The sequence below is a fragment of the Eubalaena glacialis genome, chromosome 4, assembly GCF_028564815.1.
Source record: "Eubalaena glacialis isolate mEubGla1 chromosome 4, mEubGla1.1.hap2.+ XY, whole genome shotgun sequence".
Lineage (NCBI taxonomy): Eukaryota > Metazoa > Chordata > Mammalia > Artiodactyla > Balaenidae > Eubalaena > Eubalaena glacialis.
Genome location: NC_083719.1, coordinates 78,364,561 through 78,652,918, shown reverse-complemented (window position 1 = coordinate 78,652,918; position 288,358 = coordinate 78,364,561). Strand labels below are relative to the sequence as shown.

Here is a 288,358-nt window from a genome sequence, read left to right as displayed (position 1 = left end):
TTTCTCACACCTCCTTTGCTATGAAATGATTGGATGCAGTATTTGTGGTGTTAAAAGATAAACTGAGCCATATTAAAAACTGTAAGAGTTTACTTGCACAAACTAGATTCCAGTGGACCAGTGCCAAAGCAGAAGTGGTTAGGAGCCCTCCACTGACAGGCTCTGGGGTGGGGACAGGTTGGGAGGGGGTACTTTTATAGGGAAGAGGTAGAAGCAAAGTGAGGAAGTTATTTGACTGGTTATAGTTTTAGCCATTGCATTATTTGGGCCAGACTTGTTGGCTGTTTGTGATTGGTTGTCCTTAGGTTTCCATTTCTTAACCTTGAGGCATTTATAGGCTTAAGCTTTGGTTTGCTTATGTAGGCTGATAAGATAATAGAACTGCCTCAGACTAATGGCCTCCTTGTTTAACTCATTTGACAGTGGGAATTTATTAAAGGATTTTTGGCAGTTCAAAGAATTGTTACAAGGGCTGTAGAAATAAATAGACTTGTAAACTTCTCAGAAGACAACACCCACAATTTAGTCACAGAATCATGTCAGAATTGTGACCTTATAATAATTGCTCTCAGTAACTAGCTAGATGCCTCTGCCTACACTATTTTTTTTGGGAAAAAAAAAAAAAAGCCACAACTACCTGAAGGCTGGTTACCATGGAGTGCTGCTCTGAATCAAAGGCGTACATTAGCGCATAAGATTAGCAGAGCAGCTTAGCTGTAAGGGAGGCTGAGTATTTGAGTGTACGTTCTTTGGGGCAGTGGGACTGCAAACATGAGACACCTCACTACAAATAACTCAATTTCGTTTCTTTTTACAGCTGAGTAATATTCCATTGTATATATATATGCCACATCTTCTTTATCCATTCATCTATCGATGGACACTTAGGTTGCTTCCATGTCCTGGCTATTGTAAATAGAGCTGCAATGACATTGTGGTACATGACTCTTTCTGAATTATGGTTTTCTCAGGGTATATAACCAGTAGTGGAATTGCTGGGTCATAGGGAAGTTCTATTTTTAGTTTTTTAAGGAACCTCCATACTGTTTCCATAGTGGCTGTATCAATAACATTCCCACCAACAGTGCAAGAGGGTTCCCTTTTCTCCACACCCTCTCCAGCATTTATTGTTTCTAGATTTTTGGATGATGGCCATTCTGAATGGTGTGAGGTGATACCTCATTGTAGTTTTGATTTGCATTTCTCTAATGATTAGTGAGGTTGAGCGTTCTTTCATATGTTTGTTGGCAATCTGTATATCTTCTTTGGAGAGATGTCTATTTAGGCCTTCTGCCCATTTTTGGATTGGGTTGTTTGTTTTTTTGATATTGAGCTGCATGAGCTGCTTGTAAATTTTGGAGATTAATCCTTTGTCAGTTGTTTCATTTGCAAATATTTTCTCCCATTCTGAGGGTTGTCTTTTCATCTTGTTTATGGTTTCCTTTGCTTTGCAAAAGCTTTTAAGTTGCATTAGGTCCCATTTGTATATTTGTGTTTTTATTTCCATTTCTCTAGGGGCTGGGTCAAAAAGGATCTTGCTGTGATTTATGTCATAGAGTATTCTGCCTATGTTTTCCTCTAAGAGTTTTATAGTGTCTGACCTTGCATTTAGGTCTTTAATCCATTTTGAGTTTATTTTTGTGTATGGTGTTAGGGAGTGTTCTAATTTCATTCTTTTACATGTAGCTGTCCAGTTTATCCAGCACCACTTATTGAAGAGACTTTTTTCTCCATTGTATATTCTTGCCTCCTTTAACAAAATAAGGAGACCATACGTACGTGGGTTTATCTCTGGGTTTTCTATCCTGTTCCATTGATCTATATTTCTCTTTTTGTTCCAGTACCATACTGTTTTGATGACTGTAGCTTTGTAGTATAGTCTGAAGTCAGGGAGCCTGATTCCTCCAGCTCCGTTTTTCTTTCTCAAGATTGCTTTGGCTATTCGGGGTCTTTTGGGTTTCCATACAAATTGTGAAACTTTTTGTTCTAGTTCTGTGACAAATGCCAGTGGTAGTTTGATAGGGATTGCATTGAATCTGTAGATTGCTTTGGGTAGTATAGTCATTTTCACAATGTTGATTCTTCCAATCCAGGAACATGGTATATCTCTCCATCTGTTGGTATCATCTTTAATTTCGTTCATCAGTGTCTTATAGTTTTCTACATACAGGTTTGCTCTCTCCTTAGGTAGGTTTATGTCTAGGTATTTTATTCTATATGTTGCAATGGTAAATGGAAGTGTTTCCTTAATTTCTCTTTCAGATTTTTCATCATTAATGTATAGGAATGCAAGAGATTTCTTTGCATTAATTTTTTTTTTTTCCTAATATTTTTTTTTTAAACATCTTTATTGAAGTATAATTGCTTTACAATGGTGTGCTAGCTTCTGCTTTACAACAAAGTGAATCAGTTACACATATACATATGTTGCCATATCTCTTCCCTCTTGCATCTCCCTCCCTCCCACCCTCCCTATCCCACCCCTCTAGGTGGTCACAAAGCACCGAGCTGATCTCCCTGTGCTATGCGGCTGCTTCCCACTAGTTATCTATTTTACATTTGGTAGTGTACACATGTCCATGACACTCTCTCACCCTGTCACATCTCACCCCTCCCCCTCCCCATATCCTCAAGTCCATTCTCTAGTAGGTCTGTGTCTTTATTCCCATCTTGCCACTAGGTTCTTCATGACCTCTTTTTTTTTTTTTTTTCCCTTAGATTCCATATATATGTGTTAGCATACTGTATTTGTTTTTCTCTTTCTGACTTACTTCACTCTGTATGACAGACTCTAACTCCATCCACCTCATTACAAACACCTCCATTTCATTTCTTTTTATGGCTGAGTAATATTCCATTGTATATATGTGCCACATCTTCTTTATCCATTCATCCGATGATGGACACCTAGGTTGCTTCCATGTCCTGGCTATTGTAAACAGAGCTGCAATGAATATTTTGGTACATGACTCTTTCTGAATTATGGTTTTCTCAGGGTATATGCCCAGTAGTGGGATTGCTGGGTCATATGGTAGTTCTAGTTTTAGTTTTTTAAGGAACCTCCATACTGTTCTCCATAGTGGCTGTATCAATTTACATTCCCACCAACAGTGCAAGAGGGTTCCCTTTTCTCCACACCCTCTCCAGCATTTATTGTTTCTAGATTTTTTGATGATGGCCATTCTGACCGGTGTGAGATGATACCTCATTGTAGTTTTGATTTGCATTTCTCTAATGATTAATGATGTTGAGCATTCTTTCATGTGTCTGTTGGCAATCTGTATCTCTTCTTTGGAGAAATGTCTATTTAGGTCTTCTGCCCATTTTTGGATTGGGTTGTTTGTTTTTTTGTTATTGAGCTGCATGAGCTGCTTGTAAATCTTGGAGATTAATCCTTTGTCCGTTGCTTCATTTGCAAATATTTTCTCCCATTCTGAGGGTTGTCTTTTGGTCTTGTTTATGGTTTCCTTTGCTGTGCAAAAGCTTTTAAGTTTCATTAGGTCCCATTTGTTTATTTGTGTTTTTATTTCCATTTCTCTAGGACCTGGGTCAAAAAGGATCTTGCTGTGACTTATGTCATACAGTGTTCTGCCTATGTTTTCCTCTAAGAGTTTGATAGTGTCTGGCCTTACACTTAGGTCTTTAATCCATTTTGAGTTTATCTTTGTGTATGGTGTTAGGGAGTGTTCTAATTTCATACTTTTACATGTACCTGTCCAATTTTCCCAGCACCACTTATTGAAGAGGCTGTCTTTTCTCCACTGTATATGCTTGCCTCCTTTATCAAAGATAAGGTGACCATATGTGCGTGGGCTTATCTCTGGGCTTTCTATCCTGTTCCATTGATCTATATTTCTGTTTTTGTGCCAGTACCAAACTGTCTTGATTACTGTAGCTTTGTAATATAGTCTGAAGTCAGGGAGCCTGATTCCTCCAGCTCCATTTTTCGTTCTCAAGATTGCTTTGGCTATTCGGGGTCTTTTGTGTTTCCATACAAATTGTGAAATTTTTTGTTCTAGTTCTGTGAAAAATGCCAGTGGTAGTTTGATAGGGATTGCATTGAATCTGTAGATTGCTTTGGGTAGCAGAGTCATTTTCACAATGTTGATTCTTCCAATCCAAGAACATGGTATATCTCTCCATCTATTTGTATCATCTTTAATTTCTTTCATCAGTGTCCTATAATTTTCTGCATACAGGTCTTTTGTCTCCTTAGGTAGGTTTATTCCTAGGTATTTTATTCTTTTTGTTGCAATGGTAAACGGGAGTGTTTTCTTAATTTCACTTTCAGATTTTTCATCATTAGTATACAGGAATGCAAGAGATTTCTGTGCATTAATTTTGTATCCTGCTACTTTACCAAATTCATTGATTAGCTCTAGTAGTTTTCTGGTAGCATCTTTTGGATTCTCTATGTATAGTATCATGTCATCTGCAAACAGTGACAGCTTTACTTCTTCTTTTCCGATTTGGATTCCTTTTATTTCTTTTTCGTCTCTGATTGCTGTGGCTAACACTTCCAAAACTATGTTGAATAATAGTGGTGAGAGTGGGCAACCTTGTCTTGTTCCTGATCTTAGTGGAAATGGTTTCAGTTTTTCACCATTGAGGACAATGTTGGCTGTGGGTTTGTCATATACGGCCTTTATTATGTTGAGGAAAGTTCCCTCTATGCCTACTTTCTGCAGGACTTTTATCATAAATGGGTGTTGAATTTTGTCAAAAGCTTTCTCTGCATCTATTGAGATGATCATATGGTTTTTCTCCTTCAATTTGTTAATATGATGTATCACGTTGATTGATTTGCGTATATTGAAGAATCCTTGCATTCCTGGAATAAACCCCACTTGATCATGGTGTATGATCCTTTTAATGTGCTGTTGGATTCTGTTTGCTAGTATTTTGTTGAGGATTTTTGCATCTATGTTCATCAGTGATATTGGCCTGTAGTTTTCTTTCTTTGTGACATCTTTGCCTGGTTTTGGTATCAGGGTGATGGTGGCCTCGTAGAATGAGTTGGGGAGTGTTCCTCCCTCTGCAATATTTTGGAAGAGTTTGAGAAGGATAGGTGTTAGCTCTTCTCTAAATGTTTGATAGAATTCGCCTGTGAAGCCATCTGGTCCTGGGCTTTTGTGTGTTGGAAGATTTTTAATCACAGTTTCAATTTCAGTGCTTGTGATTGGTCTGTTCATATTTTCTATTTCTTCCTGGTTCAGTCTCGGCAGGTTGTGCATTTCTAAGAATCTGTCCATTTCTTCCAGGTTGTCCATTTTATTAGCATAGAGTTGCTTGTAGTAATCTCTTATGATCGTTTGTATTTCTGCAGTGTCAGTGGTTACTTCTCCTTTTTCATTTCTAATTCTATTAATTTGAGTCTTCTCCTTTTTTCTCTTGATGAGTCTGGCTAATGGTTTATCAATTTTGTTTATCTTCTCAAAGAACCAGCTTTTAGTTTCATTGATTTTTGCTATTGTTTCCTTCATTTCTTTTTCATTTATTTCTGATCTGATCTTTATGATTTCTTTCCTTCTGCTAGCTTTGGGGTTTTTTTGTTCTTCTTTCTCTAATTGCTTTAGGTGCAAGGTTAGGTTGTTTATTCGAGATGTTTCCTGTTTCTTGATGTAGGCTTGTATTGCTATAAACTTCCCTCTTAGAACTGCTTTTGCTGCATCCCATAGGTTTTGGATCGTCGTGTCTCCATTGTCATTTGTTTCTAGGTATTTTTTGATTTCCCCTTTGATTTCTTCAGTGATCACTTCGTTATTAAGTAGTGTATTGTGTAGCCTCCATGTGTTTGTATTTTTTACAGATCTTTTCCTGTAATTGATATCTAGTCTCATAGCGTTGTGGTCGGAAAAGATACTTGATACGATTTCAATTTTTTAAAATTTACCAAGGCTTTATTTGTGACCCAAGATATGATCTATCCTGGAGAATGTTCCATGAGCACTTGAGAAAAATGTGTATTCTGTTGTTTTTGGGTGGAATGTCCTATAAATATCAATTAAGTCCATCTTGTTTAATGTATCATTTAAAGCTTGTGTTTCCTTATTTATTTTCATTTTGGATGATCTGTCCATTGGTGAAAGTGGGGTGTTAAAGTCCCCTACTATGATTGTGTTACTGTCGATTTCCCCTTTTATGGCTGTTAGTATTTGCCTTATGTATTGAGGTGCTCCTATGTTGGGTGCATAAATATTTACAATTGTTATACCTTCCTCTTGGATCGATCCCTTGATCATTATATAGTGTCCTTCTTTGTCTCTTGTAATTGTCTTTATTTTAAAGTCTATTTTGTCTGATATGAGAATTGCTACTCCAGCTTTCTTTTGATTTCCATTTGCATGGAATATCTTTTTCCATCCCCTCACTTTCAGTCTGTATGTGTCTCTAGGTCTGAAGTGGGTCTCTTGTAGACAGCATATATATGGGTCTTGTTTTTGTATCCATTCAGCCAGTCTGTGTCTTTTGGTGGGAGCATTTAATCCATTTACATTTAAGGTAATTATCGATATGTGTGTTCCTATTCCCATTTTCTTAAATGTTTTGGGTTTGTTATTGTAGGTGTTTTCCTTCTCTTGTGTTTCCTGCCTAGAGAAGTTCCTTTAGCATTTGTTGTAAAGCTGGTTTGGTGGTGCTGAACTCTCTCAGCTTTTGCTTGTCTGTAAAGGTTTTAATTTCTCCATCAAATCTGAATGAGATCCTTGCTGGGTAGAGTAATCTTGGTTGTAGGTTTTTCTCCTTCATCACTTTAAGTATATCCTGCCACTCCCTTCTGGCTTGCAGCGTTTCTGCTGAAAGATCAGCTGTTAACCTTATGGGGATGCCCTTGTGTGTTATGTGTTGTTTTTCCCTTGCTGCTTTTAATATGTTTTCTTTATATTTAATTTTTGATAGTTTGATTAATATGTGTCTTGGTGTGTTTCTCCTTGGATTTATCCTGTATGGGACTCTCTGTGCTTCCAGGACTTGATTAACTATTTCCTTTCCCATATTAGGGAAGTTTTCAACTATAATCTCTTCAAATATTTTCTCAGTCCCTTTCTTTTTCTCTTCTTCTTCTGGGACCCCTATAATTCGAATGTTGGTGCGTTTAATGTTGTCCCAGAGGTCTCTGAGACTGTCCTCAGTTCTTTTCATTCTTTTTTCTTTATTCTGGTCTGCAGTAGTTATTTCCACCATTTTATCTTCCAGGTCACTTATCCGTTCTTCTGCCTCAGTTATTCTGCTATTGATCCCATCTAGAGTATTTTTAATTTCATTTATTGTGCTTGTCATCGTTTCTTGGTTCCTCTTTAGTTCTTCTACGTCCTTGTTAAATGTTTCTTGCATTTTGTCTATTCTATTTCCAAGACTTTGGATCATCCTTACTATCATTATTCTGAATTCTTTTTCAGGTAGACTACCTATTTCCTCTTCATTTGTTAGGTCTGGTGTGTTTTGACCCTGCTCCTTCATCTGCTGTGTGTTTTTCTGTCTTCTCATTTTGCTTATCTTACTGTGTTTGGGGTCTCCTTTTCACCGGCTGCAGGTTCGTAGTTCCCGTTGTTTTTGGTATCTGTCCCCAGTGGCTAAGGTTGGTTCAGTGGGTTGTGTAGGTTTCCTGGTGGAGGGAACTAGTGCCTGTGTTCTGGTGGATGAGGCTGGATGTTGTCTTTCTGGTGGGTTCGTCCACGTCTGGTGGTGTGTTTTGGGGTGTCTGTGGCCTTATTATGATTTTAGGCAGCCTCTCTGTTAATGGATGGGGCTGTGTTCCTGTCTTGCTAGTTGTTTGGCATAGGGTGTCCAGCACTGTAGCTTGCTGGTCGTTGAGTGAAGCTGGGTCTTGATGTTGAGATGGAGATCTGTGAGAGATTTTCGCTGTTTGGTATTACGTGGAGCTGGGAGGTCTCTTGTGGACCAGTGTCCTGAAGTTGGCTCTCCCACCTCAGAGGCACAGCCCTGATGCCTGGCTGGAGCACCAAGAGCCTTTCATCCACACGGCTCAGAATAAAAGGGAGAAAAAATGGAAAGAAAGAAAAAAAGAGGATAAAATAAAATAAAATAAAGCAATTATAATAAAAAATAAGAAAAAAAATTATTAAGAGTAAATTTGTTAAGAAAAAAATTTTTTTTTAATTTTTAAAAATAGATTTATTAATTTTTTATACTAAAAATAAGAAAAAAATTATTTAGAAAAAATTTACTAAGAAAAAAAATTTTTTAATTTTTTAAAATAAAAAATATGAAAAAACTTATTAAAAATTTTTTTAAAAATAGAAAATAAGGAAAAAATTATTAAGAAAACATTTATTAGGGAAAAGAAAATTTTTTAAGCCAAAAAAAAAAAAAAAAAAAAAAAAGGACGGACCTAACCCTAGGACTAACGGTGAGAGCAAAGCTATACAGACAAAATCTCACCCAGAAGCATACACATCTACACTCACAAAAAAAAGGAAAAGGGGAAAAGTTAATATATCCTGCTCCCAAAGTCCATCTCCTAAATTTGGGATGATTCGTTGTCTATTCAGGTATTCAACAGATGCAGGCACATCAAGTTGTTTGTGGAGCTTTAATCCGCTGCTTCTGAGGCTGCTGGGAGAGATTTCCCTTTCTCTTCTTTGTTCGTACAGCTCCCGGGGTTCAGCTTTGGATTTGGACCCGCCTCTGCATGTAGGTCCCCTGAGGGCGTCTGTTCCCCGCCCAGACAGAACGGGGTTAAAGGAGCAGCTGATTCGGGGGCTCTGGCTCAGTCAGGCCGGGGGGGGGGGGGGAGCGGTACGGAGGAGGCGGGGCGAGCCTGCGGCGGCAGAAGCCGGCGTGACGTTGCAGCAGCCTGAGGCGCGCCGTGCGCTCTCCCGGGGAAGTTGTCCCCGGATTACGGGAGCCTGGCCGTGGCGGGCTGCACAGGCTCCCGGGAGGGGCGGTGTGGAGAATGACCTGTGCTTGCCCACAGGCTGTTTGGTGGCGGCAGCAGCAGCCTTAGCGTCTCATGCCCGTCTCTGGGGTCCGCGCTGATAGCCACGGCTCGCGCCCGTCTCTGGAGTTCGTTTAAGTGGCGCTCTGAATCCCCTCTCCTTGCACGCCGCGAAACAAAGAGGCAAGAAAAAGTCTCCCGCCTCTTCGGCAGCTGCAGACTTCCTCTCGCGCACCCTCCCGGCTAGTTGTGGTGCGCTAGACCCTTCAGGCTGTGTTCACGCAGCCAACCCCAGTCCTCTCCCTGGGATCCGACCGAAGCCCGCGCCTCAGCTCCCAGCCCCCGCCCGCCCCGGCGGGTGAGCAGACAAGCCTCTCGGGCTGGTGAGTGCTGCTCGGCGCCGAGCCTCTGTGCGGGAATCTCTCCGTTTTTCCCTCCGCGTCCCTGTTGCTGTGGGATCCGCGCTGATAGCCGCGGCTCGCGCCCGTCTCTGGAGCTCGTTTAGGCGGCGCTCTGGATCCCCTCTCCTTGCGCGCCGCGAAACAAAGAGGCAAGAAAAATTCTCTTGCCTCTTTGGCAGCTGCAGTCTTTTTCCTGGACTCCCTCCCGGCTAGCACCGAAGCCCGAGCCTCAGCTCCCAGCCCCCGCCCGCCCCGGCGGCTGAGCAGACAAGCCTCTCGGGCTGGTGAGTGCTGGTCGGCACCGCTCCTCTGTGCGGGAATCTCCGCTTTGCCCTCCGCACCACTGTGGCTGCGCTCTCCTCCGTGGCTCCGAAGCTTCCCCCCTCTGCTACCCGCAGTCTCTGCCCACGAAGGGGCTTCCTAGTGTGTGGAAACCTTTCCTCCTTCACAGCTCCCTCCCACTGGTGCAGGTCCCGTCCCTATTCTTTTGTCTCTGTTATTTCTTTTTTCTTTTGCCCTACCCAAGTACGTGGGGATTTTCTTGCCTTTTGGGAGGTCTGACGTCTTCTGTCAGCGTTCAGTGGGTGTTCCGTAGGAGCAGTTCCACGTGTAGATGTATTTCTCATGTATCTGTGGGGAGGAAGGTGATCTCCGCGTCTTACTCTTCCGCCATCTTGCCCCTCCCTCTCCGCATTAATTTTGTATTGTGCTACTTTACTAAAATTCATTGATTAGCTCTAGTAGTTTTCTGGTAGCATCTTTAGGATTCTCTATGTATAGTATCATGTCATCTGGAAACAGTGACAGCTTTACTTCTTCTTTCCGGATTTGGATTCCTTTTATTTCTTTTTCGTCTCTGATTGCTGTGGCTAAAACTTCCAAAACTATGTTGAATAATAATGGTGAGAGTGGGCAACCTTGTCTTGTTCCTGATCCTAGTGGAAATGGTTTCAGTTTTTCACCATTGAGGACGATGTTGGCTGTGTGTTTGTCATATATGGCCTTTATTATGTTGAGGTAAGTTCCCTCTATGCCTACTTTCTGGAGGGCTTTTATCATAAATGGGTGTTGAATTATGTCAAAAGCTTTTTCTGCATCTATTGAGATGATCATATGGTTTTTATTCTTCAATTTGTTAATATGATGTATCACATTGATTGATTTGCGTATATTGAGGAATCCTTGCATTCCTGGAATAAACCCCTCTTGATTACAGTTTATGATCCTTTTAATGTGCTGTTGGATTCTGTTTGCTAGTATTTTGTTGAGGATTTTTGCATCTATGTTCATCAGTGATATTGGCCAGTAGTTTTCTTTCTTTGTGACATCTTTTTCTGGTTTTGGTATCAGGGTGATGGTGGCCTCATAGAATGAGTTTGGGAGTGTTCCTCCCTCTGCTATATTTTGGAAGAGTTTGAGAAGGATAGGTGTTAGCTCTTCTCTAAATGTTTGATAGAAGTCGCCTGTGAAGCCATCTGGTCCTGGGCTTTTGTTTGTTGGAAAATTTTTAATCACAGTTTCAATGTCAGTGCTTGTGATTGGTCCGTTTATATTTTCTATTTCTTCCTGGTTCAGTCTCGGAAGGCTGTGCTTTTCTAAGAATTTGTCCATTTCTTCCAAGTTATCCATTTTATTGGCATATTGTTGCTTGTAGTAATCTTTCATGTTCCTTTGTATTTCTGCAGTGTCACTTGTTAGTTCTCCTTTTTTATTTCTAATTCTATTGATTTGAGTCTTCTCCCTTTTTTTCTTGATGAGTCTGGCTAATAATTATCAATTTTGTTTATTTTCTCAGAAAACCAGCTTTTAGTTTTATTGATCTTTGCTATTGTTTCCTTCATTTCTTTTTCATTTATTTCTGATTGGATCTTTATGATTTCTTTCCTTCTGCTAACTTTGGGGTTTTTTTGTTCTTCTTTCTCTAACTGCTTTAGGTGTAAGGTTAGGTTGTTTATTTGAGATGTTTGTTGTTTCTTGAGGTAGGATTGTATTGCTATAAACTTCCCTCTTAGAACTGCTTTGGCTGCATCCCATAGGTTTTGGGTCGTCGTGTTTTCATTGTCCTTTGTTTCTAGGTATTTTTTGATTTGCTCTTTGATTTCTTCAGTGATCTCTTGATTATTAAGTAGCATATTGTTTAGCCTCCATGTGTTTGTATTTTTTACAGATTTTTTTCCTGCAATTGATATCTAGTCTCACAGCGTTGTGGTCAGAAAAGATACTTGATATGGTTTCAGTTTTCTTAAATTTACCAAGGCTTGTTTTTTGACCCAAGATAGGACCTATCCTGGAGAATGTTCCATGAGCACTTGAGAAGAAAGTGTATTCTGTTGATTTTGGATGGAATGTCCTATAAATATCAATTAAGTCCATCTTGTTTTTTTTTTTTTTTTAAATTAGGTAGAAATGTATTGAGTGAAAAATAGAAAATCTTTTACATCCCACCATCAATCCTCCTCCCCTTCCCAGAGGTAACCAGAGCTAGCAGTCCTTTGTCTATATATTTAAGTTATACTAAGTATTAACAGTACTTAACACTTTATAATACTAATATGTATTAGGTACGGCTCTAAGTTCTTTGCAAGTGTACTTTTATGTAATCCTCCCAACAACCCTACATTGTTGGTTTTATTGTTATTCTTCCTTAATAGATGAAGAAATTGAGTCACTGACATTTATACAAAGACTAAGGACAAAGAGATAGGAGAAGCGTAAGAACATTTCCAGCGGTAAGTAGAGCAGGTTAAAAGGCCATGAGAAGATGGCAATTGAGCAAAGACTTGAAGAGGTGATGGATTTAGCCGGGTGGGTAATTAGGAAAAAGGGCTCCAACGGAGGGAATAGCCAGAGCTCAGGCCCCGAGCACTCAGGTGATGTCTGGGAACGTCAAGGAGAGCAGAGTGGCTGGAGCTGAGAGGGAAGAGCAGTCCTTTGGCAGGTGCCAGTCCGTGAACTGGTCTGCAAAAACCTTAGTGCAGACATTGGGGGGAAGTATTTAGAAACTTTTGTAGCAGTTTGACAGAGGAATTTTAGGTCTACTGAGTCAAATAATGCAAAATTAGGGTTTACGTTTTTATATCTATTTTTCATGTTTTTAAATTTTACTTTTTGGTAATTTTTTTCCCACATTTTACAAAAGTTTTGGTCCATGATGGATACAAAGATTTTTTTGTTTTGTTTTTGTTGGTTGGTTGCTTGCTTTTTAAAATCATCTTCCACCACAGACAGTCTTGTGATACCCGAGCATTCTGTTAAGATGCAAATTCTTATTCAGAAGGTCCAGAGCAGGGTCTGAAATTCTGTATTCCTAATAAGCTCTCAGGTTCCGCTGATGCGTCTAGTCCAAGGAGTAGGAGATTTAAGGGTCACTCTAGGGCTGGACTGAGAATAGGCAGTAGGAGAGTTAAGGGAGAAGCAGGGAAACTAGTTAGAAACTCAGGCAAAAGATGATGGAGCTTCTGATTAGAGTGGCAACCATGGTGGCGGTAAGAAGTGGTCAAACTGTAGGTTTACATCTGAAAAGTAGAGACAAAAGGATTTCCAGATGTATAGGGTGTGGAGTGTGAGAAGAAGAGAGAAGACAGGGATGACTGTAAGGTTTGCGGCATAAACAAAGGAAGGAATTGGGTCATGAAGCTGGAGAGTGGATGGGCTGACAACAGAGCCTGAGCTGGTAACTTTCATCACAGCCACTTTCTAGAAATGGTCCACACTGGTGGAAAATACCCAGAAGACAGATTTACCTTTTGGATCCTTCTCTCTACAAAAACAAACACAATAAGCCATGATATGTACAACTACATTTTCAATTCCCCCGATCAACAACGGCAGCAGCAACAAGGGGCTTGAAAATCGCTAAAACCAAAAATGTAGGGACAGAACAAATGCCGCAACTGAATAAGATACAGTGACCTGTTAACGCATCTGATGAATCAGAAAGGCAAGTGGACCAAATAATCCTGGCCTGAATTATCTGAGTCTCTCAGGAGTCTTTATCATCAAGACTCACCAGTGTTCTCTGCGAGGGAGATGGTTAATTAGATTTTACAGTAAAAGATATGAATGAATCAACACTGTGTTGATGCCTTGTTAATGAATAATGAGGTCTGACTGAATGACATATATTGTGCCAGGTGTGTGTGTGTTGGGGGGGTGTTGTTTGTGAGTTGCTAGGAAAAACGGTGCCTGGAATGTCATGCACTGTTAACAAAGGTGACCTCTGGAGAAGGGAGTGAGGCTGACAGAAGAGGAAGGGATAGGAAGGTGGGGTGACATCCTCTTCGTGAGATATACCTTTGATTTATTTGAATTATTTTATAACATATTACTTCTATAAGTTTCTGGACAAGATAAAGAAAGGAAAAATACTTGTTGGTCTCTCTACCTTCCTAACTCAACTTAAGAAAAATATAACATGGCCTCCTCAGTAAATCTAACATTTTCCTAAAACATTTTGCTTACAGGTATCGCGACAGGAATTTCCTTGAGTGATACACTACTATACAGATTAAATCACTAAAACCCTTGCAAATATATACAACATTTCCCTCTTCTCTTTATCTTCTCTTTATCTCTATCAAACATCAACTCCCAAAACAATGAATATAAAAAGGCAAGTGGAACTTGAGAAGGTTAAAATGGCACCAAGATTTCTTCAGGCAGCAAAAACAAGGAAGCTGAAAGCATTCATGAACAACCATGAAGTCATCCTGTTGTAGTATTTTTACCTAAGTCAAACTACACTTTTACTGTAATAAAGCTTTGTGCTGCATCCCCAAATATTCTCTCCAACTATTTAGTTTTTATTTTATTTTATTATTATTATTTTTTTATTTTGCTTCCTAAGGTTTATTTTTCTCCAGAACAAAAAAGAACATTGGGCAAACTTCCCTTCTAGTTAAATAGAAATATATCCTCTATTGAAGATACAGAAAATATTAATCATGCTTGTTTCATAGTAATATATAATTTTTGTTTTGGATAAACAAAATTAATTGATAAGGAATTGTTGATTCTTAGATGGGAGAGGCAGAGAGTTAATATTTGGGAAAGGGGCAAAGGGAACAAGAATCCTGACTGTGTCAGGGGACTAACAGTTTAACATAAACCACTTGTCATGAAAGATCTTACCATCATCAGATGCTGAATATATGATGATTCATTTTAAAAATGTTGTGACTTTTATGTTTTTCTTCTTTTAGCTCTAACTTCCATTGTCTTTTCCAAAAACATTTGAATGACAGAACTATTATGAATTATTGTATTCACAGCAATTAATTGCTCTGTGGTGTTTCACACATATTCTAAAATCCCCTAACACTCCTCCTATTTTTTTTTATGTTTTTTTTTTCACATACACACACTGTATTTTATTTTTACAAGAGATAAATAGACTGACACCAAGCATTGTAAATGGATGACCACAACAAAAGCAACAATGATTGCAATTACCAAACACGAAACACACTCATATTATGTCATAAGATTGACATTCAGTCCAGTAATCCTCCACTGTAACAGCTCCTTTACTTTGCAGTGAAAATTGATTTCTATATTCTTTGCCTCTGAGTCCTTGTGGGATTTTTTTTGTTTTAATTCAAACAGAAAGTCACAAAAATTATAATCATCCTCATCAGTTCACTCAGTCCCATGTAATTAATTTTTTTCATCTTGATCTTTTGTTAGCACTTTTATGAGTTCATCAGTTTTTCATTAAAGTTCTGAAAATGCTTATTCATTCAGTTCAGCAGTACAGTTACCAGAAACGTGTACTTGTCAGAGTCTTTTCTATGAATTCCTTGAAGATGAAACCCTTTTATAGGAACATATTTGCAAAAGCATCAGAGTACACCCAGAACTGTCTGTAAATGACAAAAGACTTAAAAATGACCACGGTTAAAGATTTGATGAAAGTTCATAATAGTGCAATTGACAAGGAAATTTAGTTTTTTCTGAGATATACATTTTAAAGTAATAACTAGAATTATGACTTATAACATTATACCAGAACATATAAGATTTTTAGAAATTTCACGTAATGTCGGAAACATTTATATTAACATATTTCCATACAGATAACCCAATGAAAGTTTAGTATTAGTTGTTTTGTTTGTTTGTTTGTTTATACTGTAGGTTCTTATTACTCATCAATTTTATACAAATCATTGTATACATGTCAATCCCAATCGCCCAATTCAGCACACCACCATCCCCACCCCACCACAGTTTTCCCCCCTTGGTGTCCATATGTCTGTTCTCTACATCTGTGTCTCAACTTCTGCCCTGCAAACCGGCTCATCTGTACCATTTTTCTAGGTTCCACATACATGCGTTAATATACGATATTTGTTTTTCTCTTTCTGACTTACTTCACTCTGTATGACAGTCTCTAGATCCATCCACGTCTCAACAAATGACTCAATTTCGTTCATTTTTATGGCTGAGTAATATTCCATTGTATATATGTACCACAACTTCTTTATCCATTCGTCTGTCGATGGGCATTTAGGTTGCTTCCATGTCCTGGCTATTGTAAATAGTGCTGCAATGAACATTGGGGTGCATGTGTCTTTGTGAATTGTGGTTTTCTCTGGGTACACGCCCAGTAGTGGGGTTGCTGGATCATATGGTAATACTATTTTTAGTTTTTTAAGGAACCTCCATACTGTTCTCCATATTGGCTGTATCAATTTACATTCCCACCAACAGTGCAAGAGGGTTCCCTTTTCTCTACACCCTCTCCAGCATTTGTTGTTTGTAGATTTTCTGATGATGCCCATTCTAACTGGTGTGAGGTGATACCTCATTGTAGTTTTGATTTGCATTTCTCTAATAATTAGTGATGTTGAGCATCTTTTCATGTGCTTCTTGGCCGTCTGTATGTCTTCTTTGGAGAAATGTCTATTTAGGTCTTCTGCCCATTTTTGGATTGGGGTGTTTGTTTCTTTAATATTGAGCTGAATGAGCTGTTTATATATTTTGGAGATTAATCCTTTGTCTGTTGATTTGTTTGCAAATATTTTCTCGCATTCTGAGGGTTGTCTTTTCATCTTGTTTATGGTTTCCTTTGCTGTGCAAAAGCTTTGAAGTTTCATTAGGTCCCATTTGTTTATTTTTGTTTTTATTTCCATTACTCTAAGAGGTGGATCAAAAAAGATCTTGCTGTGATTTATGTCAAAGAGTGTTCTTCCTATGTTTTCCTCTAAGAGTTTTATAGTGTCCAGTCTTACATTTAGGTCTCTAATCCATTTTGAGTTCATTTTTGTGTATGGTGTTAGGGAGTGTTCTAATTTCATTCTTTTACATGTAGCTGTCCAGTTTTCCCAGCACCACTTATTGAAGAGACTGTCTTTTCTCCATTGTATATCCTTGCCTCCTTTGTCATAGATTAGTTTGACCATAGGTGCGTGGGTTTATCTCTGGGCTTTCTATCTTGTTCCATTGATCTATGTTTCTGTTTTTGTGCCAGTACCATATTGTCTTGATTACTGTAGCTTTGTAGTATAGTCTGAAGTCAGGGAGTCTGATTCCTCCAGCTCCGTTTTTTCCCCTCAAGACTGCTTTGGCCATTCGGGGTCTTTTGTGTCTCCATACAAATTTTAAGATGATTTGTTCTAGTTCTGTAAAGAATGCCATTGGTAATTTGATAGGGATTGCATTGAATCTGTAGATTTCTTTGGGTAGTATAGTCATTTTCACAATGTTGATTCTTCCAATCCAAGAACATGGTATATCTCTCCATCTGTTGGTATCATCTTTAATTTCGTTCATCAGTGTCTTATAGTTTTCTGCATACAGGTCTTTTGTCTCCCTAGGTAGGTTTATTCCTAGGTATTTTATTCTTTTTGTTGCAATGGTAAATGGGAGTGTTTCCATAATTTCTCTTTCAGATTTTTCATCATTAGTGTATAGGAATGCAAGAGATTTCTGTGCATTAATTTTGTATCCTGCAACTTTACCAAATTCATTAATTAGCTCTAGCAGTTTTCTGGTGGCAGTTTTAGGATTCTCTATGTATAGTATCATGTCATCTGCAAACAGTGACAGTTTTACTTCTTCTTTTCCAATTTGTATTCCTTTTATTTCTTTTTCTTCTCTGATTGCCGTGGCTAGGATTTCCAGAACTATGTTGAATAATAGTGGTGAGAGTGGACATCCTTGTCTCGTTCCTGATCTTAGAGGAAATGCTTTCAGTTTTTCACCGTTGAGAATGATGTTTGCTGTGGGTTTGTCATATATGGCCTTTATTATGTTGAGGTAGGTTCCCTCTATGCCCACTTTCTGGAGAGTTTTTATCATAAATGGGTGTTGAATTTTGTCAAAAGCTTTTTCTGCATCTATTGAGATGATCATATGGTTTTTATTCTTCAATTTGTTAATATGGTGTATCACATTGATTGATTTGCGTATATTGAAGAATCCTTGCATCCCTGGGATAAATCCCACTTGATCGTGGTGTATGATCCTTTTAATGTGTTGTTGGATTTTGTTTGCTAGTATTTTGTTGAGGATTTTTGCATCTATATTCATCAGTGATATTGGTCTGTAATTTTCTTTTTTTGTAGTGTCTTTGTCTGGTTTTGGTATCAGGGTGATGGTGGCCTCATAGAATGAGTTTGGGAGTGTTCCTTCCTCTGCAATTTTTTGGAAGAGTTTGAGAAGGATAGGTGTTAGCTGTTCTCTAAATGTTTGATAGAATTCACCTGTGAAGCCATCTGGTCCTGGACTTTTGTTTGTTGGAAGATTTTTAATCACAGTTTCAATTTCATTACTTGCGATTGGTCTGTTCATATTTTCTGTTTCTTCCTGGTTCAGTCTTGGAAGGTTATACCTTGCTAAGAATTTGTCCATTTCTTCCAGGTTGTCCATTTTATTGGCATAGAGTTGTTTATAGTAGTCTCTTAGGATGCTTTGTATTTCTGTGGTGTCTGTTGTAACTTCTCCTTTTTCATTTCTGATTTTATTGATTTGAGTCCTCTCCCTCTTTTTCTTGATGAGTCTGGCTAATGGCTTATCAATTTTGTTTATCTTCTCAAAGAACCAGCTTTTAGCTTTATTGATCTTTCCTATTGTTTTCTTTGTTTCTGTTTCATTTATTTCTGCTCTGATCTTTATGATTTCTTTCCTTCTGCTAACTTTGGGTTTTGTTTGTTCTTCTTTCTCTAGTTTCTTTAGGTGTAAGGTTAGATTGTTTACTTGAGATTTTTCTTGTTTCTTGAGGTAGGCTTGTATAGCTATAAACTTCCCTCTTAGAACTGCTTTTGCTGCATCCCATAGGTTTTGGGTCGTCGTGTTTTCATTGTCATTTGTCTCTAGGTATTTTTTGATTTCCTCTTTGATTTCTTCAGTGATCTCTTTGTTATTTAGTAACGTATTGTTTAGCCTCCATGTGTTTGTGTTTTTTTCCCTGTAATTCATCTCTAATCTCACAGCGTTGTGGTCAGAAAAGATGCTTGATATGATTTCAATTTTCTTAAATTTACTGAGGCTTGATTTGTGACCCAAGATGTGATCTATCCTGGAGAATGTTCCATGCGCACTTGAGAAGAACGTGTAATCTGCTGTTTTTGGATGGAATGTCCTATAAGTATCAATAAAATCTATCTGGTCTATTGTGTCATTTAAAGCTTCTGTTTCCTTATTTATTTTCATTTTGGATGATCTGTCCATTGGTGTAAGTGAGGTGTTAAAGTCCCCCACTATTATTGTGTTACTGTCAATTTCCTCTTTTATAGCTGTTAGCAGTTGCCTTATGTATTCAGGTGCTCCTATGTTGGGTGCATATATATTTATAATTGTTATATCTTCTTCTTGGATTGATCCCTTGATCATTATGTAGTGTCCTTCCTTGTCTCTTGTAACATTCTTTATTTTAAAGTCTATTTTATCTGATATGAGTATAGCTACTCCAGCTTTCTTTTGATTTCCATTTGCATGGAATATCTTTTTCCATCCCCTCACTTTCAGTCTGTACGTGTCCCTAGGTCTAAAGTGGGTCTCTTGTAGACAGCATATATATGGTCTTGTTTTTGTATCCATTCAGCAAGCCTGTGTCTTTTGGTTGGAGCATTTAATCCATTCAGGTTTAAGGTAATTATCGATATGTATATTCCTATGACCATTTTCTTAATTGCATTGGGTTTGTTTTTGTAGATCCTTTTCTTCTCTTGTGTTTCCCACTTAGAGAAGTTCCTTTAGCATTTGTTTTAGAGCTGGTTTGGTGGTGCTGAATTCTCTTAGCTTTTGCTTGTCTGTAAAGCTTTTGATTTCTCCATCAAATCTAAATGAGATCCTTGTTGGGTAGAGTAATCTTGGTTGTAGGTTCTTCCCTTTCATCACTTTAAGTATATCATGCCACTCCCTTCTGGCTTGTAGAGTTTCTGCTGAGAAGTCAGCTGTTAACCTTATGGGAGTTCCCTTGTATGTTATTTGTCGTTTTTCCCTTGCTGCTTTCAAGAATTTTTCTTTGTCTTTAATTTTTGCCACTTTGATTATTATGTGTCTCGGCGTGTTTCTCCTTGGGTTTATCCTGTATGGGACTCTCTGCGCTTCCTGGACTTGGGTGGCTATTTCCTTTCCCATGTTAGGGAAGTTTTCGACTATAATCTCTTCAAATATTTTCTCTGGTCCTTTCTCTCTCTCTTCTCCTTCTGGGACCCCTATAATGCGAATGTTGTTGTGTTTAATGTTGTCCCAGAGGTCTCTTAGGCTGTCTTCATTTCTTTTCATTCTTTTTTCTTTATTCTGTTCTGCAGCAGTGAATTCCACCATTCTGTCTTCCAGGTCACTTATCCGTTCTTCTGCCTCAGTTATTCTGCTATTGATTCCTTCTAGTGTAGTTTTCATTTCAGTTATTGTATTGGTCATCTCTGTTTGTTTGTTCTTTAATTCTTCTACGTCTTTGTTAAACATTTCTTGCATCTTCTCAATCTTTGCCTCCGTTCTTATTCCGAGGTCCTGGATCATCTTCACTATCATTATTCTGAATTCTTTTTCTGGAAGGTTGCCTATCTCCACTTCATTTAGTTGTTTTTCTGGGGTTCCTTCCTGTTCCTTCATCTGGTATATAGCCCTCTGCCTTTTCATCTTGTCTGTCTTTCTGTAAATGTGGTTTTTGTTCCACAGGCTGCAGGATTGTAGTTTTTGTTGCTTCTGCTGTCTGCCCTCTGGTGGTTGAGACTATCTAAGAGGCTTGATGGGAGGCTCTGGTGGTGGGTAGAGCTGACTGTTGCTGTGGCGGTCAGAGCTCCGTAAAACTTTAATCCAATTGACTGTTGATGGGTGGGGCTGGGTTCCCTCCCTGTTGGTTGTTTTGCCTGAGGCAACCCAACACTGGAGCCTACCTGGGCTCTTTGGTGGGGCTAGTGGCAGACTCTGGGAGGGCTCACGCCAAGGAGTACTTCCCAGAACCTCCGCTGCCAGTGTCCTTGTCCCCACGGTGAAACAGAGCCAGCCCCCGCCTCTGCAGGAGACCCTCCAACACTAGCAGGTAGGTCTGGTTCAGTCTCCCCCAGGGTCACTGCTCCTTCCCCCGGGTCCCGATGCACACACTATTCCGTGTGCGCCCTCCAAGAGTGGGGTCTCTGTTTCCCCCAGTCCTGTCGAAGTCCTGCAATCAATTCCCACTAGGCTTCAAAGTCTGATTCTCTATGAGTTCGTCCTCCCGTTGCCGGACCCCCAGGTTGGGAAGCCTGACGTGGGGCTCAGAACCTTCATTCCAGTGGGTGGACTTCTGTGGTATAAGTGTTCGCCAGTCTGTGAGTCACCCACCCAGCAGTTATGGGATTTGATTTTACTCTGATTGCGCCCCTCCTACTGTCTCACTGTGGCTTCTCCTCTGTCCTTGGACGTGGGGTATCCTCCTTGGTGAAGTCCAGTGTCTTCCTGTCGATGATTGTCCAGCAGCCAGTTGTGATTCTGGTGCTCTCGCAAGAGGGAGTGAGAGCACGTCCTTCTACTCCGCCATCTTGGTTAATCCCCATCTTGTTTAATGTATCATTTAAAGCTTGTGTTTCCTTATTTATTTTCATTTTGGATGATCTGTCCATTGGTGCAAGTGGGGTGTTAAAGTCCCCTACTATGATTGTGTTACTGTCGATTTCCCCTTTTATGGCTGTTAGCATTTGCCTTACGTATTGAGGTGCTTCTATGTTGGGTGCATAAATATTTACAATTGTTCTATGTTCTTGGATTGATCCCTTGATCATTATGTAGTGTCCTTCTCTGTCTCTTGTAATAGTCTTTATTTTAAAGTCTATTTTGTCTGATATGAGAATGGCTACTTCAGCTTTCTTTTGATTTCCATTTGCATGGAATATCTTTTTCCATCCCCTCACTTTCAGTCTGTATGTGTCCCTAGGTCTGAAGTGGGTCTCTTGTAGACAGCATATATACGGGTCTTGTTTTTGTATCCATTCAGCCAGTCTGTGTCTTTTGGTGGGAGCATTTAATCCATTTACATTTAAGGTAATTATTGATATGTATGTTCCTATTACCATTTTCTTAATTGTTTTGGGTTTGTTATTGTAGGTCTTTTCCTTGTCTTGTGTTTCCTGCCTAGAGAAGTTCCTTTAGCATTTGTTGTAAAGGTTGGTTGGTGATGCTGAATTCTCTTAGCTTTTGCTTCTCTTTAAAGGTTTTAATTTCTCCGTTGAATCTGAATGAGATCCTTGCTGGGTAGAGTAATCTTGGTTGTAGGTTTTTCCCTTTCATCACTTTAAATATGTCCTGCCACTCCCTTCTGTCTTGCAGAGTTTATGTTGAAAGATCAGCTGTTAACCTTATGGGGATTCCCTTGTATATTATTTGTTGTTTTTTCCTTGCTGCTTTTAATTTTTTTTTGTATTTAATTTTTGGTAGTTTAATATGTGTCTTGGCGTGTTTCTCCTTGGATTTATCCTATGTGGTACTCTCTGCGCTTCCTGGACTTGATTAACTATTTCCTTTCCCATATTAGGGAAGTTTTCAAGTATAATCTCTTCAAATATTTTCTCAGACCCTTTCTTTTTCTCTTCTTCTTCTGGGACCCCTATTATTCAAATGTTGGTGCATTTAATGTTGTCCCAGAGGTCTCTGAGACTGTCCTCAATTCTTTTCATTCTTTTTTCTTTATTCTGCTCTGAGGTAGTTATTTCCCCTATCTTATCTTCCAGGTCACTTATCTGTTCCTCTGCCTCAGTTATTCTGCTATTGATTCCTTCTAGAGAATTTTTAATTTCATTTATTGTGTTGTTCATCATTGTTTGTTTGCTCTTTAGTTCTTCTAGATCCTTGTTAAATGTTTCTTGTATTTTCTCCATTCTATTTCCAAGATTTTGGATCATCTTTACTATCATTACTCTGAATTCTTTTTCAGGTAGACTGCCTATCTCCTCTTCATTTGTTTGGTCTGGTGGGTTTTTGTCTAGCTCCTTCATCTGCTGTGTGTTTCTCTGTCTTCTCATTTTGCTTAACTTAGTGTGTTTGGGGTCTCCTTTTTGCAGGCTGCAGGTTCGTAGTTCACGTTGTTTTTGGTGTCTGCCCCCAGTGGCTAAGTTTGGTTTCTTGGGTTGTGTAGGCTTCCTGGTGGAGGGGACTAGTGCCTGTGTTCTGGTGGATGAGGCTGGATCTTGTCTTTCTGGTGGGCAGGACTGCGTCCGGTGATGTGTTTTGGAGTGTCTGTGAACTTATTATGATTTTAGGCAGCCTTTCTGCTAGTGGTTGGGGTTGTGTTCCTGTCTTGCTAGTTGTTTGGCGAAGTGTGTCCAGCACTGTAGCTTGCTGGGCATTGAGTGGAGGTGGGTCTTGGTGTTGAGATGGAGATCTCTGGGAGATTTTTGCTGTTTGATATTATGTGGAGCTAGGAGGTCTCTGGTGGACCAATGTCCTGGATTCGGCTCTCCCACCTCAGAGGCACAGGCCTGACACCCAGCCGGAGCACCAAGACCCTGTCATCCAGACGGAAAAAGAGAAAAAGGAAAAAATATATGTATATCGTTGCTCCCGAAGTCCACTGCCTCAATTTGGGATGATTCATTGTGTATTCAAGTATTCCACAGATGCAGGGTATATCAAGTTGATTTTGGAGATTTAATCCACTGCTCCTGAGGCTGCTGGGAGAAATTTCCCTTTCTCTTCTTTGTTCGCACAGCTCCCAGGGTTCAGCTTTGGATTTGGACCCGCCTCTGCGTGTAGGTCGCCTGAGGGCGTCTGTTCTTCGCTCAGACAGGACGGGGTTAAAGGAGCAGCTGATTCGGGGGCTCTGGCTCACTCATGCTGGGGGGAGGGAGGAGTACGGATGCGGGGCGAGCCTGTGGCGGCAGAGGCCGGCGTGACGTTGCACGAGCCTGAGGCGCGCCGTGCATTCTCCCGGGGAAGTTGTCCCTGGATCACGGGACCCTGGCAGTGGCGGGCTGCACAGGCTCCCGGGAGGGGCGGTGTGGATAGTGACCTGTGCTTGCACACAGGCTTCTTGGTGGCTGCAGCAGCAGCCTTAGCGTCTCATGCCCGTGTCTGGTGTCCGCACTGATAGCCGCAGCTCGCGCCTGTCTCTGGAGCTCATTTAGATCGTGCTCTGAATCCCCTCTCCTCGTGCACCTCTAAACAGTGGTCCCTTGTCTCTTAGGTAGGTCCAGGCTTTTTCCTGGACTCCCTCCCGGCTAGCTGTAGCGCACTAGCCCCCTTCAGGCTGTGTTCACGCAGCCAACCCCAGTCCTCTCCCTGCGATCCGACCTCCGAAGCCCGAGCCTCAGCTCCCAGCCCCGCCCGCCCCGGCGGGTGAGCAGACAAGCCTCTCGGGCTGGTGAGTGCTGCTTGGCACCGATCCTCTGTGCGGAATCTCTCCGCTTTGCCCTCCGCACCCCTGTTGCTGCGCTCTCCTCCGTGGCTCTGAAGCTTCCCCCCCGCCACTCGCAGTCTCCGCCCACGAAGGGGCTTCCTAGTGTGTGGAAACTTTTCCTCCTCACAGCTCCCTCCCACTGGTGCAGGTCCGGTCCCTATTCTTTTGTCTGTTTTTTCTTTTTCCTTTTGCCCTACCCAGGCACGTGGGGAGTTTCTTGCCTTTTGGGAGGTCTGAGGTCTTCTGCCAGCGTTCAGTAGGTGTTCTGTAGGAGTTGGTCCACATGTAGATGTATTTCTGATGTATTTGTGGGGAGGAAGGTCATCTCTACGTCTTACTCTTCTGCCATATTGAAGGTTTCCCCAATATTATGTTTTGAAGGAGCAGTTTTCAGAGCCAGCCTTCTTAGAATTATTTGGTGGCTGCCACCATTTGATTTGTGTGTGCCTATGAACCAAGGACACAGGGGAGTTTTAAAATGAGAACAACTTGTCGGTATTCCACTTTGTTATTCTTTCTTTTCTCACTTTTATTCCCTTGTTGGTCTTCCATTCTGGGCATGAAATATTAGCTATGTTGACTATTTATATACATACCATGATTAATCTAAGTTAGGGGCTTCTCTGGGCTCTATTAAGACAGCACGTCTAACAAATGAAATGCTGGCCCAGGGGAGCAATTTCATGTGCTGTAAATCTAGTTAACTCCGTTACTGAAGATAAATGCTGTCAGCCAGATTTAAGACTCAGAGATACCTGAGAGATACTTGGTATTCGCTGGCATAAACCCCAAGTTGAATGGCTGTCACCAGTCATCAAGTTACTATTTCAAGGTCATCAGGTGCAATTACATGAAGAGGAAGTTTATGAATGTACTCGTGGCTCAATGTTTGCTGTAACCAAATTGGTCTCCCATTGTGGCTTAACAGCAAAAACATGTAGAATTTACAGTTCAGACTCTTTGCCCTTCCAACCGGCTGCTCCTTGTTCTTGCTCTCACAGCTTCCCACCTCACCTTTGCCCTCTGACCCGTTTTGGACACATACTGGGGACCTTGGGTTTATCCTTTGGACATGATTTTTAGGTATTTTCCCTCTGACCCCACTTTTTTTCTTCCTTACTCTTTGCTCTAGTCCCTAGTGACCTGTTGTCTAGGCCTGGATATAAAATACATTATATTCAATCAGGATTAAGATAGGCTGAATAAATATGTTTTCTCACCAAATACATGGCTTTTAAGGTTATTTTGAACTAATGGGAAACGATACTGTATTATCGCTGTGGTTCTATCCCTAACAACTCAAAAGCAAGAGGCATAGAGTATAGAGTAGTAATTTATATAGTCCCTGGAGACAGACTACCTGGATCTGAAACTCACGTCTGTATTTCTTGGCTATGTAACTTTGGGAAAGTCCCTTAATTTTTCTGTGCTCAGTTTCCTCATCTGTATAGTGGGAATGATGATAACATAGCTGCTTCACAGGGTTACATGAGAAATATTAACTATTTATGTTACAATTTATTGTTGTAGTTCATTACAAAAAAATTTATTGAGGGTTTTCTATGTCAGGCATTATGCTAGATGTTGAGGATAAAGTGAGCACAAGATGCAATTTCTTCCCCCAAAGTGCTCACTTCTATTGGGAGAAAGAAACAAAAAGGCAGCAATAACCTAGTGTGATAAGTCTGTGGGAGGAGTAAGACAAGATGCTTTGAGAGCACATAGGAGCCTAACTTAACCCAGCCCTGGGCAATCCAGGAAGTCTTCTTTGAGGAAGTGACATGACGCTAAGTCCTGAAAGGTGAGAATGTGTTAGCCAGGCAGAGTGGAGATTGCGCTGTAGGCAAAGAGAGCAACACATGCAGAGGTTTGGAGGCAGAAGAAAGGATAGGTCACACTCGGAGGAACAGTAAGTGGTTCAGTGGAGCAATTGTGGTAGAGCCTGGACGAGAAAGGTGTGTAAGGATGAGGCTCTGAGGGAAGGAGCCAGCTGAGGGCATCAGGAGGCAGAAGGACCAGATGGGAATCAGGGTCTGGAGAGGGGAGGTAGAAGAAGTGGCTGGTCAGTGTCCACAGGGTCCAGAAGAGGTAACAGATGGAAAACCCAGAAGAGTGAAATGAGTCAAATAAGGGTATTTACATCGGAAAACTGGTGGTACCCATTTCACAAGGTGTTACATGGGAGACACCAGTGAAGACAGTGCCCCACTGAGAACAGTGCCGGAGACGGGGAAAGGGGGATGGACCAAGGGCTGCTGGAGGGGCCAGCTATGGATCTGCAGCCAAAGGCTAATTAACGGAATGAGGGCAACAGAGCAGAAGCAGCAGCCAAGCTTGTGTGAGTAGTTCCAGCGAGCTGTGAACTAGCTCTTTCACTGTTCCTGAGCACAGGATGGGTGCCGGGACGTGAGGGAGGCTTCGAGCGTGCTGAGAGTAAGGTGGAAGTTGATGTCAAATCGCTCAAACTGTATTAGCCTGAAATATGTTCCTACCCCAGAGAGGCTAATAATTTGTTTCTTTCCAAATTAATAGTCTTTAAATATTTGTCCAAAATGTATTTGTAGGGAAGGTTGATGACTGCATTTGAGGAAGGGAAAATAGTTTTTCCCCAACTGTCCCAGCAATTCACCTGTGGCCCACGGTCATTCCCAGCACTATACTTAATAAGACCCACTCTTTCTTAGATGAGTCATGCACGTTGCTTGAGGTCTCATCCTATTTTTCACCTCAGGAATTTTAACACTGTTCCTCCTAACTCCATACAGTTGTCTTCTTGACAAAAGTTTCAGCATATGTAATTTCCCCCATCATGTGACATTTGCAGTGATGTTTTACCTAGGGGTGACATTAAAGATATTTAATACTCAGTACTATACACATACCATAGACCAATCAGAATGGTGGCTGCCTTAGTGCAGAGCAAGGCCTGGATGCCCTGCTGGGCCAGACATTAAACCTTCTGTTTCTGGTTGGTGAAGAAGTCCAGAGGTGGGTAAGCTGGGGTGGGGGACTTCTGGAAGTCCCAGGAGAGAAACTAGGGAGACCAGAATGGTGGTCTAGAGACTTGTGGGCTCAGGAAAACCGTATGGAAGTATTTCAACATTTTAACTACTGGAACAATTATGCTGTGCATATCTGTTAAATATCAGTGCTAGTTTTGACACCCATCAAAGGTTGGTGCTGTGGTAAACTACTTAGCTCTATTATTTTCTGAGTCCAGCTGTGGGCTTCCATGATGCTGAGAGGAGATGTGCAGGGGCAGATAGGCAGAGAGATAATCCACCTGTGATACGTTGGGTTTACTTGAGAAGGAAAACACATACCCACAAACACATACGTGTGTACATGTGTGCATGTGTGTGTGTGTATTTGCACTAATTACCAGAGAAGTGAAAATTCCCTTCCTCTGTATCTTTCTATGCCCTCTTACCTACAAGACCAAGAAGGAGATGTCTTGGAACTCAAATTCACTTGACTGTGAAAGCAGATCTAAGTGTAGCTCAAGCTCTTAAGTGAAAGAGGTAGAAATAACCCAAAAGTGGCCAAAATTCTGCTGCCATCTCCTCTGGTGGTGAGCCAAAGCTTAAAAACTACATCACCATTTTTTTTTTTTTTTTGGAGCAAAATGGCTGGTTGCTGTGAGTCATGGAGAGGAACCATAGTCTTTATCCTAAAATCAGAGGTTGCTATGCAATTCACTAGGGAACCCCCAGGGGCAGCTTTGATCTGGTCACACCTCTGCCCACCCACTTGGGTTGACTTTTCCTCCAAAGCCTTCCTGTTACACAATTTTTCAAGAGTGAGAGATTCAGTGTATCCTGTGAAAATAGTTTTGACAGAATTACTGTTTACATTTTTGCAGCTCAAGTGCATGGGATATTTCTTCAACTTTCCTCATCATAGGCAACAAGATTTAGTGGTGAGTACCTTCATTATGTTGTTATTATAATAATGACAATGCAAACATGTAATCTGTTCTCCTATCCCATGTGTTTCTTTAATGCTAATTCACTCAAATGAATTGTGTTATAAAATAAACTGAAGCATATTAAAAATGTTAAGAGTTTGAGCAACAATTTGAATCAGGCCTCATCAAACCAGAAGTGTCCGGCATGCTCTACCAACAGGAGCTAGGGGAAAGACTTTTTTTTTTTTTTAATTAATTAATTTATCTATCTATTTTTGGCTGTGTTGGGTCTTCGTTGCTGTGTGCGGGCTTTCTCTAGTTGTGGCGAGCGGGGGCTACTCTTTGTTGTGGTGTGCGGGCTTCTCGTTGCGGTGGCCTCTCCTGCTGCAGAGCATGGGCTCTAGGCATGTGGGCTTCAGTAGCTGTGGCACGCGGGCTCAGCAGTTGTGGCTCATGGGCCTAGTTGCTCCATGGCATGTGGGATCTTCCCGGACCAGGGCTCGGACCTGTGTCCCCTGCACTGGCAGGCGGATTCCCAGCCACTGCACCACCAGGGAAGCCCCTAGGGGAAAGACTTTAACAGAGAAGTGGAAGCAAAGCTAGGAAATTATTTGATTGGCTATAGTTTAAGCAGTTGCTTTATCTGGGGAAGACTAGTTGGCTGTTTGTGATTGGTTTCCTTAGGTTTTCATTTCTTAACCTTGAGACATTTACAGGCTTAGGTTTTGGTTTGCTTAGTAGTCTGCTAACATATTAGAACCACCTCATTCTGTTGGCTTCCTTGTTTGATTAACGTAACATATGTGTTTGTAAATTGGAGAATGAGGTCAGTGTATTGTGGAAGTTGAGTGGGTTCATACATAATTTTCCTCAGCATGTTAATGTTTTAAAGCCAAGCTTTCTCACAATTAGAGAAAAAGCTTCTCAGTATATTAAAACTTAAGATAAAAGCTAAAAATTCTGCAGAAATACCTTTCCTTTTTATAAAATGTGGCTTGTTATAGGCTTCAAGACTTGCTGCATTGTCTACGTTAAGCTCTCTGGGGAGTTGCAGGCAGAGAGGAAGAAGCCGAAAGATATTTACTCCATGTTAAAAGAGAAATTAATGATAAATTAGGCTGTTCTTGGATTGTATTTTAAGTTTTGGATAAACTGATTTCTATAGAACTGTCTTCAAGGACATTCATTTCAAAAGAAGAAGGAAGCATGATTTTAGTGTGAAAGGCCATACAATTTGAATGATTGAGATTCTATGTCAAATGCCCATGGAAATTTAACCATACTAGCATAATTTCTTATTAGGATTCTAACTGGTTTTGTTAGGGTGCTGATTTCAAAGTTGCATTTTTTTATTGAGATATAGTTGATTATATTAGTTTGGATATACAACATAGTGATTCAAAATTTTGATAATCTCCATATAAGGTTATTATAAAATATTGGTTATATTCTCTGAACTGTACAATATATCCTTGTAGCTTATTTATTTTATACATAGTAGTTTGTGCCTCTTAATACCCTACCCCTATCCTGATCCTCCCCTCTCCCCACCGGTAACTGATAGTTTGTTCTCTATATCTGTGAGCTTGTTTCTGTTTTGTTATGTTCATTCATTTGTTTTATTTTGTAGATTCCACCTATAAGTGATAACATACAGTGTTTGTCTTTCTCTGTCTGACTTATGTCACTAAGCATAATATGCTCCAGGTCCATTCCACATTGTTGCAAATGGCAAAATTTCATTCTTTTTTATGGCTGAGTAGTATTCCATTTTATATATACACCATATCTTCTTTATCCATTCATTTGTTGATGAATGCTATGTTGCTTCCATATCTTGGTTATTATAAATAATGCTGCTATGAATATTGGGGTGCATTTATCTTTTCCAATTAGTGTTTTCTTTTTCTTCAGATATATACCCAGGAATAAAATTGGTGCATCATATTGTAGTTCTATTTTTAATTTTTTGAGGAACATCCATACCATTTTCCATAGTGGATGTAGAAAGTTATATTCCAACCAACAGTGTACAAGGGTTTCCTTTTCTCCACATCCTCACCAACATCTGTTATTTGTGGTCTTTTTGATGATAGTCATTCTGATACGTGCGAGGTGATATCTCATTGTGGTTTTGATTTGCATTTCTCTAATAACTTGTGATGTTGAGCATCTTTTCATGTGCCTGTTAGCTATCTGTATGCCTTCTTTGGAAAAATGTCTACTCAGGTCTTCTTCCCATTTTTGAATTGGGTTTTTTTTTTTGATATTAAATTGTATGAGCTGTTTATATATTTTGGATATTATCCCTTTATTGGTCATATTATTTGCAAATACTTTCTCCCATTCTGTACATTGTCTTTTCATTTTGTCTGTGGTTTCCTTTGCTGTGCAAAAGCTTTTAAGTTTAATTAGGTCCTATTTATTTATTTTTGCTTTTGTTTCCTTTGCCTTAGGAAACAGACTCAAAAAAATATTGCTACGATTTATGTCAAAGTGTATTCTGCCTATGTTTTCTTCTAGGAGTTTTATGGTTTACAGTCTTACATTTAGGTCTTTAATCCGTTTTGAGTTTTTTTTTTTAAATGGTATGAGAAAATGTTCTAATTTCATTCTTTTACATGTAGCTGTCTAGTTTTTCCAGCACCACGTATTGAAGAGAATGTCTTTTCCCCACTGTGTATTCTTACCTCCTTTGTTGCAGATTAATTGACCATAAGTGCATTGGTTATTTCTGGGCTCTCTCTTCTGTTCCATTGATCTATTGTCTGTTTTTGTGTTAGTACCATACTGTTTTGATTACTGTAGCTTTGTAGTATGGTGTGAAGTCAGGGAACATGATACCTCCAGCTCTGTTCTTCTTCTCAAGATTGCTTTGGCTATTCTGGATCTTTTGTGTTTCCATACAAATTTTAGAATTATTTGTTCCATTTCTGTGAAAAATATCATTGGTATTTTGATAAAGATTGCATTGAACCCATAGATTGCCTTGGGTAATATGGTCATTTTAACAACTTAAATTCTTCCAATCCATGCACACAGTATAGCTTTTCATCTGTTTGTGTCATTAATTTCTTTCATCAGCATCTTATATTTTTCTAAGAACAGGTCCTTTACCTCCTTAGGTAGGTTTATTCCTAGGTATTTTATTCTCTTTGATGTGATGGTAAATATATTGTTTTCTTAATTTCTCTTTGTGATAGGTCATTGTTAGTATATAGAAATGCAATAAATTTCTTTATATTAATATTATATCCTGCAACTTTACCAAATTCATTGACAAGATCTAGTAGTTTTCTGGTGGTGTCTTTAGGATTTTCTATGTATTGTATCATCTGTAAACAATGTCAGGTTTACTTCTTCCTTTCTGATTTGGATTCCTTCTATTTCTTTTTCTTGTCTGATTACTGTGTCCAGGACTTACCTTACTATGTTGAATGAAAGTGGCAGGAGTGTGCATTTTTGTCCTGTTCCTGATCTCAGAAGGAATGCTTCCAGCTTTTCACCATTGAGTATGATGTTAGCTGTGGGCTTATCATATACAGCCTTTACTGTGTTGAGGCATGTTCCCTTTATACCCACTTTGTGGAGAGTTTTTATCATAAATGGATGATGAATTTTGTAAAAAGTTTCATCTGCATCTATTGAGATAATCATATGGTTTTTATTCTTCATTTTGTTAATGATGTGTATTACATTGCTTGGTTTGTGAATATTGGACCATCCTTGCATCCCTGGGATAAATCCCACTTGATCGTGGTGTATGATCCTTTTAATGTATTATTGCATTCGTTTGGTTAATATTTTGTTGGAGAATTTTTACATCTATGTTCATCAGTGATAGTGGCCTATAATTTCCTTTTTTGGTGCGATATCTTTGTCTGGTTTTGATATCAGGGTAATACTGGCCTTGTAGAATGAGTTCAGAAGAGTTCCTTCCTCTGAACACCTTTGAAATAGTTTGAGAAGGATAGGTGTTAACTCTTCTGTAAATGTTTGGTAGAATTTACCTGTGAAGCCATCTGGCCCTGGATGTTTGCTTGTTGGGAGTTTTATTACTGATTCAATTTCATTACTAGTAATTGTTCTGTTCATATTTTTTATTTTCCTGCTTCAGTCTCGAGAGATTGTACATTTCTAGGTATTTGTCCATTTCTTCTAGTTTGTCCATTTTATTGCTGTATGGTTGTTTGTACTAGTCTTATATGATCCTTTCTGTTTCTTTGGTGTTGGTTGTAACTTCTTCTTTTTCATTTCTGATTTTATTGCTTTGGGCCCTCTCCTTTTTTCTTGATGAGTCTGGCTAAAAGTTTATCAGTTTTGTTTATTTTCCAAAGAACCACCTCTTAGTTTCATTGATCTTTTCTATTGTATTTTGGGTTTGTTTTTTGTTTTTTGTTTTTGTCTCCATTTCATTTATTTCTGCTCTGATCTTTCTTTTTTTCTCTCCGCTAACTTTGGGTTTTGTTTGCTCTTCTTTTTCTAGCTCTTTTAGGTTAAAGTTAGGTTGTTTATTTGAGGTTTTTCTTGTCTCCTGAGGCAGGCTTGTATCACTATAAACTTCCCTCTTAGAACTGCTTTTGCTGCATCCTATACATATTTGATTCTTGTGTTTCATTTTCATTTATCTCCAGGTATTTTTAAATTTCTTCTTTGATTTATTTAGTGATCCATTTGTTGTTTAATAGCATATTGCTTAGCCTCCATGTGTTTGCGTTTTTTGAAGTTTTTTTCTTATAGTTGATTTCTAGTCTCATAGCACTGTAGTCAGAAAAGATACTTGATATGATTTCAAATTTACTGAGACTCGTTTTGTATCCTAGCATGTGATCTATCCTGGAGAATGTTCCATGTGCACTTGAAAAGATTGTATATTCTTCTGCTCTGGATGTAATGTTCTATATATATCTATTAAGTCTGTTTAGTCTAATGTATGATTTAAAGCCAGTGTTTCATTATTGACTTTCTGTCTGGGATTTCTGTCTATTGATGTAAGCTGGGTGTTGAAGTCCCCTACTATTATTATGTTACTGTCAATCTCTCCCTTTACGTCTGTTAGTGTTTGCTTTATGTATTTAGGTGCTCCTATGTTGGATATCTGTCTATCTATCTATATTTATTTATTTACAATTGTTATATCTTCTACTTGGATTGATCCCTTGATCATTATGCAATGTCCTTCTTTGTTTCTTGTTAGGGTCTTTGTTTTAAAGTCTATTTTGTCTGATAGAAGTATTGTTACTCTGGCTTTCTTTTGATGTCCATTTGCATGGAATACCTTTTTCCATCCCCTCACTTTCAGTCTGTGTGTGTCTTTAGATCTGAAGTCTCTTTCAGGCAACGTATATATGGGTCTTGTATGTGTGTGTGTGTATACAGCCTGGGGGTAGGGGCAGTGGTTAGAGCAGGATTATTTAACTCAGGAAGGAGTCAGAAATGTCCATGACCACATATTTCTTCCAGTGAGGTGATATCCTTCAAAAACCCATCTTTTACCATCCTTTATAAGTAAATGCTTCCTCTCCTTTAGGCACAAATGCAATTGCTACCATTAATAAAAGTCTGCTTACCTTTCTAAGGTCATCTTTTCTAAGAACTTTTCAGTACTTTGAGGTTGATTGATCTTCAGACTTGACTTGTAACACTGTCTTGTACCACCTTAGGCACTCTGCTCACAAAAACAAATTTTAAAATAATGTGTGGAGAAAACAATCTTTCCAAAGCTACATTTCACCGTGAGTCCCAAATTTATGTCTGCCACTGACCTGTATAGAAAAGGAACTTGGCCTTTCTAAGTTTGTTCTCTAGTTTACAATGTGAATAAATACAACTCATATTATCCAAAACCTTTCTGGGGGAAAACGGGTCCATTGGGCCCAATTAAGCTGATCATAGCTGCCCCTCTTACCTAACAGGTGATTTTATAGCTTCTAGTTCTTGGCATTTGTCTATCTTTACACATTTATAACTAAAGATAAGTATACAAGGCATTGATACTGACCTTTGGAATATTTTTTTGAACTCTATAGTGTACGTGTTCTTAATATGCGTGAGGTGAAGGCAAGTTTAGCCTTTCTGTTTTGGCCTCATCTAATCAGATTTACCTGCAGACTTCTGGTTTATTTCTACTATAGTCTAGTTTCTGTTCTCCCCTACCTTCTGTTCATATGTTGTTTCAAACTAGAGCAGAGAGCACACAACATCTGCCCTGGAATCAGTGACCCCAATCCTGTCCTTAGAGAGCACTGGTTTGCCCTTCCTTCTTTGGTAGACTTCTAGACCTGAAGATTGGTTTTCTCTTCTTGGTTTTAGTAGAGCTTCTGGCCTTGATCCTTTGTCTTCTTTACTCTGTATTTGTTGAATGAATGAACAAGTACACATAGCTCAGTCTAATCCCCCAACCCTGCCCCTAAAGTAAATCAAGGGACTTGATTTTTGGCCACGTAAGAGAAATGTTTTAATAAAATATCTCTAGAAAATCAAATTTAAAGTCATCTACAGCCTACAACATATATTTTGCCTTATTGTGGGTAAAGTGCATTCATTTTTCAAGGTAGATGAATCATAAGATAATTTAAAACAGTTTAGCCATGAAAATCCCTGTAGCATGTGCAGAACTAAGATTAAATTTAAGGCAATAATAATTCCCTGTCAGGAGAAAATGGATATATTTCATCAAGGTAGTTCAGTTGAAAAGTAATTGACTCACCATTTCTATTCACATTACCATCTGAACATTGTAAAACTAAATTAAAAACTATGGGATTGTAATATGGTTTTTTGAAAAGTCTATTTTAATTGTCAGACTTGAATATGACACTTTGCATCTAAAATAAGTTCTGTTTTCAAAAGTAGGAAAGCACTGAATTATATTTATGGAAACATAATACCATTTTTGGTATTAAATAGAAGTACTATATCTTGTCATAAAATTTTAACTAGAAAATTCTGGGAATGGAGTTTTTTCAATATTTCTCTCAAAACAAACTTAAGAACATATCTTTCTTAAGCTACAGACCTAAACATACAAAAATTGTATTTTTTTTTGTATCTTGGGTCCCAAACACACCCAATGATAGAGACTTACCTTTAGAAATTCAGGAGTCAATGCAGGGTTTTATTAGTGAATTCCTGGATTCTCTATCCCTTGTTCAGGGTTTATTTCCTATCTAGAAGTGGGGAGAGGGCTTTATGTTACATACAGATGGGGGAGGTTGGAGATGGGCCCATTCCTCTAACAGAATGCATCCTTGCTGGCATTCCCTTCTCATAAAAATAATATTACTCATTTATGTTATCACTGCCAGATTTCATGCTCCTGAGTATATATGGCCAGAAAAATACAGTGACAGTCTCCTTGTTACAGCAGATCAGGGAATCTAATAACCTTGGTCCATTGCAATAGAAAAAGTGAGAGTTTGGAAGTGAATCCAATTTAGGCTTCTCCCACAGAGAGAACTTGATGTTTGTTGGATGAATGAATGAAAGAATGAATGAGTAAATAAGTAAATGTTTCTATTGCTGCAGTTTTGAGGACCAGGAGGCTATTTATCCCCTTTCCATGTAACGGAACTGGTCTAAGTTTATTTATCACTTGCTCTCTTCTCAGCTGTCAGAGGACTTGCTGCTTGCCATTTACCTGTGCTGTCCCTGCCACTGGTCTCCTTTACTCTTCCTGGTTTTTTTCTTCTTTTTATTTCCTTTGGCTCTTGTTCTTTCTCCTATGTGCCTCAACTTTCCTGAGAAAAGCTTAATACTTCATTGCCCTTTTCAGCCAGACTAATCATGCATTACTGGCCCCAGTGTAAGACACAGAGCTGTGTTCTTTGGCTCCTTGTGACTGTGCATCTGCTGCTTCCACACTGGGAAGGCATGTCCTAATTGTTCTAGTTCCAGGGCTCATGAGGCAGGTTGCCAGAAAACAGAGATTGTACTCACTGTTCTGGTTGCATACATAAGGCAAAATCAGCATCTGTGTGTAGGTCTGCTGTGTCATGCTTGTAGGTTGTTTGAACACAAACCTATAGGACCCAGGCTGGGAAAACAAAACAAAACCAAAAGAGGAAAAACAGCATCAAGAGGGAGGAGATATGGGGATATATGTATATGTATAACTGATTCATTTTGTTATACAGCAGAAACTAACACACCATTGCAAAGCAATTATACTCCAATAAAGATGTTAAAAAAATAAAAAGTTAAAAAAAAAATTACCCAGCCATAAAAAGGAACAAAATTGGGTCATTTGTAGAGACGTGGATGGATCTAGAGACTGTCATACAGAGTGAAGTAAGTCAGAAAGAGAAAAACAAATTCGTATATTAACGCATATATGTGGAACCTAGAAAAATGGTACAGATGAACCGGTTTGCAGGGCAGAAATAGAGACACAGATGCAGAGAACAAATGTATGAACACCAAGGGGGGGAAAGCGGGGGGCTGGGGGGTGGTGGTGGGATGAACTGGGAGATTGGGATTGACATACATACAGTAATATGTATAAAATGGATAACTAATAAGAACCTGCTGTGTAAATAAATAAATAAAATAAAATTCAAAATAAATGAATAAAAACCATGACTTTTGAGCTCTAAAAAAAAAAAAGAAAAATGTTTGATGTTATCTATTGATCAAGCATTCCAGTCTAACTACAGTGGTAGACCATGCTAAGCACTGATCTGTCTCCTAAGTTTGCAGAGGGCTCTAGACTTTTATTTTCTCAGTGATTAGTTTCTAATCTAATTAATTTGTAAGTTCTGGTGTCCCTGCTCATTCTTCATCAGTAGGAGACCCCGATGTCAGACACGTGCAGTCCAAGTTCACCCCCTTCTCAAACTCATGCTTCAACAGAGACAGAGTTATTGCTTAGAAAATTGCTTTCAGATAATCAGCTCTAAAATCGTGCCTTCAATTAGAAGAAAAGTTCGTTTAGTTGTTATAAAGCATTCATTAAATATAGACCATAATTTGATTATCCCAGGCTTTTAATTACCTGAAATCTTTTCTTATCAGGAGTAATGTTCATGTATATCAAATAGATATTTTTGAAGGAGTAGAAAGAAAAGTGAGAGAAACTGAGCACACCAAGATGTTTTCTGACTCCCTCAACCTCTATTATTAGGTCTATGACCCTAGGGCAGCATTTTACAAAATGCATGGCATGGAATGCTGATATGTAGTTGGGGCAGAGTCGGTGGCGGCAGGGGAGGCGTGGTGGGGTGGGGACTGTGGGGGTTTCTGTGGACTAATAGGTTGGGAAAGCAGTGACCTAGAAAGGGTTGAGGAGTTTAATTTTGTATTTTTATTTTTTGCAAGAGACTTTAATAACAGAGCCTTTATTAACAATGCTAATACACAGTTTAAATCTCAGGAAGAAACACATGCAACATTTCCCAGCGTTATTTCAACAGAATGATAGATCTTGCTGTCCTGACATTCTATGGAACACACTCTGGGAAGTCTACACAAAGTAATAAAAAAATTATTAGGACACATTTAAATATGGTATTTAGAGTAAAATGACAGTTCAAAGTTAGTAACACAAAGAGCAACACAAAGGCATTAAGAGGTATACTGAAGCAATTACACTTGGTCCAACTTCACCAGAATTCATTTACACATGTATCAGTCTTACCAGTGTTATTAGGCAGCTAAACTAAATACACAATGTTGATGTGTACAGTTAGCAGAAAATTCAATGAGTTATTTAAAAAATCATCAAGATTTAATGGAAATCATTCTTGTTTAGCTTCTTCTTATTCAAGCAGCCAAAGTTTTATTTAAGTAGATTGAGGGAACTTCTATTTCAAGTTTACGAAAATATAGTAATCACAAAATGAAGCTTAAAGGGTTTATAGGGCACTTCTCCCCAAATTTGAAGTTTTTATTATAAGAAGAAGGTTTCATCAGGAAAACTTTCTCATAAGCAGTATTTTAGCATCCAATTTATTTCTCTCATCTCTTCTTATTTACAAATATTAGCTTTCAGGTTATCTGCATATTTTTTAAAAGGATTTTTCTCATTTGGACTTAACTTTTAAATGCTATTTTCCTGGACACTCATTATGCCATTTCAATGACCAACTGATGATAGCATCCAAATAGGGCCTCAAGTTCACCATTTGTTCCAGTTTTAAATTTCTTTACATCATCAACAGCACTCTCAAAATCAACTAATTCTTTTACCATTACTTCTCTATTTCTGAGTTCTAAATTTTGATTCATTTTCTGGTTGGCTGGATAGGGGAAGAGATGCTGCAGGTCTGGGAAAGAGAATAAAAAGATTAAATTGTCATTCACAACATTACTACTCAGTGTGTGATCCTGGACCAGCGGCAACAGCATCTCCTGGGAGCTTATTAGAAACGTAGAACCTCGTACCCCGTCCAGACCTACTGAATCAGAATCTGCGTATTAACAAGATTCCTATGAAATTCAGATGCATGTTAAAGTTTAAGAAGACCAGTTCTCAAACTTGGTGGCAGAGTGCAATAACCCTAAGAGTTATTAAAAAGTGCTGATGCCTGGCTTCCCCTTGCAGAGATTCTGATTGAACTGGTATAGGGTCTGGCTTAAGCATCAGGATTTGTAAAAACTCCCTAGGTCATTCTCAGGTACAGAAAACTTTGAGAATCACTGGTCAAGGAGAGTGGAAGGGTAAATAGACCAGGGCAGTGGTCCTCAATCTTTGGTGTGTATCACCCCCAAATAAAGCAGTAAAGCAATACAGAGGGCCAGGCTGCTGAAGTAGGATAGACCCTGAGCCCTTGTATGTGCCAAGTGTCCCAGCTGGCTCTGACAAACACCAACATTTAACAGCCACTGGACCAGGAAACCGTATATAATTATCGGCAGCTTTCAGGGCCTCTGAAGTTTTGGGGGATCTCCCTTGGGTTCTGTTTTTTATGACTTAGAACACTGATACAAGCGTCTGTATGGTTATTGTATTACCTTCCTATTTTATCACCTAATATGTATCTAGAACTGATTCTTCCAGGGATTAAATCATGCCCTGATTGTTTGCTGGCCTAGTACTGCTAAGAACATTTTTGTATATGGGATCTTTAAGGAAAAAAAAAATTCAAAGATTTAAAATTTTGTATTCATACAATTTCTTTCCCTCTCTTCTCAGAACATACATGAAAATTTGCATGTACAAATATATTCAGATTCATAGACGGTTAGAGCCAGAGTTTTAGGCTCTAAGACTGTTAGTTCTTAGACATGATCTAAGCTAATTGTCATTTTCAGTTGAGGAAAGGGAAGACTAGAAGGAGTGTGTGAGTACCCCAAGGTCACACAGAGAATGACACAGTATGAACAATAATCCTGATAATCTTTAAAAGTTTGAGTAGATAAACCTGTCACAACAGCCTAAACTATGTGGGTTAATTATAAGGATAAATTAGTCCAATAAAAGAACCAAGTTTACAGGTAATATATTTACTGATGTGCATATAATTAATAACTTGCAACATAATTAGACCCAAATGGTGAGGAGTTTGAATAAATGACTATAATTACTGTTACTTTTGCACTGACATCCTTATTTTTATCAGATATTCTATCCCCAGTTTTATTCTGTATTATATACAATCAGCACGAGCTTAGTTTTTCCCCAATAGCATCCATAGCTGTCCTATGAAACGTACGTGCCATTCTGTAGACAAGTTTGTAAACTTTGAGCAGTAGAAGCCTTAGCACCCCAGCGTATCTGGGAAGAGGCTCAGATACAATTGTCTTTGCCCCATTTGCTCTCTCTGACACCTCTGGCTCTCTTCCCTGCTCCTCAAAGCCGCAGTATCTGAGCTTCCTTACAAGATCAAAGATGAGTACTTGGAAATAAACAAACCTAGCTTCCACAGTGTTTGGATCAATAGGCCTTTTTAAATGTTTGAGCAATTCTCTCCAAAGGAGGTAGAGAGTGGCAGCAGCCATGCTGGGCAGAATTCTGAAAATAAGGTTTGTGTTTTTCACACTCCCTTGCCCTCCACTCCACCTGTGACCCCCTCAGTGTCTCCCAACAAGCACACGGTGCCCTTGAACTGCCCTCTGGTTGCTTGGTGTTCCCCCACTGGAACTCTTCTACCAGGCCCGCCCTCTTAAATTTTTTCCCACATCTCTCAGGGACTTGAGTATCTGACAGATTTAGATTTAGATTCATACACGTTCATAGTACATTAATAGACGACCACATTATTTTAGGTTCTTTTTATTGCACATATGGAAAAACTGGTTGTGACTAGCTTAAACAAAGAAAAAAATTTAATGAAAGAAAAATGAATGGGAGGGAGAGGTGTCTCGGAGAATTTAAGAAAGAATTGCATCACTTAGCCCTGGGAAATGCAGGCAACAGGGCAGGAAGTATACTTGAATCTTACCCAAGGGGCTGACATTAAAGTGACTCATCTCCATGGCTGTGTTGGGGTTGGTTCATAGTGGCTTGGGAAAACCAGTTGTTAAATTTGCTGGAGTTTTGCAAACCAAATGATATTACATTAGTACCTTGAAATTGGCCATGATGTATTTACACCAAGGAAATTGGCAGATGCTACAAAAAGCATTACCAGCATACTACCACTCAGCTCTAACTTTGTTCCAAACTTCAAATTCCAAAGAGCTGTATTGGAATGATGCAGTTGAAGTGTCCATTTCTGTGTGTAATTATGTATGACCAGGAGAACAGGTTTATGATATACAGACATAGCAAACTGTATATCAATGGTGCCCTCAGGAAAGGGGATCTTTATGAACTGGGCAGCCACCCAAGGGCTTTCTGCACAGTTGCTATCCCTTTGCAGATAATATATTTGCTTCTTAATCAGGGTTAAGCAATTAAGAAGTTAGGAAATAGGACGTGTGCCCTTACTGGGAGAGAATTTATGTACCTAGCCATGACTGTGATGAATGCTACAGCCACTCCAGTGGGTCACAACTGACTGCACGTTGTAATCACCTGGAACCTTTAAAAATAGACCAATTCCTGGGCCCCATCAGACGGATTCTGCTTTAACTGAGTGTCGGTATGTTTTAAAACACCTCAGCATGGTGATTATAGTTAACAATATTGTTTTGTATGTTTGAAAGTTGCTAAAAGAGTAGATCTTGTGTTCTCATAGCAAGAAAAATAAATTTGTAACTATATGTGGTGGTGGATGTTAACTAAATCATTTCACAATACATACATGTATCAAAGCACTATCTTCTGCACCTAAAACTAATACAATATTACATGTCAATTATATCTCAATTTAAAAAAGAAGAAGAAAGCATCTCATATAATTCCAATTGCAGCCAGGATTGAGAACAACTGAGGTTATGAGCTGACATCATTAAGGGCCATAGGGAAGTGAAATCTCTACATGATTGTCACTTGTTGCTAAATCAGAACTGTTATCTATAGACTTTTACACCACAACATATGGCAGACTTAAATTTTACATGATATCACAGATTCTGAAATGGTTCCTGATTCATTGAGGAACAGGGGGAAAGAGTGAAAATAAAGCAATTGACATGCCCTCCAGGGTCAGGAACAACCTCACTCCCTGAGGAGTGAGAAAGGGTATAATTTGGGGCTGATAAACTGAAAAGTGATGGGTCTAGGAACTTGACAATGAGGTGTCAGGCACACTGCTGGGGTTAATAAATCATATAGTCCCTATATATGAATTTTTAAAGTTTTGAAGCAGATAGTACAGATCAGGGAGTTTTCACTATTGGAAAGATAGGGGTTTTAGGAATGCCTAAAAGCAGCATTTACTCAATTATTGATTCCACTCTTTCTTTCATCCAGCGATTATTTATAGAGCAAGTATTATATGCAAGATGCTGCGTTAGACCCTGGTAAAAGTAGCATCTGATCCTGCTGAGTTTCCATTTTAGCAGAAATAAACAAATCGTTACACAATTAAGCATTTAATTACAAATGTAAACAATGTTATGAAAGAAAATGACAGATTTTATGAAACCATGAGCAGGAAGATCTGAGACCTGAAACCTATTCTGGGAAGTCAGGTAAGGTCAGGGGAGCCTTCTGGAGGGGATGTTTGAGCTAAGATCTGAATATTTGTGGGAATTATTAAGGAAAGTTGAGAATGGAGATTGTTTCTAGAAGGTAAAATAGCCTGTGGAAAGGGCTATTTGGCTGAAAGGGGGTAATGTATATGAAGAACTGAATTCTTTCAGTCCAGTGAATCTGTTGGGCAAGAGTAAGGGGGAAAATAAGACTGGTGAAGAAGGCTGGAAAATGATAATGCAGGGCCACATAGACCATGTTGATATACATCCCAAAGGTAATGAAAAACAATGAAAGGGTTTTAAGAATAATGTTGTATAATAGAAGATTTGGCTGGTTTTTGTCCCTGGCTCTTGGGAGATAACCTCTAAATCCTTGGGCTTCCATGATTAATAGGACTGTCTTCATTATTCATGGTGGACCCCTTGGACCACACCCCCATTTATGCTAATGTGATGACTCAGGACAGGGGCTGCTCACACCAGAAAGACCAATAAAGTGACTAGAGATTTGGGACTTGGAGCCACATGATATTAGCTTAATCTTTGGGGAGAGGCATGGGGCTGGAGATTGACTTCAATCAGCCAGTGACCACATCTATCATGCCTAGGTAATAAGACTCTAATAAAAATTCTGGATGCCCAAAGCTCGGGTAAGTTTTCTGGTTGGTGATACATATCAGTATGCCCAATGGTGAAATATCCTGAGGACATAGAAGCTTTGCATTGGGAACCTCTCAGACCTTGCCCCTGTGTCTCTTCATTTGGCTGTTCCCATGCATCCTCTGCAGTAAAACTGTAATCTTAAGTATAGTGCTTTCCTGAGTTCTGTGAGTCACTCTAGAAAATTATCAAAACTGAGGGGTTATGGGAACCCTTGAATTTGTAGACAGTTGGTCAGAAGTATGGGTGGCAGGGAATCCCCAAGCTTGTGACTGATGTCTGAAGTGAGGGAAGTCCCGTGGGAGGTTATATCCTTAACCTGTGAATTGTGCACTAACTCTAGCTAGTTACTATAACAATTGCATTGCAGATAGGTGTGTGTGTGTGTGTGTGTGTATTATGGCAAGTGGTTTGCTCAATTCTTCCATGTTGCTATTTTGGGCTCAAACTTAGTTCTGTCACTTTCTCTTAGAAACCTTTCCAACTCTTCAAGGCAGAGCTTGTAGCTCCTTACTGTACTAGTGTTCCCAAAGTCTTTCATTCTTTTCTTTGTTCTGATGTCTATCCAATGTATAAAAAATATTGTTTCACATGGCTCATTTGACTGAGAGCAACTTGAGGGCAGGGAGCTTGTCAGATCCTCAGGTCCCATCCTATGCCCTGAATGAATGAATGAATGAATGAATGTTAAGGTGGAGGCAATACAGGCAAAGTCCTGCTCATTGAACTTGAGCAGTTTTTATGGCTTCTTACATGCCTTGAAGCTGTTGTCCTGGATGGACTTTGGGAGGAAATATCTGGATAGCAGTAAGGAAGTAAAACTTTATAAAACTGGGCAACTTTATGCCACAATAAAAGAATAAAAAGAATTCAATAATTTGAATAAAGAATTCAAATTGCAAGGCAAGAACTACTATATTATTAACATATACATATGGATAAATCTATACCACTGAATCACTGTTTCTCAAAACTGGGGAGAAAGAGGGCCTAGATGAAAGTATACTTCCCAAGTTGCAATCATTGGACTGCTGGCATCAGAATCCCCCTTGCAGTCATGACAACCCACTTAACAATCCAGATGTTTGTAGACATTCACAGATCACTACTGGCCTACCAGTGGTCTTAAGTGTTTTGCTGCTTTGTCTAATAATTTCGAAAAACTATGTACCCTCCCAACATTTAAAACATTTAAATTTATATCTAAACTTTAAATATTTAAAATACTTAGATACTTTCAATAGTTGAAAATGATGTAATTTCTGGTGTGTTGTAAATATTGACATCTACAACCCTTATATTACATTTTAAAATTTGTCCAGTGCAATATGAATATCACAAGGATTTGATACTTATCATATCTATAGTAAAAAGATGGACATCTTCTTTTTTAATAGTTCAAAATTTCTCCTTCCTCCCCACTTCACTTATTCTCCAGAATTTTAACCTAATATATTTTGTGATTGATAGTATTTACCCAATCATGATTTTCTGAAACAAAAATATGTGTATAAATGGAAATGTAAATGAAAATTTAATTTCCAGTAATCTTAAAATTTAAGTATGTTTTAGATCTCTAGTTTTCATTATCATTACAATCATTATTGGTACACAGTTGATCAAAACAACATAAATATTGACAATTTTTGGACAACTGACAAAATTTGACAATTAAATTTTTTAACATTATGCACTTATTAAGGAGATGAATGAGTCTTACTTTTCAAACAATGCATCAATGCATCTGTGTATGACTATTGCTAGAATGAGTCAGGATTCAGTGTCAGTTTTATTCCTACTTTAGATTATTTTTCATTTAAGTGCTGAGAAACTCTGCTCATGTAAGTTAGTTGAGAATGTAATGAGTTTTGTTCTGGTAATGTCACTCAATTCTTTGAACTCCTTGCCACTTACATGCCAAAAATCACACAGCGATCTATCATTAAGAAGTATTTTAAATTATCTATTAGTTAGTTATTCCTTTAATTTTGTTGAAAGCAAAGATCTTGAAGTCATTTAGAAATGAAAAAGGATTTGTTACCCAGTCATTAGAGGCATTCATTTTCTCAATATCAACAAAAATATTTCACATTTTTCTTTATTTGCATCATGGAGGTTTTCTCAACCTAGGAATTACATCATAGTAAGATTAGCCATGGCGAGAGTTTGGCCTTTATTTGTAAAGTAAAGCAAAGGTGGAAAGGAGATCTTGTATGACCTCTAAATCTCAGGAGGTTCTCAGATACTGTTGAGATATGTAAGAAGTTGGGGTTCTGGAAACTGATCCCCTGAGAGCCACCTGTCTGCCTGGGTATCCCTTGTGTAGTCCTTGTGTTCCCAGAGGCCTGATTAATCCTTTTGAAGACCCTGACCTAGCTGATGACGTTTGTGGTAACTAATGGGGATGGGTCTTCCTTACTGCTACTGCTGCTTTTGGAGGATTTATTTATGTTTTTACAACTGTCATAGTGCAGTTTAAAATATGGTTATACAGGAAAAGAGCACACTATAAACTTCGACTTTAAAATCATATACATAGCGATACCAAATAATAAAATAATTAGCAATAAAATTTTTTAAAGCACCTGATTTCTTTTTTTACATGATTTCATACAAATAAAATGGAAAATCTTTTTATTGTTAAAAGATATATGGTAGGAAATTCTGACCATAGGATTAGTATTTGAGCCTGGCATTTGAGCTTCTATCTGACTTTCATTTCTGTTTTTCAAGATCCCTGTAGTGATTCATACCATTTAATGGGGGAAAAGTCCTCTCCTCAGTGCCCTCAGGGAACTTGATAGGTCCCTGAGGACCCCATCATGTGGCAAGAATCACTCAACAAGCCCAAAGCAGTTCCAGAGCAGCTTTTGTAATAACCTACTTGGCAACTCCAGTTACCTTTGAGCCTTCTGGGATAGTCAACAGAAGGGTTTCGCCTTTCTCAACAGGCAGTGTCATAATTTTACCTCATGCCACAGACGATGTCATAGTGTTACCTTTTTCACTGATATCAAAGCAAACTTCTTAACCACCTGGACACTCCTAACAGCTTCACAGTATTCCTTAAGATCTGGAAGTGTTCAACATACAGCAATTAATAAAAGCCCCTATTCCAGTGGTTCCAAACTGGTTGTATGCTTAAGAATCATGTGGGGTGCTTCTTTAACATGTAAATTTAAAAGTTTGAGTGGGAGGAATAAATTAGGAGTTTGGGATAAACAGATACACACTACTATATATAAAATAGATAAACAACAAGGACCTACTGTGTAGCACAGGGAACTATATTCAGTATCTCGTAATAACCAATAATGGAAAAGAATCCAAAAACTGAATCATTTTCCTGTACATTTGAAACTAACACAACATTGTAAATCAACTATACGTCAAAGTACATAAACAAGCAAACAAACAAACAAATAAATAAAAAGTCCCTAAATCAGACTTTGATTCAGTTGATTTGAAAAACTGCGTATTACTAGGTAATTATTATCTCATGTTTCTTGGCATTATCAACGTTGTATCTCAAAGCAAAATATTAGATAGAAAAGGATCTTCATCAGATGACTTACACAGTGTGGGTTAAACACAATGCAGCAATGATTGAGTAATAACAGTGAAAAAGAAAAAATTACTCCTTCACACAGCATTAAACACTTCCAGTAATCACATCTCCAGGTCTATTCTCAATGTTCTTTACAGAAGAATATCAGCAAATTGCAGTTACTAATTTTGATTGATTTTATTTTGATTATATTCCTAAATCTTTCTTTACACTTCTTCAAGTAGTTCATTTTGCTGTGTACCAGGCAAAATGTGAAAGTTCTGTCTCAATGGAAGTTTATATTCATCAAACCCTGGACTCCTCTTACCATACCACAATTTAGCAACTAATTTAAAATTCCTTAAATTGGACATGGTCTGATAACTGTGTTGAAATAAAAGAAGGATCAACATTAATGATATGCCCACTATCCACAGCACTCTTTATGACTGGGGTTATTATTTCCATCTACAGATGAGAAAATCCAGGCTAGAAAGCTCAATGGACTCTCACAGATAGAAAGTGGCAGCACTGGAGTAGGAACCCAGTCTGTTGACTGCAAACCCATGAGTTAAGCATGTTTGTCAAAGTACACACATATCTTGGCAAAAATAAAATTAATTAATCAAAGAAAGAGACTTAGAATGAGCTAATCAAAACAGTTTTCTTTAATGAAATCACTCTGTGATTGTGGATGTAGTTGAGTTACTGAGGAGCCAAAAATCCAATGGTACTAACAATTTAAGACAACTTTAAAAAAATAATCTATTAATTTTTAATTAAAGTATAGTTGATTTACAAAATTGTGTTAGTTTCAGGTGTACAGCAAAGTGATTCAGATATGTGTGTGTGTATATAAAATATATATATATATGTATGTGTATGTGTGTGTATATTCTTTTTCAGATTCTTTTCCCATATAGGTTATTACAAAAGATTGAGTAGAGTTCCCTGTGCTATACAGTAGGACCTTGTTGTTTATCTGTTGTACATATAGTAGTGTGTCTATGTTACTCCCAGATTTCTAATTTATCCCTCCCCGCCTCTACCTTTCCCCTTTGGTAACTGTAAGATTGTTTTCTAAGTCTGTGAGTCTGTTTCTGTTTTGTAAATAAGTTCATTTGTATCATTTTTTTTAGATTCCACACATAAGTGATATCATATGATATTTGTCTTTTTCTGTCTGACTTACTTCACTTAGTATGATAATCTCTAGTTGCATACATGTTGCTGCAAATGGCATTATTTCATTGTTTTTTATGGCTGAGCAATATTCCATTGTATACATATACCACATCTTCTTTATCCATTCATCTGTCGATGGACATTTAGGTTGCTTTCATGTCTTGGCTATTGTAAAGTCCTGCAGTGAACATTGGGGTGCATGTATCTTTTCAAATTATGGTTTTCTCCAGATATATGCCCAGGAGTGGGATTGCTGGATCATAAGATAACATTTTTAGTTTTTAAAGGATCCTCCATACTATTCTCCATAGTGGCTGTACCAATCTACATTCCCACCAACAGTACAGGAGGGTTCTCTTTTCTTCACACCCTCTCCAGCGTTTATTGTTTGTAGACCTTTTAATGATGGCCATTCTGACCTGTGTGAGGTGATACCTCATTGTAGTTTTGATTTCCATTTCTCTAATAATTAGCAATGCTGAGTATGTTTTCATGTGCCTTTTGGCCATCCATATGTCTTCTTTGGAGAAATGTCTATTTAGGTCTTCTGCCCATTTTTGGATTGGATTGTTTGTTTTTCATATTGAGCTGTATGAGCTGCTTGTATATTTTGGAGGTTAATCCCTTGTTGGTTGCATCGTTTGCAAATATTTTCTCCCATTTTGTAGGTTGTCTTTTTATTTTGCTTATGGTTTCCTTTTTAATTAGGTCCCATTTGTTTATTTTTGGTTTTATTTCAATTACTCTAGGAGGTGAATCCAAAAAGATATTACTGCAATTTATGTCAAAGAGTGTCCTGCTTATGTTTTCCTCTAGGAGTTTTATAGTATCCAGTCTTACATTTAGGTCTTTAATCCATTTAGAGTTTATTTTTGTGTATGGTGTGAGAGAATGTTCTAATTTTATTCTTTTACATGTAGCTGTCCAGTTTTCCCAGCACCACTTATTGAAGAGACTGTCTTTTCTCCATTGTATAGTCTTGACTCCTTTGTCATAGATTAATTGACCATAGGTGTGCAGGTTTATTTCTGGATTTTCTATCCTGTTCCATTGATTTATATTTCTGCTTTTGTGCCAGTACCATACTGTTTTGATGACTGTGGCTTTGTAGTATAGTCTGAAGTCAGGGAGCCTGATTCCTCCAGCTCTGTTTTTCTTTCTCAAGATTGCTTTGGCTATTCAGGGGCTTTTGTGTTTCCATACAAATTTTAAAATTTTTTGTTTTAGTTCTATGAAAAATGCCATTGGTAATTTGATAGAGATTGCATTGAATCTATAGATTGACTTGGGTAGTATAGTCATTTTGACAATATTGTTTCTTCCAATCCAAGAACATGGTATATCTTTCCATTTGTTTGTATGATCTTTGATTTCTTTCATCAGCATCTCAGTTTTCAGAGTACAGTTTCTTCGCCTCTTTAGGTAGGTTTATTCCTAGGTATTTTATTCTTTTTGATGTGATGGTAAATGAGATTGTTTTCTTAATTTCTCTTTCCAATCTTTTGTTGTTAGTGTATAGAAATGCAAGAGATTTCTGTGTATTAATTTTGTATCCTGCAACTTTACTGAATTCATTGATGAGCTCTAGTAGTTTTCTGGTAGTGTCTTCAGGATTTTCTATGTATAGTATCATGTCATCTGCAAACAGTGACAGTTTCATTTCTTTTTTCCAATTTAGATTCCTTTTATTTCTTTTTCTTCTCTGATTGCTGTGGCTAGAACTTGCAAAACTATGTTGAGAATAAAAGTGGTAAGAGTGGACATCCTTGTCTTGTTCTTGATCTTAGAGGAAATGCTTTCAGCTGTTCACTGTTGAGCATGATGTTAGCTGTGGATTTGTCATATATGCCTTTATTATGTGGAGGTAGGTTCTCTCTATGTCCACTTTCTGGAAAGTTTTTTTTTTATTATTATAAATGGATGTTGAATTTTATCCAATGCTTTTTCTGCATCTATTAAGATGATCATATGATTATTATTCTTCAATATGTTAATGTGGTGTATCACACTGATTTGCAGATATTGAAAAATCCTTGCATCCCTGAGATAAATCCCAGTTGATCATGGTGTATGATCCTTTTAATTTATTGTTGGATTCGGTTTGCTAGTATTTTGTTGAGGATTTTTTGCATCTATGTTCATCAGTGATATTGGCCTGTAATTTTCTTTTTTAGTGGTATCTTTGTCTGGTTTTGGTATCAGGATGAGGGTGGTTTCATAGAATGAATTTGAAAGTGTTCCTTCCTCTGCAATTTTTTGGAATAGTTTCAGAAGGATAGGTGTTAACTTTTCTCTAAATATTTGGTAGAATTCACCTGTGAAGCCATCTGATCCTGGACTTTTGTTTGTTGGGAGTTTTTTATTCACAGATTCAATTTCAGTACTGGTAATTGGTCTGTTCATTTTTGTATTTCTTCCTGGTTCAGTCTTGGGAGATTGTACCATTTTAAGAATTTGTCCATTTCTTCTAGATTGTCCATTTTATCATCATATAGTTGCCTGTAGTAGTCTCTTATGGTCCTTTGTATGGTGTGTGTTGTAACTTCTCCTTTTTCATTTCTAATTTTATTGATTTGAGTCCTCTCCCTTTTTTTCTTGATGAATCTGGCTAAAGGTTTATCAATTTTATCTTTTTAAAGAACCAGCTTTTGGTTTCATTGATTTTCTGTTGTTTTCTTCATCTCTATTTCATTTATTTCTGCTCTTATCTTTATGATTTCTTTCCTTCTACTAACTTTGGGTTTTGTTTATTCTTCTTTCTCTAGATGCTTTAGGTATAAGGTTAGATGGTTTATTTGAGATTTTTCTTGTTTCCTGAGGCAAGCTTGTATCGCTACAAACTTCTCTCTTAGAACAGCTTTTGCTGAGTCCCACAGGTTTTGATCATCATGTTTTCATTTTCATTTGTCTCTAGGTATTTTTTGATTTTCTCTTTGATTTCTTCTGTGATCCATTGGTTCTTTAGTAACATATTGTTTAGCTTGCATGTGTTCGTATTTTTTATAGTTTTTTTTTCTTGTAGTTGATTTCTAATCTCATAGTGTTTTGGTCGGAAAAGATGCTTGATATGATTTCTATTTTCTTAAATTTACTGAGGCTTGCTTTGTGGCCCAGCAATTGATCTATTCTGGAGAATGTTCTATGTGCACTGGAAAAAAATGTCTATTCTGATGCTTTGGGATGGAACACTCTATATGTATCAGTTAAGTCCATCTAGTCTAATGTGTCATTTGAGGCCTGTGTTTCCTTACTGATTTTCTGTCTGAATGATCTGTCCATTGATGTGAGTGGGTATTAAAGGTCTCCACTATTACTGTGTTACTGTCAATTTTTCTTTTTATATCTGTTAACATTTGCCTTTGTTTGTAGCATTTAATCTGTTTACATTTAAAGTAATCATCAATATGTATGTTCTTATTGCCATTTTGTCAATTGTTTTGGATTTGTTTTTGTAGGTCTTTTTTCTTCCTTTCCTCGTTTTTTCTCTTCTCTTGTGATTTGATAACTATTTTTAATGTTGTGTTTGGATTTCTTTTTCTTTTTTGTATGTATATCTATTATAGATTTTTGGTTTGTGGTTACCATAAGGTTTTGAGTTAGCAGTCTATATAAATATATGATTGTTTTAAGTTGCTGATCTCTTAATTCCAAGGAGGAATATGCCAAGACACATAGTAATCACATTGTTAAAAATTAAAGACAAAGAGAAAATATTAAAAGCAACAAGGGAAAAGCAACAAATAACATACAGGGGAATCCCCAAGGTTATCAGCTGATTTTTCAGCAGAAACTCTGCAGGCCAGAAGGGAGTGGCATGATATACTTAAAGTGATGAAAGGAGAAAACCTACAACCAAGAATACTTTACCCATCAAGGCACTTGTTCAGATTTCACAGAGAAATCAAAAGTTTTACAGACAAGCAAAAGCTAAATGAATTAAGCACCACCACACCAGCCTTACAACAAATGCTAAACTTCTCTAGGCAGAAAAGAAAAGGCCACAACTAGAAAAAAGAAAATTACAAAATGGGAAAGCTCACCAGTAAAGGCAAACATACAGTAAAGGTAGAAAATCATCCACATACAAATATGATATTAAAACCAGTAATCATGAGAGGAGGAGAGTACAAATGCAGGATATTTGAAATGCATTTGAAGTTAAGAGATAAAGCAACTCTTTATTCATTCTGTGAAGCTATATCTACAATTTTAAGTCTCAGTTTTTTTTATTGAATTACTTGGGGCTGCCCTGTTATTAACTTCACTCCAAACCATATGAATTTTGCTACAATCAGCAATGAATCATGACTACTGCATTATGTTGGAAATGTCCTGTTTTATTTACATATACAAAGACAAAAATGTATGGACAGGAAAAAACAGAAGACACATAGAGGACTTACCTGGAAAAAAGAAAATCCTGTCAAAGAATTTGTATGCCATTTTCTTATACAAGGTGAAGCCAGGAGTCATGTGACCAAATTCTACTTATTTTGATGTCTTCTCAATCCCTAAAGTAGTGACCTGTATATAATAGGCCCTGAATGAACCAACATTTTGAGTTGACTTTATAGTGGAGAACACACAGGTTCTTCAAAGCGTATATTTTTATCTTACCACTATCACCATCAATGACAAAAAATAGCCACATACACAGAACCCTTTTGATCTCAGTAAACAAAGCTACATTTCCAAAATAACTTATTGAGGAATATTTATGTCATCAAAGCATACAACAATGAAATCTTATACTTCTGAAGCTTAGGACCCCATTCACTGGAGAAACATGATGGGACATAAAGAGATTTCAGTTGGACAAAAGCAGTCCTAAAAAATGTTACCTTTGGCAGATTGAATAATGCAATCAATAATCTTAACTTCTGTCTAAATATTTATTGGTCCAAACAAAAGCTTATCAGCCTAAAGGAATCATGAATCTAATTCAAGCAGTATGCAAGAGTATTTATATAAAGAAACCTGAAATGTAAGATATTTGTAGCATATTCTCCCTTTGAAGGTACAAAGTTATCTGCTATTTGTAGTACATTTTCAGAGACTAAATGCATTTAACAAATGCTTTCCATTTTTACAAATATGATATAAATATTTTTATGTGTAAAAATTATAAAATGACACAGCTGGAAAGGAACTGCAAATAATTTCCCCAGATTCTTTAATTTTATACTTTTCTCATTTAAGAGGAAGACTGTAGAGATATTTGTGAAATAATCTGAACACAGAATCCTTCTATATTTTTACATTTTTTCTCAGTCTTTTGCAGTTGTTGTATGCGCATCCAACTCTGCTCAACTTTATTAAAACCTTCCAAAAGATTCAACTTGGTATTCATAGATGCAACAACTTTCTTTTTCCACCCACTGGTTTCATAACATTTTATTAACTTAAGTAACCACATTAAGAACACATAACATAAACAGGTTTGGAACAAACACAACTGAATCCTGGCCAGCATTCCCCTAATCAGGGTTCTCAGGTACACGAGGAGCTAAGTTTGCTGTGTTATCAGTCAGCATATTTTCCAGAGGGAATAGAGAGCTTGGGTTAACCTAGTGAAACCATTTTTATACCCAATTATTATTGTGAAATCGGTATGTTAGGTGGAACTCTTGCTGAAGCGAGCTCTCCCCAACATTCCTGCACAGTCAGGCTCACTCCATGGAGCTGGCACTTTCCCATCTCTTGGGTAAAATCACAGGCAGGCTCCATAGTTTCCTCTGATTATTCACAGATAATAAAATGTTCTAATTACTTTTATCTCCAAATACTGTCACTGCAGTAGTCAGTAAGAACAGTTTAATTTAAAAAAACAGAAACAAAAACAAAAAAACAGAACCTCATTGGCAGCTTAAGCTCTCCTCAGCCCCAGCTTGATCCCACTCCAGGAGACAAGTCTGTATGGGAAAGGAGGTGGGCATAGGCTAGCTGCCTCTCTACTTCCCTATGTCTTCTACCCTTGCTAAGCCTGGATTCTGGAGGAAGCAATAACAGCATTTCCCTGGCAAGACAAATGCTATTCCATGGACTGTTGGGAGAGAAAGGGACTCACTAGGCTATATCTGACTGATGTAGTTTGAGAGATGCTGTAAGTTCCCACTTTGGGATGGGCCCCTAGGGGACTGCAGCCCAAGAGTATTGATAAATCTTGAAGGAAGTAGCCATTGCACAAACTGTAGACTGGCCTTATAATCAACAAAAGGGACATACTCTTTGCCCTTCCAGAGTAAGTCTGTGTGCCTAAGATATATTTGAAGGATCAAGAAGGTTGTCTCTGGAGAGAACATGACTAATATGGCTGAAACTTCCTGCACCAGTGGGAAGCACTACCCTGAATTTTATGTTTGTTCCCTTGCTTTTAAGTTTGACTACATTATATATTCCTAAACAACATGTTGTTAATTTTGCTTGCTTTAGAATTTTATATGATTAGTATCACACTATATATAATCTCCTGCTACATGGTTTTTTTGCTGAATATTATATTCATGAGATTTATCCATATTGATGCATGCAGCAATAATTTATTTTTACTGCTCTATATTCAATTATATGAATATCTCATCTTGTTGATGAACACTTGGATTGTTTCCAGTTTTTAGTCATCACCATACTGCAATGAATTTCCTGTGCATGTCCCCTGGTACATATTGCTACAGTTTTCTGAAGTTACATACCTGGATGGGGGTGGAGGAATCATAGGGTCTGCACATCTTCTTTTCTAGAGAACATTTAGGGCCTAGGATGATATTATGTTCCTCCAGAGAGGATTTTAATTTCCTTCTATCAAGTGCCAGAATCGACATCCAATTTCAGGGCCTCCTTGAGGACCTGGAGCTGGTCTGCAGTCTTGTGCTATGGCTACTTTCCTTCCAAGTTTATCCTTATTCCTGGGATGCAGCCTCCTAGGGTCTCATCCTACAGTGAGATAGGGTTTCCCAGGGTCCCCACCTCTGGATGTCCCCAGACTCCAACTTTTTCAAAATTTCTTTCAAAGTGATCCCAAATGTCCTTCTTCATCATCTTGTTAGCTCTTTGATGCATTTGATAAGATTCCTTTTAAAAACTGTCAAGCTTTTTTAGTTATCATTGGGAGAATTGGTCTACTTTACCTAGTCTGTCATTAACAGAGGTAGATATTCCACACTTTCAACCTTACTGAATTTTATTGGCATTAACTATAATGCCAATTTGCTGTCCAAACGTGTTTATATACTCACTAATGGTAAACAGCATTTCCACTGATGAAAGAGATTTACTTTCCCATGTGTACCATCTTGTACTCTTTTCCTTCTGTGCTCTGGGCATATATTACTTATTCAAAAAATACATATAAAAATCATGAAAAATAAAAAGAGTGAATCATTAATTTAGAAGGCGGTTTGCCCTCAAGGAAACTAAACCACATGTTGCAATTTCTTAACCCTGCTTCCTAGTGTTTTCTTTAATTTAATATTGAGCTGATTATTATGCCAGCCAGGAAATTTTTTTAATAGACAAAGATGGCTGTGTTCACAGAATCTAAAATGGTTAGTGTTGCTGGATTAGAATGTATCAAAAGATCACAGTGATGGGAAAAATTCAATCAGGAAGTCTTAATGTATATCAGAAAAATTACTAGTTCATTTGTTGCTATGGAGAAAATGATGTTTTCAATTCCTGTCCCATTAAGGGCATTCTTGGATTTAGTAAAATTCAAAACATGTCAGCATGCCAGTAGTACTAATGCTGTAGGATGCAATGTTTTAAAGAAACTCATACTGAATTTTGAAAATCCTTTGTATTTTATTTAATGTACAAAAAAAAAAGAACAAGGAATCTCATATTAGGGCAATAGTATCTGTTCACATGTATAAGTTATTTGGCATGAGATCCCAGGGAACTGCAGAGTTTGTTTAAAGCCATGAAAAAGCAGAATTAAAATGTCATGAAGAAGAATACTAAGTTAATTTTGATTGCCAATGAGTGATTAATTTCTTAAAATCTAGATTATTTTGAAGGTTATTGGCCTTTCCCTCCCAGGTGTCTAGAGTTGCTGAAATGTAACATGTTCAAAATTAGGACAGATTCCCATTCATACAGGATGTCAGTATGACTCTCCTCTCACACAGAAGGATGGCTTTGAAAGTCTCTTGCTCTCTCTTTACCCTGATGATTCTGTAATTACGATCCAAATGGCCCTTCAAAAATGATAGGTGCACCACTGTATTGGGTATGCAGTACCCAGTTACTGCTTAATTGGAGAATCTGCCTATAATGAATAAACATTTTTTAAATGAATTACTAAGGTCGTCAACTCTCATTTAATTTTTCTCCTAATAAATATTTATTTTTTTATAAATTTATTTATTTATTTATTTATTTTTGGCTGCATTGGGTCTTCATTGCTGCGTGCGGGCTTTCTCTAGTTGTGGTGAGTGCGGCTACTCTTCATTGTGGTGCGTGGGCTTTTCATTGCAGTAGCTTCTCTTTGTTGGGGAGCACAGGCTCTAGGTGCTCGGGCTTCAATAATTGTGGTTTGTGGGCTCTAGAGTGCAGGCTCAGTAGTTGTGGTGCACGGGCTCAGTTGCTCTGTGGCATGCAGGATCTTCCCGGACCAGAGCTCAAACCCGTGTCCCCTGCATTGATAGGTGGATTCTTAACCACTGTGCCACCAGGGAAGTCCCTCCTAATACATATTTAAATAAGTAATATTTATAATTGAGAATTTAATATTGAAAAGACTAACACATGATAAGTATCCAATAAATGTTTGTATTATTATTTTCACTAATATACATTTATACTGAATCTAGAGCCTTTTATATTCTTAGCAATCCATTTAAATTAAATAGTTTATTATAAACTTTTTAAATGTATCAATATTTATATTATAGTTATAATTAAAATGTAATGATCCATAAAAGATGTATAAATTAGATCATCTCAATAGATGCAAAAAAAAAAGTGTTTGACAAAATACAACATCATTTTATGACCAAAAACCCTCAGCAAGTTTGGTATAGAAGGAACATAAAATACTGAGGTATAATTAAAGCCACATATAACAAACCCATGTCATACTCAATGGCTCAATGGTGAAAAGTTGAAAGCTGTTCCTCTAAGGAATAAGGGAAGGGTGCCCACTCTCACCAGTCTTATTCAACATAGTACTGGAAATCTGAGCTAGAGAAATCAGGCAAGATAAAGAAATAAAAGACATCCAAATTGGAAAGGAAGAACTAAAATTGTCTTTACAGATGAAATGACCTTATATATAGAAAAGATTAAAGACTCCACCAAAAAACTGTTAGAACTAATCAATGAGCTTAGTAAAGTTGCAGGATATAAAATCAACATACAGCAGTCATTGTGTTCTATATACTAGCAAATAAATATCTGAAAAATAAAGAAAGAAAGCAATCCCCTTCACAATAACATCAAAAAGAATAAAATACTTAGGATTAAATTTAACCAAGGAAGTGAAAGATGTGTAAACTGAAAACTATAAAACTTTGATGAAACTAATTGAAAAATACACAAACAAATAGAAATATATTTTATGTTCATGGATTGGAAGAGTTAATATTGTTAAAATGTCCAGATTACCCAGAGCCATCTATAAATTCAATAAATCCCTATCAAAATTCCCATGGCGTTTTTCACAGAAGTAGAAAAAAACAATCCTCAAATTTGTATGAAACCTCAAAAGACCCAAAATAGCCAAGGCAATCCAGAAAAAAGAAGAACAAAGCTGGAGGTGTCACACTTCCTGATTTCAAACTATATTACAAAGCTATAGTAATCAAAACAGTATGGTACTGGCATAAAAATAGACACATAGACCAATGGAACAGAATCAAGAGCCCAGAAGTAAATCCCCACATATATGGCCAACTAATATTTGACAAGAGAGTCAAGAGTACTCAATGGTGAAAGAATAGTCTCTTCAGTAAATGGTGTTGGAAAAACTGGGTCATCACATGCAGAAAAGTGAATTTGGACTACTATCGTATTTCATTCACAAAAATTAACTCAAGGTGGATTTAAAGACTTAAAGGTAAGACCGGAAACAGCAGAAGAAACTCTACTGTTCAAGAAACCAGAAACTCCTAGAAGAAAACATAGGAAAAAAGCTCCTTGACATGGGTCTTGGCAATGATTTTTTTTTTTTAATGTGACACCAAAGCACAAGCAACAAAAGCAAAAATCAATAATTGGGACTACATCAAACTAAAAAGTTTCTGCAAAGCAAAAGAAGCAATTAACAAAATGAAGAGGCAACCTATAGAATGGGAAAAAAAATTTGCAAACCATATACCTGATAAGGGGTTAATATCCAAAAGATATAAAATACTCACACAACTCAATAACGACAACAACAAGACAATCTGATTATAAAAATGAACAGAAGAACTGCATTGACATTTTTCCAAAGAAGACATACAGATGGCCAACATGTACATGAAAAGATGCCCAACACCACTAATGTTGACTTGAAACAAATAGACTGCCAAATATTTCTCCAGCAAAGATGGGTTTATTCTGTATTCTCAGAGAATTGCAATTCAGTGTCTGTAATCATGGCGAGACACTGAATTGTGAGATTATAGTTAACAGTACTGTATTATATAATTGAAAGTTGCTAAGAGAGTACTAATCTTAAATGTTTTCATTACAAAAACAAAATAGTAATTATGTGATGAGATGGAAGTGTTAGCCGATATTGTGGTGGTAATCATTTTTTTTAATATATAAAGTTATCAAATCAACATGTTATACACCTTAACTTACACAAATTTGTATGTCAGTTATATCTCAATAACAAAAAATATCCATAAATTAAAGGCTTGACCCTGTTATAGATAGAAAATAAAAAATTACCTGGGGTTAGACGTCACAAAAGGCAGGAGAGATAGTGTCTATTTTCAATGGTTCTGTTCTTTGTGTGCTTAATAGAAAATTTTTACTTTTATATAAATGCTAGGAGAATTTCAGGCTAAAATTTAAAATAATTTACAAGTTGAGTGTGGTTCATTTCTAATAGGCTTAATTTATCACAGTAGTTTTAAATAGGTTAGTCTATGAATTAAAAAGTCTTACTTGGAAAATAATTATGAAACCTAATAAAGTTGACTTTAAATTGACCCAGTAGAAAAAAAATAATGGTTACTGTTTCAGAACCCACTACTCTTCTATTACCCTCATGGGGTTTCAACAAATACAGGGGTCTCAGTGTTCTTCAGATAAGCATTTGAGAAGTTCAGTATTTTTCAGGGGGTGACTAACATGCAGGGGAGAGAAGGCAGGGCAAAACGTGAGGTGGAGGGGAAAAGTGAAATGGAAACTACTATTAAAAGATGAAAAGCAGCCAATTCCAGAAAACGTTTTTATATTTTTATTCCTTTAACAGAGGAAAGCATTTCAGTTTTATTTTTAACTTCTTTAATCACTTGTATTTTATCGCCAATTGACTTTTAAAAAGATATGAAAGAACACTTATCCCTTGTGGCCATGAATTAAGGGACTCACTAGAACCACTCCAAGTCTGCAGTTTCATCCAACACTATCTTCCCCTGCCTGTGCTTTATTAAAATCCAAGCAAAAACACAGGAAAGATCTATTTTGGAAGGTGTGAATTAGAGCTGGGTTAGAGGGAGGTCTCACATCCCAAAATGCTTGATGCAATTTTAAATGTTAACATTGTGACACTAGTTTTTTTATTCTATCCCCTCCCCTCTTCAAACTGCCTCATAAATACCATGGCTGTTTGAGCCTTGTGGGAATAGAGGCAGGGATTATTTTTATAGCTACACCCTGCACCAATAAGTATATCTAATAAACATTTCTATAACCAGTTTATTTCAACTTCAGGGTATAGTTTTCTCTGCAGTTAGAGAAACTGACCTATCTCTAATGGCCAATTAATCTTAAAATCAGGGTGAGAAAATTAAGGGGATGTGGTAAGCCAGAGGTCCTCCTGGAGAAGAAAAACCACACATTCAAGGGAGGGGTCAAAAATTTCAGATACTTTCAAGGGTCCAGTGGGTAATAGGAATATGTGAAACTACTGCAGTAAAATTGTTAGGAAATGATGTGCTGGCCAACAGGAGAATGCATAGCCAATTCACATGATTAAAAACACCCCGCTGGCTGAACTGAGTGGCTACATTTACTCCACCACAATTCCCATTTGGGATCCTTCTTTTAAAGAGGTCCTATACAAAAGGGATTAAAAGGAATAGGGTTTATTTGACTGGAGTAAAGATCCTTGAGTTTTATTTACTTCTTTTTGCTTTTCCTAAATAGATATTAAAAAATAAATAACAGGGAAAAGCCAGGCCAGTGAATAGACAGGAGTAATTAGCAATTTATTTGAAGTTTCCTAAAGATCTCCCTGCTTAAACTCTCTTTCTTACTGGTTTGCCACAGCACCTAGTGGATTGGTAATGTCACTAGGCTCAATGCAGCCGCGTTGAGGGAGTGGGGCAAGTAGGTTAAGATGTCAGTTTCTCCCAGGAGCTTCAAGAGCACAAACATGACTTTGGCAGATATTTAGCTGTAATGTAGCTGACAGCCTACAGCAAGGTCATGAGAAAGGTGAAAAGGGGTCAGGTTTTTGTGGAGCATTTCAAAAGAAATTAAAATCTCCAGCCAGCCATGAACACCAAGAGCATTACAACGCAGGAGGTATGAGGGCTGTGAATGAAGGAAAGCCAGGTGGCTGGTGGTAGGGTATGAATGACATATCAAATAACTAAACTAATGTTATTGAGCATCTATTCTATGTCATGTGCTGTGTTTGGTGCTGGGGATATGAAGATCAATAAGCTATGGCTCCATCCAGCAGGTAAGACAGACTCGTAGGTAACTATACAATATTTCATCAACTCTATGACTCACATTTTTTCATATTTAAAATGCCTTTGAAATTAATGGCATCTCACAATCTTCTTGGCAGTGGTTTTTTTCATCCTACTAGAGTGGTAGATAAAATAACTGTGTGTGTTATAACAGAAGAAATACAGTAAATAGATTGTGACATATTACTACCAGGTAGGAAGAACAATAGTTAAAATGTATTGTGTAGATAATAGTGAACTATTGAAAGCTTTTAATCAGGGGAATAACATTGAAATCTCTCTATTCATTCTTCCCTTCCTCTTGCTTTCTCTCTCTTATTCAATAAACATTTATGAAGCACATTCTGTAGACCAAGCTCTCTGTTAGATCCCAGGAATTCAATGGCGAAAAAGAGATATAACCATTAATCAATTGTATCTAATTGACATTTATAGAATAACTCATCCAACGGCAGCAGAATACACATTCTTCTCCAGCTCACATGGAATATTTGACAAGATAGACCACAGTCTGGGCCATAAAACATACCTTACCAAATTTAGGAGAATAAATGTCATACAAAGTAGGCTTCAGAACACAATGGGATTAAACTAGATATTAAAAACAGAAAGATAGCTGGAAATCCCCAAATATTTGAAGACCAAATAACCCACTTCCAAATAACACATAAGTCAAAGATGTCTCAAGAGAAATTTAAAAGTATTTTGACCTAAATGAAATGAAAATACAGCCTATGAAAATTTGTGGAATGCAGTGAAAACAGTGCTTAGAAAAAAAAGAGACATAAGTTCTAGCCTCATGGAATTTACAAGCTAGCTGAAGAGACTGAGCAAAGACTAAGGAAATAGAAAACATTTGTGTGTGTGTGTGTGTGTGTGTGTGTTTATTGAAGTATAATTGATTTACAAGGTTGTGTTAATTTCTGCCGTACAGCAAAGTGATTAAATTCTACATATATATACATTCTTTTTAAAACAATATTCTTTTTTTAAGTTAATTTTAATTGGAGTATAGTTGATTTACAATGTTATGTTAGTTTCTGCTGTACGGCAAAGTGAATCAGTTATACATATACATATACCCAGTCTTATTTAGATTCTATTCCCATATAGGTCATTACAGAATATTGAGTAGAGTTCCCTGTGCTATACAGTAGGTTCTTATTAGAAAAAATATTCTTTTCCATTATGGTTTATCATAGGATACTGAATATGGTATCCTATAATACTATAGGACCTTGTTGTTTATTCATTGCATATATAAGAGCTTATATCTGCTAACCCCAACCTCCCACTCCATTCCTCCCCCAACCCCCTCCTCCTTGGCAACCACAAGTCTGTTCTCTATGTCCGTGAGTCTGTTTCTGTTTTGTAGATAGTTTCATTTGTGTCATATTTTAGATTCCACAAATAAGTGATATCATATGGTATTTGTCTTTCTCTTTCTGACTTACTTCACTTAGTATGATAATCTATAGTTGCATCTATATTGCTGCAAATGGCATTATTTTGTTTTTCTTTATGGCTGATTAGTATTCCATTGTATACATGTACCACATCTTCCTTATTGATTCATCTGTCAGTGGACATTTAGGTTGTTTCCATGTCTCGGCTATTGTGAGTAGTGCTGCTATGAACATAAGGGTGCATGTATCTTTTTTGGATTCGAGTTTTGTCTGGATATATGCCCAGGAGTGGGATTGCTGGATCATTTGGTAATTCTTTTTTTAAAATTATTTATTTATTTGGCTGCACCGGGTCTTAGCTGTGGCACACAGGATCTTTGCTGCCAGTGTGGGATCTTCATTGCGGCATGCAGGATCTTCTTTTAGTTGCAGCATGTGGAATCTTTAGTTGTGGCATGTGAACCCTTAGTTGTGGCATGTAGGATCTATTTCCCTGACCAGGGATCAAACCCGGGACCCCAGCATTGGGAGCACAGAGTCCTAGCCACTGGACCACCAGGGAAGTCCCTGAATCATATGGTAATTCTATTTTTAGTTTTCTGAAGAACCTCCATACTGTTTTCCATAGTGGCTGTACTAACTTACATTCCCACAAACAGTGTAGGAGGGTTCCCTTTGCTCCTCATCCTTTCCAGCATTTGTTATTTGTAGAGTTTTTAATGATGGCCATTCTGACCACTGTGGGGTGGTACCTCATTTTAGTTTTGATTTGCACTTCTCTAATAATTAGTGATATTGAACATCTTTTCATGTGCCTATTGGCCATTTGTATTTCTTCTTTGGAGAAATGTCTATTTTAGTCTTCTCATTTTTCGATTGCATTGTTTGTTTATTTGTTGTTGGGTTATATGAGCTGTTTGTATATTTTGGAAATAAAGCCCTTGTCATTTGCATCGTTTGCAAATATTTTCTCCCATTCTGTAGGTTGTTTTTTTCATTTTGTTTATGGTTTCTTCTGCTGTGCAAAAGCTTGTGAGTTTAATTAGGTCCCATTTGTTTATTTTTGTTTTTATTTCTATTGCCTTGGGAGACTGACATAAGAAAACATTGGTACAATTTATGTAAGAAAATGTTCTGCCTATGATCTCTTCTAGGAGTTTTATGGCGTTATGTCTTATGTTTATGTCTTTAAGCCATTTTGAGTTTATTTTTGTGTATGGTGAGATGTTGTGTTCTAACTTCTTTGATTTACATGTGGCTGTCCAACTTTCCCAACACCACTTGCTGAAAGGACTGTCTTTTTCCCATTGCATATTCTTGCCTCCTTTGTCAAAGATTAATCTACCGTAGGTATGTGGGTTTATTTCTGGGCTGTCTATTCTGTTCCATTGATCCATATGTCTGCTTTATATGCCAACACCACACTGTGTTGATGACTGTAGCTTTGTAGTATTGTCTGAAGTCTGGGAGGTTTATGCCTCCTGCTTTGTTCTTTTTGCTCAGGATCGCTTTGGCAATTCTGTGTCTTTTATGGTTCCATATAAATTTTAGTATTATTTGTTCTAGTTCTGTGAAAAATGTCATGGGTAATTTGATAGCAATAGCATAAAATCTGTAGATTGCTTTGGGTAGTATGGCCATTTTAACTATTAATTTTTCCAATCCAAGAGCATGGGATAGCTTTCCATTTCTTTGAATCATCTTTAATTTCCTTTATTAATGTTTTATAGTTCTCAGCATATAAGTCTTTCACCTCCTTGGTCAGGTTCATTCATAAGTATTTTATTTTTGGTGGTGCAATTTTGAAAGGTATTGTTTTCTTACATTCCCTTTCTGATATTTCATTGTTAGTGTAAAGAAATGCAACCGATTTCTGTATGTTAACCTCGTATCCTGCTACCTTGCTGAATTTGTTTATCAGTTCCAGTAATTTTTGTGTGGAATCTTGAGGGTTTTCTATATATAGTATCTTGCCATCTGCATAGAATGACAATTTTACCTCTCCCATTCCAATTTGGATACCTTTTATTTCTTTTTCTTGTCTGATTGCTATGGCTAGGACTTCCAATACTATTTTGAATAGAAGAGGTGAGAGTGGGCATCCTTGTCCAGATTTTAGTGGGAAGGCTTTCAGCTTTTCACCATTGAGTATCATATTGGCTGTGGCTTTGTCATAAATGGCTTTTATTATGTTGAGGTATGTTCCCACTATACCCACTTTGATGAGAGTTTTATCATAAATGGTTGTTGAATTTTGTCAAATGCTTCTTCTGCATCTTTGAGATAATCATGTGGTTTTTATCTTTTCTTCTGTTGATGTGGTGTATCACATTGATTGATTTGCATATGTTGAACTGTCCTCATGAACTTGGGATGAATCCCACTTGGTAGTGGTGTATGATCTTTCTTATGTGTTGTTGGATTTGGTTTGCTAATATTTTATTGAGAATTTTTGCATCTATATTCATCAAAGATATTGGCCTGTAATTTTCTTTTTTTGGTGGTGTCTTTGTCTGGTTTTGGTATTAGGATGATGGTGGCTTCATAGAATGTCTTTGGGAGTGTTGTCTCCTCTTCAAATTTTTGGAAGGGTTTGAGAAGGATTGGTATAAGTTCTTCTTTGTATATTTGGTAAAATTCACCTGTAAAGCCATCTGGTCCTGGACTTTTGTTTTTAGGGAGTTTTTAAATTACAGATTCTATTTTACCTCTAGTGATGAGTCTGTTCAAATTATCCATTTCTTCTTGATTCCGTTTTGGTGTCTGTGTTTCTAGAAACTTGTCCATTTATTCTAGGTTGTTGAATGAATTTGTTGGCATATAATTGTTCATAGTATTCCCTTATGGTTTTTTGTATTTCTGCAGTATCAGTTTTTATGTCTCCTTTTTCATTTCTTATTTTATTTATTTGGGGTCTCTCTCTTTTCTCCTTGGTGAGCCTGGCCAGAGGTCTGTCAGTCTTGTTTACCCTTTCAAAGAACCAGCTCTTGGTTTTATTGATTTTTTTCTATTTTTAAAAAATTTCTATTTTATTTATTCCCTATCTGATCTTTATTATTTCCTTCCTTCTGCTGACTTTAGGTTTTGTTTGTTCTTCGTTTTCTAATTCTTTTAAGTGGTAAGCTAGGTTGTTTGTTTGAGATTTTTCTTGTTTTTTGATGAAGGCCTGTATCACTATGAACATCCCTCTAAGAACTGCTTTTGCTGCATCCCATAGATTTTGTATGGTTTTGTTTTCATTGTTGTTTGTCTCAAGGTATGTTTTAAGTTCCTCTTCGATTTCATCATTTACCCATTGGTTTCTTCATAGCATGTTGTTTAGTCTCCATGTAATCATTTTTTTCTCATTTCTTTTTCTGTGGTTGATTTCTAGTTTCATGCCGTTGTGGTCAGAAAAGATGCTTGAGATAATTTCTATACTCTTAAATTTGTTGAGGCTTGTTTTGTGCCCTAGCATATGGTCAATCCTAGAGAATGTTCCATGTGCAAGAATGTTCCATGTGAAAAGAATGTATATTCTGGTTGTTTTTTTTTTTTTGGATGTAATGTACTGAAAATATCAATTGAGTCTAACTGTTCTATTGTATCATTTAGGATCTCTGTTGCCTTATTGATTTTCTGTCTAGAAGATCTATCCATTGATGTGAATGGAATGTTAAAGTCTCCTACTATTATTGTATTCCTGTCAATTTCTTGCTTTTATTTGTTTTAGGTATTTGGGTGCTCCTATATTAGGTGCATATATGTTGGTGAGTGTAAAATCCTCTTCCTGTATTGATCCTTTTATTACTATATAGTGTCCTTCTTTTATCTTTCTTTATAGCCTTTGTTTTAAAGTCTATTTTGTCTGATATGAGTATTGCAACCCCTGCTTTCCTGTCGTTTCCATTTGCATGAAATATCTTTTTCTATCCCCTCACTTTCAATCTATATGTGTCTTTGCCCTAAAGTGGGTCTCTTGTAGGCAGCATATTGTAGGCTCTTGGGTTTTTTTAATTCAGTCTTCCACTCTGTGTCTTTTCATTGGAGCATTTAGTCTGTTGACATTTAAGGTAATTATTGATAGATATGTATTTATTGCCATTTTGAGCCTTGTTTTCCCATTGATTTTACATTTCTCCTTTGTCCCTTTTTTTTTTTCATTTTTCCTTTTGTGGTTCGATGGTTTTCTTTTGTATTACATTTATGTTCTCTTCTTTTTGGTTTTTGTGAATCTATTGTATGTTTTTGATTTGTGGCTATCCTGTTTTTCAAGTATGTTAACCCCATCCTATATCTACTTGCCTTAGACTGGTAGTCATATAGGCTCAAACACATTCTAGGAAATGAAAAAATATATACATTTTCTTACTCTCCTCCCCCCAATTTTATGATTTTTGATGTCCTCTTTTACATCTTCATGTTCATCCTTTTGCTATTCATTGTGGTTATCATCACTTTCACAGACATTTCTTTATTTTTTTAAAATCTGTGTACTGGCTTACTTAGGTGATTTGCTTTCCAAGCTTGCCCCATGGAGCCATAGGTTCTCCTCCCTTTCTGGTCTCACGGTAGATTTTCTTTGGCTCTTCCCCATTGCCAGTGAAATCTCTGAGGCTTTCCAGAGTACACAGCTGGCAATTGTTTGCAGAGTGAAGACAGGTGATTGTGCGGCAGCAGTTGTAAATGAGTCTTTTAAAACATGAAGTTGTTGGGGGGATGGAGGGGGGATGGATTGGGAGTTTGGGATTAACAGATGCAAACTATTATATATAGAATGGATAAACAACAAGGTCCTACTGTATAGCACAGGGAACTATATTTAATAGCCTGTGATAAACCATAATGGAAAAGAATATGAAAAAGAATAACTGAATCACTTTGCTGTACAGCAGAAATTAACACAACATTGTAAATCAACTATACTTCAATAAAATTAAAAAAAAAAAACATGAAGTTGAGGCTGCTTACCTAAAACTGAGTGACATTATCAAAATTACTTAAATCAAGTTGGTTGATTAAAAATGTAGTCTAGGTTTAGGCTTCAGTGGAATTTAGGTCAACCTCAAACAATGTATGGGAAGCAAAGCCAAAAAAAAAAAAAAAAAAAAATCTCATTTTTCCCATGGGACACAAAGGACACTACTTTCCTTCAAGTGACTATTGAAATAGTACGTTATAAAATTGAGACTGTGATTTATTATGACTCTTGAAATTGCATGCAACTGTTACCCAACTCAGTCAAACAATCTTAATCCAAAAGGGAAGATTTATTGGAAGGATGCTGGATGGCTCACAGAACTGAGGAAATAACTGCAGAAAGGAGGCCACTCCAGGCCAAAAGGGTGAAATCAGAAAATGTGTATAACAAAGGAATCTCTTAAGTTGTGCCTCTCATTTCTTTTTTCCTCTTTGGTGTTAGTTTCATTTCCTTAGGCATTGCCCCACAGTGGGAACTTGACCATTAACACTAATTCTTACAGTACTGAAACCACAAAGAAAAAGAAAAAAAGAGGCTTCCCTGTCAGCTTCAGCCAGAATAATCCTGGGCAAGGCCTCTGATTGCCCTGGCTTTTGTCACGTGCCAGTCCTTGGACCAATCACTGTACCACAGAGAATGTGGTTGCTCTGTTCATCCCAGACTGAGATTGAGCCATGTGCCTATGGATTTCCCAGAGGGAGGGGAAGAATAAAAGAGTCCCTAGAGACATTTCAAAGATACCACATCATAACCTGATGCTTGACAATATGCTTATGTCACAAAAGTATTCATCCCACTCTCAAATGCCCCAAGCCTCTCGTAATCTAAATCTACCATTGATTTCCCAATTATTTTTATCCATAAAACCATTAAAAATTACCGAGGTTTCCACATAACTGTTTTATTTCTTTTTCATTTGTTCAGCCTCAACACAGTTTAACATTTGTGGTGGATATTGTATCTGGTTCACTCAGTACATTATCCAGCACTCCTAGGTTCTGGATGTGCATTAGGCTCCGCCAAACAGAAGTGCTGGTGGGAGACTTGAATTTGGAACTGAGATAAGTGGGGAGAGAGGCAAAGCTTGAGTTATTCATTTGGCTGGGACAGATTGTAGCATCCCTGACATGGTTCTGGAGCCAGCAGCTGTGGTAGCCACTGCCCAGTTTAGCAGATGGCTTCTAGGTCATGGCAAGAGAAGCAGCTTCATTGGTGGCCAAGTTCTACATGATGGCTTTGGGATTTGTTCCTGGAAGCTCCCTCTAGTATGGGTTTTTTAAGCCATCCCAATGATTATGTAATAGCCTGCGATAAATGCTTTTCTGGTTAAATAGCTTGAATGGATTTTGTTCTCTGTGACTGAATCCTGACTGATACATTTTTAGATTTAAAAATGTCACTGGTGTTTTCGGTAATTTTATTTTTCTTTTCCATCTTTGTAATTACATGGATACAAAATGTGAAGTGAGGTTGGCATCGTTTGTTGCTTTTGATGAACAGGTCAATTGGAAGGTGATCACCATTCCTAACTGATGTGTGGTTAGATCCCTAGGAACACATGTTATTATTAAATATGCCTGTGCTGGAGAACTTCCAATTGCCCCTCCAGATCCACTCACCACCCTTCTCATCCCACCCTATGCACTGGGCCTGACAAGCGGCAATGGGGCTCCCTTGCCCTCTGGCTTTGCCAATAAGGAGACCTGGTTTGTGCTGGTCATCTGTCCCTCCATGCCCCTCCTCACCATTAGGTAAACATTCACTTTATATTTCAAAAGTGTCCTTGTTGATATAGTCCTCCTATCTGTGGACCATCTTTCTCCCTAGAGTTTGTACTCTAAAAACAGTTAACATTTATTAATTCCTCACCATATAGTTCTTTTGAAAACTGAGGATTCAGAGATCAAAACCCACAAATAGAATGGCCTCTCTGTTCCTTTCCCTGCACTAAGTACCTATACTTTGATCTCCAAACTTGCAATTTTCCTGTTCTTAATTAGTTAAGAAGAAGAGTCTGATGAAATAATCTAGACAGTTGTCAACGACCATAGCTAACTCCAGACTCTGTCCACCTCTCTTTCCTCCTCTATCTGCATCATTTTTAGTAGTTCCTTCTAGGTTCCAGAAGTCAAACATCTGTTGCTGCCTACTTTTGAGGGCTGGCCCTCAGGAGTTCACTAATCCTCCTACTTTTCTGGCAAAGGTATGGAGAATCCCCTTTGCCCTCAGTACAGCAGTGTAGAACCAAACAAAAAAAAATTTCTTTTCTCTAAGAAAGCTTATACTTGCCCTTGAATTCTATGGTATATATCAGTCAAGATCTATAGAATCAGGACTTCTCTAGTGGTGCAGTGGTTAAGTATCTGCCTGCCAATGCAGGGGACACGGGTTTGAGCCCTGGTCTGGGAAGATTCCACATGCCGCGGAGCAACTAAGCCCGTGTGCCACAACTACTGAGCCTGCGCTCTAGAGCCTGTGAGCCACAACTACTGAGCCCACGTGCCACAACTACTGAAGCCCACGTGCCTAGAGCTCATGCTCCACAGCAAGAGAAGCCACCGCAATGAGAAGCCTGCGTGCTGCAACGAAGTGTAGCCCCCGCTTACCGCAACTAGAGAAAGACTGCATGCAGCAACAAAGACCCAACGCAGCCAAAAATAAATGAATAAATAAATAAATTTTTTAAAAAGTTTAAAAAAGAAAAAAGATCTATAGAATTAGAATTTCTCATGGTGGAGGTAAGGAATCTTTTTTTGTAAGACAAGTTTCCTAATTTATTCTGGTGCATTCCTTTGCTTCTCTTTACTCACTGCATCAATTAATAACTGTTGAAAGAAAGATAGGAAGAAGGAAAAAGAAAAGAAAAGAGAAAGAAAGGAAGGAAGGAACTTCAGTAGTTTGGGTATTTTATTTACTAGTGCACTACAAAGGTTAAGTGAGTAATATAAAATTTTACTATATTATGATTTTGCAGTTTTCATCCTTTAGAGGGGGAATTGTTGGACTGCTAGGCTAATACAGATTCTACAAAAGTTTAGCCATCTACCACCAGGACTGGGAAGCCAGAGAGGGCTTCCTCTGTAGCAAAACAATGCTACAAAAACAGAAGAGCACAGATTTCTCAATAATTTAATTGGATTTTTGTTTTGACATCTTTGGCCGATCCACCCACTCATTCCTGACCCTTCCACTCCTTGTAGTCTTGCTGGGTTGGGAGTTGGGCAATGGACAGGAGGCAAAGATTCTCAGACTTCTGCCCTGAGGTAGATTTGGTTGGCCCTTCTGCTGGAGCTGATTCATCCTTTGGGTCTCTCTGGAATCTCTGGTGTTGGGCTCAGATGATTCAGATCTGCAGGGCTTCTCTGAAGTTGCCCTGGCCTTCTCAGGGCTTGCCCCAGCTCCAGCCCTATGGATCCATCTTCCTTTGTCTCTCTCTCAAAACTCTCTTTGACTTTGGGCTTTTACTGGGCCTATAATATATTCCCTAGCCTGTAAAAGCTCTTTCTACATTTAGTCATCTTCTTTATCAAATCCATTTATTGTTTAAATCAATTTATTGAGCTCTGGACTCTTTATTGGTCATAATCTCAGATGTCATCTTTCTCCTGAGTTTGGAATCAGTTCTTCTGGGAGTCAGAAGATGACTCATTTTCCATAAGTGAAAAATTTCAGCCAGCTATTAATTTCTCATTTCTTATTTGGGAGATAGTCACATTTTCAGCCCAATGAAGAATCAAATCTTTCTAGTCTCTAGAGTCAAGGTCCTTCCTTAGTTTCTGACCAATTGTTCCCTCATCAATCACTTTCTTGATCTACATATCCTTCTTGCCTCAAGGACATAGGCTATCACATCCTATGATTATAATAACAGAAATACCTTCAATGTACAGTAACATTAATGTGGTAGATAGATTCTTCCGTTCCCCCTCTGTATGTGAGAGAGCATGAGAACTGTTTGCTAGCATGATGCTATGGTTCTTTAGAAAATACAGTTGACAAATGTACCTATGTTTTTAAACCTATTTTTATTATTCCTTTTGGCATATGCAAAGAACATGCCCACTCCTGGATAACTCTTTTTTTTTTAGCGTTAGCAACATTTTAATTAATTAATTAATTTATTTTTGAGGTTAATAACAATGTAGTTTATTATTATTTTAATTTTTATTTTATATTGGAGTATAGCTGATTACCAATGTTGTGTTAGTTTCAGATGTACAGCAAAATGATTCAGTTATACATATATATTTATTCTTTTTCAAATTCTTTTCCCATTTAGGTTATTACAGAATATTGAGCAGAATTCCCTGTGCTGTAAAGTAGGTCCTTGTTGGTTATCTATTTTAAACATAGCAGTGTATACATGGCAATCGCAAACTCCCAATCTATCCCTTTCTCCTCTTCCCCCCTGGTAACCATAAATTTGTTTTCTAAGTCTGTGAGTTTGTTTCTGTTTTGTAAATAAGTTCATTTGTATCATTTTTTTTAGATTCCACATATGAGATAACATATGATATTTGTCCTTCTCTGTCTGACTTACTTTACTTAGTATGATAATCTCCAGGTCCATCCATGTTGCCGCAAATGGCATCATTTCATTCTTTTTAATGGCTCAGTAATATTCCATCGTATATATGTACCACATCTTCTTTATCCATTCATCTGTCAGTGGACATTTAGGTTGCTTCCATGTCTTGGCTATTGTAAACAGTGCTGCAATAAACACTGGGGTACATGTATCCTTTTGAACCATTGTTTTCTCTGGATATATGCTCAGGAGTGGGATAGCTAGATCATATGGTAGCTCTATTTTTAGTTTCTTAAGGAACCTCCATAGTGTTCTCCATAGTGGCTGTACCAATTTACATTCCCACTAACAGTGTAGAAGAACGGTTCCCTTTTCTCCACACCCTCTCCAGCATTTATTGTTTGTAGACTTTTTGATGATGCCCAATCTGACTGGTGTGAAGTGATACCTCATGGTAGTTTTGATTGACATTTCTCTAATAATTAGTGATGTTGAGCATCTTTTCACATGCCTATTGGCCATCTGTGTCTTTTTTGGAGAAATGTCTATTTAGGTCTTCTGCCCATTTTTTTTACTGGGTTTTTTTCTTTTCTTTTTTTTTTTTTGATATTGAGCCATACGAGCTGTTTGTAAGTTTTAGAGATTGACCCCTTGTCAGTCGCATCATTTGCAAATATTTTCTCCCATTCTGTGGTTTGTCTTTTCGTTTTGTTTATGGTTCCCTTTGCTGTGCAAAAGCTTTTGAGTTTAATTAGGCCCAATTTGTTTATTTTTGCTTTTATTTCCATTACTCTAGGAGGTGAATTCAAAAAGATATTGCTGTGATTTATGTCAAAGAGTGTTCTGCCTATGTTTTCCTCTAGAGTTTTATAGTAACCAGCCTTACATTTAGGTCTTTGATCCATTTTGAGTTTATTTTCATGTATGGTGTTAAAGAATGTTCTAATTTCTTTTTCTTTTTCTTTTTCTTTTTTTTTGCATGTAGCTGTGCAGTTTTCCCAGCACCACTTATTGAAGAGACTGTCTTTTCTCCATTGCATCGTCTTGCTGTCTTTGTCATAGATTAATTGATCACAGGCACATGGGTTTATCTCTAGGCTTTTTATCCTGTTCCATTGATCTATATTTCTGTTTTTGTGCTGTTTTTGATGACTGTAGCTTTCTAGTATAGTCTGAAGTCAGGGAGCCTGATTCCTCCAGCTCTATTTTTCTTTCTCAAAATTGCTTTGGATATTCAGGTTTTTTTGTGTCTCCATACAAATTTTAAAATTCTTTATTCTAGTTCTGTGAAAAATGCCATTGGTAATTTGATAGGGATTGCATTGAATCTATAGATTGCCTTGGGTAGTATGGTCATTTGACAATATTGATTCTTCCAATCCAAGAACATGGTATACCTTTCCATCTGTTTGTGTCATCTTGGATTTCTTTCATCAGCATCTTATACTTTTCTGCATACAGGTCTTTTGCCTCCTTAGGTAGGTTTATTCCTAGGTATTTTATTCTTTTTTGATGCAGTGGTAAATGGGAGTGTTTCCTTAATTTCTCTTTCTGATCTTTCATTGTTAATGTATAGAAATGCAACAGATTTCTGTGTATTAATTTTGTATCCTGCAACTTTACCAAATTCATTGATGAGCTCTAGTAGTTTTCTATTAACGTCTTCAGGATTTTCTATGTATAATATCATGTCATCTTCAAGCAGTGATAGTTTTACTTCTTCTTTTCCAATTTGGATTCCCTTTATTTCTTTTTCTTCTCTGATTGCCATGGCTAGGACTTCCAAAACTATGTCAAATAGAAGTGGCGAGAGTGAACATCCTTGTCTTGTTCCCGATCTTAGAGGAAATGCTTTCAGCTTTTCACTGTTGAGTATGTTAGCTGTGGGTTTATCATATATGGCCTTTATTATGCTGAGTTAGGTTCCCTCTATGCCCACTTTCTGGAGAGTTTTTTTTTTTTTTTAATCATAAATAGGTGTTGAATTTTGTCAAAAGCTTTTTCTGCATCTATTGAGATGATCATATGGTTTTTATTCTTCAATCTGTTGATGTGGTTTACCACACTGATTGATTTACAGATATTGAAAAATCCTTGCATCCCTGGGATAAATCCCACTTGATCATGGTGTATGATCCTTTTCATGTATTGTTGGATTTGATTTGCTAGCATTTTGTTGAGGGTTTTTGCATCTATGTTCATCAGTAATATTGGCCTGTAATTTTCTTTTTTTTTTTTTGTGGTATCTTTGTCTGGTTTTGGTATCAGGGTGATGGTGGCCTCATAGAATGAGTTTGGGAGTGTTCCTTCCTCTGCGATTTTTTGGAATAGTTTCAGAAGGATAGGTGTTAACTCTTCTCTAAATATTTGTTAGAATTTGCCTGTGAAGCCATCTGGTCCTGGACTTTTGCTTGTTGGGAGTTTTTAAATCACAGTTTCAATTTCAGTACTTGTGATCGGTATGTTCATATTTTCTCATTCTTCCTGGTTCAGACTTGGGATATTGTACCTTTCTCAGAATTTTTCTATTTCTTCTAGGTTGTCCATTTTATTAGCATATAGTTGCTTGTAGTAGTCTCTTATGATCCTTCATATTTCTGTGGTGTCCATTGTAAATTCTCCTTTTTCATTTCTAATTTTATTGTTTGAGCCCTCTCCTCTTTTTTTTCCTTGATATGTCTGGCTAAAGGTTTATCAATTTTGTTTATCTTTTCAAAGAATCAGTTTTTAGTTCCATTGATCTTTTCTATGGTTTTCTTTGTCTCTTTCATTTATTTCTGCTCTGATCTTTATGATTTCTTTCCTTCTACTAACTTCGGGTTTTGTTTGTTCTTCTTTCTCCAGTTGCTTTAGGTGTAAGGTTAGGTTATTTGAGATTTTTCTTGTTTCCTGAGGTAAGATTGTATTGCTATAAACTTCCCTCTTAGAACTGCTTTTGCTGCTTCCCTTAGGCTTTGGATCATTGTACTTTTATTTCCATTTGTCTCTAGGTACTTTTTGATTTGCTCTTGGATTTCTTCACTGATCCATTGGTTGTTTAGTAACATATTGTTTAGCTTCCACGTGTTTGTGTTTTTTACAGTTTTTTTCTTGTAATTGATTTCTAATCTCATAGTGTTGTGGTTGGAAAAGACACTTGATATGATTTCAGTTTTCTTAAATTTACTGAGGCTCACTTTGTGGCCCAGCATGTGATCAATCCTGGAAAATGTTCCACGTGCACTTGAGAAGGATGTGTATTCTGCTGCTTTTGGATGGAATGTGCAGTTGCTGTGGCAGAGGGAGCTATAAACAACATCAAACCTAAATACCAGGTTTCCTGAACTAAGATTTGCTTTAATGTCAGATTAACAATATCTGGTAAGCTCCAACATCTCAAATAACTTAACATAGCAGGCATAGGTCTGGATTTTAAAGAAATTGACATGATTCATTTAGATGTATTTGTGGGATTGCTTTGAAACAACAAAGCCTTACTGATTGTGATATTCTACATTTTTAATGGAATTCATGGATTTCTCTTGTGTGTCATAGGTAATTTTTATATAACTAAGTAATGATTTTCCAGTAGATAAATTGACAACAAACATAAACATATAATTCTCAGAAGAGGAAATAAAAAGTAAAAACATCTAATTAACATATGTTTAGTGTAGTGTTCAATCTCATAGTAATGAAAGAAATACAAATTTTAAAAACATGCGTTATGGTGATTTACCTCCTAGTTGAAATGAGCAAAGGGAAAAGCCATAGGAATATAGAACGTGGGCTGAAGAGTAGTGAGGTGGACCTCCCACTTACTGAGGAGGGACGGAAGAGGGGTGTGGTCCCTGGGTTCCATCAGGCTGTGAGAACCGGGGGCATGCTTAGGTTTCCCTCTGTGGCAGGAGTAGGTCAAATAGATGTCTGAGGAGGGGGGAAATGGGAAACAAGTCATCAGTCCTCAAGTCACCCAGAAAGTTCTTCAGGACCCAGCAGTCCTAGTAGTCTGACAGCAGTTTTGGTCACTCACGTTGTTCCTACAGAAGCTGGCATCCATCACTCCCTCTCTAGTGCTCTGTCATAGTGGCGACTCAGGGCTCTTTCTGAAGCTTGACAAACTGGCTGAATCAAGAAAGGAATTCGTTGCTTCTCTTGATTGGAAAGTCCAAGGGTAGGGCTTGCTCAGGACAGCTGGGGCTGACAGCCTCATTGGGGTTATTTTCTCTGTCTGTTTCTCTGTCAATTCTACTTTACTTTGAATTGGCTTCACTTTAGAGCAAGCTGTCTCCACATGGTGGCCCCTGCCTTGTAGGTCACTCACCATCTCAAATCCTTAGTTTCTTCATTATATAAAAATGGAACTAGAAGCCACCTACACAAGTGCACTCTGAGAGTCCAATGAGAGAGTATATGTAAATGCTTTCAAACCACAAAGTTTCAGAGGAATTTTTTTGTTCTTGTGGGGTCAGTGGCCTGCTTTGAAGCAGTGTTTCTTTTAACTTGGCATCTATACCTTCTTCCTTGTTTCTGATGTTCAATAAAATGGTATAGATTTTGTTGAGTAGGCCTGGCTTGCAGTTTGGCATGTAGGAAAAAAAAGTATCATCCTCTTTAACAAGAATATCAAGAATGAAGGACATTGCTATTCTTTTTTTTTTTTTTCTTTTTTAAGGTGGTGTTTAAAAAAATTAAGTTCTGGGGCCATAGGAGCCTGTGGAGGTGCCTCAGGGACCCACAGTGTGTGTGGGGGGGGAGGTGTGGGAATGGGGTTGAGAGACAGCTGGCAGGGACTAAATGGGTGGGTTTGTCAGAACAGCCCTGCTTTGTCTGTTTTCTACATCATGATTCCGGGTAAGATTTTACATCGAGAAGGAGAGTGGTGATATAGTCAAAATGGCAGCAACTTGGGCAGCAAAAGAGAAGAAATGAGCCAAATGCTGACATTAATCGACAAAAGCTAACGAAGACAGAACTGATCCAATTACTTAAAGCAAAACTGAACACCACTTGATCAAAATCTGGAATCCAATCTGAAAAAAAAAAAGAAATTGATTAGTAATAAGCCAAGGTTGTACACGTCACAATGGCAAAAGCCTGAGGTTGACTCCCTCCTCCCCCCACCTCCCATCTGAGACTAAGGACACTGAGAAGCTTTTGAAATGCATAGGCCCAACTGACCCTCTTACACTGTGTGGAGGACAGTATTAGTTTTTACCAACCTCTCCCTGCATTTGCAGAAGACCCTGTAGCTAGTTCTGGGCAATGAAATGTGAGTGGAAGGGATGTGTATTATTCAACGCTGAGGTGGGAAAAGGCTGATGCATGATTCTTTGGACTTACTGTTCCTTGCCATGGTGATCAAGAAGGCCAAAAGCTTCAGATGGATGCACCTACAAGATGACGATCCTCTGTCACACTGAGCCCCGATGGGCTGTGCAGGGCAGAGGACCCTGCCTACAGACAATGGCTGTGTACCATGAGTGAGAAATAAAGCGTTGTGTTCTTAAACTACTGATGTCTTAGTTACAGCAGCATAGGCGAATATCCACTGGGAGGAAATGTGGAGGCTCCAGGAAAGTTGTTCAGGGTGGGAAATTCCTAGAGGCTGCCTGGAAGAGAGCAAAGCTAAGCTTTGTGTTCTTAAACTACTGATGTCTTAGTTACAGCAGCATAAGCGAATATCCACTGGGAGGAAATGTGGAGGCTCCAGGAAAGTTGTTCAGGGTGGGAAATTCCTAGAGGCTACCTGGAAGAGAGCAAAGCTAGAAGTGCCAAGTGAAGTTGGGGGCTAGGTGAGGAGGGGGAGGAAGTAAATAACAGCTAGCTGAGGAAGCTGTGTAAGTCAGTGGAAAAAACATGCACTTTGGAGTCAAACTGACCCACCTAGGGCTCACATTTAGGTTTCACTTCTTATTTTCTCTTCGAGCAAGTTGACAGCCTCTCTTACTTTTCTCATTTATAAAGCATAATACCTACATTACATGACTGCTGAAAAGATTAAATTATACATACATATACACACAAACGCACATGACTAGCATTTAGCACAGTATCGAACAGTTGGTAAGTAATCCATAAACCAAGATGCCCTTTCTTTCTGTCTGCTTCCCTCTAGTACCATTTCTAAGCTTGGTAGCTGCTAAGTTTTGATCTCACGGACTCTACAAGTGGGACTCCTTCAAGTTTAAAGTCCTCACTCCAAGGCCTGCATCCCACAAATCCCTGCTAGAGCTTTGAAACTACAAGGGAATACTGCCAAATCCTGTCTTTAATTGCTTTATTTGTAGTGCCCTTGGATTCTGAAGAGGGACTCTTGGCCATTGTAAATGAGTCTAAAGTCTGGGTGAGTCTGGCTCCCGTCTGCCCAGGTATCTGTAAAGGCATTCCCCTCTTCCTGCCTTCTCACTTGTCACTTATAGCAGCCTCCAGCCTGTTTGGTGCCTTCACTTCCTTCCATCCTGACCATCAAGAAATATTTTAAAAGAAACTAAACTTATTAGAAACTGAAGGGAAAGCATCATATCCCAAAATATAAATATGAAAACAAAGAAATGCATGAGTTTACTGGACAGGAAACTCTCATCTGAAAAAATTGGGATCACTCACTGACACCCAGAGGCCTTGGAGGCTATAGCTGTCCACTGACACCCCTGCAAACGTGCAGAAATTTCAAACGCAGAAATTACCTGATCCCAAAGTTGGCTTCTTGTTGAATTTTAGTGAAAAAACTTCCCTTGCTTCCACTCTGGTTGGGCTTGGGGACAGGGTGTTAATTTTATGTTACAAAATATCCGTGACTGGAGAGAATATGCAGAACAAAATATTACGTTTTTCAAAAGGAGGCATAAGATAGAGGGGAAAAAAGCTGAGAAATACTGTTCTAGCGACTTGGAACCCCAGGTTCTCAAAGGCAAGGCAGCAGAGAAAGAAGTGAGAGGAGAAAGCTCGAGTATAGTGAGGAAAAATCCCAGAGGGGCCGGGGCAGCATTTCGTGAGTATGAATATTTGTGTTTTCTTGGCTTGTTACCTCATTTACCCTCAACTGTTTAAAGATGGGCTTTCTGAGACATTTCATCCAATCTTAATGTTTTAAGGGGAGCAAAGAAATGGTCATTTGATTTGAAAAAGCAGGGAGGGAGATTTTTTAATGTGGGGAGCAGCAAATCCTTGGGGTCCAAGGGCCCCTTGGTATTGGTGGGGCAGTTCCGGGCCTCTGTTTCCCCTTCCTCCTCTTCCGTGTCTCCAGCCGAACCCCTCTACAGGTGAAAGCCCAGACAGTTCAGCATTTTGCAGAAACAAAGAACTATTCCGGGTTCCTGTTTCATTCGGAGGCGGGCCGAGAGCTCTCAGCCCATTTGCGGACGTGAGATGATGGACACCCCTTGCGTCCAAGGGGCTTTGAGCTGGCTCAGGCTGGGATAGAGGGGAGCTCCGGTCCACCGGAGAGCCCTCTAAGAGCACCGGCCCACTCCTGAAGCCCCAAACCTTCGCTGCACCGAAGGCTAATCAATGAAAAACCAAACCAAACCAAACCACAACTCCAGAGACACACGCAGGGGGCAGGGGAAATGTTCTGCATTCCTAAAGGGGTGCTCCGCCCCGACTGGGCCCCCAGCAGTGCAACCCTGCGGCTTCCCTTGCTGCCGCACTGTTTTGTGAACTCCTGTCTTGGGAACAGCGATGTCTGCTCGTCCCCACTTCGGGCTTCCCCTTCCCCAGCTACCGCCTCGGCCTGGGGCGCCCCTGCGCCTGCCGAGGCTCGACCCCGCGCTCCGCGCTTCTGCGTGCAGCTCCGGCTCCACTTTCACTTTCGGTCCCGGGGCGGCTAAGGCAGGCAGCAGCGGCGTGGTCCCCAAGCCCCAGGTACAGCGCTACCGTCCCCAGTGCGCCCCGCTGGGAGGGGGCTGCGTGGTTGGGGAAGGGCGGGGCCCAGGCATCCTCCCTGTGCTGGGGAGGCCTGGGGTCCGGGGCGCGGGGAGGAAGAGAACCAGGGGGCTGCGAAGAGGCGCTAGGGGGAGTCGTGGGGCTGGGGATCATGTCCGCGGGGAGGACGGCGGGGTTGGCGCGGGCCCAGTCCTGCTCGCGTCCTTGTCCCTCTTTTCCACTGGGAGATGGACAGGGGCGCAGGGCTGGTGCGCCTGCCCCACGCGCTCCCCGGGCTGTGCCACTTCCCGGCCGGGACGCGGGAGCCTCCTTCTGCGCTCCTCCTAGAGGCTGGGTTCCTGCCCGCCGCGTCCACCGGACTGCCGAGTAGGGCCAAGTGAACTGGTGGGTGGATTGCGGGTTTAGGCCGAGGAGGACACCTTGCAGATAATAGTCAGAGAAACATACGTGGCTTTGGTTACTTGCAGGCGCGGGGGTGTTCTGGGAACATCAGTTAAGTGTCCTCAAGATCAATTCTCTCCCTTCTTCTGTTCTTGTTGTCAGTAGTTGTCTGTCCTCACTTCTCTCTGGCTCAGCCTGGGTTTATCGAGTTAAAACACTACTGTTTGAGCAAATTAAAATTCCCTCTCTGGGTGTCTTACACGCCTGGTGGGCCTGCAAGTTAATTTCATGAGGAAGGAGAAGTGCAGACACTTCCTTACCTTTTTCATGGAGGTTCTTTGTGAGAGGTTCAGAAAGAAATGCTCTGTTTTCTACTGAATCCCCAGAGTATTTGCTCTCAATTCAGGATGTAGTTGACAACTTAAAAAAAAAAAAACAAAAAACTTAAAAAAATTGGCCAGGGGTGTCTCTTTTTCCACGGAGTTGGAATTGTACTGATATGTAGCACATTTTCAGGTGGGCCTAAATAGATAAATTCTAATATGTTAAAAAATTGAACTGATTCAACATTTTTATTATTTACCAGCAGTGACAAGCTGTTATCAATGCTTGTTAATTTCGTTGTTCAGAGCATTTTGGAAGACGGTCCATTACCTCTTGATGATGGATTTCACATTCCATAGTGTCCCAATGAAGGGAAGGATGAGATAGCCCAGGACCAGTTGCCCCTGACTTCCTGTGTAAGTGGGAAAAGTCAGAATCACCAAAGGCAGTAAGGTTCCTAAAGTATCTTGAACTCTTTCTGGCTGTGAAGTAAAGTTAGGTACTCTGTTACTGCTGCACTTTTATCCACAACATTGTGAAAGAAGCTTTAGTAAGATCAGATGCCAAAGGAAGATACTTTTTAAAACTTTAAAGGAGTACAGTGAAGTACAGGAAATTCCTTTAAAACCCTTATCTCTGTGCCCTCAATCTGTGTATATTTAACTGCCTTCTTGATAAATCCCCTTGGATATCTCATAGACAGCACAAATTAAACATATTAAAAAATGAACCCTTCATTCCCTCTTCTCCCTTTTAAATCTCTTCCACCTCTGGCCTTCTCCATTTCAATAAAGGGTACCTATGACTACCCAGAAGTTCATTGTAGAAACCTGGCAGCCATCCTGATACATCTGTCCTTTCCCTCACTCCCTACTTCTAATCCACCCTAAATATAGATGTTGAATCCATCCATCTCTCTGTCTCCACCCCGCCCCCCCAGTTCTTTCTGTTGACACCATCAGAGTATGAACCACTCTCTTATTTTGTCTAGACTACTATCTAACTGGTCTCTTGGCCTTCACTCTTCTTCCCAGTCTTCCACTCTCCACACAGCAACAAGGGTGATTTTCTTTAGGTGTGAACTGGATCCTAGCTAGATTTCCTAGCTCAAATCCCAGTGGTTTCTCATTGCCCTTAGGATAGGATCCAAAATCCTTAAGATGCCTAGAAGGTGTGTGGTGGTCTGGCCCCTGCCCGCCTCTCCAGGTGCATCTTTCTGCCACATGCTGGGCTTCAGCTTCACTGACTTTATAAATAACTAGCACTCTCTACTGCCCCTGAGCTTGCAAGTATGTGTGCTGTTCCCCCTGTTTGCAAAACTCCCTCTCCCTCTTTCCTCACCTAACTTGAATTTGTCCTTTAAATCTCAGCTAAACATCTCAGAGAGCCCTCAGTGTACATCAGTCTGCCCTGTTACTCTCTTTCAGTATGTGTGTTGCTTTTTTCTTCATAGCTAATCATGGTTGGTAACTGTCTATGTGTGTATTTGTGTAAATTTGTTAAAAGTCACCCCACCCCCACTATATGCTCTTTGAGGTCAGGGACCTGTGCTGTCTTGCACTGCCCCGCAAAACCCTCGCACATAATAGACCCTCAATAAATACCTGTGGAATGAGTAATTGAACATATTTTAACTTAATTTTCACAACAATCCTGTGAGAGAGGTGTTATCTCGTTTTATACACGAAGAAAATGGAACCAGGATTCAACAACCTGCCCAAGGTCATAGTAGGTGGCAGAGCAAGAACTCAAAGCCAGATTTTCTTTTCTGACTGTAAACCTAATATATATATTGTTGATATAGCAATAATTATATATGTATATATGAATTCCAACATTTTTGCTGTCTGTATCACATGTTCCATTTTGGTTTCCTGGCACTGCATCCTCTCTGAGACACAGCCATTATCTCTTTGGCTCCCTCCTCTCTTGGACCCAACACTGCAAGGCCTTTGCTATGAGGTGCCACCGCCAACCCCTTCAGCAGCCCGTGGGCCTTGCTGTCAGCTCAGAACCAGTTGGAATTTTTAGATCTCTTGGGCTGTTGGAGAACCCTTGAGGACTCCCAGAGCCCTTGCATGCCTGAACCTGCCACCTTCACCGTGCTCTCTGCCATCTTGGGGCGCAGGCCACACCTACTAAGCTACTGCCATCAGAAGTTCCAAATGGAAGCATCACACAAGTTCTTTCTACCTCTGGCCCCTCAACTTCAAGGGAGATCCATCATTCTGCCCTGGGATTCTGCCTGAGGAGGTAGGGGCAGGAACTCTTTACTATTTTGGTGTTTAAACTTTATTCTTCTCTTCCAAATCACTCCAATCCTCCATGGCTGGAAGCATCCTTTAGTTGGTTCCTAGACAACAAAAAACAAAAAACCCCAAGAAACACAAAAACAAAAACCCCTGTTCTTCCTGTTCACATTTCTTTTCTGTCTCATTTGGGTGGTGCCTTTTGAACTGGGATTATGGTGTCTCCATGGTTGACTGTCTCTACGGTGCTGACATCCTTTCTGTTTAGCCTGCAGATCTACTCTGGGGGGAAGGGAGAGGTAAGTACCTGTAGCTGTGTGCTTGGGAAGGGAGCAGAATGGAGAGTGAAGGGTGGGGATAGCACATCAGTAATTCTCCTGAAGTAGTGTTCCCCACTACTAAAGGCTAGGGATCAAGGGATAAGACCATGGCTTGGCAAGGATTATCTAGGAGGTTCCTCAATCTGGCACTTCAGTAGAATTTCTGGGAAGTTTAAAAAAAATTATGATGCCCTGACCTAGGGATCCAAGCATCAGTCGTTATTTTAAGAGCTTCCTAGATGACATTAATATGCAGCCAAAGTTGAGAACCACTAACATAGAGGAAGAATCCAGTGTACCACCATCATTTCAATAACCTGAGCTCACCTGACAGGATCTCCTCCTGGCCAACTGCTATTAGAGAGGCAGCTTTGTCTGAGAGAGAAAAAAGTATGCTTGGTTCTCTGGGCATGGATTGCCAACTCCCTTAAAATTCACATTCCTTTTATGTCCCATGGCCTTTAAAATAAAGTGCAAAATATGGTCTGCATAATGCCTCCTGGTGTGCTTTGAGTGTAACCTTAGAGTCACCCCCCTCCTTGCCTTGTGAATAATTATTCTCCAGCAAGTTCTCCTGGGGTTCGCTTCTGTCCACATTGATTGCCCAAACAGCCCTATCCTTTCTCCTTTTGTGCTGTAGCTCCTACTCTGGCTTGCTCCACCCGCAGTGCCTCTGATGCCCTCCCTTCACTTCCAAATCCGACCCGTCCTTCCAAACCACTATCAATGCTGCTCTTGCATGAAGGCATCTCAGCATCACTCTGCAGCCAAAGTCACTCTCTCCCTTTGGAAGTACCATTCCATTCTCCCTCAGCACTCTTTTCTTCTTCTTCCTTTTTTTTTGGAATTTTTTTTTTTTTTGGCCACGCTATGCGGCATGTGGGATCTTAGTTCCCTGACCAGGGATCAAACCCATGCCCCCTGCAGTGGAAACGTGGAGTCTTAACCACTGGACTGCCAGGGAAGTCCCTATTATTATTTTTAAAGCACTCCACACTTTGTTTTGTTTTACTCTTTGTGTATATATGTTTTCTGCCCTTCCAGATTTTGAAGTCCTTGATTATGGGATTTGTGTCTTGTATATTCTTATATCCCACACGGTACTCAGCACACAGCCTTGTAGGTAGCAGGCATGCAACACTTATTTGCTGGATAGAGTGTAAGAGAGAAACCAGGGGATTGTCACAAACTATCATGAAAAGTCACTCTAAAGTCTTCCCTGGCTAAATAGATACTAAATCAGCTTTTGGCAGGACAGTGTGACAAAGATGCCAGTGTTATGAAGGCTTACTGTTACAAATACTTGCCTTTCCCCCGCCTTGCTACTGAGTATATATGTTTCCTTCCTATGATTCCTGTGTTTTAAGAACTCTCTGCTTTGTAAGCTTAGTGGGAAGCAAGGCCTGTCTCCCGCTGAGGAAGCTGTAAGCCCAGATTCTTGCTCTCTCCACCTCCCAGCCTGGTAGTGTAGACACCTCGCTTCTGCTGAAACAACAAAACGTTGCAGGGGCAGTGGAGACCTCACTCTACTGGTGGCTGCAGGGGTGTCAGAATCTAATCTCTAGGCAGTAGGGTGGCTTCTTCTAAGGTCCAGTGTGGGTAGGGGGTTGTCACCTGATCAGATGTTTCTCTGATGTGGTTCTGGCTGCCCATTTTTGCCTGTTTTATGAGCCTGGTTTCCCAAATGACCTGGCAACCCTGTGACCCATTCAGTGAGCTACTCAGGATCCTCAGCCAGAGCTTGTTCTTACTTTCAACAGAGAACCCTGACTGATAAGAGTTAATTTAAACTTTGAAAGCCAAATGATGCTTTTCAGTAGGTGTTAGTGATTGTTGCTAACCATAAACCTCTTTCTTCTTATGAGTCATTAACATAGGGAAGGTAATTTTACTTTCAGGAAAAGACCTAGTACTTTTGAAAGTTTGTATCTGTATCTGTTCATTCTGGATGGATACATTCTGAAATTATGCTGTCTTGATAATATTTTAGTGACTCTTTTTTTTTTCTTTTACACCTTTGTGCCATAGGCAGTTCAAGCAAGATGATATCTCTGTCCATCAAACGGCCCCTTGTGACCATGTCCTTTCTGCTTTCATCACTTTTGATGCTCTTAACTGTGGCAACTCCATCCTGGTGTCAGAGCAGTGAAACGACATCTCCAAAGGCTGGTAACAGGGCACCATTTCCTTGGAATAAAATGCGACTTCCTGAGCACATCACCCCAGTTCATTATGATCTCGTGATTCATGCCAACCTCACCACTCTGACTTTCGAGGGAACCACGGAAATAGAAATCACAGCCAGCAAGCCCACCAGTACCATCATCCTGCATAGTCACCACCTGCAAATATCTAAGGCCGCCCTGAGGAAGGGAGCTGGTGAGAGGCAGTCTGAAGAGCCGCTGAGAGTCCTGGAATACCCGCCTCAGGAGCAAATTGCACTCCTGGCTCCTGAGCCTCTGGTGGTTGGGCTCCCATACACCATTGTCATTGACTATGCTGGCAATCTTTCTGAGAGTTTCCATGGATTTTATAAAAGCACCTACAGAACCAAGGAAGGGGAAGTGAGGTATCGTTGTCTCTATCGCTCTTTTTTTTTTTTAAAAGGTTCAAGTGCTACCCACACTAAATTTATTACTTCAGGTGGATTGTCTTTTAAAATTCCCTTGATTGTTGAATTCTTTCTTTGGTTTTGTTTTGCATCTCTTTGTAGATTTAAAAATGGCTCATAGTTTTTTCCCTGTTTTTTGGGATCTCCTTTTTCATTCTGTTTTAACCAGTTTTCTTTCCTCCAGCTCTATCAGAGGGAATACCTATTTGTTTATTTAATTAGATTTCTGGCATATAATAAATATTTTAAATTCTCTTGGCCTATGTACTAGTTTCCAAGGGTTGCTTTAACAAAGTACATAAACTGGGTGGCATAAAACAATAGAAGTTTTTTCTCTCACAGTTCTGGAGGCTGGAAGTCCAAAATCAAGGCGTCAGGAAGCCTACGCTCTCTCTAACTCTCTGAGTCCCTCCTTGCCTCTTCCTAGCTTGTGGTGCCATCAGTCTTTGACATTCCTTGGCTTTGCAGCTATATCAGTCCAGTCTCTGCCTGCCTGTCACATGGCCATTCTCCAAATTTCCCTCTTCTTATAAGGACACCAATTCTGTTGGATTAGGGCCCAACCTGATGGCCTCATCTGAACTTGATTACATCTGTAAAGACCCTATTTCTATATAAAGTTACACAGATATTAGGTAATAAGACTTCAATGTATCTTTTTGGGGGACACAATTCAACCCATACAGCCAATTAGAGGAGATATTAATATTTTTGTCTCAGTGAAAACTTTTTCAGGGATCCTCTCCTGCCTTGCTTTAGTTCTGTTTTTAATAAGATATGTTGGGAGATTTTATGCTCAATTTTAAAATCAAATTTCATTTGTTAGTAGATTATACTAACTTACTTTGGGATTTCAGATTATTTTTTTGAGGTAAAAAAAGTCAGATACTACCAAAAAGAATTTTTAAAAAAATGTATCCTCATTATAGCCTCTAGAGGTAACTACTGCTTCTATTTTAGGGGAATATCCTTTAGACTTTTTTCTGGATATGCATACACATTATTTTATGTAAATGGAGCCATGTTATATTTTCTGTTTCACGAGGGAGTTTTTTAATATGTTGAGGAGATGTATTTTACACGGATGACTATCCCTATACATCATTTTAATGACTTTATTAAAATGTATGTTTGTGTGTTGATTTATTTAACTAATCCCCGATGGATGGAAATTAGGTTGTTTCCAATTTTTTGGCATCAGCAATAATTTGACAAGCATCTTCGTAAATCATTTCTTCAGAATAAATGCCTAGAAGTAAAATTGCTAAGTCAAAGGGTCAATAAACTTTTGATATCCCTTGCCATATTCCTCACTAATACTGTGTATTGGCAATCCTTTTAGAGCCAAAACGCCAACGGATTTTTCCCTTTAATTTATTACATCGATCATTAAGGAAGCTGTGCAGCTTTGGATGTGTTTCTTGACTATTTGTAGGTTCTTCTTTTGTGAGTTGCTGATTTATGACCTCTGCCTGCTATTCCACTTGGTTGCTAGGTATAATTCTTACATATTTTTAAGAGCTCATTATCTGTTCAGGTTATTAACCTTTTGTCAAATACCTTTCAGTCAATTTTCCCTGTTTTTTTTTTTTTGCTTGTCTTTTAGCTTATGATAGCTTTTGTCATATAAAAAATTTTTTAATAGTGAGATTCATCAAGATTATGATAACTTTAGGAATTAAAAAATGATCACACACCTAACTGACAGTCCCTGGTGCTTCACGGTGTATTTTTATTTCCCTTGTCGTAATTTTAGGATACTTGCATCAACACATTTTGAACCGACTGCAGCCAGAATGGCCTTTCCCTGCTTTGATGAACCTGCTTTCAAAGCGAGTTTTTCAATCAAGATCAGAAGGGAACCAAGACACCTCGCCATCTCCAACATGCCACTGGTGAGTCTAAACTCCTGTGTGTCTACTCACAAGAAAAGTCCATTGATTCACTGTGATTTGTATTACCTCACTGACAGTTAACATTCAGGTTGCCTGTTTTGTTTGTTTTATTGCCTACAGATAGCTAACTTTTCTATTTCATTTCCAACCTATGCTTTTGGTTCAAGTAACAATTTACTTATAGTCAAAGAAAAAAATTGTCCCTAAAAACATGCAAAATTTAGGTAAGAGTGACATTGCAGGTGCAGTGTTGATGGGAGGGAAACTTTATAGAGAATTCAGGTCAGGTTAACTGAGAGTGCCCTTCACAACGCACTTTCACTTTTATTTTCTCATATGCTCTTTTAAAAGGATTTTAAAGGGAATGCTTTGTCGAATAAGGCCATGTTTCTATGATATAGTTATTTTCTATAATTTCTATATACTGTATTACTAATATTAGCTATGCAATTTGTAACTATGGCACAAAGTTGGTCAGATGGAAAAAGAGAGAGAAGTAATCTTTTAAGAATATTATGGTAGTAAAGGTAAGTAATGATAGCTAGCTCAGTTCCCAGTTCCAAAGCAGATGTGGACAGTTTTCCCTCTGATTCTTATTTCTTTATTTTATTTTATTTTTTTTCTTTTCCATTATGGTTTATTACAGGATATTGAATATAGTTCCCTGTGCTATACAATAGGACCTTGCTGTTTATCTATTCTACATGTAATAGTTTGCATCTGCTAGTCCAAAACCCCTCTGACTTTTAAAAGTGTTGAGGAGAAGATGACCTCGCCAAATGAATAAAATTACTTCGCAAGTGCTGTTATCCTATGATTCCGGTAGCACTGGGAAAGCATAAGCTGAGCTGTCATTCTACCCCCGATGCATACCAACTGCAGAAGCACACACACCCTTTGTTCAGAGAAGCTCACTGTGGATGAGACTCAGGGTGGAATAGGCTTTGCCCAGAGTCCAGAAGGGTATCACGCCTCATCCCTATGCTGACTGGGGAGGCATTAGCTTTGCATGAAGGGACTCACAGAGCCACAAGCCAACCTCTAGTACAGTATTTCTCAACCTTTAGAACTCTATATTGCTCGCTGAATCCCTTAAGGATCGCTTTAAAGGGATTCTGACATTCCCTCCTAGAAGGCTGTATAAAAAGCAGACTTTTGTGAATCCTTACCAGCCAAGAACTTTTGTCTCTCTCCCCACCGCATTTGTATATAGAAAGATAAGAAACAGTTATGCCATTTTCCTAATATAAATTTGAGATAGAGAAAATCCTTTTTCAAATTATAGTTCCCTCCCCAAATATTATGGTATTGCTCCCTGGGATGGGAGTGAGTTCTCTAATTAGAGAATTACAGCTTAAGGAGAAAAAAGGAACAGGGGTGGTTTGGAAATGAGGGACAGACTGACCCACTAAACAAGATTGGTGGAGATTTTGTGGCTTGCAGGGGGAAGGCAAGAGCCCCAAGGCTCCACAAAGACGCTGGAGTCTAAATCCATGGACGTCCGGGACCCACTTGTTGAGGATCAGAAAATCTAATGTAATCTTGCTTTTGAACGAGAAAGCTCTTCCCTTGGCAGAAATCTAACAGGGTGTCCTGAACTCAAGACGCAGACTTGGGGTTGAGGGGAAGGACAGTGGGGTCTCAAAGGATCTTCTTGGAGGCTAGAAAAGCAGATACACCTTTGGAACACCGAAGTGTTTGGGGCAGGAGTTAATCACATCTAAATTTCTATTCTTGACATTGTGCTAATAATTAAAACAATGTCAAGAATAGAAATTAATGTTAGGGGTAGGTTGAAGGCATTTTAAAAAGAAAGGTAATTTCAGGTCCTTCAAGAGTAAACCTAGGTTGGCTATCAGAGTTAGGGTTTGAATGACCAAAGGGTGACCAGCAGGCACCATAGCTTGTGGCTGGTGGGTACTAAAAAGAAGGATGAGGTGGGGCTTCCCTGGTGGCACAGTGGTTAAGAATCCGCCTGCCAGTGCAGGGGACACGGGTTCGAGCCCTGGTCCGGGAAGATCCCACATGCTGCGGAGCAACTAAGCCCATGCGCCACAACTACTGAGCCTGCGCTCTAGAGCCCGTGAGCCACAACTACTGAAGCCCGCATGCCACAGCTACTGAAGCCCACGTGCCCCAGCTACTGAAGCCCGCACACCTAGAGCCTGTGCTCCGCAACAAGAGAAGCCACCGCAATGAGAAGCCCGCGCACTGCAACGAAGAGTAGCCCCTGCTCGGCGCAACTAGAGAAAGTCCATGCATGGCAACAAAGACCCAACGCAACCAAAAATAAATAAATAAATTAATTAATTAAAAAAAAAAAAAAAGAAGAAGGATGAGGGGGCAGAGAAACAGAGGTGGAAATAAGATTACAGGAAAAATGCATGTGTTAACATGGAATTTCTCAGATTAGTTCTGGCTGGTCTTCTCTCCAGGGTCCTGCCCAGTGCTTTCTCTTGGCTGAGGCATTAGACTTTCTTCTCTGGAAGCCAACATCTTAGACTGTACCTTTATCACCCCAACCCTACTCTGCAAGGCTGCTCCCTGATTGCATTGAAAAACTGATTCCAATGAAGCAAATCAGAGTTTGGAGGAGGCTTTGCAGGGTCAGGCCCAGGCATGGGTTACTTTCAACTGTTTAGGAAAGTAGAAGCTCTTTTTAGGTTGTCCTCAGTGACCCCTATCAGACACTGCATTTCCAGATCATTCTCATACCTTGTATTTAAGTGAGCTACATCTTGGCAAAGCCAGCAATCTCAGTTTTGCTTTGTCTCACCCATGTTATCAATCCTCATGTGCCAAATATGAGTCAGTTTGTGATCATCTGGATTATTTAAAAGAAATTAAGTGGTGATGGTTGTATAACTGTGAATATAATAAAAACCACTGAATTGTATACTTTAAAATGGTGAACTTTATGGTGTATGAATTATATCTCAATAAAAAAAGAAATGGAGTAGAATGGTTTGGCCTTAATGTCTAAATTATAATCAGATATCGGAAAGAGATATTTTTAAATAATTATACAAATGTCATGTCATATACTTTCAGTATGTCTGAGAGTTAGGAAACTTCTCTTTATAAAATGTTTTCAATGTCTTGGGTAATTGTATTTGATGATTTCAGTTATTCTGATTTTAGGTGAAATCTGTGACTGTTGCTGAAGGACTCGTAGAAGACCATTTTGATGTGACTGTGAAGATGAGCACCTACCTGGTGGCCTTCATTGTTTCAGATTTTAAGTCTGTCAGCAAGATGACCAAAAGTGGCGTCAAGGTGAACCTGCGATTGTCACATAGGATGACCAGCTTGTCCTGGCCTGCCTGGGACTGTCCTGGTTTTAAAACTGGAAGTCCTGCATCCTAGGAATCCCCTCAGTCTTGGGCAAACCAGTTGGTTGGTCATCCCATTGTCTCAGATACTCATATTTACAGTGGGGTTCTAATAGCAAAAACATGTGGTGAGGCCTGGCCTGGCCTGGGTCATGGTCCTGGCTCCACCACTAGCTGACTTTCTGCTCCCTTTTGCCCTGCTCCCCTTGGAAGTTAGCTTATACTTCTTTAAAATGTGTAAGTTGGACTAGATCCTGCAGTGGTTTCTAAGGTTGCTCCTGTGCATAACTTCCTGCAGTTTGGAAGTGAATGTCACTGACTACCTGAGCGGGGGTTTCTAACCATGGGAAGGAAGTAAGATAGAGCAGTCTGCTTGGATTATTAAATGGCTCTGGGGAGAGCATTTGGGCTAGGGAATACTGGAGTACTAGAGAAAAAGATCTTGTTTCAAGGAGCACTTGCCACTTGGGTGGGTACCATTGTGTAGTGAACAACCAACTCAATTGTATGCTGTGGCTCTGAATGCAAATAAGATTTTTGGAGAGGAGGGATGGGACACTTTATTTGAAGTTACCTCATTTATTTAAATAGGGGTACATTTCCTATCAGGTTTCCCACCTTGGACAGGCTTGGGACTTTGTCTCCTATCCCCTGAGTTCTTTAATGCCGTGAAAACCCAAGCTCAAGGCCATCTGTACTAGGCCAGTGTCCTCAGGGCAAAAGCTGGCTGCAGTGCTCTGCTGACTTCTCAGGGTTCTACGGTCCCTTCATTTTTGGCAACTAAGTCAGCTTTACTTTTTCACTATCTCATGTAAACATTTAAAAAGACATGTTTGTATTTGTTATCCAGCGTTTGTTGTAGTTTTCAGAAGGGGGGTTGATCAGGAACAGTCAGCATTAATATAAGAAACAGAACTTAATATTGGCAACCATATCCCACAATATGAAGCTGTTAATGTCAGTCTTCTAGAGAAGCCACTGTGGCATTTGGATAACTTTCGTATACCTTTCTCTTCAGGTTTCCGTATATGCTGTTCCAGACAAGATAAATCAGGCAGATTATGCACTGGATGCCGCGGTGACTCTTCTAGAATTTTATGAGGATTATTTCAGCATTCCATATCCCTTATCCAAACAAGGTATAGATTTGGCACAGATGTTACAAAGTGTGGCATTTACTGACCCCAGCAGTAGATTATATCCTGCTAATTGGCATCTCCCTCCTCAGCTCGGCAGGGCCTCAAGTCATTAAAACCTGGCAGGTTCCTGAGGCACATGACGTGGAGATAATTTTGCCTTCTGACTTTAAATTTTAATTTTTTTTAAATAAATTTATTTATTTATTTTTGGCTGCGTTGGGTCTTCGTTGCTATGCGCAGGCTTTCTTTAGTTGCAGTGAGCGGGGGCTACTCCTCGTTATGGTGCGCAGGGCTTCTCATTGCGGTGGCTTTTCTTGTTGCGGAGCACAGGCTCTAGGTGTGCGGGCTTCAGTAGTTGTGGCTCGCAGGCTCTAGAGCGCAGGCTCAGTAGTCGTGGTGCATGGGCTTAGGTGCTCCGTGGCATGTGGGATCTTCCCAGACCAGGGCTTGAACCCGTGTCCTCTGCATTGGCAGGTGGATTCTTAACCACTGCGCCACCAGGGAAGTCCTTGCCTTCTGACTTTAAAGACAAGGACAACTACATTATTGGGCAGATAGCAAAGGACAGAGGCTGCATTTTTTCCTGATTGGCACACATTTGGTAGGAACATAGAGTACTCAATGAATTTTTCGAATGAATTCATTGATAGAGCATAAGAAAATCTGCATTTTCTTTCTTACATGAGCCCTTAAAACTACTGTGTGTTTGAGTTTTTAGGTGTATGGGAGTCTTGGGCATCCATGGTCGAGTGGATTATTGAGACAATTGTTAAAATTGTCTAGTCCCCAAGCACCTTGTCAGAGAATTAGAAATGGAGTCAGAAGGTCTGAAACCCAAGCCTGACTTTGTCTTGCAGCAGCAAAGTAACTCTGTATGAGTCACTGAGTCCTTTTTCTTTATTGTGAAAGGTTTTTCAGTCTAGAATAATCCATGATTCTGCGTGAGCCACGTAGTTTTTCTTTGATCCCTACACCCATCCACTCTGAAAGTTAGTGTGTTTGGGCAACATGTAGCTTGAGATTGGTAAGACATTTCTGTTTCCTTCCCAAGATCTTGCTGCTATTCCTGACTTTCAGTCTGGTGCTATGGAAAACTGGGGACTGACAACATACAGGGAATCTTCTCTACTGTTTGATGCTGAAAAGTCTTCTGCATCAAGTAAGCTTGGCATCACGATGACTGTGTCCCATGAACTCGCCCACCAGGTATATAAGCTCAATCACACTTTCAAAAAAATGTCAACTATATCTATATTGCTTTTCTGGGATATAGGCTATTCATACTGTTGTATGAATTCTACCAATTCATTTTTACTATGTCTTTTTCCCTGGAAGAAAAAATTATTTCTTTAAAGCATTAGGTACCATGTTTTATAATACACATTGCAAAGTTTTTCTTTTTACTTTGAAAGAAATATTAGCTTTATAAATATGTTAACATTCATATACTGACCTTACACATATAAAATATATTTCCTTCTGAATGTCTGACCTTTATGGCCACGTAGATAATCTAGTTTCCATAGAAATCTGTGAATAACCTGAGTAATGTTTTCCTTTCAGTGGTTTGGGAACCTCGTCACTATGGAATGGTGGAATGATCTGTGGCTAAATGAGGGATTTGCCAAGTTTATGGAGTTCGTGTCTGTCAGTGTGACTCATCCAGAACTGAAAGTTGTAAGTTGTATTTACCTACTTTTTTTTTTACATTTTAGGTCAATCTGTTGTGTTGTTTAATGTTGCTGGAAAATACTTACTGATGTTGGATTATGGAATTCATAGAAAGATTGATAACTTCCCTGGGAGTTTAAATATGAATCAGGTTTCCAAAATGCTAGTGAACTTTAAAGATATATTGCAAAGGTTTATTTCCAAACTCAATTGCTTATTTCCAAATCTATGATTGTTATGAAGTTAGTATTAAATTCTGTCCTCCCTTAATATCAAAGAAATAGAAATAATGACAACCTGTCTGTTTCATATCACTTCCCCAGCCTTCAGGTTGCTCACTGAAGAAGTATTAGGTACAGATTGCTGCTATTTCAATAGGGTCCTACTTGCCAAATGAAATGAGTTATGTTTAAGGTAATTGTACATTTGATTGTATAAGAACCTAGACTCATGGGTCACAAACTTAATGCTTTGGAACTTCTACGTGTTGATTTTAAAAATCATGTGTTTAACTTGTGAAAATCAAATGCAGTAAAATTAAAAAGAAACTTTATGTAAAAACAATCCTTTATGTTATAATTTTTATTTGTACATATTCATATCCCATTTTCATCTTCCAATACACATAACTTATATGTAGTTATAATGTACATGTAATTATTACACTACAGTGGATCATAAATATTGTCCTGTTTCCACATAGTCTTTAATAATAAAAATGATTATGTATGGATATTATTCTATTGGGTAGTATGCCCTAATCAGGTTATAGTTGGGATTTGTTTTTCATTACTTTTTCTTCCACTACATGGTTTTAAAGCTAAATTTCTTTGCTTTAAAATAGTATAGATGATGATTGGAGATACTTAAATCACTATACATTTTAGTTTCTCATTTTGGCACTGTTGGACTGTAGGCATAATGTTTTTCTTTTTAATAGGAAATTTTCTTTATTCTAAGGTGATAAGTATTTAAACAAAAATTTCAGTGTTGATCTAAGACCACTGTTTCTTGTCTGTTCTTTAGAAGATAGTAATTCTATTTAATTTTGTAAATTCTATAAATATGGAATAGGTTAGATTAGAAATTTAGAGTGTAAACCTATTATCCCAGGTCAGACCATCCTCATTTCGTATTTTTTTCAAGTAAATGTAAATCATTGGTGATGTTGTCTTTTTTTGTGTCTCAATAGGAAGATTATTTCCTTGATAAGTGTTTTAATGCTATGGAGGTAGATGCGTTAAACTCCTCACACCCTGTGTCCACACCTGTGGAGAATCCTACTCAGATTCGGGAGATATTTGATGAAGTTTCTTATGAAAAGGTAAAAATGTATTTTAAGGGTACAGTTTGGACCCTACACTTACAAATGTGGGGTGGAGAGGTTATAGACAGGGTTTTGGGGTGACTTTCCCTTCATAAGGACTAGCCCAGATTGAATTCCTTCTCTTCTCACCCACGCTGCCCAGAGTTAACTCTTTTAGGCCTAACTTGAAGTTTGACTTAAAATCCTAAAGATTATATTGTGGGCAGTTCATTTACTGTCTTAAGTTGAATATTCATGGCCTACAGAAGCTTTTTATTTATCCTTCAATAAATAGGTCTTGATCGAGCATCAACTTTGTACCAGGCAAAAGCCTCTGCCCTTGTATAGCTTTTGGTGCCTTCAAAAACAGTTGTCCTGCACAATGTGTTTAATAAAAGAATTGGAAATTGTTGCCAACATATAATAATTGGGAGATTTTATATAAAAATCCAGATTTCTGGCTTCTATTGGAGGGAAAAAGGATTCTGGTCATACCAGGCCTGTATTTCCCTTAGCAACATAGACTGGAGCTAAGTCATGGCTCCTTTATGAGATCAGAGTTCTGCTTTTCCACTTTCCCTTCCATTCCCAACCATTTCTGTTATCCTCACCAAGGCAGAGAATGTGTCATTTATCATTATGCTTGGCTGTTTTATGTGTAACAAATGGAAAAGTATTTCTTGTTTGCATGTTTCCATCAATAGTGCAGAGGAGATAAAAGCAGACATAAAACAGACATATAAACACACACATAGATCAATGGAACAGAATAGAGCCCAGAAATCAACCCATGCATATATGGTTAATTTATGACAAAGGACCTGAGAATATACAATGGGGAATGGAGAGTCTCTTAAAAAAATGGTCATTTAGTTCTCCCAACACCACATGCAAAAGAATGAAACCGTACCACTGTCTTACACCACTCATGAAAACTAACTTGAAATGAATTAAAGACTTAAATGTTAAGACTGGAAACCATAATACTCATAAAAACTGAGAGAAAAAGCTTCTTGACATGGGTCTTAGCAGTGATTTTTTTGGTATATGACACCAAAAGTATAAGAGCATAAGCAAAGAAAGCAAAAACCAAGTGGGACTACATCAAATTAAAAGCCGTCTGCACAAAAAAACAACAAAATGAAAAGGCAGCCTACTGAATGGGAGAAAGTACTTGCAAACCATATGTCTGACAAGGGGTAATATCCAAAATATATAAAGAACTCATACAACTCAATGACTAAAGAAAACAATCTGATTTTAAAAGGAGCAGAAGAACTGAATAGAAACTTTTCCAAAGACAAACAGATGGCCAATAGGTAGATGATAAGGTGCTCAACATCACTAATCATTGGGGAAATGCAAATCAAAACACGATGAGACATCCCCTCACGCTGGTCAGAATGGCTCGTCTCATAAAGACAAATAGCAAGTGTTGGCAAGGATGTGGAGAAAAGGGAACCCTCGTGCACTGTGGTGGGAATGTAAATTGGTCCAGCCACTGTGGAAAACATTATGGAAAACAAAATATTAAAAAATAAAGCTATCATATCCAGCAATTCTACTTTTGGGTATTTAGTCAAAGAAAACAAAAAACACTAGCTTAAAGAGTTATGTGCACTCCCACGTTCCAGGCAGCGTTATTTACAATAGCCAAGATAATTGTTTCCATAAGTGACCATTCCACAGTGGAATATTCAGCCATAAAAAAGGAAATCTTGGCACTTGGGACAACATGGATGGATCTTGAGGGCATTATGCTAAGTGAAATAAGTCAGAAAGACAAATCCTGTATGATCTCACTTATATGTTAAATGTAAAAACAAACACACAAAAAATGAGCTCATAGATTGGTGGTTGCCAGGGGCGAGGGGTGGTGGTAGGTGAAATGAGTGAAGGAGGTCAAAAGGTACAAACTTCCAGGTTATAAAATACATCATAGGGATATAATGTACAGCATGGCGACTATAGTTAATAACATTGTATTGTGTATTCAGAAGTTGCTAAAAGTAGATCTTAAAAGTCCTCCTCACAAGAAAAAAATTTGTAACTGTGTAATGATGGATGTTAACAAGGTGTATTGTGGTGATCATTTTGCAATATATACAAGTATTGATTCATGTTGTACACCTGAAACTAATGTTATATGTCAATTATACCTCAAAAAAAACACCAGTCCTGTTGGCAGGAATATGCACACCATGTAGACATTCAGAGACCTGGGCTTTGCCTATCTAGTGACTCCATGATCCCCTAGAACCAGAGAGAGACTACCTCTGCCTAGGGGGGACCTAAGAAATTTTCCCGGAAAAGAAGATTTTGAGTTATGTCTTAAAGATGAATTGGGCTGTGCAGTGGAGGCTAACACAACATTGTAAAGCAACCATACTCCAGTAAAAATTAATAAAAAAAAAAAAGATGAATTGGGGCTTTTCAGGAAGTAAAGAACGTAGAAAGGGCTTTCTCGGAAGAGGGAATCATGATTTCTTAGGAAAAGAAGACTTGAAAGAGGGTGGTGTGTTGAGAGAGAGGGAAGGAGGAAGGAAGGAAGAGTCCTTGGTGGTTAGTTGTATGCAAAGTTCAGGGGGAAACAAAGAACGTAAAAGAACATTTTTCTTATCCTTGGACTACTTCCCTTGTTTGTCACCTGTCTGACCACTGGAGGCATTTGAGCTTGTGACCCATGATCTACAAGAATGGGAGTGGAGGGGAGAAGAGCTCTTATCACGGGAATGCAGAGTATTTAGGAATTCTCTTGCTCCCTTTCTCATTGTTCCTCTTGCCCTGCCAGTTGTCTTTGCTGAAGCCTGCCTGGGCTCCAAGATTCCTCACCTGTTACTCACCTTTGCTTCTACCCCTCCCCACTCCCGCCCCAGAGCGGCAGTAGGAGAGACACGTGGTGATTCAAGTTCAGTTTTAGTCTGTATGTTGTCCACTCACCTGTGAATAATGGAAGCTCGCAGATGATGGGGAGGCTTGGTTACTGATAGAAAACGGTTCCAGGGGACTAAAAGCATAAACAGTCATGTTGATCCCCTGCCTCGACAGGTCCAGGTTTAACCCACGTTCTCTAATTGTTCCACGAATTGCTAGACACTAAAAAGGTTACTGTATCTGCATTTTAAAGAGTGACTCCAAAATAGTGTGAGGGTAGATTAGATGGAGGCAAACTACAGCTAACAGTTATTTACGTTGTCTTTTCAGGGAGCCTGTATTCTGAATATGCTAAGGGATTATCTTGGTGCCGATGCATTTAAAAGTGGTATTGTAAAGTATCTGCAGAAGTATAGCTATAAAAACACAAAAAGCGAGGACCTTTGGAATAGTATGGCAAGTGTGAGTATGTTTTCTGTATCTCTGTGTTTGGGATTGACAGGCTTATTATCTTTATTTTTAATAAATTTATTTATTTATTTATTTATTTTTGGCTGCTTTGGGTCTTCGTTGCTGTGCACGGGCCTTCTCTAGTTGCGGCGAGCAGGGGCCACTCTTCGTTGCGGTGAGCGGGCTTCTCACTGCTGTGGCTTCTCTTGTTGCGGAGCACGGGCTCTAGGGCACACGGGCTTCAGTAGTTGTGGCACACGGGCCCAGTAGTTGTGGCTCAAGGGCTCTAGAGCGCAGGCTCAGCAGTTGTGGCGCACGGGCTTAGTTGCTCCGCCGCATGTGGGATCCTCCTGGACCAGGGCTCGAACCCGTGTTCCCTGCATTGGCAGGCGGATTCTTAACCACTGCGCCACCAGGGAAGCCCAGACCTGTTATCTTGTTTTGTTTTTGTTCTGCACCACATTAACCCCTCTGAGAAGAATCATGAGTGTTTTTTACAGAACTGAGTGATGTGTTTATTTTTGTTTTTTAGATTTGCCCTACAGATGTCACACAACGGATGGATGGATTTTGTTCTAGAGGTGAACATTCATCTTCATCTTCGGTAAGTTTTTACATCTGTACGTGTTCCCCCGAAGCACATTCTTTTACTCCGTTTTCTTTGAAGCATAGCTCTGTGCCGAACTTTCCGAGGTCCGTGACCATATCAGTCTCTCTATAGATAAGGCTGCATTTAAACTATACCAGACTGACAGCCTTCCACAATTTTTCTTAAATCTATCTACGCAAGAGAGTTGTCCAGGCTTCTTTGGTAACACATCTCACTGATACTAATTTCTTCAGCTTCACTCTCTGTAAAGCAGTGGATTTATGACATGTTTCTGTGGTAGATCAGGACTGTATCCGTCAGGCCATGTCAATCATTTCCATAGCTCTTCATTTGTGAAAAAACATATGATGGCAGTGAGCATTCTTGAGCACTTACTATGTGTCAGGCACGTTTGAAGCACTTATGTGTATTATCTGCTTTACTCTTCACAATAAGCCTATGAGCGAGTACTGTTATCCCTATTTTTACAGATGGGAATATGAAATCCAAAGGCATATGATTAGTAAATTGTGGAGTGGGGATTTGAATTTAGATCTAACTCATGTCTTTAACTGCTAAACTATAAAGAATTCATAACACCTGAATCACAAAACAGTCTGAGTCTCTGTCTATCTGGCCTTGTGGAGTATTTTCATAGGTAGCTGAGGGTGAGTCTGGAGATTCAACAGGATTTTATCCACCAGATTTTTATTTTCTTGGCTTTTTTGCCTTTAGAAACAGCTTTATTCAGTAGTTACTAGATGTGTCCTGTAGTACATTTTATCCTTTTGTTAGCTCTTAAATATTTTTTGAAAACTTTTAGCATCAAAGAATAGATCCTTGTTTGAGTTCCCGGCTATCTGTTAAGTGTGAGTCATGTCGGTGTTATCGCTTGGGAAGTACAGGCTCTTGATGGAACATGTTTTCCCCACCTTGCTTGTCTGAGAGCCAGCATCGTTATGTAGGTGTTGAACACGTGGCCACTTTCTGTCCCTTCTCCCCCTGCATTCATTCACACTCCTGCTTTGTGCCTGGTGCCAAGCCTAAGGTCTGCCCAGGAGAACCAGGCGTGGTACCTGTTCTCAAGACATCTATGTGTACAGGAAGAGAATGAAAAGTAAACAGTCAGTGCTTTAATGGGCATGCAGTGGCTGGAGACGGGGGGAAGGGAGCAGGGGAAGGGACGCGGAAGAGCTTCACTGGTTGCAACCCTATGAGCGCAAGCTTGGGTTCTTTCTTTTCCTAGAGTTGGGTCCAAGTGGGTCACGCATCTGCCTTTTTCTTATAAACCAGCACTGGCGACAGGAAGGCCTTGATGTGAAAACCATGATGAACACCTGGACGCTTCAGAAGGGCTTTCCCCTGATAACCATCACAGTGAGAGGGAGGAACGTACACATGAAGCAAGAGCACTACGTGAAAGGCCCGGACGACGCCCCAGAAACTGGGTAACGTTCACAGAGAGAAACTCATTTTGTTGCCTAGGCAACATCTGTCTTGTAGGGTGAACCCTTATTTTTGAAATAGTGCACTTATCTTTGTTGCTAAAATATTTTAATCAAATCTATATATCCTATGAATTTGACTTATACACCACCATCTATTCAAAAGGATGAAGCTGATATATAATTATTTTAACATTCTCATGGTTTGTAGTTAGAGATGATGGTAATTTCCAGTTACTGGCTTGAAATCAACTCCAGTATAAGCATTTGCCACTTAATTACAGTAGTGCCTGGCATTTGGGTTGGAGCTAAGGACATAAACATTTAGGTGATTTCTGGGAAATACAAGAGACTCCATTCTCTTCTTTGCAAGTCTGAGTTAGATCCCAGAACCTGTTTGTCAGCTTAACACTACAGAGGACATCACTGGAAATGAGACACTGCAACTTGACTGACCCTGGATGGACACTATTTAAACAATTTTTTATTTTGAAATAATTTCAGACCTATGGAGGAAACATAAGGAGAGAGCAAAGAATTCCATATATTCTTTGCCCAGATATGTGTTAACTCTTTACCACGTTTGTTTTCTCTTTCTCCGTATAACCTAAAATATCAAACAATTCCAAAAAATATGATCTTTATTTCTTTCTATGTATATATGGCATATATATATTTTTTAACTGTCTGAGGGTAAGTTGGAGACATGATTTCCTCTTTACCCTGAAATACTTCAGTGTAGCATTTCCTAAAAAACAAGAGAATTCATTTATATAACCACAGTACCTTTATCAAAATTATGAAGTGAACTTGATAAATACTATTATCAAATGTATCAACCTTATTCAACTTTCCTCAGTGGTCCTAATAATATCTTTATAGCAAAAGAAAGAAACCTGGTTCAGGATTTTGTATAGGATCACATTGTATTACTGTTCACAACTCTTTAGTTCTTTTTTTCTGAAACAGTTCCTCAGTTTGTCTTTCTTGACCTTGATATTTTTGAAGAGTACAGGCTAGCTATTTTAGAGAATGTCCTTTAATTTGAGTTTTCTGCTGTTTCTTCACGATCAGATTCATCTTATGCATCCTTGGCAGGAATTCCACAGAAGTGATGCTGTGTTCTTCCGAGTATATGATTTAGAAGGCACATGCTGTCAATTTCTGCCATTACTAGTGGTCACATTTTTAAAGTTAGGCACCCTGAGATCCCTTTAGGCAATCACTGCGAAGGCTGTCAGGGCTCACTTGAGCCCAAATTCCTAGCTCTATTCAAGGAGTCCAAGAAGAATGAATAGTGCCCAAGCTGGCCACTCCTACAAAGCTGGAAAATGGGCTGGGGATGTTTTGAGCTCTTGACTGTAGCAGTTTTGGGTACCATCCTTCTTTAAATGAGCCAGTGCCTGGAGCATGGTAGGTGATTTAAGAACTGCTTGTTGCAGTGAATCAGCAAATGAACAAATCCATCCTCCTTTCTTGTAGGTACCTGTGGCATGTCCCATTGACATTCATTACCAGCAACTCAGACTCAGTCCAGCGATTTTTGCTGAAGACAAGAACAGGTAATTTGTTGTGGAACTAACTAGCTTTCTTCAAGAAGGAACTGTGGAAATGTGTAGGATTTAGATAATAAGTTTTCTTTGCTATTTATCTTGGTTAAAACAAAAAGGATCAGGTCTGCCTTTATCTTAAGCAGATCTGTGACTCAATTTCTAGTGAAGAATATAGGTTTGAAAATACTGTCTGGTTGCAAAAGAAGAAGGACAGTATCTTGCCAGATAGGGATTAAAACAGTTGAGTTATGTAATGCTGAGGAGAAGAGATACTTGGGAAAATTTCCCCTTACTTTAACATTGCTGGATTATATCATACATATGGCCTGAAACATGGCATTCTTCTCATAGGTCTATAAATCTCACAAAATGAGTGTCTAAAACTAGTATTGGCTTTTGTCTATTGGGATGCTGTTTTCTGGTTTCTAAAAGGAATGTGTTCAATATGAAACTCATTTCAGTATTAAAATTGTTCAGTATTAAACTCGCCTTTAATTTCCTTGTCCAGTCTCTGATCAGAAAAGCTTTCTCCAGTCAAGAGGGAAAATGGAGCTATGATTTATTTTATTTGCTCTAGATGTGCTCATCCTCCCAGAAGAGGTGGAATGGATCAAATTTAATGTTGGAATGAATGGCTATTACATAGTGCATTATGAGGATGATGGATGGGATTCTTTGACTGGCCTTTTAAAAGGAACACACACGGCGATCAGCAGTAGTGATCGGGCCAGTCTCATTAACAGTGCATTTCAGCTTGTCAGGTAATACAAGCTCCTCACAGTCTTGGTTTGTTTCTGCAAGCTGCTGTTATCATCCTTGATGATAATCAGATCCTTGATTTCTAAAGATGAAAGTGATTGCTAATAAGACGTTGAAGGGTGTTTCTCCTAAGTTCTTCTAACAATTCAAGGTTGCTTTTAGTCTTAGGATTAACCTCTTATCTGCGTCCGCTGAGTAAGGTAAAGTAAGGAATCTGTATTTTAATCTTTATCATGAACGACTCGGGTCAGACTGAGGCAAAAGTGTAGAAAACCAGGAGACCAACATCCTGGAGAAGCCCCTTGCCTGGTCCCTAAAGCCTAGTCCTGCAGCTTTTTCTGGCCCTGCTGTAACAGATCAGGTCTCTCCCCGCTGGGTCTCTGACAATCCTGAAGCCTTCGTAGAAGACCAAGTGGCCCAGGCCCAAGTTGTCGGCATTACATCTCTCAGACTAAAGGAGAGAGATCCACACGCCCCACTCCCACCCCACCCAAACTGGATAGCTGAACTGCATAGCATCTTTATGGCATATGGCTCATAAAATGTGGCCCAACCAGATGACCTTTGAGTGGGTGAGGGTAGTGTTCACTCTTTTTTTTTTTTTTTTTTTGCCCCATAACATTGGCTTTTCAGGAAATGGTCCCCAAGCCTACAACTCAACCTTCTTCAATATTTAGGTAGAACTGAAGTCTAAGGGGAATCACCCAAGTGGGAGGGAATACTGTAATTCTCAGCCCCACGTGTCTCTGCTCTAAATGTCGTGGACTTCCTTTCCTGGGCCTCTTGAGGTGACAGAAAGCAGTGGGGAATAAAGATAGGGGTTGCTTATCTAGCTGTTTCTGCCCTGCCTAAATATTCCCTTCCATAGCGCATTACTGCTGACATCATAGGGGATTTTGTGTTTATTTACGTGAGCGTGCACCCTACCACTAAGATGTTTAACACCAACCCTCTATAATGAAGAATTGATATCTATATTCAGTTTCTTTTTGAAATGGAGACGAGGATGTGTTGACTCCAGGGACTCATACTTGTGACTGAGTGGCAGTCTCAGGTGAGGCTTCCTAAAGGATCTTTGATCAGATTTTCCATTTTACTCTGCAAGTTCAGCACAGTCCGACGTTTCACAGAGGAACAGATGCTGACCTGTTCCCATTGCATCTTAACCACAACTCATAGAGCTAGTTAACCCTAGCTCTATTATTTGAGAAAGTTCCTTCACAGTGTAAACATGCCACATGTTGTGATGTATGTGACAGGAAAGATGTTAGTATAAAGGTCATTATTTATAAGGGAGCATTTATATCCGATTGAATATTTTGCTGGAAGGTTGTTCAAATAACTTTTGAAACAAATAGTTGATTTCCTGGATTTTCTTTTAAACTGCTAACCCTGGTGTCTCTTGACCAGCATTGGAAAGCTATCCATTGAAAAAGCCTTGGATTTAAGCTTGTACTTGAAACATGAAACTGAAATCATGCCAGTGTTCCAAGGTTTGAATGAACTGATACCTATGTATAAGTTAATGGAGAAAAGAGATGTGAATGAAGTGGAAACTCAGTTCAAGGTAAAAGCCTGAAATAAGTTGAATAGTTTTTAGATAACTGGTTTGCTTTGGTGTAGGTGTGGAAAAGAGTTCTTATCATGGTGTATATTATGTATATAATATATGTATCTTATATATATCTTGATATATTTTAAAGAAAATCACAATTACCTCAGTATTTAGGTTGACCAATGAAGACTTTGGTTTTATTTTGGCACTAAAAATAGGCATGGCACTGTTAGATTCTGTTCTTAAGTTTCACAGATTTGTCATTCCCTCATTTGGCTAATTGTTTATGTCACTTTACTTCTGTATTGTGATGGTTGCTATTAAGATTTTCTGGGACTCAGGTACTTAAGCAAGAGGCACAAAATTGCTACTTTTGGCAAAATGTGATGACATCTTGTATAATTTGCTCTCAAAATTTAGTCATATCAACTGTCTCTTTTAGTTTGCTTTGAAAGTGGCAGTTCATCCTGATTTTAAGTAGTTAAGGATATATTTATAAAAGATTGTTACACAAATCCTGAAATCATTCATCATTTCTTGCTTTTGACCCCTTTTATAATTAAATATAAACAACTGCACGGTTTTGGAAATATGAATTGGACTAAGCTTTAAAAAATAATCCCCATCCCCTGAGGGTGTACTGGATTATATAAACCACGAGATGACTGGGGACAGGGCTGGTGACACGTGTGCCTTTCCCACAGGCCTTTCTCATCGGGCTGCTGAGGGACCTCATTGATAAGCAGACCTGGACGGATGAGGGCTCCATCTCAGAGCGAATGTTGCGGAGTCAGCTGCTCCTACTGGCCTGTGTGTGCAAGTACCAGCCCTGTGTGCAGAAGGCAGAAGGCTATTTCAGACAGTGGCAGGAAGCCAATGGGAATTTGAGGTCTGTTTTTTTCGAACAACCAGTTTGTTCAGATAAGGGGTATCTTTTATTTGTTCCACCATCCTCGCTAAATGTTGGGAGAAAAAACAAGTATAGACAAGTCTCCCCTGCTGTCCTTTTTGGGAAAATAATTTTTTTTTTAGACTTATCTATGCATTGCTCAACTTTCTGTTTTAAGTTCCTGACAGGAGGCCGGGGGTTTGGTTAACGGGGAGGCGGGCGGCAGGGATTAAGTCCTTTTAGACTTGGGGCTTAAGTCCTATCCAGGAAATACTAAGCCAACAATATACGTGCTTCTATTTATAGAGGTGCTTACAAATGGGTGGTCCTATTGGATTCCTGACTTTTGTTCATGGACTACATTTTAAGTCTAATTTGAATTTCCTTCTTTTGACTTGAAAAGTGACCACCTATTAAGTCACTCAGCATCCTTAAAGTATGTTAGAAATGTAGGTATTTATAGAAGTGGCATTTCACAATGTATTTTTGAGAAGGCTACTTAAAACCTAATTTCAGTTACTTTCTCTTGCTTCTTTCCTAAAGTGTTACTGAAGGAAAGAGGTTATTTTTGTTTATATTTCCAGGCATGCTTCTCTGATTGTGGGTCCAGTTTATCGTTTCATAATCTGTCTCTCTCGTGCATGCAAACGCACTTCCTTCATCTCAGCCTCTCCCCGGGTGTGTTCTTTTCCACAGCCTGCCCAGCGATGTGACCTTGGCAGTGTTTGCTGTAGGGGCCCAGAACCCAGAAGGATGGGATTTTCTTTATAGTAAATATCAATCGTCATTGTCCAGTACTGAGAAAAACCAAATTGAATTTGCTCTCTGTGTTACCCACAATAAAGAAAAGCTTCAGTGGTAAGTAATTCATTCATGTTCATGTAGCCAAGAGGAATTAAATTAGATCAGATCCTTCTGGCATCTGTTTTTGTCCTCTTGGCCAGGAGCTGCGTTTCCTGCTGGGAACATTTATGCAAGAGGGCACACATCTAATGTGTACGGTAAATAATTAGGGAGCAGCGGGTGTCAGGAAAAATATTTAAAGGAGTATGTATTTGTGTATCTTTAAAATAACACATTTAGAAATATACACCGGATATACCTATCTTAGCTACTTTTGTGAGCAAATGAGAGAATATATGAGAATTGGTATTGCAAACACTATATAAATGTTAGTTTTTATTATTATGTAGCTATAGGGAGTTTCTCAGGGCTCTGGTAACCTATTTATCTTTTGTGTCTTTATTATTGGCAGATCGGCTTTTTTCTTTCCCAAATTATTTTATTAAAGTTGTTTGGAACTTTTTCAGGGCCTCTTTGTTGCTAACACTTCTTGTCTTAATCATTCTAGGCTACTAGAACAAAGTTTTAAGGGAGATACAATAAAAACTCAAGAGTTTCCAGATATTCTTAGAGCTATCGGCAGAAACCCAGTGGGATATCCATTGGCCTGGCAGCTTCTGAGGGAAAATTGGAATAAACTTGTACAAAAGTAAGTAGTGCCAAAAATTGTGTTGTGACTGGCAAAAATTCCTAAATCTGGCTGTGTTTTAGCTATGTTTGTAAAATAACAGTGATTATCTAAAGGGATTCTTTTGACTGAAGAAAGGAAGTAGAGGTACTTAAAATATCCTTAGAAAATATGAAACTCTAATTCAGTGCTAACTAATGGATCTGGATGGTCAAGTTTTTCATTCCATCTGGAATAATCTCTTCCCGCACCCCGTGACCTACCAGAAGCCACCTGCATGGTTCAGGCAAGTCTTCTGTTTAGTACTTCCGCTTGTTGCATCTGCCCTAACTCTTGTAGCACCTACTACTTCTGTCATTTTCTTTTGGGTACTTAATCTTTTATTCAGCGGCTGGTGTGTTGATTTTTTACAACTAGATCTTAGCCCATTGGAGCAAAGGATCACGTCTTATCTTTTTCACGCCTAACCATTTTTTAGTTAATTGCTATCACATATATGAGGCCCTTAAAAATACATGTCGAATGAACAAATACTTCACAATACATTTTGACAATTTCTATTTCTAGGTTTGAACTTGGCTCAAGTTCCATAGCCTACATGGTAATGGGAACAACAAATCAATTCTCGACAAGAGCACGGCTTGAAGAGGTAAAAAAAAATAAAAAGCTTTCTTTTTGAACTTCAGTGACAATTATCTAATAAATTATCTAGTAAGTATGAGGTAGGCAAAGTACTTTAAGGGCCTGATGAGTTAGAAATGGGTTTTGTCACTTGGTAAACGTTCTTTTTGGATGTGTGTTTTGTTCAGTGTGGTGTTTTTGACATGAGCAAAAATCAGTTACAAATAAACCATTGAAAACTGTGCCTCTTCCCAAACACGTTTAGAAGTCTTAGCTCTGCCATTAAAAATTTTAGGGCTTAAAAATTACTTTAGACGTTTAATCCCTGTTTAGGATGTTAAAAGTGATTATTGGAGGTTTAAGTGACTGAAGTGATCCTCTAGTTATTTTGAAAGAGGCAGGTCTGGAAGCTAGGTTCTCCACTATTCGAGCTCATGACTTCCTATTACTTACTTATGAACCATCTACTTTCAGAAAGAATTCTAGGCAACTTATAAGGTCCACATATAAAATAATGCTAAAATAAAGAACAAAAAGCTGCATAATGTTCAGAAAGAGGAAATTGTATGAGGGATTTGTGCTGAGGATAATTTATTGCAGTTGTACCCTAAGTTTATCATAGCTTCCTAGCAGCCAAAGAAAGATGAGAAAAAAGTATGAGTTATTGTCAGGTAAGAGAGAACCATGGAACATACAAGTTTTCCACAAAAGCAGACTTTTCTCTCAGTCTTAAACTTTTGAGGAGTATGATGTATGGGTCATTTTGTTGCGGTGGCTTTTCTATAATAATATTCTCTATAGTAAAGCTGTAGAACAAATTTTACATGGTTTTAAAAATGGCACAATTAGATAAAAGCTGAGAGCCTAATATTAACTTTTTTAGGAGTGGTTCCATTGTGTAGTCTGGTTATACCATGATCTAGCTCGATGGAGAGTGCTTTGAAAATGGGAAAGAAATGTCACAACCCTTTTCTCCAATTTTTCAGTAGCCTCACCCAGGCTTGTAAAGTTAACTTGCACATAATAATTCAAGCTTGAATTCTAGTGAGGTCTACTGCAGAGATATTCTGTGTGATGACAGCAGAGCCAGCCATGGGCTGGGACCAGACAGACCAGGTCTGTAGCAACAAAACAGTTCATTCATTATCTTGTTCATTCATTTATTTTCTCATGAATTCATTCAAGACATATTACATTCTTACTCTACAGCAGGTGTGGTTTTAGGTTCCAGGGCTACAATGATGAACAGGATAGACAAAGCCCCTGCCCTCATAGAGCTTAAATTTTACTGGGGGAATCAGACAATTACAGACAGAGCAACTCATGTCAGGTAGTTACATGCTCTGAAGATGAATAAGGCAAGGGAAGGAGAGCGAGTGACTGGGTAAGGGGATGGTGCTGTGTTCTGTGGGATGACTCGCGGACCTTTGAGGAGATGTTGAAGGAAATGCCGATATCTAGGTGGAGAGTGCTGTGTGCAGAGGAAACATCAGGTGCAAAAACCCTGCGGCAGGACATGTAAATGAAAGAGCCCGAGATGTTGTCCGAACGCAGAGTGTCCTACTGACATTTACAATGCAGGAGTCATCCTGAGCCCTTCCTTCCCCTCACATCGAGCTCATCCCAAGTCCTGTTGGCTCTGCTTCCGGCATCTACACCCCATCTGTGCACTTCTCTGCTCTTACCCCGGCCAAGCCTTTCTCACCTCTTGTGCGGCCTATGGTGACAGCCTCCTAACTGGCCTCCCTCCTGCCACTTTGCCAATACCAAACCATCTTCCACCTTTAAAACGGAAAACCAACCCACGACTGACCCTTTCTTGAAACCCTGCCTGTCACTCTTGAAATCTCAAACCTCTCCTTCCCATGTGAATGAGATGGTCATTACCTGGCTCCTGTCCGCCTCTCCAGCCCTTTCTCACATGCTCCTGTGTTCACTCTCTCACCCACTCCAGCCCCTCAGCCTTCTCCTGCTCCTGGGCCACCAGGTGTTCCTCCTGCGCGAAGCCTCTGCACTTTCTTCTTCTGCCTGGCTTGCTCTTTCCCCAACTTTAGACTGGAAAGGTTCATTTTATTCTTTAGAGGCCCCAGCTCAAATGTCACCTTCCCAGACCACTCTGTCGAAAGCAGGCCACCCCCTCCCCAGTTGCTATCATAGCCCCGGTTTATTTTCTCCACAGCAGTATAGAGTCAGCATAGTTCATTGCTTGTCTCCCCAGGCAGACTGTAAGCTTCATGAGGGTAGGGTGCTTGCCTGATTCATTGCCTCATTCTCAGTGTCTCGCACAGTAATTAAGCCAGAGAAATGAATAAGTACCAGAGTAAATATTCATGAAGAAATGGATGAGGGTGAGTCCCTGGTACCTGCTGGGCTTTAGGTTCTGCACTTCACCCACATAACGACATCCTCACCAACGCTCTGCAGTGTCACAAATGAGGAATCCTAGTCCCAGAGAAGTTAATCATTTACTCACCAACTAGTAGCATAAATCTGGTTTTCTACCCATATGCACAGAAAATATTCTCAAGGAGGCAGGTTTGAATCAAATACGTACTCAGTTGAGATGCTGAATTTCCCAAGGCAGATGAAGACAGGAGTGATAAATTTGGGTCAGGAAAAGTAGAAGGGCAGGCAGGGGTTAACAGCTGGCTTTGTTAGAGCTCTTGCAGGCTTGTTTTTCAGTACTATCATGGTAGGCTCCTTCAGGATTAATTAATTTGACCAATTAGTAAAAATATTGATGTGGTTTGACTGAAGAGTGCCCAGAGTGATTTTTTTTAATATATTTTATTGAAGTATAGTTGATTTACAATGTTGTGTTAATTTCTGCTCTATAGCAAAGTGACTCAGCCATACACATATTCTTTTTCATATTGTTTTCCATTATGGTTTATCACAGGATATTGCCCAGAGTTACTTCTTAAACTGCCTGTTAATTAATCTTGAGTTCTGAGAGACAAAACAGTAGATTGAGCTACAGTTTAAGGCAGGACAGTGAAGCGGGTTAAGTGTTTTCTAGGTTGCTATAGCAGGAGGGCATGCCTTCAGCTCACGGAAAAGTTCTACTGAGATTTAATTTTAAAACAACCCCAAATCATTTAAAATTGGAATTTGATCTTTCAAAAAGCCTATTCTTACCCCCCTCCTTTTCCCAAACTTATGATGTTGTGACATGGATTTTTAAGGAATTAACTGTCTGGAATCCATGCTGAATAAATAATGTATCTTGGCTTAGACTTTCTTCCTGTCTACGAAATCAAAAATTGATGGATTAATGTGAAGTGTATGGGAAAAGTTTAAGAACCCTTGAAGGTGAGACAGAGTAGCACAATGGTCAATGCTGTTGCAAAGCCAACCTATTCCTCATGTGAGCTTAAAGGGGATAAAGTACCCAGCGGTGAAACAATAGCAAAGATATTTTTGAGGAGATAGTCTTATCTCTTTAAAACCATGGGGAACTTTGGGTGGATTTTATCTTGAAGGAACAATACATCAGTTGTGGATTAGGATAAAAAAATTTGGCAAGGTTTGGGGTATTACCACCATAACTTGCTAAGAACCCCATTCCCCAGTGTTTCTATCGTAACAGACAAAGCCAGGCCCATGGAGGAAGACTGCACGTATGTGGCTGAAACTGTTTTGCTTGGCAGAGAAGATACTCTGCACATTCTGCTTTTTCAGCTATGTTTAAAAAAGTTAAGTTTGCATCTGTGTGTCTATAACAGAATACACATTAGATACATGCGATTAAAACTGAATTATGAAACGGTAAACAGTGAAGTCTTTTAGAATCTGGCAACTGTGAATAAATAAAAAAGCTGCAGAGAAAAAACACAAAACTTGACATCATGAGGCATGAGCTCATTTCATAGAGCTTAAGTTTATGTACATAATCGTATCCAGACACCTGGCCCTATTTTCTATGTAGAATTTTGACAAATGCTGGAATTTTGGCTTCAGTTTTCTTTTAACTAACCTGAAATTTATTTGTGTAACTTAATAAAACAAAATTTTAAAAACCCAATTTTTCCTCACAAGGTAAAAGAATTCTTCAGCTCTTTGAAGGAAAATGGGTCTCAGCTCCGTTGTGTCCAACAAACAATTGAAACCATTGAGGAAAACATACGTTGGATGGATAAGAATTTTGATAAAATCAGAGTGTGGCTACAAAATGAAAAGCTTGAACTGCTGTAACAATCCGTTCCTTGTTGGTTCCTGTGATGTGTAATCTCCAACATTTTATTGAATGTGAATATTTTCAAAATAGAGATGGTTGTCTTGGCTCCCAGTGAAGTATTTCCTGCTCCTTCAACTCCTTATTCATTCGTCCCTTCTTATGAAGACTGGCTGCTAACTTTTTCATCAGGGGGTTATTGCCACCACATGTTCCATTATAGGTGTTACCCCCAAATGTAAACCCAAGTGGTGGGTTCCCTACTACGGAGAAGTGAAGTACCTTATTCTTCTATTTTATATTTTATACTTAAGCCCTGCGGTCTCCAAACCCCTGGTCCCCACACCCTGCTCCCCATGGGCTTCTCATTCATAAGCTGTTGTGTCAGTCTCCTGGGAAGACTCTGAACAGTAGCGACTACTGAACCATGAACCCCTGGGGCAGTGATTGAGCCAGAAGGGCCCTGATCTGCTTTCCACCTTTCTCTCCCTTGCTGCATGCCCAGGGGCTGACTTGTTGGAGGGCCACATCATGAGACTTCCCTGTCCTCTGGCTTTCGGTTGACCTCCCAGGAGGGCAGATAAGAGCTGAGGTTGGGGAGAGAGTAGGTGATGGTGTTTATTCCCCCGGTTCCCTTGCAGGTTGCCTCAGGTTGGCCTCCACCGAAGGTCTCAGCTCTAGGGAGGTGGCCCTCTTTCCCACAAGCCCTCTCCATCTGTGCGTTCTAGTAAGTGCTTCCTCCTCTCACCCCTTCAGGGTGAAGGGTGCAGTGGGAGCCTGGCTTTAATTAGTCCTGGCTGGACCTGTGGTTTCTGTACATCCTGCTCACATTTTTGTTTAAAAAACAAAAAACAAACAAAACCCCCCACAAAAACCTTTTATAGATCCCTCCTCAGATAATCCTAATTTGAGTGTGCCATCTATTTCCTCAGGACCCTAATAATAGTGTCTCTTCTGAAAAAGCCGAGTGCATTCAGGTCTAGAAGAGAAACCTTTCATTTGAAGTTGAACCTCAGAGCTTTTGATCCTTAGGTAGGTGATGCTTCCTCTCCTTGTTCCTTATTTGGCCTAGTTTATAATCTCTAAATAAGCTGTTATTGGCACTTATTGCCAGTAAGGCATTGCAGTCTCTAGTAAATGATAAGGTATTGTGAAATGGAAAATACTTGCTTATATTAGCCTAAGTGAAGACAGTGTGTTGTATTGGAATTGAAGTCTTTTATGAGTTTTTTTTTAATATATTGCAAAATTTAAGATAAAGGAATATGATATGAAAAATGTCAATGTGTTTTTCTAATACAGTATGGAATAGAGGATCTTTTCTGGACATAAATGTGTTTGCAATTCCATTTTCATACATATTGCATGGCTTAACGGCTTGAGAACTAAAACCAGAAATCACTGGTAATGTCCATCCCCAGGTGTTTTTCTTCTAAAAAAACATACAAAGCCAAGATTTTAATGTAAAATATTTTTCTTTAATTGCATCTTATATCTTGATTAATGAAACATGGAAATAGTGGTTTTCAGTTTTGGTCACCTGAGGAACCTATTTTCATTTGCTTTTAGAGAAGTCCATTTTCTAAAGAGACACAATATTGCCACACAATGTGCAAAACCCTTTTTGGTAATAAAAAATTGTTATTTACCTCTAAGCAAATATTTGCAGTTATTTACTCCAAATTAGATGGGTAAAAAGGACTGATTTAGATCTTGTAGCTTACTCAACTCATCATTAATTACTAGCAAACACCCAAGTATTGAAGACGTTTCTAATAAACAAAAAGGCATATTCTGAGTACCTTAAATAAATGTTGACTTTAACAGGTATTTCCTAAATCTCTGGATTTTGGTATGTAATTTTAAAATACTTATATATATGCATGTAAATTAGTAATACTGCAGCCATATCCTTGCAAACACATCTGTCAATGTCAAAGGTTTCACTTTTTTTTTTTTTTTAAACAAAACCACTTTGTACTACCTATAGACACATAATTGAAATCCCTCAGAAAAAGTGTTTATTTTCTTGTTAGTGCCTTGAAAAGGTCTGTTTAGTCACCATAATCCTGGCTTATATTTCCCAGATTTAGACTAATAATGCCTGCATCTCTGATGGGATGGGGACATAGCATTTGAAGTGGATGCAGTTTGAAATCTCAGAGGTATATGCATGATTTTTAAAGACAATTTTTGATCATATTAACAAAATTGGATGTGCATTATAAGTAGTATGTTATTGTTGCTTGCCTCCCACCCCATTAGACGGTATTGGTGATATTATTTTTAGTGAAGTTGCTAAATCCTAATAAATAGTTTAAACAGATGCTGAGGAAGGCTGTGCTCTCTGAAAACAAGGAATTCCAAATCAGTTTTATGATGTGTACCTGATATCTTTTCCTGCATTCACTATCAGGAAATAAAGATGGGATTTTGATAAATATTTAATTTCATCAATGACACCGGTGCTGTATTCATAAACCGTTCAGAAAGGTATGAGAAACCATTCCAAGTTGTGGGATATCAGACACTAGTTCTTAAATTGCTGTGGGGGAAAAGCAGATTTTTAAATTTTAAAAAGATCTTTTTCTTTATTTTTAAGCAGAAGTTGTTTGTTTTTGTTTTTGGTAAACCCAACTTCCATTAAGCCACATGCTGTACAGTGCAAGACTAATGTGGCAATGGCTCTAAGCAAACAACTGCTGCTCAGGTTTTATAGAGAGAGGCTGGAAAGCCCAGCTTAATGCAGTAAACCAGCAGAGTTCAAGCCATATGAGTATTCTAAGAATTAGATTTTGTTATTCTTGGAACTTGCTACGCAGTGACACAGAGTCTGCGTTTTGCTCTTCTGACTCGAGTCAAGTCTCACTAGGCCTGTGCTGACGTCCTAACCTCTGGCAAAGAAGAGTTCAGCCTGAAAAGGGGCGCGGTGCTTCCTCGTCTGTCCACGTTATCTATTGTTAGCAGCTCAAGAGGAGACGTGTGCCCAATGTACAATATTTTATGTTTGCCTTATAAACATGAACCCAAAGAAACATCAAATACAGTTCAAAAGCCCAAGAGGAAAGGGGTAATGAGAAATCAGAACACTGAAGAATATGTAAAGCATTGTTTTCCAAATGCTAACAACAAAAAAATTAAGTGCAAATTGAAAATACTAATGAGATTTACAGGCACTGAGGGTAGAAGGTGCAAAAGTTTGCGAAGGTTTTTCCTTTTGTGTGTGTTGCTTTAAGAAGCTATCAAATATATCTCTTAGAAATATAAAGTTCCTTTCTCTCCCAACTGAAGACAATTTTTAAAAATTCGAAGTTTATCAGTACTCAGTAGAATAACACAGGTGAACCAGACAAATTCAGTTTCTTTTCAGGAAAAGAATAACAAACAATGTTTAGGATGTCAAAAGACTCAACAAATACTGCTGTCTAGAAGCCACTCAGAAAATTTTTCTGCTGTCAAAGGCTTTTGTTCTTCAGAAGTCACCATCTACCAGCTGAAGATTTTATATGTGGATACCTTGAAAAATTCAAAGAAGAAAATCCAGTGAGCATTTGATATGTAATTTTCTTATTACAGGCATAATAAATTTAAGGAGGAATTTACTAAAGTAGATATGAGAGTCAAAAATTAAAAGAAATTTATTTTTATAATTTTGGGGAAAATCTTGGGAGCAGTTCTAATCAGTATACCTCCCTCTTTGTAGGAAATAAAAGTGGATTCATGGTGAGAGAGCCTAACCCAATTTAACCTACATTTTCATTTCTTTTAGGTTTTTGGCAGCAAGTGGTTATAAGCTTTTATGGTTTAGAATAAGACCTCTTCTCTCTGAAGTTATTAAGGGCCCAGCTCTCAAGATAGATCTCAGAGACTCCCTCATCCATACCAGCTCTTTAGTTACCATACAGCAGAATCAAACACAGAGCTTTACTTTCTCAGACTAAGATGAACAAAAGTTGTCAATCTTTTCCTTTGCCCTATTCTCAAAACTCTAATTACCATCAGACCCTAGAGGGGTACTTCTCCTCACTCCACAATGTGTTTGTATTTTGGGTAATATCTATATCGTAAGGCCATTTCACTGTAAGATGTAACATGCCAATTTTGCTTTGCCCCAGTAACCTGCAGTCATGAGCATTTGGGTTTCAGAGTCAACTAGACTTAGATGGTCATTTTCTTTAAGAGCCTGGCCTAATATCTTAAAGAGCTCTTAATTATAAGATTAATGTTTTTAAACATTCCGATAGCACCATTTATTACTTTACAGGGAATTACTCTATTGATTTTGCAATGTGTATTTCATGCCAATAGCATAAAGAGAACGTGAAATACTCAAGAAGGAGACTTAGTTTCTCTCACCTATAACACACAGGCTGGTAGAAAGTACAATTGTCTTCACTTACAGCAAACACCAAACTTACCAAATAGTGTGAACTTTAACTTGTACTTTTTCCATCAGCTTTTCGCTTGGAAGTTTCCTCTTTTGCCTAGAAGGACAAGCAAAAATCATCAATGAGCTCTTTATTTTCTGGATTAAGTACCAAAAACTGATCAACCAGAAGAGGCTTATGAGGAAATAGGCTTTTCAGAATTAAAAGGGCAAAAATGGCAGTCAGCAGGGGAAAATAAGATGGTCCTTTTTAAGTATCTCATTTAGCCCATACACTGAATTCTTCCCCTTAAAGTTTATAAACTAAAAATAACCTTAAGTGATTCTAAATTTTTTACTCTAGACTTTGTGGTTTTTTTTTTTTTTTTTTGAAGGCCAGCATAATTGAAGAAAAAAAATACATAGGTGTTCATGGATGGTATCCATTCATTCCACAGTGATCCATCCTTCTCTTATACTTAGGGGCTTACCCAGCAGCTAATCCACTCAGCATATAGGGTTACTGTGCTTTCTATTTTTTGAGTATGTACTTTGTATGACAGAAATTAAATAATAAATATTTAATCTGAGATATAATGGCATGAGCAACGAATTATCAATCTGGTTTCTTGTATCTTTCATGGATTTCACTTTTTTTGAGGTATAATTGACATATTAGTTTCATGTGTATAACATAAGCATTCCATATTTATAAATATTGTGGAATAACACAATAAATCTAGTTAAAATCCATCACCATACATAGTTACAAAATTTTTGTGATGAGAACTTTAAAGATCTACTCTCTTAGCAACTTTCAAATATGCAATACAGTATTTATTGACTGTCATTACCATGCTTTACATAACAGTCCCATGACTTAAATATTTTAAGTTTGTACCTTTTGACTACCTTCACCAATTTCACCTACTCCCCATCCCTCACCTCTCTGGCAGCCACCAATCTATGAGCTCATGTTTTTGTTTTTAGATTCTACATATAAGTGAGATCATAGAGCTTTCATCTTTCTCTGACTTTTTTCACTTGCATAATGCAATTGAGGTCCATTGATGTTGTTGAAAAGGCAAGATTTCATTCTTTTTTATGGCTGAGTAATATTCCATTGGATATATATACCATATTTTTTATCCATCCATCAATGGACACTTAGGTTGTTTCCATAACTTAGCTATTGTAAATAATTCTGCCATGAACATGGGAATGCAGATATCTTTTCAAGTTAGTTTTTTTTTCAAAGATTTTTTTGATGTGGACCATTTTTAAAGTCTTTATTGAATTTGTTACAATATCACTTCTGTTTTATGTTTTGGCTTGTTGGCTGCGAGGCATGTGGGATCTTAGCTCCCCAACTGGGGATTGAAACTGCCCCCACTGCACTGGAAGGCAATGTCTTAACCACTGGACCACCAGGGAAGTCCCCAAGTTAGTTTTCATTTTCTTTTGATAAATACCCAGAAGTGGAATTCCTGGATTATATGGTAGTTCTAGTTTCAATTTTTTGAGGAATCCCATACTGTTTTCTATAGTGACTATACCAATTTACATTCCTACCAGTAGTGCACTTTCCCTGATGATTAGTGATGTTGAGCACCTTTTCATATGCTTCTTGGCTATCTGTATGTCTTCTTTGGAAAACTGTCTATTTAGATCCTCTGCCCAGTTTTTCATTTGGATTTTTTTTTGCTGTTGAGTTGTATTAGTTCTTTATATATTTTGGATACCAATCTCTTATCAGATATATGATTTGCAAATATTTTCTCCCATTCAGTAGGTTGCCTTTTCATTTTGTTGATGTTTTCCTTTGCTGTGCAGAGCTTTTTCGTTTGATGTAGTTATACTTGTTTGTTTTTACTTTTGTGCTTTCGTTGCCTTTGCTTTTGGTGTCAAGTCCATAAAAATCTCTATTAAGACTGATGTCAAAGAGCTTACTGCCTATGTTTTCTTCTAGGAGTTTTATGGTTTCAGATCTTATATTCAAGTCTTTAAGCCATTTTGAGTTAATTTTTGTGTATGGTTTGAGATAGAGGTCCAGTTCCCAACACTATTTATTGAAGAGACTGTCCTTTCCCCACTGTATATTCTTGGCTCCTTTATCATTAATTATCGACCATATTTCTGGGCTGTCTCTCTCTCTCTCTTTTTTTCGGTTGTGCCGTGCGGCTTGCAGGATCTTAGTTCCCTGACCAGGGATTGAACCCATGCCCTCGGCAGTGAAAGCGCAGAGTCCTAACCACTGGACTGCCAGGGAGTTCTCTGGGCTCTCTATTCTGTTCCATTGATCTATGTGTCTGTTTTTATGCCAATACCATACTATTTTGATTACTATATCTTTGTAATATAGTTTGAAATTAGGGAGCATGATGCCTCCACCTTTTTCTTTTTTGAGATTACTTTGGCTGTTTGGGGTCTTTGGTGGTTCCATACAAATTTTAGGATTGTTTTTTCTGTTTCTATGAAAAATGTCACTGGAATACAGATAGGGATTGTATTGAATCTGTAGACTGCTTTGGGTAGTATGGACATTTTAACAATATTTTTTTCCATCTATGAGCATGGAATAACTTTCTATTTATTTATGTCTTCTTCACTTTCTTTCATCACTGTCTTATAATTCCCATTGGATAGGTCTTTCACCTCAGTTAAATTTATTCTGAGGGTTTTTCATGCCATTATAAATGGCATATATGTGTTTATTTCTCCTTCTTATAGTTTGTTATTAGTGTCTAGAAAGAGTATCCTACACTTTTACTGAATTTGTTTATTAGTTCTAACAGTTTTTGGTGGAGTCTTTAGGGTTTTCTTTATATAATATGTCAGTTTTGCAAATAGTGACAGTTTTAGTTCTTCCTTTCCAGTTTGAATGCTTTTAATTTCTTTTTCTTGCCTAATTGCTGTGGCTAGGACTTCCAATACTATGTTGAATAAGTGGCAAGAGTGGGTATCCTTGTCTTTTTCCTGATCTTAGAGAAAAAGTTTTCATCTTTTTACCGTTGAGTATGATGATAGCTGTGGGCTTGTTATGTATGGCCCTTATTATGATGAGGTATGTTCCCTCTATATCCACTTTGTGGAGAGTTTTTACCATAAATGGATGTGGGTTTTCAGATCTTTTTCTGCATCTATTGAGATAATCATATGATATTTATCCTTCATTTTGTTAATGTGGTATATCATCACACTGACTGATTTGTGGATGTTGAACCACCTTGCAGCCCTGGAATAAATCCTACTTGATCATGGTGTATGATCCTTCTAATGTACTGTCAAATTCAGTTTGCTAATATTTTGTTGAGGATTTTATACATATATTTTCATCAGGGATATTGGCCTGTAATTTTCTCTTCTGGTTCCCTGGCCTAGTTTTGGTAGCAGGATAATGGTGGCCTTGTAAAATGAGTTTGGAAGTATTCCCTCCTTTTCTATTTTTGGAAGAGTTTGAGAAGGATTGGTTTTAAGTCTTTAAATGTATGGTAGAATTCACCAGTGAAGTTCTCTGATCCCAGACTTTTGTTTGTTGGGAGGTTTATGATTACCGATTCAATCTCCTTACTAGTAATGGTCTTTTCATGTGTTCTATTTCTTCATGATCCAGTCTTGGTAGGTGTATGTTTCTTTCTTCAGGGTGTCCAATATTTGGTGTATAATTGTTCATAGCAGTCTCTTATGATCCTTTGTATTTCTGTGGTATCAGTTGTAACGTCTCCTTTTTCATTTGATTTTATCTGAGTCCTCTTTTTTATTTTTTTCTGGTCAGCCTAGCTAAAGGTTTTCTGAATTTTATCTTTTCAAAAAAACATCTCTTAGTTTTATTTATCTTTTCTATTGTCTTTTTAATCTCTTTCATCTACTTCTGTTCTGATTTTTGTTATTTCCTTTCCTTTACTGATTCTGGGCTTCATTTGTTGTTATTCTTCTAGTTCCTTGAGGTATAGTTAGGTTGTTTGAGATTTTTCTGATTTCTTGAAGTAGGCATTTATCACTATAAACTTCGCTCCTAGAACTACTTCTTCTGGATCCCATAAATTTTGGTATATTGTGTGTTCATTTTCATTTGTCTCAAGGTATTTTTTTAATTTCTTTTTTGATTTCTTCTTTAACATTCATTGGTTGTTGAGTAGCATATTGTTTATGAAATCCACATGTTTGTGAATTTTCCATTTTTCTTCTTATAATGGATTTCTAGTTTCATACCATTGTAGTAAAAAGGATGCCTGATATGATGTCAGTCTTCTTAAATTTATTAAGAGTTGTTTTGTGGCCTAACATATGATATATCCTGGAGAATGTTCCATGTACATTTGAGGAAAATGTGTATTCTGTGGCTCTGGATCAAATGTTCTGTATATAGCTATTAAGTACAACTGCTATAACATGTCATTTAAGGCCAATGTTTCCTTATTGATTTTCTGTCTGGATGATCTATCAGTTGATGAAAATGGGGTATTAAAGTCCCCTACCATTTCTCCCCTTAGATCTGTTAATATTTGCTTTATATATTTAGGCATTCCTATGTTGGGTACATAAATATTTACAAATGTTAAATCCTCTTGTGCATCAACCCCTTTATCATTATTTAATGTTCTTCTTGTTTCTTATTACAGTTTTTGTTTTAAAGATTATTTTGTCTGATGTAAGTATAGCTACCCCAGCTTTGCTTTGGTTTCCATATGCATGGAATATTTTTTCCATCTCTTCATTTTCAGTCTGTCCTTAAATTTGAAGTGAGTTTCCTGTAGGCAGCATATAGATCATCTTGCTTTTTTATCCCTTCTGCCACTCTGTCTTTTGATTGAGGAATTTAGCCCATTTACTTTTAAAGTATTTATTAATAAGTATGTACTTACTACCATTTTATTAATTATTTTCTGGCTGTTCTGTAGTTCCTTTGTTCCTTCTTCTCTTGCTCTCTTTTGTGATTTGATCATTTTCTATAGTAGTATGCTTAGGTTCCTTTCTCTTTCTCTCTTGTGTATCTACTATAGGTTTTTACTTTGTGGTTACCATGAAGCTTACATATAACAACTTACGTTTATATTTTAAGTCAATAACAACTTATGTTTGAATGCTCTACATTTTTACTCCCCCACCCCCATTTTATGTTTTTGATGTCCATTTTACATCTTTTAATCTTGTGTATCCCTTAATTAGTTATTATAATTATAGTTATTTTTTACTACTTTTGTCTTTTAACCTTCATACTAGCTTTATAAGTGATTAATCCACCAGCTTTACAACATTAGATTATTCTGAATTTTACTGTATGTTAACCTTTACCAGTGAGATTTATACTTTGATATGTTTTCCTGTTACTAATTAGCACCGTTTCCAGCTTAAAGAAGTCTTTTTAACATTTCTTGTAAGGCTGGTTTAGTGGTGATGAACTCCTTTAGCTTTTGCTTACTGGAGAAACTTGCTCTTTCCTTCAATTCTGAATGACTTTTCCAAGAAGAGTATTCTTGGAAGTTTTTTCTTTCAGCAGTTTGAATATATCATGACACTCCTTTATGGCTTGCAAAGTTTCTGCTGAAAATCTGCTGAGAGTCTTGAGGGAGTTCCCTTGTATGTAAAAAGTTATTTTTCTCTTGGTTCACTTAAGTTTCTCTCCTTGTCTTTAACTTTTGATATTTTAATTGTAATGTGTCTTTGATATGGGTGTCTTTGGGTTCTTACCTGGAAGCCTCTGGGCTTCCTGGATATGGTTGTCTGTTGCCTTCCTCATGTTAGGGAAAGTTTTAGCCATTATTTCTTCAAATAAGTTCTTTGTCCCTTTCTCTCTCACTTCTCCTTCTGGGACTCCTGTAAGGCAAATGGTTGTCTGTGTTGGTTTGTATGATGTTGTCCCATAAGTCCTTTCAGCTATCTTTACTTTTTGTTTTTTCATTTTTTTTTCTTTTTGCTGCTTTGATTGGGTGAATCCCATTGCTTTGTCTTTGAGTTCACTGATCCTTTCTTCTGCTTCTTCTAGTCTGCTGTTAAACCCCTCTAGTGTGTTTTTCAGTTCAGTTATTGTATTTTTCAGCTCTGTGGCTTCTATTTGTTACTTTCTTCTATTTTTTCTATCTCTTTGTTGAAGTTCTCACTGTGTTCATCCATTCCTCCCCCAAGTTTGGTGAGCAAATTTATGACTTATTTTGAACTCATCAGGTAAATCACTTCATTAAGATTTTCATCATGAGGTTTTAATCGTTTGGAACATACTCTTCTGTTTCTTCATTTTCCTTGACTCTCTGTGTTTGTTTCTGTGCATTACATAAAACAACCACCTCTCCCAGTCTTAAAGGAGTGGCCTCATGTAGGAGATGAACCTTACTGTTAAACCCTGCCCTAACTCTTGATCATCTCTCAAAACATTGTAAGTGTTCAAGCAGCCTATTTTATTTTCAGTGGTTCACAGTAGTTGAGGGTGTGCTAAGATCTGTCAGTGTCCCAAAGGGGAGAATCTCAGCACCTAGATTCAGGCTGAATGGAAGCCAGTCCCTCAGGTAGCAGGTTTTAAAATATATAAATATATATAGTCTTGTAGGATGGACCACAAGCATAAGTCCTGCTGGCTACCAGAGCCAGGTGATCAGCAAGTGTCCCCTGGGTGGCAGTTACAAAAATTGGGCCTCTAGATGAGTGTATAAGCCCCCTTTCTGGGAGATGCTGGTGACCTGGAGCGAGGTGGAGAAACAGCACAAAGATGGTGAGCACCAGCTTACAGTTCCTAAGAGCACATCCGTAGGTGTCTAGATGTGTGCCACACTGGAAGCCTGCCCCTCAGGCCAAAGCTCCAGGACAAGCAAGTAGGCCTCTTACACAGAAAGACTGGGGGTATGTTTTAGTCTGCTCTCTGTGCAGTACTCTGGGGATGGTAGCTGGCCAAGAACTGTATCTCTGATTGCTTTGGGGTGGGCAGATGAGTCAGAGCTCACAAGCCCTTTAAGAACTGTTTCTCAGTTTGCTATAGCCTTGTGGGTCTTCTGGACGCAAGCTCTGTTGGCTTTCAAAGCTAGGTGTTTTGGGGGCTCATTTCTCAGGGGGTCTTTAAGGTTGGGTGCTGATGTGGGCTTCAATTTTTTTGATCTGCAGGGAGAAGCTCTGAGTTTTGAGTTCACTCCTGACGGTCAGTTGCTGTGTTGGGGTGGAGTTTATGTTGAGACTGTGTCCCAGCCTCTCCTACCCTCTTTGATGCCAGCCTTCTCTCATTTGCCAGATAAACAGGAGTCACACAGATAATTTGGGGGTTTTTTTCCTAGAGGAAATCGTCACATATGCAGTTGTAGATCTGGTGCTTCCATGGGACAAGGTGAGTTGAGGATCTTCTTTACATCACCGTCTTGAACTGGAACTCACTATCTTGTTTTTTAAGAGTTTTGATTCAGCTGGACTATTGTTTTTAAACCTGTACCTTTTATTTCTCATTATACTTGGGATCATTGTCATAACCATTTGAATCCTATGTTTTTAGAATTGGAGGGGACCTAGAAGTTTTCTAATCCAATTTCCATTCCTTCCCTGGCCACAGTTTGAGTAATTTTAATAATAGGAAACTTCCAAGTGTTGTGCTGAATTAATGCCCAACTCTAAGAAACCAGACCCTATAACTTCTACTCATTAGTCTTAGTTTTGCTTTCTAGAGCAACGTGAAAAATTAGATACCACCTGGGAGGAAAGACTACTAGTATTTAATGTGAGTAGATTGAATCACAGAAACTGTAAGATCGTCTCAATTTCATATACTACTTCCATGTTCCAAGATTTATATAAACCACATTCCCTGGTGGTGTCACCTCCCTTGCCACACACACACACACACACACACACACACACACACATATTTTAACATGTCTTAATTTGCTGGTTGTTATGATGAATAACATCATAATCAAGTTGTTGACACTTTTTCTTAATGATGATATATAACTGATGATGGTGATTTAGATTTGATGAAATATAGTATATGGATCTGTACTGTCAATGTTTATCCAAGCGGAAATGTGGAGTAGGAAGTGGCAGTCTGGGTTTTGGAGAGGTGAAGGTATAAAATAGATTCACCCATCCCAACATTCCCCGAAGTCTCAGTCCATTATAGCATCAACTCTGATGCCCAAGAGCATACTCGAGAGATCACGTAAACTAAGGATTGATAAGGTACCAACGATACAGCAACCAGCATGTCATTGCTGTTCTCGGGCAGAGCTCAAGAAGAGGAAGCAGGGTCATAGAGACAAATCTTTTGAGGAGGTGAAGGGATGGAGGGAAATAGGGCTTTTGAAGTTATGAAAGAATTCGAATATGTTTGTTTGTACTACAAGGGAAAAGAATTGAGACAAAGATACCAGAGAGAGTTATTGACCCCCCTGAGAGAAAGAAGGGGCTGCAGGGCAAGAGGGGAGAGGGTTTGTTGGGAGGCAGGTAGGAAGGGGATCTTGGTTATTTTCTGCAAGGCAGCCTCAATTTTCTCTTGAAGTAGAAGGCAAGGCTATCTGCATACAGTGAGGGAAAGTAGCTACAAGAGAGCATGAGGTTTGTGGGGTCTGATGAAGGGGAGAGGGCCTGCACTCATTCCAGACTAGCACAGCTGACAGTGGAACTTTGTGTGACAAGGGCTAGGAATGTAGGAAACTTCAATTGTGTTTAGAAAGCTGAATGAACATTCTTAAGTACCAGTTACTTTAAAAAATAAATGTCTCTAAAACTTCAATTTCTTTACCAAGACATGCTAGGTGATAGATAGATAGTGTTTAAAAATTATTTTATTCTAAATAGATCACAATCAGAAACTAAATGACTAGGGATACACCACTCGATGTAATTGCCAAGCTAATTTGTAGTCTATTTCCTCTTCAGTTTACCTTTGCAGAATCCTTTGCTTTACCCCCATTCTTGGGTGCTTTGGAGCTGGAAGCAGTCTTCTTGTCTTTGTCCTAAAGCAAAGTAAATGTAATGAGGATCTTGCTATCAACACTCCATCTAGCAATTAACTGGTGCTGCAATCAAATCAATCCAGACTATTCTTTTTAGTAGCCTGGAATCTCCAATTTAAATAATGGAAAATTGAGTATTTTAGTCATGATTTTTCGAACAACAGTGAAAGTGCACAGAGATGTTCAAGGTAGGGGGTAAAAAGGATAAAAATGAGGAAAAGGTGAGTTACACTGATGCTCTGCCAATTTCCATGATGCCTGGTTCACCCGGACTGTATTTTGCTCACCAAAACAGAGCTTGTTTCTATCAGGATTGGTTTTTATGTGCCAACAGCACACTGTTTTCAGTGTTATGGAAGAGAGAGAATGTAACAACCAGAGAGAGCTGGGGCAAGTCACATACAAAAATAAAGTCCATTCACCAGAAAGGCATTATATATGAAGTTCCAGGAGTGAGAAATAGGATGCTGATGTGGTCTAGAAATTAAATCACCCAAGATGGGGAAGACTGACAATTCAGTGACTGATTGATTGGGAGATAGATTTGTTTGTTTAATAACAGCCAAAACAATAGCAAAGAGATGTGCAATTTTAATTCTTCTGAAATAACAATGAAGGGTACTCATTTCACTTTTCCCTCTATTTGATGGATTACACATTTTTTTCATTTGCTTTTGATCACATTTTAAGCACCTGCTATGTACCAGGCATTTTGCTAATGCTGAGCACAGAGGTACCAGACACATCACTGCTGTATACAGCATGCAGCTCAGTGGTGTGAGGCACATGTGACAGGTAACCCACAGTGCAGAGAGGGCACATAGGCGACATCCCTGATCTGCGAAGGGAGAAGCAGACAGGGAAGTCTTCCAGGAGAAGCTGATGTTTGAACTGGGCCCTGAGAGGTGAGTAGGAGGGTCAGCCAGCTGCTCTGGGCAGAAAAGGGGAGGAAGCCCCAGAGGGCAAGGGGCATGGTATATAGTGAGGGACTGCTCTCATTTTAAATGAACACAGAGAAAGCATTACTGTTGTACAACAATATAGTGTGGCAATCAAAAATGGTAGCTATGGAGATTATAAAGCAACATGGAAAACATTTATGAAATAATGTTACGCAATGTATTATATGTGGACAATAAGTACAACTGTGTAAAATATACAAATGGAAAAAGGTAAGAAATATACCAAATAATAGTGTATGTGGAGCAGCAGAATTATAGAATTTTTTTCTTTTCAAGTTCTCGATGGCATTAATCAGTTTATTTTACAGTATAAAATTATATATATGTATTATATATGTATATGTGTGTGTGTATGTGTACATAGACATTCAAAGAAAGTCAATATGAAAAAGCACAGTACCTTTGCTGTGTTCTCTGAGGTTTCTGTAGTTGAGGGACAGCTGTCAAAGTCCCCTGAGAGGGCATCAATGGGGTCTTGGGCATCTGCAGGTTTCTGAGATTTTAACAGAAATAACCATCAGGGAAGAAGCACAAGGCAAAGATGCTACATAGGACATTTCCCCACATCCCTGAAAATATTGTTTAATATAAAACCTTGCTGACATTCTTTTCCTAACAGACTAGTGTATTACAGAAGAGATATTAAAACAGGAAAATCTTGACAGCTCTATTTTCTTCTACTGTTTTATACAAGTTGCTTAGTATTCTCTGAGCTTCGATTTTCTAACCTGGAAAATGGAACTGCCTAGCTTGAATGGCTCTTGGGAAGACAGAAATAATACACTCTTACACACATGCCTTGGCATCACACCAAGCACAAGGTAGGCATTCAGTGAATTTCAGATTTCTAAAATGTAAAAGTCGCAGCTAGAGTTTAAAAAAATCTTTTTTATGGAAATACGCAGCTACGGTATTTACCTTTGATGCCTCGGGTTTCTTTGTAGGTGGCGTCGCTGATTTGCCCTTAGAAACAAAGCAGACTATTGGTTAAACAAATTTTTGTAAAGGTTTACTTAGGTGTAGTCAGTATTTATATAATCTCTTATCCAGTGACTTGAAATGGAGTTCAGTCAGCCCCCTGCATCTGTGGGTTCTGCATTGGCAGATTCAACCAACCGGCAGATCGAAAATATTTAGGGAAATAAAATTCTAGACAGTTCCAAAAAGCAAAATTTGAATTTGCCACATGCTGGCAACTACTTACATGGCACTTACATTGTATTAGGTATTCTAAGTAATCTAGAGATGATTTAAAGTATAGAGGAGGATGTGTGTAGGGTTACATGGAAATACTATGCCATTTTATATAAGGGACTTGAGCATCCTCAGACATTGGTATCTGGGGGTCCTGGAACTAATGCCCCATGGACACCAAGGGATGACTGTATAGATTTGCATAACTGATAAACCTGTGTCCCTGTTATTTCTTCACCAGCTTTGCTAAAGGACTACCCTGTAACTAACTATTTCAGTAGCCTTTGGAGAAAATGCAAGGGTGAGTCTGTTCCTGGAAGTGAAAGAAACACTATTTTAGCAACTTTGTCATTGTATAGTTTTAGTTAAAATGTTACAAAAAGTAACTTGTGTTTTTATGTCTTATTTACTAATTTACTATATGCTTATCTACTATAGCTTATTACACTCGGAAAGGAATGGTCTACAGATAGATTTTTTCAGTGAGGATTACAAGGACAACTCATCAGGGATTTTTGCCATCTGCAAAGGCAAGGATACTAAATAATACATTTCCTAGAGAATACAGCAGAGTCACATGGGACTATCAAAGCAGGGAGGATTCTAGCAGGATGCACAGCTGCTATTGTGAATACTCGACACAAGCAAGGAGAATTGATACCTGTAACAGAAGACACTGCAGCTGATAATATTCTATAAACCACAGTCATCAAACCCTCACATGCATCAGTACAGAAAGAGAAAGATGTAATTTACACTTCCTTATTTCTATTGGATGAACAGACCTGGAAAGGGTTATTTAACATCTAATGGACTTGCAACTAAGAGCCAAATAGGAAAGGGTAGGGTGCAGACCAGGTTGACCTAAGAGAAACTGGCTTCCATGTTAGAGACAAAGACAGAGACTTCTTGACAGAGTGCATTTAGATAGAGAAATAGGACTTGTGATTGATTGGGAATATGGTTTTGCCTGTCTTCACTCTCAACAGCACAGGTGGTGTTTCAGGTGTCTCTGAAAGAGAGACAGCAGGTCTTGGAGGGGTCGTATTTGCCCTGTGAATTATTCCGATACTAGCTCTTTTTCTGTTCTCCTTCACCAGAGAAACTCTGCTTCAGTCAAGATTACAAATATCATTCTTTTTATAGCCTTTTCTTGCAAGGAGAATTCATATATGTACATGCCACAGAAGCACTGTTAAGCATCAGTGAGTGAGTGAACATTATTCAACTCTCTGTGCCACAGTGCCCAGCACAGTAAACATCCAACAATACTGGCTCAAATAAATATTAAACAGAATTCTAGACAGCCTGCTCAGTGAGGACAGATTAAAAGCATCAGTCATGTTACATTTTTATGCTATTGTTACAGTGTACCTTCTATTCATTTCAAGTGAGTGAGGTTTGAATCTCAAACGCTTTGGAGCATATATCCATCCAACCTAGACATTGCCCTCATTTACCTCCTTGTCATCATCCAAGAGATGTTGATATTGAGGTGGGATGGTGTCATCCCTTTCTCCCAGCTTGTCTCTGTGTTCAGCTTTCACTTTTTCCTGTAAACATTGAACATATATAATTACGATTCAGTTCTGCCTTCACTTGGAGAGTACATTCTAAAATGCAGCATTCAGCATTTACTGGACTTTTCTGAGGCAAAAAAATAGGGTCTCTTTTAAATTTGTAAGCGAGAGAACAACAGACTTTCAGTTGATGGAAACAAGTAAACCCAGTGCTTCTGTTTGTCAATCCACACCTGTGAATTTTCTACCTGTATTTTAAATGGAAATAAATGATTAAATAATTATCTTCAGAAATCATGGAAGGAGATAAAAACCCAAGGTTATGAAATATCTTTCACTGTTTCACTTTTTAAATAAAAAAATCGAGTTGCTGTACCTTGGCACTTAAGAGGTACTATTTACAACTTTGATTCTTTATAAGGAGCCCTGAAGGACCAGGACAGGAGCAAATCTGAAGGGACGTGCTGTTGAGTAAGCGGTACCCACCTCCCAGCATCCGTGCCTTAGTGGGCGTGGCTGGTCTCTCGGTCCTGGATTCAGGAACAGCCCCCACCCCAGGGGTGGGGTACAGATTTTATTTTTCTGCATCATTATAATTTCATTTTTCAAATACAGGTTAAGTTCACCTCGATATTCCTATGACAATGGTTGAATCGAGACCTAAGGATTCTTTCTTTGAAATGCCCTGTCTTTGAGACATGGATTTGTGTGGCATGTTACCTTTCTGGTTCCAAGCTAAATGGACTGTTAAGTACTGAATATTAAGTATAAATAAGTACTTCTACATGTTGTACAAGATATATAGCGTTAAGAGTCTGCGCCTTGTGGACACCTCTGTGGTGCTGAACTCCTGGTCCAATGCAGTTAGTTTCGATAGCAGGGACGACTGCTAGGGAAGCCTCTGCCACTACATTTACACAACTTGTGTAACACAAGTTGTGATAAACTTACTGCCAGATACAACCAAGAAAAAATGTGGGAAGAGAATAAAATTAACAAAGCAGGGCTGTGCTTTTCCATCATCACAAAGTCTAGCCTCACAAACAGGACGTTTGCCTGAATCTGTGCCATAGCACAGACCTCAGAGAGGAAAGAGACACCACATAGACCACGGAGTAGGAAAAAATTAGGCTGAAGTTATCCAACTGTTCACTGACTCCAGGCAAAGTCAGAGCGGGTTTTTCCCCTTTGTGTGGAGAGTAGGGTATTCTGTGCTATAAAAACTTTCAATTTTCACTTATTAATGATTTTTTTTTTCTTTTACCTTGACTTTATCCTCTAGGGGTTTGTTCTCATCTGGATCAGGCTGTCTTTGCCCGAGACTGTCAGAAAGTTGATCCAGGGCATCGTCAAGTTCTTTGTCGTCACTCCGCTAAAAAGTAAATCTGAATCAGTCACTGGTTAGCCAAATCAGGTCACCTGTTGGAGTGCAGCCCTGACACTGCCACTAAGACTTCTATAAGCTTATGGGGTTGTCACCAGGGAGATCGGCAGGTGGGTAGAGGCACTGGATCGGCGATCCTGGCTTGGTGCTCTTTCTCCCTCATCTTTCACTCTCAGCACCTGTCTGCACCTGTCTACCCTGCCCCACCCCTGGATGTCTTTCTCTTCCGAGAAGATAGGTCCCTCCCTAAAAAGATGGGGTTCCTGGCCTGATTTTTCTAGAAAATATGTCTTATGATGCTTTCAATATATGTAACAACAGTATGTTCCGGCGAAGAAAAGTCACATGAATTATGATAGCTTAGTTTACTCTTTGATTCCCAAGTGTATTCCTGTAAATAAAGATTTATACCTAGTTTTAATGATATCTTCAAATAAAATATTAACTAACGCTAGAAACTCTGATGGGAAAAGTGATGGGAAAGGTGTCATTCTAAAACATACCTGTGAAAGGCAAAAAGGCTTTTGATTGTGGATGTTTATTAATAGCCTCAATCACAGGGGCCCCTAGAATCTGAGTATTAAGAATTGAAGTGTAAATGGCAGCCTTCCTTTCTGTTGCACAGGGACTTTTGTCATTGCGGGTGTGTGTACATACACAGACACACACATAGACAAATGGAGAGAGGGCATTTTACTGGTTTCAAGTGCTTCATTAGAGCCCAGGATTATAGCAGCTAATGGTGGTGCTACCCACAGCTGGGTCTGGGCTTTGTCATTTGTGCCTCTGGATATTCTCAGATGATCCCACATTAACCCAACAGGATGAAAATTCAGTCAGAATCTCAGAGTACAGCACTAAGTAAGCTTTGATGCTTCATCAAAAGGAAAGGAAGCATAGCTGACTTCACTAAAGCTACTTCATCTCCAACTAGCAAATGAGGCACTTCTTCTCAACCAAGGAGATGGGGATCTGGTTTAGGGCGATCTCTTTGTCTTTTGATGTGCCGTGGTCTCCTGGATAATGTATAATTAATTTGGTACTGCAAAGAAAATCAATCAAGGAAGTCTGGAAAAGCTTTGGTCCCACAGTCTTGCCTCAGAACATGTAAATAATTAAAACAATATTGACACTGAGGTTTTTCTATTACTAGCATGAAAATGACAAGTTTTTACTGGTGTGAATGGGAGGAAAACAATGCTATTCCATTAGGAGTTTGTGAATTTTGTGGGCAGAGAGAAGCTCAAACACTGAGCAATTCCTTAAAGTAAACTTGAGGTTAAATAATGAGTAGTATTTATAGCATGGATCAGGAAAAATATAAAGGAGGAGAACATCAATTATCAGGAAAGCTAAATAATTTTTTAAAATCTAATCTGAACATATACACAATGCACATTATTGCACTTCAATTCTAATAAAGCAACGATAATATTAAGCTCCTTCACTGTGTTTAAAATACTTTCACATACATTGTTTTATATATTTAATCATTTTAGATATTCTCTGTCATCTCCCTGTCTCACCAGTCTTATCTCTTCTGAAACGGAAGGTACCTGTTCTTCCTAACAATTTTGTTGATTTTCATTTACTCTGAGGAGGAGTCCTATTTTCTTTCTCCTTTTTGTTGCTGCTGAAAAAAGTACTCATAAACTCTGTTGCTTACCGGAGTGTCTGGGGGTGGACCTGCAGAGTGGGTGGTTGGAGCTGGGGTTTGGGAAACCACTTCAGAGATGACAGCTGAAAGTTTAGCATCTTCAAGTTGCTTTTGTAAGAAAACAAACAAAGATTTTTGACCAGTAATATGGTGTATGCAAATTATGCCCACATACCATCTCTTAAATACAACTCTCAGTATAGCTTTTTGATTGTTTTTCTCTTGATCCAAATGGAAGCACAGCAACACAGCATCTTAAGAGCCATTTTTATTCTACGTCCTATTCCATAGCATTATTTTTTACAATTTCCTATTCCCATTTATTATCCTAAATGTTCAATAAGCTACTGATTTAGAGTTTTATAGTTTATACATTTCTTGTTGCACGTTTAGGTTGTTTGGAGTTTTCAGCTTTCTTCTTTGTAATTAATTGCTCTGAATAAGTTCTAGAAGTGGCTCTTTTTATGGTGCTGGCTATATTCTGCCAAGTGCCCTCTCAAAGTTGCTAGAAATTCACAGTGCCACAAGCAACGAATGGCCATGCCTGTCTCCCATGGCCATGTATTAGGTATAAAATTATGTGCTACTATTGCTTTAATACTTGGTATATGGGATGAAGAAGTTTCAGTTGTATCATTTTTTTTTAATGTTAAATGGTGTATTATTCTAGAATCTTTCTGAAATAATGATTTCTTTTCTCATTTTAAAGAAAGAAACACTAAATCTGTCATTTATGTTCATTCCTGGATTTTTTTCCCATTGGCCTGTGGCTTCGCTTTCTGAATCAGAACTGTATTTTTTGTCATTCCTGTTAATAAATCCTGGTGTTTAGTTGGGTTAATCTTCCCTAAAAATACTGAAAAATGCTTTTCAGTACTTTTTCATATTTTTATGCATTTATTTTTCAAATGTATTGGACAACTCAATTTTAAATTCTCTTTTCATAGGTATACTTGATAGAGTGCAAGCTCATTGGTTCAATTAGTTACACTGTCGAAAACATCCACTGTGCCGGACCAATATTTCATGATGGAACACATTTTTTATGGCTACAGTGGGTTGAGGGCCATTAATTTTGTGATTGTTTCCTCAGCTCCCACATCAGATTCTAAGTCACAAGTTTCCATTTATTTCTGCTACCCTAAAAGTAAGGAAATAAAACCAGGAATCTCAGAAGACTTACAAGAGATGAAGTGCTTGGGGGAACGGCGAATTCCTTGGACAAAGCATCAAGGAGGAAGTCTTCACTCAAGGGCTGCAAAGAACCAGGAAATGTATCAACAAACACCACCTCATCAGTCTCCTCTTCAAAATGTTGTCACTGTTTATATGCTGATCAACTCATTCCACAGAAAGCTATGCCCTCCCTGAATTAATCATCAGGGCCAAAGGAGAGAGATACACTCAGAGAAAACTGGCTTGCTTACTGGGAGTGGTTCCTTGGGCTCTTTTGGCAGTAGTGGTTTTCCATCTTTATCCTATGCAGGGGGACAAAAACATGGCATTGAGTCATCTCACGTGTATCCTAAGTATGCACCTTGTAAACATTATAAGAGGTCGACAGGTTATACCTGATGATACTGTACATTACAAATTTGATTCATCATTTCAGGAAATAGATTCTCTCACCAGGAAATATCCTCTGATTAGCTCATGTCAACAAACAGCTGGCACACATTGGGCATTCCCTAGGCACGGGGGCTGCAAACGGATTGAGCGTGGCTTGCCAACCTCAGAAGCCCACACTAGTGTAGGCAGAGCACGTGAACAGTTACTGTAGTGCGTGGCACATGGGGCTGTGACAGTGCACAGGACACTGAGGGAGCACGGGGATGAGACCCTCACCTGCCTGGGGAGTGGGCTTTGCACAAGTTGCCTGGAAAAAGCTGGTTAACCGTACAGGCAGCACATCCAACTAGTATGAATTACCTCTGCGCCAAGCCCTCTACTAAGCATCGGGAATACCACAGAAAGTAGGACAGACAAATCCCTGCCTTCAGGGAGCTCACCCTGAGGCTCAGATGATGCCAACCTTCAAATGACTCTGAGTGCCACTTCTGAGTAACAGGACAAAATCGATAAAGCGTTTGGGGCTCTTTAGTAAAAGAAGATTTATAAATAAATGGTAAATCCCATGTATCTACACACGCAAAAATAAGTGCAAGATTCTCTCTTTATACACACAGTTAACCCTTGGAAGACATGAGGGTTAGGGGCATGGACCTCCCAAGCAGTCAAAAATCTGTGTATAATTTATACTCGGCCCTCTGTATCTGTGGTTCTGCATCCATGGATTCAACCAACTGCAGAAGGTATAGTGCTGTAGTGTTACTACTGAAAAAAATCCGAATATAAGTGGACCCACACAATTCAAACCTGTGTTGCTCCAGGGTCAACCGTGTACTTCTCCTGATGAACTGGTCAAGGTGTTTTTTGTTTTGTTAAAATTCAAGGAGACGCAATGGAGATGCAAACTCCTTTACCCCCGTTTCCGCCTCCTCTGCACGTTCACGTGTACTTTCTGACCACTGTTCAGTAAGGAGGGAAACTGTCCTCACTGTTCAGTGAGGAGGGAAACAGAGCCTGAGGCTTGCTCTCCACCATCCCTTAGCTGCAAAGGCAGCACATTTCCCAAGTGACACATAGGAGCAGGGACGAGGGCACATCTGCTCCACACTCAAAGTGAGATCATCCCGTGTCTGGAAGGGGGAACCTGTGGTCTACCCTCAGGGAGCTGAATCTACTGAAGAGGCCTGATGGGAGCAGAGCTGAAGAACAACAACATAGGATTTAAACAAGAGATCAAGCCAGCACCTGGAAATGTTATAAAGCTACAGGTAAGTAATCATGGGTGGGATCAACAAGTTCAGAGAAGGATGAAACTACCGCAGAATAAAGCGGTCAGGAAAGCTAATCAGCTGCATTCTTAAAAACTGCTACTAAAATTCAGCAAAAGGAGAGAGATAGTAACCAACCTCCTACTCTGAAGAGAGTTACGGGCACTTGACCAGCCTTTTTCAAATGTGACAGCTGCTTAAGGTCCACAGAGTCTAAGAACCTTGCAAACGAACAAGCCGAAATGAATAGAAATGCCATGGTTTCAACTGAATTGTGAAATGCAGAAAGGAAGCAGACTAAAGGTATCCAGAATAATAAACTTTCAATCAGGGAAAGCTCAGTATAGTTCCTGCCTTTGCCAAATAAATGGACTAGTCCGCCTGCATGAATACGAGGAGCATCAATTTGATTTTCCTGCATTATTCATGAAGTGGTGGTCGCCCCCTTGTCACTTGTTCTGTACAAGCTACGTTCAAAATAAAAGAAATGGGTCAGTTGATCACTCACTATATTCAACGTCAAGTAGGCTCTCTTATTTGTCAACTTATATTTAAGGTTTGTAAATCTTTCTTCAGGAAGTGATTGTTGCTCATTTTGGTTTTCCTATCTGTATAAAGGTTTCCTAAGTTTTCTTTGCTTCTGGTACTCTAACAAACCACCTATTAGACAGGCAAAAATTAGGTAGCAAAGACATTATATTTCTTTCACCTAAGGGAGGAGTAAAAGTAAAAGGCCACTTGGGAATATTTTAGTTTCATAGCTGGTGTGCAAACAGGGTATTAGTGAACTGATACTATTTGATGTTGAAATACTAAGAAACATGATCTTTATATCCCAGGTCTGTTCACATGTCCCTTCTTCATGTATATGAAATTCAATATAAATTCAAATAAATTAGAAAAAGATCCCAGCCTGTTTACCTTGACCTCTTCTAATCTATAATCAGGAGGAATTGTTTCTTCTTTTTCACCAAGTTTTTCACGATCTTCTTCTTTGGCTTTCTCCTGAATAAAAATTAAACCATTTTCATTGTTAATACACCTTTTTCTCATAAAGTGGATGCCTGAGTGACTAAATTTGAGGTCAACAAATCCACTGTTAGGTTCCTACAGCAACTCTATCTTTGACACTGTATCCTGGTTTAGCAGGCTCAGACAGCACCACTTTTAGCCTGCTGGGCTAAGAGGCAGCCGTGAGGAGCGGTAGAGGCAGTGCCACTTCTCTCCTGAGTCCTCAGCAATGGAAATGCAGGTGGACAAGGTGAGACTCAGAACTCTGATACCTGCGCGCAAGCCATCCACTGCTGCACCTAAACACTGATGCTCACTCAGGGTTTGCTTATTAAACAGGACATGCACAATAACAGAGAAAGACAGCTAGTCATGTGTTGTAGGAAATTTTAAAAAATGACTGAGTTATCTGGGGAGTCAGGGCGATCAACGATAGTTCCTTTCTATGAAGTATGTGAGCTGCCATTACCTTGACTTTATCCTCCACAGGCTTTCCAACTTCTGGACTGGCTTCCTTTTTCCCCAGGCTTCCAGCCAAGGCTTCTACAGCATCATCTGGCCCCATGCCCTTCTAAAAGCACATCAGGGGGTATACAAAGTAGGTGGTTAAGCATTCCTTTTAAAAGAGACTACAACAAACAATTCAGATGAGCATATCCTTATTTCAGGCCTAGATAAGAAGCACATGTCATCTTTTAATAATCTAAACAATCAACTGAATTAGAATCTATGTTTAAAAATCCTGAAGTGTTAAAAATTAGAGCAAGTTTCTTATGTTAAACATTAAGTGTGTGCAATTTATGTACTGACACTGAGAAACTTTAAAGATCTAACCCGCGTTTTGGTTCAGAAATTAGGAAGTTAAGAGAATGGGTAACACCACACAGAAGCTGAAAGCCAGGAAAGAAGAAAGAAGTGATCTTTATGTGACTGTTCTAGAGATGGCACAGGAAAGCTTTCAGAAAAGCCCTCGAGAGGACATTCTTCCCAGTGAAACAGCTGGGCCCCGGAGGCAATGGCTCCGGCTGAGCCTCTACCGAGGCACAGAAGCTTGTGTTCTCTATGTGGCTTCTACTGGTCAGAGTGGATTCACGCCAGTTCAGGTGACGGCCTGTGACTTATTAACCTGAGTGGCCCAATGAGAACAGTCTACCTGTGGTCCAGTTGTTGAAAATGAAATGTGCTCCCTGTGATATAGTGAGCTCTGACCACAGTGGTATTTAAAATGAAACTGGATGAACACAGAACATAAACGGCATAAAGGGAAAATAAAGGATAAATTATGTTTGGGCTAAAGAGAGGATAGATCCAGCTTTTTCCAAACCACAGGTCATGATCCATACATGACGAGCTCTTAAAATCAATTTAGTAGTTCATGGTCAGGACTTTTTTTAAAATGAAGAATATAAAATAGAATGCATCATGCATATCAAGGATTAGTACCATTTACTAAACTATTGTTCTACTGTGTGGGTCCTGGGTTGCAGAATCCATGAATTTCCAACTCTGGTCTTGGTCAAAAGTGTGAAAGCTCCTGAATTAAACAGTCTCAAAGATTATTCTTATTGTAAAAGAATATGACTTCACATGGAGTACATATTGTAATTTTAGAGTAAAAGCGTCTTTCTGTTTTATATAGATTAGCCATCATCCTAAGTAAGAAAAGTTGTTTTGCTGCTAAGCTGCACCACAAAAGTAAAGATCACCAGTGAAAAAAGGGCCGTCGAGTGGAAAGTGATTTATCACCATCTAGTGGTTGGACACTGCATAGATTTTATTCTGGGGGGCAACAAACATCCCTGATGTTTCCAACCTGCTTGGGATATTAACTAAGAGCTGCAGCGGTCCCCAAGTCTTAGCCAAGCAACCTGATTGCTACCTGATCCAAGTCACCTGCTCACACTTCTGTTTTCTACTCTCTGAGGCAGAATCTTTGGAAACTACTGCTTCCCAAGCCTGTGCTCTTTGGCTCAAGAAATAAGTGAAACCGAGTTAGAAAAGCTAGGGGAAGCAGCAGTCTTAAGAGCTAAAGAATCTGGAAATAGGACCAACGACAAAAGCTTCTATTTTTGTTGTCAGGTTCAGAACTAGAACTCAGGTCTTTGGATTTGCTCAATAAACTTTCTTTTTCTACAACAAGAACTGCAGAGGGCAGACATTCATCTGCTTCCCCTGGGCTTTCTGTTTCCTTTCGCTCACTGATCCTCCAGCCTCTCTTGAGTTCTCTGACCTTTATCACACTCTGCGGCTGTTCTTTCTGGCTCCCATGGGTGTCACAGTCCCAGAAATGCCAACTGACCTCAGTGATGATAAACTCGGCAACTGTGGTAACCAGAGTTGGTGGAGTAGAGGCCCAGGAAAGGCGGTCAGAGAATAGAAACACAAGAGCTCTTTTTTTTTTTTTTTTTTCCCTCTCCATTAAAAATCCAATGCTCAACTCTCTACAGTCAGGATAAAGCTGGAAAGGAACTAACTCGGCTCTAAGGCCCTGGCAGTCACAGTTGACACAACAGGTAGATGACACATGTTTAGGTCACAAGAGTTCTGCTCTGGAATATTGGCTACTGTCTTTTTGATTCCAATCACGCCTCTGTGCCTACTTCCTTCACCAGTCTCTTCCCAGATTCTCTCTTCCTCTCCTGTTCTTTACCACTGTGGCCTGTGCCTGAATCCCACAATGTAAAAGTTTTTGGAGGGTATCCTGAGACTCTCCCACCAAATAAAAAGGAGGTCACGTCCTGTCTAAGGCAGGAGGGAGACCCTGGACTCTAAGGGGACTTGCAGCTGGCACCCAGGATCTCCCCGGCAGGAAGCAGCCACTCAGGGTACCCAGGACTCTTGTCCTACACCTTCTCCAAGGCCCTCTTCTCTCAAACAACTAAATGCACATACCGCAATACCTGAAGGGCTCCACACCTCTGTGCTGGGCTGTCCTGGGTTTGCTGGTCTCCCCAGGAAAACAGTGCTGTTCCCACTTCTCAGTAGGATCCTGTCCTCCACCTGCAAGCCTTTTCGAGTTCCTCCTGGAAAGCAGTTCCTTCACCCATGTTCCTGCTGCCCTTTTCCCATATGAGAATGATCAAACTAAACTGTAAGCCTGAACCTGGCCCATATCCAAACTAGACCTGAAGGGGGCTGACAGCAGGGGCCGTATCTTACATCTCAGCTGAGGCCCTGAAAGGTTAAGTGAATTGCTCAAGGTCAACTCGAAGTTCATTTCCCTCGTTTATAAGAGAGACATGATCAGAACAGCCTTCACAGTGTCCTTGTGAAAATTTAATGAGAAGATATTGCAAAGCATCTAGAACAAGTTAGTTATTCAGAGTGTAGGTTCACTAAGTCTGTACTAACGAAACATAGTTCCATCAGCTCTTATTCTCTGAGTCAGATTCTATCTGCTAATGGAAACAAAACTCACTGAATTCCAAAGAAAACAGATTCAACTAGTTAAATATCATACCTTATAGAAAAATTAGAAAGTGAGAGAGAGGCAAGAAAAGAAGGAAGGGGAAAGGAAGTGAGTCCACCTGTCTCCCTTCAGTTGGGAGAGAAGAGGAGTCATGATGACAAAGGTGCAGATGATTCCACCAGGAGAGTCAATAAAAAGTAATATCGGGCTATTTGTGGGACACCAAATCAGCTTGAAAGACACAGGAAAGTGAAGAAGCATGACTAACCACAGTAGCCGAGGAGCTAGAAACAATTTCAGAAGGTCAAAACAAAACAAAACAGTTTGCAGCAGTTGAATTAAAAATTTAAATCTAGCCTGAGTTTCTAGCTCCTCCCAGAAGCCTAAACAGAGGATAATATAGCTATCTAAGATTTTATTTTTATTTTGTTAGAATAAAGTAATATGACGGTAATACACAGCAGAAAGGGCAGGGGAGGAAGAACATTACTTTCTCAAGACATTTCTCAGTGCCCAGAGGACCACTCACCGCCGAGGCTGACGGGGGCGGGACCGACTGCACAGAACACAAGGTGGTCCGAGGCACGGCCCCTCCCACAGGAGTAGGGGCAGCAGCCTGAGACTCCTGCAGAAAAAAGCAGGTACAATGATGAATTTTTAGAAATATCCGGTTATTAAGACTGAACAATGATAGGCCAGCAATACAGTCTGCTACACCATATGCTGTGAGCATGACTTTCTTGAATGCCCAAGGATTTTGAGCAGTAAATAAGTCAAGGCATGTTGAAACTCTTCAGCTACCATTACTTCACCTTGGTTTCACCTCTTACCTTAGATAGGTTACTAAACCTCTCTGAGACACAGTTTCCACATCTGCAAAATGAGAACAATTATAGTACCTACATCTCAAGGGTTGACAGGGGCCTTGAATGAGATAAAACATGCTAAGTGCTTTGCATAGTACCTGGGAACACAGTAAGCTCAGTGAATTTTATCAATTATTATTATTTATATTATTTGCCATCATATAATATGTAACAATAATAATATACCAATTATAAATGCAATACAATATTTTATTTAAATACCTCATTTTTGTATATCTAAGAGCACTCTGTAAATTGTAAATAGCTACATACAAATGCAAGGTAGTAAGACTATCCCAGGTGTTCTAAAAGTGAGGTCCCTGGATCAGCGGCCTCAACACTACCAGGGAACTTGCTAGAAATCCAAATTCTCGGGCCCCACCTCAACATACTAAATCGGGAATTCTGGGGGCGGGACCCAGTAATGTGTGCCTTAACAAACACTCCACGTCATCCTGAGGCGTACTGAAGTTTGAGAATCACTGTGCTATTTTGTTACAAGAGTAAAATTTCAAACAGATTGTTCTGAATCCAGACATTTATGGAAGCCTATCCTGTATGCAAGGTGCTCAGCAGATGATCATTAATAGGGCATGAGCTCTTCTTTCAAGGAATTTACTATTTAAAAATATGTATAAATGTTAGAAGTAAAGACCAGTGCAGCTAAAACCTTGTTTGCAACAAATGGCTCAACAGGGATATATAAAGAAAGCATGACAGACCTCCCTGGTGTGTTGTATTCTGCTTAATAAGAGTGGGAAGGGTGGTAAGGTTTGGGGAGGGAAATGCAGGAGACAGAGGCCATATTTTAGCTGAGCCTTAAAGGGATGACTATGATTTTAGTTGATCTAGAATTTGGAGAGGTTATTCTATGCAGAAGGAACCATATGAGAACAGCCTTGGAAACACACAAGTACTTACAACCTGAGTTTAGTGATAGGGGGACACACCTTGGCATGAAAGGAAGCTGGGGCCCAAATACATGAACAGGAACTTTTTTGTAGGGAATGGGAAGCTCCTGAGGGTTGGAGCAGGGGAATGTTGTGGCTACAAACATGCTTGAGAAAGAATAATGCCGGTGGACATATGGGATGGGCTGGAAGGAGACCAAAGACACAGGCCATTGCCATCTTGAGGTGACGAGTGATGACAACTTTAACTAGGTCAGTTACAGAAGCAGGAATGGAAAGAAAAGCATGGGTGTGAATGCCTTCCTGAAGGAATAATTAATTAAAGGACTTAAACTGCAAGAATATGAGGGTCAGCCTGGGAAAATAAAGCACATCCAGAAACAGGCAAGATGAAAACCGCATGTGAAAAAAGATGGCAAAATGGACCTTTTTATCAGCCACTTCCTGTTAAAAGTTTTGGTCTCACATTTTTAAGATTATAGAAAAACATTAAAAAACAACAAAAACTAGAGATTTTTATTTTTAGAAACGTACTTCTGTTTTTTCAGTTGGCTTAGATTGTTTTTCTTTACACTTAGATCGGTCAAGATCTTCTGAAAGTTCATCAATGAGTTCTGATTCACTCAGGGGCTGTAACATAAGAAATATTATATAATATGAAGAAAATTATTTTTACTTTGATAAAAGAAAAAAGCTTTCATAGAGAAAACGGTTTTCTGGTAAACACATATTATGTCATATTTTAGGATCTAAAACCAAAAGTTAATTTATACAGGGTATATGTTTCATTTATCAATGTAAGGTAAATGTCATGCAACAAATAAGGAATACTAAACACCTCAGTACCATAAACATGTTAATGGTTTATTTAGTTAAAAGTTTTCCTGATACTTCAATTTCAGAGTAATTTTGCTCAAATAAGATTGCCTGTTTGTTCCAATGAAGATCTTTATCGTTTTTCCTTATATGATTGTTTTTTCTACTTCCAGCGACTTCCCTTATGAATAAGTCAGAGGAAACATAGATCATATACTCCTTCCCTATGACTACATGGGGTTTTGGCAGGAAAGTTCTGCTATCCCTAGTTCCCTCAGGTGAAGTGGTATTATTCGTTTACTGTAATTAGTCAAAATCTCCACATGCTCTAATCTATGACAGAATGGCATGTAATTCAGAAGCTGGGCCCCAGAGTTGGATAGACAGAGTTTCGAGTCCTAGCCTTGCTATTCCCTAGCTGTTTGACTTTGGGCTATTTACAGAATCCTTCTGTGTCTCAATTTCCTCACCTGTAAAATGGGAATAATAATAGTGCCTTCCTCATTCAGTGAGGACTCAAAATGATAACACACAACACCATTTAGTGTAGTGTCAGGCACATAATAAGTGACTAATAAATGTAGTTGCTTAATATCATCATGATAGGTGACTATGCTGATTAACACCAAATTAAGTAAAGGCAGCATAGAATCATTAGAGCACTTGATGCTGTAATTAGGATCAAACCAAGCGCTAACAACCTAATTTAAGGGCCCTCTTGATATCGGCTCCTAATGTTCAACGAACATCACCTGTAAATTTGTAATATTTTAGTAATAATTCATGAGATAAATAATCATTAAAATATGTGAAAAAAAGTCAGAGATCTAAGCCAGGTGTTGCTGTCAAAAGTTCCTCTCTCCTTAATAGTAGGCTGGCATGCAAGTCTCTACAGTGAGATCTGGTCTGTCAAAATTATCTGTTTATACCTTACAGTTCTATTGTTTTTTAAGTATCAAAAAAACTTATTTCCTAACCTTGGGTTTTTCTTCAACATCTGGCAAGAGTGGTTTTCCATCTTTATCCTGTAAAATGAAATTAAAAATACATTTAAAATGAAATAGAAAATTTTGTTTTCTTGTCCCATTAAGTTTGTTTTAGAAATTCCAGGATATGAGGAGAGATTGGTTTTTTTGCCATATATCTGAGTGAGTTTGTGTTTCAAATTAATTTTTTTATAAAGTATCAGAATAAGGAGTTGAGCTGTAAAAATCAAGAAACCAAATGCTATAAAATATAATGCAATTACTTTTCTTTAAAAGTTACTGAAGGGACTTCCCTGGTGGCACAGTGGTTAAGAACCCGCCTGCCAATGCAGGGGACATGGGTTCAAGCCCTGGTCTGGGAAGATCCCACATGCCGCAGAGCAACTAAGCCTGTGCGCCACAACTACTGAGCTTGTGCTCTAGAGCTCGCGAGCCACAATACTGAGCCCGCATGCCACAACTACTGAAGCCTGCACGCCTAGAGCCTGTGCTCCACAACAAGAGAAGCCACCGCAATGGGAAGCCCGCGCACCGCAACAAAGAGTAGCCCCCGCTCGCCACACCTAGAGAAAACCCACGCGCGGCAACGAAGACCCAGTGCAGCCAAAAATAAAAAAATGAATAAATAAAATTAAAAAAAAATTACTGAAAAATAATTTCCATCTTTTGGATAAGGAAGTAGAATTTTTTAAAACGTTCTTTGGCTAAAAAGATGCAGCTACATCAATGAAAGATTGAAAAAAGCTTCGAGAGATTAACCAAGATGGCGGAGTAGAAGGACGTGCTCTCACTCCCTCTTGCGAGAACACCAGAATCACAACTGGCTGCTGGACAATCATCGATAGGAAGACACTGGACTTCACCAAGGAGGATACCCCACGTCCAAGGACAGAGGAGAAGCCACAGTGAGACGGTAGGAGGGGCGCAATCAGAGTAAAATCAAATCCCATAACTGCTGGGTGGGTGCTCACAGACTGGCGAACACTTATACCACAGACGTCCACCCACTGGAATGAAGGTTCTGAGCCCTATGTCAGGCTTCCCAACCTGGGGGTCCGGCAACGGGAGGAAGAATTCATAGAGAATCAGACTTTGAAGCCTAGTGGGAATTGATTGCAGGACTTCGACAGGATTGGGGGAAACACAGACCCCACTCTTGGAGGGCGCACACGGAATAGTGTGTGCATCGGGACCCGGGGGAAGGAGCAGTGACCCTGGGGGTGACTGAACCAGACCTACCTGCTAGTGTTGGAGGGTCTCCTGCAGAGGCGGGGGCTGGCTCTGTTTCACCGTGGGGACAAGGACACTGGCAGCGGAGGTTCTGGGAAGTACTCCTTGGCGTGAGCCCTCGAGAGTCTGCCATTAGCCCCACCAAAGAGCCCAGGTAGGCTCCAGTGTTGGGTTGCCTCAGGCAAAACAACCAACAGGGAGGGAACCCAGCCCCACCCATCAACAGTCAATTGGATTAAAGTTTTATGGAGCTCTGACCGCCACAGCAACAGTCAGCTCTACCCACCACCAGAGCCTCCCATCAAGCCTCTTAGATAGCCTCAACCACCAGAGGGCAGACAGCAGAAGCAACAAAAACTACAATCCTGCAGCCTGTGGAACAAAAACCACATTTACAGAAAGATAGACAAGATGAAAAGGCAGAGGGCTATATACCAGATGAAGGAACAAGAAAAAACCCCAGAAAAACAACTAAATGAAGTGGAGATAGGCAACCTTCCAGAAAAAGAATTCAGAATAATGATAGTGAAGATGATCCAGGACCTCGGAATAAGAATGAAGGCAAAGATTGAGAAGATGCAAGAAATGATTAACAAAGACCTAGAAGAATTAAAGAACAAACAAACAGAGATGACCAATACAATAACTGAAATGAAAACTACACTAGAAGGAATCAATAGCAGAATAACTGAGGCAGAAGAACGGATAAGTGACCTGGAAGACAGAATGGTGGAATTCACTGCTGCGGAACAGACTAAAGAAAAAAGAATGAAAAGAAATGAAGACAGCCTAAGAGACCTCTGGGACAACATTAAACGCAACAACATTCCTCGCATTATAGGGGTCCCAGAAGGAGAAGAGAGAAAGGACCCGAGAAAATATTTGAAGAGATTATATTCGAAAACTTCCCTAACATGGGAAAGGAAATAGCCACCCAAGTCCAGGAAGCGCAGAGAGTCCCATACAGGATAAACCCAAGGAGAAACACGCCAAGACACATAGTAATCAAAGTGGCAAAAATTAAAGACAAAGAAAAATTATTGAAAGCAGCAAGGGAAAAACGACAAATAACATACAAGGGAACTCCCATAAGGTTAACAGCTGATTTCTCAGCAGAAACTCTACAAGCCAGAAGGGAGTGGCATGATATACTTAAAGTGATGAAAGAGAAGAACCTACAACCAAGATTACTCTACCCGGCAAGGATCTCATTTAGATTTGATGGAGAAATCAAAAGCTTTACAGACAAGCAAAAGCTAAGAGAATTCAGCACCACCAAACCAGCTCTACAACAAATGCTAAAGGAACTTCTCTGAGTGGGAAACACAAGAGAAGAAAAGGATCTACAAAAACAAACCCAAAGCAATTAAGAAAATGGTCATAGGAACATACATATCGATAATTACCTTCAACGTGAATGGATTAAATGCTCCAACCAAAAGACACAGGCTTGCTGAATGGATACAAAAACAAGACCCATATATATGCTGTCTACAAGAGACCCACTTTAGACCTAGGGACACATACAGACTGAAAGTGAGGGGATGGAAAAAGATATTCCATGCAAATGGAAATCAAAAGAAAGCTGGAGTAGCTATACTCATATCAGATAAAATAGACTTTAAAATAAAGAATGTTACAAGAGACAAGGAAGGACACTACATAATGATCAAGGGATCAATCCAAGAAGAAGATATAACAATTATAAATATATATGCACCCAACATAGGAGCACATCAATACATAAGGCAACTGCTAACAGCTATAAAAGAGGAAATTGACAGTAACACAATAATAGTGGGGGACTTTAACACCTCACTTACACCAATGGACAGATCATCCAAAATGAAAATAAATAAGGAAACAGAAGCTTTAAATGACACAATAGACCAGATAGATTTAATTGATATTTATAGGACATTCCATCCAAAAACAGCAGATTACACGTTCTTCTCAAGTGCGCACAGAACATTCTCCAGCATAGATGACATCTTGGGTCACAAATCAAGCCTCAGTAAATTTAAGAAAATTGAAATCATATCAAGCATCTTTTCTGACCACAACGCTATGAGATTAGAAATGAATTACAGGGAAAAAAACGTAAAAAACACAAACACATGGAGGCTAAACAATACATTACTAAATAACCAAGAGATCACTGAAGAAATCAAAGAGGAAATCAAAAAATACCTAGAGACAAGTGACAATGAAAACACGACGACCCAAAACCTATGGGATGCAGCAAAAGCAGTTCTAAGAGGGAAGTTTATAGCTATACAAGCCTACCTCAAGAAACAAGAAAAATCTCAAGTAAACAATCTAACCTTACACCTAAAGAAACTAGAGAAAGAAGAACAAACAAAACCCAAAGTTAGCAGAAGCAAAGAAATCATAAAGATCAGAGCAGAAATAAATGAAATAGAAACAAAGAAAACAATAGCAAAGATCAATAAAACTAAAAGCTGGTTCTTTGATAAGATAAACAAAATTGATAAGCCATTAGCCAGACTCATCAAGAAAAAGAGGGAGAGGACTCAAATCAATAAAATCAGAAATGAAAGAGGAGAAGTTACAACAGACACCACAGAAATACAAAGCATCCTAAGAGACTACTACAAGCAACTCTATGCTAATAAAATGGACAACCTGGAAGAAATGGACAAATTCTTAGAAAGGTATAACCTTCCAAGACTGAACCAGGAAGAAACAGAAAATATGAACAGACCAATCACAAGTAATGAAATTGAAACTGTGATTAAAAATCTTCCAACAAACAGAAGTCCAGGACCAGATGGCTTCACAGGTGAATTCTATCAAACATTTAGAGAAGAGCTAACACCTATCCTTCTCAAACTCTTCCAAAAAATTGCAGAGGAAGGAACACTCCCAAGCTCATTGTATGAGGCCACCATCACCCTGATACCAAAACCAGGCAAAGACACTACAAAAAAAGAAAATTACAGATCAATATCACTGATGAACATAGATGCAAAAATCCTCAACAAAATACTAGCAAACAGAATCCAACAACACATTAAAAGGATCATACACCACGATCAAGTGGGATTTATCGCAGGGATGCAAGGATTCTTCAATATACGCAAATCAATCAATGTGATACACCATATTAACAAATTGAAGAAGAAAAACCATATGATCATCTCAATAGATGCAGAAAAAGCTTTTGACAAAATTCAACACCCATTTATGATAAAAACTCTCCAGAAAGTGGGCATAGAGGGAACCTACCTCAACATAATAAAGGCCATATATGACAAACCCACAGCAAACATCATTCTCAAAAGTGAAAAACTGAAAGCATTTCCTCTAAGATCAGGAATGAGACAAGGATGTCCACTCTCACCACTATTATTCAACATAGTTCTGGAAGTCCTAGCCACAGCAATCAGAGAAGAAAAAGAAATAAAAGGAATACAAATTGGAAAAGAAGAAGTAAAACTGTCACTGTTTGCAGATGACATGATACTATACATAGAGAATCCTAAAACTGCCACCAGAAAACTGCTAGAGCTAATTAATGAATTTGGTAAAGTTGCAGGATACAAAATTAATGCACAGAAATCTCTTGCATTCCTATACACTAATGATGAAAAATCTGAAAGAGAAATTAAGGACACACTCCCATTTACCATTGCAACAAAAGAATAAAATACCTAGGAATAAACCTACCTAGGGAGACAAAAGACCTGTATGCAGAAAACTATAAGACACTGATGAAAGAAATTAAAGATGATCCCAACAGATGGAGAGATATACCATGTTCTTGGATCGGAAGAATCAACATTGTGAAAATGACTATACTACCCAAAGCTATCTACAGATTCAATGCACTCTCTATCAAATTACCAATGGGATTTTTTACGGAACTAGAACAAATCATCTTAAAATTTGTATGGAGACACAAAAGACCCCGAATAGCCAAAGCAGTCTTGAGGGAAAAAAACGGAGCTGGAGGAATCAGACTCCCTGACTTCAGACTATACTACAAAGCTACAGTAATCAAGACAATATGGTACTGGCACAAAAACAGAAACACAGATCAATGGAACAAGATAGAAAGCCCAGAGATAAACCCACGCACCTATGGTCAACTAATCTATGACAAAGGAGGCAAAGATATACAATGGAGAAAAGACAGTCTCTTCAATAAGTGGTGCTGGGAAAACTGGACAGCTACATGTAAAAGAATGAAATTAGAATACTCCCTAACACCATACACAAAAATAAACTCAAAATGGATTAGAGACCTAAATGTAAGACTGGACACTATAAAACTCTTAGAGGAAAACATAGGAAGAACACTCTTTGACATAAATCACAGTAAGATCTTTTTTGATCCACCTCCTAGAGTAATGGAAATAAAAACAAAAATAAACAAATGGGACCTAATGAAACTTAAAAGCTTTTGCACAGCAAAGGAAACCATAAACAAGACGAAAAGACAACCCTTAGAATGGGAAAAAATATTTGCAAACGAATCAACGGACAAAGGATTAATCTCCAAAATATATAAACAGCTCATGCAGCTCAATATTAAAGAAACAAACACCCCAATCCAAAAATGGGCAGAAGACCTAAATAGACATTTCTCCAAAGAAGACATACAGACGGCCACGAAGCACATGAAAAGATGCTCAACATCACTAATTATTAGAGAAATGCAAATCAAAACTACAATGAGGTATCACCTCACAGCAGTTAGAATGGGCATCATCAGAAAATCTACAAACAACAAATGCTGGAGAGGGTGTGGAGAAAAGGGAACCCTCTTGCACTGCTGCTGGGAATGCAGATTGATACAGCCACTGTGGAGAACAATATGGAGGTTCCTTAAAAAACTAAAAATAGAATTACCATATGACCCAGCAATCCCACTACTGGGCATATACCCAGAGAAAACCGTAATTCAAAAAGACACATGCACCCGAATGTTCATTGCAGCACTATTTACAATAGCCAGGTCATGGAAGCAACCTAAATGCCCATCAACAGACGAATGGATAAAGAAGTTGTGGTACATATATACAATGGAATATTACTCAGCCATAAAAAGGAACGAAATTGAGTCATATGTTGAGACGTGGATGGATCTAGGGACTGTCATACAGAGTGAAGTAAGTCAGAAAGAGAAAAACAAATATTGTATATTAACGCATGTATGTGGAACCTAGAAAAATGGTACAGATGAACCGGGTTGCAGGGCAGAAGTTGAGACACAGATGTAGAGAACAAACGTATGGACACCAAGGGGGGAAAACTGCGGTGGGGTGGGGATGGTGGTGTGCTGAATTGGGCGATTGGGATTGACATGTATAAAGTGATGTGTATAAAATTGATGACTGATTAAAAAAAAAAAGAAAGAAAGAAAAAAGCTTCAATTCTCCAACCCAGGGTGAAGAGATAAGATATCATTCCTATAAAACTGGTTTTTCAGAATTCACAATTTAGAGTGTTTCTAAAAAATGAGAAACTTTCCATATATAAGCATTGTAGCTATTTTCCACCATATGTTTATATGTATTATTTCAAAGATAAATTACAAATATAAGTACAGGAATAAGTCCACCATCTTCACATCAAACTGAAACCAACAATAACAAAACCATCTTCACTGAGGATACTGGTAAATCATTGTATGTTTATCTACCACTTAGAAGATCTATGTGCTTTTATCCATATAGCAGTTAGAGAAAATATTATTCCCAAATTATTCCTTCTGCTTTAAGGTTAAGGACCTATGTCAAGCATGGTTAATAGTTGAAACACTTGAATTTGTGGGAATTTTAATGACCACATGGTCATTACTTAGGAAACCCTATTTTAAAGGGTCCAACTGTAGAAGACAGAGAATAAAGGGTTCAGGGTTTTCAAAGTTAATATCAGACACGTCCTTAAGCATCATGGGGACAGACAGGACAAAATGTGATGCGAAGGCAGGAGGAGTGAGCTGCTGTCACGCACCGTGGCGAACAACGTACCGTGGCTGGTTTTAATCTATACTCTGGTGGGACTGTTTCCTCATCTTCACCACACTTCTTTAGTTTCTCTTCTTTGGCTTTTGCCTGAAGAAGGTGGAGAAAAAAAATAAGCATTTGGATAATACATGTAAAATAAGACATCACTTTATGTTCTCCATGGGTGTCGTGGAGGAGACCAAATCAGATTAAAGTGCCCGGTGAGCAGTTAGGAGGAAGGCAGTGTAGGGTGATGGAGAAAACAACAACACAGCCAGGAATCCCGGGGAGGTGTCCCTGCCCTGTCTCTATGACCTTGGGAAGCCACCTAGACTTTCTTCGGCTCAGTTTCTTCAGCTGTAAAATGGGGCTACTGAGAATCCTTACCTAGCTTGCTGAGTTGTAAGGATCAGCAGAGAAAATTAAATAAAATATCCTTTGAAGAAAGGTAAGCACAGTGCACAAGCTGGCTGCAATTATTTTACAGCCTTCATCTGTCGTACTCAATGAGGCAGTTATCTAAGGGGGAGAAAACAACCAATTCTCATGAATGTTAAACACAGTTCAGAAAGGGGAGAGGCAACCCATCACAAATCTTGGCTGATCCATGGATAATTAGTTTTCCCTTTTTTTAAAAAAAATTTATTTAATTTATTTATTTTTGGCTGCATTGGGTCTTCATTGTTGCGTGCGGGCTTTCTCTAGTTGCGGCGAGCGGGGGCTACTCTTCTTTGCGGTGCGTGGGCTTCTCATTGCAGTGGCTTCTCTTGTTGCGGAGCACAGGCTCCAGAGCACAGGCTCCAGAGCACAGGCTCAGTAGTTGTGGCACATGGGCTTAGTTGCTCCGCAGCATGTGGGATCTTCCCGGACCAGGGCTCGAACCTGTGTCCCCTGCATTGGCAGGCGGACTCTTAACCAGTGCGCCACCAGGGAAGCCCTGGTTTTACAACTTTTAAAAGAACTCCCTTCAGTAACACCAAGACATCACTGGATTACTGAATCATGCACAACCAAATGCATTAGAAATAAAAGTGCAGTTCCACGGCAGATCAGTGGCTTCTAGGATATAACATTTGATTTTAAACTACTGGTGGGTAATGCAAAGTTCCATGATATGTAATAATTTGTACCTGTATCAAGGCATGGATTTAAATCACAAATCAAGGAGCTCCTGGGCACAAAAGTGTGTGTGTGCTGGGGGGGTGGCGTGGGTATTTAGCTGATTCTAGCTCAGCCTATTGCTCCCATCTACATCTCAGCCTAAGATTGTGGTTCTCCATTGAATACTTAGTTAGTTGATTAATTTTAAAATATTTAATGAGCACTTTTAATAAGCCAGGTACTTTTCTAGGCTTTGGAATTATAGTTGTATTGTTCTATAGAATAATAACTGGGATGAAAAGATTTTTAAAAAAATATTTCCAGTTACATTCTACTGCAGGATATGAAGGAAGTCCTGTTATATAGTGGCACTCCCCAGTTCAGGGATTTGTGAGGTCTCTGGCTATAAAACAGTCCTCATGAAAGAGTCACCTGTATAGGACTGTCCTCTCCACTTAGGCTTGTGAACAGTGAGTCACATGCACAGCTAGATCCTTTCTATTCTTTGATCTTTATATTCTTTAAATGACTGCATTGTGGTTTGTATCCAGTAGGCGGAGAAAACAAACATCCCCTGAATTGAAATAGTTCCAGACTAGGTAACTACACTAGAAACAGGGGAGATTAATAATGAGGTATCACTACAGAATAAATGCATTATGATACATTATAAGAATGACAAGTGGGCATGGACCTCTTCTCTGAAGCATCATCGGGTGCAGAACGTGCTGGAGTGGCCGTGCACTCCTATAGCATATCGACCTCTACGAGCCTTATCACAGCAGACTACCGAGGGAGTAGTGAATTCACCATCAGGTACTAAAAATTCAACTTAAGAATCCAGAGGATTGGAGAATCTTTATACTTTGTACATAATTAAAAAGGAAAACTAGTGTTAAGAGTAGAACAGTCCTTTTTGTTCAAATTTTAGGAGTTTGCTAACTTTCTAGAGGAAATTTAATACATTTATATGCATCCCTAAACCCAAACTGTTTAAAAGTTATTTTTACATAACTTTTCCACATCTACCTATCTGATTTTAGTCACTCTAAGAGTCTTTTCATCCTGGGATTATGTTTATACTTTCTGTCCCCAAATTATCGTCTTCTTAAATCACCTTAATCATCTGTAAACAGCCTGAGGCAGACGTGCCATTGGCTGGCTGCCATGCAGCCCTCGGTGGTGGACCGCCAGGGTCCTGCCAGGACCACCCTTTCCTTGAGACATTGTGCACCTCGCACTGTGTTGTAATCAAAGTTTCCCTTTCTCCCAATACATTACTTGGTCCTGGAGGACAAGGACTGCTTCCCCTGCTCCCTTGTGTTCGCCTTCGCAAAGCCTGTCGTGCCACACTGCGCCCCGCAAGCCCTCAACGAAAGTCGAAGATAGAAACTGGCCCATTTCAGACCAGGGCAGTCCCAGACTCAGGGGGCGTTGCTGGGAGTCAGCGAGACTCACCTTCCCCAGTGACTCAGAACAGGAAGTGACAGCGGAGGCAGCAGCACTGTGACAGCGACAACTGCCAGCTCCCACCCTGAGCTGATAGGCTGGCGCTCCTGAGGGTCCCCAACACCACACTGCCTGGCCAAGGACGCCCGCAGGGTGGCTCTATGCTTTCCCTCCTCTCTTCCTCCAGAGGACTCAGTTAAACAATTCTTTAAAAATTGAAATTTAATATGAACACTCCCTTCCGCCAAATACAAGCTTGCTTTGGCTCGTAAGGCTTGTTAAGGTCTTGGTGTGCAGTGGGGTAAACACTCCCCAGCATCACACTCTAAACATGCAGCAAATTCAGTTATAAAGTAATTGTTGCTTGATTTTATTCTAATTTGAGACAAGTTTTCAACATTTTCCCCCATAGTTATAAAAAGGATCTCCCACCCCATCTGCAACCATCTCCCTCTCTCCTTATAAAGAGAAGCACCTGGAACCTTTTGAAAATACAAATTTCCAGTTTCCATGAGAGCAGACAAAACTATTTGTCACCAGGCCACTGCCTCCGTGTTATCTTGTCTAGTCAGGTGTCGTTTGAGAATTGGCAAAGAAGATTAGTGTTCATTTTAAATATTAAAATTCTAGATGGTTAACAAGACAAACACTGAAATATCCTTTCTGGTTGCTAACTCCCCAGCAATAAATACCTAAATTAGCCAGACCCTGAAAGTAAGGCAGGACAAAGAACAGTTCATTTAAAATCTCTAAGAAAATAAAAATGGTACAAGAATTCTAAACATGTGTAATGCATTAGCTTTGTAACCTTGTAACCTGAAGACTAACAGGCTTTGTATGTGAACTCCAAGGTCAGTACCTCATTGACTTCCTTAATGGAGCTGAGGTCGAGCTCAGGTTCCGGCTTCCAGTTGCCCAGCGAAGCTGACAGAGCCTCGAGTGCCTGATCACTCATTGTGTCCTGTGAGGGAAAAAAAATTCTGTACATTAAAAAGAGAACATCTCAACCTAAACAATCCACCCATTTCTTTGTGAAATTCAAAATTTTTAATCTCTAAGAATAAGTTCTGGATTGGGGAAGGACTCTAGGAAGGCAATTTTATTTAAAACCTAGTAAAAGAGAGAAAGAAAGAAGAACTTACCAGTGAGTGAAAACTGGGGCTTAGGACTCATTTCTACAGTAAAACTGGGGCTCAGGACTCGTTTCCCTGCTCTCAGGGAACACTTCACCTCTTACTTAGCAAGCTAGAAGTGGTACACTTCACCTCTTACTTAGCAAGCTAGAAGTGTAACTGTAATCATAATTATATTATAAAATACTCATATCAAAATAAAAGCTGCAAGAAGTAAAACTTGCACTACCCTGCTTTTCTTTTTCTAAAAATGTGTCTCTAAAAATGACTTCTGACAACCCTGTCCTTCAGAACGACTTCAGCTAAGCCCAGGAAGCAGGGGGCCCTGAAGTGGCTGATGGCTGTAGAAACTCCCACTCCCAGGGTTGTGGTACTCTCAGGGCTCCTCAAGCCAGATAAAAATAAACCGCCCACCCAAGGAGCGAGAGGCAGAGCAGCCCCAACAGAAACAGCTCCTTGGATTATCTGGACCATCTGCAGGTGGGGCATGTTTTCTCATCCAGCCCAGAGTTGCAGGGCCACCTTTCAGGATTCACAAGAATTAAGTTATAGTCAACTGTGGTTAAGGTGGAGAGAAGCAGCTATAACAACATCCCCCTAGTGATTCCCAGGACTCAGACTCCTTTAGAAAATCAAGTTGAAGATTTGATGTCCCAAGAGTGCAGTTCCTCTGGGATCCTGCTCTTCTGTGTAGTGTGATGGTGAGATAATCTTATTCCACAACCAAGGCAAGCGTGCTGAAATCACCCCTAAGCATTTGTAGAAACAGAGCAGGCCTGCCTGGAGATGACCAATATAACCCTGACTGGTCTCACTAGTCTACACAGGCCCGAGGGAGCAAAGACGCTCAGTAGGTGCGATGCACTATTGGGGTTCTCCCCAATCAGCTAGATCAGCCTCAGGAAAGCAACTGCTGTCGGGCGGACCATGCTTAATTTTAAAGAAGTAATTTTTTTATACCTCTTCCACCTTTCTTTTTTTCTCCTTGGGTGGAGCAGCACTTTTGATTACTTCAGCTGACTGAGCTTTTAAAACCTCTCCTGTAGACCTCTGAAAAACAAAATACAAAAGATTTGACTTACAGAAGAAGGAAATGTATTAACCAAATTGTAATAACCAGAACTAAAAAGTTGTTGGTGTCTTAAAGTGTGAGATGGTTTCTAACAAGTTTCCCTCATTACATTAAAAACAATACCTCTTTCTTGGTTTTCTTCCCATCAGCTGTAGGAGAACTGTAGGTGAAGTCTGATGACAAGGCATCTATGGCATCATCGGGCCCCAGGGGTTTCTAAAGAAACAGGCAGCACGACGGGTCACACGTGGGAATCATTCAAGTGACAGATCAGATTATAAACCCAGCAAACGAAGAATGTACTTTTGCAATTCCTTGACTACCAAATGAGATGTTTAATGAAATAACTCAGATGAAAGCCTATGTTTGGGAGGAAACCGGATGCTCAATAAATATTATTTTCCTGTTTCTCTCTTCTCAATATATTACATGTTAGGATATTCTCATCTTATTTTTTTAACATTTATTTTATCCTAAAACTTTCTTGGCCCCATTCTTCTTTCCCTCAAAAAATCTACTTAGGAAATAAACACTCATTGAAACAACCCCCAGGCCCACCCCCGTTCTCTGAACAGATGGAAACTTCATCTGATTTAGAGATTAATATAGTCATAATCCCAAAATACAGAATCGATAACTCTATCCCCCCAACCAAAGATACAAAAAATGTTAAATCTGATCTTAGAAGACATTTATGTGAACTCACCGAAGAGTCTGGAGGAGGCCCTGTGATCCCTTCTTTTTTCTGAAACAAATATTAATTTGATGATGCTGAGAAGGCAAAATTAATCCTTACAATCGGTAAAATGCATAGCTCAGTGAATGCTATGGGCTGAGTTGTGTCCTCCCAAAATTCATATGCTGAAGTGCTATCCCCTAGGACCTCAGAATGACTGTATTTGAAGACAGGGCCTTTAAAGAGGTAATTAAGGTTAAATGAGAACATTAAAAGGGGCCCTAATTCAATAGGACCAGTGTTCCTATAAAAGGGGGAAATGACCCAGAGATCCACGTAGAGAAAAGAGGACATGCAGATATGTATACATAGAAGATGTGGAATTACTCCACATGTAGGTATCTATAGACCAAGGAGAGAGGCCTGAGACAGATCTTCCTCTCACAGCCTTCAGAAGGAGCCAACCCTGCCCACATCTTGATTCCAGTCTTCTAGCCCCCAGAATTGTGAGACAGTAAGTTTCTGCTGTTTAAGCCATCCAGTCTGTGATACTCCAATATGGCAGCCCTACCAAAGTAATACAGTGAGCTTCAGAGTAATGACAATTTCGCACACCCATTATATTATCTAAGTTAAAAAAACTGGATATATTAATGTGATAAAAATTATAATTCCAAAAAAGAAACAATAAAGTATAAGTAAACGATTGTTTAACTTACATTTAAAAGTTCCCTATATTTTGGAGGAAGTGTGACTTCTCTTTTACCCAATTCCTCTATGTAAGTAGAACTCATCAGATCCTAGAAGAAAACCGTACACATAGGGATATTAGCTAAGAATGTTATATACATATTCTTAAGCCAAAGTACTATTGCATTATTAATTTATGGAACTATTGAGAGTAAATATAAATCATTTAGAAGCCAATATTTTATATAACTCTGAAATTCTAAGTTTCCACAAATACTTGCCCATATTTAATTGGCTTAACCCATTAGTAATGCTATAAAATATTCAAACCACTATATTAAATTTGATTCATATATAAAATGCATTTTATTTAAAAATATTTTTCATTATCTAATATTTCTATACCTACAAAAGAGCAGTTGATAACAGTGAATTTCTATATAACTCAACAGATCTAGTTATTTCTTATGTAATAAGAAAAAAATCAGAGTGATGTTTCTTTTTTAGCACTCTCCAACCCAATTCCTCTTCCTTGTTTTCCAGAGATAGCCATCATCCTGAACTTTATCACATCCATCAGTGTAAAGTTGAGTATATTTTAAAACAATTATTCCACATGTAGATACTCATAATCAATATACACCATTACTTTGCCTATTTTCAAGTGTTATATAAATGGTATCAAATTCTTATGTCATTTGGTAATGTACTATTTTTATTCAAAGTTATGTTTTTGTAATGTTATCCACATTGATACATGAATAAGCCATTTTAACCACTATAAAGTGTTCCACTATATCATCTTATCTCCTGTTGAACAAAATCATTTCCAAATGTTTCACCTGTTCTTAGAACTCCTTATACACCTGGGCAAGGCTCCCTCCAGCAAGTCTCTCTAGACGTGGGATTGCTGGTTAGAGGGTGTGCACATCTTCATGTGATATCCACAGGCTCTGGGCCAGTTGTCAGACTTTTACACTTCTGCCAATCAGGTGAGTGTGAAGTGCTATCTGTCTGTGTTTTAGTACCATTTTCCTAATTACTAGGGAGACTTTCATGTGTCTATTGGCCAAATTTTCTCCTAATTTTCTATTGGGTTGTCTTTTTCTCAGTTTTAAAAAATCTTCATAAATTCTAGAAACAAATCCTTTGTTATGACTGTTGCAATATTTTCTTACAGTCTATGGAATGTCTTTTATTAATGCCAAGGAACATAATTTTCTTGCTTTTTATGAATCAGGAATAGAGATGAACTGAGGGTAGAAAATATCTAGAAATCAAGACAAGTTCAAGTGATAGGATGGGAAATATCTGGAAACTAAAATAAGTTGAAGTCCACTGGACTTAAGCCTCGAAGAAAGAAAATAAGTCTCTGTGATCCAACAGACTATATCTCAGCTGCAGTCTCAGCAGAGACAATCAATCAGTGTTTGCTGATCAACGGAATCACATAGCTACCTTAGGACAGTTTCCATCCACAACACTAATTTTCAGTTGCTATTATTGATACTGACAGCATACTGTTTCTCTCCAAGTGACAGAACACTATGTATTCTTTTGTGCATCATGACCATGACCTACTAGCTCTCCTACTCATTAAGTATGAATCTTTATCAACATCAAGATCACTTACCAAAACTTCAGGTCCAGTATATGTTGTATTATCTTCTTTAGTTTCTTCAGGTTCTCCTAAAGTGTCTATTAAGTCATCCAAAGCAGCACCCATGCCTGACTGGAAAACAAAAAGAGCAGATATGTAAATGTCATTTGTTACACATATTTCATTTTGATTTTTTAACTACCGAAAAAAAAATTCTGTGTAGAAAAATACCAAACACCAAAAGTTCTTAAATGGTTAAAATCTGGTCTGTAATAGAACTTATTATTTAAAGTCCCAGAGTACAGATTCTAGGTTGGCAAGATAGAAAGCCACATTCAGGTTAAGAACCACAATTTCAATAAGTCTAAAGGCATTAACTACATGAACAAGTGTATGGTTCATTACAGCTGCCAGACCACTGTACTGATAGTTTAAAGAAAAAAGGAAACAAACTACAGAGAATTATGATCATGTTGCTATATGCAAGAGAGGAAATGCTTAGTATTTTTGCTTATCGATCGTTTCCACCTCTTCCAAATAAAATATATTTCAAAAATGGATTGCCCTGTGTTCTTTTATTCATCTGTGGCTTTTTGTTCACTTGCTTGTCTGAAGATGTTTACAAACAGAAATTCCCTGAAAGAGATGTTAAATTTACAAGAAGTGACAGTTTATTCTGTCAATATGGGTTTAAATCAGTATTATGAATGAAGGAGTGCCACCATCCTGTTGTTGAGGTTAAGAACGATTCATTGTGAAGAATAAGCTACATCTGAAGGGGCAAACAATTTGAGGAAAGACCCTTTACTATTTAACTCAGCTTAAAAATGATTGTTTACATTTTTTTTTTGCAACTACCACACTTCCACTACAACTTTAGGCACTCACCTGATTGTGTAATAGCATGTGAGGCCTGTTAGCTTTAGACTGATTCAATTGGGAATTTCAGAATGAAGAAGTGCCTGGCATTGTTTAGTGATACCTCTGGTTAAAGAAGGTGCATTTGCAGGAGGGAAACTGGAATGTAAACTCCATGAGACATAACTGGAGTTTCCAGAACAGGGGGTTAGAATGTAAAATGTTACAAACATACGTGAGAAAATCCCACTTTCAACCCAGTCATATTAGCTTCAAACAATAATTCATTAAAAAGGTCCTTTAAGTTACCCTCACCTCATATTGTTTACCCTCAAGAAATCAGATCACGATAGACACAGAGACTATGAATAAATATCTATGTAAAAAGGCACTGCTATCTTCATACCTTTCCAGAGGGTTTACTTGGTTTGGATTCAACTGGTACAGCTGACATTAATGATTTATTTTCTTTATTCTGGTGGGGGTTTAGAAAGAAAGAAAAACTCCTCATATATCTTTATAAAATTCAATAATATTACAGACTTTAAAATGAATACATTATAACGTAACATGGATCATATACTAAACATCTGCTCTGTGCCACTTTATGTGTTACATCCTTTTTCAGAACAGCATAAATAATGTTAATATTGATGATATTAATCTCACTTAGAGATGTGACAAGCAAGGCTCAGAGAGGCTGAGTAACTTCCCAGGTCACACAGTAAAGGACAGCACTGAGATCTGAATCCAGGACTGCCCATCTCTTTCTTCACTGCTCTTGGTTGCCTCTCCCAGGGCCCACAGCTAATCTCTCCAACACCCATGAATTCCTTCTTATTACAAGCAGCCATTATTTCTAGATGTTGTTCTCTCGGTCTTTGCCCCTACACATCAAGACCTCCGCCCCCCCTTGCTTTGGTATCTCATCGCTCATTCTTTCCTTCATCTCCCTAAAATCAATGTCCTTCCCACCACGGCTTCAGTTGCTCCATCAATGATTGTCAATAACTTTCCAATCTGCAGTTTTCATGCCTTTACCCAGACATAATCTTCTCTGAGTTACTCTGGTGAGCACCCCTCTCCCGACTCTCATCTCTCACAGCACCATCCCCGTTCTGTGCTGGCATCTGTGCCCTCTGTTCTCTGCCACCTCTGGCATCTCTCCTGCTTTGCCCCCTGCCACACACATGTTTCTGCCTGTCCTGGTGGTCCTAGGCAATCATTCTCTAGGGTCAGGGGCCAAATGCTTTCAGGGCCAGGCAGGAACGAAATGGTGAAGTCGCTGGGTTTAAGACAATAGGGAATTGCCTTCTGTGAAGGTCTGTGAAATCTGGGCAGCAGAGGTTGGAGGTGGAGAGCACAGGCTCGGACTGTCTGGGTTTGCACACCGGCCCACACGCGCTGGCCGCAGGAGGCTTCAGGCAGGTCACGTCTCCTCCTGAACCTCCGTATCCTCATGGAGGAGGCCAGGACAGTGACTGCATCTACAGCAGCGGGTCGCGAGGATTAAACTAATTCATCTATTAAAGTACCAAAGCCAGTAGTTGTGCACACGCTAAGTACTCGTAAGTACTAGTATATAAATAAGTACTAAATAAGTGATTGCTGTGATTGTTATATTAAAGAGACTGTGGGGAGCACCCGGGTGAACCTGAGTCCTGGCAACTGAATCCAGCTCCTTGATTCAACCACAACCTCGTGCAGATGTTCATTCAGTTTCACTCTCCCCTCTCTCCCTGCTTCTCCCTTTCCATTCACCTGGACTCCAAAACAATGTGCTAATCGCCTCTCTCTTGGGACACCTCAGACATTTCAATTGAACCTGTCTAAAAGCAGGTATCACTTTTCTGGTTCCATCAACTCCCCTTCTGACCCTCTGTCCACCTGTCAGTGACAATCAGGACCAGGCTCACTTAAGAAGGCGCTCACTCCTGCAGGTGCTGACCCTGCACTGGCACGAACCTGGCCATGGGTGCCTCCCTTGCCTCACCTTAGGGTTAGCAACCTAGTTCACTGAGACGCTGAAGCCCCAGGTTATCTGAGATTTTATTTCCCCTTTGCCCACTGCAGCCACTCATTTCCTAACACCTGAAAGTTTCACCTCTGCAACGCCTCCTGCATTGCTCCCCGCTCACTTATTCTATCCCAGTTCTAATTCAGGTTAACTTTGGGCTCCCCAGGACGACTGAAACAGCCCCTGACCAGCCTCCCACCTTAAGATCTCTTACTCCGTCTCATCCCAGCCACTGCCGTCGCTTAATTCTTCGGCAGCTTGGTCTTAATCGCATCTCTCCATCTGTTCTCTAATATTCAATGCTTACCTGCTGCCAGTTGTATCACTACCACATGGATTAACACACCTTTACATTCTCCACAGCAGCGCCTCGACCTGTCTTTCTGGTCTCACAGTCCCACTCACCTCCCCTGTGCTTCACCCGCACTGTAATGCACTTTGTACCCAGATCACATCTTATATTTTTCTCCCTTGGTATGTTTGCAAGCCTGCAATCCTAGCTATCCTTTCATGCCAAACTCAAAGTGGATCTACTCAAAGTGTCCGAGGAGTCCCCCAAATCAGACAGACTCCCTCTCTCCTCAAACAGCTCCCTGTGGGCACTTGTCTTAATCTGCCTTGAATGCAGTCCTGGGTACCTAGTTTTATCCCAGCCCTAGCGGGGTCAGCCTGCAGCTCAGTGTCCTGCAGAGTCAGACCGCAGTCCACAGTGCTTTACACACGGTATGGGCTAAAAAAGAAAAAGCAGATCTGACCAATCTCGTTTTCTGGGAGACAAATCAGAGGCAAAGAAAAGTGAAATGATTTGCCACAAGTTGTAGCACAAGTCAATGCACAGCAGAATTCCGTATAAACCTCGCCTAATTTTATTGCTTAGGTTTTACTGATAACCCTGGCTAGATGATGTGTGGCATAAATTTTCAAATTATCAAAATTTGAAAATTACATTTACAAATTAGGTTACAAAATTAGTTACAAATCTCTTAGAATAGGTTCAAATTACATTTTAAACCTATCCTAAGAGATCTAATCCTCTGTCTTCAATTTATCCATTTTCCAAACCATGGCATCTAGTTATCCCTCATCAACACAAGAGAGTGAAGTGTATCCCCAGGATGGGGGTAGGGATCTCAAGGTATATACAAGGGGTCTGCTGGAAAAAATAAAACATTTTTTATTTTAAGTTGAGTATTTTCATTTAAAAGTTCATGTAAATTTTGCCATCACGCCACATGATATCTGCATTAGTTTGGAGAAAAATAATGTGCCTTTTCTTTTTCGAATTCTAAGAAAAACTGATGTTTCAGGGAGATGCGCCATACTTTTATCCTATGACTTTCCTTACTTTACTTAGCCTGCAGAGGGATAACTGTTCCCATTTTGAGAAGCGGGAAAATAGATAAACACGTATTACTTTTTTTCTGCTTTCATTTCCATCTTACTGTTGCTTCAGTTAGTTACTTGTGGCTTCAAGAGAAATACGTACTAGCATTTCTAGGACGATATGGCTTCCAAACTGATTACTAACTCTGATTGCTAACTCTGTATTCCTATGGGTAGAAAAGGTAGACTATTTCTTGTCTTACATTCCCAAGCTAGTCTCTTCAAAGGATCTAAGGAAGGTGCCCATAATTTGCCAGTGGGGCACATATACTCTCTCCTGAGAGGGCTTGTGATGCTCCTTTGAAAACCTCCCATATCAATCCATGTAGATGTCATGACTGCACATAATTTACTCATTTCAAGATGGCAGTGTTCATATTAAAAGCTGAGAGTAATGCTTATTCAAATGCTCATGGCAATTTTATGTGCTTTATTTCAAAGCCATAAATCTTGAAGGCAGGATCTGAGTCAACTCACATTTTAATTTCCTTGGTATTGCTATGAGGCCTTATACATGGCAGGCACTCAGTAACTATTTATTTATTTATTTATGGGGTCTAAAAAAAATTTTTTTTTTATAGATCTTTATTGGAGTATAACTGCTTCACAATACTGTGTTAGTTTCTGTTGTACAACAAAGTGAATCAGCCATAGGCATACATATATCCCCATATCCCCTCCCTCTTGAGCCTCCCTCCCACCCTCCCTATCCCACACCCCGATCCCACCCCCTAGGTCATCGCAAAGCACGGAGCTGATCTCCCTGTGCTATGCTGCTGTTTCCCACTAGCTAACTATTTTACATTTGGTAGTGTATGTCGCTGCTACTCTCACTTCACCCCAGCTTCCCCCTCCCTCCCCGTGTCCTCAAGTCCATTCTCTATGTCTACGTCTTTATTCCTGCCCTGCCACTAGGTTCATCAGTACCATTTTTATTTTTTTTTTTAGATTCCATATATATGTGTTAGCATACGGTATTTGTTTTTCTCTGACTTACTTCACTCTGTATGACAGACTCTAGGTCCATCCACCTCACTACAAATAACTCAATCTCGTTTCTTTTTATGGCTGAGTAATATTCCACTGTATAGTAACTATTTACTGAATGCATGAATTTTAAAATCATGCATTCAATAAATAGTGTCTTTTTGGTGTCTTGCTCTCTCTCTATCCTTCAGATGCATGCTCTTCTTCATAAAATTTCACATATGAAGTGTTCGGTTTTAGCAAATGACAGGTTATTTGACTGTGACAGCACTGGAACACTGAATGGTTAAACAGAGTCAGCCAGGTAGAATGGGTCTTCGCTGAGCATATGTTTCTCATAAAAGAGACCTGATAAGCATTGAGGCCCATGTACATGTTACATCTTTTATGTGTGCTCACCTTGTCAACTGGTTTGCCAGATGCTGCAGCTACGCCAGTAGCAGCACTCTTTCCACCACTGGAAATTGTGTCCTGTGACTTAGTCTAAAGGATAAAAGATTGACAGAACTAAGTATCTATGAATGACTGTTTTCAAGATCATACATTTCAAATGTCACTAAGGAGCCAGTTTCCCCTAGCAGACATCTTGTAGGGAAATGGTCACTAGCTTCTACTGCACATGATGCAAGGCTGGGCACATACAGCTGGACTCAAGAGCTTACAGAGCCCATGCAGGTTAACACACATAGGTGAAGTGGGCCAGGTGGGCACATACAAGGTTGTAAAGCCTCTAGTCAATTGTTGCCATGCAAGCCCACTGTTGCCAGATATTCCAATTTTTCAAGAGAAGCTAGAAATTTGCATTTTATGTGAAGTATTCTGACTTTATTTGTTGGCAGCTAATTAAAAATCATTTTGATTACTGTAAGCCAAATAAAATACACAAGTGGCTGCAATTGGTGGGCCACAAATTTGCAGTCTCTGATATAACGTATATTGTTAAGCAGGCCTATTTCCTATCTTCCAAGAGCTCTCAATGAAAAAGTTCTCATAGATGTTTATTCTTCTAGTAGTTGAATAGTTGTATTCTGGAAATACGGAATACATTTCTGATTTTTGCCTCTGTAAGTTGATCTCTCCTACAACAAGACCCTAAAAACTCTAAGACTTCCAGGTAAAGAGCAGATCTCGCAGGGCATCTGAGTTCCCACAGCCCACAAGGAGAGGGGTCCAGGAGGCAGCCTCAATCCCAAGCTTCCCGTCTGCGAGACACCAGAGTCGGCTGCCTCAAAGTCACAACAGGGCGCTGCTGGGTGGTGGAGAGGGCATGATGGAACATCCCCCAGACCTATCTGATGCCCTTCTCAGGCCTTACTTAGTCCCAAGTTTCCACAAGGTTATTTGCAACACCAGCAAAATGAGAGCACCAAATCTTTACAATACAAGATATATTCGGCATAGCTCTGTAGATTCACCTACACACATCAATGTAGATAGAGGACCTGTCAATTCCCTAGTTGACATTAGTGTTTTCCTATCTATCAGTCTGCTTTATTTACCTTTGGTATTGTTGATTTCTCTGATGTTGGCTGCTCACTTGATCTGGAAACTGCTTTTTCATTATAAGCATGCTTGCTTCTCGTATCTGATGAGTGCTTGGGTAGGCTTTTTGGCTGAAAACACACACACACACACACACACGTCCCACGATGTTAACAATATGACAAATATTGCTACTTTTCTCTATGGAATAGAAAGTATTCATAACAGCTGTGTTTTATGCAGTTTTTTATTATGCGAATTTAAATTAGAATGATACGTGACAAAATTTCACTCTGAGTACAAAATTTGAAACAATGCAAATCCTTCCTCCCAAATTCAGCAAGAATCACCTGAGCAAATTGCAAATCCTGCTAATGCCACATGGTGGTGCCATTTTAGCGGAAAAACAAATACCAGCCATGCTCAGTAAGACTTGAATGTTGAAAGATGAGAGTTCAGAATTTCATCCTTCACCAAAAAACAAAGAAAAACAAAGAAAAAAAGGTTTCCCCTTATGATATCAAGTCCTAATGATGATCATTTACCTCTCTGTGTTCCTTTGGCTTTACTTCTTGGGTTTTTTTCTCATGAACCACAGATGGCTGTCAATTTCAAAAGATAAAATCTCAGTTACATCAGAGTACATTGTTTTTATATTTCCAAATAACCTCAAAACCAAAAATCCCAATTAGACCATTCTGCCTCTCTTAGGAAAGGCCCAGTTAGAGAAGTAGATGTTGCTGTCTGGTTGACAGTAATCCTACCAACAGTCTGATAATGATAATTATCAGAAAAATAATGAAAATGTAGTATTTCATCTAGAATGATTTTTCAAATAGCTATGTATCTCTAAATTATCGGCTGTTTTTCACAATTCATGTAGATCATTTGATAACTGCAAGTCCATCCACAGAGACGTCAAATGATCACTTTGACCACTGAGTCTGTTGATAGGAGATCCTACTTTAGAAATTAAAATTGATTTTCAAAAAAATCTCCTTTCATAGGAGATGAACACTGTATTTTTTTAGTTAAATGATTTATATGGTCTTTTCTGTGCTACAAGTAGAGAAGACAGGTATCACCAGAAACCCAATTCTCTTGAGATTGAGTAACCAAAAACATATAAATACGGAATAGAAGACAACTTCCACCAGCTGCTGAATTATTCTTCTATAGGGGACCATGTAATTACCATCCTCAGGGGCCACCAAGAGGCCTTACACAAAATCATATAAGCTTCATCTTTCACCCAGATGACTCTGCCCACTGCACTCCCCACCCTTGCCTGCACTTAAAGTACTTCAGCCCAAATCATCTTTGTGCTTCCCTATAGGAAACCTTGCGGTCTGAGTAACTGCTCAAGTGTACTTGAAAGAAATAAAGTATAGCACCTTATTGAAGAGAAACACTTGCCCTGCCTGCAGACACCCTGGGGTCATCTCCATATGGACTGGAATTGGTTTTCAGTCTAGACAGCCATGAGTCAGGAAAGCAAGGGAAGCCATTCCCAAGGGAAAGTCAGAGCTGTCTCCTGAGTAACTGATGACTAGTTCCACCAATGGAAATAAGACCATCAAGATAAACCCTGGGCCTAGTCTAAGGAGAGACTCTCATCTTTAAGTTATCTAGGTGTTGGGTTCAATAGACACCTTTACTCTTGATGTCTCATCATTAAAGTAATCAAAGACTCATTACCCTTTGTCCCTTGTCCTTTGTTCCTGTTGCTTTTTTTAAAATTACTTCAGCTATAACAAAAATCTAGATTTGAATAAAATGCCTTCTGAAGTAGATTTATAAAATACTATTCATTTTAACAATATATGGATTTAATGTTATAATTATTTTATATATACTCTATATAATCATGTTCAAAAGGGTAATCTAAAATTAATTTAATTAGCTGACAAAATTTTTTTTTTACCATTTAGTAGCACCAATAGAGGAAATTATTACTCATTATTGTTGCAAAGAATCCAAATAATTCACTAGTTGACTTAAATCATTTACCTTAGTTGATTGTGACTTCTTCTCAGGTTCTGTTTTTACAGCCTAAATTCAGAAAAAGAAAAAGGAAGGAAGGAAAAATGAACATAGTTTACAAAGTTTATCATATATTTTCTTCAACTAAGGAAGCTAAAAAAGATAATTTTTATGTATTTATAAATACAAACTTCATGAGTTAAAATTATACTTTTCTTGGAACTGTAACTCTTTATTTATTTATTTATTTATTTACTTATTTGGCCACACCACGTGGTTTGTGGGATCTTAGTTCCCCAATCAGGGATCAAATCCGTGCCCCCTGCAGTGGAAGCATGGAGTCCTAACCACTGGACCGCCAGGGAATTCCCGGAATTGTAACTCTTTAGATAAACACTTAAGCACACTAATTAATAGTCTGCTCTTACTACTCAGATGGCAATTTGCATCTTACTTCTGTGTGTATTAAAGATACGTAAAGATTTATTACTATGAACATGGTAGCTAATACATAAGCAAACTAAAATAAAAACCCTCATCCTTCAAAGCCACTAACATGATTGATCTCTTTATGAGTGAAATACTCAGCGTAGGTTTCAGCTGATGATGTAAAACAATGGGAGGCTGACAGTATCAAGAACACAGGAAGCCGTGAAATTGATTTTTAGTGCCAGAATGTGAGCCATGGGTAACTAAGCCTACCAGAAGTCTGTGATGGGTCAAAATGTTGCAGAAGATTGTGAACTGAAATTATTAGCATGTGCTAAGCAGCTGAAGTGACCATTAGTAAACAGAAATGTCCCCTAGTACAATGAACCACATCACCTGTTTTTTGTGTCTTTTCTTATCAGGAGAATGCAGTCCTTCCAACTGTTTGCTGACTGGAATGGCCTAATGTATAAGAGCACAGCCCCAAGTGTGATTTTATTTTATTTGACAGTCAAATAAGTAACATGAATAAACAGGGCTAAAGGTTTGTCAAAAGTATTCTGAAATTCTGTCAGCACAATATTACAACAATTTTGTAAATAGCGCATGGATTTTTGTAGCACGATAAAAATCTAGCAATCGAATCTAAAGTTCTAGGAATGCTTCTGAAGAGCTGGTTGTTATTTAGGATCTTTAGTGGAGTATTTTACAATTCTACCCAACCAAAAGTTACCTGTGTCAAAAAAGACAATTACTTAAGTATACACATGCATTCTCCGTATAGGGAAGATATTAAAACAAGAATAAAATTTGATTAAACATTTTATGAACTTTTCAAAGTAAGAGATTAAAAATTAGGCCTGATGCCTCTGCCATTTCTTTCCCTTTTATCTGCTCGGTGATAACAGCACAAACTCCTATTTTTTATTCTATTATCTGAAGAGACTGATGCCAAATATCCTCTTAATTGATCATGTCTTGTGCTTCAGTAATGAAGGCACATGTGTTCCTCACATAATAGACCCTTGTTATGCCAACACACTTACTGTTTTGGAAAGGAAACAAAGTTCATGAACAAAGAAATGTTTTTAAAATTTAAAATTTTGGATCCTTTCAAACTGGATCCTTGTTAATGAGTTTCTGTACATGCTACTCTGCTTTTTTTTTTGAGTTTATGCAAATGCAATTTATTAAATGATTAACAAGGAAAATAAGCCAGCTGGTATTTTACAGGTTTGAGTCTATTAATAGCTTCTAATTTGTAATTTGGCATTTTGGCAATATTTTGCATGGAAGAACTCTACAATACAATTAAGAATGTATACTCACAGATGCAAGCAGCTTCTAATGAAATATACATTTTAATCAGTAATCACTGACACATCTCCTAAATTTATTTTTGGTGGTGGTGAGGCTGATGAACATAATACTGATGACAATAATAACTAATGCTTATTATAGTCTCTCAGTACAAGGGACTGTTAGAAACTCTCTTAGTCCAACCCTCTTAGTCCTCATAATAATCCTTTGAGACAGGTATTATGAGTATCATTATTATCATCACCATCATCATCATCATCCCCATTTCATGGATGAAAATTGAGGCACATGGAAGTTAAATAACTTCCCAAGGACACCCATGGTGGAGCTGGGGTTATGTGTTCTCAATCACTGCACTGCACTGCATTGTCTCTCCAGTGCCAGCCAGCTCCTACTGGGCACCTGCTGTGGGACAGGCACTGTTCAATAGCCTTATCTTTGTTTCCTTACACAGTCTTGTGAGAAAGGTACTATAATCATCCTCCTCTAAATTGTACAGATAAGGACTCACAGACTTCTAAAACAAACTTATGGTTACCAAAGGGGAAAGCTGGAGGGAGGGATAAATTAGGAGTTTGGGATTAACATATACATACTACTATATATAAAATAGACAATCAACAAGGACCTACTGTGTAGCACAGGGAACTCTACTGAATATTCTATAATAACCTATATGAGAAAAGAATCTGAAAAGGAATGGATATCTGTATATGTATAACTGAATCTCTTTGTTGTATGTCTGAAACTACTAACACAACATTGTAAATCAACTATAATCGAATATAAAATAAAAATTAAATTAAAAAAGGAAATGAAAGCCAAGAGGAATTTTCCAGCACCACAGCCAGCATAGAACTGGGAATAGGAGCCAAGCCGTCTGGCTCCAGTGTCCACTCTACAAAGCCTCTCAGAGATCTCAACCTGATTAACAATGATCTGACCTTTCACCTTACACACAGCAGTGTGACTACCAATTCTAATGTGAGGAACAAGAGAGAGAGAACATAGATCTAGACATATTACCTCCAGAGCTAGATTGACTTTCATTTCAAAGGTGTAGAACATGACAAGGATTTGATACAGGCTTTATTTGAATTAACATCTTTCCTCTAAAAGCTCAAAATATTTAAAGAAATATGCTCATAAAGTTCACAAAAATCTCTAAGAGGAGGCTGATATAAATGTTACGAACCAAACATCAGAAGTACATGAAGGGGAGAGGAGCTTCAAGATGGCGGAAGAGTAAGACGCGGAGATCACCTTTCTCCCCACAAATCCATCAGAAATACATCTACATGTGGAACAGCTCCTACAGAACACCTATTGAACGCTGGCAGAAGACCTCAGACCTCCCAAAAGGCAAGAAACTCCCCACGTACCTGGGTAGGGCAAAAGAAAAAAGAAAAAACAGAGACAAAAGAATAGGGACGGGACCTGCACCAGTGGGAGGGAGCTGTGAAGGAGGAAAGGTTTCCACACACTAGGAAGCCCCTTAGCGGGCGGAGACTGCGGGTGGCGGAGGGGGGAAGCTTCGGGGCCACGGAGGAGAGCGCAGCCACAGGGGTGCGGAGGGCAGAACGGAGAGATTCCTGCACAGAGGATCGGTGCCGAGCAGCACTCACCAGCCCAAGAGGCTTGTCTGCTCCCCCGCCGGGGCGGGCGGGGGCTAGGAGCTGAGGCTCGGGCTTCGGTCGGATCCCAGGGAGAGGACTGGGGTTGGCTGCGTGAACACAGCCTGAAGGGGTTAGCGCACCACAGCTAGCCGGGAGGGAGTCCGGGAAAAGGTCTGCAGCTGCTGAAGAGGCAAGAGACTTTTTCTTGCCTCTTTGTTTCCTGGTGCGCGAGGAGAGGGGATTAAGAGCGCTGCTTAAAGGAGCTCCAGAGACGGGCGCGAGCCGCGGCTATCGGCGCGGACCCCAGAGACGGGCATGAGACGCTAAGGCTGCTGCTGCCACCACCAAGAAGCCTGTGTGCGAGCACAGGTCACTATCCCCACCTCCCCTTCCTGTGCAGCCCGCCACTGCCAGGATCCCGTGATCCAGGGACAGCTTCCCCGGGAGAACGCACGGCGTGCCTCAGGCTGGTGCAACGTCCTGCCGGCCTCTGTCTCCGCAGGCTCCCCCGGCATCCGGTACCCCTCCCTCCCCCCCCCCGGCCTGAGTGAGCCAGAGCCCCTGAAGCAGCTGCTCCTTTAACCCCAGCCTGTTTGAGCGAAGAACAGACGCCCTCAGGCGACCTACACCCAGAGGCGGGTCCAAATCTAAAGCTGAACCCCAGGAGCTGTGCGAACAAAGAAGAGAAAGGGAAATCTCTCCCAGCAGCCTCAGGAGCAGTGGATTAAATATCCACAATCAACTTGATGTACCCTGTATCTGTGGAATACCGAATAGGCAACGAATCATCCCAAATTGAGGAGGTGGACTTTGGGAGCAACTATCTATACATTTTTTTCCCTTTTTCTCGTTTTGTGAGTGTGTATGTGTATGCTTCTGTGTGTTATTTTGTCTGTATAGCTTTGCTTTTACCATATTTGTCCTAGGGTTCTGTCTGTCCATTTTTTTTTTCTTTTTTTTTTGGTATAGTTTTTAGCACTTGTTATCATTGGTGGATTTCTTTTTTGGTTTGGTTGCTCTCTTCTTTCTTTCTTTCCTTTCTTTTGTTAATTAAAAAATAATTATTAAAAAATTTTTTTTATTTTAATAACTATTTTATTTTACTTTATTTTATTTTATCTTCTTTCTTTCTTTCTCTTTTTTCTCCCTTTTATTCTGAGCCGTGTGGATGACAGGCTCTTGGTGCTCCAGCCAGGCATCAGGGCTGTGCCTCTGAGGTGGGAGAGCCAAGTTCAGGACACTGGTCCACAGGAGACCTCCCAGCTCCACGTAATATGAAACAGCAAATATCTCCCAGAGATCTCCATCTCGATGCCAACACCCAGCTCCACTCAACGACCAGCAAGCTACAGTGCTGGACACCCTATGCCAAACAACTAGCAAGACAGGAACACAACCCCATCCATTAGCAGAGAGGCTGCCTAAAATCATAATAAGGCCACAGACACCCCACAACACACCACCAGACGTGGACCTGCCCACCAGAAAAACAAGATCCAGCCTCATCCACCAGAACACAGGCACCAGTCCCCTCCACCAGGAAGCCTACACAACCCACTGAACCAACCTTAGCCACTGGGGACAGACACCAAAAACAACGGGAACTATGAACCTGCAGCCTGCGAAAAGGAGACCCCAAACACACTAAGTTAAGCAAAATGAGAAGACAGAGAAACTCACAGCAGATGAAGGAGCAAGGCAAAAACCCACTGGACCTAACAAATGAAGAGCAAACAGGTAGTCTACCTGAAAAAGAATTCAGAAGAATGATAGTAAAGATGATCCAAACTCTTGGAAATAGAATGGAGGAAATACAAGAAATGTTTAACAAGGACCTAGAAGAACTAAAGAGCAAACGAACAGTGATGAACAACACAATAAATGAAATTAAAAATTCTCTACAAGGGATCAATAGCAGAATAACTGAGGCAGAAGAACAGATAAGTGACCTGGAAGATAAAATAGTGGAAATAACTACTGCAGAGCAGAAGAAAGAAAAAAGAATGAAAAGAATTGAGGACAGTCTCAGAGACCTCTGGGACAACATTAAACACACCAACATTCGAATTATAGGGGTCCCAGAAGAAGAAGAGAAAAAGAAAGGGACTGAGAAAATATTTGAAGAGATTATAGTTGAAAACTTCCCTAATATGGGAAAGGAAATAGTTAATCAAGTCCAGGAAGCACAGAGAGTCCCATACAGGATAAATCCAAGGAGAAACACGCCAAGACACATATTAATCAAACTATCAAAAATTAAATACAAAGAAAACATATTAAAAGCAGCAAGGGAAAAACAACAAATAACACACAAGGGAATCCCCATAAGGTTAACAGCTGATCTTTCAGCAGAAACTCTGCAAGCCAGAAGGGAGTGGCAGGACATATTTAAAGTGATGAAGGAGAAAAACCTACAACCAAGATTACTCTACCCAGCAAGGATCTCATTCAGATTTGATGGAGAAATTAAAACATTTACAGACAAGCAAAAGCTAAGAGAATTCAGCATCACCAAACCAGCTTTACAACAAATGCTAAAGGAACTTCTCTAGGCAGGAAACACAAGAGAAGGAAAAGACCTACAATAACAAATCCAAAACAATTAAGAAAATGGTAATAGGAACATACATATCGATAATTATCTTCAATGGAAATGGATTAAATGCTCCAACCAAAAGACATAGACTGGATGAATGGATACAAAAACAAGACCCATATATATGCTGTCTACAAGGGACCCACTTCAGACCTAGGGACACATACAGACTGAAAGTGAGGGGATGGAAAAAGATATTCCATGCAAATGGAAATCAAAAGAAAGCTGGAGTAGCAACTCTCATATCAGACAAAATAGACTTTAAAACAAAGACTATTACAAGAGACAGAGAGGGACACTACATAATGATCAAGGGATCAATCCAGGAACAAGAACAATTGTAAATATTTATGCACCCAACATAGGAGCACCTCAGTACATAAGGCAAATACTAACAGCCATAAAAGGGGAAATCGACAGTAACACAATCATAGTAGGGGACTTTAACACCCCACTTTCACCAATGGACAGATCATCCAAAATGAAAATAAATAAGGAAACACAAGCTTTAAATGATACGTTAAACAAGATGGACTAAATTGATATTTATAGGACATTCCATCCAAAAACAACAGAATACACATTCTTCTCAACTGCTCATGGAACATTCTCCAGGATAGATCATATCTTGGGTCACAGATCAAGCCTTGGTAAATTTAAGAAAATTGAAATCGTATCAAGTATCTTTTCCGACCACAATGAGAAGCCCGCGCACCGCAACGAAGAGTAGCCCCCGCTCGCCGCAACTAGAGAAAGCCCGCGTGCAGCAACGAAGAACCAATGCAGCCAAAAGTAAATAAATAAAATAAGAAAAAAAAAAAAAAGAACAGTTGCATCACACACACCCCTTGTGCCACCCCTTTAAAAAAAAAAAAAGACTATGACATAAATCACAGCAAGATCCCTTTTGACCCACCTCCTAGAGAAATGGAAATAAAAACAAAAATAAACAAATGGGACCTAATGAAACTTAAAAGCTTTTGCACAGCAACAGAAACCATAAACAAGATGAAAAGACAACCCTCAGAATGGGAGAAAATATTTGCAAATGAAGCAACTGACAAAGGATTAATCTCCAAAATTTACAAGCAGCTCAGGCAGCTCAATATCAAAAAAACAAACAATCCAATCCAAAAATGGGCAGAAGACCTAAATAGACATTTCTCCAAAGAAGATATACAGATTGCCAACAAACACATGAAAGAATGCTCAACGTCATTAATCATTAGAGAAATGCAAATCAAAACTACAATGAGATATCATCTCACACCGGTCAGAATGGCCATCATCAAAAAATCTACAAACAATAAATGCTGGAGAGGGTGTGGAGAAAAGGGAGCCCTCTTGCACTCTTTGTGGGAATGTAAATTGATACAGCCACTATGGAGAACAGTATGGAGGTTCCTTAAAAAACTAAAAATAGAACTACCATATGACCCAGCGATCTCACTACTGGGCATATACGCTGAGAAAACCATAATTCAAAAAGAGTCATGTACCAAAATGTTCGTTGCAGCACTACTTACAATGGCCAGGACATGGAAGCAACCTAAGTGTCCATCAACAGATGAATGGATAAAGAAGATGTGGCACATATATACAATGGAATATTACTCAGCCATAAAAAGAAACGAAATTGAGTTATTTGTAGTGAGGTGGATGGACCTAGAGTCTGTCATACAGAGTGAAGTAAGTCAGAAAGAGAAAAACAAATACCGTATGCTAACACATATATACAGAATCTAAGAAAAAAAAAATTGGTCATGAAGAACCTAGGGGCAAGATGGGAATAAAGACACAGACCTACTAGAGAATGGACTTGAGGATATGGGGAGGGGGAAGGGTAAGCTGGGACAAAGTGAGAGAGTGGCATGGACATATATACACTACCAAACGTAAAATAGGTAGCTAGTGGGAAGCAGCCGCATAGCACAGGGAGATCAGCTCGGTGTTTTGTGACCACCTAGAGGGGTGGGATAGGGAGGGTGGGAGGGAGGGAGATGCAAGAGGGAAGAGATACGGGGACATATGTATATGTATAACTGATTCACTTTGTTATAAAGCAGAAACTAACACACCATTGTAAAGCAATTATACTCCAGTAAAGATGTTAAAAAAAAAAAGAAAAAAAGAGGTACACGAAGGGAGGTGGAGACAAGATGGCAGAGTAGAAGGATGTGAGCTTTCCTCTCCTCATGAAAACACTAAAATCACAACTAACTGCTAAACAACCATCAACAAAAACAAACAAACAAACAAACACTGGAACCTACCAAAAAAGATATCCTACATCCAAAGACAAAGAAGAAGCCACAATGAGATGGTAGGAGGGGCGCAATCATAATAAAATCAAATCCCATACCTGCCGGGTGGGCGACCCACAGACTGGAAAATAAGTATATTGCAGAAGTTCTCCCATGAGGGTGAAAGTTCTGAGCCCCATGTCAGGCTCCCCAGCCTGAGGGTCTGGCTTTGGGAGGAGGAGCCCCTAGAGCATCTGGCTTTGAAGGCCAGTGGGGTTTGATCACAGGAATTCCACAGGACTGGGGAAACAGTAACTCCACTCTTGGAAGGCACACACAAGGTCCCGTGCGTACCATGACCCAGGGAAAGAAGCAGTGACCTCACAGGAGTCTGGGCCAGACTTACCTGCTGGTATTGGAGGGTCTCCTGCAGAAGCAGGGGGTGGCTGTGGCTCACTCTGGGGACAAAGACATTGGTGGCGGTAGCTCTGGGGAGTACTCATTGGTGTGAGCCCTCCCGGAGGCTGCCATTTTCTCACCAAGACCTGGCCCCACCCAACAGCCTGTAGGCTCCAGTGCTGGGATGCCTCAGATCAAACAACCAACAGGGCAGGAATGCAGCCCCACCCAGCAGCAGACAGGCTACTTAAAGTCTTCCTGAGCTCACAGCTAAACACACCCCCTGACACAGCCCTGCCCACCAGAGGGACAAGACCCAGTTCCAACCATCAGTGGGCAAGAACCAGGCACTCCCACCAGGAAGCCTGCACGAGCCCTTTAGACAGCCTCATCCACCAGGGTGCAGACAGCAGAAGCAAGAAGAACTACAACCCTGCAGCCTGCAAAACAGATACTGCAATCACAGAAAGTCAGACAAAATGAGATGGCAGAGAAATATGTCCCAGACAAAGGAAGAAGATAAAACCCCAGAAGAACAACTAAGGGAAGTGGAGATAGGCAATCTACCTGAAACAGAATTCAGAGTAATGACAGTAAAGATGATCTAAGATCTCAGAAAAACAATGGAGGCACAGAGCGAGAAGACACAAGAAATGTTTAATAATGAGCTAGAGGAAGGGAAGAAAAAAGACCCACAAAAACAAATTCAAAACAATTAATAAAATGACAATAAGAATATACATATAATTACCTTAAATGTAAATGGATTAAATGCTCCAACCAAAAGACATAGAAAACAAGACCCTTATATATGCTGTCTACAAGAGACCCACTTCAGATCTAGGGACACATACAGACTAAAAGTGAGGGAATGGAAAAATGTATTCCATGCAAATGCAAATTGAAAGAAAGCTGGAGTGGCAATACTCATATCAGACAAAATAGACTTTAAAATAAAGATTGTTACAAGAGATAAAGAAGGACACTACATAATGATCAAGGGATCAATCCAGGAAGATGATATAACAACTGTAAATATAATATGCACCCAACATGGAAGCACCCCAATATATAAGGTAAATGCTAACAGCCATAAAAGGAGAAATTGACAGTAACACAATAATAATGGGGGACTTTAACACCCCACTTTCATCAATGGACAGATCATCCAGACAGAAAATCAATAAGGAAACAAAGGCCTTAAATGACACATCAGACCAGATGGACTTCATTGATATTTATAGAGTATTCCATCAAAAGCAACAGAATACACTTTCTTCTCAAGTGCCCACAGAACATTCTCCAGGATTGATCATATCCTGGGCCACAAAGCCAGTCTCAGTAAATTTAAGAAAAGTGAAATCATATCAAGCATCTTTTCCAACCACAACTCTATGAGATTAGAAATCAACTACAAGAAAAAAACTGTAAAAAACACAAAGATGTGAAGGCTAAACAATAAACAATATGCTACTAAACAACTAATGGATCACTGAAGAAATAAAAGAGGAAATGAAAAAATACCTAGAGACAAATGAAAGTGAAAGCATGATGATTCAAAACCTGTGGGACGCAGTAAAAGCAGTTCTAAGAGGGAAGTTTACAGTGATACAATCTTACCTCAGGAAAGAAGAAACATCTCAAATAAATAATCTAACCTTACACCTAAAGCAACTAGAGAAAGAAGAACAAACAAAACCCAAAGTCAGTAGAAGGAAAGAAATTATAAAGATCAGAGCAGAAATAAATGGAATAGAGACAAAGAAAACCATAGAAAAGATCAATGAAACTGAAAGCTGGTACTTTGAAAAGATAAACAAAATTGAAAAACCTTTAGCCAGACTCAGCAAGAAAAAAAGGGAGAGGGCTCAAATCAGTAAAATTAGAAACGAAAAAGAAGTTACAACGGACACCACAGAAATACAAAGGATCATAAGAGACTACTACAAGCAACTATATGCCAATAAAATGGACAACCTAGAAGAAATGGACAAATTCTTAGAGAGGTACAATCTCCCAAGACTGAACCAGGAAGAAATAGAAAATATGAACAGACCAATCACAAGTACTGAAATTGAAACTGTGATTAAAAAACTCCCAACAAACAAAAGTCCAGGACCAGATGGCTTCACAGGCAAATTCTATCAAACATTTAGAGAAGAGTTAACACCTATCCTTCTGAAACTATTCCAAAAAATCGCAGAGGAAGGAACACTCCCAAACTCATTCTATGAGGCCACCATCAACCTGATACCAAAACCAGACAAAGAACCACCAAAAAAGAAAATTATAGGCCAGTATCACTGATGAACATAGACACAAAAATCCTCAACAAAATACTAGCAAACCGAATCCAACAATACATTAAAAGGATCATCTACCACAAGATCAAGTGAGGTTTATCCCAGGGATGCAAGAATTTTTCAATATCTGCAAATCAATCAGTGTGATACACTACATCAACAAATTAAAGAATAAAAACCATATGATCATCTCAGTAGATGCAGAAAAAGCTTTTGACAAAATTCAACACCCATTTATGATAAAAACTCTCCAGAAAGTGGGCACAGAGGGAACATACCACAACATAATAAAGCCCATATATGACAAACCTACAGTTAACAACATACTCAACAGTGAAGAGCTGAAAGCATTTCCTCTAAGATCAGGAACAAGATAAGGATGTCCAGTCTCACTGCTTTTATTCAACATAGTTTTGGAAGTCCTAGCCACGGCAATAAGAAAAAAGAAATAAAAAGAATCCAAACTGGAAAAGAAGAAGTAAAAATGTCACTGTTTGCAGATGACATGATACTATACATAGAAAATCCTAAAGATGCTACCAGAAAACTACTAGAGCTCATCAATGAATCTGGTAAAGTGCATGATACAAAATTAATACAGAGAAATCTGTTGCATTTCTATACACTAACAACAAAAGATCAGAAAGAGAAATTAAGCAAAGAATCCCATTTACCATCACATCAAAAGAATAAAATACCTAGGAATAAACCTACCTAAGGAGGCAAAAGCCCTGTACTCTGGAAACTATAGGATGCTGATGAAAGAAATCAAAGATGACACAAACAAATGGGAAGATATACCGTGTTCTTGGATTGGAAGAAGCAATATTTTCAAAATGACTATACTACCCAAGGCAATCTACAGACTCAACGCAACTTATCAAATTACCAATGGCATTTTTCACAGAACTAGAACAAAAATTTTTTAAATTTGTATGAAACCACAAAAGACCACGAATATCCAAAGCAATTTTGAGAAAGAAAAACAGAACTGGAGGAATCAGGCTCCCTGACTTCAGAGTATACTGCAAAGCTACAGTCATCAAAACAGTATGGTACCAGCACAAAACCAGAAATATAGATCAATGGAACAGTATAGAAAGCCCAGAAATAAACCCACGCACCTATGGTCAATTAATCTACAACAACTGAGGCAAGACTATATCATGGAGAAAAGACAGTCTCTTCAATAAATGGTGCTGGGAAAACTGGACAGCTAAATGTAAGAGAATGAAATTAGAAAATTCTCTAACACCATACACAAAAATAAACTCAGAATGGATTAAAGACCCAAATATAAGACCAGATACTATAAAACTCTCAAAGGAAAACATAGGCAGAACACATTGTGACATAAATCACAGCAATACCTTTTTGGATCCGTCTCCTAGAGTAATGGAAGTAAAAACAAAAATAAACAAATGGGATCTAATTAAACTTAAAAGCTTTTGTACCGCTAAGAAAACCATAAACAAAATGAAAAGGCAACCTACAGAATGCGAGAAAATGTTTGCAAATGATGTGACCGACAAGGGATTAATCTCCAAAATTTACAGACAGCTCATGCAACTCAATATCAAAAAAACAAACAACCCAATCAAAAAATGGGCAGGGCTTCCCTGGTGGCGCAGTGGTTGAGAATCTGCCTGCCAATGCAGGGGACACGGGTTCGAGCCCTGGTCTGGGAAGATCCCACATGCTGCGAAGCAACTACGCCCGTGAGCCACAACTACTGAGCCTGCGTGTCTGGAGCCTGTGCTCCGCAACAAGAGAGGCCGCGACAGTGAAAGGCCCGCGCACCGCGATGAAGAGTGGCCCCCGCTTGCCGCAACTAGAGAAAGCCCTCGCACAGAAACGAAGACCCAACACAGCCAAAAATAAATAAATAAATAAATTAATTAAAAAAAAAAAAAAGGGCAGAAGACCTAAATAGACATTGCTCCAAAGAAGACATACAGATGGGCCAAGAGGGATATCAAAAGATGCCCAACATCGCTAATTGTTAGAGAAATGCAAATGAAAACTACAATGAGATATCACCTCACACCAGTCAGAATGGCCATCATCAAAAAGTCTACCAACAATAAATGCTGGAGAGGGTGTGGAGAAAAGAGAACCCTCCTACACTGTTGGTGGGAATGTGAATTGGTACAACCACTATGGAGAACAGTATGGAGGTTCCTTAAGAAACTAAAAATAGAGCTACCATATGATCTAGCTATCCCACTCCTAAGCATATATCCGGAGAAAACAATGGTTCAAAGGGATACATGCACCCCAGTGTTTATTGCAGCACTGTTTACAATAGCCAAGACATGGAAGCAACCTAAATGTCTGTGGACAGATGAATGGATAAAGAAGATGTGGTACATATATACAATGGAATATTACTCAGCCATTAAAAAGAATGAAATAATGCCATTTGCGGCAATGTGGATGGACCTGGAGATTATCATACTAAGTGAAGTAAGTAAGTCAGACAGAGAAAGACGATATCATATGGTATCACTTACATGCGGAATCTAAAAAAAATGATACAAATGAACTTATTTACAAAACAGAAACAGACTCACAGACTTAGAAAACAAACTTATGGTTATTAAAGGGGAAAGGTGGGGGGGAGAGATAAATTGGGAGTTTGGGATTGACATATACACACTAGTATGTTTAAAATAGATAACCAACAAGGACCTACTGTATAGCACAGGGAACTCTACTCAATATTCTGTAATAACCTAAACGGGAAAAGAATTTGAAAAAGAATAGATACATGTATATGTAAAACTGAATGACTTTGCTGTACACCTGAAACTAATACAACATTGTAAATCAACTACACTCCAATATAAAATAAAAATTTCTTAAAATTAAAATTAAAAAAAAATTTTAAAAAGCAGCACATGAAGATAAGATGATTAATGAGAATAGTGTGATTGAAATCCACCAAGGAAAGAGAATTGAGGCAAAGAGTGGTCCTGAGTCAGCCACTGGTGACACTTCATCATGTGCATCTTATTTTTGTCTCTCCCTCCTTCTCTCTCCTACTTTCCTCTCTCTCTTCTCTTCATCCAGTTCCGTAGGAGTGCCAGGAATTCTCATGATTCATGCTTAGCAATGGCTGAAGTGTTTGCTGCCACTTACTCTGGAAAACAGGGCACACTTGAAATAATCATTGGTCCTCAAGCTGAGAGTCAGTGGGGATGGATTATAATCAGGCATTGTGTCAAATGCAAACCAAAATAATAAAACGGAAATCCTATATTTCTGGCTCTCCTTTCTATCTCCTTACTTTAATTTTCATGGACTCTTAAGTTCAATGAGAATTTTTTTTGGGGGGGGTAAATATTTCTACTACAGTCTTAAGATTATTTTAAGATTAAGGTCAGATTTTTTTTATTTTTTAAGATTAAGCTTGGTATAAATAAGTAGTGACAGCTAACAGATTAATTACGGATCAGTTAACATATATTTTGAATAATTAAGAAATTAATGTAAATGTAAATTACTAAGTAAAAACATAACTTTAAATTAAAAATAAATTTAAAAATTAAAATGAGTGCTAAATGACATTTATAAGAGCTTAGAGTTGGACAGTGTGTTTCAAGATATTTGCAATGTCCTTTAAAGAAAAGTTCAAGATGAGGCCATAGGATCCCTCCGTAGCACTAAATTATGGTGCCAGTACTAAATTATGGCATAGGATCCTACTTGGGATAGTAAAGTTACAAGGAAAATAGAAAGCAAAAGTATGTGGGTAATTTTAAACAAGGGAAATTTGATAATAATGGAGCTGGGGTAGCTCTTAAAGGCACTAAAGAATATTAGCTCATAAGAATTAGTTGAGAGCATCTTGAGAATGCTCTCTCTTTAATCTTCCATCCCAAAACATTCCCAAGAAACACAGTTTGAGTCATGGTAATTAGGAGAGAGGGTTTAAGGCAGCTCAGCCAACTCTTCAGAACTAGGCTTACTCCACGTGGCAATCCCACTGGAGGACATGCTTGTATTTTTTCTTCTGAAATTCCAAGAAATTATCATCAGAATAAATCCCAAGAACTCGACAAAGGTTTATCAATAAGATGGTGCCCCACATGACTCAAATTTCAGAAAGAAACTTCAGAAAGCATCTGAAATAACCAGTATCTGTGTCACTTCTTTCTATGTTCACTTAGTGTAACCTTTCTCATTCTTATTTAGTTTTAAGTGGCCAGGATAATAAAACCATTTTAGTAAGAAATTAAGAATTTATATTCTTCTCTAGATCCAGAGAAACGTACTTAGGGAAATTATCTTACAATTTAAAAAACTCAAGTCTAAAACCAAAAAAACTATCACTGACTACTCTTTTCTAGATATTCTAAAATGACGTATAAGCGTATAGATGGTGTTTGAGGCAAATACTGAAAGGAAAGCTGAGTTTCCAAAGACTCTCATTAATTAGGAAGAAAACGTTTACTTCCATAGCCTAAGTTTCCTAGGACACATAACCCATCCGTCAACAGCCCACATTCGTTTTGCTTTACCATATAATCAACTGAAAGGCATTCACCCAAGTTGACCCTTGAAGATTCTCCATACCTTGGTTTCTGTGGGATTCATACTGGAAGACTTCCTGGTTGAAGCAGAGGAAGTTGTCACCTAGAAAGGAAAGAAATAAGAAGTTTAATTATAGTTAACCTATAACCTTCTTTGTCCTTCAGCTCCTTTTAACCATACTTACTCTTAACACTTTACCTTGGTTTTACCTCACCTAGAGTACCACTCCCATAAAAGTTCAATATGTGGTGTTGCCCAGTGGGTGAAAGCCTTTGTAACCAGATCAAATGGGCTCAAATTTGGAGTGTGCTACTTACTAAATAATCTTGGGCAAGCTACTTAAATTTTCTGATCTTTGGTTTCCCCTTTCTCAATTTTTGTTCCGTAGGTAACAACTACCTTCTAAGTTTATTACTGCCTGGTAATTAAGTACTCAGTAAATATTATTCTAATTATTGTTTGTATTATTTTCAGAAAGAACGTGGACTTTGAAACTTACAGAATTTTGTTCAAATGCCAGCTTTGCCCATTACTAGCTCTGTGACTTTGGGTCTTAGTTTTCCAAGTATATAAAATGGGGCCTATAATGTCTATTTTGCAGGGTTGTAATTATTTGCGATAAAGTGGGTAAAATGCCTGGCACATTGTAGGTGTTCATTAAATTGCTAGTGCATTATTCCTAAGCTATTGTAAGATAGACGAGTAGGCATAGCTCTGGGAAACAGGCTCAGGTAGATTAGAATCGTCATGTAAGGAAGAGAAGGTGGGAGATGGTGTTGCAGAGGGGATATTGCTATATTATCTGTCTCATCTAGGCTCCTCCCTGGAGGGCAAAAGGTGATGAATGGTGACTGAAGTATTCAAGAAACACCTTTCCTAGGGATGTGGAGTCAGCCCCTGCAATCTAATCACCCAAGCAGGGGGATGTGCATGTGGACACTTGCATGGTATTGAGAACTACGTACTCTAGTAACTTGTATTACACTGGTTAATATTAAATTCACAACTACATTCTTTGCGAATTCCAACTCAGGCTCATTTAAACCTCCTTAATATTTGAGTCCATTAGGTTTTAGAGCCCAGGGATTCCATCTGGCACCAGTTGTCTTCTTAAGTAACTGGCTGTCAGTAAACAGCTGCTCCCTGCCAGCAGCACCCAGAGCCCCATCCCCCGATGCCTGGCCCTGAGCCACTTCAGAAGCTGAGTCCCCGGGCAGGATGGACCCATCCCTGCTGGTGCCCCAGCTCCCCTACCTCGACACACCACACTCAAGGTGACTGCGTGAACCCACTATAACCCATGGCCCATGAACACGATCACCTTCCCCACCGACCTCATTTAATGTAGAGCATGTTGGTGCTTAGAATTAAATTGCCACATTTTACAGATAAAAGCCCAAAGCTTTAGTATACTGACTTTTCAAACATAGTCATATGAACTTAACTATTCCTGAGCACCCTTAAGCACCCCCCACCCCAAAACACACACACACACACACACACACACACACACACACACACACACACACACATACACCCCTTGTCACTGTGGCAGGCATGTGCTGTCTCTCTCACATTCTCTTCGGGATAAAGAACTGGAAGATGTACCAAAGTAGATTTCCCTCATCAAATTAATGGACAAATATGTGAACATTCATTTTTCCTGGAGAATTTTTTTTTAATTTGTGGAGATTAACATACCCATATCTATATAATTCTGTCTTTCCACAAGTAGAATTGGTTGTACAAACGTCCATTCAAACTCAAGAAGTTCCACTTAGCTACATCCCACTCCTTCAGTGATTTCCCTCAGCCAACTAAAACCACCCAAGACAAACACTCCACACAAAGGTTCTTTTTAAGTTGCAAATCTTGGGGTGAACATTCATTTATTTTCTAAACATCCAAGTTTATTAAAACATTCCTGAAATTACCTAGCCTTGGGTTTTCCAATCTGCCTTACTGCTTTATTAAGCAATAGCTGGAAGGGATCCTTAAATCCTAGAAAGAAGACTTTCAAAGGCTCACCAAGGACAGTAAAATCTCCATGGAATGCCTGTAAATAAGCATGGAGTGGGTTATAATGGGAACTTAGCTGAAGGCCTTGGCCACACCTGTTCTCAGCATAGGTTCCTCCGTGAAAGTTTTATCCCATCACTAAGGCACTAAACATTTTGAAACTAAAATAGGAAAACCACTTCATGGGGGCTGGAAATGAGGAAAATAATCCCACCCTGTTATGGGCTGGTTCAACTCTGGCTAAGTGTAGTGTGTTCAATTTTTATTTTATTTGTAAAGACAAGAAAAGTTAACTATTTGTTACCCCTACTGGGGGATTATATACACTTTCAATTTAAATCTTCTATATGGTTTGACTTTCTAATCATATGTGTGAATAACTTATAATTTAAGAATTTTGAAGAGTTAACCCATAAATCTTTGAAGAACCTTAGAGAAAAACTTTGAATATGTAGGTTTTAAACAGATGAGGAGAATGGTATCTCATAAAGATTAAGTGACCCATCACAGTTTACCACAGTTCACTGGCTCCATAAGTATTTATCCAGAACATAGTTTGTGTCAAGTACTGTGTTAGCTGATGGGAAACCGACAGACCTGTCTCTGACCTTGTGAAAGTTACAGCCTGGTCAGAGATGACATTAATAGACTAACCACTTCAATCCCACTCCTGGGCATATATCTGGACAAAACTACAATTCAAAAAGACACAGGCACCCCTATGTTCATAGCAGCACCATTTACAATAGCCAGACATGACAACAACCTAAATGTCCATCAACAAAAGAAAGGATAAAGAAGATGTGGTGTGTATGTGTATATATATATGTATACACACACACACACACAATGCAATATTATTCAGCCATAAAAAAATGAAATAATGCCATTTACAGCAACATGGATGGACCTAGAGATTACCATACTAAGTGAAGTAAGTCAGAAAGAGAAAGACAAATACCATATGATATCACTTATATGTGGAATCTAAAATATGACACAAATGAAATTATCTACAAAACGGAAACAGACTCACAGACATAGAGAACAGATTTGTGGTTGCCAAGGGGGAGAGGAATGGAGATTAGCAGATGCAAACTATTATATATAGAATGGATAAACAACAAGGTCCTACTGTGTAGCACAGGTAACTATATTGAATATCCTGTGATAAACCATAATGGAAAAGAATATGAAAAAGAATGTGTATACATATGTATAACTGAATCACTTCACTGTACAGCAGAAATTAACACAACCTTGTAAATCAACTATACTTCAATGAAATACATTTAAAAAAGAATAACCACTTTAGTAACTACTTGTGATAAGTGCTATAAAGGAAAATCACAGGGTCCCATGAGAACACAGACTAGGCAACCAGATCTAATTCAGGGGACAGTCAGGACAGGTGATGCTGAAGAAGTGACAGTTAACGTGGAGATTGAAGGATAAGGGGGCATCACCCAGGCAGAAGGCGGGGAGGACCCTCCGAGCTGTCTGCGCCAGGGCTGAGCCTAGGCCACCTGACTTTTAAACCAGTGACTCTCTGCTGCAGGGCCGACCACTCAGCTGGTCCTAACATCAAGGCATAGCCAGTTTTAAAGCAACATCAGTGCTCAAATACCAAAATCTCTCTATGGAATTAGGACTGTATACCAGACTAAAGTGCAGCCATAACTATACTCTCCCTCTTAAATGACCCATGCAAATCTCTTGACAACCAGAGTATTATGAATCATTTATAATCTTAAATTAAGGCATAAATCAGAGTAACAAAGAACAGAGAAAAAGTACTTTAATATAATTATTTTCCACCCACCCACTCAGCAATTGTTGTTTAAAAAGCAATGAGCCTGGGGCTGAGGATACACAATGAAAAAGTCACCGTCACAGCCTTGAAAGAGTTCACAGTCCAGCGCAATAAACAGACATCAAGCAGGTTTAGTTACAACTTAAGTGCTCTAACAGGTATGAAGAAAATCCTAGGTGACCGAAGAAATGTTTTGGTTCTAAGTCAGTTGTAGGTCCACCTGAAGTAATCTTACTGTGCTGTCAAATCTCATTAAAACAAAGCAATATCGATAAAAGAAAGTAATTGCAGCCTAGAAAAAATTAATATTTAATCCTGTACTTATCCAGTATGGCACGTTATGTTCTGGCTTTATTCAACAAAACCTCTTTAAATTTGTTTACTTGCTACAATAAGAATTTTGGAGTTTACTGCAGGAAATGATTAGAGATATGAGGGGGAGATGGTATGCTTTTAAGACCCTTGAAAAATGGAAACTGCTTTCCTTTTTCACATATATTTTGCAAAGGTCTCCCATACTACAGTCTTTTAGCTCTCTCACCTGTTCTGGCTACACTAGTCTTCGCACGTGTCACTCCCACGCACATGCCTCCCTCTAAAGTAGAGCCAGCGATGATGACTCCTGTTACCCACTGTATCACACAGAAATCCTTTCTCTTGCCTTTAAAGACCCCTAGTCTCCAATCCCACCGCACCTCCCGGCGCAGAACATCTGCTCCAGGCAGCCAGCCCATCCCTTTCTTGGAGCACAGCTCTCTCATCTCCCCCTTTATGTTTTTTTCACATAAGTGCCACTGGTTGGGATGCTTCTCTTCCCCAAATATCCGAATCCTACATGCCCTTCCTTTCAGGTGTATCTCACTAGCGCCAGCACTGGCATTGTAACTTCCAAACCACTGCAATCTTAAGTGGGCATCCATCCTCCTTCACCAATCCCCGCTCACTTACAGTACCATATACAGGCAAGTAATGACCTAATTGCGGCATGAAGTGTCTCCTCCACCACATGGGGTCCCTTTAAAAGAGCTGTCTGTTGGGTACACTAATCTGCTCACCCCCACTCTTACTCACGGCAGGTTTCTATCCAAGGCTTTCCCTTGATTCTGCAGGATGCCTAGTGAGGCTGCACGAGAAGAGAAGCAAGACCTAGGACCAACCCAACCATCCTGTGATGCTGGATGTGAGTGGAGAGGGTTGTGAGCTCGCCCACAGGTCCTGGCTGGACCCAAGGGCTTCTTCAGAAGGGGCGCGGTCCTAGAGGGCTTACTCATCCATTCTACTGCCATTAAATCTGGCTGATGAAAAAGTCATTCCCTCGGCTCCTTACCTCTCTGTCTCCCATGTCAGAGTCTTTTCACTTGCTTGGGCTCCCAAAAGACAATCAGCTTCTTTCCAGGCACTGTCAGCTGGTTCATGGGAATCCTCCCCTCCAGTCACTGAGCCTCACTTTGATCTCCCTCTTTGCGCCAGCTCAGTTCAGAAAGTGCACCCAGAGTGCACCCGGCAGATGAGTCAACGGCTGCCCCTCACCCCATACCTTGCTTCCTCTCCCCACCCCTCACTGCCAGCGTTCCCACAGCCTCTCACCGGCAGCACCAGTCACCCTTCACACACCCCAGCTGCCTTTGTTTGTGGAGGGTTACTAAGAATGCCAGCACACGTACGTGCTGCCCTTTTCCACCTGATAATCCATCCGCAGTTTCATTTTGAATCACTGACCATCTTCTTCTCCAGGGCTGCTGTGACACAGGGAGCTCCAGGTCCAATCCCCAGCCCTCTGACCTGTTTCCTTCTGGAAGCCTTTTCCACTTGCTCCATTCTTCTCTGCATTCTTTAATATTTAGTCACAAACCCTCTGCCTTCTCTCTTATATTACTGCATCCTCGGAGAGTTGATTTCTCCCCATGACTTTATTTTTTTTTAATACATTTATTTATTTATTTACTTTTGGCTGCGTTGGGTCTTCATTGCTGTGCGCGGGGGCTACTCTTCGTGGCGGTGCACGGGCTTCTCATTGCCGTGGCTTCTCTTGTTGCAGAGCAGGGGCTCTAGGCGCACCGGCTTCAGTAGTTGTGGCACATGGGCTCAGTAGCTGTGGCTAGCAGCTCAGTAGTTGTGGTGCACAGGCTTAGTTGCTCCGTGGCATGTGGGATCTTCCCGGACCAGGGCTTGAATCCGTGTCCCCTGCATTGGCAGGTGGATCCTTAACCACTGCACCACCAGGGAAGTCCCTCTCCCCGCCGTGACTTTAAATATCATTTACTATGTGAACAGTTCTCCATACTTTATCAGCAGCCCTACTTTATTACCAGACAACATTATTTTACCTTAAAGGGAGGAAGCCAAGAAAGTCAGATGCAGGCTCAAATGCCTACTCCAGCACTTATTCATTCACATTAATTATCCTCCCAGAAGCCTTCAACCTCATCTGCAAAATGGGAGTAATACCACCTGCCTCTGGAGTTGCTGTAAGGGCCAAATGACATAATGCAGGGAAACTCATCTGCCGCTGAATTGCTTGGAGTCTGCCTCCAAGTCCTCATTACCATTCCATCCTTTTAATTTCTTTCCCTGCCCACACTTTCCCTAGTCTAATCAGGTATCTCTCACACCTGGATTACATCAAGGCCTTTCTAATAGTTTCCATGCCTTGTTCTCTCCCACCCCCGACTTCTAGCTCCCAATCCTTTCTATCGCTGCCTAATTTACCTGAAATAAATGCATACCATGTTCCCACTCCGATGAAATACTAAACTCTCAGTGGTTTCTCACTGTCCTAGATAAGGTCCAATGTCTTCTGCCTGAGCCTTAGACTTTCCACATTTGACCTAATCTCCTCATTCCACTACGTCTCTTGCTATGCCCCACACCATGTCTCCCCACTTCCCAGGATGCTGTCCTTCCTGTCTCAGGAGAACCTCATCCGGCAGCATAACTCACTGGTTAAGAGAGTGAGAGGCGGCTCTGGACTCAAGACTGGTGGAATTCCAGCCAGCAATGAATTCATGTGCAACATCGAGCAAGTTCCTTAACCTCTCTGTGCCTCAGCGTCCTCACCTATAAAATGAGAATAGTAACAATTCTTACCTTATAGGGTTGTTTTAAGGATAAGTTGATGTACATGAACCCATTACAACAGCGCTTGGCAAGTGGTAAGTGCTGGACAAATGCTAGTCGGTGTTATCACCATCATGCTCCCATCCACCGCTGAGGAAGCCTTTCTTGTCATCCCCACGGCTGAGGAAGCCTTTCCCTGCTCAGACAGCTCCTACCCTCCTCTTGAAGATTTAGCTCAAGATACAACACCTGTATCTGCTTTAGCTCACATTACCTCCTCAACTCTCATATGTTTGTACTTCTCACTTGAACACTTAATCATATATGCTGGTGAGGGTTACTGCGTCTTTTCTAAGTGTATGTCATGTCTTATCAATGAAGCTGTAAATTGATCAAGAGGCAGGGGTCATTTCTATTCTCCACAGTGCCTACCACAGTGCTTAATAGCAGAGAGGAGCTCAAAAATCACTGTTGATTCCAATATTTGTTTTCATTTTCTAATTGTCAATTAAAGTTTCATTTAAACAAAGAATGAAGTATAGTTTTAATACCTTGGTTCTTTTTTAAAAAAAAGCTAGAATCAAGAATATAATTAATAAATCAGAAGTAAGGTTCAGTCTGATAGCTTCTTAGTGGCGATGAGTCCACAGGTAAGTCGATTAAACCTGAAGAGCATCTGGTTTCCCATGTGGAAATACCATGCACCCCACAGGGCTATTGCGAGAGTCAATTACATACCAAATATTAGGGCAATCTGGGCAAAGCACAAAACAAATATTAAAATTTTTTTTTTAATTAAGAAGTTCTGACAAATCAAAACCAAGTTAACTGATTTTTAACTTTTAAAGTTAGCTCTGCTAGATGCACAAGAGAGAAATGTATAATTTCCTTCTGAACCATAATGAGATTCTTATCTTAATAACACATCTCAAAAAATGAAAGAAAAGAAATCATGTTTTTTTTTTAAAGTTCTTTCTTCACAGGATCTGTCAGACAGACCCAAACCCGAACTCCATGAGGGCAGGGACCATGCCTGTCTCAGCTGCTGCACATACCCAAGCATCGCACACAGTAGTTGCTTAACAAGTATGTGTTAAATAAATAAATGTATAAATTTGTACATGAATAAACATGAATATTATCTGATGGCTCAAAAGCAACATTATACGAGTTTTATTCAATCATCAGAAATTTTGTCCAAAGCACAGGTCAGAAAACTGGTTAGGAAAACATAAACATCTAGTCTTTTACATCCTTATTGTCATCACCCAGTAGTTGTATAACTTTAAAAAAACGCATATACACAAAAAAATCCCTGAGCTACTTCCTGTAAGACACCTGGAACAAACAATAGACGGCTAATGAGGGGCTTTCTAAAGAAAGCACTGACGTTCTTCACAAACACCATTCATGGACCCAGTGAGAACAGGTTTACGGTGATGGATTATTCACTTTAGGAGATGAATATTCAGATGTTTAGCTCTGTGTCTATTGTTTGCCACGCAGTCACACCATGACATACCGTCTTGTCTTGCAATGCCTTTAATTATTTACCATAATAATGGTGCTTCTAAAGAGAACTGCAACTCAGTCACCTAACAAAGTATAGTATTTAATCATAACAAAAAACATGATTCTGATGAAATGGGTCATCTATGAATGAAGTTGAGCCATCTCTTTCAGGGAGAACATGGCTTTGTGCCAGCAGATCTAATTAGGGCACCAACTTACATCTCAGCACGTATGTAATATAAGAGCAGGTCAATTGTGATAGGATCTTAAGTACAATATGAAGTTATAAGAGATCAGAAGAGGGAGACTATTTCTGAGGTGTAGGTTTGAAGATGGCTAGGAAAAACTTCACAGAGGAGATGGGAACAATTTACTTAGTATTAATTGCAGTGTGATGGGGAGGTAGGTGAGGACTATAGAATCTTCCATATGCCAGGAACTGTGGCAGGGGCTTTGGGCATCTGATTTCAATATATCTTTATAAAATCCTAGGACCTAATCATTATTATCTGCATTTTATAAACGAGAAAACTGAGGCTCAGAGAAGTTAGGTAACTTATCTAAGATCTCACAGTCAAGAAGTTGTAGAGCTTGGATCTGAACACAGACATTGACGATAATGCCCACGAACTTTTTGCTGTAACAAGTTAACTCCCCTACTTTCAAAAAGTAAAATAAAAGATTTTAGTTTTACAAAACATGGAGTTGGAGCCCGAGATGGGGTAGTCATTCCAGGTGAGCAGAACAGCTTGAGCAAGACTTAGAGGTGGGAAAGTACCAGAGATAATCAGTCCAGAGTACAACCGGTTGGATGAAGTAGAACACGGCAAAATGAGGCAAACTGAACACTGCCTGGGGGAACAGAATATGATTCTATCTCAGCTGAGTATGCTATACATTCATGAACTATGTTAAAATAACATAAAAATAAATATTATTTAAATATAAATATATTTAAATATATTACATTAATAGATTTAAATATATTAAAATATATTTTAAAATATATTTATCTTAATTAAATATAATTAAGATATATTATCTTAATAATATATTAAGATAAAAATAGAATGCCTGAGCTCTACTTGCTCTGGGAAGTGGAGAGCACATGCAGCTTTGGTCTCTGATGCAACCCTGTGGGCAGACCTCAAAATAAACATCCATATGTTGCCTGGCAACCGGGACAGTAGCCACAGTTGATCTGTGATGGCAATCCAAGAGCCAGAGAGACCTGAGAACATTTGGCCACACCTTGTGAGTGCCTGATTATGAGGTCTAACACAGGACCACCCCAAGTGCTTAGAAAAAATCCACAAAACGCATGAAGCTGAACTTCCAGTACTATAAAACAATTGTTTCATTTTCATTGCTTTGTGAACTCCACTTTTCCCCCTTTCCCCCTCTCTGCCCTGGGATGATTATTTTGTAAGCAAGGAAGAGAGCAAGCCACGTAGCCTGGATTAGTCATCAAAGAGCAGAAATGCAGCTTTTTTTTTTTTTTTTAAGTTGCGTCCATGCCTCCAGGGATCCTGGTTGCTTTTCTTGATGCATGAAATAATTCCAGCTATGTCTGAATTTGGCTGCCCAAGACAAAGCAGAGAAGTTAGACACAGAAAGGACAGCCTACTTTCCTCTTGTGGCCCCTCCCCTAGAAAAGGTTTGTGCATCTAGGATCTTCTTAAGCCTGTGAGTCACGCAGTTTCAGCAGATTAGAAGCGATATAATGAACAATGAGGAAGACAGCCCATGACAAGCTCTTTGAACTTAAGTCTTAACCTCTCTAGAACACAGTTTCCTCATCTGTAAGCTGTCAGGCTTGAGAACTCTGTTGTTCTGCAATTCTAACATGATATGCTATAAATATGTAAAGCTTATTAAATAATGTACCCAATGATAGATGTTCAAATGGGAAACACAGGAGTTTAGCCTCTGGAGTCCCATGGACCTGAGGTCTCATTCTAGCTGTGTAACTTCAAGCAAGCTGCTCAACCTTTCCAAACTTGTGTTTTTTATTTGTTAAATGGGTATAAAGATGACACCTACCTCATAAGATGGTAGTGAGGATTTCATGAGGGTGTGTTTATAAGGCCTGGCACATGGTAAGTCAGTAAACAAAAGTGATCTGTATTATTTTACAAATATCAACAGCCTCAAAAGTTCTCCTCAGTCTCAGAATGGTGGAGCACTTCTGTGGTGACCACCGCTTTGAGAAATTACACAAGCATGTTGTTTATCTTAAAGAGAAAGGGCAATACTATTTTACATTATGAATTTTTTTTGGATTGAAATGCATGGCTTGTTTATCCTAAAAGATTATGAGCTCATCTAAAGCATATATGGTTACTGATGATATGATTACTGTATAAGAATAAAAAATTCTGAGCTCTGCTGAACAGTTGCCTCAGAGCCTTTCAGCTTGGTTTCCATAGTGCTTTCAAATTCATTCCTTAGGCACAGACCTAACAGAGTGTGAGAGAAATGAGAAGTTTTATGGGTCGTTGTGTTATGAGACCAACTGCCAGCCTCAGTCTCTGGGATGACAGACTCAAAGTGTCTCAACGAAACTGAGAGGGCATGTAGGAGGAAATACTGGCATACAGCCAACTGTGTGGCGGCTGAGAGACAAGCCTGTCACATGGCTGTTCTTGCAGCTGGCTTCTCAGTGAAGCATGTTCTTAATAAGAAGGCTTAAATGACAGGAATTATTACAAAGTTCCCTTCTCCAAGCTGCTTTCCAAATAACCAAAATGAAAATGTGGGGTGCAATAAAATGTCGTTCTGGAAACCACATAGGAAAAACAACTTCACAAATGTACACTAACAGCAAGCTTAATCTTTGCAAATATTAAAGAGGTGATGTTATGTAGTTAGGAGAATGGCTGTGGAGCCAGACCACTTGAGTCTGAATTCCAGCTCTGCTACCAGCTGTATGACCTTGAGCAAATTCCCTAACTGCTCTGTGCCTCAGTTTCCTCATCTGTAAAGTGGAAATAATCATAATACCTTCCACCACATTTCATCCCACTTTCACCTAAAATAAAAATTCAGTAGAATAGGAGAATTGATTTTAAAATAGGCTTCATTTGAAATTGATGTAAAAATATGAACAGTGTTGCTTATCCTTCAGTCTAAGCAACTGTATTCCTACACTATAAGGGAGTTTTTTGCTATGTAATTTAATCCTGCTTTTTAAAAATTTCACCGTATTCAAAGATGTCTAATTCATCCCTCCTCTACTGCTTATTAAGACATCTAAAGAAACTCTGTCAACAAAACTCTTATTTGCTAATTCCAATCAGTGGACAATACTCTCTCTTTCACAGAAGCAGGAAATTTCATTCATCAGAGAGAATATCAACAGCATTAAGATATTGAGCATAATAATAGAGGGCACAACATTAATTTCTAGTGTTTTTTGAATTTAGATACAAATTCCTCTCTTGGTTATTTAAACTGCCTGGATATAAACTACTGAGTCTAGGATTTTATAAGACTGGTCTACTGAAAAGAGCATTAGAATCAAATAGAATCTTGCTATCTGTGTGACCCAGGGTAAGTTATTTAATCTCTCTGGGCCTTAGTCTTCTCATTTTAAAAATTGTCCTAATACCCACTTACCCATTTGCAAAATATGCAACTCTTAAGAGGATTAAATGAAATCCTATGTAAATCACTTAGCATAGTAGTTGTTTAACAAATTAATAAACGGTTGGTTTCTTTTTCTTCTTTCCATTTATTTTCATTTATCTAGATCCTGGAGAGCTTCTCCAAACTACATACATACTGCTGGACCTAACCCCTTTCCTACAGCTTTCCAGAATTATTTTCAGATTATCAGAACTAGTTAGAACGTCTTTTGTTTCCTATTGGTTGTCTTTCCATTTTGAATAGTAACCAAATCTTCAGTTCATTGATCAGGAGGAGAAGGTGGAGAAGTTATACACAAGCAGAAAAGATATGGTATATGGTTTATCACTGGTTCAACTGGAAATCAATGAGGGTATTTTGCCAAGATTTTAATTGCAAATATGTAGATCAGTGTTCATCACATTCAATCTTTGGAAACATGTGAAGAGGTGTAAGAATATGATTGCCAGAGGACTGGAGAAGGAAACAATTCTAATTTGCTAGGCTAGGAATCCTGGCCTACCACAAGAACATTGTTTGAGAATAATTCAGCACCCATTACCACAATAATTAAAAAGATTCTCAAAACCAAGGGAGGGCTCAAACTCAACAACCAAAAGAAGTTAGCCTTTCCTTGTTAATCTCTAGATATTCAGCAAGAGGGTACACTGTTTTTTAGTGATGTGGATCCTTTGTGGCTAAAATTTCAAACAATAATTAACTAATTAATTGATTTAAAATTCAAGATTAGAGTAGGACATCACATGGAAGATGATATAATTTTATAATATTGCTAGGGAAAAAAATGATCACTAATTCTAATCAGTGAAACTATACGCAAAGTATGCAGGATATTCATACACATTTAATTAATATTTAATTAAATTAAATATTCATACATCTTTAATTATTTTATACTAAAATTGTACATAATGATTACGGGCAACGAATGTTATGTCAAGTTATTGGACAATGTGACTGGCCGAGCATTAACACCTTAGCTCAGTGGTTTTGGGCCCAGGAACAGAATTACTCATAGCCAGTGTGTGGGGATCAGGGGAGGGCAGCAATGGACACTTAGAAACTTACAAAAGGGAAAGGGCAGGAGGGAGAGGGAGCAAGGATTATAGCTTAAAAAGCTGTAAGCCCCGCCCCCCCCCCCAGTGATTCTCAAACTCCTTTACATGGAGAATAACTGCTTTAGGTTGTTTTAAACAAGATGGCTTTATAGGGGGTGGGTGAAATGACCACTCTTTTCTACCATCTATTGTTACCCACTGGCACTTTGACAGAGATGACAAACAGCCTCTTCCTGCTTTCATTTGGTCAAAAGAAGGTACTAGAATGCATTAGATAATAGGATAGATTCACAAAGTTACTTTTCAAAAGTATTTTCCAGCTGGTTTTGAAAGGAAGATTTTTGGTGCTGATACCGCCAGCCCAGGTTACTAAAGAGCCTATATGTTCCCTAAAAAGCCAGTCCTGCAATACCCCAAGAATATGTCTTCTCCAGTCTCATGACCCTAAACCCTGAGAACACTTGATACTTGCGATTATGCCCGTAGTGCACACTTTTCTTACAACAGAAAAATATAGAACGCTGTAGACATCACCAAGCCCAACAGTGCTGTCATTTTATAGGCAGATATTCTGGACCACTAGAGAAACTCTTAATGCTATACACATCCACACATCTAGTGTATAGCTCAGTTGCAAGGATTTAAGAAAAAAAAAAAAGTGCAATTTTCAAAATATTTATTAATTGAGTTTTCAGAAAAATAATATTTGCCTATCTCTGTAAATCAGGAGTCTAAAACTCAAATGAAAATATACGTTGGGGGATGTGAATGAGTGTATCAGGCCAGTATGAAGAGGGAGTAGGAGGCTTCATGACAAAATAGAACATGTGTTCCTCATCTAAAGGCTTTCAAACATTTTAAATACACTGTGCAGGCTTAATAAAATTAATCTGAATTCTGATTCAAGAGCCCCCTTCTGTTCCAGACACAAAGAAATATTGTATAAAATTTAACATTAAAACATTAATTAAATAAAGAGATAAATCAAGAGATGGTGAATATGAAAGAGTAGTGGAGAATTCTGGAAGATGAAAATTCTGGCAACAAGTTTCAATTCCCTGCTGTAGACCAAGGCCTCTGAACCTGATACATCTTTGTAAATAAAATATTATGAAAAGATGCATGCCTAAAAGCATGAGGATATTCATATTCCAGGACTCTGATGATGACAAGCCATGGTAATGGCTTTTATATAAGAGGATCTTATTTGCCCTGTTGGATATAAACACAATTTCCTATTTTCATGATAAGGAGGAAATAGAAAAGGCTTATACAACTGAAAAACATACAAATAATTTTATTCTTTGCTCCTTTGTCTGGCCACCCTTAGTACAGCTAATAAAGAAACAATACGCAGGAGACTAAGCCCCTGGTTTCTCTGTAGGAAGTGTTCTCCCGCAACAACTCTATTCTGGGCATCTCTGGAGGCGCCAAGGTCTCATCTAGGTCTTTATACTGAGGTCACTTGTGCAGGGGACCTTAATCCACTACAGAGTCCAAAGAGTATGCCTGCACACTAAACTGGACTCAATCTCTTATAGCAACTTTGAGTGAAATGGGAGTGGTCCAGGCCCTTTCTCGGGCTCCAAAAGAGGGCCATAAACATCAATCACGTCAGTTCATGGGGGCCCCTCAGTATGATTCAAAAGTCTCAGCCCCTGTGAATAGCTACAGCTCTCACCAAGATTTCACTGCATTGCTAAGGTCAGAAGATGACTGCTCACAGATAGGCTCTGGCTAGCCCACCTCACTTCTTAGAGCAGCGCTCATCAAACTTTAACAGGTGTAAGGATTTACCTCGAGAGCTTATTAAGCCATAGATTCCTCAGTGATTCTGATTGGGTAAGTCTGAGGTGGGGCTTGGGAAATCTCCATTTTTAAATAAGTATCCCAGGTGAATTTGACGCAGATGCTCTCCAGACTACATATCATGAAACACTGAATTAGAGCATTCCAAGGGGGTGCAGTACATCCCCAGGACAAGGATCGGGAGAGCCCCAGGGCCATGGATTAGTCTGGAATTATCCTACTGGCCCGCATTTTCTATTTGAGAACCAAGAAACTTCTCTTTTCTAAAGAGACCCCCCCAACTGTTAAAGCACAGCTCTGCGCAATTAAGGAAGCCTTGCTTTGATTACAGTCAACTTCTTCATTCCTCAGTAGTCCATCGGCAGGGCTCACTGGGAAACTCCTTATATTCCAGGACTCTGATGATGACAAGCCACAGTGTCATCACCACTCACCCATATCTTAGCCATTATGATCAGTATGTACCATGGGGCCTAGAGAACTGAGGATAATTATAAGTGTGTTGGCAATATGTAAAAAAAACAAAAAACTGTTTACTAAAGTTAACTTGGTTAATCAGTAAAAGTAGACCCAAATCCTCTTTCCAACGTATAAGAAATCCTCCCAAATAAAACTAAGTGTTAGTTGTTTTTTTTTTAAGTGTTGCAAAGGGATCTGTGGGAAAAGAAAGAAACACTACCAACAAAACGGACCAAGCAGCACCTTTGTAACTAATGTATGCCAATTATTCTTGGGGAAGGAGTCAGTAAAAATGATAAAAGGTGAGTAGATAGGCATCTGAGGTTCTCCTTGTCTTGCTAAGGATATGTGCCCGCTGCGGGGCAGCTGCCAAATGCGAAATAAGAAACTAAATTGAGACAATGTGTCCTTAGAGATAAGTGTCTGGAATCCAGGGGCAGGTTATTCTGTTGATGAGCTGGTCTGCCCTCCCCTGCACCTTAGGTTGGGTGGTGAAGAAAGAAACAGGAAGATGAGCAGCAGAAACTTGTCAACCTCAAAGCTGGCTTGGAAGACGGACAACACAGACTCAGTCAGCTGTGGGGTCTCCAGTTCAACTGTGCAGAGCGCAGGACAGATGGAAACCTCAGGTATAGTTGACACCGGATGGAAATCCAGTCTGTCTACAAGGGACAGTTGTCAAGAACATCTCATAAGAGAGCCCTAGAATGAATCAGAACTCTCAGTCCTACATAACAGCACACAGAAAAGTATACAGGGGGAGACCATAGTACCTCTACTGGTAGTTAGGGGCAAGTCCGGAAAGCTGGGATTAAGAAAATACTGAATGAGGAGAGCCAACGCTTGGGAAGTTGGATGTGTTCAGACCTCTGAAGAGTCCTGCATCCAACTGACTGGTTGCAGATCTGCTTTAAGGGACTCGTATTCCTAATGTTTATTCCCAGAAAAACAGGGCCAAGCTTAACCTCAGCCCCCTTCCCTCAACCTTCCACTGTGCTTTCATAGCACCTTGATAGCAATGCTTTTTAGCACTTTTTACACTGTGTTTTTATATTTGTTATATGGACCATACTTCACTTCTGTATTCCTAGCACCATGTCTGGCCATTGTAGAAGTTAAAAAAAAAGAGTTCATTACTGATAATTTTGACTATCTACTCTTTAATCTTTAGCTAAAGGACAAACAGATATTAAGTTCCAAAAACTCTACTTATAAATCCAAGAGAACAAAAATGAATATTATTCTACTTTTTCTGCCTATCCAGGATAAATTTCTAAACTAGTGCAGTGGTATCTTAAGGCTCTGTTCATATTAAGATAAAACCAATATTCTTTTTCAATTCAATAGATATTTATTGAGCAATTACCATGTGGAAGGCACCATGGTAGACGCAATGGGGGTCCAAAGATGTGGATCCTGTCTTCAAAGGGCTCACAGTATAGTGAAAAGCTGGTATTCTAAGAACAAAGGTGACCAGAGGTAACCAAAGGTAGCCAAATGAGACTATGTAACCAAACGAGACTTTAGTGTGTGTTAACTTCACCCACTAAAACTCATTTTTTGGAAAGTATTTTATGGAGAGCTGTCAAACATGTTCTGAGAAACAATACAGTGCAATGGTTAAGAGATCAGGCTCTTACTCTCTTAATCTGAAAAATGGGCATAATAAGGGTATCTACTTCATCACTGCATCATCATCACATCATGTAAAGTGTTCAACATATGCCTAGAACCCACTAATTGTCAGTAAATGTAGCTATAACTATTAATACTCAGATCTAATACAGATTGTGCTAATCTGTTCTTTTTTCTGAAACCTATTAAAGTCACTTGCTAATGATTTATTATTATTGCCTAATGTGGACAGAAGGGCACAAGGGTAAGAGTGACACTTTACTAGCAATAAGATTACACATAGCCTCCACCCAAATCTCCAATGTCCAAATATATGGACTTGCTCAGAAGTCAACGTGTCTTAAGGGATACTGTAAAGTGCCTTAAAAATTGGAAATAATGGGACTGAGTAATTATTTATATGGCTTACCATAAAAATAGTGTACCAATTGTTCTTAACCAGGGGAAGTAACACCCAACTAAAGGGTATTTTAAGACATGTGAGAGAGAGAGTGTTTTTGTCATGCTCTGGCATTCAGTGGGGACAAGACAGCCCTGCCCAATGAAGAATCGTCAACCCAAATGCCATTAGTACTCTGTTGAGAAACACTGGGTAGCTGACATTTTTAAGTTAAAAGCTATTCACAGAGAAAAAAATAAAACACAATTGTTTTTGAAGACCCATTGCACTTTCCCAGTATGCAGATTATTAATTCAATATATCAAAAACTATAGGATAAAATGATTTCCTCTTATGAGGCCAGACACATTGATGCTAAAACACATATTCCAGATTCATATAGTCTTCAAAATGAGGGCACTCTGAGGTATAATGAAAGAAAAGATACAAAGACATCTATGTATACAGGAGAACATAGGCTGTGTGCTTTTTATTTAAACAGGACTGAACAATTAGATGGTTCATATTTTGGGAAAAGTAAATAGTCCTACCTAAGAAGTGGTGATGCATTAAAGATATAATTGTTATTATAAACAATGAATAGGAACACAAATATTTCACTGATTTTAAAAAGTCAGTTCAAATTAATTCCTCATGTTTTCTTAATTTTGTTTGTTTTATTCTTTCAAACTGCTATTTTACATGATACCTTTTAAATTTTCATTGTAAGAGAAGAATTATACTCAGCCAATTCATGGAACCATCAAGAAACTGAAGCCACCACTAATACTGTACTATAAACAACTCCTCTCTGCAGTGGGAATCCTCTCTCAAAGCATGTGAACTGAACCATAACCAACATTTATACTTGAATGCACTGCTTCATAAACACTGTCATGCAGTCTGTGAAGCTCACTTTTTTATAATAGTCACCAAGGGTCCTTGCTGCATGCACCAGGATTCCCGCTCCATCCTCATTGCTATTGGCCACCTACCCCTTCTCCATCAGTCAGCAGATGCGGCCTTTGCTAGTTCGGCATGATTTTGCTAAACATCACTACTTTGTTTTAATCTTATACTGTCTCCTAGAAGCCAGGCAGCATTCCCAGCGACAAATATCCTTTAGATACTGAAAAATCAGTGTGCAAAAGTTAAATTCAGTGCCCACAAACAAAATGTCAGGAAGAGGCACTCTTTTAAGTTACTCATTAGAAAATACACTTTACCCTTTTGAACAGTAGATGCCACTCCTTATCGACCTTCGCTGCAATGCAGAGGTTTTCTCTCTAGAAAACATCTCATATATCAGGAACTTTCCAGAGCTGCTGATTAAGCATTTCCCTTCCTCTGATGTAGGTATAGGTGGGTTCCTAGAGGGCTCGTCAGAGGCCCCAAGGTCCAGCCCTTTAAGGAAGTTTCTTAAACTCTGCCTCGTTTTCTCAAGCTGTAAAATGGGTATAAAGAACTTGCCTCTTACCCGTTTATAACTGAGGAATGCTAGGACCCTAACAATACAGAAAAGATCATCAACTCTCCATGAAAACATTTCTATTCTTGAAAGATAGGTACAAAGTACCCCTCAGCGATGTCATCCGACCACAGTCTCAGGCTGTGTTCAAGTAAATAGAACCAAACCATGTCACAACATTTGCCACACCACACCCAGCATGTATCAGATAAACGGAGAGGTTATACACAGTGAGCTCAGTCTCTAAAACGGAGGTCATCACAGTGGAGGGGGCAGGGCTCGGGGAGAAGATTGGGTCTAACCCTAGAGATAAAAGTGCCAAACCAAATCGACATTGCTCCTGCTTTTCTTCTTTCAGCATTTTCTCCGGGTCACACAAACTCCTGGTTTTGTAACCCTACCGTGTAAGATCACCAGACACATTCCCAGCCCAGAAGCCAGCAACAGTGGCGCCGACAGGGAGGAGGGGTCGACAAGTAACACAAGTGAACTTAGAACCCGTCTGGAAGAAAATAGATCCTCAAGGGCAAGAGACGGGTAAGAGCGCACGTCCAAGTCTGGGAGCCGTGGCAGGGTCCGAGCCTGGGACGCGCAGGGCCGGCGCGAAGGCAGCGCGGGCTGCCCGCCTGGGAAGCAGCCGAAATCAGTACTCACTCCGCGTCCGGCTTCCGGGCCCAGAGACTTCAGCGGGGGTTGGGGGATGTTTGCATTCCCGGTTGGGCTCGGCCCTCTCGGTTTCCGTTTGGAGCCTCAGCCCAGCCCGCAGAGAGGGAGGCGGCGGGGCGGCCCCAGGACGCGACGCTGGCCGCTCCCCGCCCCCTCCGCCCGCCCCCAGCGCGGTTCCGGGAGGGAGGTGCCCGCTGCCGCCGACTCATCGCGGGACTGGCATCTCGGAGGCTGGCAGACTAAACAGCGCGGCCTGTGATGATGCAGGCCACCGGCCGATGGCAGAGGTCTACCACTCCTAGGATGTCGCCAAAGGCCCAAAGTGGGCTCTTTGCAAACACACGCCCCCAAATATTACTTTTGAAGATATAAAGTAAATTAACATTTCACATTGTATAACGGATTTTTTTTTTTTAAAGAGCAGTTGAACAGAACTAGAATTCTACTGAATTACTGGACGTGATACATTATGACTAAACATTTCAAAATAACTAAGAAGGGATTTAAGCCACGGAATAAAATAAGAATTCATGAATTCATACTGCTATAAATAAATAAATGAATGAATAAGTATATAGGGGAGAAGGAAATGCTCTCCCTTAAAGAAGAATGCCAACTAATAAATGTAAGTGATGGGCTTAGAGAAAAGAGTTCTAAAATTTACAGGAAATATGGGAAGCCAACTTTTCCCAAAGCCGTAAAGCAATCACAGTGAAGACTCTGGACGGTGAGCTTGGGGTATGAGTGGAAGAGGCTGCGGTGGCGGGAGGCTGAGGATCCGAGGCCTCAGGCCTATAGCAAGTGACAGCTGAGCAGCCACTCCTTCCGCCTCCAGGCCAGAGGTGACGGCATTCGCAAGGCGGAGAGCTCAGGGGCACAGCGCAGCGGAGCACCCGCCTGCGCCCGGCAGTCAAAGCACGTGGAGTCCCCCTGACTTCTCCTGCTAGGTGTTCCTCACAACCACCTTGTTTATTATCAGTGTTCCTTTACTTCTGTTAAATAAAGGTGGCGAAGTAAGAGCCCTTCCAACTCTAATATTTTATTATAATTCCCTGAGAAGAAGACCCTGTCCTCATAATTCTTTTTTTTTTTAACATCTTTATTGGAGTATAATTGCTTGACAACGTTGTGTTAGTTTCTGCTGTATAACAAAGTGAATCAGCTATATGTATACATATATCCCCATATCTCCTCCCTCTTGCGTCTCCCTCCCACCCTCCCTATCCCACCCCTCTAGGTGAACACAAAGCACCAAGCAGATCTCCCTGTGCCATGCGGCTGCTTCCCACTAGCTATCTATTTTACATTTGGTAGTGTATATATGTCCATGCCGCTCTCTCACTTCGTCCCAGCTTACCCTTCCCCCTCCCCGTGTCCTCAAGTCCATTCTCTACATCTGCATCTTTATTCCTGTCCTGCCCCTAGGTTCATCAGAACCATTTTTTTTTTTTAGATTCCATATATATGTGTTAGCATACGGTATTTGTTTTTCTCTTTCTGACTTACTTCACTCTGTATGACAGACTCTAGGTCCATCCACCTCACTACAAATAACTCAGTTTCGTTTCTTTTTATGGCTGAGTAATATTCCATTGCATATATGTGCCACATCTTCTTTATCCATTCATCTGTTGATGGACACTTAGGTTGCTTCCATGTCCTGGCTATTGTAAACAGTGCTGCAATGAACATTGTGGTACATGACTCTTTCTGAATTATGGTTTTCTCAGGGTATATGCCCAGTAGTGCGATTGCTGGGTCGTATGGTAGTTCTATTTTTAGTTTTTTAAGGAACCTCCATACTGTTCTCCACAGTGGCTGTATCAATTTACATTCCCACCAACAGTGCAAGAGGGTTCCCTTTTCTCCACACACCCTCTCCAGCATTTATTGTTTGTAGATCTTCATAATTCTTCTTGAGGAAAATTCAGCTTAAAATTCCTTTTTTGTTTACTGTCAGTATTTTCTCTGCTTTATTGTTTCTCAAATAAACCTCAGCTCATCTAGGTTTTCCTGAGACAAAAGACAACTAGGATGACTTATTTGGGCCACTCCCCAAGAGGGATGAGCCCTGGGTCCCAGAGCCCCACCATTAGGCAGCATATCTCCCTCAATGAGGGTGAGTATGTCTGAGCTCCTCAAGAGTACAGGTTAGTAATTACATGGTTATGAAGTAAATTTTCCAAAGATTCTTGTCCTGCAGGACAGGTAGAAAGGGGCTCCCTTCCCTGGAGATGAAGAGGGATGTTATCGCTCCCAGATGTGCCTTGTCTATCCCAGTCCCTGAGGCTCAACCTTTCCCCCAGTGGGGCCTCCATATCACCCGCATCTGAAAAACTGGAGGGTATTTATTAAACAGAGAAAATCCTGGACCTACCCACTCCTGGTGAATCAGATTCTTGCGGCTTGGAACCTGAGGATCTGCATTTTAACCAGATTCTCTAACCGATGTTTAGGTAATCTAAGGTACAGGTGGCCTAAATCACCCACATTCAGCACAATTCAGCATCCTTGCTGCTCAAAGTGTGGTCGCCAGACCAGCAGCAGCAGCAGCAACTGGGAGCTTGTTAGAAAAGCAGAAAGAATCTCAGCCTCGCCCCAGACTTCCTGAGTCAGAATCTTCATTTTAGTAAACACCTCACCGATTCAGTATGTACATTAAAATATGAGAATTACTGCTCTGATCTTGTTTCCCAAACCTTGGTTATTTGTGTACTACCTACTTAATATTTTTTAATCTGCCACAGCTACATGTACTTAATATTTTAAAAAATAGATGTACTTTTTAACCATTAATCTAGCCTTGTCTTAAGCAAAACTATCCATGGGATCACGAGTTTGAAGTGCTAGTTTACTTTTCCTAGCACGTTAAAATACGTGCAGAACTATTCAAATAGAAACGCTTGCCTGCTTAGCAAAGAGTCATCAAACACACCGCATGTGGTCCAGCGGTTCTGTGGGTGAGGCTGACACCGAACGACAGAATACCTTCCACAGTATGCAGAGTTTATTCAGCCCCTTAGTCATATTATGGATGAGAAAAGTAAAGGCCTGGGAGGAGGGCTGTGCCGCCAAAGTTAACACAGCTAGTTATGGCAGAACCAGGGCCAAAACCACAGAAGGACTTCTCTGGTGGGTGCTTATTCCTGTGCAAATTTTCTCCTCTCTAACTGGGAGAAAAGCTGTTTGTACCCTCTTCTGTTTAAAAGGCCTAATGTTGCTAAACAACCTATAATCAGTGATTTTCCTCCAGTTCAATTAGGTAATTCTCCTGTTTTCCTTTCTGTAGTGGATAGCTGGCAGCTGACAATACACTTGAAAAATCCTCACTACTCACGGATCATTTCCCACCTAATCAATAAGCGCCTTCCCAAAGAAGAACCAGAGCATTCCCAACCCCAGATTCCCCGTGCAGCAGAGCTGAGGCATGGGACTTGCACTGGCCAATCAGCTGCGCCTCACAAGAGTGAGATTGAAAATAAGCCTGTGTGGAGGCGCCACCCACCGGTAGATCTGTGTTATGATAAGGCCTTTCAGCATTTGAGATTGGCAGTGCCAGAGTTTCTGGCCTCCAGTCCTAAATGTGATAGGTGCTGAGCTGCGGTGGCAGCAAGGAGAAGCTCCCACGGTGTGTCCGGGCATTGTTCCTGGCTGAGAAACTACATTCCTCCTGCTGGAGCCTTCTGAATTTCTCTAGGAGCTACCCGCCATCCCTTAAGAAATTCCTTTTTAGCTTGAACTAGTCAGAGTAAATTCCAATTGGAACTGATAACTTTAACCAGTACTTCTTAATAGCTGTGCTCTCCTGCAGAGACATTCCTGATGCAAGTTCAACCTCGCTTTCCTCACCTGAATAAGTTGGTGGTTACAATAGAAGTTGCCTGAGAACTCTTCCAGTAACACAGTTGCCTGACTGTGGATCGCAACTATTTTCTTATTTAATAAGAGTCTAATTTCTATAGCCTCATTAGTCCTCATTATTAATTTATCAAAAATTTAATTTTAAGCACTAAACATCTTATAATAATTATTTTGAGTTATTCAATAGAAATATCTATGCCACTTAAGTGCTCTGGATCCTCCAAGCCCAGGACTGCATGGCAGAAGTGGTATTATTTGTGCACATAATTACTGATTTTGTAAGAACGCTCATAAAACAGTTCTGCAATACATGGTAACCATTCTATCATTAAATACTGAATCTTTAATACAGACCATGATTTTCTTAATAATTGTAAAATTGTCACTTACTTCAACTTTCGAGTTGAATGTGTCCAGAATCAAGAAAACCAGGCCTAATTCTCACTGCCAATTGTATTTACTATTTTGTCATGTCATGTGTTGGGAGAATATTATTTGCCTGTGTGTGTTATGATAATTAATTGTGTAATAAAATGCTTCAAGGGATCACAAATGCTATTACCCCCAGCTTTTCTGAATGATGCATGGGAATGATCATTTTTAGGTGATGATGATATCGAGCCCTTTCAATCTGGCATCAAAAGACAAAATAAGAAAACTAAGAAAGCATATGTATTTTTTTTCTTCTAATACTCTATAAGAGTTAAAGGTATAGAAAGGAAGGAATGAAGAATTAAATCCTGGAAAAACTAATATTCAGGAAACTGGTGAAGGAAATTGAGTCAGGAAACCACAGTGAAAAAGAATAATCGAGAGAAGAATGGAGATAGGAGAAGGCAGTGTCAGAAGCCAAGGAGAGATAGGAGAAGGCAGTGTCAGAAGCCAAGGAAAGAATTACAAGTTTGCCAGTAAACTAAAACAATAACTCTGTGGCTAAATGTGTCCACCTCCCAGTTACACCTCCTCCCACAGCTTCCTGAGACCTAGCAGGGTTTGGGGAGGATGGCCAAATTCTTTGTAAGCATTCCGCCTTGAAATGATTGGATGATACTCCTGTGGGGAAAAATGATGGAAAAGGAACTGCTTCTTACCACGAAATTCAAGGGAAAAACAAAAACAAAAACTAAGTGCGATTTTCCACAAGGTACCGACCCTCTAGGAGCTTAGGTAATGATAATTCTAGAAACCATTTACAAATGATTCACTAAACCTCATGAGGTTGGGGTTTTGCTAATGAGGCTTCTCATTTTTAGAGGCAATAATTTAAGCATAAGTTAAATAAAGGTCCTAATACTGTAAAAGATAGGAAGTATCCAGAAAATCTTTTTTAGTTGGAGACCTCCAAACAATAGAATATGAGGGCTACCAAGGGCAACCGCAGCAGAGATACGTTTGCCCAGCCTCTTCTCATTTCTCAGCTGAGTTTTACTTTGGGTACTTTTTAGGGGCTAGGAGAGCAGCTGAGACTCCAGAAGGCACTAAAACGCAGCAGAGATATGTTTGCCCAGCCTCTTCTCATTTCTCAGCTGAGTTTTACTTTGGGTACTTTTTAGGGGCTAGGAGAGCAGCTGAGACTCCAGAAGGCACTAAAATACGAACTCTTCACCAAGCAAGTAACATCCATGAGAAAGTCCACAGCCCTCCATAGAAGAGCTACCAGTTGTAAAGGAAAAATGCTTATTTACAATAGTTGTATAGGCAATCCTGAAATAGGTTAAGGTTTTTGATAATCTTGGACACACTGGAAGATCACAAGCTGAAATGGGAGGAACAAAACTATTTTATATATTGAAAACTGCTAGCTAAAATGGTAGTTACATCTTATCTTGAAAGATGAAATTTCAGTGATTTTTATAAGTTGCAAAGCTTTGTAGTGTTATATTACCAAAGAAGGCTCAATCAGAGTTTATAAGGTCCAGGACCTTGTGTGAACTGGAAACCTGGCTTTGAACCCTACCTCCATCTTACTGGCTTTGTGATCTTGTCGAGGTTACTTAACCTCTCTGAGCCCAGGTTTCCTCAGGTATAAAGGAATAATAATTATAAGGTTGTGACAGGATTACCTAAGCTAATTATATAGCACACTTAGCAGACAGCCTGGTGTGGTTAATACTCATGAAGAAAATTTGGTGTGTGCAAAAGTCAAATATTATGTATAGATATTTGTGGTAATAATGAATATTTTTGGACACATTATTATATGCCAGTAAGAATAATAACATAAATGGCTTTGCGAGGTTTTAAATCATTCAAATCATTAGTAAGAAATTACATGCCTCCTGCCTCACACTACTCCCACCAGCACAGAAATGATACTTTGTTCAAAAACTCTCAGTGATATATGGACACTGTTTACCTTCCCTACAAGTTCCACCCACTAATGGTACACCTGTAGAGTAGGGGTCTTTTCTTGCTCAGGAAATGACTGACCTTGGTGACCGGAGCTGTTCCACCAGCCTGAGTTCTGGAGGGTTGACTGCTCCCGAGCTTTGTCGCTTTTTTCTGAAAATAGGAAATATTAGTTTCTATAGGAGAAGACATCTTCACAATGTAGTCAAGTGTAAATTTTTCTATCAATACAAATATCTTTTCAAGCAAAATTCAGACTAATATACTAAGTACACAAAAAATGAACGTTTTTATTTTTTCATGTCTTCGCCAGAAGACTATATAAATATTAAAAACAAAGAGGATTGTGCATTGAATAGTCCCCAGTCGTTCAATATTCAGTGGTTTGGAGCACTGCAGAAATCCTCACATGGGAGTTGTCACTATCCAACATAATGCACTCCCAGAACATCATTGCTTACCGTGAGAAAGTACATGCTTTCTCTCTTACCTTGAGTGCTACGGAGAGCAGATGTTAGTACAGCCTCCACAGAGGGTGACTTAGCAGCAAGTAGCAAAGATGGCAATACATCTAAAAATTTATCTTAGGGAAATAAAATGACAAGAGCAAAAGCCTTTTTTCTTCAAATATATTCATCACAGTATTCTAACATCAAAAAGCTAAAAACAATATAGGTAATAATGAATGTTTATTGAGTTCTTACCATGTGTTTAATTATTCTACTAGAATAATAAAATTATAGGTAATAATAGAATAATAATGCTCTAATAATAGAGTATATTACAGCACTATTGTCAGTGCTCTGTTTAAGTACCATGTGTTACAACTTATTTAATCTTCAAATTACCCAAAATAAAGCTGTTATCCCCATTTTCTGGGTAAGGAGATGGAGGAATGGGATGAGTATACAACTTGGCCATGGTCACAGCTAGTCAGAAGTAGCATGTCTTATATACACTACCAAATGTAAAAGAGATAGCTAGTGGGAAGCAGCTGCATAGCACAGGGAGATCAGCTCGGTGCTTTGTGTCCCCCTAGAGGGGTGGGATAGGGAGGGTGGGAGGGAGACGCAAGAGGGGGGGATATGGGGATATACGTATATGTATAGCTGATTCACTTTGTTATATAGCAGAAACTAACACCAGTGTAAAGCAATTATACTCCAATAAAGATGTTAAAAAAAAAAAAAAAGCATGTCTGGGTAAGGAGATGGAGGAATGGGATGAGTACACAACTTGGCCATGGTCACAGCTAGTCAAAAGTAGCATGTCTGTTTCAGACCCTATTCTCTTACCTACCTACACTGCCTCCCACATAAGGGGTTATGTTATGAACAGTTACAGGATGAAATATTATATGGTTATTTAAAGATCAGGTTTATAAGAACATTCCATTAAATGAAACTATATTATTAATATTTCACATAAAGAAAAGTCACATTATAAAATAACATGAATGGTATGGTCTCAAGTTCCTACGGGCTTATTTTCTAACAGTGGGGTTAAGAGTGCTTCATTGTGCTTTTTTTGTAATTTCTTATATAACTATAACTACTTAACTGTTGAAAGGACAATAAATGAGGGGGGGAAGGTAAAATACACAGTTGCTTTCTCAACAAGGACTTGATGTCTTATATCTTTTACTTATGAATATCTATATTTCAAAGAAGCAAGCGTATAAAGTTTTATAATGTAAAATGGCAGTATGATCCAACATTTATAAAATGTGAAGAATGTACTTAAGAATTGAATACAGGAGGGATGATCATGCTAATTAGGTGATATATAACACAGTAAAGAGTTGTATGTCCACATGCATACAACTTCTGAAAATTTTTGAAAAAAATGTAATTGAGAACAATTTGGTTGAATTCTTTAACATTTAGAAGATATTTAGCAAAATTTATGTTGCTTAATTTTGTGAAAAATGCCTGCCACGGAAGCTTGAGCTGAAGCCTTCTTTTCCTTCAGGGCAAATACTACCTTAGCAAGAAGAAAAGACAGAACTTAGCTTGCTGTCCTCAAAGTACAATCTTTATGTGTCCACTGGTTGACCATTCTCAGAGCACTTCAGGAAGATCCCCGAAACAACAGGGTGGACACATTTTAATAAGATGGGTATCTGAGGGCCTTCAGAGGCCTTTGCAGAAGCCAGGTATTACCTGTAGACCAAATAGTCTATCCTAAGCATTCATGCGCTACCATCAACCAAAGGAAGAAAAATTCCTAGATAAATGGGATAGAAATAAAAGAGGTTGCTAAAAAGTTAGTAATTTGAGTGTGATATGGGAGATGGTAAAAGGAGGGGACGGCCTAAGTTTTATCCATATCACAAGTCTCTTTTCAAAATATAAGGTGTCTTAACAAATAGCTTCTGATAACCATAATGTATACATAGATTCAGTGTAAGGGGTTGGATATAAGAAATGAAGACAAGAATACAGCATTGGGGTTATTCATTTTAATCTCATCCTCCAGTTCAACCTCCTCATTTTCCAGTGAGGAGACTGAAGCCCAGAAAGGTCAGGTCAGTGTACACTGTTCTATAGCTGTCCCACACTCTAGCTATTAGCCTGTGGTCTCAGCTATAATCAAGGAAGGTCACATTGAAATCCTGCACTAACTACAGCTCCAATTCTCACAATCAAAATGCACATACCAGACTCTAATTTATCTGTAGAAGAATTCCACTACAACACATTAGCTAAGATTTGCCCATGAGAATTTAAAAACTTGCTTTTTGGCTGAGTTATGATACTATTAAGTTAAAAATAACTATTTTAACTTAATACACATGCTGATTGTTTATATAAACTCAGCACACATGCTGATTTTTATTCTACCTGTATATAAACTTAAGATTTACTCTGAAAAATAATGTATTAATAAATTCAATATTTTTAAACTCAACTGAGGATATCTCAGATTTCCTGTGGGTATGACCTATTGAAGTTTGCCTTGCCCTCTGAGCTGCCTGAATTACTTAGTCTACAAAGGACCAATTTAGTTTAGCTGAAACAGGAGTAGAATTTGTAAAAATGATCCTCTATTATCTAATATTTATAAAGGCCTTAATAATGTCAGGCACTTAAAACACAACACAAAAGCTTAGAAGTGCACATACATACCAGAGCACAGACCCCTTATTCTCAGATTAGTAACCATACAGATTGTTTTGGCTGATATATGACGTGGTTCTCTCTGCAATTGTGTTTGACTTCATGCATCCCTCTACTTATTGGACAGACATTTATTGAACCCTGGCCAGGAGGCTGGTCCTATTCTAGACAGTGGGGATATAATGACCAATTAAACAAACAAACAAAAAATGGTCTTACTCTCGTAGTGCTTACATTCCAGTAGGAGGACTCGGACTCTAAATAAGTCAACAAAAACCAAGATGATTTCAGAGAGTGATGAGTGCTATAAAGTCAATAAAACAGGGTCATGTAACAGAGAGTGGCTGGCTGAGGGTTCCTTCAGACAGGATAGACAAAGAAAGACATTTGACTGAGACCTGACTATAAATAAACCAATCATGTAAATATGGCATGGGGGAAGGGAGGCATTCTAGGTGGATAGAGTAGCACATGCAAAGGCCCTGAGGTGGGATGGGATGGGTTTGGCAAGTTGGAGGAACAGAAATATGTTCCTGCAGCTGAAGCAAGGTGGGCACAGGCATACATGGTATGAGATGATACAGGATGCTGGATCAAGATATTTGGTCTGAAGTGATGTGGGTTCATTATGGCCCCGCAGTCAGGTGTGTTTGGGATCATCAGTTTCTTCCAGGCCTTGGCTTGCTTCCTGGCCTTCTCTGAGTACCATCTAGTCCTTGTGAGTCCTCCTTTGCCTCCATGTGAAAAGTTCTCAAAGTCCTTTGGCTTCACATCACCTTGTACTTAGTTTTGCAGTGTCTTCCTCAGCCTCACTCCCGCTCACCCTCACCATCAGCATCGGTCCTTAGAAATCCCACTCTGGCCTGGACACATTTCTCACCCAGCTAGGTCTGCATATTCACAACTGTGATAGGGCTGGATCTACCCTCAGATAGAACAGAATTCATTTACTCACAGTAAGTGAAAACTCAAAACAAGCTCACTCATATATGATTCTGCATTTGTCTTAACACACAGGTATTCTCTGGTCTCTAAAAGATTAAGATGTTAAATGAGAACACCAATCCTAGGATAATTCACATTTTGAGTTAAACTATTTTTCTTCATTTCCATAAACCCATAGACTAAAGGTTACTGAGCAGATTTTCCCTCGCCATTCAATCACATTCCCTCTAATGTTTATGAGCGCTTCTTTGTTTAACTTAAGTTTTATAGAAAGGAAATGGTCAGGAACAGCTTGCCCTCATCCCTCTATATCAGGTCGCAGGCCTGGCTGAGTGATTCCTTCCTTGCAGGACAGCCTGTCACAGGGCCTCAGTCCTGATGACTGACAGGGGCAGAAGTGTAATCGTCCACACCAGATTTACGACTCTAACCCCAGGACATCAAGTCCGGTCCATTTACAGAGAACTTGTGCGATTTCTCCTGCTCGGGTGCAGACTCCTGAGTATACACAGGTCCTGTTCCCATGCACTATGAACCCACACCTTCTACCGGAAGCAGCCTCCCCCATCTCAAAAGAGCTTCAGAGTCTGCCAGCCAGAAGACCCGTAACCAGGCAACTCCGCTTGCACAGACAAGATCGATAAAGAACGCGCAGATTAGATCCATCCTATCTGCTGTCGTAGGAAGACATGAAAGGAATTAATGGCATGCCTTTCTTGTATGTTTGTTGTGGTTCATAATAAAAGGTTTTATGGAATGAATCAGAACTCAAGTCTTAAAAACTGTTTTCAAGTAACAATGAAATTCCAAGAGCCAGGCAGAGCTGTGTCATTCTCTCCTAAAATCTCAGGAAAGGCCCCTTAAGTGAGGCCTCACGTCGTCCTGAGACCTAGTGACTCTGTAAAGAAAAGTGCCAAATTCTCTAGAATAACGGTCCTACTTTTGGACACATGTGGCAGGAATCCTGGCTGCACTGAATGCCAGCTGTGAGACCTCAGGCAAGTTTATGAGCATTTCTAAACACTAATTTTCTCACCTGAAAAATGAGAATAACCCTACCTGTACCTCAGAGAGAGACTGAGAGGATTAAATGAGATGAGGTATGGCCTGAAGTCTGTGGCCCACGTGTTGGAAAACCCCGCTCTGAAGAGAGAGGCCCAAGGCCTTGAACAGGTGGCAAGGGGACAGACTCCCCTCTCCAGGGCAATCCCAGTGCATCTAATTTCAACTCACGAGGGGTCTTAGTGGCTGTTGAGAATTTTCTATGAGCTTTTGTTATTTATATAATAGAAAAATAATTGTTTCTTCATTGGATAGAAAGTGATTTTTCTTTAGGACTAGCCATGATTCTATTAATGGATGCAGTTACTTGGAAACAGTTTGATCCTTTTGAGGTTTGCTTTTAAGCGTTGTTAGGTTGGACAAGAGCAGCCTTCAGATAGAAGTAATTTGTTTTCAATACAGCAATGATACCTTTCTGAGTACTCTACCCAGTGATTCCGACTGGTGAGAACATGTCCTGTTCCTGGCCTTGTGTGAGGTCCGGAGATTACATGAAAGTATAAATGCAATGCATCTTCTAAGCCCACAGTCAGAGATACTATGATTACTCAATAAATGCTAGCTAAGGGAAACCCGGGACCACTTCCAGGGTTGATGCTGAAAGGCCTACCTAATGAGTTAGGCCTACCAGAGCCAGATCAGCAGGTCCTGATGTTCGTGCATCCGTTGTCAAAGATGACGGCCCCTCTGGACCTTGCTCTGATAGGTCCCATAGGTGTCGTCACTGTCACACGGTGTGTGAGTGTGGGCGTATGCGTGTGGGGGGGGTGTGATTTAGGGTCAACAAGATCTGCAGGAATAGACATGACCTCAATATGTTTCCTGAGAGTGGCAAAGACCCTTCTGAGGTATTACAGGGTGTCAGGACAGGATATGGAACAGGTGATTTCAACAGCCTTGGTGGCACATTTAAATATTAGTAAAATATCTGGAGAACACTAAAACTCATTAGTAAATGAACAAAGAAGTAAGTCGGTGACTAGGCTTATAAATGAGAAAAATTTAACTCAACTCAACTTCATAGTAAAAGAAGGTACTTCAGTTTGTAAGCTGGGCCACAACCTCCTTTCAAATACAGCTTTGTTTCCTTTTTACATTAATGATGTTCTTATGTAAGAAAATTTGGATTAAAAAGTAAGGAGTGTTTCTGCCTTAAATAAGTAAAGAAAACCCTCGACAATTATATGCAACAGTGGTTTTCAGAGGCTGGACACCAGGCAGCAAGGACAGTGCTCCCTGCGAGGGAAGCAAACCAGGGGCGCCCTGTGATCGCCACAGCTTACCGCCTGCAGAGTTTCCAGCCGCCGGATCATGCAACGGCTGTCTGTCTCTCGGGGTTGAGGAGATGGAGCTGGGAGTTTGAGGGTCAAGGGCACTCGAGGGGCTCAAAAGGAGGGCGCCAGAGAGGAGAGCTACAAAAGTGAGCTCCAGAAATCTGCATGTGCACGCCTGTGAGGAGAGCCTGAGTCTGGGGAAAGAACACCCATAAGGAGCAGAGGCATAATCACAGGGGCTCCCAGGGACCAGGAATGGGACATGTTTCCAGCAGTCAGAATCACTAGGTAGAGAATGCAGAAGAAAAAGTAGGACTGGGATTTCCCTGGTGGTCCAGTGGTTAAGACTCCATGCTTCCACTGCAGGGGGCACAGGTTCAATCTCTGGTCAGGGAACTAGGATCCCACATGCCACGCGGCACTGGCCAAAAAAAAAAGAAGAAAGAAAGAAAAGAAGAAGAAAAAAAAAAAACAAGAAAATGTAGGCCTCCTCTAAAGGCTGCTCTGTTCTAGCCAAACAAAGATTAAAAGCAAACCCCAAAGGATCAAAGTGTTTCCAGGTAACGTAACTGTGTCTCAGAACAAAGCTCAGGAAAACTTAAAGCATCTGTAAAGATCTGTTTATCATCTAATCAAAAATTACAAGGCATGCATAGAAGCAGAAAAATACAACTTTGTTTTCCATACACAGGAAAATATAATGTTCAAAAATCATAGTATCTTGATTACAGGGCTGACTACGTGAATCTACACATGTAACAAAATGGCATAGAACTATATATACATGTACCAATGGCAGTTTCCTAGTTTTGCTATTGTACTATAGTTGCAGGAGATGTAACCAATCGGGAAACTGGGTGAAGGATACACGGCACCAGCCATACTATCTTTGCAACTTGCTGGTAATCTATAATTATTTCAAAATAAAAAGTTTTTTAAAAGTATGTTCAGGAGAGACATAGCAAATATTTTTTTAAAAATCACCCAAATCAAACTTCTAAAGATAAAAATGTCTGAGATAAAAAATACACTGGGATTAAGAACCGATGAGACATTGCAGAAGAAAAGATTAGTGAACTTGGAGATATAGCAATGGAAACTATCCAAAATGAAACAGAGAGTGAAGGGCTAGAGGACAGGGAACAGAGCATCAGTGAGCTGTGGGGCAACTCCAAGCAGCCCATACATATATAACCGCAGCCTCCAAAGAAGAGGAGAGAGATGAGGAGACAAAACAAAATATTTGAAGAAATAATGGTCAAAACATATCCAAATTTGATGAAAACTATAAACTCACCAATCCAAGAAGCTCAACAAATACCTTGTAAGAGTGAGGAGTTGGGTACGAAGAAAGGGTCAAGTTGGGTTTTAGATTCCCATCCCCCAAAGATTCCAGTGATAATGAAGTCAACCTGTGGGTGAGAGTTCTTCTGCCCCAGCTAAGACACAGTGCCTTCCCCTGCCATGAAGGTGTCAAAGAGTTCCTGCAGGTTCCAATCCAGTGATTCTCTCCTCCACCCCGAAGTGTGAGAAAGGGAACTGGTCCACTTTTCCACCAAAGTAATAGCCCTCAAGAGAAAGCAGGCTAGGGATTCTCCAGTTTGCAATAATCCATTACATAACAGATTAGATGTTATATTTGACAGAATTTGTGAGCACACAAATATACAAGAATGTTTGCATTAAATGAACATCGAAACCCTCAAGGGTTCAACTTGGTAGCTGACACATTCAAATAATTGCTCAAGCCATTTTTAAAATCCTGTTTGTTGAATGGTCTTCAGAAACTTCAACACATTATTTTTAGTTGAGAGTTTTTTTCTTTCTTAGCATTTTCGAATCAGTGCATTTTTAGATCAGTGGTGTCCTAGGCTTGATGAAATGTAGTATTTTTCAGGATAAGAACTCTCATTAAAATATATGTTTTGACACATTTGTTGACAAATCAGTTCCATTAGTTAATAGTCACCCCCCAAAATGAAAAGAAATATTGTGTTTCCACATGAAAACACATGCTTTATTGGAAAATAGTATCTAGGAAAAGACTGTCTTTCAAAGGGAGGTCAGATACCCCAACACTAGCAATTATAAGGCTGTGACTCTTATTCGCAAATGTTCTTTTACACCATGGTTGTAAATAGTCTACAAACAAGTACAAGTTGCTATGACTACAGAAGGAAGTATAAATGGGTGCTACCCCCAATGCAATTTGGTAAATAGGATATGTTAGCCCCCTGGGAAACACCGATAAATAGGTCATAATGATGTCTTACTATTAACTCACAACCTAACATAGAAATTTACTCAGTGAATGAACCATCGCCTCCACAAAGCCCTTAATAACACACGTTATGGTGGCCAGCACTGAATTTTTTTTTCCTGATTATTCAGTGCCATTCATCGTCTCCAAGTGGAAGTCCTTGAAGTGGTCTAGCTCACGTCTTTCTAGTCTCGAGATGGCTGCATTGACTGGGAGTCAGGAGAACGCTTTCTCCTGGCTCTACCTCTGCTGTGACTTAGCTTCCTTCTGTGCTTCATTTACTATCCATAAGGAGGGAGAAGCTGTCCCTACACTTACATTTTAGATCCAAGGGAATGGGAATGATTTCACCTTGTTTTATGATCTTCCTGAGTAAAAAGAGGGTATAATACAAGGAAGCAAGAAGGCAGTGAAAAGTTAGAGAAGCGAGTTACAAAAATTGACAACAGTGGTAAGAAAGTCTATGGAGTTGGCTTTAGGTAGAATTCTGAAAATAGATAATTTTATGAACAGTTTTGGATACTAGTTGAAAGTATAGACTCTGGAAAATATGTTCCATCCTGGCTCCACTATTATATAACTGTGGGACCCTGGACAGGTTATTTAATCAAGTTGTGCCTCAATTTCCTCAACAGGAGAATGGGGTGGTTGTAAGGGGGGGGTGTGTGTGTGTGCGTGTGTGTGTGTGTGTGTGTGTAATGCCTACATATGTGTTAGCTATAAATATCAAATGATCGATAGTTCTCTACTACCTTTATCAAATCTATAAAAGTAGTTCTTAAATAATTTGTTTTCCCTCTTATTAAACTACTTCTCACCAAAGTGTTAATAATTAATATATTATCCCTCCTAGGAACATCCACAATTTAAAAGAGGACCCAAGGGAAGGCAATGCTTAACTGAAAGTTTAAGGAAGTTGCTAATGGTGGAATTTCAGCCATCAACAACAAGCCAACTGGGAAAATATTAGATGATGCCTCCTGAATATATCTACTCGACAAGACTGCCCCCACCCCAGGGGTGGGGATGGTGTGTATCTCTAAACCTCTTTAAGTTGTATGTCACATTTTTCTTTTTGCATTCTTGTACTCACATATGTATGTCCTTTTCAGAGAAAAAGATCAGTTTTCATAGGATCTTGAAGGAACCATAAACTAAAAATAATTAATAATCCTTGGGACTTCCCTGGTGGCGCAGTGGTTAAGAATCCACCTGCCAATGCAGGGGACATGGGTTCGAGCCCTGGTCCAGGAAGATCCCACATGTCGCAGAGCAACTAAGCCCGTGCGCCACAACTACTGATCCTGCGCTCTAGAGCCCGCGAGCCACAACTACTGAGCCCGTGTGCCACAACTACTGAAGCCCATGCGCCTAGAACCCGTGCTCTGCAACAAGAGAAGCCACTGCAATGAGAAGCCCGAGCACCACAACGAAGAGTAGCCCCCGCTCGCTGCAACTATAGAAAGCCCGTGCACAGCAACGAAGACCCAACGCAGCCAAAAATAAATTAAAAAAAAAAAAAAAATCCTTGCCCTCTAAGCTGCCTTAGTGCTTAAAACCTAATTCTCTGTCCGTATCTAAGAAGTGCACTTCTAGTCAAACACATGCACATGCGCATGCACGCGCGCACACACACACGGTGGCGGCAGCCGCCTTACTCTGGAAGGTTCCAAAGGAAAAAGACTCACATGTAAAACACTTCTCCCTTTAAGGTCTAAGCAGACAGATGCATAAATTTAGTTTTGATCATTGTTAAAACACTCTCTTCCGTTATTCTTTTATTATCTATGCTGTTATTCTTTTCCCTCTGATTAAAAAAAATACATTTAGAATAAAGAGAAAAGTAGTAAGAAGAAAACGTAAATTACTCCAAATCTTACCAATCAAGACAACTACTTTCAGTTATTTTTCTATTTTTATGCAAATACAAAAGTATGCACAATCTGTTAAATACATGGAATTGTTGGTCTTTCATCATTTTTCTTTACCTAACATAAACATGTTCCTCCATTGTTAAATGTTCTTCAAAGCATGGTGTTAACGATGCCTTAGTCACTACGTTTGTGCTGTAACTTCACCAATTCATTATGGCTGTACATTTGTTTCTCCCCTAGTTTGTTATTATTATAAATAAAGCTATGGAGAATATCTTTGTACATAGTTATCGAGTACACCTCTGATTATGTACTTGAAACAAATTCCTAGAATTGGAATTTCTCGGTCAAAAAGATTTAATTTTTTTTCTTATTCATGACTCTCAGTCACTTATTTCTCATTTCTAAATACCACTTATGTCTTCATTAAAGGAAAAGTTTAATCATATTTCTAACATTTCCAATCTTATAATTTGGAAGTTTTCAAATATTTGAAGAAATGTATATAAAAGTCAAAATCAAGGCCCTTTCTTCTTAAAACACACACACACACACACACACTCCTAACATATGCTCATTCAGAAAAACAAAGTCGGCATGTATTATCACTGCTGAGACAAGAAATATTTTATTCCAACTGAACACCGTACCACAGCAAGAAATTTCCTCCTTTTAACCACTGGGTGTCCCCCGAACTGTATGTTTAAAGTTAGGCAGCTATTACCAGATCTACATAACAAATAATTCAGCAATGTCTCATCTCATAGCTGGTAGTAAGAACCCTCATTATTTTTTAAACGCACTATTTAAAAATTTAGCCATTCAGCTTTCTACTCGGCTTTCACTTTTCAGTGAAATAGATGTATGGTTTCAGACTTTACTGAGTCTACTCAGTGTTTTAAGAAAGTAAGCAGAAAAAAAAGTAACAAAATTGTATTCAGAGAAGTAATTTTTATCCCAAGCACTACGTGAAACCAAAATTGGAATGTGAATATGAGATCATTTTAGCTTTCAGTTTCCTGTAAGAAAAGTGTTTTCTTTGAGACTGTATTTGCAGATTTCAGAGTGATATATTTCTGGAATGTACTAAAGTCCAAATATTCTGCATCTTGAGCTCAAATTAGACCACTTAGGAGTAAGAGGCTTGATTTGCAAAAGAAAGAGAACAGGGGTGCCAACCTTAATGTGAAAAACGAACCAGGAAGTCTACATTCTTAACGATTAAGATAAACGTATGTTTAGAATTCACTCCAGAGTTCTTTCCAAATAATGTCTTTCTTATTTGATATTGTAATAAATGAATCCATTTACCTGTAAACATCTGGCAAACAATCCAAGAAATCTGTACCATGTGATGCCATCTTGGTCACACTTATCTATTTTTGTGTAAATGAACACTGATTTCAACTTTTTTTTTTTTTTTTGCTTTATCTGATGTTTGCTATATAAATGCATGTACATTGGAAGAGAAGAATAGTCATCTATGCAGAATCTCCACTTACTCAGCACCCTGTCAATCATAACAAGAACAGCTCCCAAGGGAACCTACAATACCCCAATCTCCAAACAAGACACTTTCCTCAGCCCTCACAATTCTAGAACTATTATCAGCCTAGACCCTTCTTCCAGCCTCCCCACAGATGGCACTGCAACATCCAGCTTCCCCCCCCCACCCACTTTAGTTGCTTCTTCTTTCACTGGTTCACTGGTTTCTCCTTCCTACATCCTCCACGCAGGCATTTATCAACGTTTGCTTTTAGTTTCTCTCTTCTCTCTCTACACTCTTTTCTTCGATAATTTCAAGCAAGAATTTTGGCAGTGAGGGTTAGAAAGGAAGATGGAATGGGAGCTTGAGCGGTTTCAAAAGAAATATTTTTAAATAGTTTATGATGAGGAAGACTAAACCGATAAGTAGTCTAAAGAGGAGTCATTAAATGAAGAGTAAAAGGAATGAGCGAATAGTTGAAGGAACAAGGTCCTAGGGGAAGTGGGAAGAAATAGGGTAAGTACCAGCTCCTTGCAACCAAAGCCTCCCATGTGGTTCAATGATCCCTTGAAACTGCAGCACCCTTGATGTGCTTCAGAGCCACCCTCCCTGCCCCCAGGACACGGTAAAGCAGAGTTGGCTAAGGGATGGGGTTGGTGGGGGGCATTTTAAAAATAAAGGAAAAAAGGAAGAAAAGCTCATGTGTGCCAGGAACTGTGTTATGCGCTCTATAAGAATTATGTGTGTTACTCAAAATGTGCTCAGAAGACCACCATCAGAAGATATGAGTCACCTGGGGTGACTGGTAAAAATACTGATTCCCTGATCCCACCTTGGATCTGATAAATCAGAATGGTTGGAGATGGGGTCCAGGAGTCTGAAATTTTCATACTATCTCCAGGTGATTCTTAGGCATGTTAAAACTTGAGAATCACTGCATCATCTCACATAATGTCCTAGAAGATGAGGGATAGAGAGTTTTTAATAATTTTTTATGACACTAAATCAGTGCTCTACACATTTACTAAGCATTCTGTAATAATGCTGATTGAAACATAAAAGACTTTATGATGTCAACTTGCTGAGAGATTTTGATTTCACAAATGAACTGTTTTTGGAAGGCCATAACAAGCTATTATGTACATCTGGTATATGATAAAATATTGACTTTATGACAAGAATCATATATATTCAGTCCTTAGATGACACAGGTATCTTGCTATGGGCACAATTTCAGGTAATCATCCCTTTCATCCCCTTTGAATCAGTCATTCCTGTATCTTTGAGAAGGTAATAAAGTCTAGAGATAAGACTGAAAAAATATAAACTTTAAAACAGGATATTTCAGGGCTCATATTTAATTGACTTGTCCATCAGGTTTCCAGGACTTATGATCTATTCTAAAGTCAATAAATTTAACTCCTATTCAATTCCTTTGATATTTTGTTAACTTTGATTCCAATTTCCTATGCTGTAACGTACACTCTTCAGAGACAATTTTGGTGGGACCTAAGATCTTAGGCAATTAGGCTCATTACTCCAAAGTGCAAGAATGAAGGGTATTTTATTGCTGTATGATATAATGTTGATATATTTATATGTTCTTTTATAGAGGCAAAATGCTTAACTATTTTTATTAGCCACTCCCTACTACTTATATAATATTTTGTATATCACAGATTCTTAATTTAAAAGCACATTATTTTCCTATTCTTTGTTAAGGAGGGACTGTACTTTCCAGCAATTGGCATATGTTTCTGGGTGTTACACAGAGTTGTTTTGAAACAAAAGGGCTACTAAGCTTAAGGAACTACCAAACTTCCTTCCTTTTTTAATGGGAAAGGCTTGGCAATATGTAGTCAACAAAAGAATTTGAGTCCTGGTTAGAAATCAATAAGGGGCTCACTTTTATTGCTAAACAAAGTTCTCTTCATTGCCTAGTAATAGTAATAATAATAAGGCAACAGCAATAATAATAGTAGTAATAATAATAACAATAATAGCAGCTTGCATCTATATGGCATTTCGTATGTCCCAGGCACTGTTCTGGACACTTTATATGCTTGGTCTCATTGATCTTCACATTAACTTATGTAGAGGCTATTATTATCTCCATGTTACACACGAGGAAGGTACCCTTAGTGAAGCAAAATAATTGGCCCAAGAACACACAGCTAGGAAGTGGCAGAGCTGGGAGCAAGTCCATGCAGTGGGACTCTAGAGTCTGCACTCAGCAAGTACAATGAGCTGCCTCCGTGGGAACCATGGACTGGGTGGCAGGCTAATTGGCTTAGGAGTGTGGCTCCTCAAAGCTTCCACAGCACGTGAGAAAGAAGATGCTCTCACTATGGTCTCAGAATGGCAAAGAATTTTTCTCCTGAATTTTATAAACTTCCCGCATTTTTCTCAGAATTCAACCTGAATACATGTCTTAGGATAAATAGGCTATTTGAATGTCTACATAATGTCTGGTATTTTAACTGTAGGTTTTGAACTTAAATTCATGGATTGCTCATGTAGACCCATTTGGTAGGCTCCACATAAGAAAATACTAATTCTAATACCTATGTAAATAAGTTTCACCCACTGAAAGGCAAGCAGTAACCTAAATTATATCACGATGACGTACACACAGAAGAAGGCAAATGCACCAGAAATCACACAGAGAAATCCCAGAAAAGAGGAAACTAAGAATGCCTCCTCCAAACTGATTATCTCCAAACTCGTAAACCTCAAGCCCGTCTGTTGAAACTCATGAGGAGCTACACACAGTTAATAAACAGAACAGAGTCGGAAACGAAAGCCCATTTCACAGGTTATGCCTGAAGAAAACTAGAAAAGAGGAGAGTTGATTCAAGAAGCTAAAGAGTATCATTATGAGACAACGCCAGGAATTCCTAGTGTAAAATAATCTCGACAGCAGTTTCTACTCAACTTCTCACAGAAGAGGATGGAATTTTACCAAGCAACAAATAAAGTCAGGGAATTGCCAAAATCTAGGCAAAATCTCCACTCTAACTGTAACTGAGCAGGACCCTAGGGGGCCTTCCTGGGAAAGACCACCTCCCACTCCCCTCCACCCCAGTCCTCTACCTGCCTCTTGTTTGTAGAAAAGCTTTAGCCTCCTAGGCCTTCCCTGAGTTCCCAAGAATAAATTTAATCAGAGAAGTGTGAAGACGCAGAAACAAAGGAAAAGAGTCAAGCAAGACACATCATTTTCCTGAAGACGGAAAGAGATAGTAAATCTCATAAAATGATATAGTACAAGAAGAAAATTGCAGAAAAGAAGTCTGCATCCTTAATAGGAAACATGATGGTATTACCTTCATGAAACCCGGGTACAGAGCTACAGATGCAGAGCAGATGGGGATGGGAAGATAATAGAGTAAAACATAAAGAGAGGTAAGGGAAGATTCGATTAGAGAGGGGTACAATGAAACAGGAAAAAAAGGCAAAATTTAAACCTGTATTGGAAATTTCAAGGAGCAGAATTTAGATGACAGAAATAAAAATATGGGGGATAAACTTCAGAAACTCTGAAGAACGCAAAGGTAAAGGTCAAAGAGAAAACTGAGGCAGGTGATTAATTAATGTCTAATCTCAGAATTATATGTATGTTTAAAAAGAAACTAAAATAAGAGCAATAATTTAAAAATAGACATTCCAGGAAAAAATCAATAGAAAAACATATGTAGGCACATCCTGGCAATTTTTAAAAATTGTAAGAATAAAAGAAAAAGAAACCTCATATGCACCAAAGCAGGAAAAACAAGCTTTCTAAAAATAAATATAAGGCTTCCCCAGACATCCTCTCTATAGCACAAAAAGTCAGAAGACCGTGGAGCAACAGGTACAGAACTTCAAGGGAACAGAACTGTTACCCAAAAATGTACAATTTTGTACTAATTTCTTGTGTGAAGCCAGCAGAAAAACATGCTTAGGATCCACACAGACACAGAAAATCACCATCCGTGTTCCTTCGCAGAAAAAAATTATCTTAAAAAATATTCTAGTCAATGAAGAAATAAATCAAAATTTAGAACTAAAAAATGGGGAAACTACAGTTGAAAAGGATTTTGGAACTTCCTTTAGTGAGTTTAGCCTTCCAGATCAGACACCCAGGGGATTCTGGATCTCTAGGTAAGCCAGGTGGGACTGCCCTTGGGGCACCTGTTCAGCTTTGCCTCCTTCTTGGCACTGGGACATGAACTTGTCCAGCCACAATCAACTCCCCACAGTTAAAATGGACAAGAGATTGTAATAACCTATCACCCCTTAAAATAACATTTGCTGTGGCACTCTTCCAGAATTTGCTAAGGACGGCTATATCACTTGCTAGTGTGAACACCAACCCAGCAAACTTCTTGAACAAAAAACACAGCACAAAATAATGACCAGATTAAATGCTATATTAAATGCCAAGGTACTTAAATACAATTCTCTATGTATTTAAAAGTCACACACAATGATGACTCTTTTTGATTGGAAAAGATTTATCTATCACAAAGCACATTGTTTATCATTTTTAGTCTAGGCCCTGTTAGGGATGTTCCTTTGTTATCTCAGCTTAAACATAATATATACACATAGAAAAAAGATGTAGGAAAATACTCAAAGATGGAAATAGTGGCCATCTCTCTAGGTACTAGAAGTCTAGATGGTAGTGTTTTTTCTTTAAAATTGTCAGTACTTTCTAAATTTTCTTCAATGGTTATGTTTTAGCTGTATGATCATTAAAAAGTTACTAAAATCAGTATAGTATATATAGTAATTATGAACACACAATATCATCACATTAATTTGAGAATACACACAATTTCATAGCAGCAGTTATAATTTAAGTGGTAAGACTGGGTAATACTTTTGTTTTTTACAAGTACATATTACTTTTGTGATTAAAAAAAGACTAATTTCATCAAGAGAAAAAATGTTAGAAAGAAATTTTAAAATGTTGGAGTTATTCAATACTTATTCATGCACTTTTCAAGGAGGAAACGTAAACACTGAGGAAAAGAATGCCACCAATGCTATTATGGTAAAGAAAATTTATCAAATATCTTTTCCTTTAAGGCACAATTTCAACTCTATTATCTCTCTTTCTTTATCCATAAAAATATATCCATTATGAAATTTGAAGTTCTTGAAACTGGCTCTGTGAAATCATGCCCATCATATGCTTTATTTTTTGCTTGTTTGTTTTTATTTGTTTTATTTTTAACTTTTTATTATGAAATAATTTTACATTTATAGAAGAGTTGCAAAGCTGGTACAGAGAGTTCCTGTATACCCTTTATCCAGCATCCCCTAATACAAACGTCCCATCATATGCTTTAAATTCCATTCCTCAGGACTTCACTGAAATATGTTGCTAAGATGCTTACACTCACCCAGTGTGGCCAGATGTGTCACTGAAATACATTAAATAGATTTGATTGCAGGTTTGTGAAGGCTATTTTGTTCCACTGTATTTAAAGGTACTAATAAATGTTTTCATTTTTCTTTTTCCTGCTCTCTAGTCATTTTATCTTTGGCTTGTTAGTCCACGCAACTTTTGGTCTTACAATTCCTCTACATCTGAGAAGGACTTAACAAGTTCATAACGATTGTCATAAAAAACAAAAAAATACATTCTCATAGACACTTACTCAACTCCATCCTCAAGCATTTATATTGCAAATGCAACAGGACAAATGATATTTTAGTTGCAAGAGTCTATTAAAATTGCTGCAGACCTCCTAGGATCACTTAGTGGTTGAATAGGGGTCATACGCAAGACAAGTAAGAGCTATTTAATGGTAGCAGGAGAAAAAGAGCTCTGAAATTCACACAGCTGCATTCATCCCCAGATATTTTTACATATGACAATATAATAATGGTTCTTGCCTAACCCTAATCATTTTTACTCCTGGTTAAATCTTCCTGAAGTCCTCCTCTGTACCTTTTTTCTTGCATCTCCAAATGAAATGCAGCAGAGCAATAAAGGGAGAAGGAAAAAACACTGAGAAGTACCCCTGAGCATAGAAAGCACATTTTCAAACTGACTTTGTTTCAAAGGCCCGAGTTTGTCCTTGGAAGCCTAACCAGTATGTTTGCATATGCTTGGGGACAACAAGTTATTCACCCTTTGGAGGTACATGCTAGTTTGAAAATGGATTACCAAAAACCCAAACTAAGTTTCTTAATCTCACTTCTTGTTCAACAGAGCAGTAGATGAGAAAATATTTGGGAGAAAGAATCTGTTTTGGGAAACCTTTCTCTGGTAATCTTAAGAGGATGGTAGCCGACTGTGAGTGGTAGGATAGGCAGATTACAAGTCCAGATTGCACATGGTTTTATAATCATGAACATAAAGGCTAAAATAATGCCTAATGTAGGATGGCTTCCTTGAATTGTCTCCAGGGCCACAGTATGTCATCAATGACTTAACTGCACATGACATAAAGAATTAGAGATTCTTTAGAGACAGACCATATTGGAAATATAACTCGACTACCAAATTATCACACCCACACATCTGTCCACCCTATCAAATAGATATGGGCAGAATTTGATGAGATAATAAATAATCTTCAATCTCAGACTATCTGAATCTCTGCAGTGATTTATGCCATGGGAGCAGGGCAAAGCCTCTATCTCCTCTCTTTTCTTCTGCCAGCTGGGACAGAGCAGAACAGACCGATATGACCAGGCTCTGGCACAAGTGCAAGAGTTGTAAATCTGAATTTCTCAGAAGTGTTATGAAACAATGTCAGACTTGTCTGAATTGCAGATAAAGGAAAGAAAAATTCTTTCTTTCGTCTCTCAAGGTGGAAGTTCAGCCTTTCAGTTTCAAAAAACTGAAAGTACAGTCATCATACTGACACAGAAGTTTCAAATTCTCCCCTGGCTGCATTGATAACAGGACTACTTATCAGTTTTCCCAAGCCCTTTATAAATATGAAAATAAGGCACTTTATAGTCTGGATATATAAAAGACCTATCACCAGGCAAGCAGTTGTTGCCTAAACCAACAATGCCTGTACATTCAAGGCGTAATATTTAAGCTTCCACAAAATAACATAATTGTTGAGAATAATCCTATAAGAACTAGGTCACTGTCCCCTTGATTGTATTGGAAAAGAAGATTTCCTTTTTTGTGCAAATAGTTTAAACTTGATAAATATTAATAGAGAATAATATCTAAAAACGTTATTTCCTAGTCTGGAGAATAAAGAGACACTATAGTTTTCAAACAGGAAACTATTTGATAGATAACTTATCTGGGAATATATTTAAAGAGTAGGGTTGATGGGGAACTGAGTGATATTATATAGATTTTCATGCTAGTAAAAGGGGAAAAATGTGGTATTTTTCCCATGGAAAAAATTTTTAAATAATATAACCAAGAGGCATGATAAAATCTTAATAAAAGTTTATTTTTACTTTGTAAAGAAATCTTGCCTTCCATGGGTACAAAAACTTACTGCAAATTTGCGTGGTAAGAAATAATCTAAAATATATTTTCATGGGTGTTGGTAATGGAAACAATAATAGACAGCTGTGGACAAAACCTTAGTGCAGAATTCATAGCAAGGTCTAGTCATAATGGCCCTCTTCATACTGAATATATTGAAATATATTGAATATTTCAAAACTGCAGGAAATAAGCAGAAAGAGGAGCTAGATTCCAGATTTCTGGAAACACGTTAATAATATAGAGAAAAATAAAATGATCACTTTTTGCTTTCTAAATTTCCAGCTACCTTTCAGGACCTGGCTCTTTTACAAACTGGAAATGATGATAACAATTTCTACTGAATGAAGATGAATGTTCCATTGAGATTTAAAATGTGAAAAGCAGAAAAAAGAAGGCAAGCCCAGTACCCTTTTGGAGGATAGCACCTTCACATGACTCTTCCATGGAGACCAGGCCATGTTAACAGTGCACATAATGGGGCATCATTCAGTGAAAGGAGAAATTCACAGGCTCAAAGAAAACCCATCTCAAAGTGAGGAGGTTTGGTTTCTAGTACTTCCACAGAATGAATCCAAGTAAAAATAGTCCTTTTCTCTCCCTTTTGTTTATGAACCTGAATGACTGGTTTAATCTAGGTTATCACTGTCCTCCTTTCACAGTGACTCTCATAAAAAAAGATTTCCTTTTCAACTATAGCATTTGGTTTCCCGTCCTACATGTTTTGTTCACCAAAACAAACAAACAAACAAAAAACAGTTAAGATTCACCAATTCCTACAGGGAAAACACCCTAAATAACTGAGTTCTATTCCGAAATGGAAACTACTTCTAGATGTTCCTCTCCAAGGAACACTTTATTTTTTTAATTTATTTTTAATGATTTCCACTTATAGTGTTGAATCAAATCTTAGTTAAAATTAAATTTGCCAATATTCCAGTAGGAGATATTTGCTACCTCATTATTTACTTCAAGACAGAATTCACAATTTAAAAACTAGAGAAAATGAAAACCAAGTATTGTGGAAATTACCTCATCTGATCCTCTCTTTTCTCCTGACTTTGAAGGCGATCCACTGGTTTTTCCATCGGCATGCTATAAAAGTATTTTAAAAGATAATGTTTAATAGAGGGAGGTGACACAAGATAATATAATAGTGACTTTAATCCCAAAAGGCTAAATATATAGACTGTAAAAACAAGGACCCCTTTCATCTTCCTCCTGAGAATTGTTGATAATTCTACACCGACATAGGTGGCCTTCAAAAATTAAGGGAAGCTACAGACATTCATTTGGGATGTAGAAAATCAGTCTGTAATTAACCAGACATAGATCTGATGGTGATGCTAAGGTGGCATCTCGTCTCCTACAAAATGTCTCATGGAATTTTAAAGCCCAAATTGCCAGCATAAGAGACACCTGGTTCCTCATGGAGATGAGATGTCTGAGGACCATGCTGAGCCTAAGCCATTACTTAAGCCTCAGTTCAGCATGAACTCAAGGGAGGGCCACCCTTTATCAACCATCACTTTCAATGGCTCTTGGAAATTCTCTGGAGTTCTTTCTGTCTGAGTATTTACCAACACAGAAGGATAAACCCTGCATTGGAAAGACCATACCTGCAACTTTCATTAACTATGGCTTTAGAATTTCATTATGTTCTGAAACAGAATTATTTTTCTCACTAGAACACTGGTGATGAAAGGAAGTATTTTTACGTGGTACATGAAAGCTTCAAGTAGCTTACATGTTCATTTGTTTTGACAAGATAAAAGAAGCCATGAAGATTATTGAATTTTTTTGAGAAATGAAAAAAAATTGTATGTTCCTGAAAAGGGGGGACAAAGAATTATTTCATTTCTTGCACATGTGGGATGTGCAAGAAAGTGGGAAAAGGAACCTAAATATAAGAAAATAAAAAGCTCACCATTGGGTTCGACCCCAATCACCTTTAGTTAAATCGAAACATAAAATCCCATTATGTTCTCTAGAGCTGAATCACAACCTGAATATGTAGGTCATTTAAGTTATTCGAATTAAAAAGAATGGCAATAACAGTAATAGTAATAATTTTTATAATTCTTTATTATTTACAAGGCTCTTTGATATACACTTTTATCTGATACAAAAAAAGAGGCTCATGTGATTTCATGGATTAAGAAAACTAAGAATAAAAGTCATGTGTTGTGCTTTTAGTAAGGACATACACCTAGTAAATAAGAAAAGTTTGCAGAGCAGGTTTTCTGACTTCAAATCTATTGTTTGTCACTATACTATGATAAATGAAATAAGATAATATTCCCTTTGATCATATCAACAGATATTTTTGTAAAAAAAAAAAAAGAAAAAGGCCAAGCAATATTAGACATGTGGGTGAAATCTTTCAGTAGTTCTTTGCATAAAAAACTAGAAAGAAATCACTTTCATGAATGGAAAATTCTTCCCCAAACAAAAGCCTCTCATGGATTAGTGGGTAGACCCCACAGAAAAGCAGGCAGACTACAGCAGCTTGGTGAATGAAGCTCTCTGCAGGGCTTGTTTTACCCAGATGTCCTAGTCAAGAGTTTGTCCACAGTTGAGAGCAATCGGTATTGAGTAATTAATGGATCTTGAAAAAACAGGAGGCATTTAAAAGCCCACATATATATATCAGAGCTAGATGGTAATTGATAAGTTTTAGAATAATTGGTAAGCAAAAGATTCTTAAAGGTTAGACTAGGGGGAAGAATTATTCAACATTTGGAGAGAGAATTTGAGAGGGATGGGTCTACAATGACGCAGATTTACCCAATCTGTCTCCTTCCAGAACTGGTAAATTTAGAACTGTGATATCACATTCATTTCTTATCACCAATTCTATACCTTTTTCAGATTAGATATAGGTAATACCAAATAACAACAATATCCACTGAGCATACTGTTTTGAGTGCCTCATTTACTTGTAGGAAGTATGATTATTCCATTTTACAAATGAGAAAACTTAAAAAGGCAACTGGCTCTCGTCTAGAGCAAGGCTCCATGCTCTCCGCAAGGTCCCACTCTGCTTCCTGCTTGTTGGCAAACATATATTATGATTTATTACCCTAAAGTAAACATGCAGACAGCCTTTTCTCTCTAAAATACAGGTAGATAGATGTTTTACTTAAAAACATTTATAAAGTTGTTTCCCGGTGGTGTTTCAAAATTGCAGTCCTCCAGGTTAACCAACATCATCAGTTATTTGCTTCCACTGAAATGCTCAAAATCCCTCACAATTATGCAGTTTCCAAATAATAGTTTGAGAGTGATATATATATATAGCAAATGCTTTTTAAAATGTTGAGATATAATGACAACTTATAAAAATTATGTATTATAAGAATTGGTATTTTATAATTTCAAAAGACATATTTGCTCTCAATAGAGTAAGCATAATGACATAATGACATAAAAATCACATAATGAAAGGGCAACATTTTTTAGGAACTGTATGGACCATATTTTCCCAGTTTTTTTAACCTGGCTTTTTTATTATAAAAAATTTCTAAGATACAGAAAAGTAGAAAGAATAATACAATGAATGTCAATAGTCCCATCACTTAGATTCAACAACTATTAACTATTGTTGCCGTATATTGCCATATCTGCTTATATTATGGACAAAGATCTATCTATATTTGTATATGTACCTGCGTTTGAAAGTAAATTGCAGATATCCTGAAACTTTACCCCTAAACATGTCATCAAGCATCTCCTTAATTTGAGGGCTTTTTCCTACATAACTACAATACATCATCACTCCAACAAAACTCTAACAGAATTAATAAGAATCACCTAATACCATTCAATATCCAGTAAATAGCGACTTTATAAATGAATCATTGCCCTGACCATTTCTTGGGGCTTAGTCAATATTCAGCAGTCTATTAATGATATAAAATCAGTTATAGCTTTTCACTGAGAGAAATTCAAAGTGACTGATTTTTAAATTCATGGAATAACTGAGTACTTTCCACATACTTTCCATTCTGCTGGTGAAATGAAATGTTTGGGAATTATATACGTCAAATTTGATCCAGCTTAAGAACCTGCAGCAAGTCTTTCAAAGAGTGAAGACAGAAAACTTTGTCTACTACTACTACACATAGCTGGTGGGTTGGGAAGAGGTGAGAGAAACATGGAGAAGGGAAGGAGTGATAGGTTGGGAACTGAACCACAAACCTGAAAAATTTGGGAAGGACTTTTCTGTAAGAGGGGAGAGAAACTAACATGTTCTAAGCATCTCCTTTGTGCTAAGCCCAGCGCTGGGCATTTCCCCTATGTGGTCTCCTTTACTGCCACAGCAACTCTAGGGACACACTGGCAGCTCGTTTTATGGATAAAGAAATAAGGATCTGAAAGGTGAGATCCTCCTCAGTCACACTACGTATCAGGATTATAGTCTGTGGGCCAGAGACCAGGCTAGTTAAAAGCTAGCTAAAAACTTTTGATGCCCATCAAGAAAGTCTCAATCCAATGCTCTGAAAGGGAAAACAATCCCCAAAATCAACAAAACCTTCCTATTCTAAAACTGGTTTGTTTTTATAAAATTAATCAGACACACAACACTTACAAGTTTCATCCTGTATTAGAAGCTGGAGAGGAGGCAAAGACAGGAAGTGCAGGATGCCAGCCCTAAGGCAGGAAACATTTCATTGGGAGGATAAGGTCCCAGAAGACGGGAAACACTGGAGCTAAGATGAAGACAGATGAAGGAATGGAGTGACAGGAGTTCAGAGGCAGGGAAAATATCAGATAAAGTTTTTCTATCTTGCCTCAAAAAGGAATAATTTTCCAAACTGTTTCCACCTCCTGGCATCACTACATATTTGGTAAGTACAGCTGTCCTTTGTCCTCGTTCTAGAAGATAGCATTAATATGCATAAAATTTTCTGCCACAGCAAACTCATAAACCTGTCAGGAAATCAACAGGAGCAAGGAGCAGGAAAGCTTGGAGCTGTGCTCTCACCCAGCTAAGGATCTGTGCCAGCGCCAGTCTTCAACTCTGGAGCATTTGGGGCACCCTCCCCATCGTTACCCAGATACACCCTGATACATGCACAGACAAGGGTATACATCACAGGATAAGATAAAAATCAAACTTCTACACATATTAAAAAAGAAAGAAGACAGACAAAAAATGAGCTTCTGCAAGTCCAAGCTCGGCTGTGAAAGAGCACCAAAAGCTAGTGTGCTTCTGAAATGCCTCTGCTTAATTTTTTTTAAAAAAGGTACTGAGTTTCTCTTAGGGGGTGACAAAAAGATTGTAAAATTAAATTGAGGTGATGCTTGGACCACCCTGCGAATATACTAAAGAATACTGAGTTGTATGTTTTAACGGATACATTATGAATTATGTCTGAATAAAGCTGTTTAAGAAAACAGGAAAGGTTATTTGAAAACAGCTTGAAGATTTTCCTTCTGCAACTTGGAGAATGCCAGTTGAGGTCAATATTTGCGTGTCCAGTGATAGCTGTGGCAAAATCACGAAGCAATGAAATCTTGGTGCCCTCTGGACTCTAGTGCACACAGCTCAGCTCCCTCACTGCTCCACCGCTGCACACAGAGACAAAGGCTTGTCAGGGAAGGGGGGTGTGGGTTGCTTCCTAAGGATCAGAAAGCCTTCATTTAGCTACGGGTCTAATCTTTCAGTGCGGGTCACAAGCGCCCAGAGTACTTTTGGAAACACTCAAACCAGAGTCCAGGGATTTAGATTTAGTTTGTCCAGGAAGAGCCTGGGCACAGACATATTTTCCTAAACTTCCCCAGCTGATTCTAATATGCAGCTAGGATTGGAAACCACTGTTTGGAGAGGAGATCTGTGGGCACCACAACAGGAAGTGGAGGTTTCTGCTCCTCCAATCACCCCACTGAGTCGCCACCCATGGGAGCTTCCCCAGGTCAGGCAGGCCAGGGCAGCTCGGGGCCTCCTGGGTAAACCGACTGCTCAGTGCAGGAACCCACTGCCCTGTGTTCAACCCAACATTTCCTGACTAGCCCTATTAATGGCACACCATGCCTTCATATTGCATATTAGTCTCTAGTTTCTTAGTAAAGCAAACAAATTAGCACTTTATTGTATACGCTCCTGCTTACTGATTATTTCATAAATGTATATTTTGCCTTTTCAGCCAGATGGTAAATTTTTTTTAATATTTATTTATTTTATTATTTATTTATTTGGTTGAGCTGGGTCTTAGTTGTGGCAGGTGGGCTCCTTAGTTGCAGCTCACCAGCTCCTTAGTTGCGGTAGGCAGGCTCCTTAGTTGTGGCATGCGAACTCTTAGCTGAGGCATGCATGTGGGATCTAGTTCCCTGATGAGGGATCAAACCTGGGCCCCCTGCATTGGGAGCATGGAGTCTTAACCACTGCGCCACCAGGGAAGTCCCCAGATGGTAGACTATATTATTTTTTTTTCTAGTCCTATGGTGGGGATGTGACAAATAATTCATGATTGAATGACTGCATTTCCACAAACCTCTAAAAGTTCCCTGAGAAGTACATTCGTTCTTTTCAGGTTAGTAAACAAGATAAAAGATTTTAAAAGTTGAAAAAAATAGCTTGAAAAATTAAGAGACAATGTGCAAGTTGATATTTCCTGCAAAATCCCTTAAAATCTATTTTTGTATGTATTCTGCTTTCTGAAACAAGACTGTTCAGCAAACAAACAGAAGGCCCAAGATATAAAGCTGATTTTGCTTTAAGACAGTCTCCCTGGTGTAGATGTGGACCTGTTTGCCCTCAGGTGGATTCCTTGCCCTGACCCTGGTCAGTTGGTGTAGCAGGGCTGTGTACTGGCTCCCTCCAGTAGGGTCTCCTGCAGGACGGGCCAGCAGTGGTTTCAGCTTCTGCAGGGTGATCCTGCTTCTCCCTCTTTCTTTCCAGTCTAGGAATGGTAGCAGCTTCCCGAGATTTCTAATCTCTGCTTTGCCTCATCCACCCCAGTTGGCTTCCCAGCCTCTCTGTTACCTGGGTAACCAACTCCCTGCATTCCATTCCCTGACAAACTCTAATAAGACAGAAGGAGTGCGGGTCTGAAAGGCTATGTGACCTTCAGCAAATAATTTAAACTTTCCGTTTTCTCCTTGTAAAATGGAGGTAATGGTGTCTACCCCAGGGGCTGGCTTACTGATGAAACAAGCTGATATTAATGAGGAGCCTGGCCCATTGCCTCGTTCATTTTAAGAATACAATAAAAGTTATTCCACTCCCTTCTTTTTCTCTGGTATCAATCTGATTGTGGTTAATTATAAGACAATAAAATGAATATGAGAAGTAAGCAAAGGTTTAAGGTTTCATTTTCTAAGGCGGTAAATAATACAGCAGAGAATTTAGTTTTTTACTTTTCATAAGTACAGACGAACCAGATTCATCTGATAAGTTTATGTTTAGTACTTTGCCCATCTCATGACACTGTATTATATTAGTCTCATATTTCCATATTACAAATAAGGAAACAAAGTACACAGGGAATAGATAATTCATTTTTCAAACAACATATACCAAGCTGGTCACAGGGGTAACATTTAATGTGCAATTCCCATGCTATAAAATACTTCGTAAGGGTGTGGTGCATGTGTGTGTGCATATGTGTCCAGTGGCACATAAGAGCTCATTTACTAAAAAAATAATCAGTGAGTAGCCACTGTGGGCTAGGTGTTGTGGGGAGAATAATTATTTTAAAAAAGTAAGTAAGTGTGATGCATTATATCTTTCTTCTTCTCTAAAAACATTTGTTATCAAACCATAGAAATATAGGATAACCTTCTTTGGGCTTCTCATAAAAGAAGACACATATTAAGGATTAACTGCCTAACTATAATTCTGAAGTCCCCATATTTCACCTGAACTCCATACACTTTTCTCTAATATTTCAACATTCTGGTGGATATGCCCAGGTGGCAGGGTAAGGGCACACCCTCTTTTTGTCCAGTTTTCAGAAGTAGCATTGACTGCCTTTCTGCCATGTTTAGCTTAGGGGGTCCACCTGCAGTAAGGCTTTTTGAGCTTCCTCTAAGTCAAAGATGATGCCATGAGAATTTCAATAGTTACTTTGCTGCTTTTATAGTAGTCATTAGGATGTGCTTGTGATTTTTATCTAAGAGAAATGCAAGAAAAAACCAGAAACATACTATCAGCACTATTTTTGTGTCCACGGCACCCAGTACAAAACGTGACACATAGTAGGCGGACAGTAAGCAACTGTGAACACCTTTGGCCTTTACCGAATCATTTTTGTGTTCTATAAGTTCTCCACAGTCAGAATGAAGTCCATACATTTTAGGAAAACTCTAACCAGAGACCGTTTTTCTTCTTGGGTTAAATGACTCTCCCATCTGAGGAGGCACTTACATAAAAGGTACTCATTGGATGGAGTTATTTTACATTTTTCTTAACTGAAAGACACTTGATTTTTTTCCCTTTAAGGTAGCTGTAAAGTTTTCTGGGTAAGTTTTTATGAGATAACCTGAAGAACAGAGCTTTCGAATCACATTAGTAGGATTTCAATCCTTAAAACAATTTAAAGAGAGGATTCTGGGACGATGGTGAAGTAGGAGGCACCAGGAATCCATCTTCCCATCTAGACGAAAATCTCCCTGGCAGAATCTGTCTGATATAACTATTTTGAAATTCTGGAGTCTATCAAAGACTTGCAACTTCCAGGGGAAGGTTTAAATGGTAAGTTTTGGTTAATTTCCATCAATTTCAGCTCAGCTCAGCAGCAGCTGCCCTTTTCCCATCCCCAACTCACAGCAAGCAGTTGTGCATTAGAGCATGCAGCTTGGAACCAGAAAGGCAAAAAGGACTCTGTCCTCCAAACACTGGGGATCTGTATTCTGATCACTGATTGCTCATGCCCAGGGAAAGTGCAGGATCAGAAAAGACCTGAGAAGCTCCTAAGTGTACACTTTTGGCTGAACCTCAGCACAAAAAACAGCCTATGACAATTAAAAACAAAACAAAGCAAAACAAGACAGCAAACCCTGGGGAAGGAGGAGAATTTGATTCCCAAAGCTTTCATATTACTAGATTGAAATGTCCAGTTTTAAACCTAAAAACTCGCAAGGCATGCAAAGAAACAGAGAATTATTGCCCATTCAATGGGGAAAACAAACAAACAAACAAAAAAATGAAAAACGGAAACTGTCCTTGAGAAAGAGCAGATGGCAGATATACTAGATAAAAACTTTAAAACAACTGTCTGCAGGGCAGAAGTTGAGACACAGATGTAGAGAACAAATGTATGGACACCAAGGGGGGAAAGCTGGCCGGGGGGGGGGGGGTGGCAATGGTGGTGTGATGAATTGGGCGATTGGAATTGACATGTATACACTGATGTGTATAAAATTGATGACTAATAAGAACCTGCTGTATAAAAAAATAAATAAAATTCAAAAAAAAAAGGTATATGGGTATAGTACTTTGATTCATGAATGTAAATAGTCTTCACCAACCCTTATGTGGTACCTATTATCACCCACATTTTATAGATGTGGAAACAGGTTCAAAAAGGTTGACTCATTGCCCTTTGAGAACAAGAACTCTGTTTTGTTTTCCACTTCGAGGCTAGTACTGGGTCTGCCACTTAGTAGGTGCTCAGTGAATGGCCATTGGCTGAAAAGGGACATTTTACTGACTCCAGCACAACGTTTCTCTCTAAATACTGTCTTATTACAACACCCTTGCTTTTCCCAATACCACATGCCGAGAGAGAGGTGTACTTTATTTTTTTAAGTTCTCACCATAAATCAATGGGATATAAATATTTTTATTCTTTCTGTCAACAAAATTTGTGTATTTTTTTTGGAAAGCATCGTAATGTTAAATCACGCTTCCTGGTTCAAAACGTTACAAGTACCAGCTTGACTGGCTATCACACCTAATTGGTTGGACAAGCATTCAATGCACTAAACAAACGGAACATCTCTGTCCCTCATCCAAGTAATAAAGTACAGGGCAGTGGGCTCTCTCTCTCTCGCTGTCTCTCTCTCCCTCTTTCTCTCTCATTCTCAACAAGGGTCTTGATCTCGGTTGCTTCTGCTCCTTGGAGTTCTGGATTTTCTCCTTGCCCCCAATCCTGGCTGCCTCTTCTTTGCGCTGGAGAATGCACGTCCAACAACATGCCTCTAAAAGTTTTGAGATTTACTTATGACTTAAAAACAAATACTAGATCTGAGCTCTTTCGATCTGAGTCTGAGTTCATCCAGGAATCCGCGTCCAAGGGCGGAATTCCTCCAGCAACAATTCGGTTCCATTCAACTCGTGAGCGTGAGCTGAGTCTGGTGCGTCTGCTCACACCGACTTGCACGTCGGAGCTCGCTCGCACATACCACGGCAGGGTGGGTCTCAGCCTCTCCCGGAGCCTAAACTGAAGGTCTGAGAGGACGTCGCACCTGCTCCCCACCGCTTCCCCGCCAAACCCTGCACAATAACCTCGCCTGCACGCCCAGAAAGGCAAAGCCCATTCCGTTTCCGGTCCTGCCCAGGCACGATCGCTCCAGTTTACCGTCATGTACCACCAGCTTGCGAATGCCATGGCGACAACCGATTTGCTCTGAGTCGCGCGGCGGAGAACCCGGCGAGGACACGGGGTGCAGCACAGCAGGGGCCGGGCTCGCACTCCACCTGCCCCAGACCTGGCTGGCGCTGAGCTTTTCAAGCCCCACAGCTGTCAGCGGGGGAGGCACCTGGGCGGGGCCTACATCGGCCCTGCCCTGCCGGGTTGACCCCGCCCCGCCCAATTTGGCGCAAGGCTGGTTAGGGAAGAAGTGTTATTTCTCCAGGCAGCCACGCCCTGCAGCCCGGACTTTACGCGGAAGGCCCGACTTTTAGTTGAACTACCCCACCCAGTTCGGGGTCCCGAATGAAATGTATTCCCCTTTTATCCTCAACCGCTTTTCACCCTAGTCTCATCAATCAACTTTTCCCAACGCAGACCAACTCCAATCTGGATTGCGCCATGCCCAATACACTTGGCCCAGGCCCGGCAGTACCCAGCCACCTCCAGTCACCTGCCCAGAGGCAGGTTCTGAGTCCCAAGTCCTTCTCAGGCTCGGGAGGGGGCGCACGGGGCAGCAGGCCAGGCAGGCTACTCCCAAGGAGGCGGCCCACGGCTCCGGGGCCGCGGTCCTCCCTGCGCTCAGCCCTGCGGCTCCGGCGCAAGTGCCACTCACCTCCTGGGTGTGGCGGGACGCCGCAGCGCGCCGGGGCCGCGGGGAGGCGGCGGGCTTCTGGCCGGGTTGGGACATGGCGAGGCCGCGGGGAACGCTGCCTCAGGGAGGACGCAGCGGAGACTGGAAGGGAGGCCCGGGCGGGGAGCGTTGGGAGCGAGGGAGGGAGGGAGGGAGTGGAGGGGCTGGCGGGCGCGCCCCGTGAGGCAGCTTTTCCGACCCAGCCCCGAACCCGCTCGGGGGTTACCCCGCTGGGCCCTCCTCTTCCTGCCCGCCGCTGGCTGTGCCCGGGCTGTAGCGGTCCGGGGCTCCCGGCCTGCAACTTAACACCCTCGGCCCCGAATCTTCCCCCAGTGATGCCCCCACCTCCACCCTAGGACTGCTGGGTTCCCCGTGGGTCACAGAGAGGCGGGGGCTGGAGGTCGCGGGGTTCCTCCTTCGACTTGCCCAGACTTGGCTTGCAGTTGTGCAACGGGAGAGCGGGACCCGGGCGTGGCCCGTCTACGCCTCAGTACCCTACCCTAAGAATTTCAAGAATTAGACACCTTTTCTGCAATCTGCCCTGGTTTAGCTAGGAGAAGAATTTACCAACTGAAATCGGGCCCAAGCCTGGACCGTCTGGATTAGGAAGCGGATTACAAAACCAAATTGGGGTGTGTGTGTGTGTGTGTGTGTGTGTGTGTGTGTGTGTGTGCGTGTGCCGCGCGCGCGCCTGTGTATGTTTTATGTCATTTTACTTTGGGGGGCAATTTTGAAAGTTTAATGATGTTTTATGTGGAGGAAGCCTTAGGTTCCAATCGAAACCGAAGAACAGTCCCAAGTTGAAACCCCTATAGGCTTTCTGGAGACTGCCGAATTTTGTTTTGGAGGCTGGATTGCTTTTGTCTTTGGCTCATTTTAAACAGCACTTCCTGGTTTGGGGCCGTGAAAGGTAACAAGCCTGAAGTGAAATATAACAAGCCTGACTAGAAAACGCTCCTCTGCAGCGATTGTCTGCCTGTAGTTGCTGCCGGTTTGGGATCAGATCTGACAGAAGAAAACTTGTTACCCTGCAATGGCATTGACAGTTTGGGACTCAAGGTCACTGCTGTCTTCCATGTTGTGTTTTAGACCGTTGGAGAGAGAGGGGGCAGGTTGTAAGGAAAGATTGGTCAACGGTGCATGGCATTTGGCAGAATCGAATTCTTGTTTCCTTCTCCCTTCTCATTTTTAGGGATTCTGATTTAACGTTTATTCAAGGGACTGGCTAGCCTCATTCTTAATGGGGGCAGCAGGGAGGAATGATTTAAACGCAATTCCTCTTAAAGGGTTCCACTTACGATCTATGTATCTGATATTTCCAACAAACAGGCGGTAGGACAGGAATTTATACGTAGAAATGAATCAACTTGGATATGGGGCCTATGATTGTCCATTCAAGAAAAATTGATTGGTGGCCTCAATTACATTTATAATTAGGGAAAATATATCATAAGCATGAAAAATGCTTTTATAATTGTGACCAAACACCTACAGTAATTTAAGCAAACACAGAACTAAAGGGGTGAGATAATAGCCCCACCTCCAGGCCCAGGAACTGGAAGCATCTATCTCAGGATCCTAGAGGGCCTAGATTCAGGATCCCCGAGTACATTATTCTGACTCTGGAAGAACTGTTCCCATTAAAGTTTGAGGTATTTTCTAACAGAGTATTTAAAATTGAACTTAAACCAGTTAGTTTTATGTTTTGAAAGGCTTCCATGTAAAGCACAGTGAAAGGAGCTATAGAGAGAGCAATATAAAGGTTAAAATATATATTTCCTGCCCTCCAGGAACTTAGAGTTTAGTTGAAGTCATATGGCATTTGTAACACATGATCATTTGGGTGGCACTGAAAGACATACAGTGTGTGAATAAGTACAAATGTGCTTTGGGAATTTGGGGTTCTGTGGGTTTGGGGGATTATAGGAAGGGAAAGGAGGCTTGAAAGGGCTGGCTGGCTGGCTGGTGGGATGTGGTCAGAAGAAGAAAGGGTGGGGACAGATCAGGAAATAAAATGGAGCCCACCCACCTGGCTGGAGCCTCTGGTCCAAGGTCCGGAGTAATCAATCCATGTATTAACTTATTTATTAAGCAGCCATACTATGCTCCTGATACAGTTGATACCAAAATCTGTAAGAGAATGAATGACTTCAGCCTTCAGGCTTTGCTCAAGAATCAGAACTCATATAAGCAGAACAATTACAGGCTAAACAGCACATTAATGATTGTAAGTAAAGAAGAATTTCAAAGAAGTTGAAGAAGAGGATGATGTTTTCACTTTCTCTTGCAGTCAGTGAGGAATTTGGAACTTTGATACCATGACCAGCATTTGAGCATCTTGGGGAAGCTCGTTTTAAATATATATGACACCTTTTGCTACATTTTTATTTGCACACATTCTAAGTAGAGGCATACCTCTGAAATATTGCAGGTTTGGTTCCAGACCACTGCGATGAAGCGAATATCACAATAAAGTGAGTCACACGAATATTTTGTTTCCCAGTGAATACAAGAGTTATGTTTACACTGTACTGTACTCTATTAAGTGTGCAATAGCAAGTCTAAAAAAGTAATGTACATACCTTAGTTTAAAAATACAAAAACAAAACCAATTACCATGGTAACATCAAAGATCACTGATTATAGATCACCATAACAAGTATAATAACAATGAAAAAGTTTGAGATATTGCAGGATTTACCAAAATGTGACATAGAGATATGAACCGAGCAAATGCTGTTGGAAAAATAGCACCTATAGACTTGATCGATGTCAGGTTGCCACAAACCTTCAATTTGTAAAAAATGCAATCTTTGCAAAGCGCAATAAAGTAAGGTGCAATAAAACCTGGGGGGATGCCTGTATTTTATTTCTTTATTTACTCAGTAACAGGATGCCTGCTATGTGTCAGGTTCTGTGGAGGTAACAGGGACCTTCTGCACTCAAGGACCTTACAGTCTAGTAGGAAACACAGACAAATAAATCCACAATGACCATGCGATGAGGGCAGTGGCCAGCAGATGTATTCCAAGAGTGCTGTTGGATCCCTGGAGGGGCTTCTCATTCTGACTGAAGGGTGGGCAGGCTGGGGAGAGGGGGGAGCTCAGGGCTGCTTCCTCCCCCCATCTTTGACTTGAGTTAGTTGAAACCTCCTCTGAATAATCTCCACATTGTATCTCCTCTCCCCCTGTCCCCATTACTGCTGTAGTTGTGCAGGAACTCATCACTTCTCATTGGGAAATGTATAACTGAGAAAAATAAAGGCAGGATGGTGTCCAGAGAAGGAGCCAGGGGAGCCTGAGAAGGTGCTGCAGTGGAGCGGAAGGAAGATAGTGGAAAAGTGGGCGCTAAGGTCCAGGGAGGAGGGCCTCTGAAAGGAAGGGCTGGCCCACAGTATGAAACGTCACTCAAAGGTTGGGTCCTTTGGGACAATGCAGGGAGTGTCCATTTGCTCTGACAGCTGAAAGGTTTTTTGATAAACCAGCCAGTGGGTAAAATTGAGAAGGAGGCAGGGCATTTTTCCGAGGTACCCACAGTTTGGACAGTGCCCTTCACTTTGGATGGTATTTCTTTCTACACTCTTGGAGAGGAAGTTACCCCCAGAAAACCTCGACCTTCTGGCTGACATCCAAGTGCCCTCTGACTTGCTGAAACTCATCTGTCCTATCTGCCATCTCAAGATTCTCAGCCAAGTTTGCTCCACTCCATAGTAATGTTTTCTTAAGTAAACCAGAAAAAAAAATCTTTGTAAACAGGCAAAGACTAATTAGCAAAATATGCAAAGGCTCTCAGAGTCTCCTTTCCCTTTTAACAGGCATGTATCTGAGTAGGCGCTTCATGCTTCTGACCTGAATTATCCAGAAGAATGGCTTCAGTGGTGAAGTTCTGTGTGTAAAGGAGATGAAGGTGTGCTGGCCAGTAGGAGACAATGTTTAGACCATAGGAGCCTTGCCATGTGCAGTGGTCTGAATGTTTGTGTTCTCCCGAATTCCTACGTTGGAATGGTAATGCCCAAATTGGTGGCATTAGTAGGTGGGACCTTTGGAAGTGATTAGGTCATGAGGGCAGAACCCTCATGAATGAAATTAATGCCCTTATAAAAGATCCCTGAGAGAGCTCTCTTGCCCCTTCCACTTGATGAGGCTGCAAGAAGACGTCTACCACTTGGAAGAAGCCCTCACCCTACCATGCTGGCACCCTGATTTCAGACTTCTGGCCGCCAGAACTGTGAGAAAAACATTTCTGTTGTCTCTAAGCCCTCCAGCCTGTGGTATTTTGTTATAGCTGCCTGAATGGGCTAAGACACCTTGCTTCTCAGTTCACTGGACTTGTGTATGGATGGCAGATGAGGTAGGGGAAGGGGGAAAGAATGGAGATGGAAGGTTGGAGGGCCAGGGGAAGAAGACAAGAAAGAGAATCAACAGGAGATGAAGTAGTTTTCAGTTTTCACCACTACCAAACAAGAACTTGAGTCATACACATACCTATAGGTGGGACCTCAGGTTTTACTTCTCATTCTTCACGTCCCTCCAGACAGTAAAACACCTGCATATACCTTCAGGCCTTGTTCTTTAACATGACACAATTTTCTGCTTCTTGTCTGTGTGGAACACAGAGGGCTGAGTCACAACTCCTTTCCAGGGCTGTACTAGGGAGTGCTCTTGGGATCAACACCTGTCGAAGCAAAGGAAAGATGGGCAAAGGGAGAAGTTCAGCTGGGATACGGATCCAGTAGAAGCCTCACATGATCCTTCAGGGAACGACGAAGATGTGATGCCCTTTAGAGATGTCCAGGGTTGGCAAGAGAGAGCTGAGCCTTTATAAGCCTGCATCAACCAGTCTTTGGATATGGTTGAAGAGGGAGGGAGCATGGCTTTAAGGAAGGGAAGTGTCTCCCTCAAGCTGTGGCAACCCCCAAGTGGCTGATGAGTGTTGTCGGCTGGTGGCACTCCCAGGAGCTGGAGTAGGGCTTTTTTATCCCTGGAGGGGATTCAGGTAGCTCATCACATCTGTTACACTCCTCAAGGCTATGTAACATCATAAAACTTTGGAAAAAGAATGGAGGAGAGAATAAATATTGCAAAAGTATGTTGTCAAATTGCTGTATAACAGAACATTAGGTTTGAAAACATTACCCATTTTATTAAATCCCCCCCCCCTTTTTACAAAGGCGTTTGTCTTCAAGAAGGCAATAGTGAAGAACACTTTGTTTCACAGAGCAGCCAGAAGCCATGCCGTCAATACTACTATCTAGATATACAGAAACAACAACTTTACCACTTTTATTGCTAAGAATGGGTATAAAGATAAAATAAGCTTTTTATTTTCTAGTTTTGTCTAGTGGTATTAAAACAAAACAAAACAAAAGAGATTGCTCTGTAGGTTCTGGCAGCTGGTGAGGAGGTAGGTATGACACCCTCTGCTTGCCAGGAAGCTCTAAGCCTTCAGCTTCTTCTGCTTTCCTTGCTGATTTCCCTTAGGTTTCCAACCTTCCGTCCTGTGGGTGTGGGTTCATAAAAAGAGCTCAGTTTGCACAGTTAGTACGCTATGCTCTGTGGTGTCAACAACTAACTAGAGATGTGTAAATCATCCCTCTCCTTGTTCACACTTCCTGATGGCTCCTCAATGCCAACAGGATGGCGCTCTGATCCCTTAACATGGCCTCCCAGGGCCTGCAGGTTCTGTCCTGGGCAGCCTTGTCTGCAGCTTTGTGCCTTCACGCCACTGTGCTCCAGCCATGCCTTCCTGCTTTCAGATGCCAGAACACACCTGGCTCTTCCCAGTTCCTGCCTTTGCTCATTTTCCTTCTCCTGAAATACTCCTCCCTTCCCCTTCCCAAAGCTTTAACTTTCCCCAGCACTGCATTATATTGTAACTGTCTAAGCCCATATAAAGCCCAGGATCCTCATGGCTCAATACTAAATTCGGCTTATATTTAAAGAAACAGTGGCCCAGTGTTCCAAAAGTAACTAAAATCATTTAATCTTCACTGCAATCCCTTTACTGCAATTGAAAGTGCCTGAATGGGCACACAGTCTGAACACTCAGCAAAACATCTTAAAAATCCTTTCTCTATCTTACTCCCACTGTCTCCCCCCATGCTCAGAAACTTCTTCTATAAACACTTCAAAAATCAACCAGAAGATGCTCTCTTGTTCTATTCCCCCTTCTTGTTTCCTTCTGCAATGATGCAATTCCTCCTAAAGGGTCCAAAGGAGGTAAAATCATTGTGAATATTAATGTTCTTTTATCTGCCTCATAACTGCTTGTCTATATCTTTCATTAGACTCCATGGCAAAAAGGATCATTTCAATCTTATTCACAGAACGTGAGACTCTGCCTGGCAAAGAATATGTCCTCAATAAATATTTGTGGAATGAAGAACACATTGCTGGGTCTTTCCAGGCTAACCTTCCTTCTTCAAAAGATGAAAGAAGTAGACTGGGTAATTTAAAAAGACACTTATAATTGAAATGGTCTCTGATCACATAAGATCAGGAGGTCAGGAGAATTGTCTAAACACTTCGTGATACTATTTGTATTGAATGGCTCTCACAGTCAATAATGACTGTAAGTAAATCAAACACGTATAGTACTTACTATGTACTAGGAATTTTTAAAGGACTTTGCATGTATTTGCTCATTTCACCCTTGTGAGGTAGGAACTGTTATTTGCCCCATGTTATAGGTAAGGAAACTAAGGCCCAGGGAAGTTGAATAATTTGCCCTGGGTTGCAGAGCTGCTAAGTGACAGCATTAGCATTTGAATCTGGTGGGCTAGCTCTCTAGTGTGTGCTCCTAACCACTACTCTAAAATTACTCTTTGCTATATACAAACATTGATAATGGACTGGGGATGTGGATGGGCTGCATGACATCTTGGGGGCGGAGATTGAGATTATATTTCAAAATGAGTGATTTAATATCTGCAATGATAAAAGTAAATTTTTCTAAGGTACTTTAACTATCTGGTCTTCAGAGTGTATCGGGACATGATAAAAATAATACATCTAGCCAGTCACCAAAGGTCATATATTATATGATTCCATTTGTATGAAATGTTGAGAATAGGCAAATCTATAGAGACAGACAGTAGATTAGCAGCTGTTTAGGGCTGGTGGAGCGAGGAGGTTGTAAGGACAGGAGGGAGATGGCTAAAGGGTTTGGGGTTTCTTTTTGAGGTGACAAAAAATATTCTAGAATTGACTGGTGATTTACATGTTTGTGAATATATTAAAAACCACTGAATTGCATAGTTAAATTGGGTGAATTGCGTAGTATGTGAATGACATTTCAATTAAGCTGTTATTAAAAAAATACTTCCTTATAAATCTGTCTTCAACATGATGGCTATCTATGAATTTCAAAAGAACACTTTAAGATCCTTCTGTGGTACAAGTCTTTCACTTAAACTTCTGTTTACCCACTTTCATTTGCTGCTCCTCCAAGGAAAGATGCTCACAACAGGAGCACTTTTCTACTTGGCAGATTCAGGTTGCATGTTGGTTAGCTACTTCAAGCAATGAATGTGCTGCTGGAAGATTATCTTTAAACCTTTAAAAATGGTTATTATGAATAAAAATTTATTTCAAACATTTTAGCGGTGTTTATTCTCAGAAAATTCTTGTTAAATATAAAATTATTTTTCTATTACAATTTTATTTTGGAATAATTCTAGACTTACAGAAAAGCTGCAAAGATAGTACAGAGTTCCCAGTTTCAGTTTCCCCAGTTACCGTCTTACATTACCGTGATACATTCATCAAAACTAAGAAACCAACATTGGTATATTATTATTCGCCAAACTCCAGACTTTATTTGGATTTCACCAGTTATCTCATTAATGTCCTTTCTCTGTTTGAGGTTCTAATCTAGGATATCGCCCGCCGCACTATGGTCACATCTTCTTAGACTCCTCTGCGGTCTGTGACAGTTCTTCAGTATTTCCTTGACAGGCTTTCATGACCTTGACAGATTTCAGGAGTACTGGTCAGATGTTTTGTAGAATGTCCCTCAATTTGAGATTATCTGATGTTTTTCTCATGATTAGGCTGGGGCTGTGGGTTTGGGGGAAGAATACTACAGTGGTAAGTGGCTTATCATCACGTATTAGGGGTACATGATATCCATGTGATTTATCACTAGTGAGAGTAACCTCAATCACTTGAGTAAGGTGGTGTTTGCTGGGTTTCTCCACTGAAAAGTATAAACTCTCCCTTCTTATACTCTATTCTTTGGAAGCAAGTCATTAAGTCCAGCTCACACTCAAATTATTTTTAAAGGTGAAAATATTCTTATTTTTTGAACTATTTTATAAGACTTACAAAGGTGATTACAATTGACTGAGAGAGTGAAGTTTAACTGAGGCCCAGCCTCTCTGCTATGAACTAGCAATTGAAAAGTTATAATGAACATACATCCCCTGCCCTGCCATCTTCTTCTGGAATAATTTTGAGACTTGGGTTATTTTTGTTTCTATAAGTGGCTTGGCTTTTCTGCTGGTATAATTGTCATGTTTATGATGGGATTAGGTGGAGGGTACTTGGGTGGTCTGTTGCTGCCTAGTGACATACAGAGAACTGTGAAGGAAAAGCTACTCTGTTAACAGCCCAGCTCTCCTTACCTGCAGGGTCAAAAGTACCCTTTTGGTTTCATTATATTGTGTTTGTTAATTAGATCCAGTTCAAACTCTAAAGGCATTGGTTACAGAAGATCATACTTTAAGCATGACTTGCTTTTCAAATCAACATAGCATAGTTCTGGGGTAAAAATAGCCTTCTTGGAAAGAAGCTTCATTGCTTTGTAATACTCTTTTGCTGTAATAGGATTTTTACTTATATGAATTTTGGATTATTTTCCAAGGGGTATCACTTTGTACTATTCAAGCCAATAGCACTTTTATGAGTAGATCAGTTTCCTTTTTCTGTGTTTTTCTGTGTTTCTGTGTCCCTCCAAAAAAGGTGTGTTGGAGTCTTAACCCCATACTACAGAATCTGACCTTATTTGGAGACAGGGTTTTACAGAGATTACCAAATTAAAATGAGGTCATTAGATGGGCCCTAATCCAGTATGATGGGTGTCATAAAAAGGAGAAATTGGGGCATAGGTGCACACGCAGGGAGGATGCCATGTGCAGTCTGGAGTTATACTGCCGTAAGCCCAGGAACTACCAGAAGCTGGAGAGAGACCTGAGACAGATCCTCCCCGGCACCTTCAGAAGGAGCGTGGCCCTGCTGACATGCTGCTTTTGGGCTTCAGCCTCCAGAACTACGACAGAACACATTTCTATTGTTCTAAGCCAGCCCTAGCTGTTGTTATGACAGCCTTAGCTAACTAATACACTCAGGATGGGGAATGCGGGACACAAGTATAAAGATCCCAGCTCAAAATGACTCAGACTTTCTCCAGTTTTTTCCTGTACCAGGAAATGCCTCTTGTGAATTTGAATTCTGATTTGAGCATTTAGTCTAGAAAGAGTAACTACCTCTTCAACTGGGGTTGTGTTTCTACAACATTCTTAGGAAGAAGGGCTATGATGTCACTTCTCTCCGTGTGGACGAATCCACCTTTTAAGTTACATTTACTATGAGGCTTTGGATCTTCTTACTCAAGTTTTCTTCTTCCATTCTTTCAACAATCTCTTTCACAACTTGTCTGAAGCTCACTGCCTCGCTGGTCTCGGCGCTCTCAAGCCTCTCAGAACAGGGCCAGTCAGCGACACCCCTCTCCTCCATGGTGTCACCTTCACATTCCTGCCCTCACAAACCTGCTCATTTCTCTCTCTGGGTTGAAGTTTCAGCACTTCAGTTAGTATTTTGGGATATTGTTTTTCTTTAAAGGCAAAATCTTTGAAGAAAGGGTCTTTCAACAAATGCTCATAAATCTAATGGTTACAATTTATAGAATATTTATTCAGTACCTCTGTACTATGAACGTATATATGGACACTTGTTCATGATCACATAGAGCCAGGAATCATCACAGGTTGGATGTGATATATATATCTATATAGACTATATATATATAGAGAGAGACACTATATAGATATATATAGATACAGACCTTTCTTCATGGTCACACAGAGCCAGGAATCATCACAGGTTGTATGTGATATATATATGTCTGTAGACTATATATATAGAGAGAGACACTATATAGGTATATATAGATATAGACACTTGTTCATGGTCACACAGAGCCAGGAATCATCACAGGTTGGATGGACTCTGAAGCCCTGACTCTGGGAATCACACTCAGTAAAGACGGCCTGTTAAGCCAAGTCTGACTAATAGAGCAGTGACTTCATCTATCTTGCCCACTAATCTTTCCGCAGAAGACTGTCAGCACAAGGTAGGTACACTATTCATATTTGTGTTGCAGGAGGTGTTTGTAGCTCTGTATGGGTATGACTATGCTGTAGGAAAGAGGCATCATAAGGGAAGAAACCTCTCTTCCCCAGTTATGAGGTTGAACCATCTAAAATTGCCTATATTCAAAATGTTTGACCTACAGAGATGACAACTTCATACAATTTAACCTTATACAATTGCTAAATGGATTTAAGCTAAAAGAAGGTTCAGTATCTTGCTGCTTGATTTGTTTTAAAACTTTTCCCCCATATCCATGAGCTCTGACTCCCATTGCATCCCTGGTTTCTGACAAGGACAGTTCATTATTGTGTTTCTGTCACTGTGTGTTCCTGACCTTAGCGGCTGTCTCACATTCAGACATTTTGTTTCAATAGGCATGGTTAAAGTTCTTCCCCCATGAAAGGCCACTGGTGCCTGGGATTGGGAATGTCGCTTCTCCCAGGATCCATTGTTGACCACCTTCTCTTAAATATTTGAAGTCAAGGGGCCAGATTCCTAACTCTTTCTCCTCCATTGATCTGTTCTGTGGCTCAGATCAATCAACCTTGGCCACCTTGGTTTCTGCCTTGATAAGACAGTCTGGGGCCAGTGGACAAGTCTGTCCAAAGAGTCATGAGAACTGGATTCTAGTCTTCTTCCCAAAACCAGCGATGAGACCTTGACCCAACTGAGCAGTTTCTTATCTTTCTTAATTAACTAAATGGGAATTATGTCCATCATGCATGCTTCACAGATTTATTATGGGTATTTAAACTATAAAATGCTATGCATATGTAATGTGTTTCCTTAGCACTGCACCTAAACCTCAAGTTATTAGAGGTAATGAAGATTAGCCAAACCCTGGTAGATATAGCAAGCTAGATAATAATGATGGGGATATAATAGCTAACAGTCACTGAGAATTTTCTCTGTGACAGACACTGCTCTAGATGCTTTACTTGAATATTCTCATATAATCCTTATAACAACACCATAAGTTAGATGTTACTATCTCTATCTTACAGTTAAAGAAACTGAGTTACAGAGAGGTTAAGTAAATTACACAGTACATGGCAGAGCCAGGCGTTGTATCCACACTTTCAGCCTGTGGTTGAGACATTTAATGCTCACCAAATATCCACGTGAACCCCCTCATTTCCCAGACTCCCTTGTAATTATATTGGCCTTGTGAGTAGATCTGGCCACTTGACTGGAAGTGCAGTGATGTGGGTTAACCAGTTTGAAGCATAAAAGAGTGGTTGTACCTCCTACACTGTTGATGGGAATGTAAATTGGTGCAGCCACTATGGAGAACAGTATAGAGGTTCCTTAAACAACTAAAACTAGAGCTATCATATGATCCAGCAATTCCACTCCTGGGCATTTTTCTGGAGAAAACTATAATTTGAAAAGATATGTGCACACCGATATTCATAGCAGCACTATTTATTAATAGCCGAGACATGGAAGCAACCTAAATGTCCATCAACCCAGGAATGGATAAAGAAGATGTGGTCCATGTATACATTGGAATATTACTCAGCCATAAAAAAGAATGAAATAATGCCATTTGCAGCAACATGGATGAACCTAGAGATTATCATACTAAGTGAAGTAAGTCAGAAAGAGAAAGACAAATATCGTATGATATCACTTATATGTGGAATCTAAAATATGACACAAATGAACTTATTTATGAAACAAAAACAGACTCACGGACATAGAAAACAAACTTATGGTTACCAAAGGGGAAAGGGGGTGGGGGAGGGATAAATTAGAAGTTGGGGACTAACATATACACAGTACTATATACAAAATAGATAAACCACAAGGACCTACTGTATAGCACAGGGAACTATATTCAACATCCTGTAATATACCATAATGGAAAAGAATATGAAAAAGAATATATATATACACATATGTATAACTGAATCACTTTGCTATACACCAGAAACCAACACAGCATTGTAAATCAACTACTATACTTCAATAAAAAAAGAAGACTGGTTATGAACTTTCCATACATTCTCCATTCCCTTGCCTAGGCCTCAAGCTGAAATGATGACATTATAAGTCAAAAACAGCATGGATAACTTGAAAGCAAGTTGCCTTGGGGAGCCGATGGACCTGCAGTGAACTTTGCATAAGAAAGAAATGTTCTATTTGATTGGCCACTGAAGTTTCAGATTTGTTGGTTATTGCATTATAGCCTATCCTATCCTGACTAATATACTGCTTCTTGAAGTAAACATATTAGTATTTTTTCTTTGCATGTTGAAAGACACTCAATGTTAATAATCAGACAATCCTCCTCCAACATGCTTCCTCCTCAAAAACTTCTTTGCAAAGTTACTTTATGCAATGTGCAAAGTTCTCTCCTCCACTTTCTCTACCCATCAGCCCAAGATATACTTTCCATGTACCTATTTGTCTACCTACTTCCTATCTACCTGATTCTCGTGTCTGTGTGTGTGTGTGTGTGTGTGTGTGTGTGTAAACTACTTTTGGTCAGTTCTTCTTGGTTTCTTAAAATGTCACTATTTGATTATATCCTCCCCTCTATTGCATGTCTTGAGTTGATTCTCTAATTTTCTTATCCTCTCCACAGTCTGGTCCTTTTCTTTGTGAGTCTTCTATCTCATTTGAGGTTGGAAAGGGGTAGTTATCTTGCTGTGTGGGATGGAAGAAAGGGCTTGAGGTGCTAACCGCAATCTGTAGATGCTCACCCGTCTCGATTGATTCAGCCCATGCCCCACCTCCAAATTCTGAACTTCAACCTGGCATTCAGCCTGGCTCACTTCTGTCAGTAGCTTCTCTATAGGTGGTCGGGTTGTCACTTTCTCCATTCTCTAAATCAGTTTCCACTACTCCACTCTCACTGACCATTTTCCGGGAATGTGTTGGTTTCTCATGTCTGTAATTGTCTCCTGTTCTATTCTCTTTATCCTTGTGGGCTTATAACTTTCCTATTTGTTTTAAATTCATTTACTCTCCTTTTAGTGGGGCTTCAGGGGAGAGACGGGATCAAGACACATGTTCAATCTGTGCATTTGGTCAGAAGTTCCCTGTAACACGTTTTAAAAAATAATAGCCCTGTAAGGTATGGAATAGTAGGCTTGTTTTACAGATAAAGATACTGAGTCTCAGAGAGATTCAGTAAATTGCCTAAAAGCTCACAGCTAAGCACCAGAGCTGTGACTCACACCTATATTTAACTGAGTCCAAAGCCCACACCCTTCACCAGTACAGAATCCTACCTGCAGTAGTCACCTGGGCAGAGGTCAGATGACCTCTGGCAGGGATGGTCCTAAGAAGACATGACTCAGGTAATGCAAGGTCTAGACAACCCTAAGGCCTCTTCCAACTCTGGCTGTAATATTTGCCTTTGCTTTTTTGATAATCAAAGCAAATGGGTCACAGGGATCTTTTTAAGCAAAGATAATTGATTTATATCATTATAGCTGAAGCATTAAATAGTACTCCATTAAAACCCTAGGGGGAAAAAAAGCAGAAAAGTCCACTGAGTAATCCACAGTACCCAATTATACATTTAGCTACAGATACAATCAGCTCGTTGCCACACACAAAGAGGAAAACATATATTTGGGCAAGTCCTCTGTGACGCCTCTACTTAAACTCCCCATGTCATAGAGCCTCCTGACATATAGCACTCAGCCAAACCCACTCAAGGAATGAGTTGTATACCATTTGTTTATTTTAAAATTCACACTTGACATATATATTTGTATATGTGATCATCTTGTCTGTATTAAAACAATGCAATGCAAAATATAAGATGTGCTACTTGAAGTATCCCCCGAAAAAAGCTGGTGACAGAAATGGCAGCCATAGGGACCCCAGTAATGAAAGTCTGACTACCGTATCCTTCAGAGGGAGTGCACACACTTATACATAGTATGAGCTTTTACATAACTTTACTCAGATGTTATCAAGAATAAATTAATCAATTAATAACTCATCAGGATGAGGCGAACAGAAGAAAGTATGATCTGAAAATTGCAATACATTTGGAAGTGGAAGCCAACCTGAATATATGAGAAGAAAACAATTCAAGACCATGTAGGTTTGTTCTAAATTTTGAGACTGCTCAAATTATGGAAGTCCTTAAAAGACAGATCAAGGAACATAGATTTTTCCTTTTATTATTTTTATTGTACCTTATATGTTTAATGTAAAAATAACTAAGAAAACATGAACTGGGAAAATAAGACTGAAATAAAATTACCCCCAAATCTTATCGCACAGTTAATTTATTGATGCATAGCTTTAATCTTTAAAGCTCTGTAATGTATATGCTATTTTGTAAATGCATTCTTCACCTAACACAGGATCCTGAATTTTTTCAGTGTCAATAAATATGTGGCAGAAACTTCAAGGAGATCAGAAAAGGAAAAAATGTGGGGCAGTGATTGGTCAGGCCTCATGGTAGGTGGGCTTCTGCTGGGCCCTGAAGAATATGCAAGGTTTAGGTAATCAGGGGGTGAGACTCTCCAGGCAGGGCAACAAGTGGAAAACTGCAGAGAAGGGGAAAGGAGCAAGGCTCGCGGCCCAGTGAGGAGACCTCCCAGTGGGAGACAGCTGACTTTCTGCGGAGAAGGGTGAGTATGACTGGGGAAAGCAGGCACCCAGGCAAAGGGAAGGTTTAGGACAACTTTTCTTTATCTTCTCTGGGAACCAAACAGGAAGGAATGGGTTTGAATGGTAGCTCAGAAAGAGAACTGTGAATGTGATGTGCAGGAGTGAGAGGAAGGATTTTCAAGTGATGCTCTGAATTTGTTAAGACCCTTGTTGCTAAGTAACCGAAAAAGCCAACTGTACTAAAACAAAAAGGAGGGCAGATTTGTTCCAAGGATTTAAGGGCCCCCCAGAACGAAAGATTTGGAATGCAACAGGGCCTCACTTGGGACCAGAACTCATAGCTGGGAGGCTGCAAGGACGCTCGCCTCCTCTGCTACTGTCGTTCATCTCTGCTCTCCTGGCGGTCCTGCCATGTCCTTTCTCTGCAGGCTGGCTTGCTGAGTTGTCAGTTCCCACAGCAAATCTCAGGTATATATGCTTCATGTCACAGTTCTTGCCACTTAGGAAGTTTTCCTCTCTGTCTCCTTCATTTCTTTATCCAGTTCCTACCTCCCAATGAGGGAAGCAAACCCATTTAGGTCAGTTTAAGTCAGCTCTACCCTTGGTCCAATCAACTGTGGGTTGGAAGGAATGGGGTACAGTAATGAAATCCTAATGGGCTCTGGGATTCCACCCCAGAGAAGGAGGAACTGGATTGGGCTGAGAGGACACTCCACATGGTCCCTGGTGCATGCCCTCAACTCTTTCTGCTCCAGAAATTAGTGGAGCTCTTATGTATGGGGTTAAAAAATCAAGATTATGCAAGTGCCCAAAACGACTTTGAGTATTATAACCAAAGAAAGACTTTTTCTCAACAAAAGGAAATCTGGACCTCTGATGAGCTTGCAGGTCATTGAAAAACCTCTTAAAAAGGGCACATTGTCCACATGTGACAATCTGAGCCTGAAACAACAGAAATGTAGGGAAAAAATAAAAATCACCATTAACTATGTAATGTAAAGTGATCTGCAGCAAGAAAGACCAAGACTACTATAAACTCCAGAGAGAGGTGTTATTAGGCATACAATGGTACACAAAATCTTGCCCTGCATGATGGCTTTATTTTCTTGGTTAAATCTAACCAAAGTATTTGCAGTGTTGTATGGTTTGGGTGTGGTGGTAGAAGCCTGGGTGAGTCATGTTGATGGCCAATTGTGGTTTCTTTTTCTCTATAGTGAAGAATTATGGTTTGCTCAGTGTATCAGCCCAGTCTAAATACTTTCTGCACATGCTTCAAGAAACAGTTCTTAATGGGTAAAAGACATGCTTAGAGAGGAAATGAGAGCCAGGCCTAAGGAAAACTGAGATGACTATTATTTGAGTGGGAAGGGTAGATTAAGATATATAGAAAGGATAAGAAAATTAATTTGAAAACGTCTGTATCACAAGAATATAATAACTCATAAGTAAAAGTTGATTCCTATGAGCAACTTTGTCTTGGTAAATTCCAGACAGAAACAACACATTAAAGGATTAATCTGGCTTTGTTAAGAATCTGAGGCAAGCTGTTTGCTGTTGAGAGAATTGGGCTGCTAAAATTTCTATCTAGAAAATTAACTCAATAAAAATGGTGTTTGTGAGTGAAGAAAAATGGAAGTTAGAGGGAAGCAGCCAGGTTTCAAGAATATAACTTAATTTCCAGAGATCTACTTGCCAGCCAGAATATTTAATTGCATGACTGATTCCTGTGTTGCCTCCGGGCCTGAGGGGTCATAATGAACATGGTACTATCCCAGGATGGGAACTACAGGACTTAGGGTTTGGTGTATCCATGACCATGAACACATCATCCCTAACTTGTTTCCCTGTTGCCTAGCAAATGCTGGAGCTGTTTCAAATAACCAGCCATTCTATCAGCACAAACACAAATGAAACAAATATCTCCATCAAGTTCATATTTCCTGAGGAAATGGAAAAGCACCCATTTTCAGGCATGAACACATCAGGGTGAATTCTGCCTGCCAGTTCAGTCAGATACGTGAGTCTGGATTAGAGCTTTCCTAGAGTACTACTCAGCTGTGGATCATCTTATGGTCTAGAGAATGTCCAGAATGCTGGCTGAATGGGGACAGATCTAAAACATTCATCAACTGGACAGGACATTGCTTCTGACTTGGGATCCAGCCAAAATTGGTTTGCCCCTGTCCAAAAGATACTCTATGGTTTAAAAGTTTTCAATTAATAATGATGATATATGCAATGTAATAATTGCAACCAGCATTTATTGCACAATTATCATACACAAGGCACTAAGCTAAGTGCTTTTATATGTCACCTCACTCAATTATCAGAATAACCCTAGGAAGTAGGTGTTCCGTTTTATTATCCACAGGAAACAGATAAGGAAACTGAGGTTCAAAGTGATTAAGTAACTTGCTCAAGGTTATGCAATCAGTAAATGGCAGAGCTGGGATTTGAACACAGCTGTGTGAAGCTAAAGTTCTTGTGTTTCATGCACTGTGCTGTCTTGCCAAAACATGATGGCCTCCAGCAAATGAAACTGACGTTCACCTTGGTGTTTACTTGGCTCTGTTCTTTACTTCTCTGTAGGAATTCTGAGTCAGTATATATTTGTATGAAAATCTATTTCTAACTATTTTTAATACATATTTTTAATTTTAGAATAGTTTCAGATAAATGGAAAAGTTGCAGAGGTAGTATAGAGAGTTCTTATATAGCCTGCATCCAATTTCCCCTATTGCTAGAACTGCATGTTACCACGGTACATTTGTCACACCCAATGAACCAACAATGGTACATTACTATTAACTAAACCATACTTTATTCTAATTTCCTTAGTTTTTCCCTGATGTCCTTTTTCTGTTCCAGAATCCCATCCAGGACACCACACTACATTTAGTCATTACGTCTCATTAGGCTCCTCTGTGCTATAAAAGCTTCTCAGACTTCCCTTGTGTTTTGATGAACTTGACACTTTTGAGGAATATTGCTTAGGTATTTGAAGAATGTCCCCCACTTTGGATTTGTCTGATGATGTTGCTTTTTAGTCTGGGATTATGAATTTTGGGGAGGAAGCTCCATAGAAGTGAGGGGTCATTCTTTTTTTTTTTAATTTCTTTTCTTTTTTCTATTTATTTTTATTTATTTATTTATTTATTTATTTATTTATTTATTTATTGCTTGCTGTGTTGGGTCTTCGTTTCTGTGCAAGGGCTTTCTCTAGTTGCGGCAAGTGGGGGCCTCTCACTACCGCGGCCTCTCCCGTTGCGGAGCACAGGCTCCAGACGCGCAGGCTCAGTAGTTGAGGCTCACGGGCCTAGTTGCTCCGCGGCATGTGGGATCTTCCCAGACCAGGGCTCGAACCCGTGTCCCCTGCATTGGCAGTCAGATTCTCAACCACTGCGCCACCAGGGAAGCCCAGGGGTCATTCTTATAACATCATATCAGGAGTACTCACTATCAACATGATTTATCACTGATTACGTTGATCTTGATTTCCTGGCTGTTGTGGTGTTTGTCAGGTTCCTCCACTGTAAAGTTACATTTTACACTTTTCTATACTCTTTGGAAGCAAGCGATTAGACACAGCCCACACTCAAGGGGTGGAGGGTTATGCTCAACTTCCTTGAGGAGGGAGTATCTACATAAAGTAGTTGGAGTTTTCCTGTATGGGATATTTGTCTCTTCTCCCCTACTTATTTATTATTCAATCATTCATTTATATCAGTGTGAACTCATAGATGTTTACTTTATACTTTGGATTATATCTAATACTACACTATTTCTTTTGTTGCTCAAATTGTTCTAGTTTTGGCCACTGGGAGCTCTTTCAGGTCAGCCTCTGTTTCCCTTTGACATACCCCCATCATTTTGTTTTTGAACACTCCCTTACTGTCTGGCACTACAAGATGCTTCAGGCTCATCTTATGTATAACCTGCTGCAGCACTAGAAATTAGCCATTTCTTCAAGGAGTCCTGATTCCTTTTATTGGAAAATGGTATTAGAAACCAAGTTCTGGGGGGGTGGCTGGGTGTGATCATTGCTACTGAGGTGTCATAGCTTCTAGGACAGAGCTAGGAAATATGTGTATGTATACTAACCTATGTTTATACACATATCTATAATTATTACTGTATCTATATTAAGCTTAACATGAGTTCATACTGATATATCCAACTCTAATCCATTCCACAGGGTCCATTCTAGCCTTCTCTTTTGCTTATCTGTAACTTTCAGCCCCAAAAGTGAGAAAACTGGATCTCATCATCTGCCACTATTTACTTATTTGTTCAATCCCAGCTTACATGTACAGTGGTTCCAGAATTCTTGATCTTCACTCCCATAAGGAACAGCTTTATCAACTATAGTACAGCATTTATGTGAAGTCCCCTTTGTTTTTAGTTAAAACAGTGCTTTCCAAAGTTACCTAGTTCTTTTTAAAAATTATTCTCTTATTATGAAAACAATATAGTTTTATTGTTGAATGTATGGAAAATAGAGCAAAGTTTAAAGAATATTTCATAATCTTATATTAACTACTATTAACATTTGGTTCTGTCCCTCTTTCCTCCTCTGTCTCTATCTATACATCAATACAGGTATCTCTATATGTTTATCTCTCTACATGGAACTCTCTCCATATATGTATATCTCTCTATGTTTATGTAAGTTATCAAAGGAGCATTGTAGTCAGCAGTGGTTATGCAGAAGATTTAGAAATGATTCTGTAACCAATTTTTAAGTTGAACCTTGATAAAAGCCAAGGGCATAGAAAATAATTCTAGTACATTTAAGTGGATCTAAAATACTTCCAACACATTTCTGTCTGGTGATCTAACTACCTGTAACAGTAGAACTTATGTCCTTTAAGTTGTCTAGATGTGAAACTGCCCTCATCTCTATTAATAGGACCTGAATAGCAATTACATCAAGACTGATCTCTCTAGAGAATGCTGTAAGGGCAACTATCCTGCTTTGTTGACCAAAAAGAAATCCCCAGCTATAGATACCCAAATGTCACGCAGCAGGTGTAGCATTCCTCTATAAACATTTTGGCTCCTGATATTACATGCTTGCCCACAGCTGAGGACAATCCACTAGCTCAAAGAGGAAGACTACAGAGGAAACTCCAAGAAAAGCCAACTTATTTTTTTCTCAGACATCATTTTGTATGTCATTAAAAACACAGATGAGTGTTTGGCTGAGACGTCACATTTCTATTCCACAGAGCACAGAAGAGCTAACTGTGGCCTCCATAACTCTAGGGATAGATTGTAGTTCTTAAACACCTTGATCACAGGTGTGGGTCCCTGCAGTTCAAGCTTTATGAGCTTCCTGGGAAATCTCTCTCCTTTTGTACACCCTCATTGGCGTACAGCAATTTCATCTTTCCCAGATGCATAGGATGAATAGGTCTAAAAATAAGAGTTATATAATGTTGGTGGATGATTTATTGATACTGGACATGGAGCAGGACCAAGAGACAACACATGAATTGAAAAGCAAAAGATGAAATAGTTCTCAAGAAGAATACAGGAGCCACATACCAGGCCCAGTGTGTCTAGAGAAGGGGAGAAGTCCTCAGCGGCAGGCTGGTCCCTTTTGGTAATAATCTCCCTGGGGGTTGTAGGAGAGAGAAGGAGAGGAAACTGAGAAGGGATAGAGAAATGCGTGGTAGTGAAAGGTTCCTCTGCAGCATATGTATGCTTTTTTCAGGAAGAAACCCTTGGAATTAGATGTAGCGGATATAAAATATTGAGACCTGTGAGTTTAAGAGACTCATGGAAAGTGAAAGTTTCCTTGGTGTTGATAATGGCCATGAATAGGTTCACTGTGGGGGGATGTACAAGTTGGGCTTTTTATAGCGTTCTTTCTGGCTACCCCAGAACAGAGGGTTTGAGCCCAATGATCAGAAGATAAAGAAAGGAGGAAGCTTCAGCTGCCTTGTATTACCCCAACCTGACACTCTCTGGCACAAAATACCCAAGGTCTTTGGGGCAGTCTCTGGGATCCTCTGAAGGATGTAAAAGGCTTTTTTCCAAAGGAAGAGAAGCAATTGAGGTGTAGGGCCTGGTAAGGTCATCACTTACAGCTGTGCATCTCGTATGTGCATAAGAACACTCCAATGAGGGGCCCTAACTCTCCCTTGCCAACCCTGTGCTCTGCCTGACACTCAGGGAAGGTGGCTTTTCCAGCTGGTCCACCCAGAGGAGAAGGCTGTCTCAGATCTGCATTAAAGCTTTACAAAACACAGTGGTGACCCAGGGGTCCAATCATCTTTCTCCAAGGCCCAGTCACATTTCTCTTCACACTATGAACCCTGTATATAAGTTTAACCTTTAAATTTTTAGATTTACTTAGGTGGACAGAATATTACATTATCATATTTTGCTTAAACAGTAAAATTTATTTATATTGTAAGATTGTTTTATCAAACAGAATGTCAACTAGTTATTAATAAAAAATAATAATCTGTATTTAGATGAGAAAAATGAGCTCTTTTATTGGGCTTATTTTGATGTTATTCTTTTGGGGAGATATCTTTACCCTAACTCTCAAAGGTTCATGAAGCCAGGCCAGTCTTTATCTGATTAATGTTACTTTATGGTCCTGAAATTCCTTTGGTTACTGATCCTACAACAGTTCACCAGCGGAAGTTACTTGCAAGATGTGTCCCAAGAAGCTGAATTCATTTACTCCTGGACTAGGATGAGTTAAAATGGAATAATGGAATGCTAGAAAGCCACATTCCAGAAATTTTGGGTTATATGAGACACTCATGAGTTAAAAATCTCTGAGTAGCTGTGTGAATGTTCTAGCTGACTAGGCTTGGGTAAGCTACCTGGCCTCTGGGTGACTTAGTTTTTCATTTGTGAAATGGAACTTATCTTATATGGTTGCTATGAAAATTAACTGAGAAAAGAAATGTAAAGTGTTTACGATTGCACTCAGCACATAGTAAGCATAGCAGTAAAACTACATTAGTATTAGTACAACTGATGTTGTGCTGACCTAAGATATAATTGGCCAACCATTCAGCTTCTTTTAAAGATTACTCTTTGTTTACTCCTTGTTTGTTTACTCCTATAAAACCATGTTATCTGCATAGGAAGGATGCTCAGAGAGAAAGAGTATTTATTTACATCATTAAATTGTGATATAATCCTGTTTTTACATGATTTTACATGTAAATATTTTACATGATTTTACATGTAAAAATTTTACATGATCTTACATGTAAAATTTTACATGTAAAAACTTTACATGTAAAATTTTGAGTCATTAATATATGGATATGAATGGCTGATTCATTTTGCTGTGCAGCAGAAGCTAACACAACATTATAAAGCAACGATACTCCAATAAAAATTAGTTTAAAAAATTAATTGAAATTTTATTAAAAAACATATTATAAGCAGCTCTTAACATATGAAAAGATGCTCATTTTAACTCATAATAAGAGAAATTAAAATTAAAATTATACCTCATTACCATTTTTTCTACCTCTCAGAACTGGCAAACGTAGAAAATTTCAATAACGATGTATTGGTAAGAACATAGAGAAACAGGATATCAAATAATTACCAATATCTATCAAAATTCAAGTGTATCTAACTTTTGACCCATATAACTTCTAGAAATGCATATTATAGACATATTTGCACATATACAAAATGGTTCTAGGAGTTTTTAATTGAAGTACTGCTTTTAATAACATTTTGGAAACAACCTAAATTTCTATCAATAGGGTATTCATTAAATAAATTATGGTGCATACAACTATAAAAAAGAATGAGGAAGCTCTTATTGTATTACTATGGAATGGTCTCCAAGGTATAAAAAGCAAAGTGCAGAGCAATATGAAAAAGATGCAGCTATTTGGCTAAAAGGGAAGAAAAAAGAAAAAAGATATGTATGTGCTTGAATATGTATTGAGTATCTATGGAAGATGCACAGGAAACCACTCAGATTAATTGTCTATTAGAGGAGGAACAGGTTAGCTGGAGGACAGGGTGAGAGGAATAGTTTTTACTGTGTATCATTTTACCTTTTTTGAATCTTAAATCTGTAAATATACTGCATATTTTTAAAATAAATAATATAAAGTATACCTCATTTGTCAAGAGATGATCCTTACTCTCCCCAATTTTGGTGGTAGTTTTAAACATAGGCTTTGATGAAATCATGGAAAATCTCAATTTCTTGAAGTTTAAGATTTTAGGTAAGAAATGAGGATAGTACTATTATTATTATCCTTTTGCAGATAAGAAAATGAGTCATAGATCAAGTTGGGAATTTAAGTGTTTTTGACTTTCAAAATCCTGCTTCTTACAAGTGGCTATGTACCTGGACCAAATGGAATTTGACACTTCCAAGATTAAATATTAGTTATTGAGAGAAACCAGGGTCTTAGGAAGCAGGAGGGAGGATGAGATGATGATAGGAAAAAGTAGAGGAAATTATGCCATTCAAGATTATCTCTTATGAGCCAAGTTGAAGAATCTTCAACTTGAAGCAGAAGCAATTTTCTAACTAAGCACAGATGAAGGCAATTTATTATTTCAAAGAGGCAACTGAATGGCATAACCCAGTCTTGGAATAGCTAGCGGAATGGATGGTGAGCATCTCTTCCTGATATCCACTCGGACGGAAACAGATGCGTGGGGCTTAGGTCACAACAAGAGATACTTCAGTGCACTAAAGAAAAGATTTTCTGACGTGAAGGTTGATTTGGAATTGTAAAGTTACCAAGGAGATCATAGTCTCTGTATCTAGAAACTTTAAAATACAGCTTTAAATCAGCCTAGGATGACTTATACCTTACCCTGCCTCAGCCCAGAGAGATGGAGTCCATGCATTCAAGATTCCATGCAACCTCTTGATTTTATAAATAGTCCACAGTTCCCAATCAACTCAGAGGGTGACTGTATCTAAGTTTTCTTTCAATGTGTGCCTAGTAATATTTGTTCCTTCTAGACTTTCTCATCTCTCCCACTCAAAAACAAAACAAAACAAAACAAACAGTTTGGATTTGGAAACAAAGAGAATAGCAAAGTCTATATAATTTGATTCCACCTACTATTATTTCCCCATAACGTCCCATCACAAAAGCCTCCCTTAGGTCAAGATGTTTTAAATCTCCTCACCCTGCTGAACATCAAGACCCATTTCCAGGTACAATGTCTCTGCTCACATGGCTCTTCCAGCACTTGAGGCATTCTTTCTCATAGGCAATCTACCCACCTAATGTGTCGTATTCTACTCAGTGTTCAAGGTCTCACTCTAGTCATAAAGCCTCTGAAGATCTTCCTCTTCTCAGAATTTCTATGATACCTAAAGTCTGAATCACAAAGTTTACTGCTGAATTACACTGTGATACAATACCTATCCTTCCAAATAGATTGTGAGTTCCTTAAGTAAAGAAACCTTGCCCAGTGCTTTTCTGTATCCCCCAAATTGCTGAGCAGTCAGAATGAAAATATTTGTTTTTAATCACACAAAGTTTTGTAGGTTTATTTTCATCCTTGAGGTTTAATGAGCTTAAAAGCTCAAAAAGAGTAAAAAAATTACAGTCCTGGTAGAATACCAGAAATTGGTCAAAAATGTAAACTATGTTGGGTACAACATATCTCATTTCAGAGGGAGTACTACTGACTGTTTTTTACTAATGGGGTTCAGAATGGAGATGCCCTTAATGTTCAGGAAATGAGGCTGCTTCTATCCTCTCCAATCCCAGTTCTCTGGTCCCCTATTTCAAGATAAGAGTCCATTCTGCTTGACTCACTTTATCTGAAGTTTAAGTGTGGAAAGCGTGGCATATTTTGAAAAAGAAGGAAAGAGAGGAGAAACTAACATACGTTAAGCATCTATTTGCAAGGGGCTTGATATACATAGTTTCACATAATCTTTACAACAACCCTGCATTGTAGAAACTGACTTTCATGAAACTTAGATAATGGGCATAGGTCAATGAATAAAAGAACAAAGATTTGAACCACTTTTATTCTTTCTGATTCGATTATAAAAGTTAAACTGATTTCAAAGCACAGTAAAAACCTAAATAGAACATGCACACTCTGCTAAAAAAAGTGTGCACATTCTTCCAAAATCAAAACATTGCTTTGTGCCCTTACAGATGATAACTTCATGATGTAGTCAGAGAACACGACCATAGTGTACACAGTATAATATTTGGTTTGCTCAAGGAACTTATACTACCAGGCTAGCCCAAACTCAGAAACATTAAGGGAATAAAAACATAATTTCTCTCCATTTGCAAACTGGGGGAATTAGGTTGAGTCCTGAGTTGTTCTAATTGGTTGGAAAGTTAGAGAAGAGATACACACTGGCTGTGATTAAAAGGAGAGGAATAGATTTTAAGAAAGGGAAGATCTGAGATGCTATCTCCCAGAATGACCAGTGTAGACTGTGTTTCTGAGTAAAGTTGAGGCTTTTGCTAAAATTACCAAGAAGACAGGCATAGCTTCATGCCAAGACTTTGCTATTTCTGTCCATCTTCTTGGCCTCTCATAATCAAAACATTATAATCATTGATTTCCTCCTCTTCTTCAGATTTAACCAGCCACCAAGTCCCAAGAATTCTTAATTCCTAACACCGCTCTCATCCTTTCCTTCTTTCCCATTTCTACACATATTAACATACACCAAACTCACCTCCACACAACCATACTTGAGCAAGTTCCTGGCAGGAACTCTCCAGGCTGACATTCCCCTAATACAAATCACCTATCAATCTTCTTCAAACACTGGCAGAATCATCCTCATGTCGCTACTCCCCTTTGTGTGGAGAGTGAAAGACCAGCTCCAGCCTCTGTCCCATCTTCATCTCCAGACTCATTCCCCATTCCTCCCTCTCCCTAGCACTCCTAATTGATCTGCTCAGTCTTATTTAAAAGCCGCAGTGGTGGCAATTATTTCCTCTTTTATATTTTCCATAAACATTTACTGGGTTCCTATTGTATGACTGTCCCTAAGTAAGTCTTTGGGACAAAAATGGTGAACAGAGCATGGTCTCTGCCCACAAGTAAGGGAAAGGCACATTACACAGATTTGGGCCTTTTGGTATATTGCGGTGGGTATTATAATGCGGATATATGCCAGGTAAAGAGAGAACACTGAGTGGAGAGTTATTTGTTCTCACTTGGGGGAGTAAAGGTCAGGGAAAGTTTTACGTGAGAAGATGCTTAATCTGAAAACCAAGAAAACAAGTCCATTTACAATTGCATCAAAAGAAAAAAAACACTTAAGAAAAGATTTAACCAAAGAACTACAAGGCTTATATACTGAAAACTACAAAACATTGTTTAAAAAAATTAAAGAGGATCTGAATAAATGGATCGAAGACTTACTGTTGTTAATATGGCAATACTATTAAAATTAATCTACAGATTCAATGCAATCCCTATTAAATTTCCAACTGCAAGGGACACAGAATAGCCAAAACAATCTTGAAAAAGAAGAGCAAAGTTGGAGGACATGCGCTTCCTGGTTTCAAAACTTACTACAAGTCTAAGTGGTCAAGAAAATGTGGTACTGGCATACAGATGGTAATATAGACCAAATGGAAGAGAATTGAGAATCCAGAAATAAACTCACACATTTATGGTGAATTGATTTTTGACAAGAGTATCAAGAACATTCAGTGAGAGGAATAATAGTCTTTTTTATGAATGGTCTGGAACAACCGAATATCCACATGTAAAAGAATGAATGTGCATTCCTTTCTCACATGATATACGAAAGCTAACTCAAAATGTATCAAAGACCTAGTATAAGAGCTAAAACTATAAAACTCTCTGCGGAAACCTAGGTGAATATCTGCAAGACATGGTATTAGGCAATGGTGTTTTAGAAATGACACCCAAAACATAAGCAATTAAAAATAATAAATAAATTGGGCTTTATCAAAATGAAAAGCTTGTGTGTGTCAGAGTACACTCTTAAGGAATGAAAAGGCCACCCACAGAATGGGAGAAAATATTTGCAAATCATACATCTGATAAGGGTCTAGTATCCAGAATATATAAAGAACCCTTACAACTCAACAACAAAAAGATAAACAGCCCAATTTAAATCCAGGCAAAGGGCTTGAAGAGACATTTCCCCAAAGAAGATATACATGAAAAATGGTCAACATTGTTAGTCATTAGGGAAATGCAAGTCCTCTTTGGGTCATAATGAAATATTACTTTATAACCACTGAGATGTCTATAATAATACTTTAAAAAAAGACAATAGCAATTATTGGCAAGGATGTGGAGAAAATGAAATAGTCATACATTGCTGGTGGGAATGCAAAATGATGCAGCCTCTGTGGAAAACAGTTTGGTAGTTCCTCAAAATGTTAATCATAGAATTACCATATGACCCAGCAATTCCACTCCTAAATATACCTGAGAGAGAAAACAGGTGTTCACAGAAAAACTTGTATGCAAATGTTCAAAGCAGCATTATTCACAATAGTCAAAAAGTAGAAACACCCCAAATATCTATCAGCTGATGAATGGATAAACAAAATTTGGTATAACTACACACTGGCATATTATTTAGCCACGGAGAGAAATAAAGTACTAATCCATTCCGTGAACCTTGAAACCATCATGCTAAATGAAAGAAGCCAGACACAATAAGCCACATATTGTATGATCTTAATTATATGAAATATCCAGAATAGGCAAATCCATAGAGAAAGAAAGTAGATTAGTGGTTGCTAAGGGGGTAAAGGGGAATTGGGACTAACTGCTAATAGGTACTAGAGTTCTTTTCGGGGTGATGAAAATATTCTAGAATCAGGTAGTGGTGATGGCTGTAAGACACAGTGAATATACTAAAACCCACTAGAGTATACACTTTAAAATGGTGAATTTCATGTCGTTTTCTTGAATGATTAGAAGATGGTTTTCTTCCCTCTTGTATTTTGGTCTTCAGCTTAGAAGTAACTTAATTGATCAATAAATGAAGGAGGTCTGGGTATAATCCCTCTGCCTGGAATGCTCTTCCCCTGGCTCTCCGTGGCTCATGCCTTCCTATCTTTTGAGCTCAACTTAAATGTCTTTTTCTAGAGAGGCCTTCCCCGACCCCACCATGAGTAGATTCCCACTTCTCACCTTTGTTCTCCATCACTGCATTCTGTTAGTATTCTGCACAGGCAATTATGTTTATTTGTTCATTTATTGGGTTTTTATCTCTAATCCGATAGTAAGCTCTGAGGTCAAGGAACATAATTGTGTTAGTCAGTGATATGTCCCAGGTGCCTAGGACAGTGCTCCATACAAATTAGTTGAATGAACGCCTAACTGTGAAGGCAGAGAGCTGTGATCAGGAGATCCAGCCTCCTCCAGGTCAGGCCCCAAGCGGCGTGGCATTGCCTTGACTGAAACCGATCCTGTTGAGCCTCGTCCATGATATCCTGGGCTTAGCTGGTCTAGGGCTCGGCTGTAGTTTAATTTTGTGTTTGCAAAATTTATAGCACTTGACAGCAAAAGAAGTTCATCTCTGCCAAAGTCATCACCAGATAAGGGCTGTGACACACGGCTCAGCCTGGGTAAGTCACGGTTGGGCAGAAAGGGGTGGGGTGGGCATTTCTCTAAGGCAGCAGAGCAGTGGATTTGAAAGACAGGAAGTAAGCAAGCCCAGGCTGCTCGAGTGGACGGTCTTTAATTCTACCTTTAATGTTACTATCTTCAAGAAAAGAGAAAAGAAAGGCAGGGAGGAAATGAACTTCATTGAAGTCCCAGTGCCAGGCTCCTTCCATATTATGTGTCGTTTAATTAGGAGGAATTCTTTCACAGATAGGTCACTGAATGTGAGGAGACAAGATGTTCCCTCTTATGCCTGTGAAATCAAGGTCTTATTTGTTCCAGGTGCTAAACTCTTCTAAGTACTTCAGGATGAGATATGCAGTGCAGGCTCCAAGTTCAGCAGTAACCAAGAAGGGCCAGCATAGATAAAAAGCAGTTTGTGTAATCATATGACCGTTTCCTTCAGTGACAAGGTGTTTGTTAATTGTTTGTGTTCTAGTAGTGCAGGGAGACAGCATCCCATTCTTGCTTTCTAATCTGGGCTCTGAAGGTTAAACTAACTGGGTAACTTTGGGAAAGCCACTTAACATCCCAGGTTTCTGTGACTTAGGTTATCTCAGAATATTATTATCCTCACTTTACAGATAAGGAAGCTGGGGCGTGAGTGATGAATGACATCCTAAGGCCTCACAGGTGGCAAATGGCAGAGCCAAGCCTGGGCAGATCTGTCTGCCTGGCTCTAAACCAACATACTTTCAACTACATCAGTCAGTCTCCCAGATTCTTAAAACAAAGAGGTTGATTGGATGATTTCTATTGATATATTTCCTTCCATTGTTAATGTTTCATGTGCTGTCAGGGCATACTTATCACACGGAAATAGAAACCTTATTCAGTTCATATGCACAGTTTTAATGCTATGTATTTATAGAAGGGTTAAAACTGATTCTTGCCATCTTTGGGGGCATCTCTTCTGAGCAGCATGTAATTGAGTGACACCCTTTTAAATTCCAAACATTTTAGCCATGGGGGAGTATCTGATCTGCTAACATAATTTATTCATTAACTTTCTTTTCTATAGAGCATTTTTAAACAAGTTTAGGTAAATTGCCAAAAGTATTTAGTGCATATCATTACAAATGGGGCCTTTGCGTGGTGAAGGATAAATAGATAATTAAGCGGAGAAAAGTTTTTGTGCACTGAAATGGTCACTTTAAAAGGATGCTTCAAAAATCAACAATGCTTAAAAGGATTTACTTCTGTTCTCAGTGTCTGTAGAAGAAAGGGTAACATTTATTTTCACTTAAAACAGGTATTCTGCTCCTACGATAGCAATCAACGGACCAACAAATCTTTCCTCTTCACCTTGTAGGATGAGGCACATGCCCAGTGAAATGAAAAGGAAAGAATGGCAAAAGGCTAAATTTCACCTTCAGCATTCGCTTTATGACCAGGAAACAGGGTGCCTGAGGCATGGGACTTGAAGAGGGTCCTAACGCCTTCTGGTGGTATCCTAGGGGCACAAGGAACTAATCACCTTGTTGGGCCCTTCTCTTCCTTCCCCAAAACCCTGCAATCACAATCAATCCAGGAGACAGTAAGGACATTTACATTTCTGGCCACTGAGCACAACCTTCTTCCCTTCAAACAGGAGTTTTCTCAGGAAGTATTTTGTGCTTAAATAAGAAAATATTAACACCTCATTTTTTTTTTTTTTTTTTTACACCTCTGTAGCTATCCAAGCATTTTCACATGGTGGATTGCAGAATTTTTGGGTTTCACAGACTAGTAAAATTATAAAAAGAAAAAAAAGTATCAACAGAGTGTCCAACTTTGTATTTTGTCAAATAAGATACTTAAGAGAGAAAAAAGTTATCCTATACAATCACCATAGCAAGGGAGAAAGGAGGTCATTTCATATAAACAGTCCTTGAAGCCGCCTAAAATTGACCTTTTGGAAAATTCGCTATACTACCCTGAATTTTCTCACTCTTCTGCAGAGCAGTAAAATTTTTGTCAATGACTTTCACAACCAGCCTCTAAAGTAGGCGAAGCGGGTACTCCTCTCCTCTTACCTGTCAAGAAACGTGGGCTGAGAATGTGAGGTTAACAAGCCCTGGTGATGCTGACACAGCTCGTCCACAAACCACACTTTGAGGGTCAGAGACCCAGATTCTGGGCTGGAATGCTGGTTTCACTGCTCACCAGCCGGGAAAGCATGGGGGGACATTTTAATAATACCTGAAAGCCCTAGATGAGCGATATGCAGTCAGCTTGCCCGGAGGGCCTGGAGTTTTAGTGGAGGGCCAAGGAGCAGGTGAAGTTTCATTGGTTCAGGTGCCTCTTCTTGGCTCACCTGCAGATTAGAGTGGCCTCCCCAAGACCGGGTCGCTCTGTGTCTTTCCTGGATTTCCCAGATTACAGCCAGGGTCCAGTTCGCTGAGCCAGCAGAATGCCATTTGTGCCGGTTATTTCTCCCTGGCTTTGCAGACCCCAGAGAAACAGATGTAATTAGATACTGCTCTTCAGAGACTGGCCCTCTTGGAAAGCCTATGAACTCCCTAGTATCCTTTAACAAATTCCCTTTCTTCTTAAAAAAATACTAGGGAGAGTAACGAAATAAGAGAGAGGGTTGTTGTTTATTCTGAAAATCTAGACCTACATCCCTGAGTATCGGGATAAATTTTGTGGGTATAAATTTAATGTACCATTAGATAAACCAGTTTATATCTCCCCCAACTGTATGGATTTTGGGGGCCTGTGAACACATTGCTTGAACCTGAAGTGAACGATAACCTGAAAATTCTTTGGGGGTTCATATACATACTTGGCCAGCAGCAAGGTGACCTCTTTCATTCTTTCTTTCTTTCTATGAACCCTGCACTTCTGGAGGAAAAGGGAACAAAAGTTGTGTTGGAGTGGGGATAGAGGCAATCCTACTTTTCTATTTTCTGTTTTATCACTCTTCTTTCAAACTAGTTTGCCTTACTTTTATTAGCTTAGATGATTTTACTGATGAGAAATTGAAAGCACAGAGACATTAGGGAAATTGTCCACGATCACAGAGATTGTGGTAAAATAAGATCAGAATTCTGCCTCCTAGTGTTCTATACAATTTTGTTGCTAGTTTCAAGCATTTGCCAGGAAAACAGTACAAGGAGAGGATTTTGGACAAAATTTTGGTCTATCCTATTTCAGTAAAGATTAAGGGAGAATTCATCTTCTACTTTCTACTGTGTGTGTGTGTGTGTGTGTGTGTGTATGAGAGAGAGAGAGAGAGAGAGAGAGAGAGAGAGAGACGCAAAGAGACGATATAGAACCTTAACTAGAAAACTAGAAACACCATCATTGTCACACTCTACACTAACTAGTAATCCTAAAAAAATTTTGTTTTGAGATCTTCTTAAGAGAGAACTTTCATGAAAAATGAAATATTTTTCAGAGTACTAGTGTTCTTTACTGCTGCTCAGAATTGCTGACATAAATGTAAACCCTGAGAACCAAAATTGTATCTCACTTCTTCTTCAAATATTTACAACAAATGAGACAGTCTCACAGGAATTTAACCTGACTAACTTAGAAGGACCATGTGTCCATAAAAATTGCACACAGTAAGTAGCAAAGGCACCAAGAGCTCTTCCCTGCATCTATATATTGCCATGGAAATAGATAACCAAGATGATACCGTGATTTCTTATCTCTAGAAGCAATCCTTGTACAAAGGGAATACAAACACAAAGCCATATAAAGGGATGAGAATATTTGCTCACTAAATGATGCTGGTTCATAGTGATTAACCCCATGGTAGACCCTTTGGCTTTGCCATTTTTTTTCTTTTTGAGACCAGTTTATCTTTCCAGCTTATGAAAAGTGCCAAAGTCAATATCAAAGATCTTTATTATTAATGATCATGTTCATAAACAAGAGACAGTGTAATACTATGAAGCTTCATGCTATATGGCTGTGCCTCTAGCCACTTATTCCATGCTTTGGGAACATTAAAAATATCACTTTGGGGTATATTATATTAGCGATACCCATTTATTTTAGGAAATTTGGAAAACACCAAAAAGAAAAAACACTTGGAATCCTACCATTCAGTGGTAACTATTGTTATAATTCTGGTATAATTCTTGCCAGATTACATGCATATATTATAAAACAAACTAGACCTGTGTGTGTATTTACAAGATTGGAATCTCACTATACTATTTTCCCAGACTGTTCTAAACTTGTTCAATGATATACGCTTCATCAGTGGGTAGAAATGCTCCTTTGCCTTTCCCACAGAAAGGTGTGCCTAGAAAATACACGCACAGGGTGTGTATCAGAACACTTCCTCTTGAAACGGTAGTGGTTATTTCCTCATTATACCTATAAACATTTGTGGAGAGTGCTGGTATAGAACATGGATAAATGCTAGGTCCAATAATAATCTAGAAAAAGGTACAGAAAGCTTTGGGAGCAACTTAGACCTGACTAAAATAATGTGGCTTAAATTTCATTGAAAAATTAATAAAATTACTGTGATCTAAAAAAAAGCCCTAACATCTCTCTCCTTTTCTTCCAAGAAGGTATGCTAAAATAATGTCAGAGGAGAAAGGAATCTGAACCTTCATGAGGCAATCAAATGTAGGAGAAAGTAGCATGGGTTTGGATTCAGACAGGCCCAGATTTAAATAACAACAGTGCCACTTGATCTCAATAAGACCTTGAGACTTTCTTTCCTATTCTGAAAAATGGGGACATAAATACTCCCTTAGAGCACTGCTGAGAGAATTAAATGAGACTATGAATGGAAAGCTATTTGTAGAGTGGGTGTTCCACTTAGCTGTGATTATGGCTAGTTCTGACTTTTGAAAGAATTAACCCAAGGGCTCCATGCTCAACCCCATGTATTATACTATGAATTTAGCAGTGTCAGTTAGCTTTAATGTTCTCTTTACTGGTTGCTTTGGAACTGATGAAAACAAGGGCTATTACTATGTTTTAGATTCTGTGACCTGTCACCTAGACACAAGCATAGGACAGTTAAGAGTATCAGGTTATAAAAATTACTGAGGCACACTGGATATGATGCAACTTATGAAATACCAGAGATAAAATCTATTTGTGGAGGAAAACCAATTTATATTTCTCATGTAATGAGGCATTTCACTAAGAGACACAGTTGGACGTGACTGCTTTGAATTCAGAAAACAGCACTAAGCGCTCTTTCTCCATCAGGGCTTATGTACTCTAGCTGTTACTGCTGCTCCTGGCAGTGTAGCATCTCCTTCTAGAGGGTTCCACAAAGAATGAGTCAGCACATGGCAACTGCTTGTACATTTCAAATCTTGCTTTTTCTTCCTTGAGAAAAAGGCCTGCCCATTCTTGTTTTTCAGTTTAAAATGAAGATAACTCCTGGTTGACTTTGTTTTCAGTGCTTTCCCTAAATAGGCACTTAATGATTCCTACTCTCTTTCTGGTCAATCAGACTCACATATCTAGTGATGCTTCCATCATGCGTCATAGCTGTCATATTTGTGCAGCCAACTCTAGCACTTACTTCTCATTACTATTTTTAGCTCAAAGGTTGATTTGGTTTATTGCCTGTACTTCTGAGATTAAACCTGAATATTAGAGAGAATCATGTGTCCTTAGGAAAAGAATCAGAAGAATTTCTTTAGCATGAGGCTAAGTACTATGTGCATTGTACCCAGCTGATGTCTTTAGCGATGTTAGCTCCAGTTTGCACGTAGCAACTAAGCTGAAATGATTTACTCCTTGGACAGGCTAGAAATTGTCTCAAAAGATTTCTTTTTCTGCAGCAATCAGCCACCACTATATTACCAATTCTTACCAATTCTAAGTCATGAGCTGAAGGTTCATTGGTCATTTTATATTTCCTATGTGAGTCATGATCAATAAATGTTAGAGAAGAAATAGCCTCTGTTCTTAAGTGTTCCTGGCTGCTTTCAGAAGTTAATTTCATTACAGAGATGAGGAACAATCAGGAAGCTATATATAGAACCTAGGAGAACACAACAATCCTTAAGCCCCCAGATAAATGAAAAGTCTATACTGTAGGTTTTTAAATCCTGAGACCAAACATCCTTTGGAAATCTGACCCAATGATTAGTATACCCAATAGTATAATTCCCTTCATTCTTTCTTTTATTGATCACTGAGGGGTGACTGCATTTGGGCTGGTCACCAGAACTGCGGGACAGAGACCTGAAGCTACAGTGATTCTAATCAGCCAGCCGCCAGGGAAAACAACAAAACTTTCACTAAATATGGGCTCTCCACTTGGTACATTTTCTAGGTGCATTCTCCCCTTTCTTCTTTAGTATCTGAACCCTGATTTTCTGTAAGGCTGAAACTTACCTAGAAAACAGTATATTTCCAAATTTCTTTTGCAACTGGTGGTAATCATGTAATTAAGCTCTGACCAATGAGACGTCAACATAAGTGCTGCCTGGAATTCTGGGAAAGCTGCTCAAATAGGACTGACTCAGCAGTCAGACTCTGTACACTTTTACCTTTCCTCTTTCTTATGCCTTAAATGGCCTGTAATGATTGGGGCTCCAGCAGCCCTCTGGGATCAGAAAGTGACTTTTAGGATGGAAGCCAGCTCTGAGAGGGAGGGAGAGAAAGCCTGAAGATGCTTTGGTCCATGACGGCTGTAAAACTGCCAAACCAGACCTTTCATGAGGGAGCAGAAATCAACCTCCATCTTGCTTAACTGCTATAATCTTATGTTTTCTCCTATGGGCAGCTGAACCTCACGGAACTGATGTAGCCATCAAAGCGTCAGACTCTCCGGTGTGAGAATTTCCTTTACTGGGAGACAAAGACTTTTATTTTACAAGACAGATTTAAAATGCCAACACTTTTAGGAGTTTCTTTTCTTTTCTTAAAAATAAATTTATTTATTTATTTTATTTTTGGCTGCGTTGGGTCTTCGTTGCTGCGCGCGGGCTTTCTCTAGTTGCGGCGAGCGGGAGCTACTCTTCGTTGCGGTGCTCGGGCTTCTCATTGCGGTGGCTTCTCTTGTTGCGGAGCGCAGGCTCTAGAGCACAGGCTCAGTAGTTGTGGCTCACGGGCTTAGTTGCTCCGCAGCATGTGGGATCTTTCTGGACCAGGGATCCAACCCATGTCCCCTGCACTGGCAGGCAGATTCTTAACCACTGTGCCACCAGGGAAGTCCCTAAGAGTTTCTTTTAAATCACTTAAAGTACAGGTGACTGCTAGCAACTCCCTTTCCTGAGGGCAGATTTTGAGGGGGGAGGCAGGGAGTTTGAGGTGCCTGTGGGGAGTTTCAAGAGGAAGAAGGTGTGGGAGGAAGAGAAAAAAGGATTTGGAAAGGGAGTTAAAGGTTGGCTTTGCCGCTATCACATTTTAATCTTGGGCATGTTCTCCTGACTCCCATGGATTGGGGGCTTCATACCTGCCCTAGAGGCCCTAGGGGACTTGGAGGAGGGAACTGCAGGTGTTTTAGTAGCCCTGAGGCACCCCAGAAGGCCTGGCCTTCCTGGCAACAAAGGCAGCAGCAACAATAACAACAACAGCATCACTGAAAGACTGCCCTTCTGCTTGCTGACTGCCTGCTAAATCCTGGGGGTACTACACAGGTGGTCCCTGATTTACGGTGGTTGACTTTTGATTTTTCGACTTTATGGTGGTGAGGAAGCAATGAGCATTCAGTAGAAACCATACTTCAAATTTTGAATTTCGATCTTTGCCTGGGCTAGCGATCCACGGTAGATACTCTCTGGAGATGCTGGGCAGCAGCAACAGAGCTACGGCAACCAGTCAGCCACGTGATCATGACAGTAGACGACTGATACACTCACAGCCATTCCATTTCTCACCTTCAGTATAGTAGTCAATAAATTACGTGAGATATCCAACCCGTTATCATAAAATAGACTTTGTGTTAAATGATTTTGCCCAACTGTAGGCTAATGTAAGCGTTCTGAGCACGTTTGAGGTGGGCTAGGCTAAGCTATGCTGTTCAGTAGCTAAGGGGTATTAAGTGCGTTTTCTATTGTACTTATGATATTTTCAACGTATGATGGATTTATTGAGATGTAACCCCATTGTAAGTTGAGGAAAACCTGTACATACATCATCACCCATCTAATCTTCGCAAACTCTGAAACACAGGGTTGATAGCCTTACCTTACAGATGTGAAAACTGTAGCTCAGAGAGATTAAGCATCTTGCCCAAGATCACTATGCAGAGCTCAAGTTGGGTGACCAACTATCTTGGTGTGCCCAAGACTGAAGGGTTTCCTGAGATGCAGGACTTTCAGGAGAGCACCAAGCAAACCAAGATGGTTGGTCACTCTAGCCGTCTGATAGCAAAGCTCTGTTATACCATCTTCAAGCCCCAAGAAGCACAGAGTCCAGACAGAGTTCCTTAAAGAGCTGGCTCTAGCTTCCTAAGATGCTCGACTTTTACCTTCAGCCTGGGAATCTGCTCCCCTCTCTAGAGGTGGACTGTGGAGTACACTTAGCAGGACTGTGTGATGGAACTAAAGTCTCCTCTGGTCTGTCTTCCCAGTCCAAACTAGGACCCCCTGTCCCCAGCTCCACGCACCCAGCAGCTAACAGCAAGTGAGAGCCCTGTGCTGTGCAGGGAGCAGACCCTAGTGCACCGTGGGGTAGAGCCCAGGTCCTTGTCCCACTGGGAAATGTCCTCCAAATCTTTCTCCCTCATTTTTTACCAAATGCAGCCACTTCAAACTATTAAAATACCTTTAAATTTTTCCTATTAAAATGCTTTTTCCAGAGTTTTAAAAGCACTATTATTTATGCCCACCTAAAGATGTAAAAGGTACAAATTTAAGATGAATAACTTCCAAATCCTGTCCCTCCCTGTTTTAGCTTATCCCTTACTAAAGGGTGTCAATGGCATTTTGTGAGTGTGTCTTAATTTAAATAACCCAAATGACAGCCATCTAAGGCAGGGGTTCCTAGCTTGAGGTTTCTGGATTCAGGGGGGACATGAACCTCCCTGAAGTTGTGTTTCCTGGTGTGTGTGTGTTTATAGGGTAGAAGGTCCATAGCTTTTCACTACATTCTCAGGAGAATCTGTGACCAAAAGAGAGCTGAGAAGCACTGGTGAAATAGCAAGAATTAACTTAGATGACTTTTAATTTGTTTAGAAAAGATGTCTTTGTTTTATGAAATGATTCACTGTAGCAACTGACCCCAGTGTATTAACCTATGATTCAGGCTATGGCCTTGATACATCAAAGGAAGAAGGCAGAGAGCCATAAGGAAGATGTGGTAAAGGTAGCAGCAGGGAAATGTGGCTGAAAGCTCCAGTGCCTGGGGCACTAAGCCCTGCAGTGACAGAACCGGAGTCCTCAGACCCAGAGGAAAGCCATGGGGTTCAGAGCTGATTGCCTAAGACTTTCTTATTCTCTTTGTCTCTAACCTATCTCTAGATGATTGGTTTCTTATTTCTGGTGTTTTGTATTTTTGTTTGTTTGCTTTACAAAGTACAACTTCTCTTATAAATAAATGAATTCAATAAACAACTATTGGGTGTTACAGCCCAGTGTCTGAGAGCCCACACATTGGAGTCCTGGGTTCATAGCACAGCTCCACACTTCGTAGCCATATGACTCTGGAGCAGTGGCCCTGACCTCTCTGAGCTTCCATTTTCTGGGCCCCAGTGGCATGAAACCTGTTCTCTGAGCCCTCTTTCCCAGCAAAACCTTGAAGCAGCAACCCTTAACTAATAGGGCCACTGAAAATCTCGTAACCATGATCCTCTTAGGCTCCCTGGCCTGCCTAGCTTCTGGAGCAGTGGAGCAGGTTACTTTCTCAGTCAGTGCTAATCTCAGCCAAGGACAGCCTCAAACTACCCTTTTCTGTTTGCTTCATTCTCTGCAGTGCCCATTTGCCCCACTGATGAAGCAATCTGAGAGACGGTGGCAGTGCGCTCTGAAAGATGCGTGCTGACTGCATCAGTGGGAGAGGTGGTTACTGAAGAATAAGGAGAGATGAGGAGATGGGACTGACCTAAACCACCACATACTTGAGCCTGCTCAGGGTACACTGAGGCTGACACTGGGGCCTCCCCAGTGCACAGGCTTATTCTCGTGAGCAGCTAAAAGTCAGGAGTCCATTCTCCTTCTTAATGAGGCTGTTTTCACCTTACCAAACTCAGGGTGGGAACGTTAGGATTCCATTCCATGATTTAAAAAAAAAAATTTTTTTCAGATTCAGAAGAAGAAAAAAAGAACTGAGTAAGAGGGATGGCCTGAGGACCCTCAGAACAAGCTAGGCCTGGGCTCTGTCATGAAGCTAATGGTCCACAGACATATTCCTTGGATTTTCCCTGAATCTTTGGACTCTGCTTCAGGTTTATCTGCCTGAACAGTTTTCCCTTCCGCCATAACGAATGAATCATTTCCTCCTCTCATATCCTGCCAAACATTTCAAATCATGCCTCGCATTCTTGGTTAAGTGCTTAAATTGAACTTACTATGATGAAAAAGCAAATGATAGAAAACCATTTTTCATTCTCATTTATAAGCCCCTTGAAATAAGCTTTTTGGGAGAAGCTGTGGTTATGATACCCTGTCCCAGCTGGATGCTCTTGCTGAAAATCCACCGTCCACAGCGAAGCGCTATGGTAGGTAGGATATCACAGAACCACAGGGTGAAGGGAACCTGATTCCTCTCCTTGAAACAATCTAACAAGTCAGGCATCTGCCAACAACAATCAAGAGGGAAGTGGAAAGTCAGTCCAGGTAAAATAATGAACTTCTGCTGCCATCTGGTGGAATTATCACCTTTAATCATTGTTAATTAAAGGGTCACTTTCCAGAGAAAACTATAGAGCCGTGGTTCTCAAAGTGAGCTCCTTGGGTGTTACTGGTCATTTACTACCTATGACAACTGGTGAATTACTTAATCTTTTCGGGCTTAGTTTCCTTAGTTATAAAATGTCTAACTCATAGCATTATGAGGATTTAAACAGAAAATGTAGATAACACGAGCAGTAATAATAAAAGATGTAAAGAGCTTAGTATTAAACCTAACCAAAAATTGGTAATTATGAAAACAGGTATAACATTTCATTGAAAGATATTTGTGGATACCTAAATAAAGGAGCTCCTTGAAAAAGAAGACTCTCAGACTCTACTCTAGATCTACTAGATCGAGAGGTACATTTAATAGGATCTCCAGGTTATTTGTGTAGACATTAAAGTTTGAGAAGCACTGTTCTTGATGTTTTCCCCAGAGAGATAAATGCTTATTATTATTGCTACTTTGTGCTTTTGAACACAAAGTTGTTTAATTAAAAAATGTTATCATTGAAGACACTCATCACAAAACAGTATGGATTGGAGGCAAAGAGCCCTGGATTGGGGGGTCAGACAGCACTTATTTTGTATCCCATTCCTGTCGCTTGCCACCAATGACATGCGATGAGTTACTTAATCTTTCTGAACCTTACTTTTCTTAGTTATAAAATAGAAAAGAAAATATCTAACTCATAGCACTGTGAGGATTTAAACAGAAAATGTAATTAACATAATTTAAAATATAAGGTGCCTACTATTAAAACTAACAAAAGATGTTCAATTGTAAAAAAAAAAAAAAAAAAAGGTATGAAATTTCATTGAAAGACGTTTGAAAAGACTTAAATAAAGGGAGAGAGGAAACCAGGTTCAAGGATAGGAAGACTCAATATTGTAAAGCTGTCAGTCCTCTTCAAATTCATCTCTTCTAATGCAATTCAAATGACAACCTCAACTGGGATTTTTGTTGAACTTGACAAGCTGATTCTAAAGTTTGTGTAAAAGAAAAGGTCTAGGAATAGCTTAAACAACTTTGAAAGAGAAGACCAGATGGAATAGTCACTCTACCAGACATCAAAACTTACTATAAAACTATAATAGTTAAGGCAGTGTGGCGTGACACATTGAAGGACATAGTGACCAGTGGAACAGAATAGAGAGTCAGAAAGAGGCCTACACATATTTGGGAATTTGATATATGACAGTGGTGGCATTACAAATCAATGGAAAATGCATAAGCTAATTGATAAATGGTCCTACAATAATTGGCTATTCATATGGAAAAATTATACATACACACAAAATTTGATCTCCTCTTTATATCATATACAAAGTTAAATTGTTTCCAGATTGATTAAAGATCTAAATGTATAAAGCAAAACTAAGAATCTTGGAGAATATTCATGATCTCAGTGTAGGGAAGAAAATATTAAAGAAAATCACATAAGCCAAAACTATAAAGATTTTGATACATTTGATTGCGTTAAAATTTTAAAATTCTGTGCAAGAAAAGGCACCATGAACAAAGTGAAAAGACCAGCCCAGATTGGGGGAAGATATTTTAACAGATAATTGACAAAAGATCCATATCAGAATACATAAAGTACTCCTACAAATGAAGAAAATAAAGACAGATAATCCAATGGAAAAATGGACAAAAGTCATGAATGTGCCCTTCACACACACAAAAATACTACATATGTTAGACATATGACAAAGTGCTCAGCCCTGGCACTTAACAGCAAAATGCAAATTTAAAAACAAAAAATTATCTTACAACCACCAGCTTGAGTCTGATGATACCCAGTGAAGAAGCATTCTCTTTGACTGTGGGGTGAAAACTAGCCCAGCACGCCTGGAAGACAATTTGGCATGACCTTGTAAAGTTAACAGCAAAACCTTGTAAAGCCATCAATCTGACATCGATGGGTTTGTTCTGGAAACACACCCAAGGAGGCATTTACAAGGACTTTATAGAAGCTTTTCTTGTAAAAACAAAAATATTGGGAAGAACTTAGAAATATACTAACACAGTAGAATAGATGAATACATTTTCGTGTAGTATTGAATACTATACAGCAGTTAAGACAAACGGATTAGAGATGCACATAACAACACATACCGGGACTTCCCTGGTGGCACAGTGGTTAAGAATCTGCCTGCCAATGCAGGGGACACTGGTTCAATCCCTGGCCTGAGAAGATCCCACATGCTGCGGAGCAGCTAAGCCCGTGTGCCACAACTACTGAGACTGCGCTCTATAGCCCGCGAGCCACAACTGCTGAGCCCACACGCAACAACTACTGAAGCCTGTGTGCCTAGAGCCCATGCTCCGCAATGAGAGAAGCCACCGCAATGAGAAGCCCTCACGCCGCAACGAAGAGTAGCCCCCGCTCGCCACAACTAGAGAAAGGCCGCGCGCAGCAACGAAGACCCAACACAGCCAAAAAAAAAAAAAAACCACATACCTCAGAAGCATAATGTTAGGCACAAAAAAAAAAAAAAAAAAAGGCAGTTGTCAAAGATACGGGAAGAGAACAATACCATTTATAAAATGTTCTAACCTGTAAAATATTATTAAAATTATTTCTGTGCATGTACATATGCACTAAGAAATAATATAGGTATGTGAATAATAACCACCAAATTTAGGATAGTAGCTGTTTCTGGTGAGGGAGAGATGATGGCATTCCAGTAAGGTTACTGTATCCTTACTGGAATAAGATCTGTAACATTTAATAATTCAATAAGATCTGTATCATTTAATAATTTAAGGTCAGTGATACTTTTAAAATAATATTTTCTGGAATTTTTATGTTTGAAACAGTTTAGAAAGAAAGATAATGTACATAAAATGAATGACGTATATTAAAATATGGCTATGATTATTAAAGAGGATTGAAATCCTTCCAAATAAATGATTCTGAGATTAAATAATTATATCTGGGAGGGAATTTTAAAAAATTTTCACCTTAAAAGATCTCTTAAGCCTACTTTGTTTTATGAACATGTCTACAGAGCAAATTAATCAACCAATAACTTTTTTCTGGGCACCTATCAGGGGTCTAGCAGCAAGTTGTTTACTATGGGGAGGCTACAAGGGGAAGAACAGCTGGCCTGTAACATACCTGAAATAAAGAAGAAAAAAAAAAAGAAAGAAAGGGGGGGGGAGAGGAGAAGGGGGGGAAGGGAAAGGGAGGGGAGGGGAGAGGGAAAGTGGGAGGGGAAGGAGAGGAGGAGAAATATCCCAGGCAGGATGGAGTCAACTTGCACACTGTTATTTTAACAAACACACTACTTCATACATAAAAATGAAGGCTATCCCTTTCAAAGTAGCCCCCTCATGACTTGAGACATTTATCCTGGTGATTTCACTAGTAATTAAAATATTTTTGGAACTCCTCTTAGAACTACTTTCAGGGTATATAGCACTCTAGCTTGAGTTTCTCTAATTGGGAAGATATCTGGGAGATAAATTTGATTTTGGAGAAGAGCCAAAAGAGTGGCTAAGTCAGATAAAATGGCTTTTGGTCAATAACTAGGTATGACCAAATAGCAGTGCCTTTTTTTCCCCCAAACTACGAAATGCTATTTGCATGGCACACTAGATAAAAATGCATGAGGCTGTTTATGACCAGATGTAGAGACCTTGGAAGTTCCCTCTGCTGCCACAATCTCTGTGCAGCCACCCTGAGACCTGAAGTGTACGGTATCTCCACACACCTATAACTAATCCCTGCACGTGACTGTGTCTCAGACACTGGCTGGAAAGCTCTTTAACACAGTGCAGCTGATTGTCCAGCCCAGCCTGTAAAATGACACTGACTATGTGGCAGAACCTGGCAGACGCTCACCAATACTGTTTCCTTTATCTGGGCACAGAGATTTGGGAGATCCTGTGTGCAGTTAGCTGGGGGCCACCTGACTGGGTTTTGACCAGTGGACTGTGGGAGCCCTTCTGGTCCTGATCGTAGACCTCCTGCGCAACTGTCCCATGTTCCTCCCCCTCAGCCTGTAGCCAAGCATTCTAAGGCGCCAGAAACTCACAATGGAAGGAGCCTTAACTCCTAAATCAGTATGTGGAGCAGAAAGTCTCCAGGGAAGGCCCCAGACCTGCTTTGGGCTATGACGTGACTGAGAAATAAACTTTTATAGTACTAAGTTAATGAGATATTAGAATATTTTTGCCATGTAACACAGCCTAGTGCGTACTAATAGAGACAATTCGAAAAAAAGAAAACAAGTTCCAAAACTGTTCTAAGCAATGTCAGCATCATCATAAACCCATAGTCTCTTCAAATGGTATGAATGACAGCATTGATTGTCAAGTATATTGGTGCTTGTGGTTTTACTTAAAATGTGATATTGAGTTGGCCAAAAGGTTCATTCGGTTTTTTCCGTAAGATGGCTCTAGTAGCACTTAATTGTCTTTAACTTCATTCGAAACAATTTTGTTAGATCGTATATGACAGCTGTCATATCAGCATGCATTTTAAAAAAGACACCAAAATTGGTAAATTTTTTTGTAGCCATTTTTTGTTTTTTTTTTAAATATTTTATTGATTGATTTTTTTTTTTTTTGAAAATGTTGAGTTTCTTTAGGAGTTTTTGTTTAAATTCCTCTTTTTTTTTTTTTTTAATTTATTTATTTATTATTTATGGCTGCGTTGGGTCTTCGTTTCTGTGCGAGGGCTTTCTCTAGTTGCGGCAAGTGGGGGCCACTCTTCATCGCGGTGCGCGGGCCTCTCATTATCACGGCCTCTCTTGTTGCGGAGCACAGGCTCCAGACGCGCAGGCTCAGTAATTGTGGCTCATGGGCCTAGTTGCTCCGCGGCATGTGGGATCTTCCCAGACCAGGGCGCGAACCCGTGTCCCCTGCATTGGCAGGCGGATTCTCAACCACTGCGCCACCAGGGAAGCCCTGTAGCCGTTTTAATATTGAAGATGGAAGAAAAAAAGCAACATGTTCGGTATATATGCTTTATTATTTCAAGAAAGGTAAAAATGCAACCAAAACACACAAAAAAGATTTGTGCAGTGTATAGAGAAGGTGCTGTTACTGATGGAACGTGTCAAAAGTGGTTGGCAAAGCTTCATGCTGGAGATTTCTCGCTGGACGATGCTCCACAGTCGGGTAGACCAGTTGAAGTTGATAGCGATCAAATCGAGACATTCATTGAGAAAATCAACGTTATATCACTCGGGAGATAGCTGACATACTCAAAATATCCAAATCAAGCGTTGAAAATCATTTGCACCAGCTTGGTTATGTTCACCGCTTTGATGTTTGGGTTCCACATAAGTTAGGCGGAAAAAAACCTTCTTGACCATATTTCCTCATGCGATTCTCTACTTAAACGTAATGAAAACATTCTGTTTTTAAAACAAATTGTGACGGGCGATGAAAAGTGGATACTGTACAGCAATGTGGGGCAGAAGAGATTGTGGGGCAAGTGAAATGAACCACCACCAACCACACCAAAGGCCGGTCTTCACCCAAAGAAGGTGATGTTGTGTATGTGGTGGGATTGGGAGTTCTCTATTATGAGCTCCTTCCGGAAAACCAAACCATTAATTCTAACAATTACTGCTCCCAATTAGACCAACTGAAAGCAACACTCGACGAAAAGCATCCAGAATTAGTCAACAGAAAACGTGTAATCTTCCATCAGGATAACACAAGACACCATGTTTCTTTGATGACCAGACAAAAACTGTTACAGCTTGGCTGGGAAGTTCTGATTCATCTGCCATATTCACCAGACATTGCACCTTCGGATTTCCATTTATTCTGGTCTTTACAAAATTCTCTTAATGGAAAAAATTTCAATTCCCTGGAAGACTGTAAAAGGCACCTTGAACAGTTCTTTGCTCAAAAAGATAAAAAGTTTTGGAAAGATGGAATTATGACGTTGCCTGAAAAATGGCAGAAGGTAGTGGAACAAAAGGGCGAATACATTGTTCAATAAAGATCTTGGAGAAAATGAAAAATGTGTCTTTTATTTTTACTTAAAAACCGAAGGCATTTTTTGGCCAACCCAATATTATTATTTTAAAATCACACCATGCAAAGTTGTATGGTAAAACATTCATGTGCTGAGAGCTTGATTTCTCCTAAGAGCTGGATGTTGAGGTCAGGTTAGGATTTGAGTGGGAAAAAAGAGAAGGGAGGGCATTTCAGGTAGAAGGGAAGAGGAAGCACCTGAGGAAAAGTCCTCTGATTGGGGTGGGAAGCAGCTCATTATAAAGAGGAAAAATATTCTCCTCACCTCACTTTCTTTCTTTTTTTTTTTTACACCTAAATAAAGCAATTAAGAATAGCCAGATCTTGTAATCTCCTCCTAGTTTTGAAAGATACAAATTTTACACAATGTCTACCTACTTCAAAATTCTGCAAGTACTTCATACAATTTTTTTTTTTGGCCACGCCACCTGACATATGGGATCTTAGTTCCTCAACCAGGGATCAAACCCGTGCCCCCTGCAGTGGAAGAGTGGAGTCTTAACCACTGGATTGCCAGGGAAGTCCCTGCAAGTATTTCAAATTGTTATTAAAAGCACAAGCCTTCTGGAAGCCCCAGTACCAATAGCTAATGTTTATTGAGTATTTAACACGTTCCAGGGCACAAGCCCAGTGCTTTAAACTGGGACAAGTAGCATCGGTGTCCCCTGGGAGCTTGTTGGAAATGCAGGATGTCAGACCCCACCTCAGACATACTGGATCAACCAATGTCTGCATTTTAAACAGAACCTTGGGTGATTCATACACATGCTAAGCTTCAAAAAGCACTGCTTTGAATGCTTTATCACAAATCCCACAAAAATCCTATTATTCACTTGTGTCTCCTTACTTCAAAAATCGACAAGTACTTCACATCATCATTAAGAGACTTCTGGAAGTCACAATACCAGTAGGTAGCATTTACCGAATATTTACCGTGTTCTGCAAAAACCCCATAAGGTAGGCACAGGTATTATTATTGATCCCATTTCAATTGATAAGGAAATAAGGGTCTCAGAGATAAGTAATTTACCCCAAAATACAAGTTTAATGTCTCTGATAATATATACATAATCACACCTATGCCTGGCTGATTCCAGAATCCAAACTTCTACATCCTACACCAGGGGTCTCTCCTTGTGCTGTGAAGGGCATTGTGGCTGGAAATTAGGCTCGCCAGTGACAGACCAACCTGACTGGAAGAACACACCTAACTGGGAAGAACAGCAGAGTAACCTGTGACACCTAGAAAAGTGACTGTGAAAGGAACTCTTTGCAAAGGTGAATAAATAATTAAATACATATTTAAATATACGAAAGAACATACATTCATACACAGGTAAATATACTAGAAATTTGTAATTTTAAATGTTGTCTGAGGGCTTTAGCAACTGAAGTCTAAAAGATGATTTTGTATTTCTTTCGGAAGGAAAATTAAATTATTTGGATACCCCCTCATTTATTAAATTTACTGAGCCAAGAAGACAAGACTTAGGAGTTTATTTAACATGACACAATAGTGAATGAGATGAAAAGTGCTGTGGCTTTGACTAACTGCTAACTGTTTTCATTGCTGAGGGCACCTGTCATAATACTTCAATACAGTGGGTCTCAAACTTTAGCATCGAAATCATCTGGGAAGCTTGTAAAACAGTTTGCCGGGCCCCTTCCCCATTCTCTGATTCAGTAGGTCTGGGGAAGGGCCCCAAAGTTTCACATTTCTAATAAATTTCCACATGATACTGATGCTACTGGGCTGGCATCTTGAGGACCACTAGGGTGGTGTGATGTTGGCATCAAACCCCAAGAACAATGTTTCAAGGTGTGCACAGGTGCTGTAAGCATTCCCAAGTCAAAGTCAAACAAAAGAGAAGGGCGATTGGGAGCATCAAGGTTTTCCACACTGTAGGGCTTCCTCAGGGTGAAATTTCGCATTCTTTTTGAGCCAACCTCTTGCTGTTAGCTGGGTTTCAAGAAAAATGTGAGAAGCAGGAAACGCATCTTTAAAAGGTGGAGGCAGGTCTCAGTTTGCTCTGTAGGGACCTTTCTTGCCTCTCTTCTCTGCTCTGGCTTCTCTCTTCCTCCAGCCCCTTCCTTCTGTCTTAGCCCCTCATCCTGGCTCTCAGCCATTCCATCAACATTTATTGCACAGGGCACTGGGCACATCTTATCCCTAATCCTCAGGATAACGCCACGAAATAGGTGTTATTCTTATTGCACAGATGAAAAACTGAGACAGAGAAGTTAAATAATAGACAAAAAATGACAAAACCAATAGATAGTGAAGTAGGGTTCAAATTCAGGTTTATCTAACTCCAAAGCTCTTCCTCAATTCTCTGTACCACTCTCCTTGGGGCAGTTGGCTGCCTATTAGGATCATACTGATGTTGGGGCCCCAGATCCATTAAATCAGAATCTCAGGTGGTGTCAAGGGTGGTATTGTTTTTTAAAAGCTCCCCAGATGATTCAGATGTGCTGTCAGGATTGAGAACCACTGCTTTATGGGTATCCGTGTGACTCCATTACAGATCATTACAGACATATACAAACACATATACATGCATATATATATAGTTTGTAAAATGATACTGCCCTGGGACTTCCCTGGTGGCGCAGTGGTTAAGAATCTGCCTGCCAGTGCGGGGGACACGGGTTCGAGCCCTGGTCCGGGAAGATCCCACATGCCACGGAGCAACAAAGCCTGTGCACCACAACTACTGAGTCTGCACTCTAGAGCCCGCGAGCCACAACTACTGAAGCCCGCACACCTAGAGCCTGTGCTACACAGCAAGAGAAGCCACCGCAGTGAGAAGCCCGCGCACCGCAACAAAGAGTAGCCCCCGCTCGCCACAACTAGAGAAAGCCCGCGCACAGCAACAAAGACCCAACGCACCCCCCCCCAAAAAAATGCTCAATAAACATTAGTCAATGAGTGAATACACAGGGGAAATAAAAGAAACACTATGCAGTCTAGAATGGTGTTTAATATTTTGCATTCAATCTTTATTGTCATTCATAACTTTGTCCAAGATTGGACCCATTTCCAGTGGTTAAACGTTACTTTTTATGTCAAAAGCAATAGAATATAGAACTTTCTCCAAAAAGTGGGTTGCTGATCATGCTGAAGACAAGGCAGCTAGCCAGAGGGACACACACACACACACACACACACACACACACCCCTGAACTGCAGTGTCATACAAATCGAAGGAGAATCTATTTTCCCATAACCAGTCACTAGCCGGAGAGCATTTTGTAGAACGCTTTAGAGAGAAGTAAAGTCTTCTTAGCAAAAAGGATGTAAATTCTATGTGAGCTAACAGCAACAGTTGATGCAGAGACTTAGATATGCTTGTTAAGGATATTAAAAGGAAGCAAAATCCCAGGTGAACTGGTGTGGGACATAGAAGCACATCAACAGAACCTGGATCATGAAAGAAGAAAAAATCTCAGGGGGAAAAGAACTAAGACTATTCCTGGCTATGTTAAAGGTTCTTAAGTTCTTCAATGAGGATGTACTTCAAATTAATATCAGAAACTCAGTGATCATGTTGAATTAAAATGGGATGGGCCACAGAGGGACTAGCTCAGAGACAGTGGCTCGTTCAATAATATACCACACCATAGGGGCCATTGGCCAGGACTCTCTTCCCCCAGACATCATTTAGGTGAGAATTGCCAGGTTTCACCTCCAGGACTTTTTTTTTTCTTCTGTATTTTAATGGCTAAACAAGACTCAGAAGAACACATTCTTTCTTTGGGTAGTATTAATGTCACTCAATACGTCTTTGTCTTCCTTTTACTATTTAACCTAAAGAAATACCTTACTGACATCCTGGCCTTAATATGATGTAGCATATCTTTTTTCTCATTTCTGATAGACAAATTAGAGTGATATTGATATCCCAGGGGCTATATCCGTGTTACCACATACTCCCTCTCCATTTGTAGTAACTGGCCACAGGGATGGGCACAGGACACCGGCTATCTGGGCCATAGTTCCTCACTTCCCTAGCCATAGGGATTGGTTCAAGGAGTGAGTACAAAGTCAGGGTAATCAGAGCCCTTCCCTGAGTTTTTCAAATTGAGTTGGGAGGAAAGAAGCAATGTTTGTTGCTTGCATAGGATGCTGTATGTAAGCTCAGAGCTGCCAGCATCCATGGTTCTAGCCTAGTGGTAGGAGAGACTGAAACCAACATGCAAATAGAAGCAGAGAAAGAGAAGCTGGTGACATAGAATCCATGGTTCCAGCACCCCCTTGCACCTGTGTCCTTTCTGATTACATAAGCCAGTAAAACCCTCCCCCACCAACTTTGTTTTCTCTTAATTTGGTTTGATTCAGATTTCTGTCTCTTGGAAACAAAAAGTGTCCCAATAAATATATAATCCATCATGTACTGATTTCAAAATTTAAATCTCAGAGGGCAATTTTACTTCTTTTCCTGTCCTGAATTGGCAATGTTTAGAGAACAAACACCACGCTACTTCATTCATCACACTTCAACTACATTGTCCTTTTCTCTGGCCCTTGGACATGCCAGGCCCCTTTCTTCTTCCAGGCCTTTGTATTTGCTGATCCGTCTGCCTGGAACGACTTTCCCCAGCCACTTTTACACTTGGCATATTCTCAGTATGTGAGCCTCATTCAAATGCCACTTTCTGGGGTAGGTTTTCCCTGACCACCTTAAACAAAGCTGTCCAGTGAGTTTAATTGGTGACCCTGTTTATTTCCCTTACATATATATCCTAATATGGACTTATCTTGTTTGTTTGTTACCCATCTTCCTCCATAGAACATAAGCTTTACAAGGGCAGGATCCTTGTCTGACACTCCCTGTCTTGTTCTCAGTGCCCAGCTTGTAGTAAACACTTAAATATTTGTGAAATGTTAAAGTAAAATATCGTTGTAATCGCTACATACAATTATTGTTGCAGTAACAGTATTACATGAACTGTATGTACTTTGAATACTTTTCATGCCATGGTATGTTTCAGCCATTCTCAGCCATCCCTGACGCTCCCATGAAGTTCTGAGTCAGAACACACCTTTGGATATTCTCACATATAGACCACAGGGACTCTACCCGACTGTGACAGGTGGAATTCTGCTGTTCAGAGTGGAGAAGTCAGGTCTAGTAGCCTCTCATAGAGTGAGCTCCCTGCCATCCAGAAGCGTTTGAAGCTAAACCCTGAGAGTCCAATGGGGAGTTCAGGGAGAACCTTGGCTGAATGCATCATATACTGCAGTTTTTTATTAAGACACTAGGTGGCAGGTGACTATGCTCTTGGATACAAACAAGAGCAATTAACATTATCATGCTTAACAAATGCTGGATAACTTTCTCTGGTGACATTAATGTCACCAGGAATCATCATCATTTGACAGGATGGTAAGAATTATGAGTAGGGCTTTGTCCTGAGCCTATGAAGAGTAGGATGTATTCTGCAACTTTCAGATTCACAAAGGAAATGTGCAACATGGAAAGATTAAAAGACTAATCTAGTAGGAAGATTAATATCAGCTCCAGGGTAACACCAAGAGAGTTAATGTCTATATAATAAAGCTAAAATTGCTATTTTCACTGTACTAAGAGTTCTGTGCCTTCTGGATTAATAATCTAATTTAGTAAAATTGATTGCATCTTTCTCTTCTCTTTTCAACTTGAACACCAGGGAGCTGTTGTTGTCGTTGTTGTTGTTTTTTAAGTCTTTCAAATAGAAACTGATCAGAGAATCTATCGTTTCCCTGGTAAACTTCTATGCAAAGTCCCGGGCTTGGAGAGCCTTTCTTTTCTGCCAAGGCCACAGAATACTGGAGAAAACAATCTGAGGGACACATGCAAAAGTAGATTGTTCCGGTATTTCTTTTAATTAATCAAAAATAAAATGCTCAAATCATCTGCAATTAAATAAAGAAAACAGAACACAAAATGCAATAAGCACAATAAATCCCAATAAATATATTTCCTTTCCATTTGCAGTCTTTAAAGAGTGGTAGTAAGGAAAGTGATGGGAGGAAAGGCAACCAGAGAAGGAAGAGGGTAAAAGGAAGAGTAA

At 39.4% G+C, this 288,358-nt stretch overlaps 2 protein-coding genes across 11 annotated transcripts; one reads left to right on the top strand and one right to left on the bottom strand.

Moving 5' to 3' along the window:
* Window positions 1–78,846: 78,846 nt before the first annotated feature.
* ERAP1 (endoplasmic reticulum aminopeptidase 1) lies at window positions 78,847–112,295 on the top strand. 3 transcript variants are annotated; one of them, XM_061189464.1, is made up of 20 exons: window positions 78,847–79,026; window positions 82,270–82,300; window positions 84,350–84,890; window positions 86,689–86,827; window positions 89,969–90,103; window positions 91,178–91,298; window positions 92,350–92,504; window positions 92,862–92,975; window positions 94,162–94,293; window positions 97,480–97,611; window positions 98,132–98,203; window positions 99,482–99,636; window positions 101,116–101,195; window positions 101,764–101,947; window positions 103,356–103,512; window positions 104,205–104,389; window positions 105,086–105,247; window positions 105,741–105,881; window positions 106,428–106,509; window positions 110,520–112,295. In XM_061189464.1, the coding sequence occupies exons 3-20, from the start codon at window positions 84,364–84,366 to the stop codon at window positions 110,673–110,675; spliced, it is 2,829 nt and encodes a 942-aa protein (XP_061045447.1). In that variant the 5' UTR covers window positions 78,847–79,026; window positions 82,270–82,300; window positions 84,350–84,363; the 3' UTR covers window positions 110,676–112,295. The 3 variants fall into 3 exon arrangements, with proteins under 3 accessions (XP_061045447.1, XP_061045448.1, XP_061045449.1); XM_061189466.1 differs by lacking the exon at window positions 82,270–82,300 and adding an exon at window positions 81,881–82,005 and having other exon boundaries at window positions 78,995–79,026; XM_061189465.1 differs by lacking the exon at window positions 82,270–82,300 and having other exon boundaries at window positions 78,937–79,026.
* CAST (calpastatin) lies at window positions 112,246–237,241 on the bottom strand. Of its 8 annotated transcripts, none has more exons than XM_061189467.1 (32): window positions 236,982–237,241; window positions 226,821–226,883; window positions 206,397–206,468; window positions 180,625–180,684; window positions 165,966–166,031; window positions 165,168–165,209; window positions 163,703–163,759; window positions 163,175–163,288; window positions 162,075–162,158; window positions 157,695–157,763; window positions 156,464–156,562; window positions 154,860–154,940; window positions 154,171–154,209; window positions 153,588–153,680; window positions 153,353–153,442; window positions 152,119–152,220; window positions 148,734–148,817; window positions 141,496–141,543; window positions 140,237–140,332; window positions 138,455–138,550; window positions 134,986–135,087; window positions 134,427–134,510; window positions 132,096–132,146; window positions 131,852–131,923; window positions 130,678–130,776; window positions 128,892–128,999; window positions 127,568–127,660; window positions 125,832–125,876; window positions 125,314–125,406; window positions 123,880–123,951; window positions 115,074–115,139; window positions 112,246–114,171 (listed from the first exon to the last, which is right to left on the bottom strand). In XM_061189467.1, the coding sequence occupies exons 1-31, from the start codon at window positions 237,054–237,056 to the stop codon at window positions 115,089–115,091; spliced, it is 2,400 nt and encodes a 799-aa protein (XP_061045450.1). In that variant the 5' UTR covers window positions 237,057–237,241; the 3' UTR covers window positions 112,246–114,171; window positions 115,074–115,088. The 8 variants fall into 8 exon arrangements, with proteins under 8 accessions (XP_061045450.1, XP_061045452.1, XP_061045455.1 ...); XM_061189469.1 differs by lacking the exon at window positions 236,982–237,241 and adding an exon at window positions 236,315–236,446; XM_061189472.1 differs by lacking the exon at window positions 157,695–157,763.
* Window positions 237,242–288,358: the final 51,117 nt, after the last annotated feature.

Excerpts from the sequence above, each read along its gene's own strand:
- ERAP1 (XM_061189464.1), top strand. The coding sequence starts at position 84,364 with ATGATATCTCTGTCCATCAAACGGCCCCTTGTGACCATGTCCTTTCTG. Across the intron at positions 91,299-92,349 it reads ATATCCCTTATCCAAACAAG|ATCTTGCTGCTATTCCTGAC; the intron begins GTATAGATTTGG and ends TTCCTTCCCAAG. Across the intron at positions 105,248-105,740 it reads AATAAAGAAAAGCTTCAGTG|GCTACTAGAACAAAGTTTTA; the intron begins GTAAGTAATTCA and ends TAATCATTCTAG.
- CAST (XM_061189467.1), bottom strand. The coding sequence starts at position 237,056 with ATGTCCCAACCCGGCCAGAAGCCCGCCGCCTCCCCGCGGCCCCGGCGC. Across the intron at positions 129,000-130,677 it reads GTCCACCCCCAGACACTCCG|CGGAGTGACGACAAAGAACT; the intron begins GTAAGCAACAGA and ends TTTACTTTTTAG. Across the intron at positions 125,877-127,567 it reads TCTTGGATGATGACAAGGAG|GGCAAATCAGCGACGCCACC; the intron begins GTAAATGAGGGC and ends TTTGTTTCTAAG.